Raw genomic sequence first — 285,636 nt, forward strand, 5'->3', positions numbered from 1 at the left:
TACAGCCATAAGGTGAGAGCATAAAGATGTTCTCTGCCTGAGGGGCAGGGAAACAGCGAACCCCCCCCTTTGCTTTGCACTGTAAAGGTTTACCAGTATGGGCCTTGTCAGAGGAGCACGAGATGCCTTTGTGACCTGCAAACAGGAGGAAACTTCTGAGTTTAGGGGGAACAGAGGAGCAGGGAACTTCTCCTCTCCTTCCCTGACTTGTACCTGCCATTTAAATGGGTTTTGTCCCCAGGTTTTCTTTCTTTGTGGTGCTACGTTTTCTCCAGTGTGTGTAGACACATCAGATTTCGACTTGCTGTCAGGCTTTCCCTGCTTGTCTCCAACTGACTGCATAGAAGTGGTTGACAAGACCAAGACTAATCCTTGGTAGGAAGCAAAAGGCTTCCTACCTTATGTTATAGGGAGGCAGCGCCCTTTTCAGGTACAGAGGCTGAGCCAGGCAGGGAAACACACTCGCTCCTACTCGATGCAACTACACAAGGGAATTAGTTATGGAATTCACATGAAATTACACCTTATTTGGGCACACTCTTATTGCTGTACACGTGAGAAAAAGCTATTCTCCTTTTCTTTACAGTCAGGATTGTCTGAATACAGATTTCCAAGTTTAGTCCCACCAATAGCTCCAACTGGATTGCCTCAGGCTCCCTTTTTTTGCCCTCATAGGACGCAAACCCTTTGGAGATATTCTTACATGTTAATAAACATCCTCGTCTTCGGCCTTCCCGCATTCCTCCCACACTTCCAAACTGTGCTAAGTATTGTCTTGTGTGACCATGACCTGCAGGCGCTGGTGTGCCGGTCCCCCCTTCCTTGTTCCTTGTTGCTCCTCGTGCTGGTGCGTGTGGGAATGTGAACTCTGCAAAGTGATGGCAAATGCTGCCTCATCCAGCAAGGGATGTTTTTACATTGCGGGTAAAGGAAGAGCGGATAGGAAACCTTCTTCTCCTCCTCCTCCCACTTCTTGTTTGGAAACTCAGGATACAACATCTATGTTTTGAATGTGAAGTTGAGCCTGCTGCACAGCAGAAATGAGGGAGCAGCTGGAAGAGGAACAAGCTGCCCTGCTCCTGTAGCATTATTTAACATGGAAAATGCTTGCTGTCTTTGGAAAGGGCAGTCCTAAAAGTCTTTTAAGGCTGCTGGCTGGGGATTCCTCCAAATCAAATGTTAAGGAGGAAGTGGGTATCTGGGGATAAACTGGGGGTGCTGCAGGCTGAGTGAGTGGCCTCTTCTCCATCACATCTCCTGATCCTTGAGTGCCTTTCTGTGCGCTCACGGAGAAGCTTGGCTGCCCAGCTTGCTTCAACACCAGGGCATAGACTGACCCTATTGCCTTTAGCCACCAGGACTGCTTGGGATGAGGTTTAACACTGTAACACATGAAACAGAGCATGTCTGTAAATACTGGCTCCTTTAGTCTCATGGTCATTTAAGAGATTTGGCCAAACGTGCTTGTTCTTGGCTGCTTCCTTGTGGGGAGGGTTTGGGGTTTTCTTCTATCTGGCGCCTGCCAGATGTGGGCAGCTGTTGGGTAAGTCAATCAGCCCAATACCCTGGGCCTGTCTCCATCTCCTCCAGCACTTGCCACCACGCTGACAGTGTCAGCAGGGAGGGCAGAAAGGTGGGCATTTCCCCTTCTGCACTGGATGGAGAGCACCAGGCTGGCTCCAGGCAGGAGGCAAGAAAGCTGGAGGCCACAGGGACTGGCCAGTGCTGGACCAGAAATAGTTATGCAAGGCGGAAAGGAAAGGAAAGCAAGTTCACATTGCACCAAGGAGCAGGTAGGACAATGTTTGGAGGGGTTGTACAACTCTGGCGCTTCCTGTTTTCCGTGGGCAGGAGCTGTGATTGTCACTTCTTATTCAGCTCCTCATCCTGGGAGGAAGACACTATCGGGCTGTCCAGGGGCAGCAGGATGTTTATGTGGTAGGCTGAGTCAAGGTACTGCTTTTAATACTCCCCGGAGCAGAGTCATTGGGGGAAACGTACATTTTGGGTTTTATTTCTATTTAGAAAGGGCTCATAAACATCCAAAGAGCTTTGGGATTGCCATGCAGGCTGCGTGCCTCCCTGCCAGCAACGAGATGTGTTTTTCTCAGGCTATTACACAAGGATTTTACAAGGTGCCATGAGCTATTGGTAATTCAGGGAGGATTCGTGTAATTAGTGATGCTATATTGAGAAGCTTGGCTTAATTACTACAGAAGCTGTTAAACTTTGCATTGATTTAGCTTAGGGCCCAATGTCAACGTGAACACCTAGTGCTGGTGGAGAGGGGGTAAAGGCCACCTTGTAACCCCCACCATATGCCTGCCCAAAGGGAGCGCTGCCGTGTCACACTGCTGGCTATCACGTTCTCTTGGTTGCTGATTGTTTCCATTATTCATATAGAAACTCCTTAAGTATTCCAAGATCTCTGACTTGATATGAATGTCTTTTAAAGGAGGCAGCAGCATGGGTTTGGGCTTGGGCTTGGGCTACTTCCACACCTGGCCTTGTGGGATGTTATTTCTGATGAGCATCGTTTTCGGGAACTCTGGAATCTCTGCTCCCGACTGTTTTACTGTACCAGAAGTGGCAGGGGGAAAAGGGTGTAAGGTCTGTTTGTTTTACTTCTTTATGCAGACAATAAGCCAGCAAATACTCCCAGGTTGTTTATATTTGGATAAGGCTGCTCTGCGTCCTGTGAAAGGAAAATGACACATTTACTTCTCCTGCAAGAGACAGTGTGGGACAAAACGGGCCCGGCCACAAGCAGGCCTGGCTGCCAGAAGCCTCTTGAAGCCACTTGTGTGATGCACAGGATGACCTTGGTGCTTTGGTCCAGGTGGTGAGGGCACAGCAGGGGCATGGATTTTAACCTGTTTTTAACCTGTTGGTGGCATTAAGGTTGGGGGAAGACGCACAGAAAAGGCAGAGCTTGGTCCCCAGCAGCATCCCCAAGCTGCTGCCTCCTCCTCTCCCACCAGCTCCTGCTGTGGACAGTGGGAAGTGGCCTCATCAGATTTCCCATCCAACAGGCTAGGTTTGGAGTCTGTGGGATGTGAACCATAAACCAGAATTCTGATTTCCTGTGGTTTTACCCCAAAGGGTGGTCCCTCCTGCCGTGAGGAATGGACAGGAAGCATCACAGCGGGGTTCAGCTGCATGGGGTTGAGCTCGCTGTGCTTGGGTCCCACCGTTCCCTCTCTGGGCACCCACCACTACCTGGGGACACTCAGCTCATTGTGCCTGTGTGCCCACATCCCTTGCTGGCCCTGAGCCTCACACCTTCCTGCAGCGAATGGGATTTAGGTGCTACAAACAGGACCAGCAGCAAAGCCAGGGCTGAGCTGGTCCATGTCCAGCCCCATCCATCCCAAGGGCAGAGGCCCTTGCCTCAACGTCAGCGTTGCCTAGTGTGGATTCATGTGGGGAGACACCACATAGAGCACCCCCATTGATGATATCCACCCAGGCCTAGGTTTTATAGGTGTGGGAGCCTCTTGCCCCATTCAGCTGCATAGAGCTGCGGGATGCTCTGCCCTCCTCTCTTTGCTGACACACTCCCGCAACCCAAACGTGTACCTGAGCTGTTTCCACAGGAGCTGGGCAGCCCTTCACAGGCAGGCACAAGGAGGAAAGTTGTGGGAACAATCCCAACACGTTTTTCCTTTTGGTTTTTAATTCATTTTCTAAATGAACTGTCAGAGAGCTGCTTGCCCAACAGGGAGGGGTTGGGCAGAGATAAAATGTGCAGCCCTGAGGCCCCACAGCACCACTGGTGCTGAGACACGTCAAGGGAGAGGAATTGTCTTGGCCAGGAGATTGAGTGCCTGTTTCACCCGCATGGAACCTGGGCAGCTCCCAGGGTGGATCTGACAGCTTCACCCTGGGGCAGGCTCTCTAAGGGAGAGCCAGGAGCTCATGGCCTCACTGCAGTCCCCAGCAGGGCCCAACATCCTCCTTCTTGAGCTCAAAATTGGTCAGAATTATTGTCTTTTTCAAAATACCCTCAGGGTTATTTTTATCTAAAAACGAAGAAAAGAGAAACTGCTCTTCCTTATTGTTTCTTTTTTTCCCAGGGTATTTTGGAAGAATGAAAAGGGGAAATGACTTTCCTCCCTCTTTCAAAGCTGACAAACACAGCCAAAACCTGACTCCTCTTCCCATTATTTTACTTCTATTCGTAAACCTCGCCTAACTGCCTGCAATCTGAGCATCTCTGCAGATGGAAAACCCCACTCCCCTGCCTTTCCTCTTTGAGGAGCCTACATAGCAGATACAGGTCAAGGGAACTGCTGTCCATGAGCTTAGGGCTTTGATGGACCCATCTGGTGGTACTTGGGATACCGGAATATTAGAGTCCTGTTCATCCACGTGTTCATCTGTACATCTCAACTGACAAGAAGAGCTGCTTCACTGCAAAACCTTCCATCACCTGCTACCTACCACCCTCCTCGCCTCCTCCATTGCTTCATGAAGGACATCAGTTTTGGTGACCAAACTGACAATGGCACACAACCTCCTCCTTGGGGCTGCCCCCTCCATTTTGGGGTGCAGTGATTGCAACATAATGCATTGAATTACACTGATTTAAACATGTTTTTCCCCTTCAAATGGTTGTCCTCAAGCAGTTGTGACACTGTTATTCAGCAGGATCACATTTGTCTCCCTGCAGGTGCTGAGGCGCGTTTGATTTATATCTTTCCAAACAGGCTGGAAACAAGGGAAGTGGCTTCTCATCACAGAGCAAAAACATGATAGGGCCTGGAAAACACTGAGAAATCACTTCAGAAGAGAAAAATGATCCTTACGAGTCCTCTCCAACCTGACATACTCTATGATGCAAACAAGCAAATCACTATCCTTTCACACGCAGCCACGATTAAAGAAGCAGCAGCAGATCCTGCAGTAAAGGCAGTTCTGGTCTAAAAAAGCCCAAGGGATTTCAGCTGTGCTTCCTCGGGCAGGGCCTGAGCTGCGGCAGCTGTTGGAAGTCATGCTCTGGTGCACACTCCACCTGCTGAATGTGGGTTGAATTCAAAAGCGGGCAATGAAACCCTTAACAAACAGGGCAGGAAAGGCACAGAAGAGAGGCCCAGAGATCTCCATGCATGAAGGAAGGGTCCAGGAGGAGTGAAGGGTTTCACACTAACAGCTACCAGACTCTGCGAGCCTCAGTCTTCCCCTGTACCGACTTCCACTGAATGTGGCACATGGAAGCAAACCACCCTGTGAGCCCTTTGGAAGCACAGATTTCAGACATACCATTGCTAACTCTTACCCTGGGGCAGGTTTTGCCTCTGTGAGCTCCTGACCCCAAGTAGTTGTTGCATTCTGGTTGAGCATCCTCAGCTGATTCTCCTGGTGAAGATGAAGGAGGAGGCAAAGAAGATGAGCAATGGAGAGGTGGCTCCCTTGGGAAAGACACCCACAAGCAGGCATCCATCTCTCGCTTCAGCCCCCAAGGGAGGGTGAGCAAGGAAGGGGTGGGAAGATGCTGTGCCAAAACAGTGCTTTCCACAGCTCCTCAGGCGTGGGAACTGGCATCGCTGCTGGGATTGATGCGGGACTGATGCCCCAGCCCTTGGGGTTCAGCTGGAGCAGATCACTGCAATGCCCCTGGGACCTGGCTCTTGGGTCCTCCTGAGGCTTTCTTACACCCTTGGCTGGTGGTTTGATGTTGCTCCATCACATTCCTACTCCCTTACTCCTTCCCCAGCAGCCCCTTTGCAGAAGACCATGCTGGTATCCCTGGAGAGCTGCCGGTGCCAGCTGCCTCTATAAATAGTCCTGCTATAAACTGAGAGAGTTCGGTCCCTGGCAAGCAGAGCCCTGCCTCCAGTCCCTGCAGTGCAGGCTGTGAGTGCTGCCACGCCAGAGATGGATAATGTCTGGTTAGAAGGCTTACGTTTTGATTTTCAGCTGGTTAATAAGTGATGCAATGGTGGCACTCCGGTACTGCAACATTTCCATCCCCTTGGTCCTATTGAAGTCAAATGTTTTAGTCTTTGTACTGGGGTAAATTGATCTTAGAAAGCAAACTAAGCCACTGCAGGATCTGTAGCAATGAGCCTGGGTTAGATGTCGATGTGTTGGGGTCAGCCTGTGGGTCTTTGTTTCGCTCTTTCTTAGAGGAGTCAGCACGAAGCTTCCCGTGGTTGCAGGATACATCCTTCCATTTAGAAGGCTGGAGCTTCCCCAGAGGCAGTGGGCTGAAGGCAGCTCTCACCTCCATGGCCCTGGGGAATAGCAGTAGTGCTATTTTCCACATTAAACTAAAGGGACAGTGTTCAGTGTCCAAGGCCAGGTTGGATGGGGCTTGGAGCAACCTCCTCTAGTGGAAGGTGTCCCTGCCTGTGGCAGGGGGTCAGAACTGGATGAGCTTTAAGGTCCCTTCCAACCCAAACCACTCTGTGATCCTATGATTTCTTTATGCTGTTCTTGCCCCCATTGACTTTCTGTGCCTTTTCACATGGTGAGGCTGAGTTCCCAGGAACGGCCCCATCGGATTCAAACCCGTGCAAGGAGAAGGGAAGCTTTGCCTGCCTGCATGTCTCTGACAGCTCCCTGCAGTACTTAAGGATATGTCAGGGATGAGCTGCAGTGAGAGCTGCCTTCAGTCCCGACTGCTGCATTTTCCACATCCCCATCCCCAGTGAGGGAATCAGGATTTATTCTGGAAAGGATAAAATCTGCACTTTTCTCAGGAAAACCTCTCACTCCCTCCTGTTCGCTTGCCAGGACAAACGGCTTGGGGGGGGTGAGGCAAGCTTCTGCTTGAGACCCAGAAAACATGTGAATTCCTTCTCACATTCCTCTTGCCACTCCTCCTGTTAGCACTTGAGGATTTCTTCCCCGGTCACAGGGAAAAGCAGGCAAGAAACTGTAGGATCCAGTGGGTGGCGGAGCCTTTGTTAGCATTTTCCTTCCATTAACTAATGCAGGTGACCTTGGTGGCTTGGTGGAATGAAGGTTTCAGGGTGTGAGCACCTGCGCAGGGCAGACACAGCTAACAAGAGTGATGCTTTTATGTTACAGGACACTGAAAACCATTGGCATTCAGGCTCGAAACAGCCTGGCCTGATGCTGTGGTGCTCGTGTGTGCAGGCAGAGGTGGGGAGCAGCCCCCAAGGCAGACCCTTATGTCCTGCTCCTCCCTGCAGCCCCATTGGGAAGTGTGGGTACACGCATGTCGAGGAGTGTGGGAGCTGTGTGGTGGGGGAGTGGGAATGGTGAGAGGAACATCTGCTCTCCTGTGCTTATATTTATCTCCTGGTGGATGACCAGGCTCAAAAGGCAGGATACGCCTCCCTGGAGCCTGATGAACTCACAAACATCTACCTGGGAAGGATGCAAACCTGGACCCTGCTGCTAAAAGTATCCTGGCAAAGAGAGGTTTTCCAAAACAGAGTTCCGGAAATGCTAAATTTGGAGGTGATTCATTGAGGGAGGGGGGCACAACTGCTCTGTTTAGTTTCCCTTAAGGCAATCAGGAACAATGTAAATCCCAAACGCCTTCATCCTACCCCCTTGGGCTGGGCTGCTGTGCTTTGAAGCATCCATCAATAACCCCGTAGGCACCGGCTTCCCAAGAAGGCAGACCTGCTGCAAAAACAGGAATCCCTTATCGGGCAGCAGGAAATGCTATTTTTACATGAAGTTCAGATTAAAAATACAAGGGGAAGATACGCACCATGGGCACGGGCTAAACTTAAACCTTGAGCTTCTCCCCGATGGCCGGCTCCTGCTGCTCGCCTGATTGAGAAACCAAGGGTGAATGCCAAGAAGGAGCCCGCTGTCTCTGGCTGCTCCTGGGGGGATTTGCTCTGCTGCAATGCTTTCCTCTTTTCTTTTTCACTCTTTTATGAGTGTTGGTTAAATAAAACACCCTGGACCACTGCTGTGGCTCTTGGCATTTTCATGTGGCTCCTTGATGCGCTTCTGAGACAGAGGTTTTGGTTTCTGACTGCTCAATGAGCTGCTCTGACCTGCGTCCAGCCCAAGCCTTTCTCTGACCGAACTTACTGCATCCAGATGATCCAACATGATGTACTGATGCATCCTGAGGGTTTGTCCTGCCCAAATGGCTCCACCATTGCCAGTTTTGGGTCTGCTCCACAGACTGGCACATTGAGCATCACCTTTCAAAGTTCTTTGGGCTCCGTAGCAATGAAACAAGCCATGGGCCACAATCCCCCAGCCTCTTTCTTTCCTGCAGTCCAACACTGATATGCAACTGCCAAAGCAGCACTGTGGCTGTGTGCTTTCATTACCACTGTGATTCGTACAACCAATGAAACCCGTTTGCAACCACACTTGTGTTCTTCAGCATCTCAGGGCTCTGTCAGCTGAAGCTGTGCTCAGAGCTCTCCAGCCCTGCACTGGGTGGCACTGGGGCAAGTCCCACAGCTACCATTGGTCATAGAGGTGGCCCTGATGACACCTTGTCAGCAGTTCTGTCAGGCAGCTCATTTAGGGCTTATCTGTGTTGGATCATGGGCCAAAAGGCTTTTTATTTGTCTTGCAAAAAGTAATTGAAATGGATGCAGAAAAGTCACCCCATAAAATGGATGTGTGAGGTGCACATCTCCTGACTGACCGCACTGACGTTCTTTATGTGTGTGTGTATATATATATATATATACATGTAGATATAAATAGGTACAGAGTACTTCCTGCCTGGGAAAAGCCCCTTTCAAATGTCTATGGAAAGCAGGAAGGCTTTTGAACTCAGGTGGGGGCATTTTGCACCATGACAGGGTTTCCAGCTGCGTGAGAGATGCTCAAACCCTGTGGAGAGCCGTACTCAGAGGCAGCAGGATGCCCACAGCTTGCTCTGTCAGCTCATAGCCAGGGATGGGTGTGATGTGCAGCCTGTTAATGTTGGCATGGTCCAGAAAAGCAACAAGTCTCCAAAAGGGGGCAAGAGGAATGTAAATGGCACCCAGAGATGATAAACCACATGTGACAGTTGGATGTTTTGAAGCACAAGAGGAGCAACAGAGCAAATACGCTGAGCATGGAGGGTCTCAGCCCTCGCTTGCCCTGGGGGTACCACCACCAACTCTGCCCAGGCTGACCCTACATAGACTTTGCTCTGCTTTGCCTGTTGTGAGAGGGGATAAAGCAAAAGCATGCAATGACCCTTTTCTACAGCAAAGCATTGCTCTGAGCCTTTGGCTGCAAAACATACCCTGAAAGGTTGTTTGCTTGGAAGAAGTACTTAAGAGCATTTGTAGCCTTCATCAGGAAAGGAAAGCCCAGAAAAATCAAATGGGGCAGCTTGAGTTAGCCAGGCCCTTGCAAGGGCTCAGCAGAGGTTTGGCTTGCCAGGTAAACAGGAGCTTGAGAGTAGGATTTCTTTCACCTGAGCTGGTCTCCTCCCATTTAATGCAATTATATGAAGGTCTGAAAGGCTGGGGAGAGAGTGGTAGTGCTGGATCACTGCTGGGAGCCAGATTGCGTGAAGGGCACAGCCTTTGGAGAACAGGTAAGGGAGGAATGTAAAGACTTTTGGTGGTGGTTTGGACACTCCTGAATGCCTTGGGCTGGAGGGAGCTGCCTGGGTTGTTGGTTCAGTCATAGTGTTGTTTTTAGAAGATGGCTTTTTGATTTGGGGAGATGGTAGGGTTGTGGCATCCATCACTGCTCCTTGTCTGTGGCTGGCCTGGTCAGCTGCATGTATTGAAGCTTAATATCATGGCATCACTTGCTTTGCTTGTCTTCTTGTGTATGGGGGGAGAGCTGCTGGTAGCTTTGCTAGCTAGCATGGGCAAGAAATTAAATGATGTTGGGTAACCCTGTGTGTGAATGATTGCATGTGGCTTGCATGCAGTGAAAAGTGGATGCCTGGAAGCACACAGAAATGCAAGTCTGTGATCTCTGCTATGTTGTGTAAGTGCTTCTCACTTCTGTCACTTACTGGAAGCTGAAGTAGTGAAATTCGGCTCGAAGGAGAAGTGATGTGAAATGGTACCTAATCTGATTTGGGAAAAGCACCAGTCACAAGTGGGCTGCTCTGCCTCTGCATGGTGCAATCTATTTTGGACTTCACTCTGTAAAATTATCTTGCTTATGCAGAAAAGGTTTTGCTTTGCAAATCATCACCTTGCTGGTTTGACCCCTTGAGATCGCTGTCATGACTGCCCAGACTGCTCCTGTGTTGGACAGGGTTGGGGGGCTCCATCCCTGCCTTTTCCCTTCTCAGGGGAAGGGCCTTTGTACCAGTGGAGAAATAGGGCATTTAAAGTTGGTTTTACTTTACTTTCTGGAGTGGACTGAGTTTCCAGCTGGTTATTCCTTCTTTAATGAGAGCTGATTTGGGCATTAAACATGAAAATCCTGTGTGAGAATCTGGTAGGACATCGTGTGTTCATACCTGATGGTGAGTCAAGCACATGCGGTGACTTTTCTCTTATGTCTGAAGAACAGAGGCTTGCAGAGCCAGTGAACACAGGGGTGCATGTGAATGCTTTTGGGCTGGATGCGGGGGTGAATCCTGCACCAAGAGCCCCTTGGGGCTGTAGCTCTTACAGATAAAGGTAACTGAGAGGTACTGCTTTCTCTGATATAACCTGTTTGGCCTGGATATAGGACCCGTGGTCTGGCCCAGGTTACTGAAGTGATGGAGAAGGTTTCCCATGAAGGCCCTCATGATGCCTGGACTGCAGGGCAATCTCCACAGGAGTACTCGTTGTAACTTTGGGATTTCAGGTGAAAACCTCTGTCTGAGATCCCCCATGTGAATACAGGGCAGTAAGCAGAAATAGCTGCCCATCTGGTGTCTCTCCTCAAGCATGCACACGTGCCCAGATGTAATGGAGGTCATGCCACCCCCAATGAGATAGGGAAATGTAGAGCTTGTGTCCCTGGAGATTTCAGCTGGTTTTGCCTGTGCTAGAAACTGTGAGTGTTGCCAGAGGCAGTGCAAAATGCAGAACTTGAGGAGATGGCTCAGGGTAGGACCAAAGGTGTGCCCTGGCACCCATCCATCATCCCAAAGTGGTGATGGGCTCAAAGTGCTCCTCCTGGCTGATGTACTCAGGTTTCTTGGACCTGGTCCCCGTTTCATATTCAGCAAAACAGAACTCATTTTTCCCTCCTCCCCCAAATATGTTATGTTGCAGAAAAATATCTGCTGGTCCTTCCTTTCCAAGATGTTCGAGAGAGTCAATTTTTATCAGAAAAAAATAAAAGCCCAACCCAAAACTCAAAACAGGAAACTCTTATCAGCTTGCCAGGAAACTCTATTGCTTTGTGGAAGTGTTACCCTACGGTCATTGCTACTTTCAGTAGCTGTTTGTGTGTAATTTATGGCCTTAAGATGGGCGTCAATCTTCCATACAAGCACGGGAGAGGCTCTAAACCTGGAAGGGGTAGTGGTAGGAGTGGAGGGTGGAGGGGAAATGCCAACGAACAGGATTTGTATTATCTTACTACATATATTTACAGTGATAAGATTTTCATTGTTTTCTATGGTTAAATTATGATCCCGGGATTTTTCCGTATTCGGATCAGGAAACAACAAAAATATGTCTCCAAAAAATGCAAAAGTTTAGTCTTCAGTGGCTGTTGCTCAGCAAAAGTAATTGAAGCACTTGGGATGGTCTAGAGCTTTTTGGCAAGGGGATTCATAAATTATTGCCATATGAAATCCTGTGTGTTTGTATTCCAAATGCGTGCAGGTGTCTCTGTAAACCTATATATATGTATATGTGCTATTGAAGCTTGTCAAACTTGTCATATGGGGTTGGCTGGTTTGTTTTTGTGCCCCAGTTTTGACGTGCCCATCTTCATCACAGAGTGCTTGTTTGTATCCAGAAGTAGTTAAAAATTGCATTGCTCCAAAGTGTCTTTGGATGTAAAACCCCAAACGCTGGTATGCAATGTAGTGAAATGCGTCTGAAAACAGCGTGTGTGCGTGCTTTATGCATAGAGATCAGGAGCTTAACATTCAAACCTGCCTGGTAGCTGTGCTGATCAGCACTGGCTCCTTGCCCAGCTTCTCCTTTTATTTTGCCTGGTTTTGTGCCCTGGTGTATCTGTTGGAGCGCTTTGTGGATTGCTGTCACACAGCATCGCAGCCATCTCTCCAACAGAGCTGTTTTGTGTGCTGCGAGCTGTGTGATGCGAAGGAGGAAGCACAGTGCTGCTGCCAGGTTATGGCGCTTGTCGCGTTCACTGCTGACTAAAGTGCTTGCTTTATCTCTTTATTTCTGCTGGCGAATCTCTTTTGCCTATAAATAAGAACTAAACTTTTGTCTGGAAAGCAGAGCTGCTGGGCCATGAAGGAAAAGGAGACTTTGAGTGGGTAACCCATGACCAGCTCTCCTGATGGCAGTGGGGTCATGCAGAAGAGCCAGGATGATGTCCTGAGTGAGCTCAGTGAGTGCCACCAGTGATGCAGAGCACTTTTCCATGGACTCCTGGCCTGACATTTAGAGATACACCCTGGATTTGGAGTATGGGGAGCAATGCTTTATTGGAGACAAGGCATTTCTGAGCATGGCTTGGGGTCCCACTCAGCTGGAGGAACCCCTGTAAAACCATAATCAGAGGTTACAGCTCTCCATCCCTCCGTCTTACAACAGATAATGAGTGCACTTTGAAACCTGACTGTCTTATTGGCTTCTGGTCTGATATCCCTCTCCAAAACAAGTCTTTAAATAGAAAGATCAACTGTTTTCTACCCCTCTGTTTTTAAATGATGGTCTTAAACCCAGAGCACTCTGTGTAGGTTTAGCATGCTGTGTTCTGTGCTTTGGGGAAATGGGCTTGTTCCATGATTGCTTGAAGTCTTTGGCCAAGTGTAGTTGATAACTGCATTCATATGTGAACTCATTTTTCCTCTCTTAATATGCACTTATCTCTCTAACAGAGCATTTAAAGACATTTGTCTGAAACCCAGTAAACAATGGCCTTTTTCTCTCCTTGGACTACATTCTGTGTTTGCAGCAGCACTTCTTTAGGAAGTAAATAGCTATTTGCTGGTGCTGTAAAAATCACTCTTCCTCTCCTTGTACCTTATCTCATCTTCCTGGGCAGAAGTCAAGAGCCTCTTTCTTTCCCCCCCCTCCCCTTCCCTCTTAGATATACAATTGAATACAAATGATGTAAGGGGTATAATATGCCAGGTATTTTGCACACTCATCTCTGGGGAGCTGATAACAGCAACCTGCCTCCCCTGGAAATGGCCTCTTGGCCTGCTCTCTCTTGCTGGAGTCAGCAGTTGCTTACAGGGCTGGGAGGTGCTTGTCTGCCTTGCCCTTCCAGCAAAGGACTTAGGGCAGACAATGAGGTTGCATTTCTGATGGTTCTTGAGGCTTTCAGGTGCCTCCAGAATAATTAGTGCTGTGAATTCAGTGGCAGGTCCGGCAGCTCAGCTCCAAACCTCCAACCGGGGTGGTGGGCTCCTTGAAAGGCACCCTCTTGGCTAGATGAGGTGGGCAATGGGATGTGAACAGGTCTGACCAGCCCTGGAGATGGTGGGAAGCCAGGTCTGTGCATCCTCTTTCCCCAGCAGTGTGAGTGGCTAAGGTGAGCCTGCTACCTGTGTCACCCCGACCTTGGCAGCCTTCCCATGTAAATCATAGCCCTGACATCGATGTTGAAGGTGGCTGAGCAAATCCCCTTCTGCGGAAAGGCTGCAGCAAGGCACATGCATCTTGGCTGTGATGGTGGCCTGCCACTCTCAAGGACCACACCAGCTTCTGTTTGTAACTGTCCTCCTGAAAGGAAGCAGTGACAGGCTGCCCATCTGCCCTTACTTCTGCCACCCAAGTGAAAGGAGCGAGGTGACCCATCAGAAACACTGTTAGAAATATTTATGTCCTTCCATGATCTCTACAGGGCTGGGATAGAGGCAGCTGGAAAGGGCAACGTGTCCTGATCTGTTACATTAGCAGTTTATCATCTCCTGCTCTGCAGGGCTTATTTCTCTTCCCCTGTGAAGGAGACATCCGTGTTTCCTGCTGGCTGGAGAGTAGCTGCTCTGGGATGACTGGGCAGACCCTCCATGAAGACATGACCTGCTTTCAACACACTGCTTGCAGCAGCCTGCCCTGGCTGCATGTATGCTGCACCTCAACCAACTTCAGCAGCTTCCCCCATTCCCTGGTCTCACCTCTGGGCCTCCCTTTGTGCCTTTGCCAGCTTCTCCTGTGGCATGGGCTGGGAAGCCACCTCTGGTACCTGACAGGGACTGACTTTCTCCAGGGGGCTACAGAACTTTACTCTTGCCCATCTCAGAAGGTCTTTGGGGTGTCAAGATAAGCACTTTTCTTCCTCATTCCTGCTGTGCAGGTTGGGTGAGGATCTGCACTTCCCCAGAGCCCTACTGGGAGGGGAAGAAGGACATAGAGTGGCCTTGAGAAAACCAACTGTTATGAAAACCCACAAATAAAGCCTGCCACTGCTCCTTCCAGGTTCTCACAAGAGATGTGAAACTCTGACCTCGGGCGTGTGTTGAAATGCTGCCAAGGCTGAGATGACGTGGTGGTTCTGGGTTTGACTGAACTGTGCAGAGGATGGAGGAGGGAAAAGCTTTTCAAGCCTAGACTTTGCCACATCACAGACAGCACGTGGCTCTTCTCTGCTGTTCTGCTGAAGTGCTATGCCTGAGGCTTGGTAGAGCCTCCTCCCCAGCATCCCCTCTATGATATGGGGAATGTACTGCAGGCAAAGGGCTGGAGCAATTCTATCAGCAGAACTTTAAGGAAAGTACTGCTGCCAAACCTCACTGCTTTCTCAGTCACCATTCCTGGGAAGTGTTGGTGCAAGGGACACACAAAACTACCAAAACCCCATCACCATAAAGGTCGCATCGTTGCACAAACAGCTCTGAGACAGTGGTCCATGGGCTATGGTTTGGCTGCTATGGGCCTGGATATTTGCAAAGCCTTCAACCATCACTGTACTTGGTGGTAAGGCAAAGTATGTACCTAGCTCTGTTGAGAGCCAATTGCTGGTTTAGAGCATGTACTGCCTGTTTGCCTGGGGCTGAAACAGTTTTGAACCAGAGCTTAAAAACCAGGTCCCAAAGCATCCTCAATACTTGACCCATGGTGGCTTTTTGATTAATGCTCCCTGTGAGACCTGGGGTTGACGTGCACTGCTTGTGTAACTCCTGTTCTGTAAAGAACTCTGTTAACTCCAGGGCATGTGAGACATCTCTAGGCAGCAAAACTTCCTTCTCAGTTGCTCTTTGGGTTGCTGGATGATTTATTGGCTCTGAGCAGCCTACAGAGCTCCAGACCAGCATTAAATGGCAACCACTAGATCATCTCCTTTACCCTTTCGAGGCTGCTCAGTTTCAGGAAGAGTCAGGTCTTGCATGGCTCAGGAGGAAGAAGGGATTTAGGTGTGCTTTGCTAATACATATTGGTGGCTGCTGATGGACCCTGGGAAGCATGCTGCCATTTGTTATTATAGTCTAGTTTGCAAGCTGTGATTTGCTGCTTTTATCCCTCTTGCAGGATGAGTTATCAAAGATGATGATATTAATTACAGAACTAATCTTCCTTTGTGCTAAATGGTGGGAGTTCCCTAGTTTGCCAAGGATTTGCTCCATGCTGGAACTGCTTTGATGGGTGCTAGTTAGCTGTTATGGATGCTTAAGCTGCTCATCTCCTTTCTGTGTATACAGAGGAACTGAAACTCCTCATTGGCATGTGAAGAAACTATTTACTGAGGGACTGGGCCTTTCCATGCTAATCAGGGAGCAATTCAGCTTTTGAGAATTGAATATGCCTGTTAGCTTGCCAGCTGGGACTCCAGTTACGTAGTTATGGTACAAACTGGAGATGCCTGTGCTATGTGAAGCTTTAAAGATGGTTGGATGCAGATAATTCTCCCTTATCTGTTTTGTGAATGGCTTAAGCATGGCAGGCAGACAGGAAGTGAGCTTTTGCGTGGATACTTTCCCACTGGCTTTAGGGGAAAAGCTGTTGAAACTCTGCCTTGAAAACTGATGGCTGAAGGAGGCAAGAGAAGTGGCCAGAGAGCTTTCCCAGGGAGCTGTGCTTCCTTCTGCCACCACCTTATAAGGAGCTTCTGTGATTCTCATCTTGCTGATAGATGTGGAGGGAGGTAGGCTGAGAGATGGATGGGTAAAAGCTATTTAGAGACAGTTTCTAGTTGGCATTTGCTTGCAGCAATCTCGTGAGGCACAAGGAGAGGAATTCCACGCATACGCCCTTCATTTGTCTGCACAATGGCACAGGCAAGGAGGACAATATAATGCAAGGCCTATAAATATCTCTCACGTCCATGTCTTCAGAAGACATTAATGGAGCCCTTGCTGACGCTTGTTTACACAACACGTAACTAGCTGGAGGAGAGCCCGTTTTAAACCTAGCAACTCTCACAGTGTTTGACGTGCTCCTGATCAGTAAAGGCATCAGTGGAATGGGCACGCCATGGACAACATGTACTGAACTCACCAGGGACTTCTCTGCCTTAGGGCAGAGAGGAACTGTTTAAAATGCATTCATTTAAATACTGGCTTCCTTACTCTATCTGCAGTGCCTGAAGGTGCTGGGAAGCTATGCAGTGATTGACTTGCTGCACTAGCCTTGAACTTCTTAGGATGCTGAGTTTCCAAACTAAGCCTTGTTTTCCCCCACAATTGCGCAGACTGGGAAGATGAGGAAAAGCACAAAGAAGGAAAGGGAAAGAGCAGAAAATAATAGATGCTGTATTATGAAAATTCCCCAAAAATAACTTGGATGTTGTAGTCATGCTGCTCCTCTGTGAGAACTCAGTGGTGTTCTCGGTGAGTGTTCCCAAACACCCACCTGTCAAGTGTTGAAGGAGTTTAGGACTTCTGAGTCTAGGAAGAGGTTAAATAGTCTATCATGTCCCTTGATTTGCCAAAGCCAAAATGTGGAGTTACCTAATCCCTCTTCCCACAACTTGTCCCTATAGTAAGAGAAACATTGAGATAAAAATATAGCAGAGGAAGAAGCTACCAATGATGCAAGAGGTGTAGCCCTGCTGGGCTTCTAGGAACAGTCAGTCTATGTGAGGTCAACTGGCCCATAACCATGTTCCCCAATGAAAGATTGCTGTCATATGGACAAAGCATTAAGGCATAATAAGAACAAGTTAAAAGAACAGTTTCCAGACTGAAGATTGTATTTCATTGTTGTATGGAGTTTATGTTGGAACTTGAAATGATGGAAAAAGTGATTCCAACTTTGTTTGATTAGAAATCCCTCTGAACTGCAGCGTGCTGGCTAAATTCCAGCTCACAGGAGTAATTGCCTTTTTCTAAACTACACACCTCCTGTGAAATCTCATCCAGGGAACTTAGTGTAATTGGTGTCCTTCCCTTCACATAAATGGTAGTAGAGAACTGTTGATCCAATCTGCCTATTGTTTTCCACAGTAGAAAGAACTTAATTTTCAAGAAACCCATCTAGGGGCCCATATAGCTTGTGGGTACAGATTTTTCTACTCCAAATCCTTCCCAGAAAGGAACAGAAAAAGACCAAGTGCAAGCAAAAGGACCTTTTTGTTCTGACCTTGTAGAAGCGCTTCTGTCTGTGGATGCACAGGGAGGGGCATGAAAGCAGTGAATGATACTTGCATGTCCATGTGATGGAATCCCCCACCCAGCCATGAGCAAATGAATAGGTTCCTCTGTATAACTTCCTGGGGAGTACCTTGTTCAGTAACCGAGAACTGCTCTTACAGAAAGGAAGCACTGTTGGATGCAGATAATACCTTTGGGAGCATGGTTCTGTGAACAGGCACAGTGGAGTCCTTGTGGGCCTGGGAAATCACCTCCATGCTACAGATGTGAGGAACAATGCAAATGGCTGGGATTGCCCCAAAAGCTGTAACTCTGAAGGGAAAAGAAAAAAGAGAGGGTGTGCAGCTGCTGTCTGTGGGAAAGGGATAGAGAACTGTAGGTCTTCTCATGGCTATACGGCAGATAGGACTGCAGCTGTTGCATGTAGAACCTCAGGGTGCTTGGGGTTTGGTGTGGGGGGGTGGAGTGTGGTTTTGCTTTTTAATTTCCTGAAGAGCTTAACAAAAGTAAAATAGGATAAACTTCTCTGAATACGGAAGACTATCTGTAAATTGCCTTTCTGTAGGCTGTCCTGTCCCCTCTGTAATGGGGTTGCTTTGTCTCCTGCCCTGTTGCTGAACTGCAGCACAATCATGTTAAGTAACTGTCACTAAAACACTTGTGTTGGTTTTTCCCCTACAACACGGCTGGGGAAGTTGCACTCTGACAGCACAAGTGGTTTCTGAGCAAGTGTTGAAAGAACCTTCCCATGCTGCAGTGGTTTTGTGCACTTGGCCTGTGCTGGCAGAGCAATTTGTCTCGCTGTCCCTTCTGAGTGAATCCTGCTGACGCATCCTGGAGAGGCTGGTGTGGGGATGTAGAGCTGGAGCCTCTGCACAACGCACAGAGCAGATGCAGGAGCTGCAGCATGTGCTGTAGCCCTGGTGTAGGTTAGTCATGGTGTGGGGGACTGCTGCTACCAGCAACACAATCACTTGCTCTTTCCTGTTTAACAGCAAGGCTTTTTCTGAGACTGCTAAAGAACAACTGCAGTCAGTGCAATGAAAACTGATCTACTGCGTGTGTTTTAACAAGATCGGGGTTGGGTTTGTGAGCTCACATGTCCTAACCATCAAGCACAAAACATTCTGTGCCCTGGAAGCTCTTTGATCCCCATTACAATGAATTTTTGGCTTACCTGAGCACCTTGCTGGTATATACTGGAAAAAGACTAACAGAACTTGCCTGCCATCCCCTTTGAGGGAACCAGTTATCGCTTGCTTTTTAAGAAAGCTAGATTTCAGCATGGCATGACTGGCACAAGCAATGTGCTGTATGAGCAGGCATCAGAAAATCATGCCCACCTAGAGGAAGGGCTGATTTGGGGGATTCTTTTCAGCCTCAACCTGGAGTCAGATGGATGCCAGTTCCACAGAATGACCTGGACAGCATTAGCAGATAGCACACTTGTAACCCCCAGTTTCACTGTCATTACTGGGTAGTTAAACTGGAGTTAACAGTCACTCTGCTGACTTTCTAAATGTGCATTTATTGCTTCTTACTCTCCACCCTATGATCTCCTCTCACCTCTCTTTCCTGTACAAATGCCAAATGGAAACTGTGCCAGTCACTGCAGCTCACACCCTCTTTCTGTGTGCTTCCCCAGTACAATCCTAACTGCTCTCACTGTCTTACTTGTGCATCCCTCTGTCCCGTTCTGGGGATAACAATCACTGTAATCAACACATCAAGAAAAGGCAATGACAACAGAAGCAAAATTAAAACCAGCAACATTACAGACCGGTGGGTTTTTTTTGTGTCCTTTTCAGATCTTGATAAAACCTGAAGCATTCTTGTCTGACTGGCAGGTGAAAACCCTTTCAATATATTCCTTTTCCTAATCATTTGGTGGCTACTTCCCCTTATGTTGAATGAGGTGAGTGGTGGGTACAATTCCATTTGCTTCAGCAAGCACTGAGGCTGCAATTAGCCTGCCAGAAGAGAAAGGAGACGTTGCAGATGTTAACCAGTCACTCATCAGTGTACACCCGGGGCCAGCAGGGCTGGTCTGTATGTGCATATTTGGGAATGTGCTAAGGATCATTTCCTCATTCCGCTGCATGTAGAAATAAGCTGTTTTTTTCCCCTTATCAGCTGCAGTTCATTTTGCTATGTAAAGAAATAGACAGATCTGGCCTTTCTTTTTTAATAATGTTTTAGGACCAGGGTACAAAAGAGGTTAATGCATTAATTTTTGACAAGTGATAAATGTACTGCAATAAGCACATCCTACATACACAGAATATATTTCTCTATATAATATGAACACAGAGATATAAAATAAGTTACACTTGTCTTGGTTTTTCATCACAGTAGGAGCTCAGCTTATATAAAGTGACAATAGGAATTGGAACAACACGCTGCTCCAAAGCAACAACAAAACCCAGAAGAGTGCCTCTGTGTGTTTGTGTGTTCAGGAAAGAAAATAGGAAATAGAGGGATTTCTGCCAAAATCAGGTCTTGAAAACAAAAACCTCAGAGCATGAAAGAGGGAGAGGGTCTCTTAGCTCAGGGCAGAGCTTCTGGAGATCAAGTGTACTGTGTGGTGAGGAGGAAAGTGGGTGAAGGCTGTCATCTCTGCTACATTTGTGGGGGCACAGGTAGCAGAGCAAGCTTTGCCCTGCGCCCCAGTGTTCTCTGTTCTTATGATGGACCATCTACCTACCCGACAGTGACAGGCTCCTATCTTTACATTAAGAATGGGACCTTAGCTTACACTGTGCACAATGAGAGTAAACATGTCACTTCACAGGAATGATAAACACCACTGTTCAAAGAGAAAACACTATCCACTGGTTACTAAATGTTCAGTGAGCCTGGGAGTGATGTTCCAACCCACCTGATGTGTGCCTCTACTGCCCCCTCCTTCTGTATCCCCTGTGTGGGGGTTCTCTTGGCCATGCCTGCAGAACTAATCTCCCCTGGGGATTGAAACAGGAGGTAGAGACTATTGGGAATTCTCAATGCCTGTCCCACAGCAAACAACAAGGAACTCCAGCTGCCCAGTTCAGACCTGTTTCAGATTTTATTCCTTTTTTTGTTTTTTGTCTTTAAGGACAGGGAAACACTTGTAAAATTTGAATCTTAACAGTAAATCAAGGCTCCTAAAAGTCTTAACTCTGGGGTCTAGTAACTAGTATTTTAGTGTGGGCTTATGTCTGTCAATCAGGAAGTGCTCTTCAGTTTGGCCAATAGCTCGGAGACCTTGTGGTTTCCTCTTTGCTATCAAGATCTGTGTCTCCTGAAGTTTGTGAGACTCATTTAAGAGCAAGAGGGTGCAGCCAAAGCTCAGGAGTGATAGTGGCAGTTAGCAGGTTTCCATTAGTGCCTACTCCACTCAAAAAATGCAGCTCACTTCAGTTTTTCTTCTACTCCCGCTTATCAGATCCTCCTAATCTCAGCATACTTTCCTTACCTTCATCATTACAGACTAGACATTAGAAAGCAGGGATGTTACACTGGAAGAGTTAGTTGCATATTATTGTGAAGGACTGGACTTCTTTGTTCTCTTTACTTTTTTTCTTCATACAACAAAATAAGTATAAATCCAAAGTTGATCTCACCTCTAAAGGTATAATTTAAGTAAACATGTTTTTCTAGATCTTTTCCCCCCACCCATTCCCTTTCCCTCTCCCATGTAACTTTCCTTTCACTCTGTTACTTTCCTTTTGGATGGAGGGAGGAGATGGGAAGGGAGCTCATTTGGCAGCTCATGACCTTCCAACTTGACTTTAATGAGATGATTCGCCAAGGCAAATTCCTCATCATCCAGCATGCCATCTTTGTCGATGTCAGCCAGTTTCCATATCTTGCCCAGCACCGTGTTGGGCAGCTTAGACCTTACCATCTCCTTCTTTGCATTGGCACCAGTTATTTTACCATCGACAGGCGAGAGTGTGTAGAAGATCTCATCATACATGGGCTTGTCCCTGGCCACCACCCACTCCGCATCATCGATCCCTTCACCAGCGCCTTCGCCATAGCCATGGCCAAATGGACCATGCAGAGTACCCTCAAAGGCTCCTCCCTTCACCATCTGGGTTGGCCGCTGTGACTCTTCCTGGCGTACGAGCACCATGAGCTGGGCGATGTCATTAGCCAGCATGTCTTCCACTGTTTCCAGCAGCTTGCTCTTCAGGGGCTGGAACTTGCTAAAATCCTGGGCTTGCAACTGATCCTTAAAGTGGGACAACACAGCAAGATGTGAGCAACATGGCCATGCACAGTGTAGTAACAGTGTAAAGTGGGATGACTGTCTGCTATTTGGCTCAAAAAAACCTGCTATTGCAGAGGAGGAGTGGGGAGCTCAGCATTCACTCCTCTGATAACCCTGATCCTCAGCATGTGATGGCCTCTCTCTGGCTGGCCTTGCTCTTACTTAAATGCTCTTTAAGCCCTACAGAAAATGATCTTGGCTCACAAAGGGGGGCTGATGTGGCAACATGGTGAGAATGGAAGTGGTTTACCCCAAGGCCAAGACAATGGCCGTATGCAAGACTCCTTCTTTCCAAGTTACATAGAAGCAATCTCCCTGTAGACCAAATTGTTCAAGGCAAACTGGTTCTGCAACTCTTGCTACATCCTCCAGCCAGTGCTCTGCTTTCCCTTCCCCTCTGCATTCTGGGAAGGAGATGTTACTCTAGGAAAAGACTTTTATTCGTCAGCATGCAGGGCATCTTTCAGATGCCATAAAGGCAGTAGTATGCCTGTAAAGAGGTGAGCCTGTCTTTACAGCATGGCTCAGTCTGTAACTTTCACAGCTAAGCAAAAGTGCTTTCAGCAGGGCCTGCAGATAAGTCTCTTCTAAAAACTGCAAAACGACCTACAGCTTTATCCTTCACCCTCTACTTGTTAAATCCACACTATTCACTCCTTCTGGATTGGTACAGTTATTTTTAAACACACATTTTAACAAGCAGTGAATGGGATCATCTATTGGCTACACTCCATAGATCTCATTCCCAAGAACTTATGGAAAATAGACTTCATAAAAGAAAAAGAGCAGATGGGTGTGTTTTCCATAGGGAGCTAGTAATGACTTCAACAGCTAGCAACTCAGAACAGGTTTCTGCTTGGACTGAAGCCATGCAGCAATGTAGCAGTGTCCAGCATTGTCTGAATATACAATACGAGGCTCTGATCCAATGTTCTTTGAAGTCTTTGAGTTACATGAACACTGGGTCAGGTCTCAGCTCTGCAGAACAGAAAACCTGCTTCTCTGTTTAATACAGAAGAGGGGCTTTAAGTTTCCACAGGCTCCTTTATCTCTTTCTATATACAGAGTGAAGTAGAAGATTAAAAAAAAAGGCAGCTCTTGAGGAGGGGGGCATATGTATAACTTTTTCTGGTTAGTTTTTCTTATAATATAAATTAGAAATATTCTTAGGCCTGGAAAATCTGTAAATGGAACCTGGAATTTAAAATAAAACCAGCAGAAATAATTTGCTGTCAAGTGCTATTCAGGCAGAGATCTGAGAAATGAAGGCAGCTGTAGCTTCACATGAGCTCTATGTGCAAAAATGTTCATGGCCAAATATAGCCTGCACATATTGCAAGGCCTATTTCAACATTATAACAGGCCTTTCCCAACAATTGCCACAACTATCAGTGTCTGCGTGGCTTCTGTCATATACCCTGAGGTACTCTAATGCTTTCCTTGGATGCTTGGTGATTGGGCCAAGATGTCACTGCTTACCTGCATCTTTCTCAGATTAGGGAAGTCTCCTGGTGAGATCTGATGCTCCCGTTCAATCCGGGCATAAATCTCTCCCAAGTTGTTAACAAGCTCTTTCTTTTTATTGTCTTTCCCAAACACTGAGGGCATTTCCTTCTTTAGGGAGCTGATGATGTAGGCATGAACCTGAAGGGCATTAAATGATACAGAATGAAGGAGACAAGTGTGAAAGAGCATATTGGAAAACTGTTCCCAGCAGAGAGTATCTGTACCCAGGACTCAACCCCATCTTGTCCCACCCTGAAGAACAAGCTCAGCTCTTCAGCTTGCCTGTACCTACTGATTATTGCTGCAGTACTATGTGCTGCTCAGCTGTGTGCTCTACCTGCGGCAGGACAAGGTGAAGACAGTGTATGAGTCTTGGACATATAGTAACATTCAGGTGCACTTCCTGAAGGGAGTGGTGTGGTGGTTTTTTTTCTTTTACTGGGAATAGCCTTCCAGGGAATAGTTCCTTGCCAGTCTGAACCAAACATAGCGGTTTTTGCAGTTCTCTAGGCTATTTTTACTGTTTTAGTAGGAACACCAGTCCTTAACTTGTGACATTGTGTTTTCTCTTAGAAATGAAGACCCTTGCACAGAGGGCTTTCTGGGGTCTTTTATCTCTCTTCTCAATTTATATGGGGTTATTCCTTGGATTCTGAGGGGCTTCATTCAGCTCATTTCAAATATATAGAGATACAGCAGGCTTATTTGCCATTCTTGTGAGTCTCCACTTTCTCTGTGTCCAGGTACTTCTCTTGGCTAAGAAAGTTTAAGGTAAAAGAGCTAGAGCTTACCAATTCCCTTGGTTCTGACATACTGAAAAAGGTCTTAATTCTCAAGTTGCAACTACAAAGCAATTTTCCAGATCCCTTCAAGTGCTACCTGCTTTGATCTGCAGCTGCCTTTCTCACTGTAGCCTGTCATGACTGAAGCACCAAGAAAAGGAGGTGCTTTCTTCCTTGAAGTGCACAGGACTAATATGCTAGGCCTGAGTGAAATGGGATGGATAGAAAGTAGGACCCACCAGCTCTGCAAGCCAAACTGGCTGAAACCACTCCCCTGAAGCCTCTGTACTGCAGACAGTCCAAACTGAATGCCTGCAGGGTTCTGTGCCAACACCCACCTTGGCCAACCGTGCTCGCTTGATGAGATCATTCAGCTTCCTCAGGGCTGCATTGCGGGGCAGGCTCTGGATATCCCTGAACAGGTCCTGCTCCTCTGCCTCAAACAACTTGCGGTTGTCAGGGATGAGCAGTGGATGGGACCAAAAAGAGCCAATGTAGACCCTGATGACCTCAGGAGTGTTGACGATCTTTCCCAGGGACCACATGAGGGCACCGTACACCCGCATCAGCTGCTGAGTCTCTATCTGGTCAGCCTTGTTGAGAACAACTCTCATCTTGTCCTCATGGTTCTTCAGGGCCTTGATGACCTCAGAGAATTCATCGGAGATGTCCAGCTTGTGGGCATCGAAAAGGAGAATGATGCGGTCAACCCGCTCTGCAAACCACTCCAGTACAGCAGCAAAGTCATAACCTGCAAGGGGTGGAGGAAAAGCTGAGATGCACGTGCATGCGAGTAAAGAAGCCTACTTGCTGTACCAGAGCTATGCCATCTGAGGGTAAGCCTGCAAAGAGTACGCTGCCCCAGTAAGATCAGGTAGCTTGATAAAGGCAGTGTGAAACATCATTCCTCATCAAAGGTGGAGATGAGGCATTGTCCTTCACACTGAAACACCCAGGGTGCACAGAGTTAAGGATGGCTCTCATCATCTTAAGAAATCACCCAAAGAAATCCTGAACTTGTGCTACAGATGCTTCATTTAAATTCGTATCACAGGGAAATTGCTATACTCAAACAGCTACTGAGGAAGTTTTTTATGTGGCAACAAGAGAGGTCTAGTTTCTGAATTGCTGGCCATCAGCATAGCATACAAAGGCTGCAGAATGCTGGATAATTGCAGTACTTGCACCCAGACTGGTTTGAGATGCGTGTCTCTACTTCTTAATAACTCTTAAGTCTTGTCTAGTTTGGCAAGACTGTTTGTCCCATTCAGTTCAAAACCCAGGATGCAAATAACCTGTCTTACCCAAGTAACCATCCTGCCATACCTCCTGCATGTGCAGAAAGCAAAATGATTTCTGTTTACTTTGCTAAATGCTTGATGTTTAGCAGACAGCATTGCTGTGAACACCAGAGGTGGACTCAAGCTACAAACTGTGGGTTCAAATTTCTTATGCCTCAGAACTTAGGTGCATCTCTAGGCAATACAGGGCATGATAAATAGTGTGGTGGTGATGTTTCTTTAAAACCCAGCAATAACAACATGACCTTCTCTCCTAGCTCTGTGGTGGTTTTTCACCTCTCAGCCTCACTGAGAGGCTGGTGTTCTCCCCTTGCTCTTTCAGGCTGTCTATGCTGTGTGATATTTGGGGTTATCTGTGTTGGCAGCGTGGTACTCTGTTATAAGAGATCAGGATAGAGCTTATGCTACTTGCATTCAAGTCCTTTTACTATTTTCATCTTGGCTTTCATGAATAAATGTATGACAATTATTTCAGTACTCCTCCCTTTCTGTCCTCTTAAAAACCTAGAGGACACCCAGTGCATCCTAGTTATTAGGTCAGAACTACAGAAGGAAGGACTGCTGAGCTCTGATACTGAACTTTGCCACTAGACTTTTCCTTGTGACTGAGCAAACAGGGGTGGAATCCTGGCTCTCAAGTCAGGTCAACTTTCTCTTCATTTGGATAAATTGATATTAAATGTTTGATACTGAGAACTTACACAATTACAAAGCATTATTATTGGGCAGAGTTTTGCTTTGGTCAATTATAGTTTTTTCCTTACAAGAAAAGGGGTTTGGGGTGGTGGGGTGCTCTTGGATGTGGGCAGCTTGCTCTGCTCTTTTCCATGGGATCTACAGAAACTGGGTGGAAGAGAGATGTCTGTCTCACCACTGGCCTTCTGCTCAGTTAGGACACTGGTGCCTTCTCTAGCAGCAGTAAGCAATGATGGGCCCTGGCTCTTTGCTCAGTTATGTTTGATGCTGAGAACTTCAGATAATGCAGAATTAGCATTACCTTTGACAAAGATCTGCTGAGCGTTCAATATATTATATTGATATCCATATATCTTGCCTAGTCCATCTGTCTGACCTCAGTAACAATCATGAGTCAGATCTTACAATTGGAATAAACATGGTCCTGCTTGCTTTCAGATATTAACAGCCTTTTAACCTTAAACATTCTCACTGTAATGAGCTCACCTCCACAGGTCTAACTGTTTATATGCTCTGAAGCTGTATGTGCTGACTCCTTCACAAATTGCTCTAAGAGCACTTACAGCATGACAGAGTCAATGCAGATACCTTATTTCATGTGGCTGTAAGTTGCTGCTCTGCACACAGATCAGTGAGTTTGCAAATGGGGACCACTCTCCCCTTTCGACGTGGCATATATAGCCACACCTAATGTTCTGTTCTGCTTGGGCTGTATTGGAAACCACTTAGCATGACAGGAGAGTTTATTCTTATGCAGAGCTACACAGCTTGCTTTTTCACCATGGAAGCAATGAGTCAGGCTGACTTTGTTTGGAGATGTTTGTGTGTTTAATCTCATCAAATCTCATTGACTGACATGCTTTATTGTCAAGCTGGCATTTGTTTGCATGGTACCATGACTACTTTTCCCAGCCTTTTTCTTGGGGGGATTAAGGGGAAAAGAGTTATGCTCTCTAAGACACTCTGTAATGCTACAATGATGTCCTGTCACAGATCACTTGGATAGTTTCCCTCCGATAGTACAGGAACAGCTGGTTAGCCTCCCTGTGGTTAATAGGGGCTGGGATGAGGTGGGGAAGGTGTCTGTACCTATAAAATGTGGCATTGTAGTCTTGGTATTAGCCAAGTGCTTGGGAGAGTGACCATAGCCCTTTGATCTGCCCCGGTCTCAGAATTATAGCACAGGTATCTTTAGGTGCTTAGCTCTGTTGATTTTTATCATGTATCAAGCCTGGATCCACAACAGCACTTAGAAGGTATCTGTTCTGTGAGCTTCTCTTTCCTATTCACCAACAGAAAAGTTGCTCTACCCAACAAAAAGAGGGCATTAATATCTGCTCAGACCTCTTGTATATTTCCAGCTGCTACAGTAACAGTCAGTCTTGAAGGTCCCTGTGGACTTCATTGATTACTAGACTTTCTTTCCCAGCTTCTTTGGGGAAATTCTTCTGACAGCTGCCCTGCATACTGCCACTGAAGAGAGAACAAAGCCCTTGGGGAGTTACTCTTGGGGTGATGTTTCAGAGCGGGCAGAACGGTATGGACTCATCTGCATCCCACACTCCAACAAACAACTCATATATTCATCTTGTATGTCCCGCTAGCTTTGGCACTTAGGGAATGTATGAGACCTCTCCTGTTGGTTCCCAGCTAAGCAAGAAACCTCTCTCTGTGCAGTTCTAAGTATTCTCTGGTATAGAAGTATCTGTCAGGAAAAACAAGCTGTGTATATTTTGTTAAAGTGATGACACTTTAGAGGAAAATTATCTTAAGCATTGTATTGTTCCTTAACATGTAGTATGACCTGCAGAAAGGGCAGGTGGGACAGACCTCTGTTTACAGCTGTCTTCTTGGAGTCTGACTGTGATGGTGTTTTCCCACACAGACAACTGCCTAGAGAGTTGCTACACTGGGGATTTGCAGGGCTGACTTTTTACTTTTGCTTTTAGCACATAAAGGAATAGATTGTTCCTTAAGGAAAGCTTTCATTTTCAGATGGTTCTTCAATAGCATGGAGAACTGAGGACGTTTTGCCCGACTCCAGACAGAGCTAAAGGTGCTCAACACCTGAAAACACATGAAGTTCATTCTGTAACTAAAGCTAAGCATTATAACCTTGCTTTAATTTCCATCCTATTACCCCTTTTCAACTTCAAAGGTGCATAAGGCCTAACTTTTTCTTCTGGCAGATTATCAGTGTGTGAGCTTAGACCAAGAATTGATCTTGATCTACAGTCAAATTAGGAGTTTTTGAAGTATTCCCTTGCTCATTCCACTGCAGATGTGTTATGTTTCTTCACGCCTTCTTAGTGTTGTAGTGTTGCTAAGGCCTCTCACAAAAGCAGCCAGTTACTATCTCTGATTTGGCAGTGTTTCAGTGATGGGTGAAGCTATCCACATAACACAGCAGAGTTTTATTCTAAAGTTACAGGGCATTTGGGAAGCCATCTGCTTGCCAAGCTGCATAAATGCAAAGCCATCACTGCAGGGAAGTTCAGACAAATGAAAAGGGGAGAATTTTCTGCTCAGTAATTCCTGTCTGTGGCTGCACTTGCATTTCTGATGAAAAATGATGCACACTTAAACATTCTCTAGGATCACCGATGCAGCTTTTGCAACCTCCAGATGAGGCGAACATGAACAGAAAATGAATCCCAAGCTACAGTACTAGGAGGACAAGATGAACATGATAATAACTTTCTTCTATCAGATGGTTGTTGGTTTTTTTTTTTTTATGGGACAGATTTCCTTTTGACAGCGTGAAAACAACTCAACAGATTTTAACTCAAAGCTGACAAGTCAGTGGCTTTAGCATAGAGAGAAACTGATCTTCTTGTAGACACCCTGCCACCTAGACTCCACAAGGCAGACTGGCTTAATGAATACTTGTCTGTGCACTACTGGAATACCTAGCAGCATGCATTTCACTAAGATCTGGCAGGATTATGCAATTCCATTTCTGTCAAGTCAGGCCAAGCACGACACAGCCTTTATGCTGACTGTGGGAACACAGATGATACCTGACCCAGCATAAAATCTGCCGGGCTGTAACATTTCAAGGCAATTTAAACCAGGAATGAGTGTGCATGTATTGGTTCAGCATTTCTCATCATGTAGCTACACTGGTTGTTTTGTTTGGTTGGGTTTTGGGGGTTTTTTTAGTTTGTTTTTTTTTTTTGGCTGATGGTAAGCACTCTGGATTTCCTGTCTTGTGAAACTACATCCACAACCCCTGTCGTAGTGGAGTTCATGTGGGTTGAAACAGGTATAGTAAGATCAAGAAATGCTGAAAACCCTGAAGATGCTGCTTTGCACCAGGCATCTCTCAGCTTGCTGCCACTACTGCTTTAAATTGTGCTGCTGTTTTTAGTAGTTGGCCTATTTCCTGATGAATTTTAGTCACTGGGAGCTTCCTTTTCATTCTTTTAAAGCTGGTGCTATCCAAAGGTTGAATATTCACCAGCCAGCAGCTCTCTATAGGGCAGAGTTTTATGACCATATCCCTAATCTGTCAGGATAGACTGGCTCTGTATCTGAGAACAGCATCAGAAGATGGGATAGCTGGCATAGCAAATGCTGACTACCTAGAGAGGGAGCAGCTTTTGAACATGAAATGAATGCCTATTCCAGGAAGCTAATGACTTTATCTGAATTTTAAATTGAATAATAGGGTTTGGAGGCTTAGTCTATCTGGTCATGGCGATGTCCCGCCTGAAAGCCGTTCGAAGACAACTATATCATGGCAAAACAAGCAGACGGCCCACACTGGAGAGGGAGAATGTGCCAGGAGGGGCAGGTGTTACCCCAGTGTGACAGATGGCTGTAAGCAAAGGAGAAGTAAGGCAACATGACGGTCAGAAGAAGAAAAGGAAGGAAGGAAGAGAGGGGGAAGTGACACATCCCTTTGAGGGGACACACAGTGAGTGGGAAGCAGGGTAGGTAGCTGTTTTAAGACCCTGGGAGAGATGACGCAGCAGAGAGAGGAGGGTGGTAAGGAAGAATGAGATGAAACAGCTAAGACTGGGTGCAAAAGAACAGTGATTTGGGCAAGTTTCTCTTAAGGTGGGAGCCGGTGGTGCCAGAAAGGAGAGGACAGAAGGGAACATGAAAAGCAAGCGATGAGTATTGGATATACCTCACTGCAGTTTATCCTAAACTGTCTTTGTAAAATGCTGCCATATTCCTCCCTGGAAGTGGCTGCCTTCTGCAGGGATATAGATATTCCTCTAATGTATACCTGTGGGTGTGTTGTGAAGTAGACAGAAGTCCTTCAGCAGGAAAAGGGGATGTTACATGTCATAATTTCTAAAGCAGGCCCCAGATACAGATACTGATCACTTCTGCCTTTGCTTATGCTCAAAGAAATAATCTGTCCTGGAACTGCTGATTCACAGCACTAGGAGCTACTTCTTCCAGCCAGTTCCCTGCATCTCCTTCTCGGTACCAAGAACTAATGGAAATACTAACATGTTTTGGAGACTTAGTTTCCCAAAGTGAAGTCAAAAGGACTCAAAGCACAGAAAACCTACCTATGATCTTGGCTAGGAAAGATGAGCGGGTGTCATATTCCTAATGCTAACATTTACATTAACCAGTACCTGGACTGGCAGGCTTTAGCTTTCATGTTTTGGGCCAGGAGCCTGACAGGGCTCTTGCTTTATGTCAGCAGAAACTGAGTGGAATCTCACTAGGCATACTGAAATCATGCGGGGCAAAACTAAGGATAGCATTGTCCAGAACAAAGTTTCATTGTAACATCCTGTTTAGCTTCTATGTCCACACACAGCAGACCTCCTCCCCTCTACCCTTTACATGTTTATGTCTTTGTCATTTGTGACAGATGGACTGAGAATTTTCTGGTACTTGGGCCGATCCAGGAAACAGCTTCTAGGCAGATTTTGAGACCTCAGAAGGCATCTGAATATAGGCTGTTTTCCAGAGTGGTCAGTACACAGCAGCACTGAGCAGCTGGAATTCCAAGGAAGTCTTTTTTATTATGTCCAAATACAGAGTTCTCCCAGTATACATAGTTTAAATCTAGGGAGAAATTATGTTTGAAAACCTGACCTGAAATGGCCATCAGTAACTGGTAGCTGCTACCAGTGACCAGGAAACAGTCCTTCTCCATTGTTACTCAGTGCTGAGAGAATACATGATGAGCATGAATAATGCAAACTGATGAGATACTGATGGGCATGACTATCTTTCCTTGATGAAACCAGATCCTTAGGACATTGCTGGAGTGCACAGTAGATGATACCATGGACAAACTGAACAGCTGTTCTAAAAATCAGACTTGTTACACAAATTAAGTGCTTGTATACGTTAACAGGAATAAGGAAAAAAAGCACAGCCCTTTCTACCTGTGCACCATTTAATCTCTGTTCTTTTGCGTTACTTCTTTCTCTTCCAGTTCAGGAACTGCAGAACATAGCACTGTTTCCAACTGAAATCATGAAGACAGCCCCCCCTTCCTAAACAAAATCATGGTTTGGTCTTTCCAAAACCCAAACACAATCATGAGGTTTTCTCTACACTCTGCTTACAGGTCAGAAAAGTGAGGCTCACAGCTTCATATATTTCTATGAATAAAAAGAACTGTGCAGATTTTCTGCTCATTCTTGGGCTGCTTTTAGAGAAAGCACAGAGCTGTGTGACTGCAGGAACTGAGCCTTTCAGTGGCACAGTGTTTGTGCTAAAATCAGGCAAGTTGGTGGAGAGGCTGCCTCACTGCAGCAATGAAGGTGAAGTGGGAAGTTAAAACGAAGCGGTGCACTTTCACCCTGCCAGGCAGATTGAAATACAAAATATAAGCAAACATCACCAGTAGGGAGTATTATAGCAAATATTTGAAATGCTTCCCTTCTAGAGGCTTTCAGGGTGGATGCTTTCAGTTGTGTATCATGCTGTTGCTAGCACACATGACAAGGCTCTCTAGAAAAAATATTTTCTTGTTGCCATTGTACCCTAAACAACGTCACATGAAGTGGGAGAACATCAATTCCCTTGGTATTTGCCCTTCCCTTCCAAGCATGGCTATTTGAGAGCTCTGCACTGCCCAAGATTCTTGCCATTACAGTTTTTCTTCTCAGTGTCAGGCTTCTGAGTGACTAAATATCCCTAGTGCTGAAGCTGCTGGTCACTTGGGAATTCTCCTTCCCAGGAGGCACAGCAAGCAAAGTGTGGGGGGCTTTTTTTTTTGTCTTGGCTATGGGAAGCCTGGGCTGTACCGCAGCCAGCAGAATGGAATTGGGTGGAAGGCTGGAAAAAGGCTGGAATAGTGCATACTGGCAAGAAAGCTGATGGGGAATGATGCTGTCAGTCCTGACCTGTGGCTAGGACCCTAATGTGGGGAAGGGAGGAGGTGATACATATATTGCCTATGTACATGTGTGTGTATATATATATGGTAAAAATGAAGTAAGTGTTCAGGATATATTCAGAAAGTATCACCCTGAAACAGGGATCACATACTGTTTGGCTGAGGCATCACTGAACCTGGCAGACTTGAATCTGCCCAGCTCAGGGCATGTGCAGGTTGAAAGTGACAGCAGAGCATGTCAGGCCCAGCCCCCCCAGGGATAGTACCACTACTGAAGTGCATGAATTGCTGTTATCAGATGGCTCAAAGTCCTAACTCCTGTTCTAAAGTACTGCATGACCTGACCTGTGGTCCTCCCCTTTATCCTCACTCACTTCAATAGTCATTTCTTCCTTGTCTTCCCTCCCAGCAGGATAGCCTCAGCTCATTATGTGACACCAGAACAGTGTTTTGCAAGTGGGTAGCACCCATATTATGAAACTGTCAAAGCAGACAAAACTGTGTTGTTATGGTACAAATATCTCCCCTGTAGGCATCTCTGAAGCCTGCTGTTGCCTCATGCTCAGCTGGAAACAATAGAAGAAAGGAGAAGGTCAGATGAAGGAATACAATGATTAGTTCTTTAGGTGTAGACATAGATCCATGCCCCAGTATGTGAAAAAGACTGGAAGAGAAATGGCTTTCCTTCAGGCAAGGATAATACAGAAGCAGCAAAAGGCAGGATGCTTTAGGCCATGACATCCTTGGAATACTTCGCACCAAGTCTGTAAAAACTAGGGGTCTTGCTACCACAGCTGTGACACCATGGATATCCATCATGAAGTACATGAGACACAGCTCAGTAGGACAAATCACTGCAGGCAACTTCTTGACTACCCTTCTTATCAGAGCCTGAGAGCAGCAGCAGCAGCAGCTGTGTCAGTGTTGTTGATCTCATTGTATGCCAAGGGGATGTGGACTTCAGCTAGGACAGACTGCATTGCCCTCAACTGCTTGACAGGCCTGAACTTGAAGGTCTGCTACTGGGAAACTTCATGGGCTGCTCTGGGGGGGAGGTGGCTCTTATGATCATGTAGTGGTGTACTGGAAGAAAACCAGCGCAGAGCTCTTGAGAATTATACAATGCTCCTTGGAGGAAAGCTGGCATTTGCAAACCCCTGCTGCTAGCTACAGGATGCTGCCTGCCTGCAATCACTAACACTGGTGCTTCTGCACACTGTCTGTCCATGGGGGAAGGGACTGCATTATCTGTCACATTAGTCCTTTCAACAGCAACAAGGCAGTGAGTTTAATTCAGAGTTACGTTCAGCCAAATAAAAAGCTTCAGAATCTGGTCTTGCCCACTGAAACAGTGCTTTAAACACACTTTCCTTGATCCTGCTCCTTGAAACATGGATGCAGTAACAGGAACAGCTGTTGCCTTGAAATTCAGAGGTATAAAGTGGCTCTCATGGATTCCTAAACTTTGGTAATCTGCTAAATTGGCACTGTATAGATTAGCTAATGCTCTTGATATCTAATGGGAAAGGAGACAGACTTGTGATGTTCCCAGCGAGAGGGATTTCCTATTTTTAGACATGCTGCTGGTTCTCATGGGATGGGCAGGCTGGGAAAGCCTGCCACATCTTTTGCATCTTTGTTTTCCTCTTTCTGCTTTACTCTCCACTCCCTTCCCTGTCCTTATGTCACAGGTACCTCAGTCTGAGGGTCTTAAAACCTACTACTAGAAAACAATAGGGCCATGAAGAATGCCCCTGTTCCCAGCAGGTAAGAAACTCCAAAGTATCTCTTGGGAAACCTCTACAATTCCCTCAGGTCTTGCTCATTCCCAAATGAAATCTGGGCAGTCTGGGAAGGTTGTGCCCAGTGACAGGACAAGGAGCAGTGTCCATAAACTAAAACACAAAAAGCCTCACCTCAACATGAAGAACTTATTTGTTGAGGGCAGCAGAGGACTGGAACAGGATGCCCAGGGAGGTTGTGGAGTCTCCCTCTCTGGAGACATTCCAAACCCGCCTGGACATATTCCTGTATAACCTGCTCTAGATGGTCCTGCCTTTGCAGGGTAATTGGGCAAGGTGATATCCAGAGGCCCCTTCCAAACCTAATGATTATGTGATTCTGTAAAGGCAGGAGCGTTTTGCTGTGTCAGCAGGTTTTAGTACTGTCTTCTGCCTAGAAACCACACTATTGCTCTGTCTGCCTCCAAAACCAACTTGTAATGAGGGCAGCTGGCTCATAAACTTGGTGGTAGAGGCGCCAGCCTCACCACTTTTTCCTATTCCTCTTCCATGGCAGCTGGAAGGTGAGCACTCCCTTTCAAACACTAGCTTCCTTGAGATAAACTTAAGCCAATGCCTGGCAGCAGCCCTTCCTAAACATAAGCACCTCAGTACACTTGACTCTTTCTGCTCCCTGGGCTGGATCCCCTGCAGACAGAAACTGCTGGAGTTCTGCCAGCTTCGACAAAGCTATGTTGATTTAAACCAGATGAGGAACTTGTCCTCTAGCTATTGAATGGAAGGCCATTCGCCATGGTCCACAGGACCATTTCAGGTTGTCCTGGATATAATCAGTGACTTAACAAGATCCCGCCTACCCTGTACTCTGAACTGCTGTGATTATGTCAGCTGACTGCCAAGTTGTGAGAGCCCCCTTATCTTATTTGAAATGTAGCAGAGCAAATTCCTGGGATGGTAGGATGAGCAGAAGATGGCTATGCTCCATCTAGAGTTCTCGCCTCCTGGCAAGAGGGTGAAATGACCACACAGTAGTCACAGGGCCAATACACAAGCACTTAATTGCATTAAGGACAGAGAAGTTGTTCTGGAAGAACTTGTTCCATGTGCTTGAGGCAGTCCTACAAATAGGTATAGCATGTAAAAGCTTAGAGAATTAGGACTTCCCTATAGCCTTCTCTGCGTGTTAGGAATGTTCCCTCAGTTGTTCCCAGATGTTTGGAGAGGCATTACTGACTTGGGTCAAAGTGCACCAGTGACTTTCCTAACTTAACAGCATCAGCATTTCTGGCATTTACTAGACAGAGTAGCTGTGGGAATCGCAGAATTGTTTAGGTTGGAAAAGACCTTTAAGATCATTGAGTCCAACTGTTAACCCAGCACTGCCAAGTCTACCCCTAAACCATGTCCCTAAGTATTGAAATACCTCAGGGATGGCAGCTCCATCACTGCCCTGGGCAGCCTGTTCCAATGCTTGATCATCCTTCTGGTGGAGAAATTTTTCCTAACATCCAACCTAAACTTCCCCTGACACAACTTGAGGCCACTTTCTCTTTCCCTATCACTTCTCACTTAGAAGAAGAGACTGACACCCACCTCGCTACAACATCCTGTATTGTAGAGAATGATAAGGTTTCCCCTCAGCCTCCTTTCCTCCAGGCTAACCAATCCCCCTTACCTGAGTCATTCCTCATAAGACTTGTGCTCTAGAGCCTTCTCCAGCTCTGTTGCCCTCCTTGGGACCAGTGTTGTAGTGAGGTGCCCAGAACTGAACATAGCACTTGACTTGCAGCCTCATCAGTGCCAAGCACAGGGGTATTTTATCTTCCTTAGTCCTCCTAGCCAAGCTATTTCTGATACAAGCCAAGATATTGCCGGCCTTCTTGTCCACCTGGGCACACTTTTTGCTGAAAGGAGGAATGTTTGCACACCATGTTTTTCAACCTTTTGAAGGCTTGTGCATGTTGCTACCTTTTGCAAAGTACCTGGAAGGAATTTTTATCCTCTAGCAGTGCAGAGAGACATGTTAAAAACAACTTAATGTGAGTTTTCAACTAACTAGCCGTCCTTTATAGCTTTACCAATGCTTCTTTAGCTAAAGTCCCTGTGGTGGAAAATTCGAGTAAAACAAACAAGACCTGGCTATGTGCAAGGTGGTTGCTCAATTTAAAGTGAAAAGGAAGTTTTCAAGAACAATTTCAATTCAAAGAAGTGTTATAGAATTGGGAAAAGCATGAGTCATCAGACACCTTATGGGACACAACATATGGGAAAGGCCTTAGAACTTGGGGTAGAGCCTGTGCTGCTGAAACTTAATTGTGCATTCTTAATAGGCAGTGTGAATGAGAATTAATCTTCTCCAACTTGAATGCTGTAATTACTACTCTTGGCTTTCTTCCAGTGAGATGATGCATAGCTACCAGCTTTGTCTAAGGAACCTGCAAGAAATGTGAACTATGCCACTATTACCTTACAGAGTAATAAGTGCCTAAAGATGTTAGATTTGAAGTACTGAGATTTTTCCCACTGCAGAGGGTCAGCCTGAGACATTCGGCTCATTAAGACACTGTGCTAGTCATCAGATCTATTTAGAGTGTCCAAGATTTCCATATTCCCCACTGCAATGAGGAACCTGGGTGCCAGTGATTCTTAAGCCCAATGCAGTCCTGTGCTAGATCTAGGATGATCTTGGCACTTGGATAGTGCAGGAAACCTGCCAGAAGGTCAACTGGAAAGAAATCAGACTGACTGCCATGGGAGCCTTGCTCATCAATAAGTCACTGAAAGTGTTTCTGCAAAGTAGATAGGTATTAATTGACTCTTTCTGATGGAAATCTGTTCCACTGGGAAATACTGGATGAGACACAGGTACTCATGACCTTGTCAGCAACTTTTCCTGAAAGCATTTACATTCTCTATAGCAGATTATCAATGCCCCTTTGGACTTGATTTGCAAAGTCATGCTGTATCTCTGAGAGGTTTTCTGTCTACAGCTTGTACAGGTTGAGGTGAAACTCATATAGGATTCCTTTAGTTTTCACTACTGCCATGTGGAAGATAACTGAACTTGGGACTTACCTCTGCTAATTCTCTGTTTTTCTCCAGAAAGGATTCCTGGCGTATCAATGACGCTGATGCTCTCTAACACGGGGTTCGGTAGCTGGGCACAAACAAACCTGTGTGAAAATAAATGTGCTTAAAATAAAAGCAAAAGCTATTTATGATGTGCTGAACATCAGACAGCATGGGACAAGCCAGGCTTTCATATCACTAACAAGTCTTCAGTTTGAGCTTGGAGCTGTTGTTGATTTAAAGAAATGACAGGGAAGCCAGAACTGAGCACTTTCTCTATTTTGCTGCTTCTAGAACATGGGTCTCAGTCATGATCTAAGACAGGTTTTTTTTATATGGCTCCCGTATTGTGAATTATTAATGAAAATATGGAAATCCAAATGTTTTTATTTGCTGCTTAGATTTTAGCAGAAAGTGGTATTTATTTTTGTTCACTTAGCATTCCCTTGCAGACTCCTGAATTCAAATGAAGTGAAATAAAACTAGTTTAGAAATAAACTGACAATGTTATAAGATTTTTGTTCTCTTTCAAATCTGGTCTTCAACAGACAAAGTGTTCTGTCCTTGGACCACGGAAATCCTAAAGCATAGGCAGCATGAGATCTCAAGAAGTTGCTTAGTCTATCCTCCTGCCTCAAGGCAGGATTAATCAGATGTTTGTCTGAAGTGTTCTTCAAATCCATAACAATGCAAACTCACCATTTGGTGGGAGTCTACTACATTACTTTAATTATCCTTAGAGCAAACCCTCTTTTTCTTAATGTGTAATCTGACTCTCCCTTCAGTCTCAAACACAGCAGATGTAGAAAATGACTTATTTTCCTCTCTTGTCACAATATATGCTATTGTCATCCTGTCTCCCTTCAGTCTTTCCTCTGAAGAGTGGTGTTTTTGTGGATTTCCCCTCATCTCTTTCAGTTCTCTCTAGCTGCCTTTCCAGCTCATTTCTAAATCCCTGAGGACCTTTGCACCTTTCTTTTGGGTCCTCAAACTGCTTCACATATTTCTTCAGGCATGATGCCCCAACCCTACATGTTGTCCCAGCTGTGACCTTGCCAGCAGTGAAGAGAGTGGATGGATTCCTCCTTATCTATTTCACATGACAGTCCTGTTTATGTATCTCAGTAAGATGTTTGCTTTTTTAACAGCAGTGTGACACTGTTGACTTACATTCAGTTTGTAATTCACTCCTCCCCACTCTGCAGCTCTATTTCTGCATAATAGCTCTTTAGCTAGTTGTTCCCCACCTAGAGTCTATGCAAATCACTGCCTATAAAGAGTAACTTGTGCCTGTGGGTTGCAGCTCATCTATTTCAGTTGCTGGTAACAGCAAAGGACAGTAAAAGCCAAACCATTTACATAGCTCCTGGTAGCATTTCATGGATAGCCTTTTTGTGATGGCATTCCAGGCAGCTATAACTGTGTATGTATACACGTGTATTAATAGGGTGGTGTGACATCCAGACGTAAAAACATGTTACTGTGGGAGGAAGCAGAACCACAGGATGGGGACTGGCACAAAGATGCAGTCAAGGCAGAGAGCACCCTGCAGCACTCTGAGTGGCCAGTCCTACTGAAGTCCTTGCATGTGTGAACCCCTCCAAGCTATGCTACAACCTCACCCTGATTTTTCTGTTTGTATGACTCCAAGAAGATTCTTGCAAGAGTGAATCATTATAGGTTAGATTAGTAAGCTATTCAGCTATTTCAGACCACATATTACAGCTTCTGTCCTGTATCTACATCTTGGCAGGTGACACCAAGGAGCATTTCTAAATGTGTAACACCTCATGTAGAAGCAGGCTGGCTTGATTCTCCTGCTGACCACCAGGCACAGCAGCAGAGAACAAAAGGCTCCAGAGGTCATGTTATTCCCCTTTCCTGGCAGCCCAAGTTTGCTCTCCATTGCTACAGACCTGAGCATTCTTTACGGTCAAGTATTAAATGGCTCAGGCAAGGGGATTTTCTACCAGTTTCTCTAGGGAAAGTACGCCATGGGAGATTTCAGATACAAGGTCAGAGGCCAGCTCAAGTGAATGCTTTCTGGCTCTGTTGGCAAGGTTAAGTCTGCTGCCTTCCTGCTGTCCAAGCAGAACCGCAGGACCTCAGGGAGCATGACCTAATTATCTCTGGGGCCATATGAAGGGAAGAATGTGGTGCCAAACTAGACTTTCACTACCTCTGCAGGCAGAGCATAGGGTTGAAAGAGGAACCTGTTATCCATGATGTCTCCTGTTGTTGACCACACAAAAGCAGGACTGACTCCACCTTAGCTTCCCAAGATGGGGGTAGGAGGAAGCTTGCAACAAAGCCAATGTGATATGAAAGTAATGGCCAAGATTCCTTGGTGCCAAGTAAGTCCTCCTGATAATTAAGTGCAACCTGTAATCTCTCTGCTGGGATGCCTCCAGAGCTGGGGTATTGCCACCAGAGTTAGAGTGAGGAAAACAAGCTCTTCTCACATAGCCAGGAACCACCTGAGGTAAGGAGAGGCATATAAGACAGGGTACTGCAGAGCTACTATTCTGTTTTTCCCCCTGGGCAGCTTGTCAGATCTACCTCTGCCTTTAGCCAGGAAGATACAGGCAGGCACTCTGTCTCTTGGAAATGAAGGGAGGGAGGAGCCAGGCTCTGAGCAGCACAATTAACTGCTGTCTCCTAGCCAAATCATGCCTGTACCACTCTTCCCTTGTTTCCTGGAAGGCAGCAGATCCTAGTCTCTGCTGGGAAAGGGAGTAGCAGCAGAGGCTGGATGCTCACTCCCTGTGTTTGTCTACTTCGCCTCCCCTGGAGCAGCAGGCTCTGCACTTCATAGGATGTAGTGCTGTAGTCTGTCACCTCTCAGCTGCGATGAGCATGATCTGTGTGAATGCCATGGCCTTGTGCTGCTCTCTTCCTTTCCCCCAGAGCCCATAATAAATTGTTACCTTTAACCACCCATGGGTGAAACAAACTTGCCCATAGTTGTCCTCTTATCTCAGTTTAGAAGGGTGGCTCCTGGCAATTATCTCCCTTCTCTAAGTTTCTTGATCACAGGCTTCTAGCTGAGGTCAGTGCCTTAGCATACACACAGCAGCAACAAGATATGTGCAAGGCAGACACATCTTTGCACCATCTCTTGCCAAGAAGCCAGGCCCACAACAGGAGTTAAATTTGGTGGCTTGATCCAATCCAGTGGGTGCACACTGTCCTACATCTGCTAAATTTCTGGTTCTCAGACAGTTCTTCCATGCACTTAGTTTCTTAACCTCACTTGGAGTACTGTGTGCAGTTCTGGTGTCCTCAACATAAAAAGGACATGGAACTGTTGGAACAAGTCCAGAGGAGGACCACGAGGATGATCAGGGGATTGGAGCACCTCCCATATGAAGACAGACTAAGAAAGTTGGGGCTGTTCAGTCTGGAGAACAGAAGGCTATGTGGACATCTCATAGCAGCCTTCCAGTATCTGAAGGGGGGCTATAGGGATGCTGGAGAGGGACTCTTCATTAGGGACTGCAGAGATATAGGACAAGGGGTAAGGGGTTCAAACTTAAACAGGGAAAGTTTAGATTAGATATAAGGAAGAAGTTCTTTATTGTATGGGTGGTGAGGCAGTGGAGTGGGTTGCCCAAGGGAAGTTGTGAATGCTCCATCCCTGGCAGTGTTCAAGGCCAGGTTGGACAGAGCCTTGGGTGAGATGGTTTAGTGTGAGGTGTCCCTGCCCATGGCAGGGAGGCTAGGAACTAGATGATCTTAAGATCCTTTCCAACCCTAACTATTCTATGATTCTAATTAGCTGGGTATTACCATCTGCATCTTCAGCATTGTGATGCTCATGCTGCTGAGCTGGTGGCCCTTAGTGTGTTTTCCTTTGCCAGTTTAGAAACTGTTACCCCTCCCCCCCTCTTTTTCCATCTGTCAGCAGAAAAGGTGCTAATCAGCTGTTGTGGCTATTCCCTGCATTGCAAGCAGGACTGCACTTGAGTTGAATCACTGCTGTGTCCCTCTGCCCTTGTGTCCTCACAGGCGAAGAAAGAGGAGGAGAGTAAGAAGACCACAGCATGACACAGTGAACTAGGCTGATGGATGTAGAGATCCCTTGCTGTATTAGAAGCAAACTGCATTCAGAAACCGTTGATCAGTCCCATTCAGGAGTGTTTGCTTTTTTTACCTTCCATGTCTGGCCTCCTTGCTCCTGATGTTGCTTCTTCTCTCACTGAACTGTCTGCCAGCTGTGGCTGTTCCTGGCTATCAGCAGAGCTGCTCTGAATTATGTTCTCTTCATTGCTATCTCTGCACTCCATGCAAAGACCTGATACTTTCTTAGGGCAAAGCACATTCTTTCCCTGATGTAGGGAGGGGGCAGTCACCTGACCTTACTGTTGGCAAGACACAGATGTTATGGGTCCTATAAAATACCGAAAAAGTCTGTCTAGTGCAAAACCTTGTTCATTTATTTGAATCATGAGCCTGTGTAGTGATCAAAGATTGCCTGAGGCACTATGAGGCTCTCTGCATAGTAGTGACTCCAGCTAGCTCCCTCTTCTCTTGTCAAGATAAGAGAAGACAGCCTTCCCTGCCTCACTACAGCCTGCAACACTCCTGTGGTCAATGCTGGCTGGGGATGCTGCACTCTCAGGATAGAGTCTAAGATTGGAAGCCAGAAAAGGAGCCAAAACCCAGCTTGTTTGGCTGAGCAGCTGCCATGTTTGCAGTGTCTCCCACACTGTTAGCAGGGAAGGCATTGATGAGGGGCGTAGTCAGTTTGTTCCCATCTGCCTGCTGTAGCACAGCTCGTGCTCATCTAGGATATGGGTGTGTGCTGCTGGCTTCCTGCAAGGCCTAGATCCAAAACTCAGTATGGTTCAGATAGGTCTAGGGGATGGAAAGGTTACATTCATCACATTGCAGAGCCACTGTCCAAGCCCCTGCTATGAGTTGTTTTTCACAGGAAAGACATTAGAGCTGAGGTCAGTTTGCACCTACGGTTATATGCATAAGGCATCAGAACGGAGAGAGCCTAGGTTTGTTCCAAAGCTGACATTCAAGCAATGTTTAAAAATTAAAAAACACAAAAATGTGCATTTTTTGTGCCGATTTCACTTCTCTACTGATTTCAGTGGCTATGACTGGTCAGACTATTTAGTTTCAGGGAACTGAAGGGACTGCAGAGTAGAAGAAACTAGGAACATATAAGTAAGGTAGAGCAAAGTATACTTATGAGATTTACCTCTAGACTCCTATAGGATGAACTTAACAGGCTGTGTGATAGTTTGGTTTGTTTGTTCAAGTAAAATGAAGGTTTGTCTCACTTGAATTTGTTAATCTGCAGTGAGTGACTTATGTGCACCTGGTAGTACTGCAATGGCTTTGCATCAGCTATGCAGATGGGGGAAAAGGAATAGTGTAACACCTTACCCCTCTAAATTGCTAGCTATGCTGCTCATTAGGCTCTAGATTTATTCTCCAGAACAACTAAGTTCTTGAGTACTGACCTGTTCAAAAAGGCATTGCCAAAGGCGTTGAGTTTCCTGAATGGTTTTTTGGGATCCACCACCAATGCATTTCCAGGAACGATTCCTTCCACATCTCCTTGCATAACTGCTATAAAGGAGTCAGTTGTAGGCTCTGGTCCAATCCTCATCCCTGGGAAATCCTGCTCCAGCAGGTACCTGTAGGTGAAAAAACAGGGTGTGGGCATGAGACATGAACTGCCTAAGGCCTAAATGAGTTGTACTGAGGATTGCAGTGTAATTCCAAAGCTCCAGAGTATGGATCCTTCTAAGGCTATTTTTAGCACTGTCACTGAATTGTCTGATAAATGTCATGGTAGCTTTTCTACTCAGGACCTCCCTGTTTAAAGCTTCCTTACTTCAGATGGATTAAGAAATTGAGATGATTATAGCTGCTGGGAAGAGAGTCTCATCATGTTTGATCATTCTGTGCATTTTAATCCTCAAGACATTTGGAACAGACTTAGCACAGCAAAGTAAAACCAGCAGTTCACTGCAGTCACAGAGGTAATCCTGAAACCTTACTGGCCTTCGGTGGCCGTAGCAATTACTCCATTCCTGCTCATTTCAGCCGACTCATCCAACTAATCTGCTTAGCCCCCCCTTGAAATCAGTTGCTCATATGCCAGCTTCTCCTGTACTTGACTCTTGAAGACTCAAGAGTCCCTTCTTGTGTGCTTCTGCAATGCATCTACAGGTCTGCATTACAGACTGCTCAAGCACATTGAGCATAAGCATGTGGGTGGCAGAGTATATCCCAATGTTTGTTACCAACCTCAGAGCAGTAGTATACAGCATCCCTTATGATTTCCTCAGCCTCTGGCAGCTTGTCTGAAGGTACAGTTTGGCAAATTTCAGGGAGTGGTACTGCAGGACTGCAAACATGATGCTGGCAGCACATCCTCACTTACCCTGCCAAGTTCAGAGTGTGCCAGTGATGTGCATGGGGACATCTCCCTTTGGCTCATGAAGGAGCAAATGCCATCACTGAGGCCAGGTCTATGTCTGTGGGTGCAGAAAACATCTCACATGCTGGTCCTGTCATGAAAACTAAGACCACTGTGTGCATATGGCTTGCAAAAGGTAGGCCTCAGCATTGGATGGTGTTGGACCACCTGACCTGGTGACAAGCTCTGGGTTGTTACATGAAGAACATAATGATTGCCAGGTTATCAAAGTTTGCATTCTACTCTGTTGCTTGTTGTCAGTAGTGAGCCAACGCTTCTCTTGCTTTAACCTAATCTTTAGTAGGTAGAAAGATACAGAATTGCTGTGATGATAAAAGTACATTCAGGGGATGGGGGGAAAAAAGTAAATGGTAGAAGTCTCCTTCTCTGGAGACATTCAAACCCGCCTGGACACGTTCCTGTGTAACCTTATCTGGGTGTTCCTGCTCCGGCAGGGGGATTGGGCTGGATGATCTTTTGAGGTCCCTTCCAATCTCTAACATACTGTGATACTGTGAAGGGTTTTTCATGATTGAGACCAGTAATGCTCACTCAGGTGAGTCTTACCAGAGAGGGGAGGTGCCTGGCATGTAAGTTTGTGGTAACTTTCTGGGGCTTCTGATTTCACCATTATTTTACCAGAGGTAATCACCATCAGTGCTTAAGAACAGGCTATTTAGTGACACTATATCAGCAATTGCATCTTCAGTTCCCAATGGGCAAGTCCAGATTAATTGGATCTAGAGGTAAACCAACCAAGTGCACATCTACAACATACTGCAAATCACTGCTTCTTCTCTGGCTTGGTACACATTAGTGAAGAGAATGGCAAATTTACTCCTCCTACAGCCAATGATATCCATTTTCCCCCTAGAAGATGCCCATTTCCTTTCTTGGATACACTTTATCGTGTATTTTTTGTGCCTTTCATCCAAAGTGTTTTCCAAGTCCTCTGCTCACCAGACCACCACCAGAACTGACTTTTGTTAATGGGAGCAACTCTGGCATGAAACAGCAACTGCTTAGCAGTTCCCAAAAAACTGAAATAATCCAGGAAGGAGTCCAGGAAGGGAACAGCACTCTGACATCCTATAGTAGGGTGGATACATCCTATCTACCAAAATCCTACGCAGGGGTTCCTTGAACTTTCCTACAGAAATAGGTCATTATTTAACAAAAGCAGGCAGCAGCTAATCTGGTATGTGCCACTTCCCTGGCTGGTGATTACAATACACCTTCCTGGCAGCTACAGTAACTTTTCTCTAGGTTAAAGAAGCAGAGAACAAGGAGGAGACACTTTTCTCCCACCATGGGCTCTGTACACTATCATATAAATGTTCTTGGCTCTATTCCCTGGAAGGCTCTTTACAGTGAAACAACTATTTGCTAGGTTAGAAGCCACTTGGTCAGACTCTGGAACCTAACTCATGCCTCCTGGATGGCAGTTAAGAAATGTTACCCCTGCTGGACATTGCTGCAATGCTAGTCACTCCCATTGGCTTTTCTCTGCTCCTGCTTTGTACTTTGCTTTTGGTCTGACATAACATATTTAAGAGCAATATACAGATGGGCATTCACTGAATCCACAGAAGTAAATAAGAGTTCTCTTTCAAATACTAGAGAGAGAAAAAAAAACAGGTTTAGATAACAATTGTCAGAGGCAACAAGTGGAAGGCTTTTGGGAAACACTCCCAATTCCAGGTCATAGACTTGCCATAAACAGTAACCTGCTTGTTTTCCTACAAGTTTGAGATGCACATGTAATATGATAGCTGTTGAGCAACAGGACAAAAAACCCTAGGGGATTGTTTCTTGGAAGCTTTTCTATAAATGACAAAGTCTAAGCTAAATACCTGCATGTAATAGCAGCACTCCTCCTCCAGGAAGGCTGCTCAAGACCATTTTATCGCAGCTCCACTTAGCTATGTTTCAAAGCATTTATGTGGTTTTCTTGTACAAGATTTAAAAACAAAACCAAACCCAAAAGCACTCATACAGAAGTAGCTACAAGCCAGTATTAATTGACATAATGTGCAACAAGTGGTATAAAATCAGAGAGATGAAGATCTGCACTTCCTAGCAGCATAGCATCTATTTTAAGTAAGGCTTCTCTGGGAGACTTGGGTACATTGTGCAGCAGGGTGTCTGCAGCACAAGAATCTCATTGTACACAGGACAAATACAAGGGGATTTATTGACACTGTCTGGTGGGGGGGGGGGGGCAGGAAGGCACTTCTGCTAGGCAGTCACACAGTCTGCCTTTGCTAGCAGAAGCAAGCTAGAGAGCACATGCAATTGTCGCATTTGTGGGGATTTCTGGGAGAGAAGAGCAAACAATATCTATGGAAAACACCCATGAGCAGCAAGCAATTTCCCCTGCCAGTGCAGCACACCTTACTCTGACCTGCTGAACTTATTTAAGGACCTGCAGCCTGGCTGGAGAAGCCTGCAGAGACTGCCAGGCCAAGAGGTGAATGTTTCTTTCCTTAATGGCCAACCTGCTTTTTGGAGAAGTGTGTGGAGTTAGTATGTAACTGGGAGCATCACATTGTTTTCCTCATTTCGGGCCTGCCCCTGCTCCTGGTGAGGAGCAAGGGTAGGAAAGCTGCAGTGGCAGCCTGGCTCAGGGTTAGGGTGGGTTTTGAGCAGCACTGGAGCCAGGGGAGGAGATCCCAGGCTCTCTGGGCAGGAATGCCGCAGGATGTGGGGGAAGGGGCTGCCTGCCTGTGATGAGTCATGCAGGAGCCATGCAGGATGCTGCTGTGTGTGGTAGCAGAGGTGATGCCGAGTGGGAAAGGGAAGAAGGGCAGAGCAGGAGGAAATGGTGACAACTGCCTGGTGCAGGCAAAGATGAAAGGTTCAGGGCCACATGGAGAGGTCACACCAGAGCTCTGCATATAGCCTGCAAAATAGTCTGGAGAGGCCAGGACATGTAAATGATTAGCTGGAGCAAGAAGGGGTGGCTACACCAGAAAAACAAGCCATGGTGACAGCTAGTAGGGCTCTGGCAGGCTTGTTTATTTTATTAGCAGGATAGCTGGACAGAAGCCATGATTATTTTTAGAAAAGACCACAGAATCTAAGTTAATTAGGAGACCAATGTTCTGTCCTGCACTCCCACCCTCTTACAGGAAACATAAAAAGCAGTAACATCATAAAGGCAGGCTTCAGTGACATCCTGCTGTGGATGTCAGATATTCTCAGGTAGAAGTGTTACCTTGTCCTCACCATCATGTCTTTCAGACCCTGGCACTGCAGAAAAGCCTCAGCCAAATTTATGCTGAGGAGGCAAACAGGAGTGAGCAAGAAGAGAAGAAAATGCAGGAATGGAAAAGCTGCAGTTAATGACACTACATCTTCCACATAGCAAAATAAAGCTCAATCCTCTGTCCCTGAAAGCAGGGGAGAACCAAGAGCCTGGTTCCACTGAAGACAAGCCGCTGCTCTGGTCTTGCCCCACTGGCTTTGCCCCCACACAACTCACCTTCTTCCTCCCCACCACAGCCTCTAGGAATGTGTCTCACTGCTGACCTTGACTGCCTTTTTTCTGCCACCAGCTTCTGACAAGAGAGCAGCCTCACTGCAACATGCTGCAGCTTTGGTGCTTCAAAGCCTTGCATTTCTTCCTTGTTTCACCTCAAATTTCCCAAGAACAAGGAGAGATGGCTGGGAGACAAACTCACCTCAGGTAGGTGACTAAGATCCTTTTTTAATAGTGAACTGTGCCTGAGTTCATTCTACACGACCGCTTAGGGACATTAAGTAATTTCCCTGAATTGCATGGCAGTACAAGCAGGCATAATGCAAGAGTGGAATGGGTACATAAGGATAATACTAATTATCTCCCATCCTGACAAGATCATGGAAGAGATGTCCAGAGGGTGTTACTTGCTTCACTCTACTGCCCAGACATAATGGTTGCCTCCCCTCCCACTTCCTCCCCCAGTCCCCTTTAACTCCTCCCTGCTCTGTTTTAGCTCCCACCTGCTTTCCCACAATAACTCTGGATGCTAATCTGGTGCTTATCCCAGTTCTCTAGTGACCAGCACCTGAGAGTTCACGCTGAAAGCCTATCACAAGCAGTACTCAGTTTTTTGGCAGCTCTTCCCTTTGGTTGGGAACACAGTGAAGTAATAGATCCTCACATGTCTCCTACTATTAGAGGCCCTGGAGTCCTCAACTTTCACCTTTTTATGCACAATTTTACACAGAAGGCAGCTCTGCCTTGCTATAAGGCCATCTCGGGTCCCTTTCGCACTCCTGTGAAGTGAAAGCTCCTTATCACTTCTGCTTGACCATAGTCTCTGGGTAGGCTCATCCCAGCCCTGTGCACAGAGAAGGCTGAAGGAAGAAGACACAAGCATGAAAGAAATGCAGTGGTCAGAGACTCAGATAAGCTTGCTGACAGCAGAGAAAAGGGGTTGTGGCCCATGCCACATGAGTGGGATGCCTGCAACATGCCTCAGACACCTGAACTTCCTGCAGAAGCCTCTCAGGCTTACAGAAAAAGGGCTTTACTGAACAGAGAGCGGCAAAGGCAGGAAGTCTCTGCTAACAACAGCATGCAGGTGAGACTGCAGAGAAATGCTGAAGCTGGCAATCCAGGCAGAAGCATTTGGAAGAGATGCTCTAGCTGCACAGCCAACAACCTCAGGAATGGATATGCAGCAACCTCCTCATGTTCAGGGGAGGTTCTGCTTTGAGTATCAGTAACCCAGAGAACAGAAAGCGCCTTTCAAACAGGTTTGGTACCAAGTCACAGAACAAAGATCTGGGGTGGAACCAGACAGCTATGCTAGCCAGCCTCTCTCATGCCTGTATCATCTACCTGACTTGCTTACATGACAAAAGCCTTTTTACTCTTAAACTTTGTTTGCCAGGTGTGTGACAAGGTAACAGAAGTGCATTCATTACTTGGCTCCTGGCCAGGACATTAAGCAGCAGGAATATTTACAGCACACAACCCACTGTGCCCCCTTGCATTTCTCAAGGTCACTCTTTAACAGGTACAGCCAATTTGATTCACCTCTCTCTACTCTTCAACAGCTCTCTCCTCCACCAAGAAATACTGGTAGAACAAAGGTCTGGCTGCTTGTGGCTTGTATCCAGATTTACAGTGGGGTAATTCCACAGATTTCAACACAACCACACCAGAAAAAGGCTGGAATTTAACGCTAAGCTTATGAATCACATAGGAAATGCTGCACAGTTTCAGCTATGATCCCAAGAGAAATGCTGCTGCAAGTTGAACTAGCAGCATGGCAGAATAGAGATCCCTACAACCAAGTCCGGCTGGAAAAGTTTAGTCTTCCACAGCTTCACATCAAGCTGCTGCTGCCCTTTCTTTACAGTCAGGAATGAACTTACCGCTCCCAGCATCTCAGCAGTGCAAGGACAGAGTTAAAACAGAGCTTACTAGAGTCCTGAAGATGGGCTGGTCTCTTTTGCACACACACACGCTTACTCAAGCTAGGTTCTGCACCCTGCCTCTGGGCACGGTGCAGAGAAAGACACAAGAGACCACTTCCTAGGTGCCCTGGGTCATAGGCTGTCCCACCACCCAAAACTTGAAAACAATGGCTGTCAGAGGGGGTTTACCCTGACCGGAGCAGTCTCAGGGATACCCTAAACCAGCCTTCCCGCAGCCTTTGCACTTTGAACGGACAAGGGGGCCCCAAGTGACTCACGTCTCCACACTAATGCCCTGCCTGCAGTCCTGCCCCGCATTTGCCACGTCCGTGTTCCATGGGACATCTCACATCACCCCTTGTTCTAGCGAAGAAACACTCCCAGAGTTTGAGTGGAGGTAGCTTCCCAGTGGAAAGCTGTTAATGGGCACCAGGGGCGCGAAGGGGAGAACAGAAGGATCGGGGTGTTAAGACGGGGTAGGAGAGCAGCCCCAGCACAACCCACGGGCACTAAGGGGGCAGGCACACCCTGGAGGAAAGGAAGCAGGAATTTACCTGATGAAGGTGGTCTTCCCGGTGGAGTACTGCCCCACGAGGAGCACCATGGGCTTATTGTCGAAATCGGCATCCTCCAGTGCAGGTGAATGGAACTCATGGAACTTGTAGTGCTCTTCCAGGGGCAGCAGCTTGGTTTTGTACAGCTTTTTCAGGCCCTCGCTGACGGTCTGGAACACCTCGGGGTCCTTCCTCCGGCGGTCATCGGTGCCCAACCAGCTGAACATCTTGGGGCCGCCTGAAGCCAGCTCCGCAGCGACCACCAATGCTGAGCCGGGGGACGGCGGGCCTGGGCTGGGGGAGAGCTGCCGCTGGCTGAGCTGGCTGCGGGGCGGGCTATCCCCGCATGCCCGCTCCGTCCGGGAGCGGCGGGGTGACCTGGCAGGCCTCGCTCCCCTCCAACGCCCACCCGTGAGGGCCGCCTTCCGTTACGCGACCCGCACACGGGCGGTCTCAACGGGGAGAAGATCGCCGCGGGGAAGCTAAAAGCGCCGCTGCTCCTCGCAGCCTCGGCTGAGCGGCGCACGCCGCCTTCCCTTCACGCCGCCGGCTCCCGGCGTGGGCATGCCGCGGAGGCGGGGCGGGCGGCGGCGGCAGCGCCCTCCGAGCGCGGCGGGCGGCGGTTAAGAGCTGCCCTACAGGAAATGGGCCGGCGCCGGAAGCCGGCGGGGCCTGGCAGGCACCGCCCGTTCTCCCCGGCGGGTGAAGCCGCGCCGCGCGGCGCCATCTTGAGGCGGGAGAGGGGCCACGACGCCCCCTGGGGTCCGAGGAGGGGTTTTGCAGCCCGGCCGCCATTTTATTCCCTTTCCCACCTCACTGTAAAATAAACCCTTTCATGTTCAAATTTAGCAGGGACTGGTCTGTTTCTGAACGCCGTGACCCCAGCCCTTCCCCAAACCCCTTCCCCAGTGACTCGGCTGCGCTACTGCTGCCCCTCAGTTCTCAGGTGCTCGCAGAGATGAGGCTGCCTGTGCCCAGAGGGGTTCACTGTGGAAGCAGATGAGACAGGCAAATTAGCTGCTGTCTGCACTCCTTTATTCCTCCAGCAATTAGGGTTGACAGGACAGCTGCCGAGCGAAGGCTGCAGCGCTGGGGCCACAGCCTGCATGGGTCTTCCATCAGTGGCCTGTTGTGTGTTCCCAGGACCGGCCACCAGCCATAACACCCCGCTGCGGGCCTTGCCTCTTCACCACTGAGCATGTGGGACAGAGCAGGGAGTTTTCCCTATAATATCTCCCTCCCAAGGGCTTTTTTCCCTTGAGTTGATCCAGTGGGGATGTGAAATGTGGCAAGAGGCAGTGTTGGAAGCAGTCCCACTGTGTGGCAGACGCCTGCCCTTCCCCAGCTATTTGCAGACAGGAGGAGCCCAGCCTTGCGTAAGCATAGGTGAATTAATTGTGGCTGTTTCTCATGGGTTTGGGGGGATATCCAGAGATGAGTGCGTCCCTGTGTGCCTGGACAACAATCCGGGTCTCTTTCCATGCATCTGGCTGCTGGAGCAGCTGTTTTCCTGGTTATTCCTGTTGTGTGATCCCAAGCACTTGTACACTCTGCGGTACAGCCTGACCCGTGAGGTGCAAGTGATGGCTTCAGGGACTGGTTTTCTGGAAGAGAATTGCAAGCTGACTGTATTTGCTGAAGGTCAGGCTCCTCTGCTTTCCTGCCAATGCCTAAAGCTGGTCTGAACGTGGGATTAATGTTTTGAAACCTCCTTAAGACTGGTTTCCCTCATTTCTTTAGTTTTATAAGTTGAGATTTTTGGCTTTAAGAATTTAATAACTCCTTTTCCAGTGAAAACTCCTGAAAATGAAAGACCCCATAGAAATCAACATGTTTTGGCAAGTATTGCTCATCCTGTAGGAAAAAAATCACTTTCATCTTCTAGATAGTTCTGCCATTTAAGGGCTGCACTGATATTTCTACAGCTATATATGGAGTCTCTTTGGTGCTTACTTGTGATATCCTCCAAGCTGAGCAAAGGTCAGGCCAGGAAGCCTTTGATTGTAAATCTCTGCAGGCCACCTTGGTGCCCTTCCTGAGTGCAATGAATAGGGGAGGAAAGCAAGGTTTCTGTTGTGCAAGCTGCAGGAGCTGACTGCTACAGGTATGGGAGAGCCAGGCTTGGCCCATGTTTACAAGAAGAGGGTATATGTTAAGTTGTGCTAATCATAAATATGTATACCGTATGGCCAGAAAAATGGTTCCTTGTCCTGCCTGAAGAGGGTCCCTTTCCTTTGGATTCTTTATCACCAGGGGAGATCACAACCAAGCTTGACAGTTCTTATAGACTTTCTTTAGGTGTCTCACAAACATTGCACTCTTTGGTTTACTTTTCAGTCTGTTTTCTTAGCCGTTTGTCTTTGGAAGGCGTACTTCCCCAAGGACTCTTTTTACCTTGAAGTGTAGAGCTTGTCAAACAATGGGAAGTAAAATGAGGAGAGGAAACTTAGGGTATAATGAGGTTTTTCTTTTTGCCAGAATCTGAACTGAAAATTTTAATCTGTTTTCATTCTTTATTCTTTTTCATTTGTGAAACAGGGATGTTTTAGTGGATGCTTTTTGTTGGAGAGGTTGGTCTCATGGTGCAATATTTAGGCAATTTAAAAGAATAAATACCTAACATTTTAGAAATTCTGAAACAGAAAGAGCACAAACCCAATATAATTAATATTAATATAGTGATTTTTTTTTTTTTAAATGATGTTTCATTAGTGGAAGAATGGATGTTTTTCTTGGAAGTTTCTGAGCTGTTCATATGCAAAAGGTCTCTCTTGTCCCGTACAGAAACTACCGTGCTGCTCAGGACATACCCATATCTGATACTGATGAGGGTCTGCTACTGCCCTTTGCTATAGAATTTGTCTTTTTCCCTCAAGCTGTGTTGGATTAAACTTTTAGCTCTGTATTTTCTCAGTCAAGTCCCTTCTGATGGCTGCCAGTCACTCAGCTGGATGCTTGCCTTCACAGGAGAAAGAGACTTTGCTGGAGAAGATTCACTTCCACTTTGCTGGAAGTGAATGGGAATGGATCAAGTCACATAGTATTTGCACTCAAAAAGAAACCTAATTTTGAGGGGTGAAACACAATGTTGTATAACTGAAACTCATTTCATGTGACATCAAGTCATGGTGACGTGTGTGTGTTTGCTTACCTCCTGCCTTAGGTTGGTCAGGTTTACTTCCTACACGAGGTCAGCTGAGGATGGGGACATTAGCAAGCTACTGAGCTGGAAAAGAGGTGGTGACTCAGTATTGTAACACTTTGACAGTGTGAAGAAACTTGTAGGAACAATGTAGTTCAGTAAAATTAACTTCCTGCCTGTGCAGTTACTGTCACTGTTTGTTCATTACCAAGTAAGAAACCTGAGCAGTGTCAAAAGTTCAGGTAACAATGGATTCAATAGAGAATAGTCAGGTTGTGCAAAAGGGGTGAGGGGAGAGGAAGGTGCAGTGGGTCCCCATAATTTAACCAAATACACTAATTTGATGAGTAAGGGAAGGACAGTTTCCTCTGGTTCAGCTAGATTAAACTTCTGTACTGCCTGCTGTTGACACGTGGCTTAGGAACAAGTGTCTCCAGCGTAGTCTGTGCTTTTCCTCACTAATTGCTGTGTGTTTACCACTCAGAAAGATGCTGCATTGCTCTCTTGCCCTTACTGCTTCTTCATATTCCTCTGAAATATTTCCCATTATGTTTCTTCTACCATTGCTCTCCTGTGGCTTAGCATGCACATGCTGTCCTCCCCCCTACCCTCTCCATGCTGCTTTTATCTCCTCATTGCCTGGGGTGGTACAAGGTTCTGGGACCCAGAAATGCCACTACAAACAGAGAATGTGGGATTGGCTAATGTATATATAATGAGGGGGAAGCATGCTTGCCTCCAGAGAGCTCTTTCCTTAAATTTGTACGGCAAATAAAACATGTTGTATTGCACATAGGGTACATGAGCCATGCAATGTCTTTAATGGTGCTGAAAAGAAAAATCCTCTTGAGCCTTTTGTCATCCTTGTGATGCAGAAGCCTGGGGGTTTCTCATATAACTCTTGGATGGTTTTGACTGTTTCTGTCACAGGATTTATACTTCCCTCAAACTCACATAAATGTTTCTTTTAGAAATCATTATGATTTAGTTATTGACAAAGTTGAGAGACTGTCATGGCCCCATCTGGTCTGCGAAAATGTGAGAGTTTTGAGGGTATTTCCTTTCTGTGTTTTGTCTTACCTGAAAACAGAAACCTTGTTAAAACATATTAAGACATGATTGAATGCATCTTCCTTGTTGGTGATATTTGGAGAGACCTGGAGTTTTGTACTTTGACTAACCAAATGGCTAATTAAACAAGGAAGCTGCTGTCCGTTGAAGCGATAGGTGAGTCAAACAGTAGTCTGCATGATAGGCTGACCTGTTCTTTTGTGTCTTCTGTGGAATATTTTGCATTGGGCTCATCAGAAATTTTCTGGCATTACTCAATATGCTTTTTTAACCCACCTCCTGCTTCTACCCCAGTGCTTGATAGGCTAGCATTAGCTCTCGGGATTACGTAGGCAAGACATATATATATGGGCATGTACATGTGCACATAAATCCACACATAGGTAGAGATAACATACACCATCTAAAAGATGCAGGCATCACTTCCAGTGGAACAATTATCCTTCGCTTGAAGACACCCCTGGAAAAGGTAGGACCTCAAATGCCAAGTGCTATGAGGAGGGATTTGGTGCTGGCATTCAGCAGTTGCCTGTGGTAGCACAGATTTAGGATTTTGCAGGGGGTTGAAAGGAGTATAACTCTGTCATGTCGACAGGATGCTGAGTTGAAGTTGTCCTCTAGGGTCAGATGGGTGTATTAGTTACACAACGCTGTTGGCAGTGCTTAATGTACAGCTGCTGCTGTTCTTTTCTCTGGAAGTTGTAGAGAACGGCAAAAAGTTCCTATTAGCAAATGTGAGAAGAATGGGTGGGATATAAAGCAACTAGACAAGCTGCACCAGCTGCTCACGTCACAGCTCCAGAGCCAAGCCACAGTTTGTGCACCCTTGTTCTCTCAGTTCTGCTGTTTAGGGGTTGCTTAGCTGATACATGATCAGAAAATATTCCGCAGAGATCAAAAGCTTCACCTGAATTAAATGGGAGTTGTGGGCAGTCAGAATCTCTAATGATGATGATTATGAATAGGATGTGTAACCTTAAGTGCTGAAGGATAGATCTTGATGGGATTCTCATATTGCCACTGATTTCAATGTGGCTTGGGTAATTTACGCAGCAAAGAATATGTATTTTAAACTCTCAGTCAGAGTCTTTAAAAGTGAATATTTGTTCAGGGAGACATTGTTTGAGGTTCTGAAAGCCATCCAGGCATTTTTGCTACAGGCTTTTTGTTAATATCATTGGGAGGCTCTGGGGCAGATTCACTGCTCAGCCTTGAAAATCTCAGCACCAGGTGTTTATCAACATTTGGGACAATAATCTAAGCACTGGGAATTCAGAGCAAGGTCCTCCACTTGTTGCTATGTTCACTTATTTTGTGAGAAAACACAGTTCAGTGCTTCTTTTCAGGATATTTTTATTTACTAAAAAGCCCATAGGAAGAATGGGAGTCAGCTTTGAGTTTTTATTTGTGAAATACACCACTACATTGAATCAAAGACTTGAGGTTGTACCTGCAAGTGCTCTTTTTATACTGTGTTTAGAGACTAATAAACATTAACAAAGCCTAATACAGTACGTTTCCATTTTGACTAATGACTACTGATTTCTGTAGCTAATGTTCTGCTGTATTACAAGAACAGTTGTAAAAGATGGCCCTGCATTGTTTGCTCTGCTCACACAAAAATTTATTTTGCATGCAGACATTTATTCTGTTCCACACAATCAGGAGCAGCTCCTCAGTGCAGCTAGATAGTATTTATTAAATCAGAGGAGATGAGAGTAAGGGGCTCTCACAGAATTCTTTCATGGTCCAATTACTTTTACTAAAAGTGAAGGATTTTCTGTGAATTCTTCAGATACTCATTTTAAGACTTAGGGACAAGGTGTTTAAGATGTGAGAAAGATATAGAAGAAATTGTAGGATGCTAATGCAGTGGAATGATTTAGGTTGCTACTAACAAGGGGAATGTGCGGTGAGTAGAGAATCAAATCCATCCAACCTACTGGTTCATGGCTTCCATCTAAAGCTTTTAACCTCTGTCTGCTACACTTGGCTGCTTTCCCTTAGAAATTTTACTTGAAGGAAGAGACCTGCACATACTCTGCTCCACCTGTGCCGGAGGACACAGTGGGACATTCCCATTCAGTCTGGTTTGGTGACAGGGTTGGGTGGAGTACAAGTGATTTCCAGGTATACCTTGGCTAGCTCTATGCAACTGCATCTGGCACCTACCCATACACATGACTGCAGCCAGCCAGCAGGCAAAAGAAGGTCGAAACATGAGGTGGAACACATTGTAGCTGTCTAATGAGTGACTGTTCGTGACACATAAAATGCTTCATTACATGTTTTGTTCAGAGATTTCCAGGTAGTTTGGAAAAGTGTTTAAAACAATACACCTACAGGTAGGTTCAGCTGGGAGGTTTTCAAACCCTATAAAATAGCTGCATCATTGACTCTCAACACAGACTGAGGCTGCTGGCTTAGTTTCTTTAAAATAAGGCTCATATTCAGGTGATTTAAACCTCAATTTTTGAAAGCATTGTTTGGTTGGTTTTTTCAGACTATCTCTGGGTTTCAAGGCCTATCTATAAAGTTTAGCTCTTTTTCAAATAAATGCCAGAATGAGGTGAGAACTGGTGAAGGGTTGCAATAATTTTATCAGGCATAAATACTCTGCACACCCTAAAAGCAAGTCTCGAGTATTTCCTCTTCAGTGTAGCTCAAAGTTTATCAGTTGCTCATCAGTGTTTTTCCTGGGGAGCAGCAAAATGAGAAATTCTTCTTCATACGTATTTTGTCTGTCTATATAAAGTGCAGTCAGTCATCAGGCTGTTTCCTTCCTCTTGTTTTTCTCTTAAATCTATCTCTCTGTCTGTTGCTCCTGTTGTTGTAGCCGTGAAAGTCAATGGCTGTGAAAGTCAATGGCTGTGAAAGGTGAGGTTTGGAGGGAGAGACAGCATTTTTCATCTGCAAAAAAAGACAAAAACAAAACAACAAGCAGGCAAGTTGTTAGGCATTTAAATCCTTTTTCAAGTCTGAAATGTTTACTGTACAACAGAAAAATGGAATTTTTGTTGCCAGGGTTATATTTTGAAGATTTTTCCTTGGTTGCCCTTGAGGATCATGCCTTGTGGATCAGTTGTAGAGTGATTTTATAACAAATGAGGGCTCTGTGCAGGAAGGATGGCACAATCTGTGGTTGTTTTTTCACAGGGAACACCAGTGACCTTCGACTTTGATGGGAGTAGCAATCAACTGATTCCTAATTGAGACCAGTTTCCTAAGGTGCCTGGGGCAATGATTCCTCTGCAAGAAAGCTTTCCAAATGCTGTATCATTATGGCGTGTGAACTGTTTATTGAACTTTGTAGCCCAATTCAGTTTTCAGCCCACACTGTAATGAGAAGGCTGTGATTATGATCACCTTCTTGCCACTGACGGGTGTGATTTGTCTCCTGAGAGTTTAATCAACATTTCTCTCAGGAGCCCACCACTTGCAGCAGAAGGTGATCACAGGATCACTGAATAGGTTGGATTGGAAGGGACTTAAAGACCATCTAATTCCAGCCCCCTGCCACATGCAGGTACACCTTCCCTTACAGCAGGTTACTCAAAGCCCTGGAGAATCATAGAATGGTTCAGGTTGAAAAGTTCCTTAAATGTTTAGCATAGCTGCTAACATTAAAAAAGGACAATGAAATCACTGTGGTATTTTCAGTGGGGGGATGAGAAACAGCTATCTAGAATGTTACAAGAAAAAAAATTACCTCAGCATGTGAATCTGTGGTAATCAGCAAGATGGAATGTGATCTCCTGGGAGAGATCGTATCATTCTTCAAAATGAGGCAAAAAGGGCAAAATAACCTTTGGAGGGGTGTGAGTAATGGCTTTGTAACACCTAATATATTCCATTTTTCTGTTAGCCTTTGGTATATGTGTTATTTTTCTTCCTTTTTGGGAAGGGGAAATAACCACATGCCAGAATGTGATTGAATAAAAACTGTCATTCATGTTGCAGTGGGTTATGAAAATATCCTGGAAAGCCTAAAATAGTCCAGGGAGACTGAGAATAACTATGTGTATGGCTTCAAAGCCTCATTAAAAGTCAATGGGGTCACTCATTTTGATTTCATTCAGATCTACAGTGAATGTAAATCCCTGAAAATGGAGTGATAGGTGCTAGATTAGGATCAGATGGGTCCCCACTTCTCCAGGGAGGGCCATCCCCCTCCTTCTCCCTGCTGGCTAAAGAGAAAACTATAAAAGACATGTTTAAATTGACTCTTTACACTTATTTTAATTATCAGGAATTCTTTGGGAGAAGTCACACGTCATCCCAAGAAAACAGGAGCTTCCAGCAGGACTGTGCAGGGTGAGATCCCTGCAGAATCCTCAGTGTAAAAGAATTATTGAGGTGTTACTGTGGATATCACCATGCCTTTTCTCCTGTGCTTGAAAAGAAAGAAGTCACCTGTGCCTTTAGGCAGGAGTATCTTTCAGAAACACCCCCCTCTCACTCAGCAGAACTATCAGGCCTTGCTGGAGACTTGCTTGAAGAACAGTCACCTGTTCACAGATGACACCTTCCCTGCTCACATCAGCTCTATTGGAACTGGAGCACTGCTGAAGAAACTGCCTCCAAATTTACAGTGGAAGAGGCCACATGTAAGTGAGTTTCAGTGAATACTGCAGTGTAAGAGGATGATCACAGCTGATAGCCAGGAAATAGTTTTAACATTGATCAGACTATTCTTAGACTTTAATTTAGGTGTGCTTTAATGCCTCTAGAGATTACACATATTGTATCAGCTGTCATTTTGGAAGCTGGGTTATGCAGAGTTTCATAATTGCCTTTGAAGCATTTATTGCCCAAAATCATAACCAGGCGCACTGAGTTTGTACCCAGTAATGCTCAGAGCAGGCAGGGAGAACAGGCGAAAGGAGCAGGGGGAGTTGGTGTCCGTAGAGCTCACAGCTCTGGTGATCCCACCATGATTCCATGATGATAGTTCTTATGGTGATGATCCCTCTCCACAAAATCCAAGATCTTGACCTTTTAGAAAATTTCTGAGTTTTGAGACAGTTCTTAGCCTTTGAACCCTCTCCCATGGACCACATACCCTTGTGATGCTGTAGTCTGCTTTTTATCACATGCAGCAGCAGGTGCCTTATCCTCTTGCTGAGCTGTTTTTTTCAATGCTTAACTGTTTAGTGTATTCTACTTAGAACAGTCTTTTCCCAGCTTTCAAGGTTTAGCTTCTACTGATACCAGTAACTGACTATTAGTCAGTAAGTTGTTTTTAGTTCTGGGACCTGCTTTCTACTGTGCACATATTTCCAAGGCCTTTGCTGATATCCTATGCTTAAACTGTACCTCAAAATAAGAGACACCTTGTTGTATGGGCTGGTAACAGAGCACATTCTCATAACAAATGAATAGATACCAAGCGTAGGAGGCCAGGGCAGAGGTCTGGCACAGTTAGATAAGGCCTGTTACTAGCAATGGTAGTTCTGTTCTTACTGAGCCACTGAGCAACGTATTGACAACCAGAACATGCTGAAAGCAACATACAGATTTATCTGAGAGTTTCAGTTCTCATGTTACCATGTCTGTAACAGAATTCAGCCAGCTAATAGCCGATTGCATCTCCTAGCTAAGATATTTTCTAGCTGTGATATTTTATCACATTTAATCAATTTCTTAGAAGGGCTGAGTTTCTGCAAAAGTCATGAAAATCACCAGGAAAGTAGAGGCACCTTTGCTAAGTGAGCAGGAGAGTTTGGAAATAGCAGCCCTGGTTCTCAGAGTTTTGTGTTATTCATCTCACAGATGGTTTGTGTTAAGTCAGAATCTGCATGCAGAGGAAGAGTGCAGTCCTCAGGGGCCTGAGCTGGATTGTGCTGCCCTGTGACTGAGGCAACTAAATCAGCATAGAGGTATTTGGGAAGGAAAGGTCAACATGAGTCCTGGCCTCTAGAAAACCCTTCAGGTGTAGATACCACCCCAGAGATAATGGAATGGACTTGAAAGCTCCCCTGTATCTCAGTCCACCATTCTGCTGCTCTAAACTGCCTTGTGAAGAAGGCTGCCATTTGCTCTGAGTGCCAAACATAGCCCAGCAAAGGCTTTTTGAGGATGAATGCTGTGCATCCTTCAGTCCCTGTGCTGCAGAGGAAAATACTGAGGTTCTGCCATTCAGCCTGCAGGCTTGTAGCTTGCTGCCTCTATGACTGATGACCTGCAAATTGAACACCCAAATTCACCAAGGATGGGGGTTGGTGTCTAATTACTGTAACTGCCTTCTGAGGGTTTGCTGTTTCTCTGCTACTGCCTGAAGGGGAAGCCAGCAGTGTGAAAATTAGATTGAGCAATCTGTGGGTCATTCGAGTGAAACATAACTTTGACACTTGGGTTATTATTTAACCCCAGAGGCACTTGTGAGAGGGGAAAAAAAAATAACAACATAATTTCTCTCTGAACAATTATTCATGGACCTACTCTTGTCACAGCAACAGGAACTTCTGTAGCAGCCATCAGTTAGTCTGTAGCTCGATTGCCAGTTGTGGAGGCATCAGCCAGGCTACCTGAAAGTTTGAACAGTTATGCTTTGCCGTACTTATCAGCAATTAGGGAGGAGCAGGGCTGGCAGGTCTGCAGGGTTCTCTTCTCAATGCATCTGCACATCAGTGACTTACATTGAGACCAGATTCAATGCACACCAAGCACGAATGTATGCCCAGGCTTGTGTCAGGTTAGCCAGAGCACTTGGTAACACTAGAGTTATACCTGAACCAGAAGAATATCTGCTGGGACAAAGGGACCACAAGCATTTCGAAAGCTTTGAACAGGCAAAGGGAATATTTTGTGTCACATATCCATGAGGTTTTTACATCCTAGACTAGGAACTCACTGGATTTCCCATTTTAGGAGACTACAGAAAGTCCTTGACTTTAGACTAACCCAGCTTATGTTACTGACTTGACTCTCATGTTTTTTTGGTTGTGTGCTTTCCAGGCTTTGCATAGAAATCCAGTATTTTATGCTGTAAACAGAAAGCAACTTGATCTCTGCCAAGGACTGGTGGGTAAGGAAGCTCTTTTGTATAAATATCTAAGAACTTTTATACAAGGTAATGTTTTCCCTGGAAATTTGACCGTATAAGACTTGGCATAGAAATAGAAGGTGTACATATCCTTCTATCTTCACTTGGCATGTTGTGGATGACTCAGTAAAAAGCCAGTCAAACTTTAAGGTTGGATTTGAGGCATGAAACGTGTCTCCACCAGCTGGAATCACCACTCTTTGTGCATATTAATACTGCAATAGGGAGTGATCCTGTGCTCTTACTGATCTGGAATGTTGTTACTTGACCGTTGCACAGAGACCACAGACGGAGGCAAACCTGAAACTTTCGCTATCTTTGTACTGAAGGCTCGGTATGACTGTGTTCTCTTCCCAGTTTTGCAGTTAGGAAAGTAAATGCTATGCTCATGTTACCTGAGATGAAAGGGTATATTGTCATCTGCAAAACAGGTAGGGCAGGACTAAATTCATGTTGAAGTGCTTAAGCCCTTAAGCACGAAGTCTGATAAATACAGTCTTGTGTGTGAGATCCATTGGAAATTATTTTTCACTTCTGAAAAGTTAATGTTTCTAAGAAAAATGGGATTTTTTAAATAGTGTGCCTTTATAGAGAACAGAGAAACAACCCCAAACACACAATGTCCATAAAACCCCAGAATATTTCCACTATTTCCACTGACAGCTATTTCTTGTTAGATTTCTTATTTAACCAAAGAGTATCCAAATAAAAAGATCATGGGTGAGCAATTATAAACCATAGTTAAGTAAAGCATGCCTTTACATAGTGAAGTAAAGCATGCATCTGGATCATCTCATTTTCTGGGTACAATGTGTTAACGATTGTATGGACAGTTGTTATAACTGTAAAGACATCAGCACGACAGCTCTTAGGCAGGATCTTGGTGGTGTTCCTGAACTTGGCTGACAACACTCACTTTTCAGCCAACTGCATGTGTCCGTTTGTCTTGGCGCAGAGAACTGCTGGTTCCTGGCGGCCCTGCAAGCCCTGACATTCCACCAGGACATCTTTGCTGCAGTCGTGCCACAAAACCAGAGCTTTGAGAGGAAATATGCTGGCATTTTCCACTTCCAGGTACGCCTGCTCCCCCAGAGCACAGGAGGTCTTTACAAATCCTCTGTCATGTTTTATGTCACACTCTGAGGTAATTTGTATGCTGTTTCCCTTGCCCAGGGGCAAGTGGCCAGAGGCTATCCCAGCCTGGAGAGTAGCCATCACCCCTTCCACTGAGCAGTGCAGTGGATCAACTACAAGCCGCTCTGAGGATATAACTCTGCTTGGCCTTTCTTTCCAGCTGTGCCTTACCCATATTTTAATCCAGATGAAAGTCTTTTTACATAGTAGCAACAAGTGGCAGGACTTGAGCACATCTCTTCCAACCTTCTACTGCATTGCCCCGCATGTGATACAACTCTGCTACCCTGCAGTTAGGAATTCCTTCCCCAGAAACCCAACTGTGCCTCATTTCCCTGCTTAATCCCTTTGCACCTGATAATGTTTTCTCCTCTGGCAGGGTGGGGCTGAGGAGTTGGTTCTGTGGGTGGGTCAGTATGTCCTGCTGACCCAAAGCAGCTTGTCCTGTGCCCATAGCTAAGCTGTTTTGCCTTTCCTGTTGTTTCAAGGGGAGGTCCCTTCCAAGGGAAACATCAGCTCATTCTTTCCCCATTCCTTTCTCCTGACAGTTCTGGCATTTCGGTGAATGGGTTGACGTGGTGGTGGATGATCGCCTGCCTGTGAATGAGGCAGGGGAGCTGATCTTTGTTTCCTCAGTCTATAAGAACGTGTTCTGGGGAGCCCTTCTAGAGAAGGCATATGCTAAGTAAGTGACTCATTCCAATTTATGCAAATCGTGTCTCTAAAATATGTTGGTTGGTGCCTACACAGTTTGTTCTTGTTTATAACTGCATCTCCTAAGCCTTGCCATGTTTGGAGTGTAGTAAATGGTTCTTATCTTTTTGTTGTTATGCAGTAAAAGCTACTGCTGTAGTAGCTGTTATCAATCCAGGCCCTTGAACTGAAATCCAAGGGTTTAGGAATAGATGTGAAACAGACCTGCTGTGGGGAGATTGTCCTGTGAGTGCTATCACTGGAGTGTATTGGCTAGGCTGAAGCCTTCCTTGTAATACTGCAGAGGAGCAAAGGCCAGGATTTTGAACAATGAATGATTTCTGATGCCTTCTTTGATGTATTATGAGTTTGAGAAACCTCCAAGGAGTTTCACTTTGGGTGTCTGCTGAAACATTGTATTTTGGTTTTGGTAGAAATCCCCCAAAGCTGAGGCGTGGTAACAAATTGCATGGCACAGTGAGAATACTGGCTTCTCTCCAGGGTGTTTTGTCTAGAGTGCTTTATCAGGACTAAGAAGGCAGAACTGATGGCGTTTGTTAATATTGGGCTGAAATAATTTCTTCAGAGCAGGGAAATCTCCTAGTTAATATTGAGAGAAAGATCCCAGCAAAGATGAAGAAGCTGAGATATTTTCATTTGGTGTTAGAGCAAACTGACCAGAGAAAGTTGCACTGCAGTGGTAAAGAAAGTTAAATGGAGACTGAGCTCTCAAGACAGTATGCTTCTCAAGGCACTGTACCTTAGATATAGATATATGGTGATAAATTCAGGCAACATTTGCTTAGGCAGAATTATCAAAGAAGTAGTGATGGACATGTTCTCATTATTGTGCTGTGAGGAATGTCAGTGAGAGACCTTTTAGGCTGTGGCTGATCTTGAGGACAATTTGCTAGATCCCTCTCTTCCTAAATTCCAAAGATTCCCCTTAAATTAACCATGACTTAAAACCTTCCTTTTGTTTTTGCAAACCTTTATTGTATGTTTTCATTAGTACACTGTTCTTTTACCATGTGTGACTGTAATCCCAAGAGTATATTGATGTCTTTTTTTGCTAGACTCTATGGCTCCTATGAAGATCTGCAATTTGGGCAAGTTTCAGAAGCCTTGGTGGATTTTACAGGTGGTGTTAATATAAAGATCAAGCTTGCAGCAGCTCCTCCTGATCTGTGGGATATCCTGACCAGAGCAGTCTACAGCAGATCTCTCATGGGCTGTCAGACACATTTAGGGGTGAGACTTGGAGTGACATCAAAAGGCTTCACAGCCAAAAGCCTTTCCAGACCTGTTTTGCTCTGCTCAGCTAGTCACTGTGACTCAAAAAGTATCAAAGCTGCTGCATGGGACTTTCTATAGAAGCCACATTCTTAAAGTTAAACTTTGCACATGGATTGATTCTCTGCTGCTCTCAGCTCCCTGTTGTTATGCTTAGGGACTGGTTTACCTATCAAAGAACCTCTGTTACATATTGTTCTTCTTCCCATTTTTGTTAAATAAATTTTCTATTTTTACAGGTGGTGCAGTGAGGCACAGATACTCATGGAATATCTTATATCTAAGATAGAGAGGTGTGTAGTTCAGAACATGAACTCAGATCTTGAATTCCAAGATTTAGAATGGATATTAGGAAAAAAAATTCACTATGAGGGTGGTGAGGCCCTGGCACAGGTTGCTCAGAGGAGTTGTGGCTGCCTCATCCCTGGCAGCGTTTAAGGCCAGGTTGGGCAGGATTTGGCCTAGTGGAAGGTGTCCCTGCCCATAGCAGAGGATTGGAACTAGATGGTCTTTATGGTCCCTTCTAACCCAAACAGTTCTATGATTCTGCTGTTCCTGGACTTCTAAAAAATGAGGTCTCTAGCCAAAGATCCGTAATTTAGGAAGAGATCCTTGTATCAACTTTCCAAATCCAAGCATACTGCAAAATATGGCTGTTAGGAGCTTAGACTTATTTTTATTTATTTATTTTTTCCAGTTCAAAACAATCTTCATTTGCTTTGGGAGTCATTGCTTACACTGATACAGGTCTCTGGCATAAGTATGAGTCTGCTGTGTAAGCAGGGATAAAATAAAAGGTTTATTTTCCTTCTGTTTCTCTTCCTTTTATACAGGCAACAAAGGTCCTGAAGAATGGGCTTGTTGCTGGCCATGCCTACACAGTAACTGGTATTAGAAAGGTAAGACTATCCCTAATGTCCTGGGTCCAGGTTTGTTTGGATGTCAGCAATTTTTATGGCATAGGTTCAAGCTTTAGGTGGCCATAGGAAATCTATAGTATTTCTTCCCCCAGTGCTCTTGTCTTACACTAAAGCTAAAAGAGTGTGTGTAAGGGTTCACTTCCAAGTGTGTCCATTTTAGTATCGTGACCTTAATGTAAAGGACAGTGGTTATAGATCAGCATATCTAGAAGTGTGGAAATGATTCCTAGCGCTCTGCTGAAAGCATCACCTACAAATGCATCTTGGATGTTGGGAATGAGAGAACTGGCCCTTGGGGATGCCGGGAGGATGTACTGAAAGCTACTTGGGATAAAAAGCCTTCCTCTGAAATCAGAGGAGGGGCCACAGGGAAGTAGAGATAATGGAATACAAAACCATGAAAAACTGCAGGTGGAAACATGAGTCAAGGCTAAAATAAGGGAACTGAGCCAGGCTTCTGAGCAGAGTGAAGGTGGGTCCCACTGATCTGCAGAAGTGTCATTGGAAGTCCCCTAAAGATATCTGTCTAGGGGTAAGTGACAGTAAAATAATAAGTCCCAATGCAATGTTACTGTTTTCTGCAGGTGACCTGTCAATGTGGACCGGAAAACCTAGTGAGACTGAGAAATCCATGGGGAAAAATTGAATGGAAAGGAGACTGGAGTGACAGGTGAGTTTAAAAAGGGAAGGTCTGATGCCCAGTGGGAGGAAAAGTTTTTTGAAGTAAAGATGCTGCCATCTTCAGGCATGAATTAGTGCTGAGAGCAGCATTAAGATAAGTAACAATTGCTTGCACAGACACTGGTGTCAAAGCAGTGACTTGACAGATTTGTATTTCTCTAGCACATAGTGCTCACATAGTTGGGCTCATTTCACACATGCAGCTTCAACAAGCTCAGTTCTTTTCCGTTCACTGAATACCAGAGGAAACCTCAGACACCGACCACATTGCTGTGACCTGGCTGGCATACAGAGTGACAGCTATGCAGGAAGCTTTAAACAAACAGCATGTTTCAGGGCATGGGAGGGACCATGCAAAGTCCTCCATGGGCTGCAAAGTGCTGGAGTTGAGCGGCTGTGAAGGAGTCCTCCATCCTGGCTGTATGGGGAAACACAAGTATGAGATCAGAGGAAGCAACTAGGGGGGCAAATGGGCCCTTATATTTGCACCTGCCTGAAGTTTTTGATTGAGATCCATGTAAGATAATGGTTTGTATTCTAGACCACTGACAGCTGTAGACTTGTGTCCTATTCCTCTTTGAAGCAGAGCACATTCCTTTCTTCCAAGCTTCACTTCATCCCCTGTTTGCTGAGGCTTGGAGGTGGGGAGGAGGGAAGAGCACAGGGAGGTGTTGGGAATTGTGAGTGACTTTCACCTTGTCTGAAGAGCAGTAACTTCTCTGATGCATTTCTGTCACATAATGACAACATACCAGCTGTTCCTGTTAAAGAGCATAATGAGCAACATACTGTAGGCCTGCCTTTTAAATGACTCCCAGCTGCCTCTTGTGCTGTCCTAGTCATTCATTCATTATGCCAAACACTCTTCCTATTATGTCTCCTTTGACAGAAAATTAACCAACAAAACAGGTCTAGATTTTTATGGTTTAAGTACTTGGAAGCTGTGTGTGCAAGTGAATGGACTGGCGTATGGAAATGGAGTATTTCTGGCTACTGCTGGAGAAAACTGGAGGGCCACAAGAATGATCAGGGGACTGGAACACCTCCCCTGTGAATATAGGCTGAGAAAGTTGGGGCTGTTCAGCCTGGAGAAGAGAAGGCTGCGTGGAGACCTCATAGCAGCCTTCCAGTATCTGAAGGGGGCCTATAGGGATGCTGGGGATGGACTCTTCATTAGGGACTGTAATGGTAGGACAAGGGGTAACGGGTTAGAACTTAAAAAGGGGAAGTTTAGATTGGATATAAGGAGGAAATTCTTTCCTGTTAGGGTGGTGAGGCACTGGAATGGGTTGCCCAAGGAGGTTATGAATGCTTCATCCCTGGCAGTGTTCAAGGCCAGGTTGGATGAGGCCTTGGGTGATATGGTTTAGAGTGAGGTGTCCCTCCCCATGGCAGGGGGGTTGGAACTTGATGATCTTAAGGTCCTTTCCAACCCGAACTATTCTATGATTCTATGATTTAGCTACATCTCATGGGACCCAGAGCGCTTGTGGAGCATCTCCTGTGGCTGAAGGGCATAGGGGACCTGTGTTTAGTGGGGAATAAATGTGGAGATATGTGGGGACAGGAATTTGGCTTCTTCTTTTAGAGAAAAGCTGTGTACTCTGCCTTGAATTTGAGGCAATGTTTGAATAGTCACCTTGTTTTTGCCCTCAGCTCTTACAAGTGGGAGCTGCTGAGCCCAAAGGAGAAGATTTTGCTGAGGAAAAAGAAGGATGATGGAGAATTTTGGTAATTGCACAGGCTTGCTTTTCCCTTCTCTGCCAGTACCTCTGGGGCTGCATCTGGAGATGAAGCAGCACATTTAGGTCAAGGTATATGGGATCTCCTTTATGACAGCCCATGCTTGCTTTCGTTCTGTCCTCCGCTACATGACAACGTGAGAAGCAGTAACTGTGCTGACACAGAAGACATTCACTGTTCTTCAGTGGCAGGAGTGAGGGAGAAGCAGGACACCGCTGCTGGAGACAGCTTTCAGGAGTTTTTGTCCTGCCTTTTTTTGACGATAGCTTTGGGAAGCTCTTGCGTGCATTGTTTGCTCGTGGTTTCTCCATAGCTTCTGCCACGAGGTGGCAATGTTGTCACCCCTGTCGTACCACTGCTCTCCCTTCGGTGGCAATACTATTTTAATCTCCGTGCTGCTATCCTTTACTGAATTTTCAGTCGTGCATTTGCTACTCCTAGCTGCTGCTGATGGAGCAGACGCTCTTTTCTTTACTGCCTAATAAAATATGAGCATTACCATATGTAGCACAAAATGGTGCAGCTTCGAAGTTCCCTGCTCCTTTTTCTTTTTATAAGCCATATGGACTAAACTAAACTGCTGACAAGATGTTTCTTGGCACTCTTTTCCCAGGATGTCTCTGCGAGATTTTAAGATTCATTTTGTAGATCTGATGATCTGTAAGTTAACTCCAGACCTGATGAGCCAGGAAGATGGGAAGAAGTGGATGTACTCCCTGAAGAAGGGGAGATGGGTTAAAGGAAGTACAGCAGGAGGAAGTCTGGGATTCCGTAATGGTGAGGGATGCTCTTTTGGATGACTTTGGGGTAATGTTGCTTTCCTAACACAATTACCAGCACTTTATACCTGTTAACACAAAACTGACGACAGAAACATGGTCTTCCTGCCTCTCCCTCCACACAAACATCAGAAATAAGCAGCTGAAAGACTTTGCAGCTTCTGTGATAGCAGAAGCTAGTCATTACTTGCTAGCATAGGGTAGTGGACTTGTTATCGCATGAAATGAGGTGCAGGATAGTAGGATCAATTGCCAACACTGAACTTCTTCGTGGCATTAAACTTGTTTGTTAAAATTTGCATCCTTGGCACCTCCAGAGAGTGGTATTTGAAGTAAAGTGGATGGGAAATGAAGAGGCTCAGCCCTCCTGGAAGCGGAGCAGATGGGATCTGAAGTTAGCTAACCCATACACTGGAGGTGATAGAGGAATAGTGATACATTTATAAACAAAATGAACTCTTAGTTGTGTATGAGCAGAGATGTAGTTCCCTGGCCTTCCTTCTGTCCTACATTGTGGTTGCACTGCTGGATGTGCAAACTGCACCTGAAGATCAAGTCCCTGTGAGCTCTGGAGCCCAGACAACCTGTGATCTATTCAGTCTGATGTCAACCATCAAATGGGAAACTGGCAATCAATTTTGTGATGGAAAATGACATAAAAATGCTTTTCCCATTTTGTTTAGGCACCTTCTGGATGAATCCTCAGTATTGGCTGAATGTTTTACCAGTTGAAGACAATAAGAAAAGCCTGGGTTCCTGCAATGTGGTTATATCCCTGATGCAGAAACACAGCAGCAAACACCGGAACCGAGCTCCCCACCTCTTCATTGGATTTTCACTCTACAAGGTGTGAAGAATTGCTTTGCCTTTCTTGCTTTCACCACACAGGAAAAATTCCAGCCCCTGTAAATTGTACAGCTTTGCAAACCAGGAGTTCTGTTGTGTGCAGGGTGGTCTCTGTTCTTCTTGCCTGTGCCCAGTCTTCTCACACAGCAGGGCTAGGCTCCTACAGGCTTTGTGCCTCACTTGCTGCCTCTCTGGCATGCTGTGTGTCAGCCTGCAGAGCAGAGAGAAGTGCCTGTTGCTTCAGAGCACACTGAGCTTTATTTTGTCCTCTCTGAGAGCATGTGCAAACCCTAGAAAAGGATGCCAGAAGTCCCCTTACTTTGGGGCAGGGAGAGTGCTGCTCTCTGGTTATATCTAGCCTTGTGTTTGAGAAGTATACCTAGTGTGGGGTGGCAGCTGCTAGTTCTCTGTGTATCCAAGGTAAGTGGGTATCACCAGAAGGAGTGAGAGTTCCCCCCCTCCCTCAGCTCTCTGCTTATCTGAGTGCCTTGCAGAGCCACTCTTCTCCCTTGGACAGAGCCACAGCTCTCGTTGCTGCAGTGAGTTTGTGCAGTTACAGAGAGATGGCTGTGGGGAAGGGTATTCAGGTTGAGGGGCTGATCTTTTTGAAGGCAAAGACCCCAGCTGGACATATATAATTGCTTCCCAGCAATGACATGGCTATGTTGTATGAGACCCAGAGATTCCTGCCTGACAGATGCTATTTCTTTTCTTCCTGCAGGTGGACCGACAGGTGAGTCCCTTGTCAACACTGCTGGCTGTTTGCAGGAGGACCTGGGCTGGTATAGCTGTTATGACAACACTGAAGGTGGTGTGTTTGCCTTTGTTCCTTGGCTGAGAGCTAGTAACAGTGTATTTGAATTCAGTAAGGCACCACAGTAAGTCACTATTAATGCAGAGCTATCCACTGACTCTTCTGAAAAGCAGCTGTATCAGCAGGGCTCAGTGGCCTTAAAAGGGGGCATTAATAGTTCAGCTTCTGCACTGGGCCTTCAAAGGTATTACAAGCAGCATCAGTGTTTACCTGATCAGCACTTTGTCCGTGCTGCACTTGTGGGATGGTTTCTTGACCATTTCTTGACTATGTCTAATCTGAACTCAGTGCAGCTCTCAGGGGAGCCAGAGTTACTTTTTTGCTGCCTCTCAGTCTTGGGATGAAGTGTTAACAGAACCTGTGTCCCATGCAAGTCAGGGATCTCCTGGGGAGCCCAGGTTCATTCCTGGTTGGGGATGCTCTGAAGCTGATGCTGCAGGAGTTTTCAGCTTCCTTTGGCCAGATGTATTTCTAGCATTTTCTTTAGCCAGAAGCCTTTGGGACCTGAAGAAGGGCTCTGGAACTTAAACCCTGATGTAAGTCCCAGTTTTGGCCTTGACTTCAGAGGGCTATTAAAAACAAGGAAAGGTTTAGCTGTTGTTATCTGGAAAAGGCATACTTTCCATTCTGTTACCACTCAGAACACTGTTTACATGAGAGTCCCTTTGAATTCAGGGTGGCAAAGAGCTAGTTTGGGTGTATGGTCAGGGCAGCACAATTGTGTTCCCACTTACTGTATTTGCAGCATGGTAACCATGAGGTAAGATGCCACTCCATCCTGACTTAAATATTTTGGGCACTATTGGGGTTACAAATGAGTTAAACTTCCTGGCAGAGGGGTTCTGAGTGTGGCCCTAGCACACTGCTGTGCCACACCTTGGTGTCAGCCAAGACTTCAGTTTCACGTTTGTAGCAGTTGCCAAGATCAATATAGAGAGATGACAAGCTGAGAGCATATAAGATATTGGAACTACAGTCAACAAAGTATTGACTGGAATGTAACAACTTTGAATTTAAAATAAGGGGCATCAGGAGGAGTAACCCTGAACCCTTCAGAAGAAAGATTGCTCTATTAGCAAGAAAAATACTGGCAAAAGAAAGGGGAACAGAATCTCCACTATGAGGCTGTGGAGTAAAATGGCTAAATGTTCTGAGGAACAGCCAAGAGCAGAAGGGGACAGTGGTTTTAGGTAGCAGGATTAATTATTTGGCTTGTGTACTGGGCATTCCATGGCATTAAAAATGAGTTCAGAGTTGCCTAGATTAACATTTTATCCATCCTCCTACTGCAGGAAAGTGCCTGCAGAACAAAACATCTGTAAATGCTAAGAGTGCCAGGCAGATCAAGGACACATGCATAGAGTCAGAGGTGAGGAATTAGGATGGTCCTGCATTACGTTCAGATCACAGGTGCTCTGAAAGATCCTCTACTACCAGATCCCTAGTATAAAGGGCAAGCTGGGAAAAAAAGTGCATGGTTCCTATTGCGTAGGAGAGATGTCCTAGTTAGTGAAGAGCAATCTCTAAAGCAGTTCCTGCCTGCAGTCATTTCTGCAAGTATGGAAATTACTTTTGCAGTAGCCACTTTGACAGGAGCCACTTCTCCTCCCCAGTTTTTGCTGCTGTTCCTTGCAAGTACTATTAAGTTGATAAGGTTGCAGGAAGTTCATTCTTTGTTATATTAACGTTGGGCAGGGGTGGTGTATAGTGAGAATCACCATGTCCTGGAAGGAGACTAAGCCCTTTGGGCCCTGTTACCTGCTTGTGCTGTAAAAACATCCGAGGTGTGAAGGCAGGCTGTCTATGCCATGCTGTGAGCTCTCCACCTGCATTTTGTCCATTTGTTTGGCTGGGGTAGAACACATTTCTGTTTCTTCCCTTAACAGTACCAAGAAAGCAATAGAAAGCTGCCCCCAGCATTCTTCACCCAACATCAGCCTGTGAACAAGCACAAGGTCTTCCTTGATGAGCGAGAGGTGACTCATGACTTCCACCTGGAGCCTTGTGTCTATGTGATTGTCCCATCCACCCTGGAGCCTCAGCAGGAGGCTGAATTCATCCTGCGGGTCTTTTCCAGGAAGCATGTTCTTCGGTGAGATGCTGCTGCCCCTCTGCTAGTACCTGTATCTCTGGAATGGTGGGATGGTCTGGTCTTTCTAGTCTCATGGATGCAACATAAAGACTTCACTCTGCAAAAAGGCAACACAATCTCTTTTGGAGAGAATGGTTGTGAGTTTCTTCTACTTTAGGATTCTCAATGGCTGAAGCACTGCTTTTGGCTTTATCCTTTCAAGTAGTGTTGAGCTAGACCCACAGAAAGGATTCTTGCAGCATGCTTATGTTTGAGAATGTGGAGAAGGACGAGAGGCTTTTAATGCACCATCAATTTACCAGGAGACCCTGCTGGCAATGCTATGATGGTTGCTTGTGCAGAAATAGTGCTTTGGAGACTTCAAATGCCATGAGGCCTTGGAGAGCCATATGGACATGTGGGCTTCCCTTGCTGCAGCTGTAACACTAGGAAAAAATACATGCTGCAGCAGGAGGTTGTGGTCCCATCTGGGAATGGGGTATGCCACCTGTGATGAGACAAACACAAAGCTCTGGGATATCTCCTTAATGTGTCTGCTTTTTTGTATCTCCAGGGAAATGGGTGGCAACACCACTTTTACCCTATCTAAGGTGAGTATGAGAGGAGTGGGAGGTCTGTGCTTTGGTCTTCAGTTCTGAGTGTTGGGTTTTTCCTGTTGCTTTACACTATGGAGTCGCTGAGTGAGAATGGGTGTTCTTGTGTTGTAGCACTTCCTGTAGCACAGCTTGGGTTTACAGGCAGAGTCCCCTGGATCCTGTGCACAGATGCAGTCAAATGGGGGGGACGGGCAAATTTTTCAACACCTTAGTTGTCTTTTTGCAAACTTCTTTTTGTTACACCGTTATTCTTCTTATTTGCTCCTCTGTCTTCCTGTATAAAGGACAGAGACCATTCCCTTTCTTGGCATGGAACGAGCCCCATCCTTTGTTGTTGAACAGCTTGGGGGGGAAGGAAATATTTCTCCTCACCCTAGTGTTACCTGAGTGTTTCTTTCCAAAAATAACATTTCTAGGGGGTGGGAGCTATTTTAGCAGTGATGTAGCATTGCTTGCAGTGGTGGGGAGAGAGTGGAAGGGTAGAGGACAAGAGTGCAGTTCTGGGAAAGCATCTTTAGCAATGGTCTTTGGCAATGTTCTTCTTCCTTGACTTAATTATTATGACTTTTTTTCTTTTAAATATCTTAAAGGAAATTGTAGATAGGTATGAGGGCAAGATCTGGAAGGATTTCTTCACAAAATATTTTGAACAGGTAAGTGTGTGCATGAGCTGCCAGAGTAAACTCCTCCAGAGCTATTCTATAGCTCTGTGAAAGTAAAAGGACATGGATGTTCACAGGAGGTCTGGATGTGGAAGTGTGTAAAGCAGAGGGACCACATGAGGTTGGGCTGTGTGTCCAGTGACTGTGAAGCTTAGCAGTGTTAGTGTTGAAACAGGTATACTTCTCTCCACAACTGAGCGCAAATGCTTGGAACTTAATGCCACAGGACATTGTGGATGTGATGACAGTATCAACAGGCTGGAAGGTATTAGCAAAATAATGGGCAGCAGTTCCATAAACAGATACTAAAGGATGTACCCCCTAAGATCCCTTTTCCAACAGGTGTGGGTGCCTGGGAAACAGGAGAATGAACTGCAGAAGCTGGCCAGGCTCACGTGCTCCTCCTATATATTAATCCCTATTGCCTGTACTGGGGATAAAGTGATGGGCGGTGGGGATCCATCCTATCCTTTAGGGTGTTCTTACACTCACTGGGGAAAGTCTCCTATTAGAGAAATATTGGCACTTGTCTCACACATTCTTCAGCACAGTTTGATGGTAGCTAACTTGCTTTGAGAAGTGAAGTAGGTATCCCATCACCTCCCTTTTTCACTAACTTTCCTAGTGAATATGATCCTTATTGTGAAAGATTTTTTTTAATCATCTCTCCATCCTGATTTGGGATGGAGTTGACATTCAGGAATCCCACTAACTGACAAAGGATGCAAGTGTTTCACCTTTTGGAAAGGATTTATTTAGGAACATACCCTGCATTTGGCAAACACAATTTCATAAAAACACATTTGCTCTTTGGATAGCAATATTTTGACTATTTAAATGTTGAGCAATATTTAGCTGTTACTAAAAACAAGCAATGCTTTACTTTTGGCCACTTGTGTAAGATTTTGATTTTGAGAACAACGTGGCTTCCAGACATGCTAGAAATTGCCACATATTGTGAAGTGCTGGTCCTTTGCTTCAGGAGGTCCAAGTACACACAGAGGCAAGTTCTGCCACTTCTTAATGTATTACCTTGGCATGGCTCCATGATCTGAAAATGGGCTTTTATTTGGAAGAGTGACATTTAAAAAAACATCCTCCGAAGAAAAATAAGTCACAGTTCCTTAAAAATCTGTAAACTTTAGTATAACAAGGAGGAGAGGAAGATTCTGCTTTGAAAAGTTTGGGAAGAAAGTATTCCAAACTTTCCATCTTTTTTTTTTTGTTTGTTTGTAAATGATAAAAGGGAAATATTTGAAGCAGGTTTCTTGACAGTGTGCTTGATGGGACAGATGGCACCGGGGCTGAAAGGTTAACAGCCTGGATCCTCACTCAGCATAAATCTACACTACTGTATTGATCTGTGCAGAGCCCTGAGAACTTAGCCCAGAGCAGACTGCAGCCCTTGCAGGCTGATACTCTTGTCATATTCAAAGGGAGTCTTTTCTATTGATCTTCACAGTGGCTGGAGTGGGGCCAGAAAAGCAGAGAATGAAGATGGGACATGGTGGGAAAACAAAAGAGGGAGAAAGGTGATTTAATACTTTATATAAAAAGAATTTAGAATTCTCTTCTGTATCACAGAATCCTGAAATAAATGCTGTTCAGCTCCAGAGGATCCTGAATAATATATCTTGGAGAAGTAAGTGCTGAAAAAGAATGTTTCTGTGAAATAAACCCTCTTAGAGAAAAGCCTCAGCTACTGTATCTGTTTCTCGAATTCTGGGAAGAGAAATTGGCTTCAGTCTGACTGAGCTGACTCTTCTGACACCATGTTTGATTTCCAGAGAGAAATGATTTGCTGGGGTATGAATTGATGTGGTAGAAGTTTTGTAGGTGAAGCTAATTGAGTTTGAATTTCAACAACTGAAAGAATGAGGGGGAAGAGCAAGCATAGATATTGTGTGTGAATGCCAAGTCTGAATTGGACCTCCAAGCCCAGCTTAATCTCAGCCTTGATTCTGAACTACCATATTTCACCCTGTGCCACTTGCCACAGTCTTGGCAGCACCACTGCTACAAGGTGTAGAAAGTTAGCCTGCTCTATAGGCAGTTATGCAGTGGAAGGGGGACTTACCTGTACTTTGATGTGCCTGGTTCATGCCTGCTATTACTCACTCTTCCCTACTATGCATGCATAGGGCTGTTTTCTTGCTCTGTTTGTGTCTGGGAGACAGGATGGAGGTGCAGGTAGCCTGTGTAACTTACACTTGCAAGAACCAGGTGAGCCCTGAGGTTGTCTCTCTTGCAAGGACTGACATCCACTATGCCAGTGGCAGCCTAGAGTATTCCATAAACTCATAATTTGGTCCCTGGTTATAAATAAAACTACCTGGCAGCAGCAAGATATTGCAGGGGCTGTTTTCTCTGAAAAGTGGTAACAAAGCTACAGATATAATGATGAATTCAATTTTCCTGCCCAGTTTCTTCACTGATAACAACCAATGTGCAACACAAAACACACCATCCAGCCATTATAGGCAACAAAGAAGAAAAACAAAAGACTTATGTGATGCTTTTTCCACTTAAGCTGAATATGACACTGCTCCCTTTTCCAAAAAGGTAGACAAAGATAGCGCTTCTGTCTTTGCAAAGTGACCCACCAGGCACTGTCTTATCTGTGAGAAGACTATGTTAAACAGAGTCTTCATTTTTCATAAGTGATCAATATGAAGACATTAATTTAAAAACCTTACAGTACTTGATTCATACTTACTAAACAGGGCGATTACAAGATTAAAACATCTTCACTTTCTGCAGAGAAGGGGTTGGTGAATTATGGTTCTGTCCCTTGCTCAGTGGAAGTCCACAGACAATCTATAATCATGATTTGCAGTGAGATTAAAGTCTATTTCTGTTACTCTTCATGTAACTTATGTATGAACTGGGAATGCTAAGCTTTGGTGCAGCATCATGTTTTCAGTGATGCCTGCACTTTTAATTATATTAACAAAACTGGCAGTGTGTCTGTGAAAGAGAGAGATGGAGATGATTAGCACAAGGGTTTCAATCTGTAGTGCTGCTCCCCAAAGCTCTTCAGGTCAAGCAACTTTGCTCAAGGTCATGCAGTAAATTCTGTTTGGGATTACAGCTTCAGATGTCCTTTTCCTTCCATTTTCTCTAATAGCTGGAGATAGTGGACCATATTTCATTCTGTATTACATGCCTGCAGGGAGCTCATATTGGATTTTCTGCGACTAGTAGAATCCATCCTGTAGCCTCATATTTTTATCATCATAAATGATACATCTTCTCAAGTGGGTGTAAAGTTTCACACAGGCTTTGGGGCCTGAGCCCTCTCAAGTGAGGGGGAATTTTGTCAGAGTCCATTTTTCTGAGAGATGTTCAATGACTCTCCAAAACAATTTTTCTTTCTTCTTTCTCTCCAGATTTCCAGAGTTTTCACCTGAGTTTCAGTCTGGATGCCTGCCAGGGTATCTTGGCGCTCCTGGATGTATCCTTGGCATGAGTGATGTTTCTCTGGAGCTTTATTTATTAGGGCAGACTGGGTGTTACTGTGATTTCTTTACCACCAGAACACAGCCCTTGCACTTCTCGCACTCCATAATAACAGTTCAGCTGTAACAGAATGGAATTGGTTTGGGAAATGGTTGATTCCTGCTGCCTATGATATCAGCAGCCAGTATCTGAAGGGGGCCTACAAAGGGTGCTGGAAAGGGACTCTTCATTAGGGACTGTAGTGATAGGACAAGGGATAATGGTTCAAACTTAAACAGGGGAAGTTTAGGTTAAATATAAGGAAGAAGTTCTTTACTGTGAAGGTGGTGAGGCACTGGGACAGGTTGCCCAAGGAAGTTGTGAATGCTCCATCCCTGGCAGTGTTCAAGGCCAGGCTGGACGTAGTCTTGGGTGATGTGGTTTGGTGTGTGGTGTCACTGCCCATGGCAGGGGGGTTGGAACTTGATGGTCTAAAGGTCCTTTCCAACCCAAACCTTTCTATGATTCTATGAATTTAGTGGTGGAAGGATCAAGCATATATAGATAGGCCTTATCAGTTAAGAAATCATTATCATATTATAATTGTGTGAATGTTAGGGTGTCTACGAGGTTTTGGTTTGTTAGGGGTTTTTATGTAATGGATGTTCTCTGATATTTAGTTGGGATGTTCTGACCTTAATTCTCCCACAAAGCTGAACACCTCTGGCACGCTGAGTATCCAGGAATTCAGAGTCCTGTGGAAAAGGCTGCGTTTCTATTTGGTATAACAATAATTTGTGTGGCCCCTTTCTGTATCTCCTTGCTCACAGTCCCTTTGGTGTCATCTGTTGTTTTGGGGGAGTTTGTTTTGTTTAAAAATACTCCCCTCACCAGGAAGTGTTCCAGAAAAGAGATACTAGCAGATCAGGAAAGCTTGACCTTGTGGAACTGCATGCAGCTGTACAGGAGACAGGTGAGCCCACAGCACACCTTGGCAAGTCCTCTTCCTTAGAAAGGCTAGAAAAAGCCTAGGGCTAGGAAACATCTTGAGAATTGTAGATAGAGCCCAGGAGGAGGGGAAAACACCATAGGCTGCATGGTTTTAGCCATCTCTGCTTCCCTCTTTAGCTAGATAAACTCATCTGAAACTTATTTTGCTGTGGGATGGGGACTTAATCTTTGCCCCAGTGTGGTCTCATATGGATAGTTCTCTGAAACAGAAGTGTCTGTCTATTTTAGACCCAGTTTTTAAATCCCTTCCTGTTCATTGCTAATTTAATTGTAAAGGACTGTGTGGGGTTGTGTGGATACAGGAGGCCAGATCTAGCTCATACTAAATCGCTACCTCTGCTGAAGCTGACAGCTCAGGGATTGAACCTGTAAGTGTGGGACTTGCACAGAGGCAATGCTGGTGCCTGACTTCGCTAATATAATATCTGAAGCTTGATCTAGAAATAGAGGACAATACATATGGATCCAAATGCTGGACTAAGCTCTGTTGCTCTCAGTGGGATTTGAGTGGGGGCTGATGCTCAATCTTGTAGCTTCATTGAATGTGTACAGCTTAAATATCACTCTTCACCCAGTTCATCTGAGTCAGTGCAAACACAGTGAGAAACCCAGGGAGACCAGCAAACTAAAATCCCAGGCTATGAATAGAAAATACTTCTATTCCTTGCAAATGCTGCTTGACACTGGGACTGATGCTTTCTTATGAGCTTCCTCTGTATTTTCTTTTTCACCTTCTTTCTTATCCTTTTGTGGAGTATTGCTCTTAAACACAGCTGCTGTTACTTCCTCATACCTCTTGAGCAAAGGGTGCCCATGTGTATTTTATTTCAACTCTGGCCAACTCCCTCTGTGAGGGGATCAGATCTGAACCCTTTCAGGTTTGAAGGAGATGTAATCTCTGTGTAATGGCCTGTTTTGGGCTGGTTGATATTTGGCTATCGTAGGGGAGGTCTGCAAAAACAAGCTGTTGGAGAAGGGCTGAAGGCCTCTCAGTTGTGCACCCTCACAGCTGTGTGCATAGCATACCCATAGCTGTGCACATTTGTAGAATCATAGGTTGCTTTGGGCTGGAATGGAACTTAAAGATCATCATTCAGCTGTGTACAGCTCAGACTTGCTATCTCATTCTGTTCTCACCCCCTCACCCCCCTTTTTTTTTCTCCTTTTTATGAAGGTATTTCCCTCAGCAATGAAGTCTGTAATTTGATGGCAATCAGATATGGTGACCCTGACTTAAAGATCCGCTTTGAAAGCTTTGTGTGCTTCATGCTTCGAGTGGAGATCATGGGAGGTGAGGTTGGTGCTATGTGGTTGGCCAGGCAAGCCAGGCTGCCCAGCTAAGCCCTGGCTGTTCTGGCACTGCTCCAGCTGGGAGTGGCAAGGTCAAAATAAGGATTGGGTTTCTGAACAGAGCAAGAGCAAGCAATTAAAAGCAAGGGACAGATACAGAGAAAATCAAGCACTCTCTTTTATCTTTCCACCAGTCGCTTCCTACAGATAGCCAGGTCGTACATATCAAAGTGATTTAGTTTCCTGCAGGTTTGCACCAACCTTCTGTAGGAGGAGGTAGGTGAATTACAGATGGAGACTCCTCATTCTCCAGAAAGAATAGAGCCTTGGAATATACCTGTGGTAGGAGTGCAGTTATGATGAGACAGCTGTTATTCAGTCTTTGAGATCATGTTGTAGACGCTTTGTACATGTCTCAGCACTGTAGAGGATGAGGTTTGGGCCACATGCTTTTCAAGGCCTAACAGTTGAATGGACAGACAGTAACATGCCTGAGTTTATTGAGCTGCTGTCTGGGTCCCAGCTTTCAGGGTTGTTCAAGTGACAGACCAGAGAAGCTCACATACACTCCTGAATAGCTTCTGAACTATGCCTTTGAGGCTTTTCCTGAGACAGAGTCTTGGCTGGTGTTGATCTCTTGGATATCAAGTTAATGCTTCTCATTTATTTCTTTTGCAGAAGCCTTTCGCAACTTAACACAAGATGGCAAAGGGATTTATCTCCAGGAATCCGAGGTAAAGCCTGTTCCCAGACTGTCAAATGCAGACTTCTTCATGGCAAGCGGTGCAGTGCATGTTTTATGTTGTAGCATTAAGAAAAGGTATCTTTACCTAATTTCTTACAGAGACGGTTAGAAACAAGGAGCTTCAGGCTTCCAAGTCTTCTGCCTTATTCTGGCTTCTGCTCCTTCTGGAGACAGTTCTCTAATGCCCCGTATTCCAGTTCACTTGTGAATATTGCAGAGCTCTCATAGAGATCAATGAGTTCAACCCACTTTTCCTATTATTTTACAGTGGATGATGATGACACTGTATTCCTGAAGCAATGCGGTAGACGAGGGTACGACTAAGCCTGTACCAGGATGAGGAAGGCTGCTTTGTATCAATTTCCTGTACACTCTGGCTCAGCTCTGCAATTTACCATTTATGAAGAGTCTTCCCCTCAAGCAGACTTGACTCAATAACCACAGACTTGGTGAACTGGAGTTTTTTGCTAGTAAATGTATTTATTTTGAGTCCTATTTCACTTCAGACAACCCATCTGAGAAAAGGCTGCTGGATGCCAACCAGTGTGAGTGCAGCGTGACACTATGGAGTATAGCGGCTGAGTTGCTGTGCTTGGTGCTGGGATTCTTGTACCTGGGAGAGAAACAGCTCCTGCCCCGAGTGGCTTGTCACCTAATAGAGGAAATCCCAGTTCTGCAGCTGCTCAATCCATGGTGGAGGGCAGGAGTCTGTGTGCTTGTGAGGAAGAAGGGGTGGGGACTCTGAATGAATGCTCTTCCCTAACCGTGACTTGGAAAAGAGATTTGCAAGCATTGAAACCATCTCTTTTGCTTTTAGAAGTCAGCATAGTTCTATTGAAGTGAAACTAAGTTGATTTGACCAAGCGATGAGCCAGGCCTCCAGCTCTTTGTTGTAGATGGAGGCTGTGATGTTTGCATATTTATTTCAGAAAGGCAGTGGGTTCTCTGTGCAGATTGAGAAGTACAGTACAGTACAGTGAGAAGTAAACTGATCCCATATTGTCTTTAAGTCACCAGAGGTTGGCAGGGAGTAGATCTTCTCTGTAACATGATGCAGGAGCAGTCTGGTAAAACATTTGGATATTTGTCAGTTACTTTTTATAAAGCAGAATGAGAGAGATAGTGTGTGTGTGTGTGCATGTTCATGTGTCTGTACTTTTAAGTGATGCAGCCACATGTAGGCTATAGCTAATTAGATAGTGGAAACTGGCTTTGTAGCTGTGAACAGCACTAGAGAACATGTAAGTAGGACTATTCACATCAAACTCCATGTTGGAGTTGCCTGATGCATCTGTCTAGGGGATCCGTTTTCACTTTCTTACCATTTATTTATCTTTGCTGGAAATTTCCACACTGAGTACCTATTACAGGCTTTTTTCCCCTTTGTTCCTGAAGACAGCACCATTGTGGCTCTTTTCCAGAGCACAGCTTAGTCTGGGCACTGAATGAAACAGAGCTTCAGCAGAAATGAACATATAATGAAAGACCATACTCTAATGCCTTTGTAGGAAGGAGTTACATTAAGCTTGCATAGGCAGCTTTCCCTCTGGCCTTTTGTGACTTTTAAGGTGCTTAATCTCATAAATGTCCTTTGAGAGTGTGTATGAGATTCAGGAGTGAGGTGGACTGTGGATAAGAATGTAAACACAAGCAAAAGGCTGAACTCAGCTGTGTGCTTACTGCTCCACTGAAGCCTGTGCAACAGCATAAGCATATTTAGACAGGAACCCCATTGCGTGTAAGTGTTCCTAGTCAGGAGGCATTAAACAGTAAAAACAACAGTGTGCGCTTTATTCCCCAGAACAGTCTGCTTCTAAACACTATCATTCTCATTCTGTTTTTATGAGAAAACTGTTAGAACCAGATAAATAGATAGCTGTGTTTGGACTTTTTTATTACAGATGATATATCTATCATCTATTGTGCTTGGCCTGCTGTGATGTCACTGGAGCCAAAGGGTTCAGATCTGGGAAACAGAGCAGGTTGGAGGGAGCAGGGACACCCGGAGCCCTTGAGCAGCGGTGTCGTGGTGCTGCTGTCCTGCTGGGCTGCTGAAGAGGCTCAGTTAGCAGCTCCCATCACAAAGCACATGCCTTCTCCCAACTGTCATGCCTCTGTTTCCTTTTGTGGCTAGCAGCTGAACAAGGTGGTGTAAGCTAAATTAGCCTGATTTAATTTGCACTCAGCTCAGTGGGGGATGTTATAAACACTGATCTACTGTGTGCAGGAGCAGCACTGGAGGAACCAGAAAGGTTGATGAGGGAGCGTAGGTCTTGCGTTTCAGCATGCTCCACAAAAGATGGTCCCTGGCACCCAGGGGGATGGCCAGGGGGTTTTGTGTGAGTGCAGAGTGTTCACAGCAGGACTCTGTTGGATGTGAAGGGATGAAAACCTATCAGTCCCAACTGGGTTTGTTGCACAATGTGTGTAATCAGCTGAGCAAGAATCATGTAAGGCTAGGAGTAGCTCTGCCACAGGCTGTGAGCAAAACTGTGGTGCAGGACACCCAGTTTCAAATTGCAGCTCATTAATAATGTTGTACATATTTTTTTTTCAAATCAGATTTTGTAGTTATTTATTTCACACCTCTTTAATGCAGAGCAATGTAATTGCAGGCAGATTATTTTGCTATTGATTACTTGATCCAGGAAAGAAACAGAATTCATCCATGCCATGAATCACTAAGCATTTGCAGCAATAAACTTTATTGAGCCATGTGACTTGCTGTTACAGAATTGTAAAGAATGCTTTACTGGAATGATGAGACCAAACTGTGTACAATTCAAACTGAATTATCTGGCTCACAATACAATGTTTTTGGCAAGGGCACCTACTCGGACACTGTGAGGCTTTTATATTGCTATCAGAATAACGTTTTCTGGGCAATTCTGAAGATGTATTACTCTTCATTTACAACGTTCATTGTGGAAAATATGGTCTAAAAGGCTGCTGAAGGATGCATTTGTTTGTATCCACAGTGTTTGTAGAGATGCTGAGCTTTGCAGTGGGTGGTATTGCTCTAGGAGAAATGAAAGAGAAGTGGGGCTGCAGCTTGAGACTAGTGTTCCTAATAAAGGTCATTTTTGGAAAAGGCAGGTGCAAATAACAGGAACATCAAATAATGGCTCGAATGAGAAGGGGAGCTGGATGATGAGGTATACTGTAACAGTAGGACTGAGGTGAAATTGAAAGGAACTAATCAAACCTTTGCAAACAAAATGTTCAGCTAGAGCTTATTACCACAAGATACACAGACACACACACACACACAACCGGAATGATTTCATTTTTCCTGGATAGAGTTGGTGCACACGTTTAGTTTGCAGTCAGGGTATAGCAGGTACCTGTCAGACTCACTGCGTGCATCCTGCGTGATCAGGATTTCTGTCCGGATGGCAATAGGACAGGCTCTACTCTCAAGCTTCACAGGATTCAAAAAGGGTCTAAGACTTACAGGAATGACAAGCATGGCTGGAGTGCTCATGGCCTCAGGTAAGAGCTGTGTCAGAGACCTGACATCTGGCTTCAGGTAAAAAAGGAAGAGCTGTCCCCTGGGGACAAATTACCCCAAGACAAGTCACCCAAATCAAGATGATGGGGTTCTTGCCTTTGGGCAGGTAGGGATAACCACCTTTGGAGAGATACCAACCTGGTCCAGGTTTCAGATGAGCATTTCTGCCTATCTGTATATTTCTTTCTGGACAGCCAATTTGAAGGTACACTGAAGTGTAGTTCTCTGTCTGAAGTTATATCTCTTCACCAATTTTACAGTGGGGCCAGCAAGACTCCTGCCTTCCCTAAGAGCACATTCCAGTTCTTTGCAGGGAGGTGTTACATTTGTATAAGTGGCTACTGCACAAACCAGCATCAGGGCTGGCCAAGCTGTGCCAGTGGACTTCGACCATATCATGAGATTTTCCATGTAGAATGAATAATGTTGCTTTGTTTTTAATTATTAAGCAGTACGTGTGATCCTACCTCCATGACCCAGAAAAAGGACCTCTAAAGGGCAAGTTTTCATTGCACTGGAGCCATAAAAATGAGGACTTTGAAGCTTTTGGAAGGAAAAGCCCATTTCCCAGGGCAGGCAGCATCCAGAGGCTGGCCACTGAGCAGAGTGGGTGCAAGGTGTCGCAGTGGCACAGACCTCTGCACAGGGCAGTGATGGGAATCAAGAGATGGGAACATGGAGCTAAAACCACTGCCAAATCCAAGTGTCCACCAAAGAGTCCTTGCTCACCTCCTTTCTAGTCCTGCAACCCACCAGGAGGCTCAGTTTGAATCAATGGAGTTTCAAAATTTGGAGACCTTAAGTGTTTCTATTTCCTTTGTGAGCATTTCAGGCCAATGTTTCAAGCTTTCTGTCCCAACACAGAGGCCTATGGACACTTTTCTCCCAGTGTTAGTCCTGCTGGACTCTGGCTGAACACAACCCTGTGCTCCAATGTGGAAGAGTGGAAAGCTGGAGTTTCCCACAGGTATGATTTTTACATCTAGATTCAGAAAAATTAAGGGTGAAAATCCCCTTTGTTATTATTACAGTGCCACAGTGTCGAGAGGAGGAAGATCAGGTGGCCAAGGTGTTGGCTGCTATGTGACCTGCAAGCAGGACTTGCCGCTTTCCATCTCCTTGGAAAAAGAAGTATTTCTTGCAGTGACCAGCAGGTTGAAGGCCTTTTTACAAGGGCATGTAGGGATAGGACAAGGGGAAATGGCTGTAAACTCTCAGAGGGGAGATTTAGATTAGACATTAGGAAGAAATTCTTCCCTGTGAGGGTGCTGAGGCTCTGGCACAGGTTGCCCAGAGAAACTGTGGCTGCCCCATCCCTGGCAGTTTTCAAAGCCAGGTTGGACACAGGGGCTTGGAGCAACCTGCTCTAGTAGAAGGTGTCCCTGCCCATGGCAGGGGGTTGGAACTGGATGAGGTTTAAGGTCTTTTCCAGTTCAAACTGTTCTGTGATTCTGCAGTGCCTGGGGGCAGCGACCTGTCTGTGTTCAGCCTGGGGCTCTGTAGTCAAGACTTGACCTGGACCTCAGTCTCCTGAAGCCCGGTCCAGCAGCTCCTCTTTCCTTTGTGTACCAGAGCAATGCTGCTCTATAATCCCCATCCTGCTGAAAGCCAGATTTTTCCCATAAGCAATGTTTCTTTCTTACTGAAGCTTCAGTTATGATCCCATCCCAAGATTTGGGGCTTCGCAAAAGGCCATCAACCACTGAGTAGTTCTCGTGCACCTCACTATCTGCACACAAGCCCTTGCACATACCCCTGCACCCTGTGTCACCTTCCTCAAAAACATCTGCAATGCTGTGCTGAAAAAGAAGGGGACAAAAAGATGATCTTTTTTTTCTCCCCTGCTTGGGGAGTAGCTCCTTGCAGAATGAAATGCTAACGGGTGCCTTTGCCTTTCCTTCCTGCTGTGTCTTACACTGGATTAGACCTGAAAAGCAGTATCACCAAGCTTGAAGTTCAATTTATCAGTGCAGTCAGGATTGATTTGTTACACTACCTATTCTGGGGAAATGAATGTCTCCATCGTGCTCCCTTCCAATGCAGGCAGACCTTTGTTTTGCTCAGATCAGCCATGTAATGTAGGAAGCTGACATGTCACAGATAAAGGAAAAAACCTACAAAATCCTGACTAATTCTACCCAGCCTTGTGGTGCCAGAGACAGATGCCACTTGTAAAGCACCTGCCTGGTATTACAGTGGCTGCAGATACCAGGCAGAAGTGCTTTCTGCCTGAGCTTATCTCCAACTTTTGTTGAGGAAGAGGTGAAAAGTGCCATAGAAAACTATTCTTGGGTGAATGGGGCTTGGAGCAACCTGCTCTAGTGGAAGGTGTCCCTGCCTGTAGCAGGGGGTTGGAACTAGATGAGCTTTAAGGTCTCTTCAAACACAAACCATTCTGTGATTCTATGAATTACATATCCTCTTTATTACTGTTAATGTTAGAGCTGGATGGTCAGGTTGGTCCTTGGAGCTCAAATTCACAATAAGAGTCAGGCAGAAAGTAAAGTTGGGTTTTGTACAAAGTTTCAGCTGTTTTGTGAGATAAAGGCAATGGACTTGGCTACTGCTGCTGAGGAGGAAAATTTTCACTCATAACCTAGCACAAGGGATCTCTGTTAAGAAAGCACTCAATTAAAAAATCCAGTTTTCTCCTGAAGCCCATTTGGATGGAATATTTACCATGAGCAAATGTGGGAATTACATTTTCAGATTCAGAAGACCAATGACGTGGATCGCTATGGAGAGTCATATCTTAAAAAGACCCTTTTTTTCCTAACAAGTCACATTTGCATCTCATGGAGGGAAGGGTTAAAAGCTGAGCATCCTGTGGAAACATGGAGATCCTCATGCTCCTGCAAATGTGGCTATGAGAAGGATGTCTATAGCTGGTGCTCATTAAGCAAGACAAAATGAAAGAGGTAGTTGCTCTAAAGTAGCTTTTTTTCCTCAGGTAGAATCAGGATTTCTTTGTCATAAATACACTGCAGCTAGACACAAACCACTTATTGCTTAAAAGCAGCTCTGTGCTGCTGAAGAGCTGGAGCTCATGAGTGAGAAATTGGGTCTTAAGCAACTGGGTTCTTTCAGACCGGATGCTAGCAGTCACAATGACGCCTTTTTGCCTGAGCACTGTCCCTCCCTTTCCACTGTCCCTTTCAAGCCCAGTCTCAGCTAAGAATACCACTCCAGAAACCGGGGCCATGCCTGCTCCATAAGACTCTAGATCCAGCCCCCTGTGAGTGTGTTTCCCCTAAAAATAGAGGAGGTGATGTGGAGCTTTGGAGCATGCAGTGAGCACAACCCTTCCAGCTACAGACCATTTTGGACAGGGTAAGTTACCTTGAAGGGCTGCATGGCTTTAGGTATGAGATTTTGTGTTGCCCCTTCTCTGTAACTTGGGTGTTTATTGTCATCTATTGTGTTTCCTTTTAAAAGAAAAAAGAAAACAAAACCAACACCACACACTCTTGCTACGTGCGCCTTAATCTTACACACATCTCAGAAGAGTCATAACCCCAGTCTTAAAATTGTCTTCTACTCTTAGGGCATGGGTGCACATGTACCACAAGATTAAAACTGAAGAGCCAAGTTTTTCTCTGTAATCCCCTGATCAACATTAGCTCCTGTTGTTTGAAGATGTTGTTGGCTGATGTCTGAAGTTGCACAGGACCTGGCTCATGTCGTATTCTGTATCCCAGCACTATGGTCTGACTGCATCCATGAGAGTGGTGGGACAGACCACTGGAAGTCTTATTTTAACTTGGATCCACGCTTGTCACAGACTCCTTTTCTGAAACTCAGGTGATGCCCGTACTGAGCACATATGTTGTGGCCAACTTCTACCTACATTGTGCTACCTGCCTTTGGTGATAGTGGAGAAATGTGAGCCACGTGATAAGATGCTTGTCCATGGGGACTGTAGAGAACCATGACCCCTGGCCTCACAACACTCACTGGGCAAACACAGAAAACAGAAATAACCCTGAGCATCTCCAAAGTAGTTTGACCTGAAGGGCTCATGGGTTTTTAACAGCTGAGATGAGCACTACTGAGAACTCAAGTTCCACTTCAGCCTGTTTTTATTACCTGTGCAGGGCACAGCACGGATGTAAGCCTCGGGCACTTCACAGCCTCCATTGTCTGGATCAGTGTTTTCCAATGTGCTCAAGTTTCTGAGAGTTTAAACCACTGAGTTTTGCACAGCTAACTGTATCAAATGCAAAAAAAAGAAATGGATACTCTATCCAACTAACACATAGATAGCTGAGCACATAAAGAATTTAGGGAATGAATTAACAGAAAAAAATACGCTGCAAGAATAACTTGCTGAGTCCAGTAGAAGGAACCCCTATTTCTGCTATAGTCTGCTGGAGCCTTCTCTTCTCCAGGCTGAACAAGCCCAGTTCTCTCAGCCTGTCTCCATAGCAAAGGTGCTCCAGCCCTCGCAGCATCTTTGTGGCCTCCTCTGGACTTGTTTCAACAGGTCCATATCTTTCCTGTGCTGAGGACCCTTAGAGCTGAACACAGTACTTTAGATGGGGTCTCACCAGAGTGGAGTAGAGGAAGGGAATTGCTTCCCTTGATCACCTTTTGATGCAGCCCCGGATACAGTTTGCACTTAAGACTTGCCTCTAATTAGCAGGTTTTTGAGGGCAAAGTCCAGTGAGAAGGTCTCCTGATTTTTGGTAAACCTGTACTTCTAAGAGGCTGTTCTGGGTGCTTATGCCCTTCCCAGCATGGGTCCAGGAGCTGAGTTAGCTGTCCTGCAGGGGTGAGTGGCAGGGTGAAGGTGCTGCAGCATCAGCTAAAGTGCCTTTCTGCATTTTGTATTAAGTCAGTGTTTCTCCCATCCTGGATAACACTTGGGCTTGGGATTGCTGCCATGAGGGTCGAGGTTGTCCTGATGTTAATAGGAGGTGATTGCAATGGGATTAACCCTTTCTGCACTGCCCAGGTGGCAGGATGAAAGTACCCCAATGGTGAGCATGACATGGGGTGGCACAGACAGTGGGAGGTGGGAACACATTGTTTCTATAAGTGACCCAGCTCTCGGTGGCTCTAAGGCTATGCTATTGCTCCCCTGCTCCAGGCTGCTTCTGGACTACACAGGGCAGACCCAACTGAGGACCTCACCCCTCCTTGCATCCAGCATATGGAGGAAGAAAATGAAAGGATCCATTGTCCCAAGCCAGGCTTTTTGTACAGCTCTTCAAACCCAGAAACCACTCCTCTTTCTCCTGTCACTAGACTCAGCTTGCTGAAACAAAGATTAAAAGTCTGAATGCATGTAAAGATACTTTAATGGCAGCTAAAACAGTGTCCCTAGAGAAGATTAACTATCCCCTGCACCGAGGGGAGTCTAAGCTTTACCAAAATGGACAGATAAGAAAAGCACAGCTAGTGCTGCAAAGATGAATTTGATAAAAGGTGGGCAGATCACTGTGAAGGCATGAGCCTTCTTTTAAGTGTTAGCTTTTACGTATAGCTGAGTTCTAGGTCTTTAGACAAGACTTAACTTTTCTATAAACAAATAACACATTCATTTACATGAATAATCCACATTTCTTATGCAAATCATTTCCCTGCTGCTTTCCACTGAGAATAATATTTAGTATAATTACCACATTTATTTAGTGAATCTATTTACACAGGGTAGCTCCCTGTCCACGAATGCTCTTCACCAGAGAGGCCCAAAGGGCAACAGGGGAGCCCAAGCTGCCAGTCATGTGCGCCCTCTGCTTTCTATTTTTGTTCCCATAAAGCATTTTGGGACCGGTTGAGATGTTTCGGCATCCTGCCTCTGTCCCAGGGAGAGCACCTGCTCGTAATGGAAGGCATCTCTCCCCTGCTCACTAGCCTGCTGTTTGAGCTGGAGCTAACTATAATGAGGTAAGGCACTTTGAATAATAACTTTCCTTTGGGTATAAGGCTATCTTAATTTTTTGTGTGTTTAAGTTGGTAATTGCCATAGAGTTTGAAAATCTTCCAGGTTTACCAGTCTTAATTATGTTCTCATGCATATGCATCAGCTGCTTGTGTGCTCATTACTGCGAGGAGATCAGAACCTGAAACGTTGGAGCACTTTCCTCCAATTATCTCCCATATGCACAATTTCCTGTGAAACACCTTTCCTGCATGGGATAGCCCAAGCTGTTTGGAGCACATCTTGCTATCCAGAGCACATTTTGCTCTGTGTGGTTAAAGCAAGAGGTGTTTCTTTCCTCGTGTATCTCTCCTGTATTACTCCTACCTGGGATGTCCCTTTGCTGTAGCACCAGCTACTGCAATGCTTGCTCAAGGGGAATCGTTATGGTGTCATAATGGAAGATATTTCAACTTTCTAGGACCCTGATTGCCTCTTTACCTGCTCTGTTTGCATCTATTGATTGTTCTGGTTCAACAAGGGCCTCTGAGCCTAACAAATTCTAACAGGTTTGAATGCATTAATGAGGTGTTATGCAGGGAAGGAAGAGTAATGCTGTTGGGCTTCTAACTTGTTCTTGCTCAGTAACAGCCAAACAAATGGGTGCAATTAAACATTACTTTGTTTTCTAAACAGCAGCCTTGAAATTCTGCCCTGCTAGTGGGGAAATCTAGCTGCTGCTTTGCTTTCTGACCAACAACAGCGATTTGGTGATGGGATGAGATGTTAATCTACCTGAGCACATTGGGGGTAGAATATTGTTCCCTTGGAGATAGGCAGGATTTGTAGCTTGTGTTCTCATGTAGGAGATCACAGTGGATCCCATGGGAAAGCGGATCCACATGGAGCAAGCATAGACCTTGACATTCTTCACCCTTTTTGCACAGAATAACTCTTTGCTTTCAGCTGTTTTTCAGGGGGATGTAGGGTTAGTTGTTAGCCCCTTGGAGCTTTAGTTTTGAGAGCAGGAGATTGCTTGATAAAATATAGATCACTCTGTCTTTATACTTCAAGTGTTTGATTGTATTTGGAAGAAATGTCTATTCCTAGACACTTCACCTAAATAATGGGATTGAGATCTCAAGAAGCTGGGGGAGTGTGGCTCAACCCCTTCAGGTTTTGGATCCCTCAGGAGAGGGGAGGGATGAACAGTCAAGAATCTTTCCTATGGAAAATTTTCCAGGAGGGAGAACAGGGTAAAACTTTTCATCCAGCTGTGAAAATGCTCCTTCCCACAAAACGTCTGGTGCAATATTACATGTTGCCAGCTGCGTTAATAAATGCCTAAATCCCAGTTGGCATCAGGCCATACTTACATATCCCACAAGCAGAGATTTGGCTCTAAAGTCTGCTTAACACCTGCACACAAAAGGACAGAGGCAATAAGGGTGCTTTAAGGACAAAGCTTTATTTTGGCTAATGTGTTCTCTCACCCGTCACCTGGCTTGTTCTTTATTCTGCTGAGTGTGACCTGTCCAAACCACAATTATGGGCTTGAACACATCCAGGGGACATATTGCTGCAGCTGGCCAGCAGGACTGTTTTAGCATATGAAGAGTAACAGCAGGGTTTGGTCTGAATTCTAGCAGGTTTCTCCACTTCCTTAGTGATGAATGGGTGTGTGTGCACATGTGTGCATGCACATAGAGCGCATCTCCTTGGGAGGCAGCTGAGCAGCTCTGCTTCTCCTGTGGAGAGATACAGCAGCATTGGAGTTCCCCTGGAGATGGGTGCTGAGGCCTGTAGGGTGCCCAGGACCTTATAGACTCAGGTGCTGCTGGTAAAGATTCACCTGTGCTATGTTTGCTGTTGGTCCTTTGCTGTGACTTGACCTGTGAAGCTATCTGCTACCTTTTGTCCCAAGTGCTCTGTTGTGGCCATTTGCAGTGGCTGCTACTGGTTGCTGATGCAGTGACCTGGAGCTAAGCAGCTTCCCCAGCCAAAATGCTCCAAAAACATGGGATCGGCAGCCTTCATTTATCCTTGGGCTTTTCCCAGAAAATGTCTGTGTTGGAAAGCATCAGGAGAGGCTATCAGCCACCAGAGGCAACTGGAAACAGGACTCCGAAGCCTTAACTCTATTGTGGCAATAAGATACATAAAAGCAGGGCTGGTCAAAGGCAAGCAGTGAACTGTACTGACGGTGGTCACAGTGGAAAAGCACTGCCCAAGGGATCTGTTCTTGTGCTCCCTAGTATGTCCCCTAGCCCTGTGCTTAAGTTAATGTGTTTCACGGTATCACAGTATCACAGTATGTTAGAGATTGGAAGGGACCTCAAAAGATCATCTAGTCCAATCCCCCTGCCGGAGCAGGAACACCTAGATAAGGTTACACAGGAACGTGTCCAGGCGGGTTTTGAATGTCTCCAGAGAAGGAGACTCCACAACCTCCCTGGGCAGCCTGTTCCAGTGTTCTGTCACCCTCATATCTCCCATTGCTCTGGCCGTTGTTCCCGCGCCTGCTTGTACTGGCACTGTTGGTACCTGAAAATGCTGGGAGATAGCAAAAAGGCAGAATCTAATCCAGAAAAACCTGTGCTGCAGCAAATGGAGATGAAGGCTGGGGAGAATGTGAATTAAACACAAGTGCAAGTGGGTGGCAATTGTTAAAGATGGCCAAGATGTAATGCCTTGTGATAGGCAACAATTCCTCCTGCCCTCACCCAGTCTGACTATGGAGAAGTCTTTGTGTTTGTCCCAGTGGTGAGTGAGCTCAGCACTGCTTCATCCATTGATGCTACACCAGCTAGGCTGAAGGTGGGAACCTGACTTCCAGGAGCTGCAGGCGAACATCTGGGTCTGTGCTGGTGCCCATCTACTGAAGGAACAGCTTGTCTTCCTGCAGCTGACTCGATGGGAACTTCAATTAACAAATGCTATTAAAGTAGCTCTCCTCTTTATTTTCTTATGCATAACATTTCCCATCAGCTTAAACCTTTAATTAACTGGAGATGTCATCGTGGAAAGTTTGCTAGGGAACAACCCTTGCAGTTTAATTAAAAAGAAAACAAACCCTTTGCAGCTCCTGAAAAAGATGTGCTTGCAACCCCAGAAGTGGCAACAATCCTGCAGGGATTCCTCCTTTTCCCTTTCTAATTGCAGCAGTAGGTGAGGAGCCGCAGAGTGATATCATCACCCAAATGGAGAAGGTGAGTGCTTCACAGTCTGACCCTCCAGTTTAGGCTGTAGATGTAGGACAAGCTGCAGTTCTGTTACACCAGAGAGGGAAAGGAGAGAGACAACTATGAAGCTTTTCCATTTATTTTCTGTTCTAAGAACTTTAACTTAACAATTCTCATGGTATTAGGCCAGAGCTGTCTCTAACATTTGTGGTCTTCTCTGGGGGCACACAGGGAGAACATTGTTCAGCATAAGCACTGATCTTTTTTCCTTTGTATCCCTTTTACAGCAGAGCCTACTTGCCATAAAACCTGTGGGATAATGTTCACAGTATCTTCAGCAGCTTTCATGGAAGCTGCTTTTTGAGAAGAGGGGGTACTGATGGAGATGGCAGCGGGTCCTTGCTGCCACTGACGACCCTGAAGGCTGTGTGATGGTAGCTGTGGCTAGGAACCACCAGCTCTGTACACTCTGGTACCCTTGCAGCAACATGCCATGGGGCCAAGTCATGGTGCTGACAAGTGCTGCAGAGCTGGGGAACCCCCCTGGCAAAGCAACAATCTCCCCTTGCTCCTTGCTGGCTTCTCCCCTCCTCCTGCCCACGCTGACTGGATTGGGAGCAGACCAAGCGACCTGAATGCTCCTTGAACAGCTGCAAATCCAAAAAGGGATTCTTGTTCCTGTGTTAAATATAAGCCTGGAAGAGTCACTGGTGTGACTGCATCCGAAGCACAGCTCCACCCCTAGACAAGAGGCAAGCGGCTCTGAGTCATTCCCTGGGAGCAGGTTGGGGCTGTCAGGATGGTGTCTGGGCCAGGGGCATGTGTTGGCTTGCTCTCCCCAAGGCCCTGCACCCAGGCTGGCACCTTAGTGGCTGGGTGACGAGGCAGAGCTGGGCTTTTTGTGAGTGCTCCACACTTGCTAAAAGAGCTGTTTGGGAGCAGCTAGATGTGCTCTTCATCCCCTCCTCTCCCTGGCCTCAGCGTGGTTACATCCAGTAGATGCAGCACAGGATGGGGAGAGAAACTTCTCTATTAGCTGCCTTCCCAAGCCTGGAGCAGGGGCCACAAAGGTATCACTGAATGAAATCCATCTCCCTGTGTAACCACACATGACTCTGATGGCCCTTTCAAACACTGGTCTCAGCTTTGGAAACAAGCATACCCCTTCTGATATATGTGCTATCACAAGCAGCACCTCTTTGTAGGGAAGGTGCACTGCCATAAGCAGCAGTGAGAGCTGAGCTGCCAAAACCCCTGCCTGTACCAGACCCTCCCCTGGCAGAGAGGCTCCATGTCCTAAAAGCCCTTTTCGACCAGAGCTCAGTGTTGTTGCTTCTGCCTGTGATGTTCAGCTGAGACCCCTCAGCAGTAGGGGGTAGATTTTGATCCTTCCCTTTGATTGCTTCTCAAGTGTATCAATTTAAGCCCCTTCCAGCTCTCCCAGAACAAACAGCAAACTATCTGTTGTCCCTTGGGAAAAGAAATGTGGGGTTTTTTTTCTCTGTGGATGTGTTTTCTCTCTTCTCAGATGTGAATCGAACCAAACCCAGGGGTATTCCTAAAGCAGAGCCCAGCTGGTTTGTAGACCTGGTGAGTGGAAACTCCCTGGAAATATACTTTACAGATGCTCTTGAAATAGCAAGGAGAGCTACTTTCCCTTACTACCCTTTCCTTAAAGGCAGGACCTCAAAGGGCCATCCCCTGAGGCTGTAACTGTGAAAAGTCCCTCTTCCACTGAGAAAGGATGGCCTGGTTTTGCTCTCACGAAACAGTCGCTTTCATCAGCTTTGCAATGTTGATACCAACAAATGCTAGATATCCATTTCCTAGACTGTTTTTTCTGTGTCTGGCTGCAATTCTGGCCTTAAATTTTTCTACCTTGGAAACAAGTAATATGTTATGGACCTCACTTGTGAAGCATCTGAGACTGGCAGTTGAATACTGAGAAAGATGGGGAAGGTTTGGCTACATAATACAACAGAAGATAGTTTTTATTGCCATGGTTTTAATGGAATTGCAGTAGGATTTTTATATGAGTCTCTGAAAGTCTGTGACTTCAAATAACTCTGAACCTTCAGATTTGTACTCTCACCTTGTTCTTGTTTAAATAGATGTTACCGTCATCTGCTTGATGTATTATCTGTCCTAGCACACAGTCAGGAGGAATATCCCTTCTTTTAGATCGTATGCATTGCTAGGGCTCAAAACATAAAATCACAGAATAGTTTGGGCTGGAAGGCACCTTAAAGATCATCCAGATCCACAGGCAGGGATGTGTTCCACATCCCTGTCCAACCTGGCCTTGAACACTGCCAGGGATGGGGCAGCCACAGCTTCTCTGGGCACCCTGTGCCAGTGCCTCAGCACCCTCACAGGGAACAATTTCATCCTAATGTCTCATCTAAATGCCCCCTCTGTCAGTTTAAACCCATTCCCCCTTGTTCTGTCACAACAGGCCCTTGTAGCCTTTGTTATAGGTCCCCCCCTTAGACACTGGGAGCTGCTCTAAGGTCTCTCCGCAGCCTTCTCTCCTCCAGGCTGAAAAGCTTCCTATTTCATCACAGGACCGCTGCACAGAGCTCCAGCAGTCCCGGGGTCCTACAGTGCCGCCCCTCGCTGATGTACCGGCAGTGCCAGCGGGAGGAGTCCTGCCTTTGCCCGTTATCTCTGTCGGGCACAGCAGGCTGTTCATCACAGCGCCGAGCCCTGCCAGTAAAGCTTTCTCTCAGCAGAGGGAGTTGTTTCTCAAGGTAATAAGATAGCGTTATCTGATTGCATTTCTGTCAGGTATCTCCTATTTATTACCTCACCTGTAATCTAATTTGTAATGTATTTCCCTGATATTTTCTATATTTCTCCCCTGTATTTTTTAATAACTTCCGCTGAAAGCTTGATCTACAAAAAAAGACAAGGTTTTTAATCCAGCTTTGAATGATAACACCTCCCCTGGTGCCCTTATCTGGAAAAGCACTCCTAGCACAGAGAGAGGTCTGGTTGGAAAAGCTCAGCACCCTCTGCAAACGTGCTAGGACAACACTATGTTACAGCACCGAGGGCACTTCATCCTAGCCAGGAAAGCACCAGCAGCTACTTTCTACCTGGGATAAGAATGGCCAGAAAGTCATTCCTGCTCCAAAGGGCTAGACAGGGGTACACGAGAGGCAACAACCAGGCTGTGCCAATAGCTGGGGTGGGCACAAGGTAAGACAAACAACTACAAGCCATGTGAAAAGCCACTGCTGAGGGTTGCTCAGGTGCTCAGGAGCAACAGTTTGGGGAATAGAGCAACACCTGCATCCAGCTGCAGGTGACACCTAGGCTGGGCAGAGACCTCTTGTGATAGAGCTGAGCACAGTGGTCCTTCTACCTGGAGCACTGACTGAGGAGTGTTCATTGGGGTGGCAAGTGATGCAAAACATGGGAAGAAGTGGCATTTCCAGGCTGGTGTGGACTTGCCACACGATGTGGGGCTGGTGGCTCACCAGGGCATGAGGGCTTTCCTCCCTCTTCACACCTGGTTAGTCCTGCTTCTGCTTGGCTCTGCTGCTGCAGTTGTTGTAAAACAAAGTTCAGCCTAAGCCTGCTCGCTGGACCTGGAATTCATCATTCTGGTAAAGGCATTTCAGAGTCAGATGCCCTTAAAACAAAAAGAAATGCCCCTTTTTGTGGATGCTAATGAAATTTTTATCTGGGCATCTTTGTGTGAATGTTGGGCCTGAGAGGCATGGATTATGTTAGGGGAGAAGGGCTTACTGAGCCCTGGAAATAAATCAGAGGAGGACAGAGGATGAAGATGGCAAATGATAAATTAGCAAGTGACAGAAAACAACTGCAGGAAATAATAAAACCAGGAGGAGTGTGTGGGAAATGCATAGGAGAGGTTGTTTACAACATGTGCATCGGACTTCCCAGCATTTGACATCTTCTCTCCGTTTCATTCCATATGTTACTTTATGCATGGATTCCTGTTTTTATGGGGTTTGTTCTATACTTTTTGTACTAACATGAATGACTCACATCTGCTCCAATACTTAATTTATCCTCTAATGTCTTCTGCAAGGGGTTGCTCAGCTCGTGCAATAGTTGTCAGTGGCAGGATTGGCAAAGCAGTGAGTGAGGCAGGTGAGCAGGGAGAGCTCGGTGAGGCAGCTCTTTGCTGGAGTCTCGCTCTTGGTTTTATTTCCCTCTCCTCTGTAATTCCCACTTTGGCTGCCACGGGGCTGTGTGCGGAGCCAGCAGGGATCACCCCGCAGGACAGGGATGATGGCTGAGGGCTGTTCCCGCAGGACCACAGCCCGGCAGCGAGCTGCTGCCAGCATACCAAAACAGCATGATGATTATGATTTTATTTTTTAAGTGCTCTTGACAGCTCCGGAGGCTCACATCTTCTCTTCCAAATCCAGTAATTAAATTCCACCTACCTGAATTCCCCCTGCTGCTTCAATTGGATAAATTAATCTTCCCATCATGTCTAAGCCTCCTCTGTGTGTTGTTGAGCGCTGGCCTGCCCTTGCCCCGGGATGGGGCTGGGGACGGGGACCGGCACCGACTTCGCAGAGGCGCGGGGGAGAAGTGGCCTGGACCCAGGCACTGTGAAAGGGGGTCAAGAGACGGGTGTCCGCGGTTATCCCCCCGCACGCCGGAGCGCTCCGTGTCCCCAAGAGGCTGCTTCCCGCAGGCAGGGCAGCGGCGCGGCCCCGCACCTTCCGCCGGGAGGGAGAGCGGCCGGCCCGGCCCGGCTCCCTGCGCGCAGCACCTACCTTCGGCGAGCGGCTCCAGCCCCCCTCCTCCCGGCGCCTCCTTCTCCTCCTCCTCTTCCTCCTCCCCTCCCCTGCAGAGCATGCACAGCCCGGGACTCGCATCGCCGGCTCCGAGGCGGGCAGGCGAGACCCCGCTCCTCGCTTAGCCCCGCTGCCGGGAGGCTCCCACCGCCCTTCATCCCCCTTCTCAACCGGACTTTTCCCCCCGCTCCCCACGATGATGAGGCGGCCGACGCGGCGGCTGGCGCTGTCTCTGCTGGGGGTGCTCTGGCTCGCCGCCCTCCTCCTCTTCTTCTTCGGGGCGAGGAGGAAGTTGGAGGCGGCGGGAGCCGAGGAGCGCACGCCGGAGGTAAGGAAGGGGCCGGGGCCATCCCGTTGGGATGCAGCCGGCGGGCAGGGCACGCCGCAGCTGCCCGGGGAAGAAGTTCCCGGCGGTTTTCGGGACCCCCCCACCCCATCGCGCTACCCTTAAAGTTTTGCACCCGCTCTGTGCCCAGGGGGGTCGGGCCCTTTCCTTACCCCCTCCCGGTCGCGGTGTCCTCTCCTCCGCACAGCCTCTACAAGGGACAGCCCCATCCGCTCCCCTTTCCCACCCCCCCCGCCCCTGTTCAGTGGGGGCCGCAGCCTTCGGGGCTCCCCGACCCTCGGGGACCGGTCCTCTGCCCCGCCGCCAACTCTGAGCATCCCTCGCTTCGGGCCTTGGGTCCCTGGAGGCGGGAGACCGGCTCCTGTTTTATGTCCCCCATAGGGGACCGGCGACTGCTTTCCCCCGTGGGTCACGCAGTGCTTCCGAGCCCCCCCCTTCACAAGAAGGGCTCCAACAATCCTGTCCCGGAGAGGGGAGCAGATGGAGAACGTTGGGGTGGCCCGTGACAGAGCTGCAGGGCAGGAGGAGTGCTGCCCTGTGAGTCTCAGCCTGTGTGGAAGAAAGGGTGCATTTGCCATCGCGTCGTTTGTGTGTCATGTTCGAGTCCAGGGAGTACCAGCACAGGGGAGATGTAAAGAGCATCCCACTCGACACGGAGTGAAACGGAGGAGTTTTGTTGCCCAGCCGCTGCGAAAAGCAGGGGAGCTGCGAACAGCTTCTCTGGAGCAAGGTCCCGTGTTCTCTCCTAACAAGCTTAGCTGAGGGTTAACTTTCCTGAGGACACGGGTTAGATGCTGCTCTTAGTTATACAGCTGTAAATCTTGAATATTAATCGGGGTTAAAGCCCAGGTTGTGAAATCAGCTGACATTAAGGGTTAGATGATCTCCAGAGTTCCCTTCCAGCCCTAACGATTCTGTGATTCACTGTTACTGTGGCAGAGGAAGACTGTGAGCCCTCAGCCCTTTTTTGCACCAGTGACACACAGCTGAGCCTTTGGCCTGTGACATAAGGCAACAGTATGTGCTGGGCAGGTCTTTGGAGAGCCTCATATATGTGTCACCTCTGCAACTGAATTAATGCTTGGGGGGGGGGGGGGGAAGTCAGAGCTCATAAAGCTTGCTTTGATTTTTTCATCCTGAGGAATTATTGGTTTTCCATGTTTCTTAACTAAAAATGATGGAGGAGGTGTTTCTCAGGCTTTCAGAAACCTTTCAATCCTAGCAAAGGGGAATGAATCTATGCAATTTCAGGCCCCAAAATAAATAATTATAGGTGCATTTATTTATTTATTTATTTAAGCAGGGGGAGGCAGTAACTCACTGGAAATGGAGTTGTTAAACAAGTGCTTTCTTAACCATAATGATGCTTCGGTGTTAGTAGGTTTCTGCCAGAACTGTGCGCTTAAAAATGGCAGGAGAAGACCTGCCCTGTTTGATGAGAGCTCCTGTGCTCTCCTTCAAGTGAACTTTGCTTCTCCCTTCGCGTCAGCTGCAGCTGAATTGCTGCCCATTTAAACTCCCCCCTCCTATGCGAGGCTCATCTGTTTGGGTCCAGGCTGGGCTCCCACAGCTGGCAAAGCAAACTTCTCCCATCATGCAGGCTCCGGCCCCCAAGTTTCGAAGCTGCAAATGCCAAGTTGCCATAACTCCAGCAATTTGACTGCAAAAATCACCTCTCCTTCATTTCCTCTGAATTTTCCATCAAAACAGTTGTGTCCCCTGGAGATCTATAGAGTGCAGAGTCTTTTTTTTCTTCTTCTTTTTAATGCATTACATTTTTTGGCTTTGGAAATTACTTTTGAGCAGTGTGAGTTAAGGCCAGGCTGGACGGGGCTTGGAGCAACCTGCTCTAGTGGAAGGTGTCCCTGCCTGTGGCAGGGGGTTGGAACTGGATGAGTTTTAAGGTCCATTCCAACCCAAACCAGTCTGTGCATTATAATCTGGTTGTGAGCGTGCAAAGGTGGTGTCACTTCAGTTAACCCCTCTGGATGATGGGTGCAGAGCTGCTGTGGGTACCAGAGGCTGGGATGCTGCAGTCTGGAGAGAAGCCTGGCTGCCAGTGGTGAAAACTCAAGCAGTTAGAGTTTGTCCTCCCAGGTTCCTTGAGAAACAAGTGGAAGCAGTAGGTTTCTAACAGCGGTGCAAACTTTGTAATGCAGCAATGGTGATGAAATGGAACAAATCCACATCACCTTTCCTGGCAGTGTTTTCTGATGTGTTTGCTTCTACCTCCCCCTCCTCCTTTCTGCCTTCTCTCTGTCAAGCTTTATTTCTGCAGCCATATGCGTACCATATATCACCCCTCGTGTGGATTTAACCTTTAGACCCTCCTAGTTAGGCTCCAGCTGGTAATGCCTCCTCCTGCCCACGCTGTGTCCTGGCAGGGCTCATGCACGTGTCTGATGCTGGAAAGCAGCGGTGCCCGAGCTCGTGTTGATGGCTTGCCAAGGGCAGGCAGCAGAGCTGCTGCTCACAGGGCTGCCGCCCTTGGCTGTGCAGAGGGGTTGCCCATCCACCACTGTTATTATGGTCTGTGCCTTCCTCTCCCTTTATCCCAAACCCTGTGCCAGGTCCGGTGCTCAGCTTCCCAAAGTAAGGTTTGGGATGCTTTCTCCTATAGCTGGAAAGCCCTGGGTTGGGGTTAACGAGGTCTCTGAAGAGTAGGTCCTTGGTGTGAGGGGTCCACCACGGTCTCTGAGTCCTGCCTACCCCTGAAGCATGGTGTGGCTTGGTCTGTTGTGCCCTGGCAGAGGCGGGTGTCTGGGACAGGTCCGACAGCAGTAGCTGAGCTCTCCCAAGCTGCTCTTGCCCACGAGGCAGGCGCAGCTGTCTACTGTAATCAAACTGGCTTCACCCCCGTCCCCTTTTTATCCTGTTTTCCCCTCTAATCCCATATCTGTGCATCTCTCACCATTGTGCGGTGGCTGGCAGGCTTGGAGGAACCCCTTTCTTGCCAGCCCTTGCTCTCCTCAATCCCTGTCATTCCCTTTCCCTCCTCCTCCTCCCCATCCCCGCTGCTGCCGTATGTGCCAGGGCAGCCGGAGCAGGTGGAGGCTGAATCTTAGGGTGTGTGGGTGGCATGGGGTGTAGTAACCTTGCAGGGCTGGTAGAGTATGGAAGCAAATCATCACTCTGTTTAGCTCTATGAAGCTGGTCCTGGGACAGCTTCCCCAGTCCGCCCAGTGCTGTTATTGTTGCTGTCACTTGGAGTTTGGCTGTCTTTATTTTCCCTTTTCCAAAGGGCAGATCAAGCCCTGTTAGAGCAGGAGCAAAACCTGCCCTTGCCCTTTCCCTGCCCTTTATAAAGTCCTATAAATTGGCAGAGAAGAGGAGCTGTAGCAGCGTGTGTGCCTCTGCCAGGGTGCGTTGCTCTCGTGGCTGGCTCGGTGCCTGGTTAGCAGCCATGGGCTCAGCCTGCAGCAGAGTTGGGTCTGATGGATGAGGGTGTAAGGTCCATGGGGCTGGTCGGGGTTATGGATCAGCTAGGGCTCATCCATGCCTGCTGCTCTCCCTGCCTTTTGGTGGAGGGTTTTGAGATACTTTGCAAGCTTTAATTATTTCCAGGCTGTCTCCCTGCCTACAGTGTTCCGGCTGGATAAACTGGGACCCAGGGAGGTTAACTGAACTTTGTACCCTTGGGCTCTCCTTAACTCCAGGGGAACTGGAATCTCTCAACCCTCTTGGAAAATCAGGCTGCCAGTGACCCACCTGAAGTCACACAGGGAGGCAGCACTAGGGCTTGGTATGTGCTCCGGTAATCCGGGTTTATGGTATCACAATGCTACCCGGCTTCTCCCCTGCCTCCCTCTGATGCAGCCCTTTGCTTTGCTTTGGGAAAGAGTGGGGAACGGGACATCTAAATTAATAACTTAATTACATTAAGAAATAATGAGGGGAACTGATACACAGGATTAATTACAAGCAAATTCCCAAACTGATTTGTGAGGAGTACGTGTGGCTGCCTCTGCCGCGATGCTTCGCTTGTGTGCCAGCTCCCCTGGCTTGTGCTGGAGTAGGTGACAGCCCCTTGGTCATCTCCTCTCCTTCCCCTGGTGAATCCATGTCAGACCCAAGTGGGGGAGCAGTGAGGGGCTGGCGGGGGGTCTGGGCTCTGGTACCTGGGATGAGCAGTGTGTGCAGGAGGAGTGGGAAGATGTTTTACATTGGGTTTGGGGTTTTTGTTTCTCTTCATTTCCGTGAATGGCTAAAACACAGCTGACAGCCTCTGGAGGGAAAGTGGGGCCATCGTGGGCTGCACTGCAGGAGAAAAGCTACAGAGGAAAGGTTCCTTTTATTGAAAGAAGTGACCTGATAAGCTTGGTTCATACGAGTGTTTACAGTGCAACAACCCCTTTCCAAGTGTGTGCAAATGCAGCTGGGGATGGCTCCTGAGAGATGACGGGAGGCTCAGCATCCTTACTGCCTGCTCAGAGTGCTCTGAGGTGCTCAGCATCCTGCAGGATCGGACCTTGATGCAGAGGGACGCTTGCCAGCTTTGCACTTGTGTGCCTCGCACCAGCCTGCGCTTCCTTCTGCATCATCGCCAGCTAGAAAGCCTCGGCACCTGGAGCTCAGCTGACAGTCTCCAGATATTAAATTCCTGACAGTTTTATAGCAGCAGAGCCACTTAACAGATTAAAATAACTGTGTATCCTGCACAAATTCATATCTTGACAATTAAGGGAGTGAAGTGGCGAAGCTGTCAGGAACAAAAAGGCAGAATGTTTGATGCTGGGAAGGCTCGTGTTGGCTGAGGGCTTGGGTAGGTCCAGGGTGGGAGAGAAGAGGAAACTTCTGTCATGCTTTGCTGGTGAAAGCCCATCCTGAAATCTCTAGGTGCTAACCCAGGCTTTCTAGGATGTCCGAAGCTTTGCTGGTGCAGGAAATGGGGTGGAACCCAATTGCTCTCTCCTGCTGGTGTATTTAGTGATGGGTGTGGAAATAGAAAACCATGGCCAAGCCATGCTTCTCTGTGGGACCAGATGGGACAGGTCTGCCACTTCTCAAGTGCTTGCTGCCTTCTGGTGGGCTTGGGAAGGGTTTTTCCCAGCACAGCCATTGATACCTGTGTCATCTTGGAGCAGAAGCGAAGTGAGAAGCCCTGCCGAAGTCAGCACCCAATAATGTTCCTGCTAAACCAGCAGTGGCCAAATGGTGAGCTTACTGCCTTGTACACCTGGTTTGATTGATCTGCCCACTACACATCAAGGTGCTCTCTGAGATACCTGTGACACCATAAACAGTCAATGAAAACCCAGTTAATTTTCCACTGGTAATTACAATGAACGGGTTTTGCTCCTGTTACATTCTGATGGAGCTCTGTGTTGCAGCTGTGACTGATGGGGGCATAAATGTTGATTGAACAGGACCCGTTTGCTTTGCAAAAAGGTGAGCATTGGGATGCCCAGGTGCTTTTCCTGGCTTGGTGCTTTAAAGAAGTTATCACGGAAGGAGGGAGAGGATGCAGGGATTCTGCTGCTTTGCAGGTAAGGTGTTGAGTAAATTTCTGTGCATCTGGTGTGTGTCTCATTGACAAGAGGTGTTGAGCACTAGAAGACAAATACTTTTCATTGTGCTCTGGAAGGACAGAAAGAGCTGGAAGAGTCCTGCTGCTGTGGGACCAAAGGGATGTCAGAGGTGGTGATGGTCCTGGGATGAGCTGGGCTCAGGAGTGTTGTGGTCTCTCTTGTAATCCACTTCTCCTGTCAAGATCCTTGTGCACTGCCGGTGGGATCGCTCTGGGCTGCAGCATCCCCTGCCTGCTGGTGTGGTGTCACAGTGTCCCCTTGGTTGGTGACAGGGGAGCCCTTATGCCTGTAGCTGGGCTTGTAGGAGTGCTCAGCTCTGGCTTGTGGCCCTGAGCCCTTGGTGACCCTTAGAGTTGGCTTGACAAGGGAAGTCCTGCTTTGGAGCTGGGAGGTCTCCAAAACCAGCTCTGTGTCTGGATACCAAGGTGTAATACACACAGCATGTATAAGTGTCTCCACACTTGCAAAAGATGTTAACTCTCAGGGAAGATGTCTTTTTTCCTGTTTATCTTTTCGTTACTTCAGATATGTACAGAAGTGGATTATTTACTCAGAAAACCCAGGCAGTTTTCTCCTTTCTTTGATAAGAGTACATCACCCTGAGTTACTTTAATGGGCTCATGACCCTGGGCCTGTCTTGCCTGGGTTTACTTCCTCTTGCTCCACTGAGACTGTGGCTCTGCAGCATGATCCCTGCCTCCCCATGGGCAGGGGTGCTTGGCACACGGGATGGCTGCAGGGTAAGACCTATGAACAGGAACACTGTGTAGGTCTGTGGAGCAGCTTATGACAGTGAAACTGGAGTTCTACTTTTCCTTCTGATGCTGAGAGGTCGGTTGAAGGCGCAAAGGCCAGGGCTGCTGAACTGCTGTGGTTTAGGAGGTGCGAGCTGGATGAGCACTGGCACTGAAAGAGCAGCATTGGTAGAGGCAGCCTTGCAAATAGAGCTGTCCTATAATCCCATATAAGTCCAGGTGTGGTGCCACTGTCCCTGGGTTTGAACAGAGGTGCTGTAAGCCAAGGGCTGGGTCAGTGGATGTGTGCGTCCAATGTGTGCAGCCCATGGGATGCGGGTTTGTTACTTCGGGGTGTGTTTGCCTGTGCTCAAGGCTCTTTGCCAGTGGGAAAAGCAAGCTTGGGAGAAGCTGTGGGAACGCAAAAGCAACCTCCTGCAGCTGGGAGAGAGAGAGACGCAGTTATAACTGTTCTCTTCTGTGAGGGCAGCCCAGCATTTGGTGCAATAAAACCAATTACAGCGAGTGTATCTGCAGAGAAAGCAAAAGTAGAATCTGTTTAAGAAAGACGTTCGCGTGAAGGGGTAATTATGTGTAGCCTAACGACAAAGGGTGCAGCGGATTGACTATTAATTGGAGTAGTGTGAGTGGGAGATTGCTGGCGTTAGCTGTGTGTTTCTTGCTGGCTTCCTCCTGTTTAAAGAAGGAAGGGGTGAGGAGCAGATGATATGGGGAAGGGGGGGGCGGGTTTGCTCCCAATCCACTTTCCCATGCAATGAAAAAGCCATTTCCCCCCTCCTTTCTCTCGCAGTGAATTGTTCAGATTTTGCCAGCTACACTTAAGCACAGTTGCTTACTAAGCTGCAATTAAATTGATTTCCCACCCTCTTTCCCCTTTCTGGTTCCAAAATCTCAGCAGGAGTCAGCGTTACGGGAAGAGTGAGCCAAAGAGGAGATCTTGGGCCCCATCTTCTGCTTGTCTACATCAGTATTGCTCTGCTCTTCCTGTGTATTTCCATAGGAGCAGGGGAAGTTGGGCTGCCTAGATAAGGGCTTTCCCATATAGCCACTGCTGTGATCGGGAGGGCAGCCATAGGTTTGGCTGTATCAGCCTACAGGGTACCTTGGAAGTTACCTGCTGTGGGATGGATGTTGGTTATCCTGGGGCGCCTGTGGCACAAGGATGCTGGGAGGAAGAGGAGGATGAGGGTGATTCCTCATCCTTAACATGTGCCTTAAGTAAAATGATCAGTGGTGAGAGGTTCAGCTGGAGTTCACCACTTTGATTGTGGGGGCGGCATTAGTAGTGCTAATAGTTTGCCTTCAATCCTGCTGTTTGGAAGCTCCTTATGAGCCTTAATTAACCCTTACTGCAGCCCTGAGGGAGGGAGGGAGTGAGGTGAAGTGACAATGTACTGGTTTCACTTCTCCATGGGAGCACACACTGCGTTGGACACTGTCCTCAGCCAGAAGGGATGCAGAGGCCTTGGTGGTGGCACTGGTGGGGCTGGAGGGGGGGGCTTGTGTCCCCTGCCAAACCCTACCTTGCCCCATATAGGCACAAATCAGTGATGATTTACTGCAAAACAGCTCGAGCTCTGGCTTTGTGTTATTATTTGGAGGAGCAAGTGAGCTAATGATTGCGTCTTGTCTCGGAAGGGACTGCAGGAAGTGCAGTGCCAGAAGAGAATTGATTCAGAAGCAAAACAGGTTCATTTTCCGATCGGGCTGAAAGACAAGGGAAAGATGGATTATTATTTTTCTTCTTTTTCTTTCTTTAATTTCATTTCTCTCCCCTCCGTCTCAAGTGTGACTGAGGGTTTTAGCCTTTCCCTCCTTGGTTTTCTGCTGAAAGTGCCAACAATAAAACTGATTGGAAAGCGATACGAGGAGAGCAGGGTTCGTGCGGTGCAAAACCAAACGAGCTATGAAATCACCTCCTATTCTCTAAACATTATTCTCAGAGCCAAGGAAATTGAGACAGATTATTCTCTTTATTTTGAAGCCACTGAAGGAATAAGTCCAAAGGATGTAATTTGGCCCAAGCAAGGAGAGCAAGGCTGCTTTGTCCTGGCATTCTAAATAGCTTTGCTTGCATTTAGACACACACCATTTCCCCTTCAAGGACCACTGTCGGCATCCGCTGGTTACAAGCACACCTCATAACACATTATGGAGGTACACGGCTTGCAAATAAGACAAGAATATGTTCAGTGGTGAGGACCTTGGTTGCAGTCCCACCGGGCTGAGAGAGGTTGGTTTCATTCCTTTCTTATGCATTGAGATTTCAGTGGCTTGGTTTGTGAAAGATAGAGAAAAGATGGGAAGGAGGAGTTTCAGGTGCGAGCAGGCTCATTTTTAATGGCTTAGGTCAGTTCTTTTTATGAAACGTTGGTTTTCATTGATTTATTAAAAGCCTTTTTTTTTTTTCCTCTGAGTGAGAGCAATCTGCTCTACCCAATGGGTTGGTTCAGGGTCTTTCAGGATGGAATAATATCCTGGGATCTGCCTCAGAGGATGTTTGGGATGCAGCCCCTTTGCACTTCAGCCTCTCCCATCCAAAATATGAAACTTGGGGTCTGGTTGAAGAAGGTAGGGGGTTATTCCAGTGGGAAGTCATACCGGGGCTTGTGGAGCTGGTGTTTAGGAGATGGGAGGGAAGCTGTTGTGTCTCACGGTCCTGCCATTTGGCAACCACAGAGCTAGATGGGGAGGGAGTGTGAAAGAGCTGTGGCGTTTATGATGCCCATTGCATTTTCCTGGCATGATAATATGGTGTCATTTGGAGAGAGAGCGACTCAAACGTGTTAACCAGCCATCTGCTCCTGCCACTGGGATCAAAACGGATGAATATCCATATAATGCTCAGAGTTAAACTGTGTACGGCATGTAGGCTGCATATGATGTGCTCCTTGTGGTATTGCAGGAGCCTTCCCATCCCACAGGGAGATCCGTGGTCAGGTCTCTAGAGAACAGAAAAGACCAACCACCGTGCATCCCTTGGGCATGGGTGCTAATCCCCATGGTGCTCCAGTGGTCTGATGGCCATGGTGCATGAGGAGCTGGGGTTTGGGGTGAAGAAGACAACAAATGTTGCCTAGAGCCGGTCAGCACCAGCTCTCCCTGCCACACTACCATGGAATGGAGCAAGGGAGGGATGGATGGGTGGATGGATGGCCGGCCAGATTACTGTGGTGGTGTGATGGCACATGTCTCATCAGGAAGCCGTTGGTAGTGTTTCTACTGTGGGGTTGAAATTTCAGGAAACAAGGAGGAAAACCAATTTTCCTTTTTTTTCTTTCAGTTTTGACATTTTTTACCATAACATTAACTACCCCCAAAAATACTGTTCTGGGTGTTTAAACACCAGGACACAGATCTTGGAGTGTGCTGCTGTACCCATCACCACTTCAGTTTAGTCCCTCAAAATGGGTACAGTTTAAATTCTTGCTGATGTGGTGATGTACAGGGGTACCCACCCAGCATGCTGCATGGCATTTGCTCCCTCTTGAAGCAGCTATTGGCTTCATTCCTTACCTCTCCTTGCTGACTCCAGAGCCCATGGATGGAGGACGTTGTGCACGTGTAGACTTTCCTGTAGTGCTCAATGCTTGAGCAGCCAAGGGCTTTGCATCGGTAATGATTGTATTTGCACAGCTCCTGGATAAATATGGATGGAAGTATGTTCCCCTTGCAGAGGTGATGTGTGAAGGGTTTGGTCAGTTCTAGACATGGTGAGAAGATTGAGGATGCGCACAGCCTGATATCTGCTGAGACTTCAGCATCAGGTGTTTGTGCAAAATGGGGCTTTGCAAAGGCTTCTCACTTTGCCTCGTTTGGTGGCATTTTTTTGGGGGCAGAAAAGTGAACTATATGAGCCCATTGGAGAGGCTATCATCTGCCCAATTTGCAGTCCCAGCCCCAGAGCTTAGAAGAGGAAGGATGCCTCAAAATAGGAGTCACGGGGGCATTTTTGAGTGAAATACCTGAGATTTTAAATTAGATTTGCAAGTGGTAAAACCAGAATTGGTGACATGGTTTAGTGATGCACTTGGCCGTGCTGGGGTAACAGCTGGACTTTATGATCTTAAAGGTCTTTTCCAGCCTAGTTGATTCTATGATGAGTAAAGCATTATGTTGGATGGTGACACGTTACTGTGCACAGATATGAATGTGTCTCCTCAACAGGGACCTCCTGGATGCATCTGTGTGCTTGGGAAACATGGTGTTTCCAAAATCTAATGTAAAATATAAACACAGTCTACCTTGCAAAGTGAGAGTGAGCTCCAGCAGGCACTTGAATGCTGAGGAGCTTCATCCATATGCTGTTCTTCACTTGAAGCACCGCAGGGCTTGGAGAGATGCGAACACCTTCCCTTCTGGAGGCAGGATCAATGAACGAAAGGCAGCTCCAATTTGGTCTTTGCCAGCAGAAGTTCTGCCTGCATCTGTGGAGCAGGAGGAAAATGCATTGGCACTTGAGGACACCATCTGCTGCAAGGTGAAGTGCTGTCGACCTTCCACAGTAGGTACAAGTGATGCTCTGTGAAACACGGATTTCTTTGCTCTTGGTGCTTTGGAGATCAGGTCCTGCTGCCAGCACCATGGCCAAATCCTGACTCTGTAAAGGGATTGCAGCCCAGAAACGAAGAACATCGCTGCTCTTTAACCAAGTCCTTTCACATCTATAGTTTAGCCTGAGTGTTGTATGACTGGGGCAGAAGCTGGTATAGAGGCACTTGCAGTAGATGGAGCAGCGCAGGGGTTTGCCTGTGCGATAGCTGGAAATGAACTCATTAAATAAAGTGTAATTTGCACCTTTTAATGTCAGTGCTGCCTGCCGGCAGGCACCTGTATTTGGGATAAAAGCTTATTCTGCTTCAATTAATTTTATATCAATGTAAGGTGAATAATTAAAGGAGTGAATGAAAGGCCAGGTATGTTTTTCCCTTCCCTGTGTGCTGAAATAACTGGGGAGATGGGAGCACCTGGCAATGCTAAAGGGTGTTAGTCCAGCTGAAACCTGCCTGCACCATCTCACAGCCAGAAAGTTCTGAGTTGCTAGATGTAAATATCAGCTGGGATCAACTGATTCTTGATGGACATCTCCTGGTATTAACACTGGTTCGGGCATTAGCACCAGCTGTGTGTATGGCCTTGGGCAAACTGTGGCATGTCTCTTTCTGAATGCAGGCTTGATCTCAAGGTGTTCTCCCCATCTTCAGGCAGCTAGCAGCTATTACTGTATCCAAAAGATAAAGCAGATGAATTCCCACTTTTTTACCTAATTTCCAAAACTATGCTTCAAGTCCATAGGCCAGGAGTGTCTGTATTTCGCAGGCGTTCTGTTACAGAAGGCTGCAATAGATAACTGGCCATTTCTGCATCAGAATCACAGGGAACTTTCCAGAATGATATTAATCCAATAAAAAAGTGGAAACTTTTAAAGTGTAAAAGCTGGGGATCTGTTTCCTTTGAGAATGGACCAGTGCTTGACCTGAACAGTATCCTACATCTCAGTTCTGAGGCACAGCTAAACTCATGCCGTGCTCAGGATTTCATTTCCTCCCCCAGTAATCCTTTCCCACAGGTGCAGGTGGGGACTGGGGATTAATTTGCTGAAGGTCTTCATGTTTGCTCCATGTCACAGGGACCCAAACTCCACACGAGGCCAGCTTTCAAAAAGGAGGCTTTAAAACCACCCCATTCATCCCAGCACGTGCTTGAGGGCTTTTCCACATGGGGTTTAGTTTTGAGAGAACACACTGGGAAGCCAGCGCTCGCTTTTCAGTAAGTGGGGCTGATTTCAGATGCTGTTCGAAGCACAGTGAAGTTTGATAACCCAGCAGCGTGGTTTAGTGCCTTCCCTCACGCTGCCTGGCTGTGCTCTTGCAAGGATCCACAGTGTGATTACAAGGGCTGTTAAATGCCCTTAATATTCATGCTGTTAGAGGGAGCATTACTCCTGCAGGCTCTGCTGTCTGCTGCTGTTTGCAATAGCATCGCACCGATGATTAAATCACCAATGCTGCATTGAATAGCGTGTGAAACCCCTCCAGCCAGGAAATGCAGAGTTAAACCCCTCCCGTCTGCCTGCTTCCTTTTTTTGCTGTCTTAATGGCATTTTTTAAGCAAACAAAACACGGGGGGGAACAGTTCAGAGCCATGAAATGAGATGGGAAAAGAGCCCCTTGCAGAGAGGTGAAGAGAACAGGGCACGGGCACTGGGAGGGAAAGGGACTGGGGGGGTTAGGGCAGCATGTGTGTGATGCCTCTCCTCGTCACCCCTTTTTCAGGTGAGGATGGGGAAAGCAGTAAATTGTGTAATATATATATATGTGTACATAAACCAATACATGGTAGTGCTGCAAATGGGGGAGTAGCAGGGGTACTATGGCAGTGCGGTGGAGAGGCTTTTAGAGCTGAAGCCAGCAGCTGCTTATTGTGGCAGAGCTCCATTCCATACTAATCTATTCTGGGTGCTGGGAGGAAGCTGTTCCCTGTTGTGTTTTTAATCTATGGATCAGTCGGTGTTAGGAATGTCTGTTCCCTGTGCAGTTGTCCCAGATCCCAGGTTTTCTTGGCTGGCACTGGGATGCAGCCATTTCCCCATCAGAGCCTTGTTCCTTGCACACAGCCTCAGCTACTGCAGAGTGGGGCTTCAGCCTGCCAGGTGTTTCAGGGAGAGGAACCAAAAGCAGTTTCTTGGTATCCTGCTTCACTCATTGGGCTGTTCCCCATCCCTCTCTTGCCTCACAGGGCCATATCCCCTCTTCCCTGCCTGTTTCCCCTCTCAACTGCAGCTATCACAAGTGAATGGCTTATCTCAGAGCTGTCCCAGTGCTTCTCATTCAGCTCAAAATGTGTGGTGCCCATCTGGCCACAAAGATTTGTATTTAGCTCATGGGCCAGGGGCTTTCAAAGGGCTCATGGGTGTCTGGGAGAGGGGTGTGGAGCCCAACATCCTCATCTGTGTGGAAATGCTGGGAGTTTTTCCAGGGCTGGTTCCCAGAGGCACTGCAGCCCCTCTCTTCTTCACTGGTATTGCCAGGGAGAAGGCTGGTACCTCCACACAGGACTCATTTCCATGGCTTGCTTTCACAGGGTCTTGGTAAGAAGAGTCCTGACGGTGAGGCCATTAAAGAATCTGTTGTTTAATTGCTCCCCCGTCGGTTTCAGTTAGGGCGAGCAGTGCGATGGGGATGCCTGGCTAGGCACCGGCGGGAGGCTTTGCTCAGGCTTCGCAGAGCCTCCATTGATTTGAGCTTGTCACGCTGCTCATTAGGAGCAGGAGAGTGAGGTAGGTCCTTAGCAGCAGTGCTCTGAGTCGATCCTGATGGAGCTGGTTTCTCCACTGCCTGGTCTTGCCCAAATCTTAGCCTCAAACCTCCCATCTTCCATGGGGTGCCCAACAGGGCAGCTGTCCATCTCTCTGATTGCCCTATCCTTCTGGGTTTGCTGCACTGAAGAAAATCGTGCTGTTGGTGCTCTTAATTCATGGGGTGATTTTCTGCCCTCTCTGTACTTCCCTCTTCTCCTGCTGTGTCCCTGTTGTGTGTTGGGCTTGATGCATCCCTTTTTCACACAGCTCATGCCAGAGCTGCCCTGATCAAGGCAGTAAATCAGCTTGCCAGCGCTGTGGAGATAAATGATGGCTTTAATGTCATGAGATGGAGCAGATAAAAATGGGGGTTAAAAAAAGGGGAAAACTGGGATTTAAATAGGGTACTCAACAACAGATGGGCTATGAAATAGAATAGCTACTCTGACTAAAGCCCCATGGCACAGCAGCATTGTCCTAGTGATGACTCGAGGTACTGCAGTGGGACCTGCTGGGGAAGAGAAAGAGGGTTCCCAAGTGTGCAGAGCTGCACTAGCACCCTGGCTTCCCCTCTCGCTGACTGACTGCAGCTAATGGGTGGTGGAGATAACGATGAAAGCTGGTAGCCACAGTGTAGGCTGCATAGAGGGCACCAAATGGAGGTAAATCATAGGCCAATTTATAGTCCTGCTGTCTACAGCGGTGGGGAAGGCTTGAGCTGAGATACTATTGTTTGAATATCTCTGCAGCTCTCAAGGTTGCAACCTCTCAATTTGCTGCCTCCCTTAGCTGGGTTTCCTTTTTTTTCCCCAGTTTTAAAGCACTTTCCTTCTGACAGCCCCCAAGACTTAAGTCTTCTACTGATTTCAGCAGGCAGCAGCAGTCTCTGGGGTCTTGGGCTGCCCAGACCCTGCTCCTCAGCCCTGGTCCATGCTTTGGGGTTGGATAAGGATGTTAGGAGCTGAGTTGGTGGCATCTCCACCATTGGGTAATTATCCACTTGGAGCTGAACAGAGCCTGACGGCTCCCGACGGGTTGCAAACCAGATGTCTGGTGGCAGTGATTTAAGCTGCTGTCATCTGGAGACAAACTGGTGATAATGATTCTCTTTTTATAGATGGAGACTTTGGAGACACAGGAAGATTTAATGGGGGACGCTTTGTAAATTTAGCTACTTAGCTAAATTTAGCGAAATCTTACCCAAATTAAACTAAAAATAAGCTTGATTCAGCTAAATCACCAGAGAATTGTCATTCTTGTTGGTGAAAAAGCAGAAATCTGAGGGGAAAATGAAGAGTTAGTAACGCTGATGAAGTTGTAATACGGGTTGGTAGTTCAAGAGTGTGCCCCCACCTTGACCGTGCTGCTGAGCTTTGGGTATCTGTCTTGCTGGAGTGGGTCCTGGGTTGGCAGAAATGGAGGATGGAAAGTTATCTACGGGGTGTATGGCTGGCAGCAGGAGGATTTGGCACCTGCATGGCCATCTCCAGCCACAGTTTTAATAAGAGGAGGAAAAAGAGATGGTGTAAATCAAGTCTTGTGACTCGGGATGGTGTCTTGCTGACAAAGAATGGGGGAAGAGCATGACTTGTTCAGGGAGTTGTATGTAGCTAACCAGGATGGGGAGGTTTGCATCTGCTGGCTGGTGTTGGAGGTGAGGCATCTGATCAGATGGATTGGGAACGATTTGTTTCCTGAGGCTAGGTATGGAGAAAAACCAGCGCTGTTGTAGTCCTGTGCCCTTGGAAGTGAAATGTGAGGAAGGAGAGATGAAGAAAAACCTGTGTGGCTGAAGGAGGAGGTGAAAGAGGGTAAGGTGAAATTCAATTCTGCAAGCCTGGCCACTGGCCAGGAGGCTGTGGTGAACTTGTGCTGTGTGCCTCGGGATCTGTCATGACCAGGAGCACTTAGGAAGTATTTTTCCTACAGCACAGCTACATCTTTGTGGATGCACTTTTTTCCCTTTATCCCTATTTGTGTTTGAGGTAGTTGTAAGCCCCATGGAAGATTATTCCTGGGAGAGGATCTGGTGATGTGCTAGTGGCTTTCTAGCTAGTGGCTAGTGTCAGTGTTATTGGCCAGCAGCAGTGAAGCCAGTCTATGGGGTCACCATCCTCTTCTACTCAGGAGAGCTGAGAAGCTGATATCCCTTGTGAATCAGGGTGGACTGGAGATGTCCCATGGGCATCTGGACCATATGTGCCTGACCTGGCTCTTATCTGCCCATCTATTTTCAGCCCTTGGAGTGCTATATCTGAGTGGTAGCAGTGAAATCAGGGTCAGGCAGGAGAAGCTGTGTGGCAACATCTGTGCCTGCATCAGGGTGCTGGGGACCACAAAATGGCACTCAAGGCTAACCCCAGAGCCTGTGCCTTTGGGAGGTGAGAAGGGGAAGCAGAGCTGGTTTAGTGAGCAATGCAAGGGTTTGCCCAGCATCCCCACTTGCTTCTGGGGCAGGAATCATTGTGGTGCTTCCAGGAAAATGGTCTTGGAAGAAATACCCTTGTGGAGGCAGAAATGGGAATAGTCTATTTGCAGGCTGCGCTGATAAACTTGTTTTCAGGAGTGAGAAACAGGTCGTGAAGTCTTTTTGCCTCCTCAGAATAACCCACAACAGCCTCCAAACCCACCCCCTGCCTTTAACACAGTGGGTAAGGCGAGGAAGAAATATCTTTTTGTCTGTTTGTTTTTCACTGTGTTCATTAAATACTTTGCCAAGAACCGTCCACTTTGGCCTGCCCCAAAGCACTCAGATTTAGTTAATGAATTTACTTCTCTCTGCAAACCCTCCATGGACAGCAGTGCCCCTGCCTGCAGGGCAGACACCGGCACTGCAGCTTTCCTGCGGTCCCCAGGGACAGTGTTTTGTCATTAGCAGTGTTCTGTTGTGGGTGCAGCAGCTGCTTGAAGGGGCAAGGATGGTGAAGGACGACAGCATGTTGTGTCAGTTCAATGGTTCCCACTGGGGCATAGGGCTTGGTGCTCTCTCCTAACCTCAACCTTGGTTTTTCCCTCTCCGCGACTCCATTGGGAACACAATGCGGTTGGGGCAGCTCTTAGGGGCGAGCATCACCCTTTTAGGTTTGTGGGTAATAACAAGCCAAGGGGTGAAATAACAGTTTCTTTTAAAGCTGCCTTCTCTACAAAAGTCCCCTTGAATTTAATGAAGACTTAGAAAGTTGTTCCTGAAATTTTTACACCAGCATATAGATATCTATAAAAGAGCCCTCCCGTAAGCGGAACAGAAAGGAAACCATTCATTTTAGCGTCTGTGCCTTTATGGATTGATTTTTACAGAATCCTATTAGTTTCACTGCCAGTAACTGGCAGGAGTACTCTATTTCAAACCAGACAATGTCAAGGTATAGAGGTGGGCATTAAATATCATCCGACCTGTTGCTGTTCAGCTTTTGTCTGAGCAGAATATAATTGCAGAGACTAGGAAAGCCAAGTCGATCTCCTTCCAGCTCTTTGGTTAGTACAATCATTAGGAGCCAGGGTAACGTAAAGGGCTGGCATTACACTGTTTCAACAGCCCATTAAATAGAATGTGATCATTCTTGTACAATGCTTTCTTACAAGCAAAGAAATACTCTCTCGTAGCCATTCCTTGGTGCCTGCTTTTGAGAAAACAATGATTTGTTTTAGGAAGAGAAAACCCCTCCCTAAATAAACAAGTTGCATAGAATGAAAAACGCCTATAAACCACCGGGTGCTACTCTTCCATATATTGCAGATGGTTTCTGGGTTTGTTTTGCCTTCCCCCTGCTAGGTGGAGGACAGAGCACCCTTTCCCTGCCCAGGGGGCTGCTGCCAGCCTGGCTCTTTCTAAAGCTGACACTTTACCTCTGCGTGGTGTTGGAGCAGCTGACAGCCAGATGGTTTCGTAAACAGCCGCGTCCCTTTGGGCTGAGGGTAGCTCACCTTCCAGTGTCATTACCAGTCTCTCAAATTATTACAGATGAAAACATGATATTCATGGAAATTCTGCTTTCCCCCCTCCCTATTTAAGCTCCCTGCTTTGTGCCTCTCACTCAGTTTTGGCAGTGCAGTGCTTTGATTTTTGATGGCAGGTGGTTTTACTTTTCGGTATCACTTCCAGCTCCATTTGGTTTGCAGAGTGTGGGGACTTTGCAACTAAAACCAAAACTGAGCCACACTCATTGAAGCAGGGCAGGGAAAGCAATAGGCCACCACTTTAAGTATTTCTGGTTGGTTCTAAAGGTTGTTTTACAGCCAGAGGAAGAATGAGCAAATGTGATGCTTCCGATTGGATGTGACTACCTTGGGATCCAAGGGGATATTTAGGGGCACTTGCAGTGGGCAGAACGCCTTGGGGTGCAGGGTGGCATCCCAGTGCTTCAGATCCTCCCGGAAGGAGACCAACTGATACCACATTGCATCACCTCCTCTTCCCCATTGTCCTGCTGCAAGTGTGATACATTACAGACATACTGAAGAGGGCATCAGCACCACTGTTGGCTGGTATAGGGATGCAGAGCCTATTGTGAACAATAAGCATTACTCATAAGCCTATTCATAAAACATTTGTATACCATTAACCACAACCCTGTTACTAACCCCTTGCACTTGTCCCTTCTGCCTGGGCTGTGCCTTCTGTGGCCTGGCGCTCCGAAGCATACACTTCTCTTTCTCCATTCCCCTAAGGCTGATGCTGGGATAAGTGCAAAGATGGTAGGCTGCCAAAGATAAGGAATATATTGGATCTGTTTCAATTAGTTTGCCATGGCAAAGATTTAATCTTCCTCTCCATGACTTCCAGCAGCATGAGTAGAAAAGAGAAGGCACTCGGGGCTCAAGACAGAGAGGAGTGTGGCATGGTGAGCATGGAACACTGCTTAGCCATGGGTATGTCAGTCTCCTGCTTGGGAAAAGTGACTTCGTGGTGCTTTACTGGACTCTTTAGAAAAGGCAAAATAATATGAAAGCCATATATATATATATATGGCTTTCATATATATATATGTCTGTAGTTCTTCTATATATAGTTTGTCTGTAGCTGAGAGGGAAGAGGTTGTTGCCAAGATCAGCAGTGTGGCCTCAGACGCCGCATGTTATTTAGGGAGCTGATGCTGCTGGTTTTCAGCCTCCTGATCACAGACACAGATTTGCCTTAAAGCCATTTCTCCTGTATCACCTCTGTGGGCTGCCCTGCGCTGAGACTTGACCTCATTGCAGTGGAAGCTCTGAGGATGTCAGTCCAGAAAGCGCACCTCATTGCAGTGGAAGCTCTGAGGATGTCAGTCCAGAAAGCGCAAAGGACCTTTCTGGGAGGTGGGGTGAAAGAGAGGAGGGGGATGTTAATAAAAGAGCCTGGCTATGAGATTATCGTCTCCCTGGCTCTTATCCTACCACTTGCATCCTTCGTCCACTGCATCCTGCAGGCTGTGGAAGCACAGAGCCATCAGTGTGGGCAGTGATGTTCCCCCAGCCGTGTCTGGCACTTGTCAGCACAGCTTTGCCACAAGATTTTTCCTGCTTCAATATTTGGGAATAGTTTCTGGGATCATAGGAGCACATGGCTCTTTTTATTCCTGGTCCTCCTCAGGCTTTCCTGATGGTCTGAGCAAGGAGCTTCCCTTTTCTTCCTAGGGACTGGTAAAAGCCTTGGTGGGCCATATCAGTGCTGAGCTCTCAAAAGCAGTGCAGGAACTTCAAGTTTGCCCTTTTTACTACGTGTGACTGATGAGGCTGAGAGCAGAGGCCAGGAGCTGGATTTGGGGTGGGTTAGTGCCAGGGCACCTTTACATTGCAGTGCTTGGCTCCTTCGTGGCAGTAACAGGATCTGGCTGTAACATCTGTAACTTCCATTTCAGCCTGTCCCAAGGTTTTAAAGTCCATTTGGAGCTGTGGGTTTTTTTAGGTTTGAATTGTACTGTGCCCAAAGAGCTGCCACACGCACCTGCAGCCCTGGGTGGGCAAATGGCTTACAGCACGTTCCCATCAGGTTTGCATCCACGGAGAGTTTCTGGGCAAAGCACTCACAGTCTCTGCACTTCAGCTGCTCCATCAGGACATGGAGAAGGGATGAGGAGCCCTGGGGGCACGTGGCACCAGTAGAGGATAGCTCCTTGCACCAGCCCCACTGCTTCCTGAAGGGTGGAAATAGAGCTCAGGAGCATGGCAAAGCCTCACTTTGACACCTGCTTCACCCACTCCAAGAATTAAAAAGCAGCCTGGGAGCTCCCTATGTAATAAAAACTAAACACAAAACAGGGCTAAAATCCTGTTTCGTTTGCCCTTTAATTATTTAATTTATTTTCTATATTTAACGTGCTTGCTCCTCGTGAGTCAACTGAGGTTTTCTGTAATATCTTTTTTGCTCAAATATTCATCTGTGTTGGCGGAGGGAACATTTTAAAATGAGCCTCGCAGAGCTTGCCCTAGTTGCCCTAGTGTTTCTTCTGGCTTCTGCTACTGAGCCAGTTACTCGCTTCCCATTTCCCATGTGTTTTCCCTGCTGCTTCCAAACACAGATAAAATGTTAGATCAAAACACAAAGAAGGATTCTAATTTTATTCATCATGTTCACCGCTTGTGTCTCACAAAGGGGCTGGTGGGCTTAGCTTGGTGCTGGTGGCAGAGCCCTGCTCCGGTTAGTGCTGGGTGCCCATTCCCGTTTGGAATCACTGGTGCTGGGGTTAGGGATAAGCCACAGTGAGCCTGCCAAAGCTCAGCTGTGGCACTCAAAAAAGGTCTTTTTAGTATCCTGGACTCATCATATTTAAGAGCAAAGAGGTTTCTGCTGCTTGTTGTTCTGTAGTCATGTTTTGTAGGTCAGTTGTGCTGCTGGTGAACTATGGGTGGTCAAGGGGCGAGAGCAAGGAGAGTGAATCCCCAGCAAATCCTGCCTGCTGTTTTCTCACTGCTATCTTGGAGAGGTGGAAATGGTGCAGAGCAAGTTGATCAAGGCTTTGGGATGGCTTCTCTGCAAGAAGTAGGCTTGGGCTGCTTAGCAGGAGGAGCAGGGTTGTCTGGATAGGAGGTGGGATCATCAGAGGGAGCTATGAGGGCAGGTTCAGTGTGAATGGACGCAAGGTGCTTGTGGTGCCCTCCACAACAGCATCTTTCAGGTGCTGAAAGCCTATGTGGGTTCAGCAGTGACTGGACAGATGCATGGGAAAGAGGCCTGTGCAGGTGTTAAGCAAGAAGATGGGACATGCTGGCAGCAGCAGGGTACTCAGAAGAGGTGTTCCCCAGGTCTTCGCTGTCCAGACTCCTGTCAGAGATGGAGTATTTAGGCAGACGTGATTGCACACCCCTGCCTTTCTAAGCAGCCTTTCTGTGCATGGCTGTCACCCTGCTCCCCAGGCACTCCTGTTCTAGGCCCCTCATAGCTCATCCCTGGGGCAGCTCTTTGCAGAAAAGAGTGTGTAAATGAGCAGGAAGGACTCAGTGTGCATGCCTGTGTATGCATATACACTGATATGTCTAATTTTCCATATCCCCATAAGGAAACTGAGCTGTGGAAAACTGGGGCTGGGAGTGGGAATGAGAAGCTCATCAGGGGGGAGACCATGGGCACATCAATCTTTTCCACCTAGGATGGAGGGAAAAGTATGCTGTGGGGCTAGATGAGGACTGAAACCCCCACCATCACCCCTCTGCTTCTCTGCACCCCTCTGTTGGCTGTGTTACACTGTGCTGGCCGTCACTCGGTACGTACCAACCCTGGACAGGCGCTGCCATGTAATGTGCTGTGCCCTGCCTGCACTGTGCCCTGCCTGCACCTCACCCTGCCTGGTGCTGCTGCTGCTGGGCAGAGAGCCCAGGAGCAGGTCAAAAGCTGGCAGAGAGGAGGAGGCCTTTTAGAATAACTTGTTTCCTCTAGCATCACTAGATATATGTATTCTTTTTCCTTCTTTCTCCTTGCTCCTCCACGTTTCTCAGCTCAGCAGCTTTGGAGCCAGGCGGTACCATGGGCACAACCACACTGGCTGTGCCTGTCTGCGATGGGACCTGCTTGCAATGCAGGGAGCTGGGCAAGTGTTTCTGGTACCCATCCAGGTCAGGGAGCAGGGTGCATCCATGCCACCAGCACTGCATGCATCCTCCTCTGAAGCATTAAGTGGTGTTAGAGATGGCTTACAGGGACTGTAGCACAGCGCAGGCCATTAGTCTTGCTGAGCACGGCCGTGTTCATACTTAGTGCTGCTTTCCTGTCTCTTGCTGCTGAACCTTAGAGCACTCCACAATGATTAGTTCAGCATGAGACTCTTAAGTGAGCATTATTGCCCCTGTTTCAGAGTAGACATAAAGGTCACTGGCAGTCCAAGAGCAGAAGCTCTGCCATACAGACATTCACCAGCATCACTGTCACAGGCCACCAGTACCTCCCACTGACCGCCTTTTGTCTCAGCACTTTTTTAGGTCCATTTCATTGCCCTTGAGATGGTGTTCCTCCAAGAAAAAAGGGGAAGATAGATTCAGGCACTCAGCCGTACCCAATAGTTTGGGATTGAAACTCTTTGCCTGCGTAGGAGAAAGTCTTGGCTTGTATAACCAGTTATTTCTGGTGCATCTCTCCAAGCATCTGCGTCGATGTGGGCAGCAACAGCATATGCTGCCGGCTGCAGAAGGACTGGTCCCATTGCCATCTGTGTGCAGGCTTGCTGGGGCTGCGGTAGGAACTGCAGCCTGGGCTCTGCATCCCTGACTTTCCCAGGCCTGTGCACGAGGCAGTGGCAGGTCCTGAGCTCAGAGCTGGAACCCTGTGGTGGTGTGTCCATCTTCGGGTCTCATGGGAGTTTTTTCTCCTTTGGGCTTTAGGAAAGGCAGGAAGTGTATGAAAATGCTCAGCTGGAGCTTGTGCTCTGGAGATAACTTTAAAAGCAGTGAATCAACTATAAAAGCAGTTGTCTGGGTTTTCTTGGAGCCATCAGGACCGGTGCTGGTTGAGATGCTCAAGCCTGTCTGCCTGCCCTGCTGCTGGCAGGACTTCTGCACTGGCTGCTGTGGGTTTGGGAATGTCATTGCTGCTCCTCCACAGGTCTTCTCCATCCACAGGGTTTCTGCTCCCCACCCTTCCTTCCATGAGGTGTTGTGGCTTCTTCTTGCTCTGGTGTGCCTATCAAAGCCTGAACATACACCCAAGCCATACAATATCACCATCTTCTCCCCTTTGTTCATAGGCACGCTGTGGCTGATGCCAAGGGCTCAGGGAGCAAAGGAAGGTGGAGGCATGTATGTAGCTGAAAGGAGAGAATTGGAGAGGGATGTAGAAGGTGAGGATGGAAAAAGACCCAGGAAGAGAAATGAGCCATTGGACATCCACTATTAAGGGAAACAGCACCGCTGACGTGGGGTTTCACTCATGCTTTCAGAATCATCCAAACAAAAGGGTTTGTTTCTTCTCCAGTTATGCAGACCCTTGTAGGGATGGTGTGAGAGACTTTCCACCAGTGGTTGGGAGCTTCCCTGCTATGTTTCCACCAGGAAGTCTGGATGGAGACATGGCTCCTCTGCAAGGCAAGTCCCTTCCCCTTATAGCTGCAGGCCATCAGGCACTCCAGTGGTATATCCAAACCTGTGGGCAAAGAAGCTGTGTTAGCCTGATCTCAACCATATCCCTCCTTTCCTATCCTGCCTGGATGGAGTTTAACAGCATCTCATTTCCCACTGACTGGGAAGATCAGCTCCTCATTTCTTTGCAGCTACTGTCAGCAGCAACCATGACCTCGTTGGTATTATCCCGCTTCTGATCCTACCTAATCCTTAATGCAGTGCTGCCAGCGATGGGAGTGTATTGCTGCAGGAGCAAGGGGCATCAAAGATGTGTGGGACAAGTTATGGCCCAGTGGGGTGTGAGGCCAACCTGAGAGTGGGCACAGCCTCTGCTCTCCTCTCCTTGTGCCATGTGGGGTACTTCCTCTGTTCCCCCATAGCTTTCTGAGAGCAGGGACCTTTCCCTTCATTATATCTTGCACAGCTTCTGTGGAACTAATGTGTCCACCCAGCACAATATGCTCTTCATTGAAGAGAGCATTGGGCTGTTTTGGTGCGGACTGTCTGAGTTTGGAGGTTCTGGATTGTTGCCTATCAGTTTGTGTCTGGTATATGGGTGGACAAGCCTTGCGTAGTGATGCCTCTGTGATGCTATGGCCAACGAATGGAGCAAGTGTTGACTTGCGACCCAGCTGTGCTGTGATAAGCTGCCCACAGATACCACCTCCCTCTGAGCCTGATGTTGCCAAACATCAAAAGCCAACATGTTTTGGGGTTTGATGTGTTGAGGTACATGGCAAGGCTTGCTGCCTCCGTGCTGTGGTGGAGCCGAGCAGGAGCGTGCCAGGAGCTCTTAGCCTTGCTCATGGTGAAGGAAACTTCCTCCTGCCAATGGGTCTGGTATGTGTGCAAGCAGGAGCTGCCCATCAAGACTTCCATGCTATGTTTTCCTGACCGATGACTCCAAAAGTGCTCTTTTCCTTATTGCAGTGAAACGTGTATGTATGTGTGTGAGAGAACCAGTGCCAAACACAGATTTTATTTCTTCTTCCAACCATAACAGCAAAGCTTAGTGCCTGGTGGCTGGTTTCCATCCGGATCCATGTGCTCTTGGGAGGTGTTTTGAATTTGCTGCATCAGGTGGCTTAGCAGTGGGGTTGTGTTTTATTTTTGAGTGTGAGGGGGTTTTATGGTTTTGGTTTGGGGTTTTTTGGTTCTAGAGATGTGCAGAAATATTGATCAGATGTTGTCAGTGTGTCAGGGAAAAGAGGAAGGGAAGGTTGTCCTGTATCTCTGAGCTGTGACATAGCAGTGCTTTATGAGCCAGCATCCTTCCGGGTGTGAGAGCTCCAGTGATGGGCCCTTGGTGGTAACACTGCTGTCCTCCAAATTACACATTGCTTGCTACAAGCCCAATTACAGCTTTGGTTGTTTTCTGGTTGTGTTTTGTTCCCTCCCCTTCTGTTTTCATTTTGCATCCCTGATCTTACTAGCAATGTGGGAAGCTGAGCTCATGCCTTTACATGGGCACAGCAGGAGGGGTTTTGGCGTGTATATCTCCATGCTCATTTGCCTGCTTTGTTTTTTGGGAAGCATAATGCTGCTTAAGGCTGTCCCTCAAGGGAAGCAGGTGGCTTTTGCAGTGTCAGGAGGGGGTCTTTGCTCCAGAAGAGGCTGTGATTCTTTCCCAGCACCATCTCTTCTCCCCCAGCGGGGATGATTTTGAGAGCAAATTTACCCTCAAACATTACGTAGGCTTTAATGTGAGCTTTGTCTCATGTCATCTTCAGGCTCATCCTACTGCATGGACCAGGCACGTTCCATGCCATGCACATCCCATGGCTCCCATGCTCAGCCACAGCTCTGCTCAGGGTTTGCTCATGTAAGCAGCAGAGCTTTCTCAATGCTCCCACCTTGTGCTTGCGGGGCCCACAGTCCTTCCTCAACAGGCTTATTTATTTTCTAACTCACTGTAACTCACTATGGCGCATTTCTCACTAGCCAGGGTTGGGATTTTTATTCCTATTACTGAGCTGAGATAGGAGAAGGTTGGGCTGACACAGACGCTCTAAATTATGCTGCTGTATCTTGGGTGCTGTCAGTCATGTCGCTCCCAGGCCCAGGAACTTGCAGACACTCCAGCAGCAGGTACCTAAGGATCAAAGGTTTAGATCAGTTTTTGCTGTCACAGATGTTTTATATGTAATTTCTCCTTGAGGAGAGTTGCTGGGGGAGGAAGGGCTGTCAGCTGGGTAGTACATGTGCCCTGGAGCATCGTTGCTGTGACCTGAGCTTCACCTCCCTCTGCCTACGTGTTGAGGACCAGCTCTGGGTTACAGAAATGCCTGTTTCTGCAAGATGTGCGCGTGTGAGATGAGGAGGCAGGTCACCACTGCTTGTTGATGGTGGTGCTGGACTGCAGTGCATTGCTGCATGCTGTGCTTACATCAGGAAAGTTCTCCAAGAGGGATTGGGGCGTTTTGGTTAGTGACCAGAGAGGGTTTTCCTCTGCTCTTCCCACTTGGCAGAGTGAGAGTTGGGAAGAGAAAAAAAAGCCCTTGTGCTGGAGCTGCTCAGTGAGGGTGATGCTCCAAATGGGAGCCTTGTAAAGCACGAACACCAAGGTATGGCTTGGAGGGAGTCTGAGGATTTTCCAGAGCTGGAAGTTGAGTGCAGGGATGGGGAGTTTTGACTGGTGGTATTTCTTGTCCTTGCTGAGCTCCTTCCTTGAAGCAGGTTGTGCCCACTTGGTAAAGCTCTGCTCCTCAAAAGCAGTTAGCTGAGGGAGATGAGGGGAAAGGCAAGCTGGTGGCTTCCTGAAGACAGCTAAAGCCATGCAAACAGCTGCCTTGTGTATTTGCACTTGTTTTATTTTGCTTGAATATCTATTTCTTTAACCTCTGTTTTTTCCTCCTACTCCCCCCTTAGAATAAACCAAAGTGAAATGAAGGCTGAGCTCTCTTGGAGGCACTTTTCCTTTCACATCAATATGCTGCTGTTATCCATTGCCCCACATTGCTGCTCAGTTTGGAAAGGTGGATGCTCCGGGAAGGATAGTAGCATTAGTTTCTAAAGCTGTGTAAAGATCCCCATGGAAGCAATTACCAGATGGATTACCCCGGGCTTTGCTGCTGTGAAAGGGCCATGTCGGGTCGAGGATGCTGAGTGTATTAACAACACGATCCCTTCCTTGCTTTGGAGGTGTGGGTTGGATTAGCTGCCTGCTTTATAAAGGGCTGGGTTCAGAGCAGGACTTTGGCTGCTGGCTCCTTTACTCTCCCCTCCCTGCTCTCCTTTCCCCCTGATATGCCCTATCCTGGCCAGTCTTTTGGTACATGGGACCTGCAGCTCCATAGGGAAGAGGGACACCTTTCCTGACGGCTGAGATGCTCAACCTCTGTGGTTTAGTGAGAGTTTCGGCTTTTACTTTGGCTTCTTTCACAGAAGGACAAGTGAAGCTCAGCTGGGGACCAAGTGCAGCTATGGGCTTCTAAGTACTAAATCATCTGCTGCTCCTGCTGAAGCCTGGGAAGGCTGGCGTGACCTTCATGGCTGGGAAGCAGCTCGTGTCTGTCCTGAAAAGGCACAGAAGGAAAGCAAAACACACCGTCTGTCCAAGCAGGAGCTCCCTTTTACCTCTATTTACCCTCTGTGAGTGTGGGCTCTACCCAGTGTGTTTGACCTCTGATAGTCCTGGGATTGAGCTGAACCTGGCTGGTGCGGAGAGGACACAAAACCCCCTCTGGCAGGGGGCAAAGGCACCTGGGGACAGTGGCATCAGCACAGGATGGAGAGGGCCTGGGGGAGCTGTGAGTGTCCCACTGCTGATAGGAGTGGTGGTGGGGACACTGGTGGGGACTGTAGCCACCAACCCAAAGGGCTCACTGTTGAGCAAAGCTGCTGCCAGACAAGATGTGTTCCACCTCTTTTGTGTTTTAAACCTGGAGTCTTCTAAAACCCCCTGTCTCAGTGGAAGCAGAGTCTATCTTATAGACTCTTAAAGCCTATTTGATCTTGTTTGCTGCCCAGAATTACCATATGTAGGCCCACTAGAAGAGTTCACAGATGCCAACAAGCTTGGTCTGGTTTTGCTCATCCTTTCTTGTGAGGCTGAGGGGAGGATGGAGACCTCAGCCTTTTCTGATGGAGGCTAGGGAAGACTGATGCAGCCTGAGCACAAGCAGTTGAAGGTGAGCAGTTAACTGAGCGTTCCCACAGCATCTCGGGGTTGCTGCAGGCAGGGGGAAGAGGAGAAGACCAAAAGTCCTCTCCATCCTTCTGCTTGGTTCCTGGCACAGACGGAGCTGGGTCTTCTCTTTTGTTCAGTCATCAGTTTGGTTTGTGCTGACCTCCTAAATATTCCACTCATTATACAGTGTAACGTATAAATAAAACAGAAGCAGGCAGCAGTATTCTCCAGGAGGATATAATCAGCTTCCTTCCCTTTTTAATTGTACAGTATTTGTCTTCATATGTCAGGCTATCGTACTGGCCAATTTATCACTTTAAGGAATTAAGTCTGGTCTTTACACAGCAAGGTGCTGCTGTACACACCTGCTTTTGGGGTCTGAGAAGGAAGAGCATCCTTCCAAGTGGGAGGATCACAGGGGATTCTGTAGCTGGATGTTGTTTCTAGAGGTCAGGGACCTGGATCCATCGTCACAGGGAGGCAGAAGGTTCCTCAGCGTGATGGGAATCACCATGGGAATTCCTTGGGATGCGCTTGGGGTGTACAATGCTTGCCAACAGTGTTCATTGTCTCTTCAATAGAGGCAGGACAGTGGCCTGTGCTACAGGGGATAGGAGCATCATCTACATGTTAAGCCCAGGCCCAGGCGGCCTGTGGGAGGGGAGGGTATATTTTAACCTGGCTCTGGAGCATCAAGCAGTCGCCGATAAGTGTGGTGTGGACTCCGAGCTGACTTGCTTGCTCCTAAGGGAAGCCCTGGAAACAACATTTGGCTTTTCATCAAAGCAATGAATCTGTCATCTTTTCCTCCTTCCAACTTGCAGTCTCCTGCTCCTGATCTGCAAATAAATTCCCCATTTTGGTGGCTGCCCTGGCCATCTGTTTTGCAGTTAAATCTTTGGTGCCCTTATTGGAAAAAGCATCAATAATTCTCTGGTGGCTTTTCATGCCATTGTATTTGGCTGGAGACTTTTAGCAGATTTAAGCCTCTGGAGAGTGTTTCAGACTCTGTATATCGTTTACCACAGATACAAGCAAGAAGATACACAAAGAGATGGTTCTAGCTGTGATACACTTAACAATGGCCCAGCTGCCAGACCCCTGGGTCAGTTCCTTGCACTGAATCAGTGGCCAGCAGCCTGTGCTGATGCTAGCTGAGTGTGTGAATGATATGAAGAAGACACTGGAGAGCCTTTTCCAGAGCCTGGATAGGGATGCTTCCATCCAGGCAGTGTTTACAGATGCAGTTCATGAAGTCTGTCATCTTCTAGTTCATGAATGTTAAGTCTTGTTCCATGGACACTTGCCAGCCTTTATCGGTCCTGTTTCCTGATGCAGTAGGTGTCTTGATGACATAAACATATGCGTGCAAAACAGGAGAAACCAGACAATTCCCACACAGGAGTGGGCATTAGAGAAGGAGGTTGGACGGAGACAAGTAAAGGAAACTGGGCAGCAGGCAAGGAGAGCTGCAAAGCTGGTGATAGCACGGCCTTTCTCCTACTTGGGAGAAAGTGGGAAGGACCTTATCAGAAGGTGCTCAGGGTCTTGCATTCCCTGTGAAGCTAGCAGAGGACAAGGTGATGCTCTGTTCTTTGGAGATAGAGCAGCATGCCTGTGATGTGCGTGAGCAGGGAAAGGTTAGTGGCATCAAGAAGCCTAGTGGTGAATGCTCAGAGCATCTCCAGGCTTTGCTGGAGAAGTGCTTTGCTTTAACTAGGTATCCATATCAATATTTTATTTAGGGTTATTTCTGTGGGTTTTTTCTTTTCTTCCCCTTCAAGTGGGGTCAGAGCAGACTCAGTTCTTCTTTGAGAGGCAGTGTATCACCTCTAAGCAGAGGGAGATGACAATCCTCCCTGGAGCAAGGTGGTATCCTTGCAGACATGGATCTGCTGTGTTTCCTTGTGGAGTCCTGGAGGACCTGCCATGAAGGTGCACCTTGGTGTTGTGCCCACGTACTGGTCAGGAGGAAGGGGAGTTTCTCAGCTCTTAAATAAAGGAACTGGAACTGAAATCCCAATGGAGCAGAAAACTAAGGGTGGATGATAGCCAGGGCCCAGAGCTTCCTCTGTTTCCCATGTGTGGCTGGTGTCAGCACAAAGTTGGAGAAGACTGAGCTGTGCCAAGGAAGCACTTAAGGAAGTACTTAACTTCAGGCATTTAAACAGGGATTTCTGTGGGCTCCTCTGAATGCCTGGAGTTGCTTAAGTTTGTATTTAAGTGGTTGGTTGGCTTGGGGGCTATGTAATTTGGGGAAGGGGGATAAGAGAAAGGATCCTTCCAGGGTCCTTGCTTGTTTGCTGCTGAGTGGTACCTGATGTACTGGAGGTTGTGCTGCAAGATGAATATGAAGCTTGTTCTCCGGAGGCTTGTAGCCTGATTTTGGCACTGTCATATGCTTTTCAGACAGGGCAAAGAGCACGGCCATGGTGCTCTCCGGCTGTCTCCCCGTTGTATCTTGGGAATGAGGCCACTGGGATGTGCAGCAGTGTGCACACAGGGCTAAGCCAGGCTGCTGGGCTCTGATGTTGGGAAAACTACACCAAAGTTCAACTCAAGGATCTCATACCTCAGCGTACGTCTAGGCTGTTCAGGGAGACAGGAAAGAGGACTGAGGCACCATGATGCTGCCCTGCTTCTTTCCCCTCTGGGGCTGCTGACCCTCTCAGTGCCGGCATCAGGGGACGAGGAGGGATGAGCCCTACCCCGTTTGAAGTATTATAATCCTTTCAGATGGCATTAGTGCCTCGGCCAGTAACAGATCTATAATTGAACCTGCTGCTTGCAGGGGATCCGTGCTTCAGTGAGACATTTAAATCTCATTTGTATAATGCCTGGTTGCAATTCCTGCTGAAAGATTGCCCTCCGCCTCCAGTGCCCCGAAGCTGTGCCGAACACGCACGCTTGCTCCAACCTTTGCAGGCAGAGGAGCAACTGAGCTTGGCTGGGCAGCAACATGTTGCACAGCATCTGAGTTTCTAGAGTTTTTGCTTGTTTATAGGACCTTTTGCTTGGCTGATGTATTTCTTTATTTCCCCTCTCCTCCTTTTCTTAATGCTTGAGTCCCATGAAGGCAGGATGGAGGCATTGGTCAGGTTTGGTCATGTATTATGCAGGGATGAGTTTTTTCCACTTGGTGCTGGTCCGATCCACCTTGGTCTAATGGCAACATCCAGCATCTCTAAAAGGAAAATAACATTAAGTTTAGCAAAGGCTTAAGTTCTTAATTTTACAACAGTGCCACAAAAGAAGAAAGTGAATCAGAGCCCGCTTTTGGCTTGCACGACCCTCTCCTTTCCTTCCTGGGCAGATGCATCCTGGCCCTGGGGACCAGTGTGATCTATCCAGTGGGTGCAGGCTGGAGGGACAGAGCATCCCATGGTGACACTGTGGACCCGTAGCAGCAGTCGGCTGGGTTGCTCATTCCTCCTTCCCGCTCCAGCGATCCCTGCTGTACTGTAATCACACAATTATTATGCCATTAAAATGTCATATTTGCAGAAATCCACATAAACAAGGCATTAGCAGTTGCCAGAAAATTGTAGTTTTACTGCTAATGACCCGCTTTCCCCCTGCAGCACCGCTCCTTGGGTTTTTTTTTGGTATTTTTTTCCCCTTTTTTACTTGTTTCCAAGCCGTGATTTAAGAGGCAGATGATGAATTACATCTTTACACCGAGAGGCTTTCAGTCTTTGATGTACAGTTGCAGTGAAAAGCTGCGTCCGTGCTTGCTCCAGGTGTTTGCTGTTTGCCCTTTGCCTGTGAGGTGGCAGGTAGCTATTTGGGGTGCCTTTAGCAGGTGGTTTTAGTGAGCTGGTGGATAAGCTCTTAGCTACGTGCTAATGTGACATAAAAAATCCTCTCCTCATTGAGTTTTGTCTGTGTCTCTTTGCCTGGGGGATCTCTCCCATTGACCTCCCAGGGATGCTGTCAATGCAGTGTGGTGCTTGCTGGTTGAGTGTGGATGACTACCTCTTGGATATTATTTTCCTCTCTTTCCTGCAGACTCATTGAGTCTCTCAAACTGTCTTAAGCATTGACTGTGTTTCCCATAATTAATACCAGCCATTAAACTGCAATGTTGAAAGAGAAATTACCTAATTCCAAGGGAAAAAAAAATGAAAATTTATTACTAGTACATGAGAGAAAATGAATATAAAACTTGGAGAGAGGAGCCCTGTAGAAGATAAATAGGAAGGCAAGTGGAGTATTGACTTGATCCTTTTCTAGTGCAGGGTAATTTGGCTTCTAAAGTGAGTTAGATCATAATAAATTAAATTTAGATTTCAGCACATCAGTTAAATAACTCCCAAGACAGGATTCTGGTGTGAGGAAGAGGTGATAATACATGGCGGAAATATTATAATGAAGACTGTACCCAGTAACCCGTGACCAATGTGCTGTCTCTGGGTGACTGAAGGGGATTCCTCTTTACGCTTTAACTGGCATTCCCTGTCCCTGGTCAGGCAGCAAGGAACAGGGGAGTCCCTGTGTGCAGATTGGGGAGGTCTTCTGCCTCCCACCACTTGCATAAGCGGGGAGCTCTTCATCTGAGGACGCTGCCTCCCTTTCCCTCTCTGCTTTGTGCAGAGAGGTTGGGGTGTGTGTGTGAGTGCCTTGCTCTGATTTCAGTTAGCCTTGTAGGGAAGTTTGCACTGGAAAGCTGGAGAACACCCAGAAGGTTTAGGAGATGTGGATTGAAAGCAGATGACCAAAGCCAGATACCTACTTCTGGGCGAGAAACTTAACTCAGTCCCTGAGCTTGTTTTGTGGCCAGATAATGGTTAAAATAACCCTTTAATCTCCAGTCTCTCAAGAGCATCGATTTGCTCTTGATCTCAGATATGTGTTTAGCTACTTGATATTTAGGAATCATCCTACTTATAGCTTTCCTTAACCCAAAAAGAAGAGCCTGAGTGAATCAAGGTGGGCTGACGTCTTTCAGGTAGAGATTTTATGGGGCTATTAGTTATTCACTGCGGTATGAACCACGAATGCAACCCTTGGACGCAAGGTATATCCAGGACAGGATGAGAAGCAAATGCCATGGGATGAGGCACTGGTAAATTCCATATATCCATTTACCACTGGGACCCTCCACTAAGAGGATGGTAGTGGGGTTAGATGGATGCTGGGGAAATGTTGTTCCAGCCTATAGGCATGTGGCAGGACTCTCTAGTGCACCATCCTTATTAGTGTATATAAATATATAAAGGGGGAGTGTCACGAGGATGGAGCCAGGCTCTTCTCAGTGGCAAACAATGATAGGACAAGGGGAAATGGGTACAAACTGGAGCACAAGAGGTTCCACTTAAACTTGAGAATAAACTTCTTCTCAGTGAGGGTGACGGAACACTGGAACAGGCTGCCCAGGGAGGTTGTGGAGTCTCCTTCTCTGGAGACATTCAAAACCCGCCTGGACACGTTCCTGTGTAACCTTATCTAGGTGTTCCTGCTCTGGCAGGGGAATTGGACTAGATGATCTTTTGAGGTCCCTTCCAATCTCTAACATACTGTGATACTGTGTGATACTGTGATCCCCATGCCTCTGCTGGCCTGACTAGAGTCTTGCTGCCCTTATAGCATGTGCAGAAGCTCTGCTTTTCCTGATGCCATGGCTGCCCATGGGAATCTGCCTGCTGTCAGGCACTTGCCTGGATCTGGCTGATCCAAGGCTATTGGGTTTAACTGACATTTCAAAAACATTAAAACATATATACGCATCTAACACCCCAGAGTGCCGCGTGGCCACTTTAAAAAGCCATTTCTCTCCTTATTAAGTTTGGTAAGACCAACTTTTCTTCACAACGTTAAAATTAAGGGTCTGCAAATCCGTGGCACTTGTTTTAGCAGCGCCCGGCCTCCTGGGGTCATCCTGAAGACTTACAAATGTCAGGCTGCCGGTATCTGCGTGGTGCAATCGGCTCACTTTCCCCTCATCTTTTACTGCTGCAGTAAATCTCCTTTTGCAAGATGCCTTAGAAAAAGCATAAAGAATATTTATCACCCTGTGTACACCAGTCCTCCCAAAAGCCAGCAGGCGGGTTCCATCCATCCTCCTCATAAACCTCCTGCAGTGGCCTTACTGGTTTCATAACTTTCTCCCAGCCTTGAACAACTTTCTGCCAGATCCATAGAATCACAGAATGGTTCGGGTTGGAAAGAACCTGAAGATCATGAAGTTCCAGCCCCCTGCAATGGGCAGGGACACCTCACTCTAGTCCAAAATAACTTTCTCCTGGTATGGATGGTGGGTTGGGGGTTTTCTTCTTATCTTCCTGCAATGAGGTTAGGTGCTGGAGTTGCTCCTGAGAAGACCATGGGGTCACACTGAGGGAGGATGAATACAACCCTGTCTCTGTAAACCCTGGCATCCCTGGGCTGTTTTGGATATCTGGGGGTGCTTGTGTTGCTGTGACGCAGGGCAGTGTGGGGCCTCATGTTGCAGGAGGTGCCTGACTTGGTCCTGCTGTGATTTACTTGCAGGAGCTGATGCTCCCTCCTCCCCTTCCTGTGACTAGAGAAAATGCACTGCCAGATGCAAGTAAAATCAATTACAGGATAAAAATCGCCCATTTCAAAAGCTTCATTTTGCGATATTAGCAAGGAAAATCAGTTTTGAGATGGTGTGAATTGAAGGGGGGGTAAAGGAAGAAAAGAAGAAAAGATCAATTATTGGATAAGATCACAATTTTCTTTAGGGCTGAGATGTCTGTAGATGTTTGCATCTCTCTGTGTTACAGGTAGGCTGAGATCAAAGAGGTTGTGCTGCTGTAACGTTGAGATTTTATCAGTGCTGCTTTGTGCTCGCTGCCTGCCAAGGAGCGCTTAAACCCCCTGACAGCATCATGCTGCTGAGGGATGCTTAAACCTCCTGATGGCACCAAGCTGCCAAGGGATGCTTAAACCCCCTGATGGCTGCCGGAGCTGTCGAGTCAACCCAAATGCAGCTCCCCCATCCTTTTGGAGGTTGGGGACCACAGGGGCACAAGGTTGCCTGCTCTTCTTCCTGCAGTAGGGCTGAAGTCCTCAGTGGGAGACCTGTTGTAGCAAATATAGATCAAAATTGGGCTGTGTGGATGACTGCCTCCTTATTTCAGGGTCCTGTTGCTTGAGTGAGCCCTAGGGCAGGGTATGGATGTGGAAACGTGGGATTGTGCTTGACAAAACTGCTCCTGTCCGATGGCTCATTCCTGCCTGAGGGGTTACAGGGGCGATGGGGATGTAAAATACCTTTGTTTTGCAGTTGGAGGAAGATCAAAACCCTAACAAGACCTTTGTGTTTTGTATTTCTTGAGCCTGTGCTGTCTCTCTGGATCCACCAGGGACCCGAATCTGGTTTCCAATTAGTCATTTTAAATTCAAATCGGCAGGCTCTCTTTGACGTGCTGTTTCAAGACCTAAGGAAAAATCAAACCCTGAAGACCTAATGAAGCTCCTTGTTAGCCTGCTGTTGTGATGCCTGCCCCTGCTGCAGGGCTGACTGGCCTCTGGCGGGGCTGGGGAGGACCTCTGGAATGGGGTCAAGTGTCCTCTGGTCTCTTCTCTCTCTAATGGGGCTGACTTTGTGTGTGCAGGCCTTGGATGTGGACTGGGATGACCTTTGGGATCAGTTTGAAGAGCGGAGGTACCTGAGCGCCCGGAGGTGGAAGGGCGGTGAGGACCCGTACCGGCTGCATGCCTTTAACCAGCGGGAGAGCGAGAGGATCCCCAGTGACCGTGCTGTCCGCGACACCCGTCATCACAGGTTCTGCCTTCCCCCTGGTTTCTCCTGATCCTCCTCATTAAACTGTATTATATGGGTGCATAGACTCATTCCTCCTCGGGGATGTGTTTTTGGGATGCTAGGTGGGCCCTTCAGTCATGCCCCGTGGGTGCACTTGAGATTGGTTTTGCCTGGGTTGTATTTTTAGGATTGAATCTTTCACATTGAATTCTTGGCATGTCTGGAAGCCCTAAACCTATTCATTAAAACCTGTATAAATTATTCCAGGACCACAGGAAAAGAAAGGAAAAGCCTTTTTTTTTGTTCTTCCTTCAGAAAAGTAATGGGTATGTGAGAAAGCATCTCTACAATAGGCAAAGTCTTAACTGATGCTGTGCACTCTTGCTCTGCAGATGAGGCAGTGGTACGGTGCAAGAGAGGTAAAATAACTGTTGAGAACTCATTTTGCTCAGCAGAGAGAGGAGCCAATGTAAGAACTAAGGGATTATTGCTAATTGAGGGGGAGAAAAAGGTAAGAACTTGTTAGGTTACTAGCCACTTCAGCACCATCGGAGTCAAAAACATCCTTTGGAGCCCAAAGGACTTCTTGTGAGAGGCCAAAAAGGAAGAGCTGCCCTTTGCAGCTGCAGGTTGTTGATGCTTGGTGGGGTTAATTGTTGGTCTGCTGGATAGTGATGCTGGTGTAGAAAATACTCCCAAGGTTCCCTTGAATGCAGTTTTACTCCTTGTCTTCTGTGGGTACAGCATATGCCTGGCCCCCATTGGTGATCCCCAGCCCACAGCTGGTGCTTCCCAAGGAGCTGTGCCTCACATTACATCCCAGCCTGCTGGCAGCAGGTGTCCTCACTTGCCTGGTCCTGGGAGCCCTTTCTGGGGACATACTGCTCTGATGGGAGCTCTGTCCTAGACCCAGCCACAGCACCTTGCTCCCAGGTCAGAGCAACTCAACCTCCAGCATCTGATCCAGCTCTTCATTTCCTCTATTCCAGTCCAAAAGCAGCACTTAGGCTGAAGTGCTGAAGCAGCACCAGATCTCCATTCCTATAGGAAGCCTTGTGCTTATTTATTTATTTATTCTTTTAGCTCCTCTTCGTAGTAAGGACCAGATGCTCCTTTCTCCAGAGAGGAGCTGTCAGCCCTGATGGACGCCAGTTATAGCTGAGCACAGAGCGAGTGTGCTATTCCTGGAGAGAATTAATGCCAGGGATATTAACCACCTGCCCTATTAAAAGGGAAGATCGACTCAGCTGCCCCCTCACTGTATCCCTGCTGTGTGGTGGCAGCAACCTTGTTCCTGGGCGGGCGGATGTGGCATGGAGTGCTCCTGCAAAAGAAAAGTTCTCATTAAGGAGGAAGCAAGGGCACAGCATGAGGGAGGGGCTGGAGCTAATTGCATTTGCTTCCAATTTCCTTAACCCGGTAATTGGATTCTGATTTATTGAATATGTCTGAAGAGCGCTGCGGATGGCGCACCATTAGCCGAGCATTAGAGTGGCCACAGAGGAAATGGGGCTGTTGGGAGAGATGAGGGAGGCAGGAGCTGATGGGGAGGATGAAGCAGGGAGAAGGGTCTGGGCATAGTGCTCAATGGGGAGAGGAAGGTGCAGAGCTAAGCCCTCTCTGGAAAGATAATGCTTGCTCAGGGCAGAGGTGTCTCAGGAGGTGCCACAGGTGATGCTCTAATCATTACTGTGCCACCTGGGAGCTGGATGGGAGAGCATGGATGAGCACGGCCCATTTGTGAAGCAGGGAGAAGTTGCTGATGGCAGTGCAAGAGCATGTAAAGACAGTCCAGCATGGGGCTAAGTAGGAGAAGTCCTTACTGTGAAGGGGAGAGCAGAGTACTGTGGACCAGGGTACCAGGAGAGATGGGAAGCCCTCAGAGCTGCATGACCTGCTGAAGGCTGTGCTTAGAGACTTGGGTTCAATGGCAAACCTGGCTCAGTCTGCTTTGTGTGAGCCAGGCTGGAAGTGCTCAAGCTTGATTGAGGGGGAACCCATAGAGTGGGACCTCAGTTCTGCTCCAGCTGACCTTGGAGGAAGGTACATCCTAGCACAGGCCCCACACCAAGGGGCACCACCATGCCAGGAGCTGTACCGAGGGGCACCACCATGCTGAGGAGCTCATGCCCAGCTCACATGAGGGGTCAGGAGACTTTGGAGAGGGTCTTACCTAACTCTTCAGTTCATCACCATGGGCAAGCAGGTTCTCCTCAGCCTCCCACCCAGATGTTGTTGCCTGAAGCAGCTTGCTCTGCAATCAGGTTTTCAGCGAGTCTGCTCTCCATTTAGTCTCTCTTCTGTATGACAAGTAGCAGCATCAAGTCTCACAGACCTGCAGACCATAGTAATGCCCTGAGACCAGCACCTCATAATCTTGATCCAGGGTCTGGGACATGGAAATGATGCTCCTAACAGCTTCTCTGTGGGATGTTTTTCACGAGGATGGTTGCAGAAGATTTCCTGGAGTTTTCTTTGCTAATCCAGCCAAGCATCTGGACTTGCCAACCATATCTGTATATACAAAATCTGGCAAGGGCTGAGCAACAAGCTCCTTGCCAGAAGGCCTTGGAGAGGGCAAATACTTTCGTCAGGGTGCGATGTGGCACTGACAGCCAGTTGCTTAGCAATGTTTGCTGGATTGATTTTGGTTTTAGATTGCAGCCAGTGGAATAGTTTCAGATGGAGAGGAATTGCAACGCTCCAAGGAATCTGAGCTGGAGAAACCATGGGGGCTCTCTTTGCCTGCCTCTGGCCAGCGCAGGGCTGCAAGCTTGTGCTTGGTTTGTGGGTGGTTTCAGCCAGGGAAATGTCATGGCTTCTATTGAATACATCATGTTCCTTGTCCTGGGAGATCTCACAGCTGGAGCATTGCTCCTGGTGACCTGCCTGCATTTCACTGCCATTAATGGTGCTCCTGGTTGTATGTTGACTAAGCCCTTGGACCATTCAAAGGGATGCCTATTCTCCTTGTATGGTTTTGTGGTGGAATATCCCATCCCCACCAAAAGTCAGGGGTTACAAATCCCTTTGACCACACAGGAGGCCGGACCCAGATCTAGGTGACACATCCACATCATGCTGCTGTAGTGGATGGCTAGTTCCTCTCCTTCATGGTAGCCACATGCCATTGGGATTACCTCATCTCCACATCCCACCTTCTGCTACTCCCACCGACAAACCACAGGACCAAAGCAGCAGGAGTAAGTCAGCGCCAGGCATGCTCACAGCAGGACAGGAGCTGAGGTTTGCAGTACTGCTCAGCAGCTTGGAAAGCCAACAGGGAGGATGCATCGCCTCCAGCCAGGAGGTTTTGTCATGATGGCTCCTGGGCTTTTTCCATCTGTGGCAGACAGCTCCCAGGGAGCTCCGGTATTTACCATCAGTTGCTCCATATGCTGCCTAGGCTGACCTCCGCCTCCCAAATGGGTATAATAGATGTGCAGATGCTCTTGTGGCTGCCAGGTTAGGCTGGGACTGAATTATGACCAGCACCAACCTGAGCTGGGGTTTGTGCTCACTGACGGAGTGAAGCAGAGAGGCAAAATCAGGGACAAGGAGAGTAGATGAGAGGATAGTTGCTGAAGGAGAGGTAAGAGCCGTCAGCAGACCTCTCTAGCTATTGCAAATCACGTCAGCCAGCCTCAAGCGTCCCCGCTGCCTGTTTTCCTCTATTCATCTTGCTTTTTTTCTCTGCAGCACCAACACGAGTTTAGTAGTGCTGTCTCAAGAGCTAGTGGAGCAACGAGGCCAGGGATGGAGCCCTCTCGAATTCTGACATAAGGCAATAAACCTCTGAATTTCTGAAGCTCCCTCCCCCCCCAAGTCCCAAGTGCTTTACAAGAGGCTCTATCTACCCAGTTAAACTTGAATTTTACAGCTGCTTGAGGGGTATGTATCTAAAAGAGAGAAAGCAGCTGCTAAAATCCAATTATGATTGAAATGCAAGGCTGGCAGGGATACTGGCAGATACGAATATCAGTTATTGCACTGTCTGCTGAAGATGAACATCGTGGCAACCCAGGACCTGGATCACACTAACTTGTGCCCTCTAGAAAAGCTCTGCCCTTACATTCTGTCTATTCCCTTTGTGCAGAACATCACGTGCTGTAAGAGTTCTTCTGGTTTCTTCACTTAAACCCCCATGCAGTGCCAGCTGGAGTGTGTGTCGTAGAGGAGAGCTAGCCAGGGCTAGTTGCTCTGCTCATAGGACCTGTTCATGGAGGGATAGGAAGACGTGACGCTTGCGATGTTCCCCTAGGGCAGAGAGCTGCTGTCTTGCATTCTCAAGGTCCATACCTGTCAGGATTTCAGTCCTGGAGCAGAACCACTACAGTGTTATTTTGACCCATTAATTATAGTGTGCATCCCAAGGATGAAGCGGCTGCATCTTCAGCTTTACATGGGAGCACCTCTAGTTGGGGTTGTCAAAAATACCTGATTGTGGAGTGCATGGGGATGACTGGGAGGAACCTCTGCCAGGTGTGTATGGCCACAGGCATGTGGGGCTGACTGCTTCCCTCTGCCCCATGCACCTTCCCTGTGTCCCATGCAAACGTGTTTGGTGTGCAGCAAGTGAAAGCATGTGTAGTCAGCCATGTGCAGAGTGCTTGAGGGCAGCTGTATTGCAGGCAGGTTTTGAAGTGGCTCCATTTTTGGCTGAGTTGATGATTGCATCCCAGGAGTGGCAGGCAGTCAAGCGCTCTGAGGATACTGTAACATCTTGGAAGTGAAGATTTGAAGAGGAGAAAAGTAGATTTTGACAGCATTGCCTTTGGCTTAGCATATTTATGATACCCTTGGACTTTTCTCGTTGCCTTGTCTTCCTTCAACTTCCTTGCCCACCAGACCAAAACCACTTTGAGATCAATTGAGGTGAGCACTGGGTCTCAGCAGCTAAAAATGCATTTTGTACCCCACATAGGGATTTAGTCATCTTATCTTTCTTGGCTGGTTTCTTGAGTCCCCAAAGGAGGAACTAAATGTCTGAGGACGTGTGGAAAAGCCCAACTTATTGCACAGACAGGACAGAGGTGGGGATCTGCTCTGCCATCCATGGCAAAAGCAAATAGGTACCTAGTGCTGGTGGCCAAACACACTTTGAATTTGAGGGAAGGTTTGCAGGGATGTTACCCAGATGGACCAAATCTAGAGGTTTTCCTGGTTTACGGTTGCCTTTTCGTTTGCTGCCTCCATCCTTTTCTCACTGTGGTCTCTGGATTGCAGCCGAGCTAATCCAGCCCCTTGCATAATGCAGACTAAGTCCTGAGGGATTCTGTTATTTTTACAGTTTGCTTATTCAGGCTGTGTCTTGTGAGTTGCTGACTTGTAGATCAGGGCAAGAAGTGGTGAGGATACGGGTGTGTGTGCACATGGTATCCCTGTGCCTGGTGCTGCTGGGTGCATCTGCTTGGGATGGAGGGGTGCTGGGACAGCAGGGAGCAGGGCATGTTTGAGCAGAGGTGTCTCGAGTGCAGTGGGGTGGACCTCTCTCCATGAGGATGGATGGGGTGATACAGTCTAAGATGTGAGCGAGGGAGCCAAGTGAGGAGGATGGGGGAGAGAGAATGTTCAAATGCTCCCATATCTCTGATCTCAGCACTGGTGAAAGCTGGAGATGTCCTCATGCACCCACATGTGCGTGCTGCTGGCTTTGCTCTGTCCTGCACCTTCCTGCATGGGCTGGGTGTCCCTTGTAAGTGCTCACCCATAGGAAGTACATAATGCCCTGCAGCGAGCAGACTGGCAGCACCTTGTGTGGGCTGCAGGTGGCTGGATGCAATGGGCTACGGGTCTCTTCTTGCTTTTGGGGTTTGTTATTAGCTGCTGTGTGACTGCCAGCAATACCCCAAAGGGTTTTTCTGTCCCTCGATCTGTTGCTGCAGCTGTTATCACTGTTCTCTGGGCAGAGCCAGGGCATTTGTGATTTCATTACAAAATGAGACTTGTCACATTTGGGCAAAGTCCTGTATATGTGAAGGCTGTCCCCGGCTCTCTTGCCTGCAGAGCATATGCTGAGGCTGAATTAGCTGTGTAAGGGAAGATCTGGGATCCCCATGCTTTTGGTCTTGGTTTCCTTATTTCTAGTGACAGGCACAGCATGACCCTGCAGCAGAGCAGTTAATGGTGGAAAACACATTTGAGATGGAAGTAGGAAATTAGGAAGAGTCATGATTGCTTTTGTCTCTTGGACACCAGACCCCAAGAGGTTAACACTCTACATTGTGTTTTTCCATCACTTCCTTAGTCTGAGATCTCTGGATGAAGATATGAGAACTGTCCATCAAATAGAGCAGGGGCTGTGCATCATGGGGATAAGCTAGGGCTGCCTGTATTGGCCAAGGTTTTGTTTTTGCCTTTGATTAGTTGGCTTTTGTGGCCTGTGGAACTTTCACAGGCTGGGCAATGTTTTAAGAGAGAGAATTGCTCATGCCTCTGCTGTGCAACCTGGTAACCCTTTGACAATGATAGAAATAGCTAGCACAGGTTGGTGATGTGAGAGAAAGTATCTTATGTCCTGTATCTTCTGTTAGTGCAGTTGGGCAGCTGAAAGTCAGTGAGAGACACAGCTTTGGGCAGCTAGCTTGCTCTCCACACTATTGACAACCACTGATCAACCATTTAAGATCCAGACATGCCATCTATATAAAAGGGAATTGCCATGTGATGCTGGGATTTATTTTCTTTTCCTAGGGAACTTTCATTGTTATTTCTTCTCATCATAGTTATCCTGTTTCCAAGCTCTTCATCCCTCCAGGAATTCAGACCTTTGTTATACAGATTGGATACCAGCACAGTCATTTTCCCTAGCTGGGAAAATTTGCTGTCTGCTAACAAAAGGCTTAGTACAGAGTTCTCCTTATCAAAACCCACTATCTATTGGTTGTGCTGGAGTTTATACCTGCTGTCACTCACAGTTTAGACTTCCTTGTTGCTGGAGAGCTGAAGCTTTTGGATGAACTGAAGCATGAAGCCCAAAATGCACGTTAGAGGATGCAAACTGGGAAGGTCTCATCTGGCCAAAGACTTAAGGGTGAGGTGTAGTTTGAGTAAGGATGTGCACTTACTACACACTAGTTATTTTGGCCTCCCAGCCCCTGTCAAGCAGCTGTACCAGCACCTCATGGTTCTGATGCCCAGTTTGTTGCCCATTGCTTCTGGGCCAACACTGGCTTTTGTGTGCCTATTGGCTAAACCTAACCCATCTGTGACTATAGGTGGGCCAAAATCTGAGTCTTTCACTCAAAAAAGCTCAGTTCTGCACTTTGTAGATTCAGTCCATCTGGAGTGCTCGCCACACACAGAGGCATTTTGTACTTAGTCTTCTGAGTGAATTTGAAACTCCAAGGAGGTTTAAGCATCAAAACCCAGATCAAGAGATTGTTTTCAGGTAGCACAGAGAACAAGGAGTATTGAGATCTGCAGTTGTTGGCAGCTAAACAAGGAAAGCAAGACAGCTATTAATCAAAAACAGGCACTTTGTAGAATCAGAGAATAATTCAAGCTGGAAGGGACCACAGGAGGTCTCTGCTCTAGCTTCCTGCTTGAAACAGGGTCAGCTATGAAATCAGCCCAGGTTTCTCTCATTGCAGAAACCACTGAGCCCTCTGGGGCTCCTGCCTCTCTGGCTTGGCCCAGCATTTTGTAAGAGCCGACATAATCTACAAACCTTGATTGCAGTGCACGTAGGTCATCGTCTTCTCCCCCAGTTGCCTGTGTTTGTGTAACAGGCTTTGAAGTTGCTTGAGTCTTGCATTACCCATCTCTCCTACCTTGCAGACACTACGGGTCTAATTGTGCACTCGTAATGAGCGCATCTAAATGAGCAGGGTTTAATGCACATTGAAGCATGTTTGCTAAAGCCTCCCAATCCTACTGCCTGCCGTCTTTTCCAGGACTGATTCTTATGCCAGTAGTAGATCTGTGTATTGCTGTGTTATTGCCCTGATGGAGAACTGCTGAGGTGACTGGAGACCTTCATCCATGTGCTTCACAGGCAAGGATCTGTGCTGCTGCTTGGGTGATGCTGATATGTTTGGTGACCTCAGGTCATAGGGTGATGGCCAGACCATCACACCAACATCCACTTGTCCTGAAGAGCCTGTTCTTCCTTCCTCAGATGCGACAGATCTTCTGCCATAGTCCATGTTGGCTCCACAGGTGCCTAGTGTGATCCCTGAGCCTCCCTGGGGAGGCGACAGGCTTCCAAGTGCCAAGATCCCAACCCTGGATTTTGCTCTGATGTCTGAGACAGACTGTGATGCTGCTCTGCCCCCAAGCCCTGCTTAATCACTCCCTGGAGCTGATGGCAGTGGGTCCAGTCAGTTAACATCACCTCCTTTACGGAGACAGAGGGTGATTGTTACCACCAGGGTAACTGCGTCAAGGTCAAAGGACTCCCACACTGTTGGTTTTGGAGGTCCTATATGTTCCTTACTCTGACAGCAGAGTGGCTCTGCTCAGCTTTTTACTCAGCTGATCCTGGGTTGCCCTGGAGTCACAGGTTCTGAATGCCCATGGTCACTGCGGGGACAGGATCCAAAGTGCTGTGAGTCACTGCAGTTTTCTATCTCGAGCGGCTGCATAGAGAAAAGGCAGTGTGAGGGGGTTTTATTAAAAGTGGTACTGGGAGTGATGCTGGGGCAGGGGGAGGCGGGTGTTTCTTCAGGAGCAGGGCTGGTTGTGCGGATGCTGTAGGGCATGGCAAATGTGACAGTGCTTGCTCTGCAGCAGTGGATTTTCAATGCTATCCTCCCCTGTCCTGCTTTTCTTGATTGAGGAGAGTGAAGGCAAACTCTTGGGAAGGAGTTGAGGAGGGAGCTAGACCACATGAGAAGCTGATGGAAATGTACAGGCGGGTGTTTTGAATGCAGGAGGATGTGTCAGTTAAGTGGCTGTATTACTCATTTCTTTCCTGAAGGGCAAAGGTAGTTGTATCTGAAAGAGCTGTATGAGGAGTGTGAGTTATGGCACCCATCTGCACAGTGAGCAGAAACCATTCCTGAGCTGTGCTCTTGGCATAAAGGTGTCTGCAGGGCAAAGAGAATTGGCAGTGTGGGGACCTGAGGAGCTCATTGGACCTTGGTGTCTTGGAGCTTGGCTCCTGGTGACTCTGGACTGTTCCAGCAAATGACATGGTATAATATTAAATGTCCTGCTGCTGTGATTTATTTCTCCAAGTTGTTTCTTGTCCCATTTCCACAGTGCTTCTTCCTAATGGATAGGGACATCATTTGCATGGGACAGGCGTCCTCCCAAGAAGAGTCTTAGGAGCTCAGCCAGGAGCAGACACAGCTTCCACCCCAGCTGTCCCTTCCTTGGAGAACACATTTTGATTGCCAGAAATTGCTGTTTCAGAGAGAAAAAAGCTGAAAATGCTTCCACACACACCCCCTTCTTACCCCCCCCCCCATGTTAGGTTTCCTTCACTGAGTTATTTTGGTTGTGTTTCACCATGAGACAGTTTTGATTTCATTTTGGAAATTCCCCATCCAACTGTATATTGCATTTCTCCAAGAAAAATGCATGCACAAAATAGTTTTGGGTCAATCTTAAATGACCCTTTCCTTGCCCTTCTCCAATTCCTCCATCTGCATTCCAGCCCTATTCTTGGTAGCCTTGTGGAGTGTTGTGCGTTGTAGCCCAAGACGAGGACTGCTGTGCAAGCACTGGGGACTTCTTCTGTGCAGTCCCTATGGGAATTTGCTTCAGCAGTTGGTTACCCTCATGAGAGCAGGTCTGTGGTTGGGATGGAAGAGTTAGGAGAGCCCTTGGGATTTCCCTCTTGCGTAGACAAGGGCAGTGGTGCAAGAAGGGAAGAGAACACCTCAGAGCTGGCACTGGCAGTGGTGCCTGGGGAGAAACAGGGACTTGGACTAGTGCTCTGGTGCCAGAGCTGTGAAGTTCTTGGCTGAGTCACAGCGTCTTGGTTTGAAGCATCCCCTGTACTTGAGGACATAGAGTAGGACAAGCAGAACAGGCACAGGGTCTGAAGCAGGGCTTTGCCTCCGTTAATATTCTAGAGAAGGTTAGTGTTGAGAAGTAACTGCTGGTTAGACGTACTGCTAGCCCAGAGCTGAGATGCTGTCTCTCCATCAGTACCACGTGTCTCTCTCCAGCCTCCAGTCTCTTGCTCAGTCCCCTGGGAAAGAGCAGAGCTCGTACTGCCAGGGCTAATTATTCCTCAAGACAGAAGACGTGTGATAAAATATTAACCTTTTTCAAAACCAGAGCCCCAGTTAATTAGCTCTACTTTTGTGACACATTCACCCGGAGATAAAAGCTGGTTCCCCAGATACCTGTCTGTGGCACAGTGATCTTTTTGCATGTCCCTGTCATGATGGGCAATGGGGAGGAGGGAGGGCTTGGAATTTAACACCAACAGTGACCTGCCAGTTTCTGTGCCCCGAGGACAAGCCACTGCCTCTCAAGGTGAGCAATGACTGGGTACCAGCACCACTGCTCTTGTTTGAAAGGCTGAAGATGGAAACACCCTGGGTTACATCCCTCTTGTCAATGCCGTGTCTCTGGACCCTGCATGTGGGTTCTGTGCAGGCAAACAGGGCTCAGCAGAGCTGTGTGAATGGCTGTGTTTTGGTTCTTTGATTATTTAAGAAAAAGAAAAAGCCAGAAGATGACAACTTCAGGATAAACTGAAAGCAAAGCTTTCAGTGAATCTAAAAGTTGAAATACAGAAAAAATGAAGGCCAAAGGGATCTGTTATTCTCATCCTGAAAGGGAAAAAAAAATTCCTTTAGATCTCAAATGTTTTTGCTGCTTGTAGTCATCTAGAGATGACAGGCTGTATTTAAAAACAAGTGATTTTGAGTATCAGATGAAAAGTGCACATTGGTCTCCTCTGGAACAAACGATGTGCTGGAGTGGAAGTGATGCTGCACCATGCGTCAGCGGCTGCAGGAACCACTGGTGGGAGGATGTGGGAAGGCCATGGCAGTCACTGAGCTGGGGAGAGATCTTCCTGTTAGAGGGAGGGATGGGGGTCTCTGATAGACCAGGATTGACCACAGTCCCAGCTGTGGCCCTCGAGGTGGGCAAACACTGGTCATGGAAGCATGGGGTCTTCTCATTAAACTCCACTTGCCTCCTTCCCCGTAATGCACAGGGAAGATCCTGGGCTTTTTATAGGGAAGGGAAAGCCTTGCTTGTCTCAGTGTCTTTCGTAGGGAGCAATGCCTTGCCCGCCTCAACCAATATGGGGCCTGCTGATGATTCATGATGGACATCACTTCATCACCAAGTGCTTCAGCATTCAGGGTGCCATTGATCACTCTCTGCTAGAGCCATCCTCTGCTTTTGACCACTGTAGCATATTGACCACTTGTCTCATAGTTATTACGTGCCATCGATTACTTTGATAACTTGCCCCAAGTAATTCTGATAGAATGAAGTTGTTTGTTTAACTTTGGTGCTTCTCTCGGTATTTATATCGACCCAGTATGTTTGTGTAGGCTGAATTCAGAGTCAAGCATTAGCAAGTGATGGAACTAATTCTCTAAGGCTCACCACTATTGATAATTAAGGCCATGCTACTGTTTTTTACATCAAACTCTTGTTTTTTCAGACACTCAGCACCTTAAAACCCTATTCTGCCAGCTGTAGCAAAAGGAGGGTGATCACAGAAAATATTTTGGGGCCATTTGTGTGGATTTTTGCTATAAGAGCTGCAGATCCCTACATGCTTTAGTGGTTTTGAGCTATCACAGTGCGGGGTTGAGTTTGTGCTTCTCCAGTTATGATTAAGGAGGTGTTGTGGGATGGGGACTTTATCTGCTTTGATTTGCCACATGTTGAAAGGAAGCTCTGGTCAGAAAGCATCCTCCCTACTGAATCTTTACATCCGTGGTTCTGACCCTCTGAGATATAGTTTTAGGTTGTCCTGGTTTCTAAAGACCTTTAATAAAGGATTGGTGGCTTTCCAGGAAGGTGCAAGGTGCCAGATTTTGCTTTGACTTTCACCACGTGAAAACCTTTGCTGCCAGCTCTGGTTGCAGTGAAACTGGCATCAGAAATATGGCCACATTTTACAATTCTACTGAAAATAGGGAAAGTTCTTTTTTATTATTATTTTTGTTGTTGTACTTTTATTTTTTACTGTTCTTGGCTCCTTTTTTCTTTTTGCCTCAGTTCTGAAGAAGTAAGGGGAGGGGGGGCAGTCAAGGAGCAAGACAGACCCTGAGTCTGTGTTGAGAGCCCTAGAAGACTGAATTATTCATGAGCTGCTTTGAAAATCAAGACACACAATCTGGTTTAACTTGTTTTTAAATGCAGCCATGCTATTCTCTCCTTCCTTTTTAGTAGGTTCATTTTTTCCCTCCCCTCCCCTTTTTCAAAGACAAAACTCCAGCGAATCTTTAATGAATTATAAATGCATCATCATGTCAGTTTTGAGGTTCGCAGCCAGCAGCACGTCAGGTTATTTTTGCTGTCTTGCTTTTCCCCCTTTCTTCAAATTTAGCTGTTTGATTAATTTTTTAGATATCTATCTTGCAGGGAAAAGAAAGAAAGAGACCGAAAGAAGCAGTGAGTTAGAGGAAATACTAATTGTGCACTAGCCAAATATAGCACTGTTTCAATTTCCAGAAGCTTTCAGGCAAGCACTAGCTGTGACCGTCACATTTATGGTAGCACATTGACGATGGAAGGCTGAGAAGACTTCTTTCATTAGCAGCTGCATCTTCTACCCTTGGGAGGGCTTCTCTTTTTTGCCTGTTTTCTGGTATTTTTGTGGTAGCATGTGCTGGGGAGGAGAGAGGTGGGGACTTGGACAGGTTCCTCTTGGAGCCTGATCTACAGCCAGAAATGGTTCAGTGCCCTGGCAGTGTTTTCCTGATGGTATTCCTTACAGTTTTATACAATTACATCTAGTTGAAGCCTGCTAAATAATTCCTTGTTAACTCTGATGTTAACCACCACTGAGTATTTGTTGCAGACGTGCCTCCTTGCCCTAGCTTAAGCCCTTGCACACCCCCAAATCGTCTGCTCAACAGGGGATTCCTCTTTTGATGGCCCCCATTCTACCAATCCCAGCAGACGCTATGGCTATTGCATGCCACCTTCAGGGCTTTCCAGTCTCTTTTTGGGAATGCCAACCCAAGGCACATGCCAGACCAGCACAGAGAAATTCTATTGACCTTTTGCAAGGGTAGTTTTTCACTTCTGGCAAGGCAAACCTGAGCTGGCATCCCCTGAAATCATGTGGCATCACCTGCTGATATCTGACTCTTCATCCCTTCTTACTTCCTTTTGTTATAGCTGCTTTCCAGAGTCCTCCACCTTCCAGCTGGTTTTTCAGCTTCAGTCTGCTTTAGGCCTTTTGGTGTTTTGGTAGCACCTGCCTGCCTGTGGTCACAGCCAGCTGAGGTGGAACTGCAGGACCAGGATAGACTCAAGAGGGTCTATGGCTGGTGGCAGTCTCTACAGCCACTGCTCTTCCTATCATGCTATAAAGGTCATGTATGTGCTCTGAGCTATGACGTTCACATTCAGATTGTTATGTGTTCTGGTGGAGTGGTCAGCACTGAAGCCCTTGGTGTTATGGAGGAAACCCCAGAGCTTTGTCAGTAGGTCTTTGTCCCAGCCCCAAGTGCAGGATGTGCAAGCAGCCTATTTGCTGCTAACATCTGTCCCCTGGCATGGCCCTGGGTGCCAGCCAGTGCATGTGGTGCATGGTGGTACTGGAAATGCTCATCAAGGCAGACCATGGTCAGCCCTCTGTTTTGCAGCCTCATCCTGATTGAGGTGGGGCAAAGCATTCACAAAGAAGGAGAAGGAGATGCTGGCGACTAGGAAGCTTGGGAAGACAAAGTAGGACTTTGAAGGTCTCTGAGAGCTGAGTGACATGAGGTAACATGCAGGAAGGATGGCTTGAAGGAGAACTTGGCTGAGAAGAACTGAGGGTGGTGATGGGAGGTGAATGTCATGAAGAAGACCACTGACCCCTCTCTGTGCTCTAGCCACGCAAATACCGAACTGTCGTATCCCATTTATACTGTTGTACGAGAGTGATGCATTGACTGTAACATGAGCAGTGCTTCTTAGGTTTTCCATCCCTGGAGGGCATGAGGTAATGACTTTATGAAAGGTACTCTGCAGTCAGACAGAAGTCATTGGGCTTAATGCATGGATAACTGCAAAATGCTGGGATAAATGCCAGAGACTGTAACCCAGAGGTTAGGTGAGACAGTGCACAGTGCTATCCAGCAGTAAGCTCCATGAATGCATTAGTTTCCGTACAAGTTGGCACATACATTGCCCTACAGCTCTGAATTGCAACATGCCCAGGGTCCCTATTTTTAGAGTGTTTTTATGGAAGTCACGTGTAATTTTGCTTCAGCTCAAAGATAGCATCTAGGCACAATGGTTTCCCACTGGCTGGGGCTATGTCACCCTGAGAGGTATGACCAAGGTGTATACTGCATCTGCAGGCATGCAGAGCCCAGGCATGGTTGCTACCTGCTGGTGCAATGCAGCTGGAGCTCTTACAGAACCCCAGACTGGTCTGGATTGGAAGGGACCTTAAAGCTTATCCAGTTCCAACTCCCTGCCATGGGCAGGGACACCTTCCACTAGACCAGGTTGCTCCAAGACCCTGTGTCCAACCTGGCCTTGAACACTGCCAGGGATGGGGCAGCCACAGCTTCTCTGGGCACTCTGTGCCAGCACCTCAGCACCCTCACAGGGAAGAATTTCTCCCTGATACCTAACCTAAATCTCTCCTGTTTAAGTCTGAACTTGATGGCAGGTCCCTGTCCTCTGAGCTGATGTGAGAGGGAGAGCCCTCTGAGCGCGCACCATGCATACCAACCCAGACACTCTTGGTTTAGATGTGTGGTGACAACACTGCTCTCACACTTATTTCCACAGAGAAGGGAAGAGCCAGGAGGGAGCTTAAAGATGCTGTATCTCTGTCTGATGAGGCTGGCTGTTCAAACTAAACATGCAGAGAGCGGGTTGGAAGTGGGGAGCTGTGTTGAGGGACAGTTTGGACTTCATGGAAAACGTTAAAAATTCAAAGCAGAGCTGCTGGCAAGTGGTGGCTGTTGAAGCAGAGAAAAGGAATGAGCAGAAGCCTGGCAGGGGGAGCGGGATGAGGATAATCATCTCTTGGAGGAAGCTAATGGGGCACAGGAGATGGTGAGTGTGAGAGGTGGGTTTCATGACACATGGTGCAGCTCTTGCGGGCATGTGATGGTGTCAAGGAGAAAACAGTTTGTACGAGCCGGGGTGGACCAGGAGGTGCTGAGGAGCAGGGTCCATCTCTGTTCGCACTGTTAGTCATTGCCATAGTGCTGCGTAGCAGTGTTTCCTTCCTTTGGTGAGCGGCACTAGGAGTTAAGTCTGCCATTTTTAATGTAAAATGGGTTGAAATCCCCTGGGAACAGGTGTGCATTGCCCCATGAGGAGGACCTATAGGGATGCAGGGATGGCTGTGTGCAGAGGCCACCTAGGGTGGGCTACACCCTTGCTGAACAGGAGCATAAAGGCAGAAGCAACCCAAGAAATAAGACTGACAGACTTTGGAGGCCGCTGGAATGTCCAAAGTTTGGGACTTTGTGGGAGGGCTTTGTGATTCCTACGATGAGTGAAGGGCTCTGGCCGTCTGCTCCCTGTCCCAACAAATGGGTGTGCAGTTGTTTTTTCCTGAGCTCAGGATTATTGGGAACACAGAGATGAGATGTGCTGCGCCTTCCAGTGTGTCCACCCTGGAGGAAGTACAGCAAGTGGCCAGTTCAGGATGGGACTTTCCAAGGGTGATTCCAAAGGTGTCTGCATCCAGAATGCCCTTATCACAGTTTCCTGATTTGAATGGCGAATAACCTTAAAACAGAAAAGTGAAACTTCCCATCGGAGGGAAGTTTGACTTCTGGGTTTGCGTGAGGACAGAATAATTGTCTCTGGCTGGATGCTCCCTCTGGAGCTTCAGGGCAGGCCAGCCAAGCTTCTGTCTTCTTTTGCCCTCTCCAGATGCTGTGAGCCAGCAGAGCAGCGGTCCTGCTAGCACTCGCTGTGCTAAGCTTGCTCCCCTGTCTTGCTGCAAGCTTCCCAAGCATGAAACTTGAAATGACTTTAGCCAGTGAGTTTCAACGCACTGCAAATGTGCAGTTATCCTTTTTTTAACTTTTGGGGGTTTTTGAACAATCTAAAAAAAAACCAAACCAAGCATGATTTCATTGGTTTCCTGAAAATGTTGTGGGTGTTGTTTTTGTTCTCTTTCTTGTTGGCAATTGGGTGACCTATGAAATCCCATAACCAGCACAAAATGTTTATCCAGTGACAGCCTGAGGTAGCACAGGCAGCTCTTAGAGGGTTTATTTTCATTATTACAGCAATTTTAGGGCTGCATGCTGCAATTTTCACTTGCAGTGAGGTATTAAATTGAAATTACCCCAGATGTAATTGTCACACAAAATAATTCTGGACATGCTGGATTTAATGCTTTTCCAAGCTGTGGGTTTTATTACCCAAGCAAGTGCCAAAAAAACACTTGTAGTCAACAACTTAAGCTGAAATCTGCCTTCTGGGGAGCCAGGATGTTTAGCTGCAGTTACACTGGGACAGGAAGGAAAAAAAAGCAGCTTGGGGAACAACTGTAGGAAACTTTGGGATAGCTCCTGAAAGATGGGCCCAGGGATAAAATCCTTGTCAAGGGCAGAGCCAGGGCCACATATGGAGTGTGGAGGAGCCCTGGCAGATGCAGCAGCTCAGCCTAACCCATTTTGGGCTGGATTTTGGAGACGCGAGTCCCACTTCTGGTGCAGTGCTAGCTGCAGAGGTGAAGAAGGCTTGTGGGGGCTGCTGTGTCCCAGCCTGCTCTGTAGCAGCAGCTCAGTCATCGATCCCACCTTTGGGATGCTACAGAAATGGATGAGTTGCTGAGCAAGTGACACAGTGACCCAGCTCTGGAGGTGCTTATACATGACATCTCAGTGTTTCCCACGTGTACATTGCCTGGGTAGGCTGAGCTGGTGCATAGAAATCTAGACTTCCAAAAGCACATGAGGAGCCTTCATTGCACCGCTGGCAGCCAGTGCGCAGTATCCCCGGCACTCCTTCTGGTGAGTGATACAGCACATATCCACTGCAGCCTTAATTATTGGCTCCTTAACTATTGTAATAGCATAACTAAAGTATTGATAACTTTGTATTTTCCACCCTCTTTCATTCTTTTCCAGAAATAGCTTCCCTTGTTTGCTCCACAGACACCCCTCCTGATGCTGCGCTGGAAGTGGGTAGAAGGATGCGCATCTGCGAACAGTTAGGAGATAATGGTGTATAAATAGCACAGGGAGAGCAATTGTTGTAGTCTGTCCCTGCAGCTCCACAAAGTAAGCGAGATCTGAGCCTGAGCGTGGCAAAAAAAGGCACAGAGCAGCAGCAGCTTCTTTCTCATCGTATTGTGCTGGGAAAGCTGAAGTTGGTTATTAGATGATGTAAGGGAGCACAGTGACCCAGATGAGCAGCTCAGGGCATGACCTGGTGCTGCTTAGTTATTCTGAAACCCTCTACTTACAGCATCCCTGATGTAACTTTGATGAATGAGGGTGTTGACGCGCAGGGCAATGTTACTGAATTTCCTCCTGCATGTGGAGTAGCTGTTCAACTTTGGTGTCCTTTGTGGATGCACCTAGAATTAGAATTGGTTCAGTGATGAATTTCTAGGGTTGGTAACTATGCTGAAGGTACAAGGTAGTAGTGAGACATCTGCTTTGTCAAGTTGAGACAGATTTTGGTAAGTTTTTGAGTGAAACAGTGAGAAAAAGCAGTAACTGATTCAGCTTCCAAATATTTTGTCCCACCTCAGATGTCATTTTCTTATCTTTGGAATTATTTTACCTGTTGTACACTTTCTTTTCATTAAGTTCACTTTGTGAATAATCATAAATGCAATTTCAAAATGAAAAGGTGAAAAATTCTTGTTAAAAAGAATACCTCAAGCATTTTGTTATTTCTGAGGTGCAACGTGCCTCGCTGCTATCATAAACCAGCAACATCTGGCTGCTCTTACTTGCTTTCTCCTCTCCATCTCCAGCTTAATCTTCCCGTCTGTTTTCACTCACCTTGAAGATACTGTGGTCTGGAGTTTTGGGGGAGAAAAGTTATGGTTTGTTGAAAGATGGGTTTCTCAGTCCTCTTCACTGCTTCACTTGAGGATGGTAGTGGTAGCACCTGGGCAGTGACATGAGAGCAGGCAAGTGGAACATGGATGGGAAGGGATATGATGGCTGGGATGGAATGCTCCTCAGGCTGGTGCCCTCCTTCTACTGGTCTGTCATCTTAAGGCTACAGCAGGGACCAAGAGGGACCTGGAAAGAGCAGGACAGTTGTTAAGAGGTGTATCTGGATTTCCCGAGGTAGGATTATGCTGGCTTTGATCTTTAAAAGCCACAAATGTCATCATCTAAAGGTCAAAGTCATTACAGAGTCTACGTTTCCTCTTGGGAAGGAGGCAGCAGGGGCTGTGGCTGCAGCTGTGGTTTCTCACCTTCTGCAGGCTGGCTTGGAAAGTGTTAAATGCCAATCTTCCCTATTGTCAGGTTATGCTATTAAGACAGAATGAATAAGGAAACAATCAATGTAGGAGCAGGACTTGACTTACCTTGCAGCCAGCTGGTGGAAGTTGCTGCCTCGGGAGGCAAGAGTGAGGTGACTTGGAGCTGGAGCTGCAGTGATGCTCTTAGCTCTGCTGGTGGCACCAGCTGGGTGGGTGCTTAGGCCCCTGCCTCAGTTTAAGAAGCAAAACCTCATCTCACTAAACCAGTACCTGTGGGATGACACCTAAAGCCCCAGGAAACTCACAAAACCACCGAGGCAGCTGGCCTTTTGCAAGCACATCACCCACGCCTGACTTTTGGCATGAAGGACCCATTTCTGATCATGTCCTTCTAACGTCAGTGGGGAGTATCTGTTTAAGGTAGCATTGCCCTTGCTAATATGAAAAAGGAGGACCTTCATCTTCCCACTACCTGTTGGTGGGGTGGCTGGTGGCACCAGGAGGGTATGCTAGCTGGGAAGCAATGTTAAAGGGCTGCAAGCGGAGTGCCTCCTTTCTCTTCCCTTCCTGTTAATGACAGCTAAGCTCTTTGCTGCTTCAAGCCTCAGTGATTTACCTGGCAGGTTCTGGGCTCCTTCGGAAAGGATTCATGCAGCCTTTTCCTCTTTGTCCCTCCCCAGGTGTACGACACTGCACTATCGCCAGGACCTCCCATCCACCAGTGTCATCATCACCTTCCACAATGAGGCCAGGTCAACCCTGCTAAGGACGATTCGGAGGTGAGCTCCCAGTCTGCTCTTAAAGAAGGGTGAGGTGGGCTTTTGTGAATAAAGGGAGAATGTGTCTGCACTCACAGCAGCAATGGGATCAGACCTACCAGCTACAGCCTCAAATGATTATGTGAAAGCTGGTCTCTGAGAAGTAGGTTTTACATTGGGATGCTCAGGAAAGTAAGTAGCTGTGTTCCCTTTGCAGGGACTAGCACGGGACACTCTTGAGAGAGCAGCAGAAGATTAGACAGAGTCTGGAATAAGAGATTTTACATCCAGCTGGGTGTCAGTGCTCAGCTGTATTTGTTCCCAGTCCTCTAGGGACAGCTATTATTATGTAGATGTCTGCTCTGGTAGTGCCCTTTGAGCTTCTCCAGTGACCCATCGAGTGCCAGAAAGACTTGTTAATTGAGAAGCCCTAATGGTGCACATGCAGGCTAGGTTTTCAAGGACATTTTGTGTACTCCTCTGGATACACGGTGGAGTGCTCTGGGCATGTGGCCATTCCTTCATCTGTTGTTTTGTTCTTGGCTGTGTTTTGCTGTCGTGGATAGACTAAAGACTTCATTTTCACCACAGGTTTTTGAAATTGGTGTTTAATCTCAGTGTGTGCCTTGATTCAAGTTCTCTTGTGGGAAGATAGAGTGTTCACTACACATTTGAGGGTCTATCTACAGGTTTCTGCTGGTGGGTTCTTCTGTAGCGAGCTTGGGTGTTTTCTGCTCTGTGCCTTCAGTAAGTGTTTTGGAGATGTGTCTCATGCCCACATAGGGAAGGTTTATGCTCTGCTGCCAGCCTTTGTCAGTTAAGCCCTGGCAGCCCCAGGGACCATTTGCCATTGCTGGCAGTGGTGACACTGGTGTTGCTTGCTGGAGGGAGTGGGGAGGCCTCAGCTGTGCCCTATTCACCATCATGTCCTCACTGGGCTCTTCCTTGAGAACAACATCCTTCCTCAGGTGAATGCACCCAGTGCCACAAGTGAGTTTGACAGTCCTGAAATTGAATTCCTGCTTTGCTTTATGGTTTCATGCCCAATCCCATCTCCTTCACTTCACGCTTAATAATCTACCACCACTTTTTCTCTCTAGAGTGCATAGATTTTGGGTGTGCATAGCACTGATGCATGGTGCTGTGTACCACCTCCTTGGTGCTGGACCTTCTCTTTTATCTTTACAATGCCTTGTATAGGTTTACCATTGTAATAGAGGTCGCAAGGGAAAGCCAAGTACTCTGCCCCTGAGATACAGGATGCTTATAACATGTAACACACAGTTTGACTTTAATCTCATTTCTCCATAATTTAGCACTTGACTGTCCTGGCATTACGCGTGTCACATGAGAGATGTTAGACCTTCTACCTGGATCCCCCATTCTTCATTAAAGAATTGTTCACTAAAATGATGGCAAAGTTGAAAATAAAATCAAAGTTAGTTTGAATATTTCCTTCTTCCTAGAGGATATTGTCCTGTGAAGTGTGTGATTTCTAGCTATAGAAAGACTTGCTTCCTTGTTCATCTTCTTGGTTGACTTCATTAGTTGTCCCTGCTGCCTTCCCTACCTGGTTGCATGTGATTTCCACCACAGTTTTGCCCCCATGCACCGTTCCTCAAAATTCATCTACTCCAGCAATTCCAGCGATCGTATTTTGTCTGTGGGGAGGTTTTCCCCAGCTCTGGGGCCCTTTCTGAGCCATCTTTCCTGTAGGCTTATCTCTAGACAGCAACAAAGCCCTGCAGAGCATCCCATTGAGCTGCACTGCAGAGGCAAGCCCAGGCAGTGAGGAACTGAGATGACAACCTTGTCATGATGTCGTTATCTCCCCTGCCTCTCCCTGGGCTAAGAACCCGAGCTCTCCTGAGCTGATCCTACTTTTTCTGGTCCTCAGTTTGGAAGAGGCTTCCTGGTGTCAGGCTTCAACGTTTTCCTCCTGGATGCAGTATTTATAAACTTGCTTTGATCCAACCAGCCACAGGGGTACCAGCCCTTGGTGGCAAGTTGTTCTGGTGATGTGGCTTTTACACTGCTTCTCTCTCTGGCCGTGATAGTGCAACATATTGCCACCTCTCTGACTGTTTTTGGACCCAGCTGGGAGCTCATCTGCCTTTTCAGCCTCTGTAGGCTAATTTGCTGTGCCTTCTGACTGCTCTGTTTTTTCCCTCTCCTTGTTCAGCGAAAAGGCTAGTTTAATTAGATCTTCCAGATAACTGTATCCCACGGTGGCTGTAACAACATGGATCATTTTCCATAGACATTGGAAAAAAATCCTCTGTCCTCCTGATACTGCTTTGTGCCTTTTGGTGCAGTATGTGGCCAAGAGTCCCTAAGCACATTTAGCATGGCAGTGAGTGAAATGGGCTTCTCTATCCTGTTCTTCAGAGTACATCTCCATATCATGCTCTTGCCATAACCCAGGTGACAGACAGTCTGAGGAACAGAGGTGATTTGTCTGTGGCTGGTGGTGGATGTGCAGTCCCTGGAGACATTCAAGGCCAGACTGAATGTAGTTCTGGGCAACCTGATCTAGTTGAAAGTGTCCCTGCTCATTCCATGGGGTTGGACTTTGAAGATCCTTTCCAACCCAAACTATTCTATGATTCTATAAGCTCTTGGGCTGCAAACCTGGTTTTCTGAGTTCCAGTAAGTCATATTTTCAAACCTCATTGTAAAATGAATATTCTTACTCAGGAGCAAGAAACAGGGCAAAGGGGCATTGCTTGGTCTTACAGGACACCGTGAATGAGTGGCAGAGGGAAATGCTGATAAAGGCACCCGCTAGTAGGGGAAGAGATCAGCTCTTGCAGAAGGGGCCACTTACATGAGGAGCAGGAGGGATTTTGCTGTTCCTACCATTTTTCTAGGTGCTTGAGAGCTTTAATGCTCACTGAGCATCAAACCTGAGCTGTTTTACAGGCCCAGTATGTTGCATGTGACTCTTGGCAAGGATGTGATTGCTCTGACCCATGAAGCAGAGGCACCAGCATGTGGCCTCCACAGCACCCCTTACACAAGTTACTTTGGGAGCATTTGGGATGGCTCGTTTATGAACAATTTGCATTATCAGAGCTATTGAGTAAAGCTACTGGACTGTGTTGAATAATAAATTAATATAAGTTTCATAATCTTTTCTCTGACCAGCTGGAAAAAGGAGGATGGGGGGGAGAAAGCTATATTAATTGAATGCCCAAATCTCTACAAATGATATAGTCAGCATTTATAAATGTGGATATAACTATGCTTGTTAATAGATATAATAGTGCAGGTAAATAAGGGATAGGTATCATGAGAAAGGGAAATAGAAAATGAAAGAAGAGGCCAGAAAGGTGAATTGCAAAGTAGCTCTTGAGATTATATTATTTATTATGCAGACAGTGAAGAAACTACCACTGGATTGTTGTTTCAGCCTTTCCAAATTACCTTGGGCAAGTTTTTTTACCCCCCTGTGGTTTGGTTTCACGTACTTCAAGCTCCACGGCTCAGTGCATTAGAGACGGTGAGAGTCTTCAATAGTCTAGGGGTGGGACCACATGAGTAAACCTAAGGAGAGAAGGCAGGACAAGGGAGAGAATAAGCTATACAGTTTCCTCTTTCTTTTTCTTTCCATCTTGTGTTAGCATGGATTTAGGAAGGGAAACCAACTCATTGCCCAGCTCTGGCTTCCCAGCTCCTTCAGAGCCAGAGTTTAAGGATGCCCCAGGGCTATAGTGGTCACTGGAGGAGGAGGAGGAGCAGTGTGGTTGGGAAAGATGCACTCCTCATCACCTTGGCTGGGCTGGGTGCAGGGAGAGTAATGGGTAATAGTGCCTCCCCATCTCATTACCCATTTAGGAGGGAGATCTACTCCATAGCTTGCCTATGAGAATATCATCTCCTTTCCTTTGCTGTCCCTTCTCTGCAGGCATTAGCATGCTCACATGCTGAGATTTGGCCAATATTGGGTGATCAGTTGTTCTTCCAGGGCTGGATGCCATGTGTTGTCTGCTGCTGAGGTCTGCAGGGAGCAAGGCTGGGTGTTTGTTACATCCCTGGAAGCATCCCTGGGAGCATCAGGGAGAAAAACACTGCCTGCCCTGGAGGCAGGGCTGGGGGAGGCAGAACTGCAGGTAGGCAGGCAGGGGTGATGCTCTCCTCCTGACTATCAGTGACCAGCATGCTGGGACTTTCTCCAGCGGGGTGGTGTTGGGAGCATGGTGACCTGTCAGCACTGGCACAGGCTGGGCAAGAGAGGAGTGTAGGAGGCAGAGAGTGAGACAGTCCTTTTCACTGTGCTCAGTGGTCTTTATTTATTCTTCAAACTTGCAGCTGGGAAGCACAGAAGAGGAATAAGGAAACTTAATTATCTACCTCTCGCTGACAAACCAAAACACATCCTTTGGCAAAAGTCCTGATGCGAGTGCTGTGAATGCCACATCAAATATTTAGAACATTAATTAGCAGAGAGAGTATCATGCCTTTCATTTTCTGGTGCTTATAAGTAAGAGAAGTGACGTCCTAGACAGCCAGCATCTCACACCTTCCCCTTTGCAGATGTCTGCATCCACGCACATCTGAGAAAGGGGAATGACAAAACCACACACCTCCTTCCTTAGGCAGCAGCGGTACCATATAGAGTCTGTGCCATAACTGAAACGAGCCTGATTAAAGAAGCAAAAACAAGCCAGGTGTTGTGCAGAAACTGTATAATTAGCACTTTGTGCTGACTATTTTTTCATTTCTTTCTTTTTGCTTAAACCCTGGACTTTTTTTTTCTTCTTAATTTGCTAATCATCTCTCGTGGTGGCTGAGTACAGAGCCCTCCATGCGCTTTTACCTTTTGATGTTAACATAAGAGAACTCTTGAATTTCAAAGAGCTTGGTGGGTATTTGAAAGAATAAAATGCGAAAGCCGCAGTGTAATCAAAGCTCATTATGGTTATTCTTGGTGTGATGCCTCTCTTCCTACATAATTAGCCATTTTGGGTTGTTGAAGCAGTTCATTTTGGCGGGCATTTTCTCTCTGCGCGCTCGGTCTGATTTCAATAATTGTGACCTTTGTCCCTTTTGCTAGTTTATTATACTCCCAAAGATGTTTTTCTATCCCTAACAAGTCCCAGTATGTTGCCATAGAGAGAATTAACGGGTTCATGGTTCACCAAGGACCCACATCCACAGTCACTTCTACAAAGCAACCAGTATTCTGGGTGATGACCAAAAACATACCAGCCTTTGGCCAGAAGGTGACTTTTGCACTGATCTAGATATTTCATTAATAAGGATCATCCATGCTCCCTGTTGTTTATCTTGTTTGGGAGAAAAGGGAACCTGTCCTGTACATAAAGAAAGTGGGCTTTATGGAATGTACGTAAATTATGTGTACACGTGTGCCATACAACACAGTGTGTTACAGGTAGTGGCAGTGGTTATCTGTCATAGTAGAATTAACTTCTTGGCTTTAATTACAGGTTCTGACACTTCAGATGCTGATTTATTTTTTTTTGATGTGATGGTTGAATGGGGATTGAAGCAACCTGGTCTAGTGAAAGGTGTCCCTGCCTGTGGCAAGGGGTTGGAACTGGATGAGCTTTAAGGTTCCTTCCAGCCCAAACCATTCTATGATTCTATGATTTATTTAGAGATGAAATTGCTGGATCCAATGCTTACTTTTGGGTAGGTGGAAAAGGATCCCAACAAACTGTTGAGGAGGACAGAAAAAGGACGTTACAACAAAACTCTTCATATCTGCATCTTCATAACATCTGGTAAATCCAGTGAAACACAGAAAATGTCAGCATTAACTTCTCAAGATAATTCAGCAGTGAATCTGGTCTTAATGGGTTGAGTAATCGTAAGCACTTTCTGTACTAGAGGCATGAGTTTTCATTTCAATGGTAGCAGGTCTTTTGGCCATTTAAAGGAGAAAGCGTTGTGATCTCTGGCTTAACAGAACTTAAAAGCTGGTTTGATTCGTTAAAATACGCCCATCACTGCAGTATATCTACCTATGTTTGATTTCAGGGGAAAAAAGTCTATAAATAACAGAAGGACTTCAAAGCACTATAATATTGTCTTCTGATTTTCCCCATATAATGGGGAAAAAAAGCCATGTACACATATATAAAAGAAAAGAAAGTGTAATAAAAAAATCAAAGCTGAGCAAAGGCACAGGTAATAGAAAAGCTGCCTTTGAATTGTTAGAAGTGCTTTTATAGTCTATCTGGAAAAGGAAAAAGTCTCTGACATTACAGGGACTTGCAGGATTTGGTGCCTCTGTTTCCCATCCTCTCTGAGGGGCGCTGCAGGAGGGGTATTGATAATCTCCTGTGTTTCCAGTGGCATCGGTGTGTTACAGTGCGACTAACAGAGCTCAGGTACAAAATGCATTGGAGGTGTGCGTTTGGTTTTGCTGCAAAGCTGGCACCCTTGCTCTGGCTGCAGTCATGGTGTTTCAGCCTTTGTTGTGGATCAATTTGTGCCTGCATCAAGTGGTCCAGAGCTTTGTTGTAATTTTGGCGCTTTCAGGTGTCTGTGCACAGACTTGTAAGGGCTATAATGAGCTCAAAGCCCACTGGAAACAGTGGACATTGGATCCCTTAGAGCTGTGGTAGACCCAGCCTTTGGACCACCCTTGCCAGGGCTGTAGTGGTACAGGGGGAGGCTGCTCACAGTTGCAGGGGATTCTGCATCACCTGTGGTAGTGTCCATCATTAACCCATGGAAGAATGGGGTTCATGGAGCCAGAGCAGTCCGTGGAGACATCCTTTGCTTGTCAGACAGCGTGATGACTTTTTCTCCCTTGCTCTGGTCACCCCTCTGCCTCCCACTGATGGCCATCATTGGCATCAGGGGACATCATCCCTGGTTTACGGAGTGGCAAGCAGAGGCACAGAGTTGGCAACAAATTGCTTGACCTGGGAACAGTGGGAGCCTGCAGCTGAGCTGAGGCTGGGCTGGGGAGATGCACAGCCCAGCACCTTGAAAACCATCCATGCTGGAGTTCCTTCCGTAAGAGATGCCCTGAGGGCAATTCCTCTAAAGCACCGAGAACTGCCTAGAGCCCAGGTCTACAGCCCAGTGCAGTGGGTTTGGTTTCCTCCTGCTAGTACTAGCAAAAGTAGATACAGCCCCTTTGTAACCACCTCCCTTTTGTAGAGTTAAACCCTGCATTGCACTTCTGGCAACTGAATCTACAGGGGAGACTCGGTGGAGGCAGGCTTTGAATATTCAAGCTGCCCGTTGCCTCCGTGCTCCTGCTCTCAGTGGGTTATTTATTTATTTTGCTGGCTTTTTTTTACAAGCCTGCTTCTTTCCTGCAGGTTTCACCAAGTTGGGTTTCCAGGCGATCAGCGCTTGTTAAATATTCCACTGAGCGTGATATTGCTCTCCTGTCTCTCCGTACTGACGCTTAGCTGCAGTAATTTGCTGAACTCAGCTCTCACATACGGGGATTTTCTTTAAAAATAACAAACCTATTAATAATAATAATTAAAAAACCACTTGACAGGTATGAACAGCACATCTAAATTGTTCCGTGTGCCTCAGCACGAGCAGGGCGTGCAGCTGTTTGTCCTAATACTTGGAGCAGGCAGCGTTGTCTAACTCTGCCTTAGTGATGCTGGGGTGCCCACGGCATCTCCGGGATGTAGGACTCTCACCGTGATTGTTGCTTAGGGGACAGCAGCTTTCTTTTCCTCCCCACCCCAACCTTAACATGCAAGGCACCCAAAGTAGGGGAAAATCATGGCTTTTGCCAAGATCCTGAAGCTGGAGGAGGCAGGGATTGTGTTTCCAGGCAAAGTCATTCTTGGAAGTGATTTTTGAGGAGCTGCCTGCCTTACCCGCTCCAGTCTAAGATAAAATCCTCTTTTATTCAGATCTCTACTGGGAACTAAAAACAAGCAAAGAAAAAAATACCTTGGAGAGCAGCTCAGTTTCCATGATCTGCCATGGGATGTCCTGTTCTCCTCCCAGAGAAATCCAGCTCAACTCTTTTTCACTGGAGGGCTGTAATTCCAGCACTGATGTGGTGGGGTACACCAGCACAGGCAGCCGGTACCTGGCAATAGGCACAGATACTCCAAGGGTTGTGTGGGCTCTTGGCTTTCCATCAAGAAGGTTTCATAGGAGTTATGCAGCCCTTTGGCTGAATGGCCTGAGATATCTGGGGGTGACAGCACGAGACCCCTCCTGGTTCCTGCCTGCTGGGCTGGTGCCTCCGGAGCATCCAGAACCTCCAAAGATGCTGCCCTTTGGAGCTCTCTTGACCGGGGTCTAGGCCAGTGATGTAGTTTTCCCAGACTTCCAGGCTTTTTGCTGGAGCTCTGGGAGCCTGGGAACTCAGGGAAACCTGTCCATAAGGAGCTGGAGGTATTAGGGGCTTCAGGGTTAGCCTGCGGGGTATCTGCCCTCTTATGCCAACGGCAGGTGTGAAGGTTTTTTCTAACCCAGACCAGAAGGCAGATTCAGGTGTGAAATTTGGGGGTATTTTAAGTCTTGTGTAAAAAAGGAACCACTTTCATGACGAAGGCTGGAAAAGCCTGTACAACCCAACTGGCATTACCAAAGCCCAGGTCAAGCATTTAGGAGATTTTGGGGCTGCCCTGAGGTTTCTGCTTCAAGAAATCAGCCTCGACCCTTTGCTGGGTGCTGGGGCAGGATATCAAGCACATGTAATTCTGGTGACCTCTGTGCCATGCAAGAAGAGGAGAGAACAGCTCTAGATTTTTTAATAATGATAATAATAAAAAACTCCACCCTTGGGATCATAATTAAAGGAAGATTGTAGCTTGCAGCCATGTTTCACAGTGTCTGTCCCTCTGGAGGGAGCTGTGATCCACATCCTCTCTTTCATTAAATAGGTGGCCTCCAACCCTGCTCTTATCCTCTTGGCAGTGTCTGAAACACAATCAGCTCACACATAAAAACAGGAGTTGTCCAGCCACAGCTGTGAGCTCTGTAAAGATGGGTTTGAGCTGGGTAATTTTCTCTGTGTTGGCCCTGCTGTTGGCAGACACCATATCATTAGCTGCAGGAGAGGTGGCGGGGTGACGGCAGCTTTGCTGTAAGGCCCGTTAGGAAACTTGGAGTGATGTGCATGTTGCTGAAAAGCCAGTGTCTCCTGGCCTTATGTGGTGCTCTGCTTTTGCTCACAAAGGTAGTAAGGGGAATCTCAGCCATTGCCGGGCACTTGCCTCTTTGATCAGCCTTAGGGAACTCGTAGTATGTTACTGGGAGGTGGTGGGGGCTGGTTTCTGGGTGTTATCTAGTATATCCTTTCTGGAAATCCGAGCCTGCTCTTCTGTGCTTTGGCAGGTATCAGTTCTTAGGCTGTTCCACCCCATTTGGCTGGGTTGTTGAGTTGGTCAAGCACTGTCATGGATTTTCTCTCTTCATTCTTTAGTGTGCTGAACCGCACCCCAGTGCACCTCGTCCATGAAATCATACTAGTGGATGACTTCAGTGACGATCGTAAGTGACCCTTTCTATCTTAAAAGCGAGGGGGCAAACCGAAAGAGCCTGCGAGAGTGGGATTTATACAGAGAGGGGGGAGAGTTTGTTGAAAGGGAAGCAAATGGAACACTCTGTAGGTGTGGAGAGCAAGGTTTGCATTGCCATGCAGAGAATTCAAATTCCAAATAATTAAACCTCTTCTCATGGAAGTAACACAAGAAAAGCACGTGGCAAATGACTTTTATGCCCAGTAGACATGATCCAGTCCTGACTGTTGTATCCTACCACAGCCATAGTGCCCTTGGTCTTGTTTTCAGCTGCAGCCAGGAGCAATTCTGGGTTGACCACACTGGGATTGCACAGGATAATGGTAGTCTGACCCTCTTGATGTATGCGTATGTTCTGCATACGTTTACGTAGGTGGCCAGCAACTCTTGATTTCTTATTCACCCTCTTTTCACCCATGTAAAAAGGATTTCCTGTGTGGGTTGCCAACTTCTGAGATAGTGTTACATAAATAGCACTGTACACCACAGACAGCCCACGTCCTCCTGCCATTCTCTTCCAGTTAATAGCATCACTCAACTGAAATCAATAGGTTTGATCTCCAGCAGAAGTCAGTCTCTGAAGCCCCAGGGAACCACCCCAGCTAAAGACCTTGCCCAGTGATGTGGGCAAGTGGAAGATCCAGGTGCTTGAGAGTAAGTGCTCAAAAAACCTCTCAGGTATAAAAAAGATGATAAAATACACCTAGGCTGAGCGGTCCATGGCACTTCCCTTTCAAGAAGCTGCAAAATGTAGTCATTTACTAGGAAACATGAAAACAAAGCCAGAGAGGTGTAAAAAGGAAAGAATAAAAGAGCTACGCTTTACCCTTGGATGTTATAAATAAGCAGTGCCTTGGAGACCATTAGGGACAGATTTCACACGAGACCCACTTCTCAGCATCAACACCTCCCTGGGAAGGCACTGAAGCCAGGGGAAGGGGCTGCAAGCATTATGGTGAGCTTTGGAGTGACTCCAGTGTGTGGAGGCCAGGCTAGGCAAGTCTGGGAAGGCACACAATGGAGTAAAGAAGGAACAAGGGCTCGAGCTGCCCTGGTGTACATCAGAGCTGGCTTTTTGACGGGTGAAGGGAGTAAATAGCTGGTATTTGGCTAAATAGACAAAGCATTTACCTTCCTGAAAGGAGAAAGGTTTGTGGGAGTGCAGCTCCCCTCTTCCTCTGTGGCATGTGCTGGGGAGAAGGAGCAGGGCTGGGTTTAAACTCATCCCAGGGCACCAGGGGGAAGCCTGTGTCTCATGTAACTTAGAGCAGCCCCTTGGTTATTGAAATCAGTGCTTCTCAGCTATCTTACATCTTCTTTCCTGTGATAGCCAGAGTCTGCTGGCATCTATTCTGCATGCATTTACATAAAACACAGGTATTTGCATAATATGCTATTCACACATGGTCAGTTCTTTCCCCGCAACCCAAGCAATCAGTGCTTTTATACCGTACCCAGTTGTGTCTTGTTTCTCACTTCTCTATGCCTGCTGACCTTTTATTTGCTGGGATGCAGATGTTCTGCATGTGGGTTCCCACTATTCCCAGCAAATTTTCATTTTAGGTCTGTAGCCAGCCCCTGCCACTTCTGCTCCTTTGATGTGCACAGAGTAACATAGGTCTGTACCTGTGTTGTAAGGGATATGGATGCGCTGGTGTCTCTTACCCACAAAGATTGCTGGAGGGGATGAAAGTGCTCGGGGATGTGTGTGGGCACAGGGGGTGAGCACAGGGGAAGGGACACGTGTGTGTGTGTGTTTGTGGTGCTGAGGAAGAAGAGTGGTGGGAGGTGTGATGAGGATGTGGAGGTCACAGCTTGGGTGTGTGGAGGTAGAGTTGGCTCTGATGGGTGCATCTACCTGCAGACCCGGCTCTGGCATCCTCCAACTTGCTGGGAGAAGTCCGGGTGAGGAGGGATGCTGGGGTTGCAGGAGGCACCAGGGTAAGAATAATGATAGCAACTGTGTGTGGATTACAGGACCAAACTAGCCCAGGTCTGAGTAGTTACTGGGCCTTTCTGCCCCATGGATCTGCTGCCTAGGGCATGCAGAGCCCCCAGCCCACCCACAGAACTCTCTTTGACCATCCCTTTCTCCTCACTGAGTGCTCACAGGCCACCTCGGGAAGCTCCTGTCCCACCAGGCAGACATGTATCACACAGCTCTGCATTGCTTTGCAGCTACTAAAAATAATGATTTGCATTAATGTGCAAAAAATCAGATTCTGACCACAACCAAAGCAATTCTGCGCTGATTTTACAGAGTAATTCAGTGAATCTGCTGGGTTTTCACTAGTTTAATGAAAACTGCTGCTCTGCCAGTGCTGATTTATGTTGCATGAGCTGAGGGGTAAGGCTGTTGTGCCCCAGCAGTGCCATCACCCTAATAAACCATCAGCCAGTGCGGGATGGGGTCCTCTCCCTGCTGCCAATCCCCCCTAGGACCATTTCTGCTGGCAGAGCCACCACGAGGGCTGAGGGTGACATGTCCTCCCTTTGTGTTTCCCAAGCTGATGACTGCCGCTTGCTGTGCAGGCTCCCCAAGGTGAAGTGCTTGCGGAATGGACGGCGAGAAGGTAAGAGCTGTCTGCCCACCGCCCAGCTGGGAAACACAGTTCTCAGGAGGTGGGAAGGGGATGGAGCCATGAGGGACCTCCATGGAATGGGCGACAAGGGTGGTTAGTGGCTCCTGCAATATGTGGGGGGCTGATAAAAGGAAATGTGATAAAGGGCTGGGATTTGAAATGAATCCCCCCCTCCCTCTTTCACTGGAAAAGATGGGATATGAAGATATCCAGTGGGGCTCAGCTGTAGCTTATTAGCCAGAAAATTAAAACAGGCAAAACAAAGCCCCGGGTTTTATGCTTAAAGATGTTTGCTCTGATGAAGGAGACGAGATCTGCTCCTGCTGCTTCTGTGGCTTTTTTTGTTGGGTTTTGGTTGTTGGGTTTTGGTTGTTTTTTTTAATAACTAATTATATTTGAAAGATTAAGAAGGGCTCTATGGAGGATGAATGCGTGTCCTGCTGGGCTGCTGCTGGCAACCTTGTGAGATGTTTTCCAGCTGTCCATAGTCTGAATGGGTGTTTTCAAGTCCTGCTTTGAGGCATTAGGAAAACAAAATGAAACCAAAGTCAAAGAAGCTTTTCCATGCTGAAAATCAAAGGTGGGAGCCCAGGTGTGTGTTGGGTTGGGGAGACTGAGGAGCAGGAAGGGTTTGTCCCTGGATTCTCTCTGCAGAAGGTTTCAGCTCTGCACATCTGGGATCATAGTGGCATCACCTTCAATGTAAGAAATATACCTGCTTTGGCAGGAGGGTAAGAGAAGTCCCCATAGACCTGCACCTCCTTCTCACCTTTCTCTCCTGTGTTTTGAGTAGCCCAACCTGGAGGGCTTATCTCACTTAATACATGACTAAAGCTGTACCCCTTGGCACCTGCCAGGATCTGGGGAGGGTTGAGGTGGGTGCAACAGACCATGCCTACCCACAACATCTTAGAAGTTGCATTGAGAGATGTGGGACATCCAGGCTTTGTTCTCCTGTCCTTCTCCCTCCTGCTCGGGGGATGTTCCTTGACCCTTTTCCTCTAGGGAACTTTAATATGAAAGTCAGCAACCTCCTTCTACATAGACCTGATGTGTGGCTGCTCCCTGAAACTCTTCTGTCTCTCTGTATCTATCCCTGTCTCCCCTTGTATTGCCACTGTTGTCTTCCATCAAGAAGGTCTGCTTCCCTTGAGCAACATGCATGTCCTTTTGTTTCCCAATGGACCATCTCCTTTCTTAGGTTGCGGTTCACTTGAGCACTGTCAGCAAGCAGCAGGAGTGTTGGAAAGCCAGTTGATTCCTGTATAAATAGGAACAGAGCATCTCTAAGAGCAGTGATCTTGCCAAAGAGTCTCCTGTGAAACCCATGTATGCAGCTGTTTTCCATGACCTCCCTTGGTTCATTTCTCTCTCTCTCACACACACAGCAATCCAAAGGACTCCAAATTCACCGTTAGGGCCCTGATGAGACAAGCAGACTCTCAGCACCTTGAGAGGCAACCCTCTTCCTTGGTGGAAAATGTGTTCCCTTTGAGCTGTACATCATCAGTGTCCCCAGGGTGGAAGAGAGATCTGGAGGTCACTGAGACACTGAGAGGGGTGCAGTAGGGAAAAGCCTAATTCTGGTATGAGGTGATCCCACCCTTGACTCCCTTGGCCCATTCCCCACAGACTTACATCTATGTTGGATTTATTATCTGCATGGGGTTATTGAAAGCATTTTGGGTCATGTTTTGCCACAGAAGTGACAGCAGAAATAATTGTGCAAATTAAGGATGGGTGTAAATGCCATAAATCATTATGGTGAACCCTTGGTGGAGCCCTTTGTTTTCTTCGGTGACCTTGAGAAATGGTTGGCATGCCTTGCAGTGCCGGGAAGGAGGCAATGAACCTAAGCCATATTTTATCCGAATGGGATTTAGATGGGTCAAAACCCAGGAGATGAGTGAGTGCAGGAGACCGTGCTGGAGGCACCCAGGGATGTTGCCCAGGTAGCTGGTGGCAGCTGACATAGTGTGTTCCTGAACAGGTCTGATCCGATCCCGAATCCGAGGGGCAGATGTGGCACAAGCAGGAGTCCTGACCTTCCTCGACAGTCACTGTGAGGTGAATAAGGACTGGCTGCTCCCTCTGCTGCAGAGGATCAAAGAGGTGAGTGATCCTGAGAGACCAGGGCCGCCCTCAGGGGATGCATCACTGATGTCCACCTCTTCTTCCCTCTTAATGGGCATGACCGCCCAACCATAAACCAACTGCATGTAGGCATCTGAGTAAGGAAACAATGAGCTTTTAAGGTGCAAAGTAGCTTTTTCTGGTCTTCCTACACCCAGCACCCATGTGAGACCATATCCGCAGCAGGGACAGTTGGCAGGACAAGGTGCAGTAGGTCTGTAACCAGCAGGCACATGTTGAGTGGTGAAAGGGGAATACATGGGCAGTGCTCCAGCAGCGTTTTTAATTAGGCTCATGTAAAATGCTCAGTGCTGATGATTTAAGGGAGTGATGGCTCCTTGAATAGGGGCTGAATTTAATTTCATGCAAATTAAACACTAATAAATTGATTTAATAGGATTTAAATCCTGATGATTTCAGAGCAGACAATGACATTCGCCTTTCGCCGCTGGCGACTCTCTCCCCAGATCTGTGCATGGAGGCCCTGGGTGCCTTATCACTTGAGTCAGAGGGAGCTCTGTGCTGATGACCTGCCGGCATGGTGCAGGGGACGAAGTCTTTAGCTCCAGCATGGACACATGCTCCTTTGCCTTTGCTGTGCCTTGTTCCTCCACCCTTGCTACATCTCTGGCTCCAGATTGCTAGTATTTATTACTTGGTAATTTTGGCACTGCTGAATTATGTTGATATCAGGTCAACCGAGGAGCAAGAGGAAGCCAAGGCAGTGGGTAATGGTAAACTGCAGGTAAAGAGCAGGTAAACCTGCTCAGCTGATGTTCACGGTGCCCTTCATCCAAGGTGTCTGCTTTTCACACCTCCATACGTGATAGCCACGCTGACTGGGTTGTGCATCCCCTGTGTGCAGCTGCGATGGGACAGGGGGAAGTGGGACACAGCACTAACTCAGGTCCCTCTGCAGTGGTTGAGGGCAGTTGGTACTTCTCATGCTCATAGTGCAGCCAGAGCTGGAGAGGTCCCAACCTTGGTTTGCAGGCTGGGCCACAGTGTTGCTGATAGATGGTGATATAGTGAAAATGGCCCTTTCACATTATTGATTGCAGCTCCAGTGGCATTAGGAGAACATGTGCTATGATACCTCACTCCAGCCTTGTAACTGGCCTGCCTCAAGGTGGGATGCACCAGTAAACTTCACTGCATCAGCTGTTCTTCTGTGCTTTTCTAAGGCAGGCTTCTCTCATTCTCTGCTGAAGCCTTGCTGTATGTCAGTGAGGAATATCCAGAGCAATTCTCTCTTTCTCAGGCAGAGCTTTTGATGTGTTTTGGCAGAAGGGCAGTGGTGTCAGCAGGAAGGGGACAGGCAGACCTGCTTTCATGACAGGCAGCTCCAGCACTGTGCCCCTCATTCAGTGTCCATGGGGTAGGTGAATGTGGATGCCATGTGCAGAATCACCATAGGAATTTCACTGCATCATGGTCTGTATAGCATCCAAGGCATGCGTCACCTCCATGAATTTCTTATTTGCTCTTCTGGGTTTAATCTCTGTCTGGAAGCAAGGCAGTCTGTAAGCTTGCACTGCTGCTCATGCCAACTTCACCCTGCCCAGTGTCTTGCAGCCTCAGGCAGCAAGGGAGGCTAACTATGAAGAGCGTCGAGGGACTTGCAAAGCAAGTGGGCTCCTGCTTGCTTGCTTTTTAAGTGCTTGCAAAAGCTGGAGGATAAGGGCAGAGTCGTTTTCCTTCTTCCCAGGCCCACCATACCCACCTCTTCCATCAGGGTTAAAACATTGATCAATGAAGTGTATGAAATGTTACTGCTGCCACCTTCAGGCTGTGCTAAAGAGATGGCTTTCCTGTCCGACTGCTGCCGTGAGCATCCGCTGCCTAGAAAGAGCATTTTCTTACTGAGTTACTCCTGGGAACAGTCTGCTTTGAGCTAATGTGATTTAAGTTTCAAGCAAAGGAGCAGTGAGTGCCTCGAAGCACACCCAACACTTTCACCAGCACCATGAGCATCACTTCTCTTTCATTTGCACAGCCAGAGCAGCTATTCCTGCAGCTTTCCATGGTGGAAAACCCCAGAGGCTGTGTGTGCCACCATGCACCCGTGTGAAGGTGCCCCTCAAGCCCCATGCTGAACTTTCCCACCAGCCAGTGGCATCCCCCCTGTCTGATGCTCACTTTTTGGGTTTAGGCAGCACATGCCAAGCTTATGGATTTGGAGACAAGCAGGACTAGAAAGGGTAAGACAAGTGATGGCATGTGGGGGAAGAGAGGGCATCTCAGACCCATGTCTTGGAATGTGCATGCTCCAGGGAGCAGCAGTGACACAGTGGGTGTTTTGCCCCAGTGTGTTTGCAAGTGTATGATAGTGAGTGCATGGGCACAAGCTCTTGTTTTTACTTAAGCAACAAATAAAGCCATTAACGGTGCATTTCCACTGAATAACCCTTCAGAAAATGTAATTATGCAGCCCAAGGTGTTTTTGCAATATGACTCAAGGAGCTCGTCCCAAAACAGGATTTACCAATGGAAAAAGGATAAACCAGTGGATGAATCCCCACTTCCAGGTCAAGCACACCAAACATTCCCCTACGGCAGGTGAGAGGCAGCCTGACCCTAATGCTTTCCCTAAATGCTTTCACTTTCCCTAATGCTTCTATGGGACCAGAGAAGCAACCGTGGCCCTTTCTGTTGTCCATTACGAGGTCATGATATAGAGGTTGGGAGGCACACCGGAGTCAAGGTTCTTTTCCAAGGTTGAAATATATCTGTTGTCTTCAGGATCACTTTCAGAGTTTTATCCTGTTCATTTAGTTCCATGATTTGATTTGTTTGAGAAGTGTATTGGAAAAGTGAATTCTCAGAGTTTCATGGGAAAGAGGATTGAAGATCTGGGTGTTGATAATAGTAACATGCCCTGGCATGGCAGGGTATAAAAAGGTCTATAAGGGTGAAGCTGCCTATAATGAGATCTGGTGCTCAACCCAAAATAAATCATAGCAACAGTGCTGTGCTCTTGAGCATGCTGGGCTTCTCTTTACAGGGTCACAGAGACCTTCATGGAAGCTGAGTAAGCATAAATGTGTTCAGGATGTGGCAGGGAAAGTGAGGCAGGGGAAGGTTGCACTGCTGAAGGCTAGCATTTTGTAGTAATGCTGTCAGCTGAGGTGTAAAGAGGATTTTCTTTCATGAAGGTGTGCCATGCAATACACAGGAATGGAAGATGCTTGAGGGACCAGTTTTAAATGAGTAGGTAGGAACTTATCCATGCAGTATTCAGCGCGCAAAGCAGATGCTTTGCTTAAAACCTTTCCCTTTCCCTCAGGCAACTAAAGGATGCTTGGCTATACTGGGGGGGGGACGGACGGGACGGGACGGGACACGACACTGTGCAGCAGCTATGGCGGGTTTGAAAGGCTCATTGCACTTGGGCATGAGTTGAGTTTCCCCATGCAGGATGTAGGTACAGCAGACGTTTGATGTTTGACTTGCAGAAAGTCGTGTTGAGACCTTCAAGTTAACAAACATGAGTTTGGTTTTGGAAATACCAACTGTTTGTCATGTTTATTTGGAAAACCTGAGCTCTAGCCCAGCTCCCAGCTCATAGCCTTCGGTTGCTTCTTCCTACAGTTGCAGCTGAATACTTCCTTATTAGGACAAATTTCTAAAACAAAGTGTTTTCTGAGGGAGAGAGCAAGCCTGTGGTGCTCAGATGCTTTCCTTTGCATGGCTGTGAAAAACAATTTGATCTGGCAAGGGTGAAAGCTTGAAGTATGAGCTATAATTGGAGTTCGGGGTTTTTGAAAGGAAAAAGGGAGATAAGAGACCAGTGAAAGCTGTCAGAGTCTCTTCCTCCTGTAGATCTTTTTGTTCATAACTGTTTGTATAATCTCTTTGCCCATAACAAGATGTTCATTAAATCACCACCAACTCTTTTAAATAATTCAGGTCTTTCTTTTTTAACCCTTTCACACCACTGGCAAAACTCTATCTGTATCCCCACAGTTTGTACATTTAAAAAATAGCTGTACTTGAGATGCTTGCCTGCCTATGGTTTTCCTCCGTTGGTTCCGCTGCTTGTTTGTCGCCTGACTTCTGAAATCCAATAAAACGTATTTAAGGGAGGCAAAAGGGGAAGACATTGCTGAATTTGCAGAAGATAGATGGAGCTTTGTATCCAGCTGAGTTGGGCTCCAAGTGCATGCACAGCCTGCACAGGGAGAGGCTGTGGGTGAAGCCAAAGTCAATGAGAGATGCTGTCCCAGAAGGGACAGTGCCTGCCTTCCCAGCGTCTCTTGCCATCACGCCCCTGGTTCCCAGCAACACCTCTACCTCTTGGTGCTGCTGCCATTAATTCCTTGGTTGAATGGGTATGATGGCTGAGGAAGAGGAGTTAGTGACATGCACGTGGCCCTGATAAACCAGAATAACACCAACGTTTCCAGCCACCTGGTGTCCCCAGGAGTTTAGAGAACCCATGGACCAATTTGAGTGGTCTGATCTGAAGTCATGGGTCATCTTCTGCTTTCCAGGATCCCACCCGAGTGGTCAGCCCTGTTATTGACATCATCAACTTGGACACTTTTGCCTACGTGGCAGCTTCCTCGGACCTCAGAGGAGGTAAGTCCAAGCCATGTGAATGGATGTCCTGCAGGCAGACCCTGTAGGCGTCCATGCCATGGTGTGACCATGCTGGTGGCTCTGCACTGCACGGCTACCTCTTGCTATCTAGTGAAAAGCACATTAGCACTCCTCAGTGCTCCCCGCCGGCTGTTTTTGGGCTATTTTAGAGACAGGTAAGGAATGGTCTTTGCTACAGTGGGTAAGGCGGTCAAGCAGGAAACAAGGGTCATCTAGAAGTCACCCTTGGCAGCACTGAAAGGCGGGCTGCTGTCAGGAGGAGATGGGCGATGTCTAGGCAACAAATGGAGGATGCAACTTTAGTGCTTATTAGTATGCCTGTGCTATTTGTAGCACACAATAGCCATCAGAGCGTGTATCTGTGTGCACAAGGGAACAAAGTGAGGTTTCAGCAGCGGCTTTAATTCTGACTTTTCCTGCCTTTGGAGTGCTTGACTTTGCAATTGTAATGCAATATGTTGTTTCTGGTTCATATGCAGTAGTAAAATATATTAGTCATTGGACTCTTCTCCCAAGAGCTGCATCTCCATGGCTTAAGTAATTTGAAAGCGGGGAAAACACTCCATCAAACATGGCTTCTGCAGCCTGCATTGCTTCCTAATTCATGCCCATTTCTAATTTCCCCATGGTACTTCTTTACTGTGGTTTTAGGTTTTGACTGGAGTCTGCATTTCAAATGGGAGCAGCTTTCCCCAGAGCAGAAAGCCAAACGACTTGATCCCACCGAGCCCATTAAGTAAGTCAAGAGGGGGAAGGAGGCACCTGGGACAGGAACAGGCATCTCATCTGACACCTTATGTCTGTCACCATGTACTGTGATACTCCTTCCAAGACAGCTCTGAACTTCTAATACCTATAATGAGTCCCTGGCTAGCTTGGGTATTGCAGTAGAGCTTCACCTCCCAAAACTGGAGCCAGAGGGTGCTACAAAGGTAGAAGGAGTCTGCTTATGGTTTGCTGAATATGATTAGGGAAAAGCCCAGTGCTCTACACTCCTGCTTCTCTCAGCTCAACCATCACTTAAAAACAAGGCAGTATCCTCACCCCACTTGATACAAATGTGAATGTCTAGTCCAGCACTGCTTCTCCTTAGGATGCTGCTGTTAACAGGAGCTGTCGCTAGCTTCCCAAAGGCTCTTCCTGCGGTCCTGGTTGTCCTGCCATGTAGGGCACTGTGTAGTCTAGCCTGGGTGCAGCAATCGCCCCAGCTCCTCCCAAGCCTATGCTAAGGCATCCACACTGTCTGCTAACATGGAAGGACTTGTGCTGAATGGCAAGTCTCAGGACATCTTCTGGATCTGCCCTCCCCTCCTCCACGGACCTTCTCTGTGCAGTTTTCTTGGCTAATTCAAAGAATGAAAAATAACCCTGTTTTGAAATAAAGATCACACAGCCAGTGATGGCTTTTAAAAAGCCCTTCTGAACTGGCTCTGCCTTCCCCTCTCCAGTGGAATGGTGCTCTTAATAGGCTGGCTCCAGGCAAAAAAGCCCGTTTGAGTGAGTAACCCCCCTGAGCGCTAAGTGCATTTGTGATGCTGAAGCCTACAATCAGGGCTGTGAACTTGGGGCTTGTAGGAGTTGTGCTGACGGGTGCATTAGCCAGTCATTAAGTGCCAGGCAACTTATGATTGACAGCAAGGCAGCTGAAAGAAAGGCTCAGATGCTTTTCAAGGGGTGTTGTCCTTGTTTGGTGAGAAGGAGGTGCCTGGGTAACGTCCCAGTGGTGGAAGTGGAAGGATGCTTCTGTGCATTCAGGTGCTGCACCAGTGTTTCAGTGTGTGTCCCCTCTTCCTTATGTATTCTGCAGGACTCCCATCATTGCTGGGGGGCTGTTTGTGATTGACAAAGCCTATTTCAACCACCTGGGGAAGTACGACAGTGCCATGGACATCTGGGGTGGGGAGAACTTCGGTGAGTCACTTTTCTTCCTCATATGCCTTGCAGTGTTGGCTTCTCTTCCTAAGCCATGCCAGCTGGATACAAAGTCATTTTGGACTTTGCCTTGAATGCTCTGCATGGTTTCTCTCTCTTACATTCATAAGTTATGATACCAGATGAGTAAGGGACCCATGAGTGATGAGAAGTGAGCAGTTGTTTGTACTTTCTGCTTTCCACGCTGCTTTGATTTTTCTATGTGTAAATCACAGAGTTTTCAGCTTTGGTATTACCAACAGATGAGAACACCAAATTCACCCTTCTATTCCTTTCTGATCTTATTTTTCTCATTAATAAAGCAAAGACGTGTCTTATTCCATTGTCTGACGACAGCATTTGGAAACTATGAACTGAGACATCAGTGCCTCCCTGAATTTGCAGAGTGCCTGCAACAGAAGCTCCATTGGCATGCTGCAAGCAAAGTAACGTGGCTATTTTTCCATTCCTGTATCACTAGATGGCTGAGCACTGCCAGGCTCTCCTTCACGCTATCACTTTCCTGCATGAAAACAAAAAGGTTAAGAGCTGGATAAACTCAGTCTCCTCTGCCCATTGTCACAGGCCAAGATGGGCATTAAGAAATCTCCTGCATGCAAACTTGAAAGGGCACATGAAAGAGGTAACAAGCCTGTCCCTTGTCCCCCATGTCAAGCAGAGCTGGATCAGGCGGGGCTGTTCTCTCTTTGAAGTCCTAGCGATGCTGCAGGTCAGAGCAATAGACTGTATCCATGAAAGAAGGGGGAGGCACTTTATGTCAGGGAGACAGATTAGAACCTGGTTTTAATAGCTCACACCTCTGGGGAGTATGGCTAGCAAGGAGGGAAGGATCTTGTGTCTTAACACACACAGCGATGCTGTCAGTCATCCAAGGGAACAGATGCTGCCGCCTTGCAGTAACCCATCCGCTGCCTGGCACTGTTGTTTCCTTCACATGCCTTTTCCCTCTAGCATATTTTATTTATTCATATCTCGTTATGCAGTAGGATCTTGTTCCTTCGTGCTTTCTCTCTGTGGGTGGGTGTCTTGCCACTGCACTGACTCAAAGCATCTGCTCCTCCGAGTGGGGTAGCTCAGAGCAAAACTAGGAGTGGAGCGCTGGATCAGTGGCCCAAAAAAAGCATTCAAGAAGAGAACTGTATAGGAGGAAAGGGACTGCTGCACAGTGCCTGACCCGCTGTCCATGTCTGCTCATCATTCATCTCTGGCAGCAGCCAGCCCAGGCTGCTCCTGGGAGATGAACAGTGACAGGGCAGCCTGCCCTCCAGGGAAGCTCCATCCAGGCAGCTTGTTTGATGCCCTATATCAGCAGGCATTGTGCCCCTTGCTTGTGGTTATAGCCCATCCTATGTAGTGTGATGTTTGCCTTACTGGTGCTACGCCCAGGGAGGCTGGTCCTCACCAAACATGTACTGGCTGTCTCAGGATGGTGTGACAAAGGGAAGCTAGGCAGGTTAACACTGCAACAAAGAAGTGCAGGACTGCATAGCAGCAGGGCAGATCCCATCCTGCCCATCGTCCTGAGAGCAGAAGTGTGCCCTGCTCAAAGCTGATGCCCATGGAGGGCAGCGTGTCTCCTCTCTCCTTAGAACACAGGCAAGGGCAACTGGGATCCTGCTGGCCCTGATCAGTCCTGGGTTGGTGACAGACAGCAGAGCTGACCCAGCAGCAGCTTGTTTTGGGGGCACTTATAGTGAGCCCTGCTTTTTCTGGTAGCTTAGTCTTGAGGGGATGCAGGACTCTGGTTAGGGGAGCATTCCTGTTGCCTTTGGTATTATTGACTAGAGGGGTTGGAGGGGGTTGGAGCTAGAGGGGGTTGGAGTCTTCAGGCAAAACAAAAGCAAGTGTGTTTGGGTTAGGAGGAGGACATTGTAGGTGTTTTAGTCCTTAAATTTACTTAATTCCCTGTAGACAAGTTGATGAGTAATGGCAGAAGGACTTGCAGAGCAGAAAGAAGTGCTAAAGGTATTTTGCCAAGCTAAGGCCAAGCCTGGTGCATACTGCTCGCATCTCTCCTTGGGGCTGCTCAGAGCTGCCACCCGCACTGGGGATATCTCTTGAGGGTCAGGTGAAGCACACTTGGTTCCTGCTCCCCTACCTTCAGTGGTGCCTCAGTTTACCTCTTCTCAAGGCATTTAGCTCTTGGCTGCCTGTCTGGAGACCTTGTCTTTTAGCTGTCACAGATGGTTCCATGGGTCATCCCTACCTGCCAAAACCTGTGCTTTAATTGCTTCTTCTAGAACTGGAACAGGGACTGCAGGGTACAAACATGTCCGAAGCAGAGAGCTCAGACTCCTCACCATCTCCTGCCTCCCCAGCACTGTGCTCTCATTCCGGTTCACAGTGCACAGAGATCACCTTAGCCCACCTTTTCAGTAGGCTTTAAATTCAAAGCAGGCAAGGGACTGAATGGAACAAGTCTTTCCCTTGTAGTGCGTCAGGCTGAGCAGGAGGACCAGAGGAGGGGAAGGCACATCGCAGCAGCCACTTCCTGCTTCACAGCTGCTCTGCTCATTGTCCCCTTTTATCGGGTACCCTTCTGCTTTACAGAGCAGCAGTGCCGGTGTGGACAGCGCTGTGACACACAGGCAGACGACAGCAGCATCCACGTGCGAGGGGATCCGAGCAGAGCAGCTTAGAGCAGCTGCCTCCTGCTGTAATCTCATTTCCCTGCAGCTGTGATTAAGGTTGCTCCCAATATAGCACCAGGACATGGCACAAGGGCACGTTTTATTGGCCTGTTAATACCCAGCACTGGGGAAAGTGATGAGGCTCCAGCTGCTGTTGCGACTCTTGCCTGTAAACACAGTGGTAAAGGGGAAGAAATACTTCTCCCTGCTGTGCTTTCCCACCACAGCCTTTGCTGGACCCTTCTGCCAGAGCCAGCTGTTGGGGATGGGCTCAAGCCTTGAATCTGGGACCTGTACATCAAAGCCATGCCATCCTCCTGCTTCCATCAGCTAAGGAGCAGGTGGGTGTGCTGGGAGAAGGGATGTGAATGACATGAACCTGTCTCCTGCTCTCAGCAGTGTGCACCTTGTGGTAGAGCCATGTGCGCTGAGGGGGCTCTGGAGGTGCAGGCTACAACTCTCCTTTGTTCCCTGAAGCTGTGAGTCGGTTTTGGAGGGATGGCAGCTTTGGGGGCTGGCAGTGCCTGTGTTGGAGGAGCAGAAGCGCTGTGCTGTCTGTGCTGCACAAATGGCATTCCCACCACAAGCATTTGTCTTGCTAGCATCCGACCTGGGAACAAGCCATCCTTGTGTTGGCATATGTGAGGGGACAGCTGAGAGCACAAGCTGATAAAGACGAGGGGTGTCCTCCTGTCTGACTGTATCTGTGTGGGAAGTGAAAAAGTGTTTGTAGCTTCAGAGTAGGTACACACTACATACAGCTTTATACTGTATGATAAAGTAGGATGCAAAGAACTGCAGAAGCCTTTTCTTTTTAACTTCATTTCTTTTCTACGTTGGTTCTGTCTAAGCATGGCTGTTTGACAATATAGCTGTGGATTCATAGCTTCACAGGCGTTAGGACCAGATGGACCCATTAGATCAGCCATTCTGCTCACCAGTCCTACCTCACCAGCTAGGATTTCATCCAGCTCCCTGCCAAGAGCCCTATAACTTCTGGTGTCAATTGTGCCACAGGCTTATTTGCCTTGAGAAGTTCCCATGGAATAACCAGAGAGTGGCTTGCGGCAACTGGGAGGCATTTCCTGTACTGACAGCTTACCCAGATTTTTGGAGTAATCCCTCCCACCATCAGCCTTCGTTAAGGTGTCTGCCTTGTGGGCACAACATCATTGCTTGTGGTCCAGAGTACGTGCTGGGCAGGGTAAGCTCCTGCTCATTTTAGGGCAGGTGATGGATGCATAGCTCTCTGTTCATTTTGCACAATCAATGGTAGATTCATAAAGGTAATGACTATTGTAGTCTTTAACAAACAGAATTCATGGCCTCTCCTGGTGAACTTGACAGCTCTTTGGAGGGAAATGACTGAAAAAGGCATTGCAGAAGTAATGAGGGGAGCACAAAATTGGCAAGATGATGCTGCGATGAAGTGGGCTGTATGAAAAGGGACCTATTTACTACCTCCCTTTTGCTATTGTGATGGCACCTGTGTGCTACAGGCAAGTTTCAAGTACACTGACTTCAAACAGCTCACAACAAGCTTTGAAATGCTCTTTTAAGGCAGTTGTGCCTGAGAAAACCCCTTTGGTAATTGATTTACCCCAATTTAATGTGGCAGAGGATGAAGTGAGGGGTGACACCAGGATCCAGCCTGCTCTAGGACAGTAAGACTGGATTCTGAAGCTGCTTCTTTTGTAGAAATCTCTTTCCGTGTGTGGATGTGTGGAGGGAGCCTCGAAATCATCCCCTGCAGCCGCGTCGGGCATGTCTTCCGGAAGAAACATCCATACGTCTTTCCAGAGGGAAATGCCAATACATACATTAAGTAAGTGATTTATGCTTGTTTTGTCTTGTGGGGAAACAGAATAAGGTGCTGCCTTGTGGGGAGCAGGGAGCACACAAGACACTGAGGAAAATATGCTTGGAAAACTTCACAGTATCCCTGGGCAGGAATCCCCTCAGCCAAAGGAAATGCAAGTCAGTACGACTCACCCTTGGGATTTCTACAGTGTTGATAACATGACAGAAATAGGACACTGACGTGGTACCTTTCATCAGCACAGAGATGGAGAGATGGCCACAGCATATCTCTGAGTGCTAGCTACTGTAACAGCAAATGGATTAGACCCTTAGGTCAGCAGAGCACATTGGGCTGCACCTTGCTGGCAGGGACACCAAAGGAACTGCCAGGGCATCCCAGCTGAAGGGGACCCGTGCACAAACACAGGAACATAAACTGAGTTGGTGCTGAAATGAGCTGAGCTAGGCTCCTGGAAACAGAGGGCAACAAAAGAGGCAGCCCAGAAGTGGAAATAGTCATGGGAAAGGTGATGGGAGCAGCTAGTGAAGTCAGGATGGATTTCCTCCTCTTTTAGAGCATGAGGCTGAACATTGTCCATTAAGTAAATGACAGAGGAAAACACTAGGGCATTTAATGCAGAGTTGGTTTTCAGCTAAACTGCATATGTGTGTGTTTACACACCAGGAATTCCTTTTAGTGTGGGGTTCCAACTGTGTTTGTGAAGACCAAGCCACCTGCAGCAGGGTTAACGCTGACCTGGGCTCTCTGCAGCTTTGCATGAGACAGTTAACCAGGGGAGTGCAAATTACACCTCTCAGCTACACGTATATGTGATTTCCAGCCACGTAGTGTGTGGGGCAGGAAGGGGACCTTGTCGTCTTGCTTCAAAAGGATGACAATAGGGGGCGCAAGACATAGCTGTTATCAAGGAGGTGGGCACAAATTTGAGAGTCGAGGGAAAGGCTCTTGCTTTTAGTAGCGAAATAAGACTCCTGCAGAAGAGCCTGGGATGTGGCAAAACCTCCAGCGATGGAATTGCTGCAAACCTGAGTGGAAAAGTAGCATCTGCGTTGCATCACCTGCAGGAGGAGCAAGGGGAGCTTGAATGGGTACAGTTCTTCTGGCTGCGCCTCAGGCACCAGTGTCTGGGACTTTGAGGACGTCTGAATCAATGCCCGGGTGTCAGCCCCAGCATTTGCCTCCATGTTTCTTATAAACCCCAATGAGATGAGGAAGCCAGACGAAAACACTGTGCAGTTTGGGAAAGGTTAGCTACAGTTGTAGATGCTGTGATTTAGGCATCTCTTGAGCAAAAGCGCTTAAGACTACTGCAGTGGCCTTATAGAGAGAGGAAGAAGCACCATGAATCAGCAAGGGACTGAGAAGCAGTCTGAAGATACATATCTGTTAGCATTAGGAGCTGGGATTTCATTAACCTTATGGTATCTGTCAACTTAAAACCTAATCTTACAGTATATAGACTGAGAAGAGAAGCAGCTTCTGGCAGCCTGATGCGATGTGGTAGCTCTGTTTAAACAGAGATGTTAGCAAAAAGTATCTTTCTGCCAGATACTGATGTTTTTCTACACAGCCTCAGTGCAAGAGATGGCTCGGGCTCCAATGATATACTGGCTTAACATGCAGACTATCCCCTTTTCTGGCCACATGGGATTTGGTTGGATCCAGATCCTGCTCTGTGGCAACTGCAGCTTAGTAGTGTGATAACAATAGTTTGGAGCCTGGCCTGTCTTGGAGCAGGGGCTTGGAGGACTCCTCTGACCCAGGCAGGGGTAGGCAGATAGGCATGAAGCAACAAAGCTATTTGCAAGGAGAGTTAGAGCCATCTGAAGCCAACAGATTCCTCTGCAGAAACCTGGCTGATGTGGAAGACTGACATTTATGCTACAGCACTATGGCCAGGATGGTTTAAGTTTTGAATGCTGAGATTTGCCTCTGTGAAATCCAGGGATGCAAAGCAGGAGAGTCCATTCAGGATTGATGCAAAGGAAATACTTGCCTTCAATCTTTGGCAAGTTTTTGCAACACTTTTCAGAGCTCCATCCCAGCCACTGGATATAACCCCAGGCACACCTTCCTGGGAGGTGAGGCTTATGAGAAGCTTCAGTTCTGAGTGTGGTAGCTACAAAGCACCCAGTTTGAAATGGTGAATTCTTCATGCAAGTTTTGGCTTGTTGTGTTTGGTCCCTGGAGTAATGGGAAGGAGGAATACTTTCTCTACTACTGAGGGGTGGGGTGGCCCAAAGGTGGCTTTGGTGAAGGCAGCAACCAAGTTGGGGGTTGGAGGACAGCAGAATGGATCAGTCAATCATAGAATCATAGAATAGTTAGGGTCGGAAAGGACCTTAAGATCATCAAGTTCCAACCCCCTGCCATGGGCAGGGACACCTCGCTCTAAACCATATCACCCAAGGCCTCATCCAACCTGGCCTTGAACACTGCCAGGGATGGAGCATTCACAACGTCCCTGGGCAACCCATTCCAGTGCCTCACCACCCTAACAGGAAAGAATTTCCTCCTTATATCCAATCTAAACTTCCCCTGTTTAAGTTTGAACCCATTACCCCTTGTCCTGTCACTACAGTCCCTAATGAAGAGTCCATCCCCAGCATCCCTGGGGGCTTCCTTGTTTTCACTGTCTTTTATTGCCTCCTTCAGGAACACCAAGCGCACCGCGGAGGTGTGGATGGATGAATTCAAGCAGTACTACTACGCTGCTCGTCCTGCAGCCCAGGGGAGGCCTTATGGGAAGTAAGTGTGTTTAGTGCCTGTCCCTGCCTGTGCCCTGCCTTCTGCAGTGTGTGCTCCCGGTGACGTTGCCCTGCTGCGGAAACCCGCCTGTGTTGTTTCTGTAGTAACGCTCAATTAAATGCTAATGGTAGGGAGATGCTATGAACGCAGCAATGAAACATATAAAGAGCTAGTTTGTATGCTGTGCTAGTTTATCCCAGTGAACGAATCAAATCAAGGTGGGGGAAATCCCCCTCTGCCTATGAGCTATGCTGGGTATCAGGTACAAGTACGTCTGGTCTCAGAGAAGGAGGGAGTTTGCCTTTCCTTCTGTGTACAGTCAGAAACATCACCCTGTCAGGAGGGCTGAAAGGGTTTGTGTTAATTTCTCATTTTTATATGTTCTTCTTTTCCTTAGGATGTTTCCTTTAGACCACAGGGGGTTACAAATTCAATCCCAAATTCCTCTTCAATCTCCAGGATAAATAAATCAAAGTCCTGGTGACTAACCTATTTCCACTGAATCCATATCCTCTCCCCATCTGTCAGCACTGAATGAAGTAACAGCTCTGTCCTACTACATATATGAGGGTGTAGAGAAGATAGCCTATGCAAAGGGAAGGTACTGGAGGCTTCCCACTGCTCTGTAAATGCCAGCTCAGAACAGCTCCGTAGGTAGAGGCTGGCCCAGGTTGGAGCTGGAGTTTGGAAAATGTCACTATACAGCAGGCTCCCTCAGCAAAAGTTTTGCCCTGGTTAATGAAAGAAAGAAATATTTCACCATGAGATTAGCTTCTGCTGACTTAAAGGTGTGTTTAGGCACTCTGGGAAATCAGGGCCTCCTGTAGTCCTATAAACTTCAAACAGAATATAGTAATCTCCTAGTGCATTAATAAATTAATGCCATTTGCATCCTTTTTTTTGCTAACCATTTTTAAGCAGCTGTATTTTTCCATGAACATTTTCATCCACCAAACTCTAGTCTCCTTGTTAAAATGGCAGTGTGTCATCATGCCGTTTTACCAAGTGAGGCCTCCAAAGAGACTGAGATCAAAACAACCACCCAAGCTCAAGCAGAAGGGAGAAGAACAGAGCTGCTGATGCTCCTGTGTTTGCTGTCTGTGCAGTATGTTGGGTTTCTCTCAGCCTTTCTTTTTGGTGCATTGGGTCTCAGCTTCATGATTTCCATTGTACCTCTATGATATTTTCTTCCCACAGCATCCAAAGCAGAGTGGAGCTGCGGAAGAGGTTGAAATGCCACAGCTTCAAGTGGTACCTGGAAAACGTTTATCCTGAACTCCGGTATGGATGTGCAATCTTCACCCATCCCTAGCAGTCCAGTGGGGTGCCCCATCCTTCCTGCCCCACAGAGCTTTCCTCTGTACCTCCAGTCCTCTGCCCCAGACACAGTCTCCTCCTTCGGGCTTCACAGAAGTGCACAGTGGATTTTGTGCTGTCTTTAAACACAGCTTGTTCACAGTGTGACATGGTTCATTTGTGAGCCTGCTTTCTTTAAGAAGTGTTACAGACCCCTTGGCTCTTCGCTGTAAGGCTGGTGAGGGTCAAAACACTAGTTATTTCTCTTAGTTCTTGGGGCTTCCTCAGTATCCTCCTGTCCATACTGCAGGATAAGTGATGCAGGGAAGTAGACAGTTTCCCTTACAAAAGTATCCCAAGGTGGAAAATCCACCACAGAGCTGTTGGGTTGTTTCCATATATAATCACAGACTGGTTTGTGTTGGAAGGGACCTTAAAGCTCATCCAGTTCCAACCTTCTGCCACAGGCAGGGACACCTTCCACTGGACCAGGTTGCTCCAAGCCCCTGTGTCCAACCTGGCCTTGAACAGTGCCAGGGATGGAGCAGCCACAGCTTCTCTGGGCAACCTGTGCCAGTGACTCAGCACCCTCACAGGGAAGATTCTTGCTTGCAGAAAAGCACCCGATTTCCAGTCCTTTCAAACTGTTCCATGATACTGAAGGCTATTTTGTTGTGAACAGAATTTTTTTGTGACCTGTATTCAGGTGGCTTTGCCTTACATCTAGCCTAATGCTGACTTTAATATGCACTTCCACAGTTGCTTTTGCACAGATCTATTTTAGTCACCAAAAATGCTTCAAAACCCATTGCATCCATTCCCCCAGCCTCCATCAGGAAGGGTGCAGTAGTTCTGGAGATACCTCCAGGACCTGCTGGTGCAACGGCCGAGTGCAGAATCACAGTGTTCACTTGCTTTTTTGCCATGCGTGGCACTGCACAGCAGCATTCACAGGGAATGCCAGGGTTCTGTGGCAGTTTGATATAAAGTTCCCTGCTTCTGTGAGCTGAAGGCTGACCTTCAGCCTGCTCACAATCTATTCCTTGCTTCTCTGTTTGCCTTGTGCAGTGTTATTTATTTCTGCCTCTTATAAAGGCCAGCCATCCATCTCTGAGTGCTGCTTCTGCAGTGTCCCGGTCCACGTACTGCTCTCAGCAGTTCAGCATCATAATAGAGCTTGCCACTCTCATTTTCTGAAGGTGAAATAGTGCCCCTGCACCCTCCTTACCCCACTGAGCCTCCCTTTTAGTACCCGTGTGCCTGGGGCAGTAGGGATGTTGTTTCCATGCTTTTTCCACAGGATTCCTGAGGAATCGCTCTATCAGACCGGGATGATCAGGCAAAGGCAGAGCTGCCTGGAATCACACAAGTCTGAAGCCCAAGAGTTCCCCATCCTGACCTTAAATCCTTGTATCAGCAGCAAAGGCACAGCAGCAACGGCACAGGTAAGACGTGCTGTGTATCCTCATGCTGCTGGCTGGAGAGGCGGCTCTGGGGCAGCTTCAAGATGATTTCCTAAGTTTGCTAAAGCTCAGTTGAAGGATTAACTGTTCTGCTAGCCCCTTTCCTAACATACCATGTAGTTAAACCCTGGTAAGTCCTCCTTACCTTAATGGAGGCACTGGGCAGGGACTGGTGCATGAGCCACAGTGCAGGGTGGACCACTTTACATGTGTGCCTTCCTGTGCTGAGCACTTAATGCTGCTCAGGAACGCCACGTGCCGTTCATCTACACTGATCAGAGAAAGACAAAGAGAACTGTAATTTCCTCTAGTCTTTCAGGCTTATTTCTTTCAAAGTGCTCTGAATTGCATTTAGAATGCAAGTATTTAGAACTTCATAGTTTGCATTCTCTCAGTATTAGATTGCCCATTAAGCTAGTAGGAATTTAATGAGGAGGATGTTGCTTTTCCCAGTCTCACTGAGATGAGGAAAAGCCGCATGTATCAGTGTTCTCAAAAGCATATTCTTGGAACTGATAGAGCCAGGGCCAAACCCATGTGCCTTGCAGTGGAGTTGCTGAGGCAAGACCCTGAAGAATCAGCCTCAAAACCTGCTTTTGCTTCAGATTCCCTTTGTGATTTTGGGCATTTCAGTCAGTTCTCTCGCATTTCCATCTATAAAACAGGGAGGATAACAATCACTCACTTCTTCAGGGGTGCCATGAAATAATTTAATAGGCAATGGTGTGCTTGCTTCCACTTCACTGTACATTCTTAACCCTCATGGTTACACATTCAAATCATGTAGCTATGCATATAAAAGGCCCAGCCTGGAGATGCTGCTGAAAATGCCCCTCATTTGTATGTGCAAATGAAGCATATCATTATGTGCATCTCTTCTGCATGCAGTTGGATGCCTGTCTTTAGTCAGGAAAATAGTATCTGCTCCACAGTGTGGTAAAATCAACAATGGCTACTTGAATCTTTGTCAGTTCAGAAAACAGAATCACAGAATAGTTTGGGTTGGAAGGGACCTTGAAAGTTCATCTTGTCCAACCCCCCGCAATGAGCAGGGACATCTTCAACTAGATTAGGTTGCTCAGAACCACATCCAGCCTGGCCTTGGATGCCTCCAGGGATGGGGCATCCACCATCTCTCTGGGTAACCTGTGCCAGGATTTTACCACCCTCATTAATGTGTAACTATGTGGTACTTGCAGTTATATTTACTATGGGGTGAACGTAACTGCAAGTACTGTATAGTTACAGTTATAGAATCATAGAATAGTAGGGGTTGGTTTCCACATTTTGGAATTCTTTTTCTGTCTTCCATTGCTACAGGGGCTTTTTACACAGTGAAACAGCAGGAGAAGTGAGCTGATTTGGGGATGGACTCTTCATTAGGGACTGTAGTGATAGGACAAGGGGTAATGGGTTCAAACTTAAACAAAGGAAGTTTAGATTGGATATAAGGATGAAGTTCTTTCCTGTTAGGGTGGTGAGGCACAGGAATGGGTTATCCAGGGAGGTTGTGAATGCTCCATCCCTGGCAGTGTTCAAGGCCAGGTTGGACAAGGCCTTGGGTGATATGGTTTAGAGCGAGGTATCCCTGCCCATGGCAGGGGGGTTGGAACTTGATGATCTTAAGGTCCTTTCCAACCCTAACTCTTCTATGATTCAATGACGGGAGCAGGTCATCATGTTTTGCAGGGCCAACTCTGCTGAAGTTAAAAGAAGATGTTTCAGTGAGAATTGCAACTTTCAATTAATTGGCTGTTTACAAAAACAAATCTGGGCAACCCAGAATGAAAAATGCTGCTGCAAGATAGCGCTTCACAATGAAAAGTATTGGTCTTTGTAAAACATCAATTTGATGTTATACTTTAAAATGAGCAATGTCACAACAGGTTGGATTGTTTCATTCCCCCAAACACATTTTGTTTGACATTTCTGTACAGGATTTTTTTTTCAGTCTTTCATGCCACAAAATATTCATCTTCCCATTCTGATTCCACAGCAGTTTGCAATAGGTCAACATTTCAGCTGGATGGCAGCTCCATTTCTTGTGCACATCCAGGAGTAACTCTGCAGGGGAACAGAAAAATGCAGTACAAACAGATTGCTGAATAGCTACACTCAATACACAGGCAGGAATAGAGAAAAACCTTTTCCCTTTATCTTTCTCTTTCTTCCTAGGGTAGTTCTCTGTTATTTGCACCCATGGAGAATATTTCAGATGGAAACAAGACAATTAAATTTTCATTGTGAATAGAAACTTACATTTTAGTTACACACCTGACCACCTGAACTTGTGGATGACATGGGGGGTAGAGTCACCAGGTTATGCTCTTGCCGCTTAGTTTTGTATTTAGTATACCAGAATAGAGCAATAATCTTCACTTTTAACACACTGAAGTGACATCTTGTTTATCCTAAGCTTCATTATTTGAAAAATAGATTAGCTAAATCAAAGCTGTGCTTTCCTGGCATACAGTAAGAACTGTGGAAATATCCTGGCCATCCAGATGCTTTATTATCCATGTTAGTAGCATTGATTTGGTTGCCTGGTTGCCCTTCTGTAGCTGTCTCCATACTAGGCTCCCTAAGCCTTTTACCAACATTACATGCATGAAGGCTGGGACTGGGTGTGAGAAGATCTGAGATGCCATATGTCACCATGGCTTGAGAAGAGAGGAGCAGGAGCTGTCAGATGGCAATCAAATTCTCTCTATTTTAGTGTTTTATCATCTGTAGTGCAGGGAAAGGGTGTTGTGAGCCCTCTGGTCACATCCACACTTTTGGTACATTGAGAAGAGCACTCATTGCAGTAAAATCAGATTTATACCCTTAGCAGATCTCACAAACCCTCTATGCTGGTGTCTGGTGTTAGCCCTAAATACTTAAAAGGGCATTGAGGAACAAGAACCCCCCTCATCTTTGTGTAGGAGGGCTCTGTCTTCTCATGCCTAGCATCTGCTTAGCTCTTTCTTCTCCAAAGGTCTGGTAGCAGGCTCTGTCTGCCAAGGTGGCCCTCATGGGGACCTGCTCTTGAAGTAATGGCTGGCAGAGATCTTTGTGCAGTGCTGCCCGTCCCCAGGGCACAGCAGGGCTCTGCCTGTGCTCCTGCCCGCTGTAGCCTTGGTACTCTACGTCTTCTTGTGTCTCATTTACTAAGTGAACTGATTGATTTAATTTATCACAGAAGAAATGCATCTGAGGGAAAATAACTGATCATAATCTTGTCCTGGTTTATCTGATGAAGACGTGAGTAGCTGTGTTTTTTCAAACTAAGTGTCAGTTGACATCAGTCCACAGATCTTTGGAATAGACATTTGACTTTGGGACTTATTTGAATCATTAGCAGCTTCAGGAAACCTGACATACATCAGACAAAAAAAAGACACTTTGGCCTAGATACTCACATACATGTAAACAGTAGCCAAAAGATAAATGTAAAGTTTAGTCATTTTCTAGACAAGCGAGGGAATAGTGGGAAGGTTGCAGCATCCATTTCCTAAGCTTGCCCCCCAAAATATGTGGGGCTTGGAGCTGAGTGCCTGCTACTGCATTTTGGTGACATGTCCTTGACTCCTGTCATGAAGGAAACGCAATGTGATAATCAGCCTGATGTGGCGTTGAGTCTAGGGTACAGTTGGCTTGAGTTATTCTGTGGGATGACTAGATCTGCACTTTCTTTGGTGAATATTCAGCATCCCTTCCAACTAACCTGACAGGTCCCTCCTGAGGCAGCTCAACCATAAACATTCTCTTCTGACCTTCCTTCCCAGAAAAAGTCTTTGTTCCTGTCCCCCATGGGCACATCCTGCCCTAGCCGTAGGAAGGCTGGAGCTGCAGGAGCCAGGCTAAGCCAGCAGACCAGAGGGGCTGGCTGGCAGTGGTGTCATCTCTGCATCCGGGCTGCCGTGGGCGCTGTTTGTACTTGGCTTTCCCTCTCCTGAGATGTGTTTAAGTGCTAGTTCCATCCCAGGGCCCTTTGACAAGTGAAGCACTCTGGTATCCTTAGGTGACCCATGCAGTCATATGCCTTAGGAAATCCTTCCCTGTGATTTTACATAGATAATTGAGGGCTGAGGTTGCTTCTGGCTTCTTTCTCTAGCTGCTACCCCAGCTTTAGGGTACAACTGACCTCTTGTACAGCAGTAGAGCATGTATGGTGCTGTCACGTAATACTGGGCTCCCATGGGGCTGCTCCTTGCTAGGCTGAGGGGCTGCTTTCTCCTCCTGCCAGGCTACACCAAACCAGAGGTCACATTTTAAAATGATTTCCTCAGTTCACAGTGATGCTGAGTAACAGTGACAGATGCCTGCTCAAATGATGCTAAAGCCTTGAAAAACAGTTACAAGCCTCAAATGGAGCTTAGTGTTATCCAAGGCTTTGGAGAGTGGAGATTGCTGGTTGCGGTGTGTAGCTGTCTACGCTCTTCCTCCTTGCTCCACCACCACTTTGTCTTTAAAAGGCAGGAAATATTGATTGCAGTTTCACCTCCTATATCTTGGTTTCCTTGGTGCTCTAAAGCCCATTGGCATCTCTTCGGGCCAGTTCGTAGCCCTGAAGCCATGTTAGCTATTTGAAGGTCTCTGCTCTTAGGAGCACCTTGGGCTGCCTGGCTCACTACAACACCTGGGGTGCAAAGTTCTGCTGCTGTTACTTCCCTGCTGGCCACGTGAGTGCTTCCTGTGCCAGAATTTAGAAGATAAAGTAGTTTCTCATGGGAAAAAAAGCAGGAATTGTCATCCCAACTGATGCAAATAAAGGAAGAGATGGGATATGATAGACATTTGTGTGGCCATTTGCCTGGTTTTTAACTTGAAGCTTTTCCTGGGTTCTGTGGTGTTCAAGTGACTTCTTCCCCCTCTCCCCCCCCAAATTTCTTCATTTTCTGCATCATTTTCTCCGGCTTTCATCTAGGGCTGAAAAGAGACAAGGCATGATTAGAAGTGCATAAAACATTTTCAACAGGACTGAGTTCCATAGAAAGCCATTCTGTCAAAATAGAACTGTGTGAAATCTGTCAGTTTAGATAAAGACAGTAGCAGGACAGCCTGGGGGCAAGAGGGGAGGATCCAATGTCAGCTATTGAACTGATGCATATATCTAGCTCCAACGGCTTCACTTCTTATGATGAAAACAACAGCTTAGGAGAGATGGTTATCACCACCCTGTGTATCCCATGGCGCTTTGCTGAATGAGAGGATGGGCCTGCCTGGAGAGGATGTGGATATTAGGAAAACTTGAACAGAGCCTAGCCTGATTTAGTTGGGGGATTCAACATATACATGAGTTACAGGATTAACTTGCTGCTGCTGAGGAGCCTCCTGGGTGCAGCTCCAGCCCTGTCCTCAACTGAAATGAGGAACAATTGGTTAAAAATGTAAAGCAGGTTTTCAAAGCAGCTTGTAGCAGCACAGGCGCCAAGAACAGATGTTGGAGCTTGCCCTGTAGGGCTTGGCTCTTCACAGATGCAGGACTAATTTGGCACCTGATTTCCCAGGCTAGTGGTTTACACAGCAACTGACAGTGTGCGTGGTTGGGATGACTGGAACATGTTCACTGTAGGATCAGGTAAACCCTGCTTCATCTGACAAAGCAGCAGTTGCCAGAAGGCCCTTTGGGTGCAGGCTGTGGCTTTGAAAATGAATGCTTGTTACATGCTGAAATCCTGGGCAGGCTGCTCAGAAAGCCAGGTTTGATTTCCACTGGCTGGTAAGGAGTAGTATGCTAGGAAGTGAAGGGTGTGAGATCACAGTGTGAACTCCTTGTGGATCTGGGTCTGCTGTGCAGAGGTGTGTTTTCCCTTCTAGGAGCCTAAAAACCTGAATGAAGTGGGACTTGTATTCCTAGGAATTCAACGCCTGCAGCTGTCTGTTTTGAAGTCAGAGAGAGGAGTTAGAGCTGCTGACGGTGACAAATACCAAAAGGGTGGATGTGTTTCCCTGCTCTGATAACTCATGCTAATGCAACCCAAAGCCTCCACCACTCAAAGTCAGGGGAGCTGCAGGCATCCCAGCTCTGAGATCAGGGCAGCCATTCTTCACTTCCCCTCTGGCACCCAGGAAAGACTGCAGTCTCTCAGGAACATCTTTTGCACTTCAGTTTTCCAGACCCAGACTAACTGCTGCCTTCCCCTCCATTGCCAACATCCCTGCTCACTTCACCCCTGTGCACCCACAAATAGCAGAGAGATAACCCTTGCCTGGGCAGTCTGAGATCCTCAGGAGGTGCTCTTGGGAATGATAGAAGATATTCAACTGGAATAAATGTTGGAGTAAACTTCTGGGAAATACTCCTTGGCTAAACAGTGTATCTGTACATGGGTGATGCTTTGTCCAGTGCATCTGGAAAACCTGGTCAAACTATCAGCTACTTCTCCTTTTCTCCCAAGTAAAACATCCATGAGTGAGAAAGGATCATCCCAGACAGCTCCTGTTGTACGGTAGGTTTTACACAGGAAAAAGAGTCTCTGCTCCTCCAAAGTTTATTTCTTGGGCTGAGGAACTGATAAAGAAAGTGACCATGAAAAGCAGCATGAGAAATAAAAGCCTCCAAGACAGCCCAGTGGTCACAGCAAACCAATAAAGCAAACATCCCACTCCTTTGATACAAAGAGGAATTATACCCCTGATTTTTGTGACATTTGGGAGCAGAATCCCAGGACTTGCAAATATTTGCTATATATCACCTCTCTCCTGCTGCCAGCTACAAAGCATTTCTGCTGCTTTTCCTTGGAAAAAGAGGATTGCGCATTGTGTGGTTAGTGGTATTCCTGTCCCTCTTTTGCTGTTTTCCCGCACACTTGGGCCTCAACCACAGCCCAGTTCTGGCTATGAAATCCTTTGCCTCATGAACCACTTTGTTCCATCAGCTTTTGTAGGCATTTCCTTTGGCACATGCAGTCCCCCAGTGACAGTTTTTGAGAGGCTTGAAACATCCCAGTGACCAGTCCAGGTGCCTCTTGAGGTCAGTGAGGTCTGTGCTTGGTTTTGGAGGGGATAGCATCCAACAAGCCGAAGTGTTTGCTTTTAGGTAGAAGAATACTAAGAGTGAACCTTGATCTCTCACCTTCTTTCCTTTTCCTTTTCCTTTTCCTTTTCCTTTTCCTTTTCCTTTTCCTTTTCCTTTTCCTTTTCCTTTTCCTTTTCCTTTTCCTTTGCAGGAATGGACATACACATACAACTACCACGTCCGCCAGCAGCAGCTGTGCTTGTCTGTGTACACGCTCTTCCCTGGCTCCCAAGTGCTGATGTCACCTTGCAAAGAAGGTGACAACAAGCAGGTAAACCATTTCATTCATCGCCCCCTTTTCTTTGAAGTTCCCTTTCTTTCAGCATAGTATTACCACACATCAAATGGCCTGTGTGCTCCAACTTCATCTGGGAGTCACAGTCGATCTGGGAGTACAGAGTCTGGCCTACTCAGCCCTTTGCCTCTTAAATGAGTGTGTGGATAAGGATGTCTATTAGTGTGGGTGGTGATCTGGATACTTATCTGCAAAAGTCAAACCAAAACTGGCAATTTAGTTCACACAGGCTGCCAGTCAGCCAGCAGATGCTAAGGTTTCTCTGCAATTAATCATTGAGCTGGCACTTGAACCAACGACCTGGGGAAAAAGCTGTTAGTAATATATTATCCTCCTGAAGCCAAGCAAAGGCTGAGCTTAAATGAGTGTGCTTCTGATGGGAGAAATGCTCAGTGTGTGCTCTGCTCCATGTGGGATTGGGGACCCTGTACTTCCCAGCATCAGGCCACAAAAGCTTAGTGACAAACTCTCCTCTTGATGGAGGAGCAGCATAGTAAAAGCATAATGAGGAGGAAGCTTGCTCACTCCTGTTTCTCCTCTTATGTGTGTTTCTCTCCTCAGCGATGGGGTAAAGTTGGGTCACACATTGAACACATAGCTTCACGCTTCTGTTTGGACACTGAGACGATTGGGGACACGAATGAGAGTACCAAAGAGCTTGTCATCAACCCTTGTGAGAGCACAGCCATGAGTCAGCGCTGGGACATGGTGATGTCTTGACCTACCGGAGGACTTACACAGTGGGGATGGGCACTGAGGCGTTGCTACGTGCAGTCAAGATGCACCAGATGGAGCTCAGATGCAAAACCACCGGGGGTTCTTGTGTGCTATGGGACAAAAGAAGGATCATTCAAATAAAAACAAGGACATGGTGCTCCAGGTTGAACAACGCACGTTGCCTGCAAGACATGCAGCCAGTATTGGCCTGTTGGGGGCCATACCTTCAAAGAGAAGGGATGGCAAAAAAACAAACTTAGAATGTTTTAGGGTGATACCGAAGCTCCTGCAATGGGCACTACAGAACTTACGTGTGCGCAGTACTGAATTAATCTCACTGGAAACACAGGTAGAATTGCCTTGGAGACCAAAAGAAGGCTTGGACTTAGCAAAACAAGCATCTCAATGGCTTTTGGGGGTGAGGCAGGTGTGCAAAGAGGGATGTGCCAAGGGATGCTAAGAAACGTCACCTGGGATCAAGCAGCAAACACTGATTTATCTTTGCACTTTTCGTTGCTGTGGATGAGTTTGTCTTCTGCAGACAGCATGGGTGGAGATGTGTTGCACCTTTGAATCTGTATCTGATCCACGTGCATGTTGTGTATACAGAGGCAGGGCAGTCATTTATGGCTGTGGCCAGGATCAAACCAGCAAGTAGCAGGGGAATCCTGCTCTGTGCTAACTGCACATGGGGATTGTTGAATCTCCAAAGCCCAAGCAAACAGAGGATTCAGTGTGTGAGATTAAAGGATATAAACTGCTGTGAAGCTGGGAGGAAAGGCAGTAACATCATTATTTCTCCTTTCTGAAGGTCACGGGTGAGCCTTGATCGCTGAAAACTCCCCTTAATCTCACTATGTGTCTCTCACTGCTTCAGACCTGGACTAAGTCAAATTTTTACTTTTCTTCCATAAAGGTTATAGTTTTGGTAATTGAAGGTAATTGTGTCATATTTCTGTTTCCCAATTTCCCAACTACAGAAGAGAGGACTCCCATGAAGTGCTGCTACCGAATGAACAGAGGAGGTAATGAAAACTAGAGACTGCTTTTAGAAGGGAAAGGAATGTTACCTGGTATTTCTTCCCAGGTATCTTGTAGCCCAAGTACTAAAGGAAAGGTTTGGAATTCCCCCAGTCACACTTGTGAGCAGGGAACCCTGGATCACAAAGTACCCCTCGCCCAAAGTCATTTAGCACAGGCAGACATGGCAGAAATTGTTTCTTCAGCTTCTGGAGCTATGTCATTAACCAGGGTTCATACCCATTGCTATCACTGTATGGCAGTGAGGTGACTGCCAAAGGAGACTAAGACAGAAGACCTCAGAAGGGGTCTTGAGAATAGTCTTAGGTATAGAAGTTCCTTTCCAGCCTCTTTCAGAGCAGCTCCCGCTACAGCAACAAGTAACAGGTAGTGAATCACCAAGGATGTGCATTCAGTTCTTGTGTAGTACCAACTCTCAAACTTGGACAGAGCTGTCAGTGAGACTTGATAGAAAACAGTTTGTGTTTCTAAAAATGCTAGGGTTTAATGAAAATCCTACCCTCTGTTTCATGCGCTGAAAGCTACAGGTAAAATACCATAAGCTTTGAGCCTTTGAGTGTTCTCAGCATCCCTTCTTGAATAAATTGCTGGTTTTCAGGATTTCACTGCCTCAGTTTCTCCTCCCTCAGTGCTGGGAGAAAGCTGTCTGTGTAAATCTCCAGCTTTAGAGGCAGAACCAGTATAACTCTTTATGTACAAAAGGTTGAAGGGTATAAATGCTTTCTGTGTGCTGCAGTGCTTACTAACCTCATCAAGCTCCCTTGATGCAAACTCAAGGACTTTGGTTATGAAAGGGCTGGAGCAAGCTGTCATTTCATGGCAGGAGATGGCATTGTTTCCACTTCACCTCTCTGCACAGGAAACAAAGGGAAGCACTTAAAATGGAATGGACCCATTTCACAAAGAAAGGGTAGTGACCTTGGGTTCCTTCTATTTAATGGAACCAGGGAAATATCACACCTACTTTTCACACTGGTGGTGACAGGCGTAGTAGTTCCTTGTCTAGTGCTTACAAGGGAAATCAGCTCCCAAGAGCCTGAAACTTAACATGTTCACACCTGTACTGTGCCCAGCTGCTGGCACTTTGACTCTGAAAATCCAAAGAGCTGAACAACTTGGCATTAGTTTCGAAGTCCAGCACCCCGCAGGTACACCCTATGTGAGCAGCACCTCACACCTTCCTAGCTTTATTATTTTCCACCAAAGCTGACAATAGCAGTTCTGCTGACAGCCAAAGCTCTCTAAACAGGTACTTCTCTTCCTTGCCTTAGCAGAAACAGCTACCTCACGACACGTGTGTGTGTGGGACCTGCAGGGATGTGTTCCAGGAAGAAGCTGTTTGACCAGCTTTTCAGCTCTCTTTTGGGAAACCCGAATGCTATACCAAACTCCTCCTATTCAAGAAACACGGGCTAAAGGTGGTCACTGTGAACTTGTCTGGGGCGGTGGAAGGCAGGCAGTGGGGAAGGTGACATCAGGCATGGTGCCTCCTACCAGAAAGCAGCATCATTCAGCTGAGTCTCTTGCAGGCACAAAAGCCATCAAGTACCTAACAGACCTAGGAAGCAGTGGCCACTGGGCAAGCTGGTGATTGTGTCTCACGCATCAGCTTATTTCATAGTCCAAGAAAAGAAATTAACCCTATGGATCAGCCATGTGTCCGGAGAAGCCTGAAGGTATCAGCCTGACTCCTGGGAAGCTTTATATAAGCAGGCAATGGACCTGCGGTCTCCAGAGTTAGCCCCAATATGGCATTTAGCAAATCTGCTTAGCATCCCTGCAAAAAGACCATGCATCACATCAGGGGGAAGGTTAACTGCTGCTGAAAGCCAACTCATACCTTTATTTCACACACTAAAATATGCTGCAGACATATGAACCCTTTCTTGCTTTGGATCTGTTACTTGCCTAGACATCTATTTTCATGCTGTGCAGATATACATGACATTGACAGGTGTATCTAGATGGGCTCCTGTGCCTATACCTCTTAAGCCCTAGTGTCATTTGGTAGTAATGCTTTTTGGTAACATTTTGCACTAACTTGAAGGAAAAAGATAGTAGAAAATATGGTTCTAATCCTGGCTGTTGAGCTTTGTGACAGCTTTATGAATTCCAGATAAGTCACTTCTTGTGCCTTGGGAAAATTAGATTCAGAACAAGAAACTCAGGGCTAGAACTTTTAAGAAGCCAGCCAAGGCTATGCAAAAAACCCCCCAAACAATCAAAATGCACCTTAGCCTTCCCCTTCCCTCCCAGAGGAGATCCATGCTCCATTTGGAACAAATCTATCTGGTTCTAGTTGCGCTGGGGAAGTCTACCTTGCTGCTTATGTGATTTCCAGGTATTTTACGCTCATCTTCTTCCTGTAAGAGCACAGTACTATAAGACAGCAACACAAAGCATCAGTGACTGGAACCTCAGCTTACCGCATTCCAATGTAGTAATTCTGTAGTAAAGAGATAGGAACTGAATTCAAAGATCTTTGATTATCTGTTGATGCAAGAGGAAAATGGGGCTGGGGGGACTATAGTTCAAGACAAACTGAGTGTTAATCCCTTCTTCTTAATAATACACAATGTCTTAGTTACTGCTTTGCTTGCACGATGTCAAGGCCTTCTCTATCTCTCAGTCTAATGCCCCAGAGAGTAGGCTAGGGTTTTTTTTCCTTTCCTTTTCCTTCATTTATTAAACTGTCTTTATGTTTTCCTTACTTTTGCCCTTGTGATTCTTTCCTCCTTCCTGTTTGGCAGGGAGTGGGTAGGGGCTTAGCTGCCTAAGCCAACCAGGGTCCATAGTGTTAACAGGCTGGCTTGGATGCTGATCAGAACTGTGCAATAAGATCTGTGCTGCTGAAGTATCAAATCTTACAAGCTTTAGTGAAAAGCTATGGACAAGAATTGTTTGTAGAAGTGGTAAAGGAAGCAAAATCAAGCAGGTTACACACAAACAGCAGAAGAAACCGTAGCTCATTTATGTTCTGGCTAAATTCATTCTGAATGATCAGTCCAGTTCCAGTTTTAATATGACATGGCTGCTTTAGGTGGCTGAAGAGTTTAAGGAAAGCCTTGTACGGATGTCCAGCTTACATTGAGACATAAGGGCTGAAATCCAGTGGAATTATCTCAGATTTATGGATGCTTTCCATATGTCCATTGTTCGGTTACTCACTGGAAGTGCCTTCAGAACCCTGTAAGAATAAAAACCTGTTACAAGCTACTACTTCTCTAACTGAGTCTAATTAAGTTTGAGTTGAGCTGCATTTTAGCTTAGAGCTGGCAAAAAGTAATGTATGAATTTGCAGGTAAGAATGCTGCTCTTGTGGTGTAGGGGACTGTTTTGTTTTCTCTGGTATTACCTGGGCACTGAGGAAATCCAAGCTGCTTGCTTGTAATGTACAAAAGAAAACATGACTGAGTTTCAAGGCTGGGTTTTGCCTAAGTGCTGGTCAAGTAATCTATCGAGTGTCCATCATGAGTGATGTCTCTCGTTTTAGTGTGATTTACATAAAAAAGTGTCCAGACAAGATGCTGCTACTATACAGGGTTAAACTCAATTGTAAAACCAACAAACTATGGAGGAAAAAGAGGAAAAGGTGCATTGAAAGCTTGCATGCAACCAGATACATGTAACGAATGACACTGCAAAATCAGGACTGTTCCCAGGTTGGAAGGCTTTGGAGTCTGTGTATCAGTAGGAATGTGTTTAGGGTGTTTTTAAGAGAAGGATGAAAAAGAGATCTGAAGTGTAAACAAATTTACATGATTTACTGATACTAGTTTTAAAATTCCTTAGTTTTACCCTATGTGAGGGAGAGGACTGCTTTCGCTGTAGGGTAGTAGTTGTCAATGCTGCAGTACGGAGTCCTTTGCCAGGACACTGGGAGCACACAAAGCACCTTAACGCTGTGGCAGGACCCTCTGCAGAATGACCTGGCCATGGGCTGCACTTTTAGCCCTGGTGACTCAGAGCTACACCACAGGGTCAGGTTTGTAACACAGCACCAGAGCAAAGTCCACCTGATCCTCAGTTTTCTTACTGAAAAGAGAATGTTGTCCCAGATGGAATGACATACTTCATTCTTAAAACAGAAGTAGCAATATATTTATTGATATAAAACAGTGATTTAACAAAGTTTGCTAGTAAATGCAACAGTGATTTAGCAGATTTGATGGTAAGGTACACTTGAGTATTTACTGCATAGAGGACATGGTCAGGCAAAACTGTCAAGAAGATCCTCCTGTTGAGTCATGAGGTTCAGAAAGGACCCCCTTGTGTTCTAAACTCCTTCTCAGAGAGGAGTCTTCGTGTGGTTAGATCCAGACTTAGTCTAAGATTTGGTCAGCAGTTTATGCCTAAAGAATTATATATGAAACAATCAATCCTTTATGTCACTTAGCTAAGATTTCAAAGTTTATCATGCTGATAATCACTTACCAAGGATCTGTTGCAGCAAGGAATATCAGCCTTGAGGAGTGAACTGGAGAGGTGTCCCTACTCAAGGAGAGATCCTCGTGTGCAGCCCACTGCTGTGCAGGAGAGCTTGATGGGCCCTGGGCTGTTCACTATTTATGGAGTAAGATAATTGACTTGTAGTCATGTTTGAATATGGACTATAGAAGTTAGGGTTTTCTCCAAACTTGGCTTGAGTTGGACCTTGACTGGGACTATGGTTATTGCAGGGTGCGTGTTGCTGTCATTAGCTCTTGGCTATTGTCTTGTTATCTGTCTGCCCGAATCCACTTTGGGTCTGATGCAACTATCACAGCTCAGGCATCCACTGCCACCACCACTGATGGTTATCGCTTGAGCAGAGTTACAGGAAATAAAGGTCAGGTGTGTGGGGGAACACACCAGCACACACATGACTCTGCACTGCTCCTGCTGCTCCTCTGCAGAGCAGCCCTGCTTTTATCAGGTATTAAACATGCACTACCTGGTCCCAACTAACTATGACCATGGAGATGCATAATAATCCATATATCTATTGTGCAGAGGATCATATAATGGTTTGTGTTGGAAGGGACCTTAAAGCTCGTCCAGTTCTAATCCCCTGCCGTGGGTAGGGATACCTTACACTAGAGCAGCTTGCTCCAAGCCCCGTTCAGCCTGGCCTTGAACACTGCCAGGGATGGGGCAGTTACAGCTTCTCTGGGCACCCTGTGCCAGGGCCTCAGCACCCTCACCCACATAAAGAATTTCTTCCTAAGGTCTCATCTAAATCTCCCCTCTGTCAGGTTAAAGCTATTCCCCCTTGTCCTGTCACTTAATGCCCTAGTAAATAGTCTTCTCCAGGTTTCCTGCAGGCCCCCTTCAGGCATTGGGAGGCTGCTACAAGGTCTCTCTGGAGCCTTCTCCAGGATGAGCAAGCCCAACTCTCCTACCCTGTCCTGACGGTTGTGTCTCTGCAGCAGTCAGATACAGCACCATGCCTCCTTTTCCCAGCGTTGGAGAAGCTGTCTGAGCCTATTTTAATGGTGGTCAGCATCCTGGTAGTGTAACGCTATTCTTGTGTTTGTAATGTTTTAGGCGGAACAGTGTTAAAAGCACTTTGAGCAGTTCTCATGAATTCTGATCCTGCTCACAGTTTCTGGATCACCCCAGCCTCTTTTCTCTAGCAGAGATGATTGTTTTAATGCAGTCGAAGTCTATATGCAGTCACAACCTGATCCAAAGGTATTACTGACATTAGCCCTGATCCTCTTGGGCTATGCCAAAACTATTTGAGAGTTTTACTGGAGTTTAGCCGCCACAGGCCACTGACAAGAAGAACACACAGCAATGATCACTTCACAAGAACCAAAAGAACATGCAGTGCTGGGAGAGAGTGCTTCTAATCCTCATCCTGAGGCTACTTTCCCCGCATCACTAATCCTTGGGGAGTTGATCTGGGAAGGGTTGTGGACAAGCTAGGGTGAAAGGGAGCTTTCCTGGAGGTCTGGCAGTGGTGGGAAGCAGAGTCTGTCACATGAGCTGGTGAAGAGCACTGCCAGTGGGTTCACGAGACACACAATAAGCTGTGGAGGTACGACACTGATGCTGATGCAGTGGCTCAGGTGAGACCAGCAGCTAACCAAGGACAGTACAAATCATCTGATCAGAAAACTCCTGTTCCAAGGGTGCAGGTCCTCAGGTCAGCACTCAGGTCAACACACTCAGGTTTCTTATTGTGGCTGATAACTGATCCAGTGAGTCTGTCTGCCCTGGAATGCTGTAAGGGTTAAAAGGAATCTGCTTATGTACTCACAGCATATTTTCACTTCCATTAATAAAACCATTGTTCTAGTGGCAATGGATTATTCAGTGCTTTGAAAGTGAAACCTTGATCTGGACACAGCACATATATTGGTAATGGGCATTACTTGTCCTGTCTCTGCAGCTTTGCATTGCCAAACACTTTGTATATTCGCAATGGACCCTTAGCTTGAAAGATCACAGCCACGATATCTTGAAATTGATTTTCTTCTGCAGAGAGATGTTTGAAGCAAAACCCAATTTGGCCTGTATAAACTACATCAGATAAAAGAAGATATCCCTCAGAGTGTATGGGATCACCTTTGAAGCCATTTTCACCTTACTGTGAATAACAAGTTGCAGAATAAAAGGCATTTCTTACAGCTGATCTGATCTCTACCCATCTGTGAGTTGGCTCTGCAATGAGATAAACCTATCTACTTTAATTCAAGACAGGTGTACTATATTTCCCAATCATATTAAAGAAACTCATGAGGTCTGGTGGTGGAACCCAAAGCATATTACTAGGACAAGTGAAACAGCTTTATCTGCTTTGAGGGACTTGCCTTGCAAAGAAAATGTCAGGCTGCTCCTGCTTCCTTCAGGAGGCAGCAAGCTGGTCTGTGAGGTTCTACCTGGGCTGCCAGCTGGTAAGTGGTGGCTCTGGAATGTCACGCATGCATACATGCAGCTTGCTTTTCTCTCTGGATAGATTCAGTGTCTTGTGTTTTCCTTCTCCCTTCCTCTGGCTGATTTTTGCCTTTCAAGGTGATCCTCAGCTGGTGTCTGTTCAGGTACCTTGGCAGGCAACCTACAGAAAACAACAAAATAGAGAGTATGCTTTAAAGGGAAAAGCAGGGAGAGGGGAAAAAAAGCACAAGACAACAAAACCATCACCTTTTCTTTTTTCCTTTTTCCCTCCCTTTTTTTCTTCCTCTCCCTCCCTATCTCTCTTGGTCTTTTGTATTAGCTTTTCCTGATGTGTGCTAACATCTAATTTTTGGGATATCTAAGAGCTATTAGGGTTGAGGACACTACTTTGCTACTGGAGATACAGGTGCATTTGCAGTCCTGTCTGCAGTCATCCCCTCTCTTCCCTCAGCACAGGGCTGTCAGCTCCATTTGTGCCAAGGCTGGGTATGTTCTGTGGGTCCTGCACTGCTGTTTTCCCTTGGCAGGAGTGTTACCCCCAGACAAGAGCAGATGGACTCCTAGCAGGAGATGTCAATTCAGCTTGTCCCTGAGACAACAGGAAAGACACCGTGGCTGACTAGGGGCAAGGGACAGGGTGACATTCATAGCTGAGCTTGCTGTTTTCTGTGGCAGAAAGAAAACCTTGTGTTGGTTTGCTTGTATGCAGCTGTGGAAAGGAAAGGTCCTATATTCATGTATCACAATAATTGATGGTAGTTGTCAAAAGGTGCCAGACAGCGCAAGCATCCGGAAGGCAAAGGAAAAATTCATGGTGCCTCATCTGGATTTTGTAAGAAGTAACTGGATTGGGGGAAGAAAAAGAACATGTCCTTAACCTGACTTAAACTTTCTGTGTCATAATAATAGCAGCAGCTGTGGATGGATGGCTAGATGGATGGATGGATGGATGGATGGATGGATGCAAAGGGGCTACACACCATCCAGTCTGTGTTCTGAAAAGTCAGCCCTGATCTGTTTTAATGTGAGGCAATGAGGAGTTTCTAAATCCTGTGTGCTTGAGTGTGCAGAGCTGTGCTGGAGCCTGGGGAGCTCTATCTCCAGAGGCTTACAGTGATAGCTTGTGGAGGATATCAGTGGTGAGCTGTTCATGGCCTGGGTATTCCTGGCATGACGTGCCTGCTCCTGCAAGCTGATGTCAACCTCAGTAGTTCCAGTGGGAGCCCATTTACCTCTGGTGAAACCCCGATGGAGTAAGAAGCCAGGTCTGTTCAGGCAGTTGGAAGCTGTTCTTTGGATGTTGCTTTTTCTAGGGCACTTGGCTGTCTGGTGCATCCTGCAGCTTATTTGTTGGCATATTATCAGCTAATTTAAATTACTCAGATAAAGCCCTTATCAGTGTGTGAGACGAAAGGATGTTAGTGGGCATGATGGCAAGGAAGGCTTTTATGAGCCATTTCATAAAGCCAAATCCTCAGGAGCTACTGAGGCCAGATTTGAAGATAATACAATTTTGTTGGTTTTCCCCTCTTTTTCTTTCTTTCTGGTAGCGAATCAAGGAAAAAATTGGAGCACTCAGTTCATTCTTCTGAAGCCAAGAGTGTGGCTGCAGGCTTTTCACTCAGTAACACAAAGGGATTACAACCCAACACCAAGTAGCCTGAGAGAAGTATGAGCATGAATGTAGAGCGGTCCTTTGCTGTAGACCATGTGGATCCCTTGCATAATGTGCCTTGAAAGAGCCTCCCAAGCCTTAGGAGCTATTAATAATGAAATCCACTAATAATAAGATCTGCAACACAAAGAGGAAACTAGCCAGTATTTTGTTACGGGCAGAAAATGAGCAGACCAGCAGGGGACATGCTGATCGTGTCTGATTCATGTTGTCTCTATAATCGCAGCTAAAGTTTTAACAGCCCAGGAAGATGAATTACCCACTCTAACCACCACACGGATCAGCAGGGGGTTTATTAGAAGCAGGCTATCATTTAACAATGTCAGGAGTGTATTTATTATTAAACAGTAGATTCCACAGTCTAAATGGAAAGCTATTACTCCTCTTTAGACACCAAACAAGGTATCTTCATAAAGCCAAATGGCCAATATATTGTATGCTTGTATGAACACAAATACTGTGTCCACTTTAGTGGACCTCAGGGCTTTCTAGGTTTAGCTGGAAGCAAATAAACTGAAGTGTTTAAAGCTACTGGAGGACAAAGCTGTACACGTTAGTTTTGACTTTCAGAACTCCCTACTGACTTCACCCCAGTGACTTGGGTAGAAACCAGAGAGGATTCTGGGTTCCCCACTGAGGTGTTGGTTAAATATGATTACATGTGGACCATGATACAAAAACAAAATACACATGAAAAGTTTGTGCTAGCAGCTAGGCTGCTTTCTAATATGAACTGTGTATTTTTCAGCCTAGAGATTGCTTAGAGTCCTTCTCTTTTCCTCGAGACCAATGTCCTTGTCCATAGGAAGACTGATCAGTTAAAATGTATGGTAATATACAGCAAACACTCTGGTTTTATTTATCGCTACATTAAGCTACCCAATATGGAAGCATAAATAATATAGTTCCTGTAAACTAACACTTAATGTAGTAATATTTCAAGCCAGATTTGTGGGAAAGGCTTGGTGCTGGCCATGTTTTCAGTCCAACTTTGCAAATCCAAAGCATTTCTGCAGGACAACAAAGATACAATGCTCTCAACCAAACTGCTCTAAGCATTTCACAGTTCTGCTATTGCTGCACAACCAAATGGTAATCACAGCAATAGTCTTTGGTCTAACCATAGAACCATAGAATAGTTAGGGTTGGAAAGGACCTTAAGATCATCTAGTTCCAACCCCCGTGCCATGGGCAGGGACACCTCACACTGTGGGAAAGTCACTGGGCACGGGCACCTGACCGATGTGACTGTTGACATTTGTGGGCTGCCACAGCTGGCTTTGAATATGGCAAAGCAAATCTTCCCTTTGTGATTTATGAGCCGCCTCGGCTATATTTTCAACCTAATGGTCCTGATGGGAGATTCTTTGAGATATGGCAAAGTGGATTTTCAGAATTCAGAAGCCAAAGTGCAGAATGAGCCGAGAGGTGGGGCAGGCATGGAGCAAACAGAGCAGACTGACTGCTATTCACTTTTACCTTTTTTTAACAGCTCTCTGGGAATACCCAATTTCTGAAGTTTAAGCAATATTATACACATTTCTTTAAAGTCCATAGTTTCACTTTCAATTAATTGCCTTCATTTCTCATATTAAGGATTTGTGAATACACTAGACTGGAGCTGTGACATGTAGCTATACAGATTTAATGCTGTTCTTTAAAACTGCTCTTCACCAAAGGTTGCTTTGGTGAAGTTGCTTTGTGAAAAGTAAAGTGAACCAGTTGACTTTTCTGGTGCTGTTCCTTGTCATGCATTTGGAAGGGGACATACTAAAATGTCTATTTGAATTTATTGGGAACTGAAGCCAGACACTGCCCCTGTCTATATGGGGCATAATACCTGCTGTTGGTCTAGGGCATGGATCTGAATGGTCCTGCTATAGCAAGACTTTCAGATAGCTTCACCTTCAGTGTTCGATTTGCCCAGTCAAATTTAAAGTCCTTTTGTGTTTCATTGCTGTTACCATCAGCTGCTTCTTCTGCTGAACACAATCTGTCACTGTTCCCTGAATCACCTGTAACCATTACCCATGATCAAGTCATAAAGCGGATTTGATATCGTCTCAACAGGAATGATTTTCATCTAGGCATGATGAATACCTCATGCACTCCAATAGCTTGGATTTAAGCCATGCATAATTTTTGCATTAATTATATCATTACTGTTTAATTGCTGCAATTAGCAGCATCTCTTTCCCTGAGACATCACTGTCATTATATGGCCTCTGCATTGGAACAGGCTCTCACTTATGCAGGCTCCCACCTGTTAGGGCAACCTGTGCTGATTCTCATGTATGGGATGTCTGCACAGAAAGTAATTACATGGTCCCTAAATGACAAGTTTGATTGTCTCCTGCAATATAACTGTAAGGAGGAAGAGTTTCTTCTGAGGATACTGAAAACCTGTGTTCAGTTGACCAAAAGAAAGAGAGTACCTGAGCTGCTACCTCATCTTTGTGAAGGCACCTAAAACCCTGCAAGGTGAGTATAAAATGGTGCTTCTCTGAAATGGTCATTTTCATATCCTCTTTGTGTAGCTTCAGATGATTACCCAAAGTAAAGGGAAGCTGGAATCAGGCCTCAAACTGAATTCTAAGAACCTTTATAAACTCAACTTGTGTGTCACCATGATAGTAAGTGCCACTTGGCAGTGATATGCGTGTTGTTTAGGCTAGGAAATTAAGACCAGGCTGGGAGTGTGTATCAAGAGGCAGACTGATGCTTAGGTAAGTGTGACCACACTCTTCAAAAGTACTATACAGAATCATTAGGGGTGAAAGAGACCTCTCGAGATCATCTAGTCTGACCTCGCTGTCAAGGCAGATACACCCTGAGCAGGTTACACAGGAATGTGTCCAAGTGGGATTTGAATGTCTTCAAGAAGGAGACTCCAGACCCTTTATAGCTGGTCACATAAAGCAGAAAGGGGTTCAGTTCGCAGCTATTAGGATAATGATTTTGGAAGACCCAAATGCTTTCTACTGTCTGGTGAAAATGTTACATGGTGGACTAGTGACAGGAACACCTTTGTTGTCATCTTGTTAGTGCTTTAGGAATCTGTAGCTGCACCTGCAGTAGGAAGACTCTATGCAGAGCCAGTTATTGGTTTGTAAGACCCGTGGGAGCCCTGTCATGATCAACTTAATGGAAGCACCTTGTAGTCAGGCACAAGACCCTCTGCTTTCATGTTACAGTCAGGCTGAGGGAAGGCCAGACTCTTACAGCTGCAGGCTGCATCTTCACTGTCTCTGACTTTTTGAGGTACCGTTGTCAACTTTACCTCTTGCCTGCCTTCTGCACAATTAAAGTCCATTTTAGATAATGTCAGAAGGATGCCAGTACAACAGGGTATTAATCCTACAGCTGTAATGCCTGGAGAAAACTACCGGGATTAGAGCATCCTCATGATGTTAGCCAAGTACCAAAGTCCATGCTTGTGCTCCGTAGAAGAAAGGTCTGGTTTCTCTGAATTAATCACTCTTCCAGTAATCTGACCAGCCTTTAAGAGATGATACAAATTAAAGCTATACTCTGTTACTCAGAAATAATATTAGCTCTTTAAGGAGAGTCATACTTTGTACATGATGGTTGAACTCCGGAGGCTTCTGCATGTGTCAATCTCTGATCTCCCACTCAGCGTTATCTGCTAATGGCACCATCAGCCATCATTACTTTACTGCAAAATATCCATCAAGCAACAAACTCTGGTATTTATTTAGCAGCAGGAAAAGTGTTCTTTTTGCCTTTAAGGCATTCTGCCTTAAATAAGGGTTGGCCACCCTGCCAACTGCATAAAATTCCTTCACCCTGAGTATGAAAACTTTGAGTAAAATGGAAAGAAATGCAAATTCCTGCTTCTAAATCCCAGTGGTACTTTTATATATATATTATATATACATGTATCTATATATATCTTTTCCCTTTTTTATTTGATGTGTGTGATGAGAAGGCTCTGAGTGAGCTTCTGGAGGCTTTTTTTTTTGTGCAATGGCCGTGTTTCTGCTGGGAGTTCTTATTATTGTTGCATTCATTTGAGTTTGCTTACACAGACAAAAATCACTCAAGCAAAATCACTGCTGATCACTCTGCAAGTGGGAATGATGTTAAGGTGACAGTTACACAGGCTGAGCTGTGTGGATATAAACCATCTTCACCAGTTGGAAAAGTCGCCTTGGGAGGGGCTCAATCTTCACTTTCAAGTGCTTAGGAAGAAAGGCAGCAATTACAGAATGTGGCTTTGGGTCACTTGAAGTCACCCAGTGATGAACATTTATGCCACGTATTACCAGCTTTTTAAAAGGCATTGTTCTGTGCCAGTGGTTACCTGCTGTATAGGTAATTGTAAAACAAACTCCATATTCCATTTGACACCCTTTCTAATTACATCTCACCTTCATTAGGCTATTAAAGTGATAAATGCTAGCAATTACATTGAACTCCAGTGAAACCCCTCTGTCTGTGGCATGCGCTGACTGCAGTGTAAGTGATTTGCCCAGGAGCCTGGAGGAACTTTGCCCGTGCAGTGAAGCCCTGAACAAAACAACCCCAAAAAGAAAAGGAAAGAAAGAAAAGGGCCTGCAAACAGCTTGGCTGATCAGAGAGTATCTGACAGTAAAGTCTATGCCCAGCATCGAACCGTGTGGCTGGCTGGGGCTGATCTGCTGGCAGCAAGAGACAACTTCTTCCCAATTTAATCATATCTGTGCAGGAGGGGGAAAAGTTAGTGTATCTGATGTGTGCTTTGATATGGAATAAGGTGTTCAGATGTGGCACCAGTGGATGTGCCATGGTCCTGTGTGCTTCCTCTCCCGTGTTCTTGTACACTCAGTCTCCCTTGTGCAAAGAGGCAGGTTTCCTGGGGGTAGTATAGACAGATGTGTGCTGTCACCTGTGCTCTAGCTCATGTGTGATCACTCACACGCGAGATGAACATGGGTGGATAAACAAAAAGCCACTTTCTGCCACTAGAAAGGGATACGGTGGTGGCAGTTTGCAGGGGCTGTCGCAGCGTTGCTCTGGGTGGAGGGGAAGCCATAAGGAGGATTCCTGGGTGTTGGGCTGCCTCTGTAGCAGAGGAGGAAAGGTTCCAGAAGGTTTCCCTTCTGGAAAGCTAGGGAAAGAGTGAGTGAGATTTGGATTTGTGCCTATAAAAGACTTTCTCCCTGTTAAGTGATTTTAGGGGAGCAGCAGGACAGGGAGCACGAGAGCCTGGAAGAGGAAGGGGCATCTTCCTCCCCTCCTCCTCCTCCTTTGATGGTTTTCTGCAGGGCTGTTTCTTTTACTTTTTTTTCTTGTACTTCTCTGTGCCATTTCACCCTTTCTGAAGGACATTTTTCCTGGGGGAAAAGAGTGATCTTCCCTGAGTTAGAGGGAACCGAGAGCCGTATTTCCCCCATTTCAGCTGCCCATAGGCCTCCCAAGGGAGAAGCAGGAAGATGAACTGGCGTGTTTGGAGCAGTGTTATTCAGTGTGTGTGTAGCTGGTGTCCATCAGAGCCGTGCTATCACCCCAAAGGTGAAATCATCTGTCTGATTCCCCAAGCCTGGGTGCCTTGGGCTGGCTATTGCCCTGAATCCAGCCGCAGCCTGGTTGGAATGAGGAGTGGGGTGGACACCGAAAAGGGAGCTCCTCTGCAGGCAGGGACCTTGCCTGAGGGTTTGGAGTCACCTTGGGGTGCCCGTGCTGCAGTGCTCTGGTGGCTGGCTGATGGCTGGGTGTATATAGCTTTAGAGCAATTGCTGCAGGTCTGCTCGATTTCAATCTCGTAGCAAATGCAATTTCAAAACCTCACAACACTTTGTTACTGGCATGTGTGCAGTTCAGCAGATGGATCAGCCAGCCACTGCAGAAGCAGATGTTTCTTTTCCTGATGGATTGAGCCAACGCAGGAGATGGAATGACTGATATTTATTTATTAATAAATATTATAGCTTCTGCAAGCATTTTCCTAAGGGTTTCTGTAGGACAGGTGCTATTATTGCCAAGAGCATGCCCTCTGCTGCACCGAGGCTTGCCCAGCTCCTCTTGGGAGCCAGACAACTGGGTTTTCCTACAAGAAAACGATTTCCCAGAGAATGGCAGCCAAAGTCACCTCTAATCATTTCTGATCTTCCTATGGACAGATTGAGGGCTTCTCAAATGCATTCGCTGTCAGGAATTATTTGCTGATATGGCCATTAGTCATTTCTGATTTATGATTTTTTCAGTCCGTGAGCAGCTCAAAGTAAGGTATTTGAGATTCAAAATCCTGTCTGTGCTGATGTGTTGATTAGCTGGTCTGAACGCATTAAGGTGCCTGATGTGTTTCTATTTTCTGCCTAAAATCAGTGTGACCTTAACAATGTTTTATACCGCTAAAAATAAGTCATTAAAATCCTTAGTAGCTGGGCCTATGTCTTCAGAATATGACCCAGAGTTAGGAAAAAACAGCTGTGGGCTGCTTATTGATAAATGATAGCAGTGGACTTCCCTCCAGCATCTATCGACAAGGATAGATTTCTAATCCATACATTGCTTTGCCATATCTGAATATCTTGCAGAAGCACTCTGAGCAAAGTTATCAGCATCTGTCACATATTATTTCTTCCCTTTTACCGAGAAAAAGACCCAGGTGGCAGAGGATGATTTGTTTTGGTATGAATGTCTACTCTAATGAAGAGTGTTCCTAGCAAAGCTTTCTGCACATCCTTAGCTACAGACTGGACACTGCAATAGCCTGTTGACGCAGAAATTCTGTGTGATTTCACCCAAATAACAGAAACTCAGTCTACTTTCAATGACTTGATCTGCTCAACACTCATTCCATTTCCTGGGACTGAAAGCTTTGCTCAGAATACTATTTTTTAATATATCCTTCCCAAGTAAACTTATTTAGAAGCAAGTTTGTAGAAAAGTGACATGACAGTAGCAGGAACCTGGCAAAAAATACAGACAACAAAGCCTTTAAAAGAAGAAGAAAGATAATTCCTCAGCAAAACAACAAGGGGTTTATACTTCCATACTGAATACATTGACCTATCTGTCAAACAGGGATGTTCACAGTCTTGCTGAACTACCCTGCCATTGCCGTTATGAAAGGCACTCTCAGACTGCCACCACCTAGTCATCTCCTGGCTGTAGGTCCTCTTGGTCACTGGGAGAAGAGATAGAGAAATCAATGGGAGTAACTCAGTTACGTGCAAGGGTGGAGTTCAGACCTGGTATAACTGTGGGAAACCAAAGGTGCTGGTGTGACTCTGGGGCAGAACACTTTGTGATCCAGCCCTGCTCTATGAGCCACAGGGCTGTCTGGAGATGTTTGTAAAGGATTTATGCAATCAAGAGTAAACACATCTGTGCGTGAATCGAAGCCAAGCTCGGAATGAATGATTGGTGCTAATGAGGCTTTCTGGATGTTGCATTAGCTATAATCCGTCTTTGGGCACTACAATTCAGGCATTAATACTTACTGCAGATGATGAAAGCAGCACAAGTCAACTTTCCTGTGCTTTGGTGATACCCGACTTGTTGTCCATGAAGAACACAACACCAGGTAGTGGTCAACAGGTAGTCAGTGGATCTGGTCTTTGCAAATACTTATTTTTCAAGCACTTTCGATACAAGCTTTAACAAATGCCTTTGCACTGATGCAGATGTGAGGGCAGGCATTACAAAAGTGCTGAAAAGGAATGGTGAAAATGAAGAGCAAAATCAGCATGGCAAGAGAGATGCAGCAGCTTATGTTAGACCTATTGATATAGATGCAGATGGAAAGAAACAGGGAAGCACTCAGGCATGTGGGCTTTTCTTCAAGTCTGAAACTAACCCTAAAAAGATTGGTTTTGCTGGCTAGCAAGGAAGTACTATTATTTACCATGTGCCAGTTTGCAGGTGCAAATTCCGTGCCAGCCTGGATCAGACTGCCTGCCTTTGGGGAGAAAGTTTGTGGTACGGACACATGCCTCTTGGCCTTAGTGCCAGACTCAGGCCATTGGCATCTCCTGTTCTACTTGGTGAAGTCTAGTTGTCCGTAGCTTGTGCGTGATGTGGCCATGGACCCCAGGCAGGGCAAAGGTATGCCGTTGCCTTGTCCTAAAGGATGTGCTCCCAGCTACACTGAAGTTGTTAAATCGTTCTGCCAAAGTCAGTGGCATTTGTTTCAGATCCTGAAGCCCAGCAGGCAGTTGTGCGTAGTTTTATTGGGAAATCCAGGCCTTGAGCTAATCCCTGATTACAGAAACAAATATTTCAGGTGTGTTTCAGAGATGGACTCTTGAATTATGAATGGGAATCCAATTTCCAATTAAATGCCTTCTGCTTTCGCTTTAGATTGTCTCTCTGTGAATGCTTCACCAGTATAACTTTCTCTCTGGAGTTCTGACAAACACCAAGGGGTATAAAAAGCACATGGGTCAAGCTCCTTGCAGTGCCCTGCTAACACACAGTGGGGCACAGCCCTGGCAGTCCCAGCCACCAACTTCAACATGGTCCACTGTGAGTAGTGACAAGGATTTGTTAACTCTGCATTTATTGCTCTCTGTTGAATGAGATTACAGGATCTAATCTGCCTCTAAGCTACCACTGGTGGCAAGAAGGGCATAGGGTGTGTAATTGGAAGGAGGGGGAGTTAAAAAAGTGGCTGTATATCCATACTGTTGCAGGCCTGGTTACACAGCAAGTAAATCAAAGGCATAGAAACCTTCATAAAACGTAATTTTTATGGTAATCACTTGTCTTTTCCACAGCACATAACCGTGCTCATTAACAAAATGCCCAGAGATTTACTAATCAGTTTGGTTAATTGAAAAAAGATTAAAGATTAACTGTTCAGAAACTTCCCTGTGTTTTTTACATGCCAAATTGTTAAAACACAATAAAATGGTTTTAATCATTTATCATTCTGACATGGAGTAATTGCTTGTTATTACTGTTTGGATTACAGAAGTCCTGGAAGCTCCAGTCAGGGATCAAAGTCTTACTGGTTGAGGCACATAATAAATAACAGCCTGCGGCCCCAAAGAAGCTGCAGGATGGGGTATCTATATACATCATTTTCAGGTTTTGTCTCCCAGCAATGCAGTGACCTCATCTGTCTCTGACAAGTCAGTTATTTAGTATGATACCCATCTTTGTGACTTCCTTGTAAGATGCTTCAATGTTATCTGTAGCCCATAGTTAATTGGACCATCCCTGGTGCTTTGGTAAGAGGATATAAAGGGAGTGGAGAAGAGGAAGGTAATTCTTTGTTCTAGGAATCCGATCCATCACAGCCTGCAGTATTTCCTCCTCAATACCATTCTCTGTCACTCACTAGGACATATATTGAGTCAAACACATTATAGTTTGATTCTCCAGCTAATGGCTAGTGAGGCTTGGTCTCAGTACACTGCAACAAGCACAGTAATTGAAATTCAGACTGCAGGAGAGAAATAGCTTAGTCTTCATTTCGGCACATCACACACATGCTTATACAGAGTTTTCTCTTGGATGCAGTAAACAAGGGGCTTGATTCAGTATTGCCTCAAAGCCTTATTACACATTAGCAAACAAAACATGACAGTACACAATGGTCCCAGCATTGGTTTGTTTTAAGTTCAAAGTGTCTCATCTTGCTCTGGAGAACAAACTTTTGATGGTTCACTGTGGCACAGTCAAGGTCCTTGACTGTTCTTGGGAGCTGCTAGGATGGTGTTGCCTTTTCTTTCCCATTAGTGAGTCAGAAGAGCTGCTTTTGCTGAGCTTTGCTCTATAGTCACAGCCTTTTGCATGGCTCACCGGCATCAGAGCAGCTGATGACTGGGGAAGGATGAGACGTTTCTCATCAAGTGGGCTACGGGGCATGTGACAGCTTCTCATCCAGCTCTTGCTCCATCTTAAAACCTCTTATATTAGTGCTGGTATACTGAGATTCGTGATTTGGTGTGGGATTTTCTAATAAGCTCACCAAACTAAAAATTAACATGTTTTGTTCTAGAAAAAGTTAAAACTAAAAATACACCAGGAATTGAGGCACTATCATATTGTTTTCCAGTCTATTTCCAGACTCTACTGGGTGCTTTCCAGTATGGTATTACACCAGTTTTGCTCACTGGAATGGGGAGCAGCCATTTCCAAACCTGTCACCCTGGGGCCAGTCTTACTGTGCTTTGTCCACTCCTAGTGTCCTTTTTCCCTTTCAGGCATTGCCCTGCATTTGACACTTATTTACTGCGTGAAATAGTTTTCACAGAAGTTACTAAAGACTTTGCCCTTCTGTTTATATTCTTGTTCTATATTTTGGCCCTGTTTCTATCCTGGTTTGTGACCCATAGCCTCATGTGCTTGACCACGTGAGTTTTCTAGGATTTAGTCCTCTTCCTTCTCTTCCCCCAGGAGGAAGGTGCTCAGCAATATAGTGCAGTTTGGCTAGAAAAGTTAAATGCAGTCTGTGATGTGCTTCCTTAATACACTGTAGAATACAGGTAATCAGGGAAGAACATTAGTTGAAATGTCAATGAAAAGTGTCAGAAGCATCCACTAGGGACCATATGCTGTTCTCTGTACTTGTGCCTTGCTCTCCCTGCGTGCACTGAGCCCTAGCTAAATGCCTTATCTATCTGTTTAAGGTATTTAATTAATACCTCAGCTATAACACCAATCCTCATTGTTCTGCATACTGATAGAGCAGAGCCGAGAGAGCAGACCTGCATTATCAAAACACGTTGTGCAGCTCAGAGAAAAGACTTTCATCCTGACAAAAGAGCTCGGGGCTGGAGCTGCTCATGCACATAATGGGAGCCTGCTGCCGGCACAGTGCGGGGAGAGAAGTTACAGTAAAGGGCCAGCATGAGGAATGGCGTGCCAGCCAGCATGCCTGGTGCACCGCAGGCTTGTGGCAACAAGCTGGAAAATGAGAGCAAGCACGTAAACTCTTTAAGGGCACTGCAGCAGCATGTGTTGGTGTGTTTGTTCATACAGGTCACAGCCAGACGCTCACAGTTCTTAGATAGCAGAATACGGGGAGGATGCTTTTCTCCAACAGGCATTTAGCCATTTGTATGCCTGAATCCATGCTGAGTCCTGATGCTGTGCTGCTGAGGATGCCTGCCCCAGGGAGGGCACCACTGAGCTCTATACCTTAAATTCTATACTTAATCTCTAGATCTTCCCCATATGGTCTTTGCTTTTGGCTCAAATAGGCTTGAGTCTTTCACGTGTCCTAGGCACTAGAGCCACATTGCAAAAGAACAGTCAGTCTTTCCTTCCAAGTCTGTGTCAAAAGTTCATCCAAGTAAAGCCCTTAAGTCTTTCTATGCAAAATCTTCTTGTTGCTTTTTTCCTCTTCCCTTGACTGCAGCCCTCGAAAACAAAACTGTCTCAGTTACTGGAGGAGCCCACTTCTGGAGGGATATTTTCTTGATGGCTTTGCCACCTTTCCTATGCCTTTCAACTAAGGGGTCATTTTCTCCTTTGATTTGAGCAGAAGCAACACCACTGAGCGGTGTTGCACAGGTACAGCCTCAAGAATAAGCTGAGCTGCCTTTATTATGGGCAGTATTTTGCTTATTTGCCAGTCAGATGAATGAGTTCAGAGGCATCTGGCTACAAAGTCATCAGAATGAGAAAAGATGGCTATACTCAGGCTGGTTATGTTTATGTTTGGCTTGTTTGGTTTTTTTAATGTGGTGGTGTTAGGTTTTTTTAACTGCCCAGCCCTGTGATGCTGGCAAGCGCTGATGCTGTTGCAAATGCTGTGAGATGACTCTTCTTGGCCAAAATTGTTCTTAGAGAGAGACCAAATTGGTCTCTAGTGAGAGGGGGTACAGAGCATGGATTGTTTTTTTTTCACACAAAGCTCTAGCAGCAACTGAAAGCAGGGTAATGACAGAAACCACACTCCAACCTGTGCTATGGCTCATCTTCTGCTGGGCAGGAGATGCTGTGTAATGGGATTGAGATTGTACCAGTGTATGTGAGAGAGACTGTGGAGTGTCAGCTATCAAGAGCAATGGATGGTAACTTCTGGTTGCAGTGGGACACATTCTGAATTTGTCCAGATGCTACAAACATCTGTTTTTGGCACCCTGTGTATGCCAGGGAAACAGGGCATGATCCTGGGAGCCTTGTGCCCAGCTACCTGCTGCCCTGTCTGGAGGCAGAAGACTTGTACCTAACATGTGTCTTGCTTAACATGGTAACTGAGATGAACATGCTTCTTTCAGACATTATCAGCAGGTTTCTATCTCTTGGCATGCTCTCCAAACTCTTTCAAGACAGTCTTGCTTTTTAAGCTTCTAGGTATCTTCCAGGTATGTATTTTCGGCTATTACTGCTCTAGACAAGGTCAATTCTGTTGGATCGAGAGAAGACAAAGTCATCAAAAACATCTGCCTGCTGGGTTTTTAATCTTTTAAATTTTCCAGGAGTTTGCTGATGGGAGTGTTAGTTTGAGAAATCAATTCAGTTTCTCCTTTATTATTTGGATTTCATGGAACTAATATTGAATATTGGCCAACACTGTCAGGGTATATGTTTACTTTGTGGTGGAGAAGAGCCACAAGGGCTTCTTATAAGACAAGGCTAGGATGTTATGCTTGTGACTTCCAGACACCTCATGGTCTGATTTCCACTGTGACAGTATTAGGGTTTGCCACAATTAACTTCATATTCCCCTTCTGCCTCTGCTCTGGTTTAGATGGTAACCCTGTTTTCCGGTTTTGAGTATGGGCTGAAGAACATGGAATACTGAAGCAAGCTGTCTGGCTTGTCTCAAATTGCAGTCCTTACTAGCTCTATGTGTTGAATGCCTTGTGGAAGGTGGACAGCAAGTTGCCTATGACTGGAATACCGGCTGTGCATCTGTCTTAACGCCTTACAAAAGACAAGATGTCAAGGAAGAAGAAGTTGTGCTGTGCAATATATGCCACTAGTCAGCAAAGACTGAGACAAGGACTGTGAACTGCAAATGTTTCTAGTAAACTGCCTGTGAACAATCTGCAGGCCATGGATTCTTCATTAGAGGATGGCAGGGATGCTTCCCAAAAACCGAACAAATGTGAGACTGTTGCAATCTGTTCACACTAAGACAAAAACAAAACAAAAAGGCGTGAAATAAATTATCTCATGCCTACAGGGCTTTAACAAGGGCTGGATGCAGCAATACCAAACAAGGGATAATATGCTGATGAAAACAAGAACTTCATTTTGATGCACCCTCCACAAAGTCTGACTTTAACAGAGTCCTTGCTTGCTGCAAGGAACCCAATAGCCACCTATGAAGAGGTAGATGAGGGACACCATGGTGAGAAAGGCAAAAGTGCTCCTTCACTTACTTAGTGTGCTTACTTTGCTAGTAACTGCTCAGGAAGCTAAGTTTGGTAAAGCAAACCAGCAGTGTTATGACCAGATGATAGGGTATCCATATCACTTGCAAGGATAATGTCATGGCTGTCACAGCTTTCTGTTACTCATGATGATGGGATGGACTCTTTCTTACCCTAGAATGATTCAGTGCTAGCTGCTGTGGGGCCAAACTTGGCTTTCAATTTTGTAGAGGTTCAGTACATTCAAAGTGCTTTCATATTCTGTTTCTCATTCAAATGGAAAACCAATTCCAACATTTCCTGGAAAATCATGTTCTGAGAAATATCTGAATGTTGTCAACTATTGCAGTAACACTTGGAATCTTATTTACATTGCCAATGTTAAACCTTTTGGATAATAGAGGGAGGATCCTGAAGTGATGGGGTTTTCGTAAGCAAAAAATGTACCTATTCCAAACTCAAAATGGAGCCTAGTGGCATTATTGAGATGCATTGTGTCTTTCTCATGGTGAAAGTTCCTTGCTAGCGGCTTTCATGTTTGAAAAATTGCCATTTTTCGGAAGGAAAAATATTCCATTGGGGAACTCTAGTGCTAATATGGGTGTCAGTAGCAGGCTGTCTGGGCTTTTCCTTTTTTCCTTCTTTTTATTTTTAATCCTGAAGACTCCCCACTGTAGTTCTGAAGTCGGTGGATATTCCTTCTGGAAAGAAAAAGGACTCCAGAGGGATACATTTTTTACACCAAATCCCCCTTACATCAAGTGGCAGCAGGATCTGGCTATGCGGATTCATTATGTACTGTTAAGCAGCTGCCACATTTCACTCCAGCAGCAGTTGTACTTCGTTTACGAACAAAATGATTCATATGTGAGGATGGTAAAGTGCTGCAGCTCGTGGTGAATTTGCACCGAGGGGCAGCTCGTGGGCGAGGGCTGGGTGAAAACAGATGCTGAAGTAGGACTTTGCTATTTGCCTGATAGTTTATACAGTCGTAAAAGTTTGTGCTTTAGAAGGGCAAGTCCTGCCAGAAATACGAGTGCATAAAAGCAGAGCAAAGGAGATTGTCTATGAACAGTATTATTCACAGCCTCCTTGCATCTTGACTGAGAGAAGCAAATAAGTGGTAACACTTGACCTATATACAGAATTATGAACGAGGAAATGAAATGGATTAACAGCATTCTCTTGTAAGTCCCATAATGCAAAAGCAGTGGGACACTCAATCACTGCTACAAAGGTGAAGGGGATTAAAGGAAGATTCCCCCTTCATGCAACACAATGTTGTGTTTACTACCCTAGAAAAATCCCTTGCCTTTTTGTTTTACTTACCATGGTGTAAATTAGGAATATTCCTGCTAAAACGAGTGTGATCTTCACAGGGGTAAAGGCCACAGAACTAAGAAATGAAGACATATGTCTGAAATGCTGCAGAATACAGCAATCTCTAATACTTTGGTACATACGCTCTGTGGGCGGAGGGAGGAGAGTTGCCTTTCTTAATGCCAAAGCTCCCACCGGTACTTGGAAAACATTATGCTGTCCTCCTTCCCTGAATATGATAGAAAACTTGCTGCTGGCTACAGAGAACAGCAGCCTGCCCTCAGGAATGCTGGGTAAAGCGGGCAGCAGATAAATATACTTAGTTTAAAATCCCTTTCAAAAGTATCCTGTGGTTTGTGCGTTTTTTTGTGTAGTTTTATTCCAGGGCAGAGAGGAATAAAGGTTTGTTAAATCCCCGAATAGGTGAAACTCTGTGGTGCAGCTGAGACCTCATAAGCCATGCTAACAGAAAGCAGGGGTTCTACACCTCTTCTTGGTATATGTGCTTTGATGTTGGTGCCCGCTGGACCAGGGGAAGGAACGCATGGTGGTTGTTGGTCTGAACCACAGGGGCCCCTCCTTTGTTTGTGCTTTTAACAGCCCTGAAGTGGTAGCAGACAGCATAGAAGCAGTTCTGAGTTTCCTGTGATCCCTCAGCATCTTTTACTCCTGAGCGGATTAAGCTGCACAGCTACCCTGAGGTGGATTAATGCTCCTGCTCTGAAAAATCAAACCTTAAGTCCGGGCAATGCTGTACCTGCCACAACCTCACAGGGTACGGTACCACTAGCAGAAAATACCCCTGTTGTCCCTCTGCTTTTCACTCAAATGCCTCTTTTCTCTAGCAGGATTCCACAAACACTTTAGGAGAGCAAATAATCCAAAGGCTCATTACTGCACATAAATCCCTCAGCCTCATGGGTTTCCATCTCTGGAGCCACTGTGAAAATGGACACATCAATACAGCCTTCTGCAGAAAAGCTGACAATCTCGGAATGGTGTCATGCTGCAATAACTGAAATCTCCTGCCAGGCTGGTGATGGTGCTTTCTAATCAACTTTGCAATGAATATTTCTTAAATCATGTTAATCCACCATTTAAGCAGAGATATCAGTTCCAGACAATGAATCACCATACCTGGAGGGGAATATACCTGCCGTTTCTCCAGAGAGGAGGCGATTAACAGCACGCGTGCTGTCAGATGAGCTAGCAGCACTGGCATTTATCACCCCAGAGCTCCTTTCCTGCAATGAAGAAAACCTCTGCTCCCTGCTTCTAGGGGAGCAATCAGCTTTTATTTATGTAGTGGTTGTGGAAAACAGCTCTTAAAGGAAAACTGCACCTGTTTTGCTCTCTGGGGCAGGTTTTGCTCTAATTTACATGGATGCGTTTCCTGTTAGAGTCTGCTAAACGGTGACATCTCAAGAGGAAATGAAAGCCCTAAAATGTGAGTCCGTAGGATGCAGTACACAGCTTGTAGACTCATAGAACAAAACTAAATATTGATGAGGAAGCTGAACTGTCTTTCTTATGAGCACTTTTATGTTCTCATCTCCCCTAGCTCCTAGCGACCAGCTGCTATGGGAACTGCTAGCATTCTACCTCAAAGAGACTGCAGTCCAACTAGGAAGTCTTGTTCTGAACAAATCAGGTGATTCTGTCACTTTGGGTGAGGGAAGAACTATGCATTGGTGAATTTTTCTGTTAATGCACATGCTAAGCTCCATGAACACTCACTGAAAAGTAACTGTTCTTTTGATGAATAAGCTGTGGTAGCTTGAAGACGAGAGGGTAATTTCTTGAGCTAAGTATTTACCCTTCTACATACATGCAGCCAGAACCTGAGGTGGTTTTCCATTTGCTGGCTTGGGTATTAAAAGCAGTTCTCAAAGGTACCAACCACAGCAGTTTTCAAGTGACCTCTGCAACCACGGTGAGCTTCTGTGCTGCCACTGCTGTGTCCCACTCACATGTGGCCCAGCCAGCCTGGATGCTGCAGCTCCAGAAACAGTGAAGCATAGAGACAGCTCTCTGAGAAGGGATTTCAGCAGGCCCTTGACTGCTTCTCCAGCTCACAGCAGGGTTGACTTCCAAGTTAGGTGATATTGTTTATGGCCTTATCAGCTGATGTCTCCAGGGGTGGAGATGCTCCAGTCTCTCCAGGCATCTGCTCCTCAGCTAAACCACCTTGAAGACCTTTCTTACTCCAGCCTTGTGTTAATTTTCCTTGCTGCTGCTTGTGCAGAGTCAATAGGACTCTGCCTGTCTGCTCCCATTCAAGAAGAGTCTGGCTCCACCTTCTCTGTAACTGCCTTTGGATAGTAGGAGGCTACAATTTGGTCTCTTCCTGGTAGATGAGCAGATATGCTCTTTCAGCCTCTTCTCTCACACTATGTACTCCAGCTCCCTGACCACCTGGCTGGGTTTCTGTTGGACTTGCTGCATTCTCAGTGCCCCTCTTACACTGGACAGCCCAAAAGTGGACCCAGTACTGCAGATACGGTCTCAAAAGCACTGCACAAAGGGGAAGGATCACCTGCCTTCACCCACTGGCTATGCTGCAGCTCATGCTGCCCAAGATGCTGCCGGTTTGCTGTACTGCAAAGACACATTGTTGGCTCTTGTTCAGTTTGCTGTCCACGAGGACATCGAGTGCCTTTCCTTCAAAAACACATCTACAGTCTATAGGAATACACTCAGGATTGCTGCCAGGGAATGTGTCCCTGAGAATGTGCTGCACTCATTCCCTTGAATTTTGTGTCTCTTTAGGCTATCTCAGTTTGGCCTTCCAAAAATGAAATAACCTTCTCCTTCCCATACTTTTGCTAGAACTCTTTAGTTCTTTGGCTTTAGGCTTTAGTTTAATGAAAACCGGGCCCCTACGTCTCCTGAATATATGGATAACTCTTACTTCCTCAAGCAGTCCTGAAGGAAACGAAATGCCAAGTGGGAGAACTGATGTGAATTTAAGCGAGAGCCCAGTGTAAATGCCAACAGGTATTGGTCTGAGAGTATCCACTCCTTTTGCTGCTACAGAAAGAATGACACACAGCTCTGATAACTTGTCTCCTGGTGAGTCCTGCCAGGCTGTGCCTGGATCCAGGGAGATTGCTGCATTTCCTGATGGTTTGAGGAGGAAAACAGATAACGTAAAAATGTGGGAGGTGCAAACAAATCCTGTTCTCTAATAAGCATAACTTTAACAGGAATCTGTCAGCTGACACAGATTGACATCGTGGATGGCTAATAGATGTATATATTTATCTCCCCATGGTATGATGTCTGCATGAAACTATTACACCCAAGTCTGATTTCTTGCTTTTGGCCTTGAACTTGATTTCAACTCAGTTACGTTTACTTAAGGCGTGGCAAAAGCTGCCCTATAAAGGAGAACATGGGTAGTGCCAGCCTGTCTGTCACTGTTGGTGTTGGCTGGAGAGTTACACCGGAGGCGTTGCAGGTAAAACATCCCTTTGCCGTTTTACTTAGTACAAGATGAAGCAGGTGAAATACATGTAATGGTGCTGGCAAAGCACCACAGACACACTGAGAATGATTTTGCTTGGAGAGAGAGGATAAATTAGAGTCCCTGTCCTTAATGTTACCTGGAGGGAAAGAAAAGATGAATTTGCTGTCCTAGAAAGAGCCTCATAGTAAAACGGTAAGTTGTCAGAAGTAATTGAATCAAGTGGGAGTGGAGATCCTAAGATGAGGAGGTCTCTATAGTTACTGTAGGCTGCTGTTAAATGAGGTAGAAAAAAGGTATCTGGAACTGTCCTATGCTATGTATGCAAAATGAGGAGAAAATTGACTTAATAAATAGCCAGGAGGGAGTATTTCTTAGGCTTTTTGGAGCAGAAGGTTGTGCAAGATGCTACTGGAGAAGTAGTCTCCTGGAGGATTGCCAGATGCCTGGCTTTGGTTTTGATTTTCTGTGCTCTCAAGGCTTTCACACATTGTAGGTACAAGGAGATGTTGTCCATCTGAGGTCTGGGGTGTCCAAGTTCAGGTCATTTTGCTGTTGGTGTTTTTAATCTGAATGCAAGGAGAGCTCCCAAACTCACACTTCCCTTCACTGTAAGACAGTTCTGGAGCTGACTCCCTGAAGCTTTTACAGTGCTCCAAATATGCGAATGGCAGTGTCTTAGAGGGGAATAGTACTTGTAGTATGTATTGAATATTATGGGGGTGAGATGAAACGTACATAGATAGTTTGGAGCGTTTGAGGGGAAACAGGAAAAGAAGGGCTGCTGGATTTTGGGCTTTCCTGGTGTTCTTTGTATTGTTTGAGAAAATCCAGCTGCTCTTCCTAAGGTACAGAAAGCCAGCTGAGCCATCACAGAATGGAAATGTTTTGGGAAATCAGTGGAAAGGAGAGGGCTCACTGTGAAGCAGACACATGTTTTCTAATTGCCTATTTTTACTTTTTTACTCAGTGAAAAATATCAGGAGCCATTGAAGGAAATTATGTCTGTACTCTGACATAAATCTTTATGCAAAGTGTAATTAGCTGTCAGTAGCATTTGCCACCATTGAGTACCTGATTATAATAGTGGCTTGACATCTTTCATGAATGAATGCTGGAGGGAAACGAGAGACACCCTTTGCTGCTGGTTTTTAAGCTGTTTAATGCAGGAAATGGTGGGTGCTTGTGGCTCCCAGGTTTAGTTTCTGCAGGGTTTACCAACCTTTTTGTTCTGACATCCTCAGGGACTCCCCTTTCTTTCCCATCCCTTCCAACTGTCACACCTGATCTCTTTTTATCCTCTCTGTAACTTTCCCACTGTTCTCCTTCCCTTCCCCACCCTCACAGTTCGACCCTCTGAGACAGCCAGCAAGAAGACGGATCTCTCCCTGCTGAGAAGGAAGAGGAATCAAAAAAAAGCAGCAGATGCAAATTGGGGTGTGATTTCACCTTTCTCAGTTTCAGGTAAATAAATGTTTTGGAGGCGATGCCGGGACTAAGTAAATGTTTAATCCCTTGTGAATAATGATTTCCGTCCTTAGCTGAGAGGCAGTCTCTTGTTTTTCTCCAGAATTTGTGTAACATGTGACATTTGTGCACAAAATATGTGTACACAGGGGGTTGGAACTAGATGATCTTTAAAGTCCCTGCCAACCCAAACTATTCTATGTCTGACACCAACTTTTGCAAGTGTTTGAAATCCTCTCTCCTCCAACATCTTGTAGCAAGGACCAGTCCAAGGGCAATGCCTCTGAGACCTATTGCATTATGACTTTGTCCCTTTAAAGTCTTTCTGTCTCAGAGTTCAGTAACGGTAAGAAGCTCCCCCTGCCAGGTAGGCAATATTCTGCTCTAAAAGCTGTTGCTGATGCACCCATGAAGGTTAACCAGGAGAGGATGCTTCCCCCTCCAATCGAGGTGGCTGGCAGAGCGTGCTGGTGCAGGCAGGGCAATGCCGGCTAGGTATGGCTGCCTGCACAGTGGCAGGGATGCATATATTGCTCATGTATCTGTGCATGTGTGCCCCAGACACAATGCTGATAAAGTTATCCCTGCCAGGGAGAAGTAGTTAAGTGTATTCTTTTCTTCAGTCTGGATGCTAATTTATTCCGGATATGTTAAACAACGCAATTAAACACACACACACACACACACACATGCACGCTAAAAACTCTTGTTCTCTGTCAGAAGAGAGGAAACGTGTGTCAGACCCAGCCTTCAAGCTCTGTTAGTTTTAATTTGAGTTTTGGAATTACTAATCAGTTTTGCTGGAACACTGTTGCAAGAAATAGATCTTAGCATGCATGGGGCCTGGGCACAGTTTCAAATGAGTATTTGTTAAGAAGAAGCCATTCCCTTGTCGTGTTATGGTACATTACATGAGATTTATTTCCATTGTATTAAAAAATGCAAGCCCAAGGGGAATGTTCTCTTCTTATTGGCCGAGGGAGGTTTCTGAATTCTATCTGATTTATTTGTGGGGCTTTTAATTACAACAATGAGATGCAAAACTCCTTATTTTTTCTATGTTGTTGTTTAATGCCAAGAGGCCAAGTGACTTGAAGGATAGAGAAAGGGGATTACACTAAGGCAAAACATGGAGGGGGGGGGGGGCTGTATCACACCTTCAGTGTGTTTTTCATGTGTGTGAACGATTCTCAACACGAATCTGAGGCTTTGCTCTTGCTGGAGCCATCTGCTCTCTCTGCTGCACCAGGAACATCTTGGACCTACAGATGAGTTTGGTAGGAAAGAGCCTTTCATCTACCAAAAATAGAAATAAATAAATAAATAAATAAATAAATAGAAGAAAAGGGGGAGGGGGGGTGAAGCTGTGACATCCTGTGACTTAGAAGTGGAATTAAGTGACTTCAGGCTAGAAATTAACACAGTGAAGTTAGTTAATTAAATGTAGGAGTGGCTTGCCCAGGGCATGTGGTGGATCTTCTAGTGCTAATTTATGAGAAGATACATCTTAAGTGGAAGCTGTGGGCAGGAACTGCTGGTCCTATATCAGCACTGTAGGGAGTCTAGTGGGTTGTCTGTGTAAGCTGGTTGGAAGCCACTCCCAATGCGCATGGGGTCTTTGGAGCAGATCCCAAGGGAAGGTAAGTCTCTGCCTTCTTAACATCTCAGAGAGAGTGACCATCAAGCCCTTACTAATGGAAATGAAATCAAGCAACTCAAAAATGCCATGTTCACAGGCATAATACGTGACGAGAAGAGCCCTGGGTACATCACAGCATCCTTCCTGCTTGCACACCTCCATCTTCCCCTATGTCTGCAGCTCCTGCTCCATCCCTCATTTTCACTTGTGTTGCAGATGTACCTCAATGCTAACACAGCAGCTTGCTAACAGCTTTGCTCTCTGTCTTTAGGGTAGACTCAAAATTGAATTTGTAGCAGTGACAGCACTGGTTTAAGATAAACCAGTTGGGATTTGACAACGACTCTTTCCCCATGCATTTCTAGCTAATAAGGATTTTGTCACTGTGACTGCCCTCAGCTTCGCAAGCATAAAACTCTCGGGGGCAGGGGAAGATGTTTGCTTTCCCATACATTCCTAAGGCACCATTTTTGATCAGGAAACTAATAGCAGTCCATGCCTCCTCTTCACAGGATAGGGGCACAATGTTTGCCCCTGGCTCTGGTCTGACGTCGGAGCGGGGCTGGCAAACAACAGGGACAATGGGAAGCCTCCAGAACCTGAAGAAATTTAATAACCAGGACTTCAACCGCCTGCGAGCCTCGTGTTTGAGCCAAGGAGTGCTTTTTGAGGATGCCACCTTCCCTGCTCATGTCAGCTCCATCGGTCCTAACCTGCTCCCAGAGGATAAGCTGCGTCAAATACAATGGAAGAGGCCAACGGTGAGTTATGCCATTTTGGGTGTTCCGTAGCCCTGCTGCTGAATGGGAGCACTGATAGCCGGGGGCTAAAGGCCTTCATCTTAGGGATGGAGATCTGTGCTAACCAAGGAAGTTGGTTGCCCCAAGGAGACCACTGGGAGCACACCACTGGAGGATTCTTGCTGTGGCATGTGTGGAGGAAAGATAACCTCTGTAACATTAATGATTTCATTGGGTGTGTTTTTATAGGAAGCTTGTTTCCAACAATGAACCTGACTGGAACTAGCGCTCCCATTTTGATCTGCTTCTAGGGCACTTTGTGCAAACCTGGAAAGCTGTCTAATTCTACTAAAGATCTCCAATTTCTGTAATCCAAGCCACTGACTCAGCAATACCTATTTAAAGTAATTGGGACAAGGCATGAGATGAAGTGTGTTTATCTGCTGATTCGCAGTTGCAGTTTAGTAGGCAGTTGTCATTATCTGGCATACGGATGTTTAAACTGGAAGGTGAAATCACATACTCAGCTCTTTTTTCCTAAGACCTGCTTTAGGGAATCTTTCCGTGATCAGACTGTTCTATATAGCACTGCTATGTACCATTTGCTGCTAATGGAGCTACTGGGTTTGCCATGTGCTGCTGGGTTTTGCTGAGCACAGCACTGATGCCTGGGGCCTCTGGCTTCCCTGGGCTGGAGCAAACCAGTCCCTCTTCCTGAAGGAAACCCCCAGGATAGAGAGAGTAACTGTGAGAGACAGGACAAGACAACTAGTCTTGCAAGTAGGGCAATGAGGGTACATTGAAGCCTGGCGATGTGGTGGCCACGGCATAGCAGCATTAGAAGCTGCTACCAGCATGGACATTGAAAGCCATGGGCTCCAGAAGGGAAACAGGCTAGCACAGGGAGCCTGCAGAGCTTGTAAATGTGGATGCCTGAATGGAAAGGTGGGAAGCCCCCGCCTTGTTGTAAATGGAATGTGATGTGGTGAAGCAGTAGATGGAGAAGAAGCTGCAACCTGGACACCAACAGAGCTGTGGATGAGTGTTGTGGTAAGAGGGACAGGACCTGAGGCTTGAGCTTCTCACTACCTGCTGCTGCAGCAGGGTCTGAAAGTATCAGAGAAGTTATGTGTGCAAAGGTAAAGACACTTCCCACCTCTGTTGGTGCGTTATCATGTGGCTTGTAAAGTGAGCTGATTCAGTATGGGAGTCTCTGAAGGGAGAGGTGAGTCAGGAGCACCAGGACAACATCTGAAATGCCACCTCTAACTCTGCAGTAGTTGCAGCTGCCCATCAGATGGAGACTGTTCCAGGCTGTGTTTTGGTCCCCAGGCCCTCAGTCTATGTCCATTGAAATGTGTGCAACTGCTAACAGAGATTTTGCATGGGGTACTTCAAACATTACTAGAAGTGGGGCTGGAGGTACCAGATCCAGTAGGAGCTCTGCAATTAACTGTTCTTTTGACTCACCCACAGTTTTGAGGAATGGAAGGGAAGTTCTATTTTAAACTGAACAAATTACTTTGTATAGCTGGGCTTTTTCCAAAGCCAAACCAAAGGGAAATTCTATTTAAATATTGAGGTGCTCCTTTTGAAATGTTCAGAACAAATGGACTTTTGTGCTTTGCCTTCACACAAGCAGTTGAGTGGAACAGAGGAAGTCATGGAATGATCTACTGTTATTGAATACACAGTTTTGATCAATTAAGGTTTAGGCTAAAGATTTCACTCTGATTCTGACCATAATCCATGGTACTATACAAATGCAAAAAGAAATTGAATTAGGATGATCCAGACAATGTGAATTGTAGTGGTGCTGAATGTGGAATGCTTTACCTTTGCTAACGTTGCTTATATTTTTGAATGTGGTATGTGCCAGTATCTGAAGGGGGCCTACAGGGATGCTATAGAGAGACTTTTCATCAGGGACTGTAGTGATAGGACAAGGGGTAACAGGTTCAAGCTTAAACAGGGGAGATTTAGGTTAGATATAAGGAAGAAGTTCTTCCCTGTGAGGGTGCTGAGGCGCTGGCACAGGGTGCCCAGAGAAGCTGTGGCTGCCCCATCCCTGGCAGTGTTCAAGGCCAGGTTGGATGAGGCTTGGAGCTGGTTTAGTGGAAGGTGTCCCTGCCCATGACAAGGGGGTGGAAATAATGATCTTCGGGTCCTTTTCAGCCCAAACCATTCTATGATTCTATGTGTGAGAGGAGATAACCATGTACTCAACCAGGCCCTGCATCAGGGATAGCCCACTGCTGCGCTCGAAACGGTAACTATTACAAATGTTAAGGATAGTTTCTTATCTTCAGTGCTTATGCTTTAAAAAAAGACTAAAATGGGCAGAGGGTGAAGCTGCTGAAGGTCTTTCTGGAGTCGTCAAGGTCACAGGCCACTGCTCCTGCACTGCTCACCCTTTGTTTCTTCAGGAAACTCCCTTATGGAGGGAGGGATTGCTGCGCAAAAGTCCATCCCCTGCTTATCACAGACTGTGACGTCTGGGGGGGCAACCAGAAGAGAGGGAAAAGCTACAAGGTAGACAGGCCAGTATCGACATGAGAGAAAACACTGAGTGCCTCTGATACAATTTGTAGGAGTGTGTGTGGTGAAAGGACTGAAGTAGCCAACGTGGGTTTCCTCTGCATCATCACAGTCTGTTCGCAGCATCAGGGCATGGAGTTCTTGGGTATTTATCTCATATCTGGTGTCAGGGGAAGTGAAGAATAGCGTCTAAGAGAAGTTCACCCATCTGTGGCCTTGGGTAGAAGCCGCAGAAAGAGGTTACTTTAGTTTGAGCTTGAGCAAGGGATATATCCTGTTTTCTTAGCAGAGGCTCAGAACCGTGCTGCTGCACTTAGCATCTAAAAAACATTTTGGGAAATGACACATTTTGGGCCAGTGCTTGTTTGCTGGAAAAAGTGATTTGTCGTTTGATTCAGTAATTTTGCAAAAGGGCTTCCTCGCACTTTTTCCTCCCTTCCTCTGTCCCTTCCTAAAGCAAATGTAACCTCCTGTCAGGAACCAAGTGATTCTGCACTGCTTCTGGTGATTATTTGTTTATTGGCATTTTATTTAATTCCCAGAAAATACCATCAGCATGAAGGAATTTTGAACCCAGGAACCGACTAAGCCAAAATGGATCCTTTTAAAAAGAAATAATCATTTAGAAGTCAAAATCTTTCCAGACAGATAAACTGAGCTGGAGCTCCTACTGCATCAGCCTTGGCCTGTCTAGCTGGAGGGGAGAAAAAGACAGGTTTGGTTCAGGCAAGAAACCAGACAATGGTTTGTAGTTAACCTAAAAACTTAGTTCTTGTATTAAAGAAAAAGGGGTGGGAGTGAGAAATATGGATTGTCACATGAGTGCTTTAATAAAGCAAGTTACGGGAAATGAGTGGCGATGAGGGATAGTGCTACTTGCAAGTCTGTCAACTTGGGGCCATTCCCTGGCATGAGCCAAAGCTGCTTGCCAGCTGTTCCTGATGGAGTTCACAGCTCCAGTGCTTCCCAGGAGCCACATGGCCCTTGGATCCTGCTCAGTATTTCTCCTTGATGGAAATCAAAATCAATTCACCTTATTTTGAGGGTGTGCGTGCAATCAGTGTAATTGAACAGCGTTTCCAGGCTGCCATTGTGTCAGCCCTCGCCTACTCGGCTGATTGCATCTGACCTCAACTTCAGAGTTCATATCTTTCAGCCGGGGAAACTGCAGTACATCTCCATTTATTACCTCTATCTTTCTGCACAGGCTTTAAATCAGGAGGGTTTATTTGCATAGTATCTCCTGGATCTATTGATTTTTGGGGAGGGCTTGTTACATGTGTGTGTTGGGGATGCACGGATCCCAGATCAAGGGAAAAGCAGCGTTCTGATGGTCTTGCCTGCCTCCCTCTTTCTCAGGCTGGGGACTCAGCTAGCAGGATTGTATGGTTGTGGTGTGGTGACCATAGGGGAACAGTTGGTAACACCCAGCTTGTACTGTATGGTCTAAGTGGGAGGTTTCAAGACCTGTAAGGAAACCACCTCTCAAAGGCTTGGGGTAGACGGGTCTATCTCCCTTGTTTACCTCCGTTGTATTTACCTCCTGTGTTTGCAGTTGTCATTGTTTTTTAGCGTTGAGCCACACAAAGCAAACCAGCTGCAGGTAAAAATCCGAGCTGGTTTCTGTTCCTGCTGGTTGCTGGATACCAGTCTGTCCCCCCAACAGGACTTTGCTCTTACATGTGTGGGCCTGACGACCTCCATCTTCCATTGTGAAAGCGAGCTGGGGCAGAGCAGAGGTTTTTAAGCAACCAAGGCATTTGTATTGACCACAGGTAGTTAGGAATTGAGCTATTCTGCTGTAAAGCAGGGAGCTGAGCTCTGGTGGTGCAAGCAAAACCCTTGAGATTAGCCCAGTTCTTCCTGTCTAAGAGAATGTCAAAGAAAAATGCAATATGAGTTTACAAAAGTAAACAGATTAGGCAGATTCCCAATTCCCAAAAGGCCTAATAAAAACTAAACTGTGGATAAAGCCTTCAACCTGGGAAGTCCTTTAGCTTCCAAGTGGTGAGAGTGGGAGAATGTATACAGGAGGAGCATTAGTTTCAGCTTGCTTGGTTATTTCTCTCCTTCTCCAAGCTGTTGGAGACAAGTCATTGCAACAGGCAGACCTTTCGTGTGTGCCAGCACAGTTTATCCTTTGTTCTTCCCTCCTTTGTTATTCCAACCGCCTTATTTCTGTGTTAGTTACCCTGTGGAGTTTCCTGTGGTTGTGGGACATAGGTAATGGTGTGCCTGAGGCCTCCTCGGTGAACTGGTGGTCAGGTTCCCTCAGCCCAGGGAACTGCAATACTGTGCTGCTTCTTATTCCAGAGCAACACTATTTCAGGCACATCAGTGATGCTGAATTAAGATTTGTCCAGCTGAGAACAGAGTTTGGCTTTCAATTAATCACAGCCTTTTTGTTTCTCTTAACTGGTGTGTGTTAAACAGGGAACACTGCATCTTACCATGGCAAGATGTGTCAGGAAGGTGGAGCGGGAGCAGGAGGGAGTGATGCAAGTGCAGCTGAAGGGAAAGATGTGGTGCTGTGGCAGGAACAAGAAGCCAGGCTGGGGTTTTACTGTAGGGTTAAGGTGAACTGATCAGGAGAGTGCTGTGCAAAGAGTCATCTCCTGCTTCTTAATCTCTGGAGCCTGCACTTGATCATGCTGGGCCAGTGGGGAGATCTGTGGGAAAGTGGCCACAGCCAGACCACCATACTGAGGAGCAGCCTGCAGCCAGACTGACTTATGCTGCCTATGAAATCCCACCTTGGGCTTCCAGTTTTCCACAGGAATGTTCGACTGTGTCCTTTGCATGTGGCCTACATCTACATTACTCACCTCTAGCTTCTGGGGACTTGTTCTTCCTTAAGAATTTCAAGCACTTATAAAAAGAACTTTACAGGCAAATGCATGTACAGTGCACTGTCCTTCCACCTCTCAAATTAATTCTCCATCTTGCCCTTTGGATAAACAGGACTTCTGTGGTAAGACTATTCCCTAGAGGATGAACTGGTTTGAACTTAACTTCTCTTTTATCCTGAATGCATAATGAAATCTTCAGTGGGCCAGGGAAAGCCAGCGATGATAGCTTTGTCCTGGGGGGATGAGTTTAAGCAGCGTTTGACTTGCAGACCATACGGTTGCCTTCACTGCTGGACTCATGGGAGCTCTGAGGATTAACCACATGTCTCCTTGAGCTTCCTCTTCTTTTACCCCTCCAGCTAAAACTGAGAAGTCTCAGGGAAGATGCGGCAAAGCCTCATCATAATTTCACAGTGAAACAGGCAGCTGCTTCTGGACAGATTTATAATTAAATCTGTGGTTTCTCTATTTGTTGTGCAATTTGAGCACTAGCAAATAGTGAGGCATACTGTTAGGGTGGTGAGGCACTGGAGTGGTTGCCCAGGGAGGTTGTGAATGCTCCATCCCTGGCAGTGTTCAAGGCCAGGTTGGACGAAGCCTTGGGTGACATGGTTTAGTGTGAGGTGTCCCTGTCCATAGCAGGGGGGATGGAACTTGATGATCTTAAGGTCCTTTACAACCCTAACTATTCTAGGATTCTATGTTTTGTGTAGTGGCAACTATGTGCTTAGCTGTGTTTTGCACTAGTAGATGATGGTCTCTGGTGTTTTATGACTTTGAAGGAAGGGGAGCTAACTGGAGGCTTCCTTTCCTCCTGGTTGAGAAGGCCCACATTTCCAAAGCACTGCACCCAGCACAATTATGTCGTCTCTGAACTCTTTCAGAAACCCTCTGTGTTTAGTTCAGGCTCTCTCCACACAGCATCCTTCAAGGGAACAGCCATTCCACCACTGACTGCAAGGGTCGTGCTCTTCCAGAGCTCTTCTGAGTACCTGGTCTTGCGATACCCCACTGCTGCCCCCTCCTGCCTTATCTGCAGCTTCTGCTTCTGAATCTGTAGGAATACACCCCGCCTGGAAACAAAGCTTAATGTATTGTGGTTGAGGATTATAGCAACAGTGTCTGCCTTCAGCTTTTGTCCCCTGTGATAGCCACGATCATCTGTATGCACAGCCAAGGCATGCTGGATAGGGCTGACTTCAGATCATGTCTTCTTTTTTTTAGACAAAATTACTGGTTTTTCTCGGCAAGGAGCCTGCTTAGTGACTTAACCCATCCCTGTTTGTTTACTGGGGAGTTAAAAGTCTTGATGGGCAATAGGATATCTGGTGAGACATCTAATGGGCTGACTTTTTAGCTGGTTTCTGTAACAGCGCACTTAAGAACTTTATTGTCCCAGCAGAGAGCAAAGCATCAGCCCTTTCCTTGGGAATCTGGGTAAGAGAAGCAGCTGTCTTCCCATCAGTTTCAGGCTGATGTTTCTATATGGTGGTTGCCCCTATGGCTGCTCTACATTGTAGCACATTCATCAGAGCCCAGCCACCCTCCCTGGGGCAACTAAGACTTCAACAGCCTCAAGAATGATGAGGGAACAAAAATACCCATTCCTTTATGCTGTTGTTAAATCTCTTGCCACAGATCCCTGCAGTCCCGGGATAGGTGTGATTGGCTACACAAAAGCATCTGTCAAAGAAGATGCCTGCCCAGGCTGCTTTCCCCGGTGTCAGCAGTGCTGCGGGAGCATGATGTGTCCACCAGCCTGGAGCAGCAACGTTGTGTTATATCTTCACCTGACAGGGAAACTTCTTGGAGGGGTTTGATCACCGTGGAGCTGTTTCAGAAACCTGACAGTGTTTGCTAATGCTGAGCTCATGCAACCGTGCGAGTCACGTTGTGCGCTGGTCTCATTTTTGTGCAGCATGTCAAATCGATTTGGGGGAAGAAATGCCAGGGCCTGCTTAAGGACGAGCTGCTGTATTATTTTTCTTACTCAGATGTTTTGGGTTGTTTTTTTTTTTCTCCCTTTTATCTCTTCATTTTCTTAGGTGTGTGATGACTTTTCTATTTAAGGCTGATAGCTCTTCCAAAACAGCTTTACCCAGTTGGGGTGTGCCAAGGGTATCACAGGAGATGCTTGGGCCATTCCTACCTGAGCAGTCAGATATCCCAGACCAATAGCAGACACAGATGGGAGGGAGAAGAGTTCATATTTCTGTGTGCTAACCAGGCTCTGGAGTGTTTCCCCTTCACTGCCCAAGCCAGACTTAAGGAATGCAAGGAAAATTCTCCCAGAACTAAAAATGTCAGCCAGGCCTATGGGATTTTGCAGCCAGAGGTTAGGCTCTTTTTCTATAGCTTCCTCACCAGTGATGAAGAGCAGCCCCAGCTGATCTCTGTTAGTCCTGCATAGAAACAAAAAAGGCTCAGAGAATAAAACATTCCTAGACCCACTGCTGAGCTGAAGTACAGATCCTGCTCTGCACTGCTTGCAAACCTCTGTTTCCACACAGGGAGCCCCTCTCTCCCTCAGGAAAGAGCATGATTTTATAGCCAGGCTTAGAGCCCTCTTTGAAAGGTGCTGTTAGCATCAGAGAAACCCAAATGAAAGCTCAGCACACACCCAGCTACAAGCCCCCATCCCTAGGATTAGCTGAGCAGACGGAAGAAGAGATGCCTGAGTATCTCTTCTGGTTCTGTTGGTGACAGGCAAAAAACATCAGGGTTCAAGAGGAACAGATGTGGAAAAGGTAAGCAAGCAAGGGACTCCAAGGGGCAGTAACACACTGCTGGCACAGGAGGGTACTCATGCTGCTCTTTGCATTTTCCTTCCTCCAGGAGCTGCAGAGACATCCTCATTTGATCATAGATGGAGTTAGCAGATTTGATATCATGCAAGGAGAAATAGGTAAGGTCATATTCCTGTTTCGGAAAAGACTGGCACAAAGCAACAACCTGTGATTGTTTTGCTATGTTCTGAGCGCTTGGTGGGAAGACCGTGGTAGCTGCAGGAAACAATTATCGCAGGTCAATCCAGACTCACACAAGTCCACACACAATTCATTGCAGATACTTAACAGGATTCCCAAATCCATCAGCTCTAATCCCTGTTACTTATTTATGACACTTACCCTCTATGTATATAAGGACAAGGTGCAACTGAGATTGGGCAGATGCTTCAAGTACAAGGGTCATAGTTCTGGGATAAGTAGGCACAGCTCCAACACGTGCCTGCACCCCTATCGGTTCCATCCTTTTCTCCCGGCCCATAACCACGTTTGTCTTTGGGAGCAGCTCTGCTCCCATACAGAAATGTCCTTCCATTTTTCACCCCACTGAGAGATTTGAAGATTTCCTAAACAGTATTCTAGATTGCAGACCTCCACATGACCACAAAAGATAGGAGAATGAAAGTAGAAGAGAATGGCTGGGTGGCATCAGGGACATTGTGGGCGAATACTGCATTCAGTGCTTTGGGGGCTGGAAAGGAGATGCAAGAACGTTGGTTTCTTTTAACAAACCAGCTTTTGGATGTCTCAGATGTTGAAGGGCACCCTCCCAAAGAGTTAGTTATGGTCCACAGTGGTAACTGACTGAACGCAGTGCATTCTTATCTCCCTTGAGGTGACTGCTGGATGCTGGCTGCCCTGGGCTCCCTGACACTGCAGAAGCAGTTTCTGGGAAACGTTTTACCAAGGGATCAAGGATTCCAGAACGATTATGCTGGGATTTTTCATTTCCGGGTATGTATTCTCTGCTGTATTGGTACTGCTTGGGCTTGGCTGGTTGGATTATACAGGGATCCAAGCAGCAGTCCCAGATCTTGACAGCTTTGAATGCTGCGGTTCTTCAGTGCTGACTCCCAGGTCAGATATTTGCAGACAATCCCAAATTTTCCAGTGATTCCTTGTGCTCCAGGTGGTGCAATTACATGGCAGAGAACTGGAAAACCTTTTCTGAAAGTTATGACTCCAGAGATACTGATACCAGCTGTTCAGATACATTTGTGTACCTGTATGTTTTAGATGGCATTCTAGTGTCTGCTGTGATTTGGACAGTTTGTTGTAGCTGTCACCACACCTGTGTTGTTCACCTATTTGGATTCATTTTCTGTTTCCCCATATATTTCCTTGCCCTTTTAGCTCACGAAAATGGCTTGAAATTACAAATCCTTGGAGACAAGCCAGAGGAGGAGGCTTTTGACATTTTGAAAGGAGTTTTATTTCAGAGAGAGAAGCACTCTTGAAATTCTCTGACTGTCCCAGGGAGGTGACAGGGTAGTCACTGGCAGGCTTTGCTTTCTTGTATCTGAGTGGACCAAATATCTGTGGGGTTAGAAACACCCGCAGGACCATGAAGTTCCAGAAGCTAAACTGGATGGAGACAATGAGTAGATACTCAACCATTCACCATCCCCCTTTTTTCACAAGTTGTTGTGTTACATGTAGTTCAGTACCAAAGAGTTCTGGCACTGAGACTTCTCTGACTCCTGAGACCTCCCATGGAGCAGCACCAGGAGGATTATCTTGCAGGCAGCCTGAGTTCCTTTGCTCCTTGGTATACCAGATGTTTATGTATTGGCCTATTTCCAGCATGCAGAGGTGCACTGTATGAGATAAACCCACTAAAGGGACAACAGTCTGCTTCAAACACATTAAAAGGATGCAAGCTAGATTTTCTTTCATGAGAGCTTTGAAAAGATTAGTTAGGAGCAATCCTTAAATCTTAAGCAGTATAAATACCTTACAGTATTTGGAAATGTTTTCACTGTCATCTCATCTGCAAATCAATGCAACTCTTTCTGGCTTTTCTTGAGCAATAAACCCCTGAGAAAGCTACTCTGAATGGAAATGCTTCTCGGCAATACTTTCAATTATTCCATCAAAGATATTTTACTGCCATCCACAGGCTAAGCCACCAGTCCTCTGCTCAGTGAGGAATCACAGATGAGCCATATCATATGCTAATATAATAATTTGAGCTTATAACTGTTCACCTTTTTGGATCTGGAGCATGTTGCCTCTCGGGCTTCTTCCGTCTTCCTACACAACACTGGCTGTTCAGCTGCAAGAGTTAAAGGTGTTAAGCACTTCATCAGCTGTAGTAGAGATGAGTGATGTTTTTATCTAGGGAATAATTACACTGATGCTATATCACCAGGGATAAAGTTAGTCCTGTGTTTGTATAGGAATCACTTTCTCTGCCACAGAAGCTCTGATGCCTGTGAGGCAAGGTGTGCCACATGTTGTGACAGGGAGCAGCACCAGTTCCGCCTGGTTAGAAACCAAAGTATGCTGTAGGGACTATGTATGGCACAGTGCATCATCTCAAAACAGCAGGGACCTGCCCTGAGTGCTAATGTTCCTAATGAAATCTTTAAAGGACAGAAGTGGTCAAGATCTCTGTTTCAGGACACATCCAAAATGTGCCTTCTAACACCATGCAAAAGAGCGGTTGAAACAGTTGGGGTTTTCACCTTGCTCAGTTCCAGGACTGGATTTATCCAAAATCCTGGCAAAGGAAGAAAACAATGGGGTGAAGTAATAACACCGTATTGCCATCTTGCAACTCTCCCTTTGTTTTTCCTTCTCTTCTAAGCCCAGGAAAATGAAGTCCTGATTTAAAAGGCTCCCCACAAATGTGGAAGGGAAGAACTTCCCTCTTTGCAGCCTGCCTACACAGGAATTCTTTGTTTCATTTACTGTCATATTCCTAGCTGCAGTACTTTATATCCTGAGGGTATAAAGGAACTCTATGAAGCCAGACTCTTAAGCCTCAAACTGAAAGCATTGGACCTCTCTGAAGTCATATGCAGGACAATGGCTTCTCCTCTACCATTCTTGCACTCCCAGAGCATCCTAGGATTTTCCATGAGGTTTTTCATTCCCATTGCGGCTTTCCGTGTTTTTGTGAGCTCAGATGAGGCACTATCTGAAAGTCTGCAGCAGTCAGGGCAAAGCAGCTCTCTTTATTCAGGGAAGAAAAATATAGTGCTGTTTTCAGGAGGCCTCCAAGTTTCATTTCCCTACCAAAGATAGCCAAAGAACCTGGAGTTTAAAAAACATCACTCAGTGGCTTTGGACTGCATTAATCCCCATGGGCAGTTCCATATTGTTTTCTTTTTTCACCTGTTGTGCTTGCACATGGAGCACCATAAGGAAGTGTGGTGGGATGTCACACCTTTTCTCCATACAGACCTGTTGACTGGTGACAGTATGCTGGATGATGATAGGGCAGCTCCTTTTGGACTGTCCCTTCGTCTGTCTCTCTTTTGGGCCAAGGACAGGTGGTGGCAGGCTCTTCCTCAAACCCTATCCTGCCAAAACCAAGCAGAACCCTCCAATTACAGCTGGAGCTCAAGTTCAGAAGTCCAACTGTGCCACCTCCTGCCACAACTAATGTAGGAAGTGAGAGGCTGGGGTGAGGCAGGATGTGAGTAGGATCAACTGCTTTTTGCTTAGCAGACTATAAACTGCTTTGCTGCTGGGCACGTCTGGTCTTGTGCTTTTCTAACAGAACAGCTCCTTTTGAGGTTTTTCATTGACCAAAGCTGTTAAAATAAAATCATGTTGGACTAAATCTATTGCTGGCACATTTCCACTGGAGTCCTTAGCATTACTGCAAATAAGAGCTTGGCCTCTTATGATTGCAAATCATGCTAAGCTACATTAATCTGCTAATGACTTTAGAAATGGCTCCTTCAGTTCATCCCAAAACATCTTCTTCCCTATCTTCTCCCTTGAAAGGTTTCATCAGCTGGATCAGCTGGAGAAACACCTGCCCTGTCCACATGCTTGAGAGACCACCTGCATCCTCCTCATCCATCAAGGAGATGGATAACATCTCGAAACAGTCCTTAGTACACAGTCCCTGTCCATGACAGTACCTCAGAGTCTTAGCTGAAGCACAGAGGGAAGAAACACTAGAGACTGGATCTTGACAGAGGCTCTTCAGCCAAGTGCTGTGCTGCAGGGGAAAATTCAAGTGCAGCTAAGGAATAAGGCTCACTGAACCATCTGCATGATTGTTCTTTATCGTCTTGAATGCTTCCTATTGCCCAAGAATATTTGCATATTTCCCCTGTTTAATATTTCCTCCCACCATTTACAGGACTATTTATATTCCCAAATGACTTCCCTTGCCACTGGGAAATCCAGCCACTTGGGAGCTTGTTTAACAATTAGCCTGAAGCATTTCAGGAGAGAACTTGCAAATATCCATGTTTTAGATTAATTCCTGTGCTATTTCAGGAGGCTGTTGCTTGGCATGAGTGTTAGCTCTTGAAAGGGGCTCATTCGTACTCTTTCTTTTCTTAATTTCCAGTTCTGGCAATATGGAGACTGGGTGGATGTAGTGATAGATGACCGGCTGCCATTCCTAAATGGAAGATACCTGTCTGTACACCCTCGAACGTCAAATGAATTCTGGCCATCCTTGCTGGAAAAAGCATACGCCAAGTAAACATACCTGGTCTATTCTTCTGCCCAGTGCTGAATGCTCTCTACATGTGGTTTCACCCTTTGCTTTGCACAAAGCATACAGGGAAGTGTTCAGGCTAGCAGCTGTGATTGTTGTGCTGTGCTTATGCAAGGAACTGTGGATGCACGTGTACACAGAGCCAACATAACCTGGAGATGTTGGTCCCAGGCTAAAGACCTGAATACACCCAGTCCAACTCTGGGATGCTAATGCCTGGGAAGTAAAATGAACCGGGCAATGGCTGGTGACACAAAAGGGGCTGGGCATCTCCTCCTTCAAGCAGGCTTTGCCTGTTTTCCTTTCTGTATTTTCCTCTGTTCAAAACTGTGAACTCTAAGCTGGAATTGCCTCTGTTTAGAGTGACTAATCAGAGATCATGCAGACATTTGGAGCAGGGAATGAGAGGATGCATATCTGAAGAACATGTCCAGGCACAACACATGCGCTCCAGTGAGTGTCTGGTGAGCTCTCATTTCACACAGAGCATGCTGACTCTTGGTTGAGGTCCCCAAAGTACTGCAGGGTTAAAGATGATAATAAGGAGATAATCACCTTTTAAATCCTCTGAGGTGTAAAGAAATCAGAGTGTGGTCCCTTAGCACCTGTAACATTGCCCATTATTAAACATGCTGAAGAGACATTCATGTACTAGGGGTAGTATAAAGGGCTAGAACCCCTTGGTACACCTTACCCCAGTTCAGGCTGGTGTAACATTTGCAATGCAGTAAAGAGGAGCTGAGGAAGTGAGCTAATTGTTTTGGCAGATTTGGTCAGGAATAAGCAAGTGTCAAAGCAGCATCTGGGTGTCTCCGGAATAGGATACATTTTGCCCAGAGTTATCTCAGAAAAGTTGACTCAGGATTCAATATCAATTTCCTGCCTAAGATTTTAATTACAAAGCAAACCAAACCTCTATTAAATTAAAGTTGCAAGCGATGCTGTTTATGAGATTCCCATTTGAGAAGTTATTCCCCGGTGCCCATGACAAATTCTTTTCATCAGTGTAGGACAAGGACAACCCTTCAAAATACAATTAGCTGCAGACTTCATTTGATTACGTTCATTAAATACAGTGTGTATGGTGGGGTTTAACAGCATGCTCTACCTGCTCTAAGTACGGCATGTTCCAGCTTATTTGCTGTCTCAATAAAAAGCACACGATAAAAACAACAAGGACTGTGGTGGCAATATTAAATTATTATCCTATTATTGCACTCTAGCAGAGTGAATTCAGAAGAGTGCTGAAACCTCAGTTATGTCTTGCCTTGGGAGCATGGGCAAATACCTTCACCTCTCTCTTTTTCCTATTTTGCATTTGCAAAGGGATACTGGCCATTTTTGAAGAAACATGACAAAATATGACATAGAAACTAACAGTTCGGCTCTCTTTGATCTGAAACATCCATCTGAACTATTCAACCCGTGGCTCCCTTCTTGTTCAGAAGAAGGAAACTGGGTATTTCATGATGCGATGCAGCTCATATCCCTAAAATGTCTGCATTGGTATGAGATGCACCTTACTATTTTCCTCTGTCTGTAAACAGCTCCAGACAGCCGTGTCACATGTGGGTGAATGCATAGGAAAAAGTCCCTCATTAATTCCACAGTGTGTGTTGTGCCTGGCTGTGTATTTCAATCATGTTTCCTTTCATTAACTGGTCCCAGTGTCTACATGACCCATGCTCACCACCTTGATGTGCATGTCCATTTTGGAAGTCATCACTGTGCACCGTATATTAAAACAGAGTGTGAGGACTAACTTCTTGTGGTCTGGTTTGTTTCAGGTTGCAGGGTTCCTACCAGCACTTGCATGGAGGCTACCCTTCTGATGCATTAGTAGACTTCACAGGTGGAGTCCAAGTACAGTTTTCCTTGAAGGATCCTCCTCCTGATCTGCATGAGATACTGAAGGCAGCTGACAAATCTCATTGTCTGATGGGGTGTAGCACCTCAGGCCAGGTGAGTCAAAGGGCCAGTAGCATTCATTTCCTGGCTTACTATGTGTACATAAAGGCTGCTCCTTTTACTGAAAAAGGAAGTCCAGAATCACTCTGTGCAATAGTTACAGTCTATGGATGCCTGAAGAGATCTTGGCATGGTTATGTAGTAAAGAATATAAAGGCTTTTGGTAGATGTGTTTGGTAGATTTGGAATTTGGTAGATGCAATTTGGTAGATTGCTCTGTCAGAGTGGGGTCTGTGGCTTCTCTTCTGGCTAATTCCACTGCAATACAGTGATCTTCTTGCAGCAGGACTGATTTTGACCTCCTAGCTTTGTGACTGGTTCTAGCAAAGCCAAAATGCAGCTCTCTTCTGTGAGAGGATGCTGTTATTGCCTTGTGATTTGCAGGCTACAGGTGTTACTGCTGGGAAGCTGCAAAAAGTTTTGTGATGCTCAGCAAGTGTCTTGCTAAAAGGTTGCCAGGGCTTCCCTTTACAGCGTGTAAGGGAAGACTGCAAAGTGTGATATATGGCGCATGTAGTGCCTGCCTGCTTCATCGGGACGTGAAGCTTGTCTTCCAAACAAGCCAAGGATTAGCCCCTCAGCACAGGTGGCTGATACTGGGCTATGGGTGGCAGAGAAATCCTGACAGGGACCCAATCCAGGTTATTCTGCAGGTCCATTGAAGAACTTGGAAATATGTGAGGACCTGTAGTGTTGTTAAGTTTACTGAGCTGCTTATGGCTGCAGTGGGAACAACAGTCGTGTTCCTCTGGAGCCAGAGTATCTGAGATGATGCTTTAGTCAAAAGTAAGTCTTGTGTTTTTCTGCCATGCCAAGTGACAGTTGTGGGAGTTGATGGCCATACATCCACAGCGTGGCAGAGAGCTAAAAGCTGTGCTTTCTCCCTTCTGCAGCTGATGAGGAATATAGAACTGAAGAACGGGATTGTACAGGGTCATGCCTACACTGTCACTGGAGCTGAGAAGGTAAGATCAAGTACTTGTTCTCCTATTGGTGATCTACACATTGCTGCTCTGTTCAGAGCAATTTTAATTAGCTTCACACTGAGGAGGGGTCGTTGAAAGCACATATCTCAGATTCCAGTAGATGGAAGGATTCTGGCTCAATAGGAATAGGGAGAAAATCTATTTTTCCTAACGCAACTTTAATTCACTTTTGGTTTAGGACACTTCATCAGCAAATACAGCATTTCCGGGGATTTGCATTCCATGCTGACTCCTAAAAAATTCACTTTTCCTTTTCAAATGGGAATAGAATCACTGGCTGAAACTGTGGAATTTGTCATATAATGCAGATCTACGTTTGTTCAGCTCAATCACACGCTGCCAAAAATCACTGTGTGGAAAGTAAATAACTCACTGGTTCAGGAACAGCATTTCTCCATCTTTTAAAGCTGTTTTACTCATGCAGAACTTCTCCTGGCTGGGTATAAATATTGCTGATCTGAAAACAGGACCCATTTATCACACAGATCAAAAGAAATGAGAGATCTTTTTACAGCCAGAAGTCAGAACATGGCCTACCCCATTAAGCTGTAGTGCACACCGGGAGAGTTAACAGTGAGCATGGCCAAGAAGGAAACCAAACAGTGGCTATGCTCTCAAGCAAGATATCTAAAACACATTTTGATTTCAGAACTTAAAGTACTTTGGAAAGGGGACTTTGTTTTACCTAAGTTATTTTCTCCCTTCTTCCCATGATTTTCTGTATAAGCTTGGTTTTGGTTCATAGCCCCGCATGCCATGGCATGCTGTGTGCCGTCATCAGTCAGCGTGCTTCTTGTTGGAGGACTTGTAGCCAAGAGGCTCCAAAATGGAAGGATGAGGGTTGCTGGGCTACAGAGAAAGCCCCAGCTGGTTCTCCCCAACACAGGGGTGGAAGGATCCTGAATGCTATTGGAGAGGAAGCAGGCTGTTTCAGCATGGTGCTGCTCATGATGCATGCAGAGAGGAGAAACAGTCTTTGCCCTTTGCCAAGGCATCCATGGGAGTGTCCTGTGTAGGATGACTTGAGGCTGGCCACGGGCTAGACCTTTTCTTGGGAAGAGACTGCCATGGCATTTGTTTCCAACACTGTCTGTGTGCATAAGGAGAGTTGGAAACAAAAGGTTTGCTTCTCCTTTCCACTTTGACTGGTGAAAGTGAGTTGCTTCTGGTTTAAACCAGTAACAGCAAGACGAGAAAAGCACTGGAACCGCAGCTGTTGGAAGCCACAGTGCTGTAGATATAGAGCCGCAGATTCTGTTTATCATCATCTCTTCATGCTCACTGTTGACATTCACTCCAGGCAGTCTGGTGATCTCATTCCCCAAAGTTTCTGCCTTTGCTGACTCACAGCATTAGATGTGCAGAATTAGGCACTGGAATTTCCCAAGGCCGCTGAAGTCATGCAGCGTGGCAGGAATGCTGCCGCTTCCCTGTGTGTCAGCTGTCTTCAGGAAAGCAAATTGGGTGCAGTTTTCTCCCACATGTCATTCCTTTATGCTGTAGCAAAAGGCACTGATTTTTAACTGCAGTCAAATGAGATCAGAAGTCAAACCAGGTCTCAGGTATGGAAGAAGATCCTTTTCATTATCCACCTCATCACTGAATATCACAACTGTGAAAAGCTGCGACTGAGTTTATTTTTCTTTCTTTATAGATACGCTACAAGAATAGCTGGATACATATCATCAGGATCTGGAATCCATGGGGCTATGGGGAGTGGAAGGGGGCTTGGAGTGATAGGTATGGTCTTAAAGTTTTAATCTCATAAGAAGGGTGACTTTTTATAGGCTTATTTTAGAAGACCTCTGCATTTCACCCATTGTAATGAAAAGGACATTTCTAAATCAGTTCATTGTAAGTGTTCTTTCCATCTGCTAAGCGACTGCCCACAGAAATCCAATGTGGGAAAAACTAATGCAGCATTGATTTTATGTGCTCATCACTAGGCCTAGCTCAGGTATCCCTTTTTGTCTATGTGTACATTTTTCCCAGTGGATAAATCCAGGTAAGTCATGGATGAGAGTTGTTATTACCTGGAGTAAGCTCTGGCCACTTCCTTAGGCACTGTCTGGCTGCTTCTATTGAATTCTACTGCAGCAATCATGCATCTTCCTTCTTGCCCCTTCTTCCCCTTCCTATGAGTCTGAATGTGGGAAAGGATGGTTAGAAGAGTCAATGAGAGTAGGGCAGTATTTTTATGCAGTATTGAACACACAGAGGGGAAAAGGGTTATTGGTTATTGCAAATATTAGATATTAGTTTTCCTGGTGGAATTGCATCAGTGGTTGTCTGACTAGAGAGATGTTCATGTGTCACTCTCATGTGATTTAATAGCATCCTGCTTCTCCCTGTTGCTAGGATCAGTTTTCTCTGCTGAGAAGAGTCAGGCTAGCGTGTTGTGTCTGGATGGGGTGCGGGTGGTGCAGACATGTTTAGGGCTGGGATAATAGCTATGCTCAGACAGAATCCTCCCATTCTTTGGAAGGGTGAGCTGTAATCCTAACAGTAATTGAAATGTCAGCAAAGCACGTTCACAGGTAAACTGCATAAATCAATAAATTATTGATTCGTGCTTTTTTTATTTATCTTAAACTCAGCAGAAAGTACAATTATCTCTTAATTATAAACATGCTGCTTGGAAACAACTCATTTGACTGGCTAATGTGCCTTCTACGCGTCAATGTAATATCAGCACTTCACAGCACTTTGCCTTGATACCTACTTCCAGCATATGGATAGGTGACTGGGGCTTGGAAGGCAGAGTCAGGGTTCCTCATCCTAGGGCAGGCAACTCAAGCACCGCAGAGGTGCAGAGCTGTTTGCTGGCTTTGGGTATGAAGGTATCAAGTGCAGTCCCATTTGTGATGCGCAGTTTGCTCACCCCTCCTCATCCCTCGTGACTTGAGGGGCTGGTTAGAGGAACGGGCTGGCCAGAGAGATGGAGAGTTGTGCCTCACATCTGCTTGTTGATTTTTTTCCTGTTCACAGCTCTCCTCAGTGGGACCATGTGGAGTCAAAAGACAGAGAAGCCCTCCTCAGAAACAAGGATGATGGAGAGTTTTGGTATGTCCTTATTGCTCCTTCTCTCTACCAGGTTTTCTGTTTGCATTCACTATGAAAGAAGAGACATTTAGGCAGTTATCCTGACCTTATGGTTTCAGAGGAAACAAGACCTGGAGAAATGGAGCTGGCCAGGATTAAGCACCAAGCTGGTGGGAAAGATAAAAAAATAGGAAAAGTGAGAGAAGTAAAAATGCAGCTTGCTGAGACTTGGTCATTTTGTCACATTGTCCTTCCCCATAAAACACCAAGCTTGAGCTGTACTCAGCTCTGGGGGCAACAGCACAAGAGGGACATGGAACTGCTCGAGTTGAGTCCACAGGAGACCACAAAGATGATCAGAGGATTGGAGCATCTCTCCTCTGAAGGCAGTCTGAGAGAGCTAAGGGTGTTGAGCCTGCAGAAGAGGACTCAGGGAAGACCTTATAACACTCTTCCAATACCTAAAGGGGCTACAAGAAACCTGGAGAGGGGCCTTTTATAAGGGCCTGTAGTGACAGAACAAGGGGGAATGGCTTTAAACTGACAGAGGGGAGATTCAGATGAGACATTAGGAAGAAATTCTTCCCTGTGAGGGTGCTGAGGCACTGGCACAGGGTGCCCAGAGAAGCTGTAGCTGCCCCATCCCTGGCAGTGTTCAAGGCCAGGTTGGACACAGGGGCTTGGAGCAACCTGCTCTAGTGGAAGGTGTCCCTGCCTGTGGCAGGGGGTTGGAAGTGGATGAGCTTTAAAGTCCCTTCTAACCCAAACCCCTCTGTGATTCTATGAACCTTAGGGTGTGTGCACTTGGCTGCTTGTGGTTTTTCACTGCCTCAAATACTCTCAGATCCAGTTATCATCCTTTAGAAGAGCTGTTATTATTCAGAAAGTGCACACTTGCTCTGTGAGGCTCTGAGGAAAGCAGGGGAACAGTTGGCTGGTCTGAGATAGACACTGGATGCTTGAGCAAAGCATGAGCGCAGGGCAGGACACCGGAGGGACAAAGCAAAGTGCAGTGGCAGGGATGTGCTGGAGATAGCAGGGCTCCATGTAGGTACTACTGAACATGCCCTGTAATTTCCCTGGGGCTTCAGGTGCAGTTAAAGGCATTGAGAGCTGACTTGTGAAGTATCAGTGAGCTCAGCTATAGCCTGTAGCGCTCTGTAATCCTCTCCTAAAGATGTAGAGGGTAAACATGAATGCCTGACCGATGTCTCAAACTGAAAGGTGAAATTTCAGTCCTTCTCTGCAGGATGTCCTGTGAAAGCTTCCAGGAGCAGTTTTCCTGGCTGTATATATGTAACAGCACTCCAACGTTTCTGGACTTTGGATATCAGCACTGCACAGCGTGGTCTGTGGAGAGGCACATCAACCTGTGGAGACCAGCCCTTGCCACTGGCAGGAGTAACTATTCCTCAGGTAATGAACACTCATTGCAGTTACCCAGTGCTCTCCTCCTCTCCACTGGTGCTTACACTAAAACATGCACTTCAAGCACTGAATTGCAGCAATATTGATTGCCAGTTGCTAATGCCTGCCCTTTCCCATTACAGCACCTATCAGCTAAAGAGGCAGAAACAAAGCAGTGGCACCGGCTGCTGAGTTAAAACAGGAGAATTGTGATTTAGAAGCCCTGAACTCTTTACATCAAAATGTGCTTGTCGTCTTTCAGCCGGTTGCAATAGCTGTTACTGGGGATGTCACCTGAAAGTTTGGTCTGGCAAAGCTGCTTTTGCAGAGCAAGAAATACTCTGAAATTAAATAGATATGAAAGAATTGTGATACAAAGCTCTGTTTTCAAGGGTAGAAAGCCTTTGAGCAGATAAGACTTCTGATTCTACTGCCTGGCCAAGGACTCTTCTGGCAATGCAAGTTCTGATTTGGCTTATAGGTTTCAGCCTCCTCCTTGTATCCTTGATCACTATGTCTCAAGGGGTGATAACAAAACAATGTCTGTGCTGCTGCACACCATAGGCACTGGGACTCAGCAAGGAGGTGCAGGGGCTGAAGTTGAGAGAGCATGCAGGCAGAACTATTTTCCTTGGAGCTGTGTTTTCCACCAGCTGTATACTAAAGTTCCTGTCCAAACAAGTGGGCTAAATTTCAGCTTCCAAGGCCATGCAACACAGCTACATGGCTTAAAGCCTAGACTGGTTTAAGCAGATGCTGCCATCTCGCTTCTTTTTTCCCTCATTTTGGACATTTTCCTGCTTTCTTATCAGGAATGCTCCCTGTCCAAAAAAAGCCTATTCTCTCTGTGCTCAACACTAACAGGAAGGAAGGGAAGGGTACCTTTGGACCATTTTGTCTTTTTCTTTTACTGATAATGCTCTTCAAGCCACAGCCCTTTTCAGTTCAGCCACTGGGTTAGGCAGCCGATTAAGAATCACTGTGTTTGTGCCTCAGGGAAAGTGTGCCATGCAGGTGAAGCAGATGTAATGGGGTGAGAAATCTGCGTGACTTTTATGGCTTTGCCAGAGATTTCTAGAATGATTAATGTGCAATTAATTCAACTCCAGATGCCTCAGCTCCTGGTAATGGAGAGATTACAGTTCTCTCAAAGGATCTTGGAGCAGTAACAACCTGTTCCTCTGGGTTCATAGCAAGATCTTATACAATAGGCTACTAATGGGACATCTTATGTGCCTGCTATTAATCTATTAACACTTTCCCAGCAGGTGCACTTTCAACGAACCCTCAGTATTTTTTCAAAGTGATGGATTATGAACCAAAAACTTACAACGTGGTAATTTCACTCATGCAAAAACATACTGAGAATGCGCAGGATGCAAAAAACCTGAAAATTGGCTTTTTTATCACCATGGTAAGCACAATCAGGTATCATAGAATCACACAGAATGGTTTGGGTTGGAAGGGACCTTAAAGCTCATCCAGTTCCAACCCCTGCCACAGGCAGGGACACCTTCCACTAGAGCAGGTTGCTCCAAGCCCCTGTGTCCAACCTGGCCTTGAACACTGCCAGGGATGGGGCAGCCACAGCTTCTCTGGGCAATCTATGCCAACACCTCAGTGCTCTCACAGGGAAGAATTTCTTCCTAATGTCTATCTAAATCTCCCTTCTGTCAGTTTAAAGCCATTCCTCCTTGTCCTGTCCCTACATGCCCTTGTTTTCTGTGTGGTTTATTATACCTGTACAGGGAAATGAAAGACTGAATTGCCTTTCAAGCCTCAAAAAGAGAGCAGACATTATTTGCAATACATTTCTGGATGCCTTCTATCATAGAACATCACAGGAAAAGTAGAGTAAGGAAGGCTTAGTTTTCTTTATTTGTGTGTTAAGAGACGAAAGGTTGAACATTTAGTTCTGTAGCATCCCAGAATAGCTCTGGGGAAATCAGGGAGTCCCTAGGTTCCCTAGGCACTAGGGTACTAGTCAGTAGGTACAAGACATGCCAGGGCAATGTTCTCTGAGCCCAGCAGTACTGCTGACATGCATTGCTGTCCCAGCACAAAGCATGGCAGCCAGCACTGACCACAGAATGTGATCAATACTCCAGGTCTAATAGGGAAGCAAATGTCTTCTTGTTCCCCAAAATGGGCCTGTTTTACTCAACTCCTCCTTTCTTATGACAGAAAAACCATGCAAAACCCATCTACAAAATAGGCTTTGCTCAAGACCAGTGTGGAGGTAATCCACGTGGATACCTGGGACCTTCACTACAATATCCTTGAGGCTTTTTCCTGACTATCCAGGGAGGTGTCATTCCAAGGGCAGTTGTCAGAGCATCACCAGCCATACTGAAAATGCAACTGCTAGTGCAGATTGATGACAGCCTTTTCCAAAGCATTTTTGTTGTTGGCTGAGGAGTGTGGGAGGGAGTTGTTCTTAGCCTAAAGAATAAAAGGAAGCAGAGATTGCTATGACCCTGACTTCATATTCTTCTGATCACTGGAGAGGTTTTCCCTAGTCGCAGACTTTGAATAATAGATGCCATAAGTCTCACAGCATAAAGGAAGAGCACGGCTTTGTAGCTCATCGAAAACAGTGTCTGAGAAACACAAATTGTTACAAAAAGAGCAGTCCTCCAGCAAGTGGAACTGACTATCCATACTGTGCAGGGAGATCCAATGCCTGGAGCAGATATCAGGCCTGCAGGGCTCCACGGAGCTCACGGTGCCACTTGGAAAGAGCTCCTGCTCCTGGTAAATGGGGAACACTTTTCTTCCAGCGTCATCCTTAGCTCTGCCCCAGCAGTTGCAAGTAAATGAGGTCCCTGCATGCTCTTGCATGATGTGTGTCCACCTTGACTAGTTACCCATTTGAACAGAAATGACCCTCACTGAGAGGTCTTGGGTCCCTTGTAAAGGGTTTGTTTAATCAGGAAGTAGACTTTGGGCAGAGTTTGTCTATTCTTTCTTCATATTTAAAATGCCTTTCTTCCCCTCCAGTTGATGCTCAGGTGTGGTCATTTAGTTTTTCTCTCTTGGTATGTTCCCGAAGACATGGAATTTGATGTCAGGTCTGGTTGACATGACCTCTGTGTCCATAGCTCACCTCAGGCTCAGTCTGGGCTTCTAACCCTAGGTGGTCTCCTACACAGGACCTGGAGGGCATGGCCAGAACAGACCATTGCTAGAGACACCAGGATTACTGTGGAACACCTGGTCAGTGAGGGAAAGTGGACAGACGCGCTGCTCTGTCATGCCATAGCTTTTAGTAATGTAATGGTACCGTATTATTACAAATCCACACAGCAGATTATACAGAAACTATTCCCCCATATATCATGCCTAAGTATTTTAACAGTGTGCCAGCTCCTCACAGCCAGCCTAGCATCCTGCCCTGGTGGAAGCAAAAGCCAAATCCAGGAGCTAAAACCAGGGTAGGTTTACAGTGCTGTTCTCTCAGCCTGTTTCCCAATACCTAGCCTTAGTGCCCGAGAGCAGTCAGAGGGGTCATCACTGCATAAAAGTTTACAAGGGGTTTTCTTTGCATATGGAGAGTGCAATTGCTAAGGTTCATGTGGCTTCACTCTTCCTCCCTGAACCGCTTTCACTGCCATTATTCATTAGCAGCATTATTCATTGCTCAGTACCTTTAGAGATTGTTGCTGTGAAGTAAAAAGAGTGTTATCTCTGGGCACCATGAGAGGGGAATGCAGTGTGGGCAAGGATGCAAACCAGAATGGGCATATCTGATAGCTCTGGGAAGCCTTTGATTAAATATGGATGCGGGACGCTAATACATGGCTGTGAGGGAAGATTAATGTTGTGTGATAGATCTGAGCAATGTATAGAGCCTGATTCTTATCTCACACCAGTTTTGACTCCGTTGAGATATTAATCTGCTGCTGCTTTTTACCAGAAGGATTGTGCAATGAGACCCAAAAGTAAGAAATGGATTACACCATTTATTTCTTTGCAGCAGTGCCCGTTCCTATCTGTTCCAGGTCCGACCCATAATACTTGGCTGTCTGCATGCCTCCCAGCGTCTCTAACAGTAGTCATCTTTTTATGTGGTTTTTTTCTTCCAAAATAACAGTTTTATGTTATTGTCTCCCAAAGGCATGGCTCATAAATAACTCTGCCACGCTGTATAACCATTCTAAATGGAATTTATACACGCTGATGTATTTTGGGGAATATGTTTAGGAAGGGTTTTTTATTATGCTATCTTAACGTGTCATCATAGTAATAGCTGCTGCATTATATTTGTTTCATCTCAGCAAAAATACTGGAATAACAGAAGATCAGAATATTCTGGTTTTGTGTGACACTTGCTGGAAGGTTTGGGTTGTGATACTTGAAGCATTGTCATCTGGGTGAGATGCTTTGTGAGCTTTCTGAGTCACACTAGAACTCAGGGAAGTTTTAGTAAGAGTATTCATTCTTGAGTCCTTCATGAGCTCCAACCTGTTCAATGTCAATCCAAGTTCTCTTCAAATCCACTTACATTCATTTTGCCTTTTGTTTCTTTCAGTTCTTCCACCCTTTTGCATTTTTGATGTGTCCTTGAACAAAGTGTGTCACCTGGATGGGCTTTTCATACCACTGGGGAGATTAAGGCATGTTAGATGGATGTGTATTTAGAGAGCTGTGGGGGGACGTAAGGCTGCTGTGGGTGCAAGCTGCTGATTTACTTTGGTTGCTGACACAGAGGGGAGATGGCCAGTTACATTTTTCTTTCAGGAGAACTCCAAAGTTCTGAAACAGACTTTTGCCTTGACTCGAGACGTGACCACCTACTTTATCCTGAGTCCAGGGACATACGCTGTTGTTCCTGCTGCAGCAGAGGACCGAGAATTTGGATTCCTTTTAAGAATCTTCACAAAGAATCAAGACTACAATGAGTAAGACAATAAGAACTCCTTAAAGACCCCAGACTTACAGTCTGCCAGGATTTAACAATTTAATGTCAAGATAACTAATGTGGCAATTTACTTTTAATGTACTTTAGAAGTGTGTTGGGAAGACTCAGTTGAGTGATAAGCACCATGTTGAGGGGGATCAGACATACAGTCGGATGCTCAGGGGTGGTCACTGCAGAACAGGGCAATAGCTCATCGGCAGCCACCAAGGGTGTCAGCTTTAGCACAAAGAGCCACACAAGCAAGCTATGATTGTGAGATATCCCCCTCCAGCTGTGGGGAAATCTCTCCTTACTGAAAGGAGGAATGTGAGCTTGTTTTTCTTAACAACTGTTATGTAGTTTCTTATGTTGTGCTGCCTGATGGATCAGGTCCCATACTGCTCAAAGTGGGATCTAGAGAAACAAACAGCAGTGAAAGGCCCTGATCCTTTCACCCAGCCATCTCATAGCCAGGCTGGCAGGGCTCCATGTGGGTATGAAAAGGGCCTTGAAGATAAGTTTAGTGGGGAAAATGGTGACTTAATTCATGTAAAGGCAGTTGTTATCATGTTTTCACGTAAATAGGAGGGTGTGCTTTGTGTGAAGAGCAAGCCCTGGTGTTCAGCCTTACCAAATGACCTTCAAGAATCAGATGTACAGTGGCTTTCCTTTAGCAAGCTTTATAATAGAGGTGATTGCAGCTCTTACCATATCATAATAATGAGATTGCTCTCTAGGCTTTGTCCCCTGGCCCAGAACCAACTAAGGCAACTCCTTGGTTATGGAAAACAAACAGAAGACGCCTGTGCTCTGGGCTGGACTGCCTTCAGCATGACGAGTAATGCACAAGATGTCTCAGTCTCAGGCTCTCTTTCTGGGAAAGCCTCTGACCCTCAGAGACCTTCCTGAGCTAGGCCAAGCATCAGGACCCCATTTCTGTGGGTCTGCAGCTCTTCTATATGATAGCACAGATGTTATTGAAATAGCAAGCTTCTTGCCTAATTTCTCTGCCAAATGCAAAACTCAAGTTCTGAGTATTGCTACTAAGTCTCGGAAGGAATGGTGACCTCAGCTGAATTTCAGGCAGCCTCCAGGCATTTAAAAGATGCTGCCTTTTAAAAAGATGTTGTCTTTTAATAGCCCAGATGCTATTTTTATTCCTGATTCTTAAACTAGGCAAAGAGAAAACGGGTGAATGTTTTATGTGACTCAAGGTGGGGCATCCCTGTCTTCTGTGTGGTGAGATTAGTCCTGGCATGCTCAAAGTGAGACAAGTTACCCATTCTCTGCTGCTGGTGCCATGCTCCCCAGCAGCTAGAGACTCATGTCTGCTTGCACAGAGAGACCCAGGACTGGTGCAACAGGCTTGACTGAACTGGGACCAGCCTGGTGGTGTGAGTGCTGAGCACCTTGTAGGGCCACTTCTGCCATATCTGCAAAGAGATGCTCTGAAAAGGCCCATTCTCTCCCAGTTTGACTCTTGTAACTCTTTTTCAGGAACTCAGACTCTCCACCCAGCCCAGTGCCGCCAATGGTAAGAGTCTATCGAAACTGATGAGGATACTGGTGGTGGTGAATGGTTCCCAGAGAGCTGATCATTTGGTAGCCACCTCTATTGACTCCTCTTCTTCCTTCTCCATATACCAGATACCACTCTGCTCTTTTCTCCTTTCACCACCCAGTACCTGTCCAAGAGTTAGTTCAAGTCTGGCACTCTACAACCAGGTGACCAGCATGAGGTCTCTGGAGAGACAGGAGTGACAAGGAAGCCCCTCTTCTTCACATATGTCTCCTTCAGAGCTTGATTTTTCTTAAGGAAACAAATCTTGTACAGTCCCCCTGTCAGCCTGTCCATCTGTCCTTTCCATTTGCCACATTAAATACTTTGACCAACCAAATATAGCAGGGGGAGAGCACTTCAGAGATAGTAAACTCTTGCAATGGCTGTAAATGAGTACATATCTAAGGAAGAGAGAGGGGGAAACTGATGAGAAAGTCACAGCTTGAGTCTGACCTCTTTTAAAAAGACTTCACACCTGGCAGCGGGGTCATACATGACTTCCCCATAGGGGGTAGCTCATAGATAAGACCACAAGAGGGTCATATATGCCTAAATGAATAGCTTCATTTAAGTGCTTGCACCGTATAAAGCGCAGGACTCCATAGGGGTGAGGCTCAAAGAAGATTTCTAATTTTCGTCAGGATATCTTCAAGGATATAAGGGAAATTACACTTAAAACGTGGTTACACCTCTAGTTCAACCCCCATTACAGCCTCTCTAGCCCAGCTGCCATCTGGACCTCGTCACAGTGAACTGTGCAAACTGCCAGAGCTAGTCCAGATGCTGCTGCCTCATCAGTTGCTTACAAACCCTGCTGCTGAGAGGCTGTTATTTATAGCCGTGCAAACTCAGTGCAGGTCTTTGAAGCCAAAGGTGTAAAACTGCTTGAGGAGAACAGAAAACAGAGACCTTTCCTTGTGATTCATTTTCCAGCCTGCAATTAAGCCCCATTAGATGTGTTGTGTAAATGGGTGGCTTATTATCTCTTTTCACTGACAAGCTGTCAGTTTACTCAGCTGTTGTCATTAGCCAGTGTTTTGACTTTGATGAGTTATGGTACCAGCACTTTTTTCTCTTGTTCAGGTATTTGGGCTTCACTGGTGTGAATTATCTTGCTCAGAGATGAAGGCATTGGGACTTAGGCTTAGTTTTTTGAGGGAAACTTCACAATGTTAAGGATCGTTCCCCTTAGTGCCTGGTGGATTCTCACCAGAGGGCTGGAAAAAATCACTTCATCATTGAATTGCAATTGCTAAGGGATAGTCAAGCCTGCTTAGGGTTGAGATGGTACAAGAGAAAAGAGATGTCAACTCCTGCTCTATTTTTCTTGGTTCACATGAATCTTTGCATGCCTAAAAGCTAGTGCTTTCAACTGGGGGCTATCAATAAGGATTAGGCTTTGTACATCTATTCCCATGTTTGACTTGCTGAATTCCACCCTGGATGTATTCTGTTATCTTCCTCAGGCCCTGAGCTGCTCCTTCCTGGTTGTACTGAGTGAGAACATCCAAACTATGCAACTTTCATTGCACTAGCTGTTCCTCATTCGCAGTCCACTTTACTGTTGGGGTGTTAAAACTGCAGCCTGTGCTTTGCATTCCCTGCCCTCTCTGAAATGCTGATTGGATCTGCAGACTTCTGCCTCCAGATGGTTTGGAACTGAACTATTCATCTGTGTACTTTATCTTTAATCCAGGATCTACCTAGACAAAACCAGGACAGCTCCTATAAGGCTATCTTCCTACGATATGCTAAGCAGGTATCCTACCTATAACATCTTGCTGAAAAATAAAAATTAATAGGGATGTGAAGTTGGAAAAAGAATAGCTGATCTATGATGTTGGTACAAATCCATTTAGAAAAGTGGTTTTTGGGGGGAAATATAGCTCCATCCTCAAGCAGATACCTTGAAAACAGTATTGATTGGCCTGCCAAAAACCCCAGAGAAATGAGACATTCAGCTGGGATAGGTTGGATAGCCCCATCTATCAGTGGAGATTTGTGGTTGTGCTGGTGATGGGCTTGCCTGTGTACTTCTTTGGCTTTGGTTTGTTTATTTAATGAAAGCAATTAGAAAGCCTTGGGTATCCCCCCCTTCCCCCCCATCAGCATCGTTTTCCATTTGCCTTCCCGGCATTTGGAAAGCAGACATCAGACAGTGTTTGAGTAATTGATTCCTGCTGTTTCAGAGCCAAACTCTGTGTGTTCACAGGAGATGCTTTTAATGGTTTAATAAACAGTTATAAAGAACTCCTTGACTTAGTGAAGAGGAAAAAAAAAATTACTGCTGAAAGTCTTTGCTCAGAGGACCTCTTGCAGTTAATGCAAGAATCAATGCATGAAGGTGAAAACGAACACCTTGCTGAATGCCCCAGGCGTGTATCAGGTGGGAGGTAGAAAGGCTCCCCCATGGGTAGCTCAGAGGGAAGCTCCCAGTCTGCTTGCCCATCCCAGTGCACTGAGCCTGCCCATCAGCAACCTGCTCTAGTGGAAGGTGTCCCTTCCCATGGCAGGGGGTTGGAACTGGACGAGCTTTAAGGTCCCTTCCAACCCAAACTGTTCTATGATTCTGTGATAACTCCCCAGCTAGGGGCTGATGAAATCAGCAAGTGTTCGCTTTCCCTCACTGCTGAAACTGCCCCGTGGTGATGGGAATGCCTGTAACTACCCTGCAGACTCTTGTGAGGAAGGACAAAGAGTGGCCAAGCAGTGTGGAGAGCTGTTATACTCCTCAGAAGGTGCTGCTGCTCCTCTGATATAAGCAGAGGTCCTTCTTGGTCCCCACAGTGCATGAGTAAAGAAGTTTTGGGCTAAAGTGACACAGGGGAAGACTCTATGCTCACAGACCTCTGTTTGCATTTTATTCTACTTTAGGGCTCAGAAATCGATGCCTCGCAGCTGCAAGAACTCCTTAATGAAGTGATCCTGCAAGGTGATCCTGATGCTCTTAAACCCCAGCTAATATCTTTGGTGCTTCCCTATCCTTAGTCTAGTGTAAATTAGATAGAGGATTTAGTGGTGTCCTGATGCACCTGAAACGTCCTCAGTGTGGCTTACTGCACTGTTGGATCCTGAAGAATGAGAATTGCCTCCACCAAGGTTCCTTCTGCTTTGCAGACCTATCCTACCCCGTGCTGTCCTTCTGGAAGTCCCTGCAGTCTCCATGAGCGTCCCTTCCTGCTCTGTGCCCCACCAATTGCAGCTGGAACTCATTCCCTGGCTGGGCTGCACCAGTGAGTGCCCCAGGAGCTGTGCCTTCCACTCTCCTCACTGTCAGCCAGTTTCTCCCAGTTCAGACCCTGCCTGCATCGCTCCTCTGCAGGGGCCTCAAGCTGCCTTCCAGCATATCCCAGCCTTCCTAATCTGTCCACCTGGAAAATAGCATGAGACAAGCACAGTTGCAGGGCTCAAACTGACTGAGTCACGCACAAGGTTCAAAGCGCTCTTAGGAGTCGCTAATTCTGCATAAATGGCCTTTCTTGTCACTGTCATTTTCCCTATCCTTATTTAAAGAGGGAGGGGTTGCCATTAGGGCAGGAAGGTGGGCAGAGAATGTGCAGTTTGCTTCCTGTGAGCCCAAAGAGGGCACTTGTCCTTAGGGAAGGGAGCAGTAGAGATACCTGAGGCGTGTCCAGCTCCCTCCATGGACCTCAGCCTGGCACAAAGCCATGGTTGCTGTTTGAGCCAGATCTGGGGCTTTTTAGCTACGTGAGCCTTCAGATTGGTGTCCTCTTTCCCTTCAAATAGCGAGCTGATGCCTCTGCCACTCTCCTTGCTCTCTCTAATTCCTCTGTTTTGTCAATCCTTACAGATGAAATGACCAGCCTGGGAGGAAGATTCAGCTTCGATTCATGCAGAGGCATTTTAGCTCTGATGGATGTATCCTTTCTGCAGAAGCAATAAACTTCCCCAGTGCTGCCCATCCTTGCCTTGAGTTATGGCTGAGCTGAGCATCCCAGTGTGAGAACCTGCAAGTAAATATTAGACACAGTCCTCAATAAATAACCGCCCCAGGGTCTATGCAGGACTTTGCCATGGCTTTGGTGTGTCTTCTAAAGGTGAGGGTCAACCTTCTGCTACCAGCTAAATCTTTGCTCTCATTTTCCCGTCTGCAGGTCCCCGGGCTCAGCTAAGCTTCACCACTGGGTGCAGAGCCTGAGGTGGGGGGACAGCACAGAGCTCAGGCATAGCTCAGCACTTCCAGCATGGTTGCAACCACAGTGGCTTGGGATGGCAGCTTAAGCAGGCTGCTATCACTGCCACCCAGGCTGGTATTAGGAGAAGAAACACTGTCACCGCCAAATCATCTTTTGGCAGGCCATTCATCTTTTCCAATGTATCTTTCCCTATTTAGATAGATCACATGTGTTTGTTACCGTTAATAAGACAACACTGGTGTCATGGTTTAACCCCAGCTGGTGACTAAACACCATGCAGCCACTCTCTCACTATGTGCCCCCACCTTGCCCCAGGTGGGATGGGGAGGAGAGCTGGAAGGAGGTAAAACCTGTGGGTTGAGATAAGAATAGTTTAATCATTGAAATGAACTGAAATATAATAGTAATAATAATAATAGGAAAAAAAAGGAGGAATAAAATTCAGGAAATGCAAGTGATTCACAATATAATTGCTCACCACATGCTGACCAGTTGTCAGCCCATCCCTGAACAGATACCAGTGGCTCCTAGCCAACACCCCCTGTCTCTACACTAAGCATGATGCGCTATGGTATGGAATATCCCTTGGGCTAGTTCAGGTCAGCTGTACTGGTTGTGCTGTGCTCTCTCATGGCTGCTTGTGCCCCTCCTCAGTGGCAGCGCATGAGACTGAAGAGCCCTTGATTTAGGGTAAGCACTACTTAGCAACAGCTAAAAGATCAGTGTATTATCAATATTCTCACACTAAGTCCAAAACAGAACTGTACCAGCTACTAGCAAGAAAATTGACTCTATCCCAGCCAAAACCACAGCAACTGAAAATACACTGCTGGCCATTGTAGAACAAGATTGCTCCTTGATGAAAACATGAATTCTTCCCCCTTGCTTGCTCATTATCTCTTGAAATAACTTTGAGACATATTCAGACCTTTGCCAACTGCCATAGAATGCATAAAAATGACTAGAGGTCCCTCTCTATTTACAGCTTTCTGCATCTAGCCAGTGAAAGAGACTTTTCCCCCTTTTCCAGAGCCCCTCCTGTGTTAAGTGGACACTATGAATGCATGGCAGATGCAAAGAACTGACAAAGCTACTGCTCTGCTTTAATTCAAGATGGATTTTCATTCTCTGGGCAGCATATTGCCCATGTACAGTGTGACCTACCCTGACCTACAAAGATAGGATCAGCTTTTTTCACTCTGGTTTTATAGCAGTGGCACTTACCTGCTTATATTTCACTGGTGATGAGTTTTGCTTTCCGGGAGCTTTCACCATCCCAGCTCCATTAGGTGAGGTGCACATCTGCCCAGAACTCCTAGATGGTGTGTAGAGGGGAGCAGGTCCACTGGCATAGTCTTTCAAGCATCCCCAGGGGATGTCTACTGACACCCTGGGCTCCTGGAGCTCATGGTGAGGAAGTGTTTCCTCACATGTGGTATATGCATGGCTCAAAGGCTGCTGGTGCCTTCTGACAACAGCAGTCGGAATCGGATCCTTGTGCTCTTGGCTCCTTCAGTCCCTGTTCCTCCAGGAGGATCCACCTGGAGCTAATACTGTGCTGCTTCGTGTACAGAGGCAAGGCAATATGCACACATTGCCTGGAGCACGGGGTTGTGTTCATCCACATGGACCTCTGTGCTCAGTGGCTAAATGTTAACTGAAGTGATCACTGCAGGTTCCCTTGTGGTTAAAGGTGCTGTATAAACAGAAACCTTTTGTTGCTTGTGAGCACAGATACGAGCAGGTGTACAATGTGCCAAGAAGGTGAATTGAAGTCTGAGCATGACTGAGAGCACAAAAGCTCTTGGCTTTCTCAACATAAAGTGACAGATAGAAGAGACTGCACCTTATGTCCGTCTTTATGTGAAGGCAGCATCCTTGGGAACAAAGACAGCCAGGTCTAGCTCTCATTAACTGCTCAATACTTAACTAAATGCACAGCTCAACTCGAACGGCCGACTCACACTGCAGGAGTTCGGGAGCCTCTGGCGAAGTCTCACTAAGTACATGGTACATGGGGGCTGCTCTCTTTGCTCATACTGCACTCCTGGGCTTTTCATCAGCAGGGCGCAGATGCTTGGTGAGATCAAAGCACTGGGGGGAAAAATGCTGCTTGCTTAGGGGGTCAGATTTGTTCTCATTCAAAGGCTTAGGGGGCAGTGGTGTGTGTAAAGTGCTCCAAACGAGCAGCCGAAGCTTTTCTATTGCAGGGAACACTGAGGGAAAAGTGGGAAAAGGTAGGAAGACCAATTAGGCTCAGAGTTTGATGGAAATCTTTGTGCCACCACTGGCAATGTTTTTAAAAGCTCTCCGAGCTGAAATGAGTTCTTGAACGGAGTAATCTGAAAAATGTCATTTCCTCATTGCTGCAGTTTGTAGTGGAAACGTGTAGGATCCGATGAAAGTTTGGGAGAAATGTCTCTGCTCTGGGATATGCATTCGGTCTAGAAGCAGTGAGGACACTAGTTTGCTTTCTAGGGTTGATCAGGGTTGGGTGGGCTCTGCTTTGTTTCATGCCTCCTGAGATGGCCTTAGACCACCTAGGACATGGGGTGCCAGTTCCCTTTCTAGCAATGGTGCTTTTCCCCCTGACAGCACCTCAAGTGTGAGTATTTCCATTGCTGCCTGCACACATTAACCAGGGAGAGTCGGCAAAAAGGCTTCCACACACCCAAAACTGTGGGATTTCTTGCACAGTAACATACTGCCTGAGCCTTCTGGAAATGGGTCTCCCTTGTCATGGTCACCCCATCTCACCTGTTGAACTTCCTTGCAGCCTATTTATTAAGGAGGGAAAGCATTCTGTGTAATTGGGTGCAGTAGTAAATTTGGGGAATGTTGATATGGGCTTGAAATATGCCATTTTCTGGATTTTTTTAGGATATCTTCAGCAGGGAAGACAGAAATCAGTCTGGATTTCTGGATGTATCTGAACTGAAGAGTGCAATACAGGCAGCAGGTACGTCCATAGGTGCTGAGCAACTCCCTTTCTTGTCCCCGTTGCAGTGAGGGAAAGGGTGAAAAACAGAAAGGAAAGAAAAAAGAGCTTCAGGAAGAAAGTGGTTTGGATTGCACAGAGGTGCCAGTTAAATCACAGCTCTGCTCTAGACTTGCATTGTTGTAGGGCAGTGAAACTCTTTTCAGGGAGAAACCCTTTGCAATGCAGCTGGTACAGCAGCAGGGATGCAGAGAAGCACAGCACTGACCAGAGCCTGCAGACAGCTTATCTATAGTCTCTCTAGGCCACAGACAGAGCATCCAGTAGAAGAAAGGAGCAAGGAAGAGTCGATGCTCAGCACTTGCCCCAGTTCCTGCCTTTTCTCTCCAGGGCAGTAAGTCTGTAAGGGAAAGCCACAGTGACAGGCAGTTATTTAGTTTGCACTGACCTCTGTTGGCTATGTGAATGCTGAAACTTGCAGTGAGTGCAAGGGAGCCCTCCAAACAGAATAGTAGAATCAACCAGGTTGGAAAAGACCTTTAACATCATCCAGTTCAACCGTTCCCCAGCACTGCCACGGCCACCATTAACCCATGGCACTGAGGGCCTTGTCTGCACGGTTTGTGAACACTTCCTGGGATGGTGACTCCACCACTGCCCTGGGCAGCCTGTTCCAAAGCCTGACTGCCCTTTGGGGAAGGAATTGTTCCCAATGCCCAATCTAAACCTCCCCTGGTGCAGCCTGAGGCCGTTTCCTCTTGTCCCATCCCTTGTTCCTTGGGAGCAGAGCCCAACCACCTCCTGACTCCATCCTCCTGTCAGGCAGTTGTAGAGAGCAGTAAGGTCTCCATTGATCCTTTTCTTCTCCAGTCTAAATCCCCCCAGGTCCCTCAGCCATTCCCCATCACAGTTGTGCTCCAGGCCTTGCACCAGCTCCATTGCCCTCTCTGGTCCTGCTCCAGCACCTCAATGTCTTTCTTGTGGGGGTCCCAGAGCGGAACACAGGATTCAAGTGAAGTATTTGAGCGAAACATTTTAGCTGGGTCACCTGTCCAGAGACTTTGTGTGTGAAATACAGCTCTGAGCCACCAATCCTCTAACAACTGTACAGTAGAGAAGCTCCCATTTGGCTTCCTGGAGCTTGGAAAGGGGTGTTGTCCCCAGGAAGAGCACAGTGCAGAATTGTTATCCATAGAAGCCATCAGCACAGGGTATGTGCGTGTAACGTTTTTGCTGCTGAGAGGTTGAAGAGCACTAGCATCTGCCTGAGGAGCACAGCACTAATGTGCCAAATGTCAGAGGAGAAGCTGCCAGGTCCATTCTGTGAGAAAGGTGCTAAAGTGTAAAACTGAGAGGAAAATTGTACACTGAGGAGTCCTGGCAACCAAAGCAGCATTTGAAGGGATAAAAAGGCACTGTTAAATGACAAACTCAATACATGCCAGGCTATAAGCAGTTCTGAGTGGGGGAAAAAAGAAAAGTAAAGCTTATTCTTGCCACCTTCTCATCCAGACAGCTGCAATTTGGATCTGGCTTTGCATCAGGATGATCCCAGTCCTGGCTTGTAAGCAGGAAGGAGTGGACAGCCCCAGAAAGTGTTTGGTGCTACCCCTGGGAATGGTTCTAATGTATTTAAATACAGCTTGCAGCCAGCTGCTCCCTGAAGTGCTCAGTGCTTTCCCCAGCAGAACAGCGAGCTGTGTGCTTAATTGTCACTGTTGTCCTAATGCTTCAGAGCTTAACAATGATGGGTCAGATTTTCTGCCAGGATAAAGCAGGCTTGCTGCATTAACAGCAGTGCTGCCCTGACATGTATTTAGAAACAGCTCATTGGCAATATTAAATGCATCAAAATAGTAATAATAAAAACAAAAAGGGAAGCATAAAGTCTGTGTTTTAAAATCTGATTAAAACCAGAGTAAGGAGTCCAGCAGGCAAAAGGTGTAGGAAGTAACCTTACAAACAAGCGACAGCATATAACTGAAACATCTTGGGAACAGGGAGGACTGACACCTCGATCTTGCTGATGAAGGTAATTGAGAGACATTGCCAGGTGAGCAGTTTTCAGAGCATATCCCACTGCCCGTGCCAAACTGTTGGGTTTTTATTAGTGTAAGACATTATTACAACATCTTATAAGCAGCACTGAAATGCTTGTTGGAATATGCTCTCCAGAGGGAGCTCGATTGAATTCCTGCTGCCTCCCAAAGGTTAAAACCGAGACAGAACTCTCTGCTCACTACTACAGTGGCTCTTGGCAGCAGTTTAAAACCAGCATCAAAGAAGAAATGTCATTAATTAGATTTTCAATTACTGGATTTATCTCCTAGGGGAAAAACAGTAAAATCAGGTTTCTCTTACTTGGAATTGTGCCTTAAGCCCAAATGTATTTTATTTATTTAAATATCCAGCATTGTGTGTCTGCTTCCTGCTGGAGAGCTTCTCCAGCTAGGCTCATGGAACCGGATTTTGTTGATGTACTAACCCACCTCCATGGGTGTATCTCCCCCTACGTAGATGTGGAGAAACCATGTCCTTCTTTGCTGCTTGTTTAACTGGTTTAACTCCATGAAGAGTGCATTTAACTTTAAAGTTCAGATCTGGTTGAAAAATGAGGAAAGCTACTTCTCTTCTAGCTGAGCCAAATGAGACTTGTCTGAAGTCTCAGAGAATGCATTAAACCAAAGCTATCAGTCCAGCGCTCTGCAGAAAATTTCTCTTTTGTTTAGCAAATCAGCCTTTAGTGCAAAACATATTTAAATCGTTCCTTTTAGATAGCCAGCACATTTAGGGTAGTTTTATTTAACTAATAAAAGAATCATTCTAAAAGGCAATTTTTGTTCATTCAATTGAATACCAATTTCCATCCAAACAGACTGTGACACAAATTCTGAATAATCAGCTAATAAAAAGGAAATGCACCCTTCACCATTTCCTAATAGAAGAGAAAATGTAAAAATTAAGAATCCCAGGCATGCTGCACCGCGTAATAGCACGGGTAGGTAGCATCTCCCTGTTTAGCAGAAAGCAGCAGTGGTATTGTAAATGCTACGCCAGACTTTGTTACAAGCCAAAGAATATCACCCTTTCTTATAGAAAATGAAAGCTAAAAAGGCAAAGCAAGATAACACTAGGTTATTTAGTTCAGTGTTCCCTGTTTGCTGACTGAAGCCACAGTTCTAATGACTGGAAGAGCTTTTGGTTTGCCATCGCTGTACACCAACTCCTTTGCACAAACCTGGGGAAAGGCAAACTGTTGTTTCCAGGGATGCAGAGACCTAACATGACAATGTGGGGTCTGATGGAGAGCCCAGCTTCTCTGCAGGGTGTACAAGGCCATCAGAGCTGGTCCATCATCTCACAGTGTGTCCCCAGTGCTGTCATTCCTCTTCCCCCCCACAGGTCTGGCTGCTAACGATCAGCTCCTGCGCCTGATGACCTTGCGGTACGGCGATGCTGCCAGGAGAATCGGCTTCTCTGACTTCGTGTGTTGCATGCTGCGCCTTGAAACCATGACCTGTGAGTCTCAGTGCTGGGGCCTGGGATAGGGCAGGGGCTGTGGCAGCAGGGGAGCTCGCAAAGGCACGCTGAGAGCAGAGGCAGGAGGCAAGGGACACAATGCTAGATGTGAAAATACGTGTCCAACACGTAGCTTGGAAATAACAACCCTGCCCCCAAAGGCCAGGCATGGTCCAGGCAGCCCTTTGAGCAGCCTGTTTGCCAGAAGCCACATTTGTCTCCACAGGAGCAGCTGGCTGGTAGAGAGTGGTTTAGTGCTGGGAGAAAGCAGCTGGGAATACAGTGATGCCCTCATTGAAAAGAGCCAGAAGGAAAGTTACCCCCCAGTTTCCCATCAGAGTTCATCAGACTGCCTGTGGGCTGCAGCAGCACCACGCTGCCCTGTGATGTTAATGTATACCCAGAGCTTCTTCAGCTGCCAATCCATTTTTGCTGCGTGAATTAATCTGGCCTCTGCAGGCCTGTCCTTAGAGCCCCTGTGCACTAAGACTCATTTTCTGAAACCAATCTGTGTCCTTGTGCTGGTGCCCTTCCACACAAGCTTGAGCGTCCTGGTCCACAGTAGAGCTCCCTGCAGGATGATGTGGAGCGTTGCTGGTACCACTGACGCAAGACTGCATGCATTTATGCCCAGTGGAGAGGAACAAGGCAGCACATCTCAGATGGAAGGCTTTTTGTGGTTAAAATCAGAGAAGTCTAAATCACAGCAAAGGAGGTGTTTTTACATATTTTTTCCCCCCTTTTAATTGGAGAGACATTTTCCTCACCAACTTATGTAAAGTTCTCTCAGATTTTGGCAAGGAGGAGGTCTGAGGTCCTTCTCAGGATAAAACCCCCCCATGCCTGTATTGTGTGCAGCCATTGTCTGGCAGTTGCAAGGAGGGAATGTCTGTAAATAAGCCTTTGCCTGAAAGTAAATGGAATTCTCTTTTATGAAAGCATAATTTTTACTACTCTAATAATAAGCATTTTGACTGGAAATGCTGGTAGTTAAACAAACCCAGCAATTGTGATCCACGTGCTAGAACATTGCTGCAGCAATTTAGTTCATCTTTGGAATGAGCTGGGTTTCGACAGTGCGTGGAAATGAGTGTTCATTATTTCCTATGTGCTTTTACCACTGATGTTTGATGGGCCAATAGTGGTCAGTGGATCCGCCCAGAGACACTGCCTAAAACCCCATTTCAGGGGAGTGCAGCTCATAAAGCCAGACTGTGTCCTGATTTTATGCTTTCATTAAAAGAAAGATAACTTGTAAACATAAATTTCCTTGTGATTTTACATGTCTTCTGCTGTAGATGAACATTTTTGTGCCTAAATTACTTCCATGGTTGTTTCTTTTATCTTCAAAAAGGTCCTCTTGCAACTTACTAATGTGCCAGTGTAAAGACAACTTCTTTACATCCATGTGGAAAGGACTCTCTGAAAGTTTCATTGCTGTCTGTAATGAGGATCATAAAACGCCCTCAACTCTTGCAGTTATCACTTGACAGAGGGTTTAATGGGGAATATATTTCTCAAACTTTTCAAATCATTGTGAATAAGATCGCTACAGGAGAGGGTAAGAGTGCCACATGGAAATAAAAGGCAGTTCACCTTTATGATGGTGTGAATGCGGCAGGAAAGATAAAATCCGTTCCATTAACTCATTGCTTATCCTTTCAAGACAGCCAGAGATAAGACCCAAAGCAAAAGCAGCAGCTTCTTTGCAAACTGTATTTAATGGGAGTTAATGAAGCAGTGAAGGAGCACTTACCTCTACCCAGAGGAGATAACTTCAGCCCTGTCTTTTGTTCCTAGGAAGACTGTTAGGTGCAAGCCCAGCCATGCAAATGCAACCTTGCTAAGGAGCGGGGTGCAACATGGGGTTTTCTTGTTCTATGACTTTCTTCAGAGCACTATAGGCTGGACGTGCTTCATCGTGCTAGTAGCTCTGGTTGTCTCCTAAGGGCCAAATGGGTAGTGCCCCCCTATGCCCTGTTCCTACACTCACCCAACAGCCATGCACTTCTGTCTAAAGCCAGGCAGGTTTCAAAACATTCATGGTCTTACAATGCCTTTTCCATTCAGGGTGGGGAAAAAGGCTCCTGGAGGAACATGTCATTCAAGGATAGACAGGCTGAAATTTGTTCCAAGTTTTTACTACTGTTTATAACAGCGCTTTTCTAGGAGAAAAGTAATTTCAAAATAAACAAACAGAACTCAAAATGCTATGTTTTGACTTTATCCAAACACTTGGATTTAAACGTTTCTCCTAGACCAATTGCAATATAAATGTGCACATAGAATATCAATATTTGAATGGATTTAAATTTCCTGATGGCAAAGTGTTCTGTCAGAAAACTTTCAGCAATGTTAATTTCCAACTGGAGCTGAATAACAGCAAGCATCTGCATTTATATTCCCTGGAAAAAGCTTGCAAGGCATACTAATGACTTCAAGAGAATCGGTTTCTTTAGAACACACTGTGATCACTCACTGCCAGGGAGGATGGAAAAGGACCAACAGAAAGTTTCCCTGTGGGAAGATGTGTTTCATTAGTTCACTGTTCTCTTGTCAGTCTTCAGGCAGGAGGTGCAATTGGAACAAATGGCAGGAGGAGATGAAAGCGGTCACATTGAGCACTCCCTATCCCTATACTCGTCCTGCATTGTGGCCCTGCAATTGAGATGCCTCTCCATACTGTGATCCCAGGGCCAAGAAAAAGGGGGTACCCAGCACAGAGATGTGCAGAGGGAGGGCAGTGTGAGTGGACCCCTTAACCAAGGCAGAGCATCCCAGCACAGGGATTGCATCCCTGCTCCTCAGCTGCCACAGCCTTATGTCTACCCTGCATTCTTGTTTTCTCCTTATGAAATGAGATTTTCTTTGTTCCATCTGTAGATGCATTTCAAAACTTGGCAGAGGGTGGATCGCAGATTCTGATGACAGCAACAGAGGTGAGAGTGCTCCTTTCCTTCTCTCCAGGTCTGAAAGTGGTCCCATTGAGTATGTTAGTTAAAGATGATGCATGATGTATGTTACTGGGGGTTTTGCCTGTGACACCAACAGTGGTGTTGCCTGGATGGATATGCGTAATGGGTGGGAGGTATTTCCCAGTCATGCAGCCTTGTTAGGGTAAGCACAGCTCAGTGGTGGCCATCCATGTCCAAAGCAGAGTCTTCCCTTACTGCCCCCAGACTCTCATTGTTGGAGACATTGCTCAAAGTGACTTTGAGGAAGTGACAAAAAGAAATCCATGCCTTCATTTCTTATTGCCCCATCTGTTAATTCTGAGTTGCAAACCGTCTTGGTTTTGAGAAGGAAATAGCAGACAAATGCTTGCTGCTGCTGTTTGTCTTGCAGGCACAGCGGAGTGGGGATCCATCAAGCTTTTTATCAGCTAGTCTGAAGCAAAAATCCTGCTGTGCTCCATGGTGATATGCCTGAGTGCTGCATTTTATCAGTCTGGGGACTGTTATTTGACAACACAGTGTTTAAAAAGATCTTTCACAAAATCCTTTTACAATCTTGCTGGCTCCTGTTTGCATTCCGTGCTTAGTTCAGTGGCTCAGAGTTCATTAAATCTGGTTTGCACCAAGAGCTGAGCATTTCCCAAGCAGAAGCCCTGAACCTATGTTATGATCTGCAGGATAACCACATTCCCAAACCCTGCTATCCCTTCCACTTGCAATCACGCAGATGCCAGCCTCTCCCAGCAATTGTTCCTGCTGCAATCATTTATCATGGAAAGCAACATAAGGAAAGTGTGTCTGGGTCTGAATTGTAATAAGGGGGAAAGGCAGTTCTAAAACCCCTTATCTATCCTGTGCGGGACAAAAGAACTGTAGTCATTGACTCAGAGCCTGAAGGTACCGAGACACATGTTTGAATACTTAGCATAACATCACTATTTAAATGCACCTTTTCTCCTTCTTTTTCCAGTGGCTGACTCTTGTCATGTACACCTAAAGAGATGTCAGAGCTCAATGTGGCTGGTAAGAAATCTCCTTGGTACTATACATACTGAGAGAAAGGGGTGGATGTCCTTACAGCAGCCACAGTGAATATGAGTGGGGACCTTACAGAAAGCTCACCCTGGGGTTATGGTGGGTTTTGAGAGAAAGAGAAGGGTGAGAGCTGCAGCATGAGTGGGCCTGCAAAGGGAAGTGGACTTTGGGCTGGTTTTTCTGGGGAGTTGCTGATGTGGTTGCTCAGACCACCAATGGCTCAGTTAGCCACGTGCCCCCGTTCCCTCCTGAGATAATACATTTTCAATAGACCTGAACTTGTCTCTTTTGTCTTTCTCTGTGGGATGCAATTAGTCCTGCATATCTTTTACATAGCTGCAGCAAATGTAAAGCCAATAACAGGATGTAAATACGAGGTCACTGAGATTTCTTGGTCAGTGTTTCACGTTTTTAATGGAATTAAGTGGTTTAGTTTACCTTTGAACAACAGTCTCTACCTTGTGCTTCATTATGTTTGCTCCCTCCATGTCAGGCCTAGAGAGGGGCTTTTTTACCCTGAAGTTTACTTAGCCTTTCTGATCTTGCCACTTGGTTCTTGTGAAGAACTCTTGCCTTTTCCTAGAAAACTGATTATATATCCTTAAACTATGTTGACCATTGTGCTTCTATTAGCCCACTCGGATGCAGCTATTCTTGTTGCAATGATAAAGTGCTAGTACTGGTCCCAGACATTTGGCACTGAGGAGAAAACAAGGAGAAAATGTAATCCATAGAGAAAACATGAAGTGGGAAGCCAGCAGCCTACTGCCACTGTATTGCAGCTGAGCCCAGGAACTCCTGGAGCACCCCTGGGCAAAGTCACACACTTCTCTTATCAACCTAGTTCCAAAATGGAGTGAAAAAAACCCCAAAGCACAGGACTTTCATTGAATCCAGGGACTGCATCCAGATGAGCCATGAGCCTTCCTATAGATAGGAATTAGAAATCATAAAATCCCAAACTGGTTTGGGTTGGAAGGGACCTTAAAGCTTATCCAGTTCCAACCCCCTGCCATGGGCAGGGACACCTTCCACTAGACCAGGTTGCTCCAAGTCCCGTCCAACCTGGCCTTAATGTACAAGCAGCATCTCTGGTGTCCCACATCCTGTCTCTGAAGGCAGTTGATATTGGATGCCAGTTTTGGTGAGAAGCTGGAAGGGGAAATGTAAAATCAGGGTGTAAACTACACTCCCTCTGGGAGAAAACCTGGTAGATTCAGACTCAAGGCAGGGACAACTCCATGTCCCTTGACTCCAGGACAGCATTCATGGCCAGCTGCTCTTCTGTCTTCATTCCTAATTGCATCCAGTACGTCCATCTGCATCAGGAGCTGAGCTTCTCCCCTCAATATGTCTTCACCCCTCTGAGCACAGTCTGCACAGCTATTTGTTTGAAAGAATGGCCTTTGTTTTTGGAGAGCTTTGGAGACTGCACCTTCCCTTTGTCACAGCAAAGCTGTATTTTGCTGTTGGTGTGCAGAAACAGATCATTCACAGCACAGCACCCACCCCTTGCACTGCAGGCTGTCATTAGGTAAACATGAGACTAGCAGGACCTCGCTTTGGGGGATGAAGTTGCCTGAATTATTGCTTGCAAATGATATTCATAGTCTATTTAGCCTTCCTTTTTTCTTTCATGAATCATTCATAAACTGATCATAACTCCTGCGAATATATAATTAATCATAATTTTCACTTATCGGCTTTGAATTAAAATCACTTGAGCAATTTAGCAGCCACTTGCTGCCAGAGACTGGGCACTCATAGCACGGGCCCCTCAGAGGATTGAAACTCTTCAAACTAGAGCCTAACAAACACTTGGTGTTTGCTGAATAGAATACTCTCATTAGTGACTTCTAGGACTGATCTCCAGCTACCTGTGTTTTGAGTGAGTCTTTTTTACCTCTGTTATAGGTGGCTTTTCTGCTCCTCTGCAGGACACAGCCCAAGGCCATCCGATACAAGAGCCATCCATGGGGCTCTTGAAAAGCCACTGTGAAGGAGTGAAGCCAGGTTTCCCATGGACATCTGCTTACACTTGATGGCACTCAGATGTCAGGATGAAGAGTCCTCTGCAGGCAAAGGGGAGTTGCTCTGGACAGAGAAGAGGAGATAATGAGAGTGCTCCATGGGCGAGCTGCTAGTACTTAATGGTCTGGGCAAGCTCAAAGTGCTGACTATAATAATCTCCTTTCATCTTCCTGTAAATAGTATGGCTGGTTCTCCTGTTAATGCACATTAGTCAGGAACAGCTCCATTAACTCCATTGCAAATAAGAATAGAATCAGGCTTTTTGTGGAAGGAGTGTATCACAGAGGTAACAAAAATAATTAAGACACAGTTGTATTTGAATTATTTCTTAATTTGCTTGTGTGCTATTTCTAAATGCCAGAAAAAGGTTGAAGAAATTAGTCATAATTCATAAATATTGCCAGAAGCTTTGTGATTTTTTTTAACTTTTTATTAATAAATTGAAAGAAAAAGAAAATCAAGTCTCGTGCATATTTCAGTTCACCAGCTGTAGGGATTCCATTTGATTTGCTAGGGCAATGAAGAGGCATATTAGAGATGTCGAACAGATTGCTCAGTGGTTTGTTTCTGGTTCCCAGCATCAATATCAGGACTGTTTGGGAAGAGACAAGTTCCTCTTTCTCTGCCCTGATGTCTTTAAAGTATAGGGCTTCTTCAGATATAATTCCTGCTCAGAAGGTTAGCTTAAAGGTGCTAGATAACAGTAACCCTGCTGTAGCCCCCACACAAACTCCACCTCCAGAGTTCTTGTTATGGTGGTAACAGTGAATCTACTGATCAATTCCACTCAACTACTGAAAAAAGAGATCTCTGAAAACTGTGCCTGTGAAAATGCCCAAAAGGATGCAAATGTCAATGGATGAAAGGAACTCAGGGTTTCCATGGCAATATAATTCACACCATGCCTCACCCAGACCTTCTACACAAGTTTCCATTGGGTCATCCACACACTAGTGAGAGATTCACTTCTTTGGCAATGAGATGTTACATGGCAGAGCAACAACTATGTCACAGGGTAAAGAAGGAATCCGAGTCTGTTATTAAGAGGTCAGTCCATGCAGTGTCTTGTTCTGCAGCTTGGAGAGCCCAAACTTTCACTGAAAACGATAGGAAAGGAAATCACTAAAATTAGGTTATTCTAATATTTTTTCAGTTAGTTTTAAACAAACAGATCCCTTCTCCAATGTGTGACTTACACATCCCACCTGAAATCACTGGTCATTTATTAAGGTCTTTGAATATGCTGGCAAAGAGATAGGATAAATGAAAAAGGTGGCCATGGACAAATAAATATGCTTTGCTAAAAAGTATTAATATTAGTAGAGCCATTCAGAGAAGTATGCTTGTTTAGTTTAGCCTGGGAAGTCAAAAAAGGGTAAATAGAGATCTAGAAGTACTTCTGTGTGATGTCCACCACACACCTCAGGGGTGCTCTAGCTGGCTCAGACATGCTGAGAACAAGCTCTTTGTAGCTACATGGAATTTACTCATGGTAAAATTGTGAAATTCAGTTTAGGTCAACAGGTTTAAATACATTCTTGTTGCATGAAAGTCCCACCTATAAAAATAACAAGCTATTAAGATCACTCTCGAAAATCTTAATTTCCAAGCAATGTATTGTTATGATGTGTAATTCCTTTTCTGTGGAAGGCAGTGCTGCTTATCATGAGACAAAGATCATAGAATCCCAGACTGGTTTGGGGTGGAAGGGACCTTAAAGCTCATCCAATTCCAACCCCCTGCCACAGACAGGGACGCCTTCCACTAGACCAGGTTGCTCCAAGCCCCTGTGTCCAACCTGGCCTTGAACACTGCCAGGGATGGGGCAGCCACAGCTTCTCTGGGCACCCTGTGCCAGGGCCTCAGCACCCTCACAGAGGAGAATTTCTCCCTAATGTCTAACCTCAATCTCCCTTCTGTCAGTTTAAAGCCATTCCCCCTTGTCCTGTCCCTACGAAAAGCCCCTTTCCCAATTTCTTGCAGCCCCTTTGGGCGCTGGAAGCTGCTCTAAGGTCTCCCCAGAGCCTTCTCTTCTCCAGGCTGAACAAACCCAACTCTCACAGCTTTTCTTCACAGGAGAGGTTCTCCAGCCCTTGTCTCTAAACTTGGCCTTGTTAGCAGCAGAGACCAGGCATCCCAAGTAATACAAAACTTGTCTCTCCATGGGCAGATGATGGGGCTGTGGCTCATATCATTCAAGGGGTGTGTGTATGCCCATGTACAGAGCCCCTGCAGCTGGTCACCAACCTCCACCTCACCAACCCTTCACTCTGATGTGTGTGGTCTGTGCATGTCAGTGCTCTCCAAGATGAACCTATGGCCCCTTTGGGCTTGCAGGCTGGCACCTGCATGCTGGTCCTGCACTGGGGCAGAAAGTAATAACTCACTGCTGTCAAGCTGAGTGTGGCTGCCTGTCTGTAGCATTGGAAGAATTGGTATCCCACTTGATTTATACTTCCAACCAAGCTAATTAAGCAACAATTCAGGAGGAATCCATCATTGTGACAGACTTGTTGATTAACCATCCCACAAGCAAAGTCAAGGGTGTTTGGTAGCCTGGAAAAAAAGAAATGTTGGGTCAATAGGGAGAAAAACAATGATTTGGCCGATCTACAGCAGTGACTATTATTTCCAAAACCAACATACATTTGACAAACACAGGGCCTAACATTAAAAACAAAAGCAGCTCAGATCAGTGGGGTGTTAGATAAAGAGGGATAACTTCTGCATCTCATCTTTGTGTGATTAAGTTGTGAAGGCAAACTTTATGGGGATGGTCCCCCTGTTGGATTCTTCTGTGCACCTTCCTCTGTGTACCTTCCTCTGTGTTTGCCAGCTCTGAAATGTTAGTGCAGTCCCCATGAGGTTTCTCACACTTGTGAAAGCTCTGGGATTTATGCAATTATGATAATATCATCTCCAACTTTCTGAATTAAAATCAGTTTCAAGTCCTCAGGGACAAATCTGAAAGCTCTGAGAGCATCTGCTATTAGAAATTGAAGAGAAGGACCTTGAACAAATGCTTTATTTTTCAATCCTGATGATGCTAAAACCCTCAAGAGGGTGAGAAGCTGGCAACATGAAGAAGCAGAAGCTGAAGCAGGTGAGATTTCTGATTCTGAACTCCCTAGCATTGAAGATGGGATAAACAGCTGATGAAATTAGGTAGTGTCTGAGACCATCTTTAGCATTAGAAGGACTTTGGTGCAGAAGTGGTGACAGCTGACCCTGCAAACACAACCCCTGGATGTAGATGTTGAAGCCCTGCTGCTACTGCCCTTTCCCTGAGACCCAGAGGCCCCACATCTGGCGTGTGCCTGGCAGAGCTGGTCCCCAGGTCATCTCAGGATGGATGGAGAAGGAAGCTCTTGCACATCTTGCCTGCAGGGCTTGGTCCTGCAGATGTTCCCAGAGCATGCAGCATTCCCAGAAGCCTCAGAGGCTGTGGTTTTGATGCCCATGCTGCAGTGAGCCCACCCTGGCTGTGAGCAGCCCACTGGCTCATGCACCTCACGCGCCTTTAGGTGCGCACTAATGATCTTTATCTTTGTTTCCTAATGCAGTGCAGGTCTTGAAGCCTGGACCAGCCATGCCATGCCACCTAAAATGCTCTGACCACGGGCTGCAGAGCCACAGGCATCTCTCAGGTAAGGGTGCAAGAGTAAGGGACCCGTATTCCCATGTGGAGGGATGCCTGCAAGCCTGGAAGCACTCAGCTCTTGCTGCTGCCATAAGTGAGATGGTGACCCTTTCTCAAATGAGATATACCTGTCCTTCTTCCAGTACTGCAAATTCAGGGAGGCAGATGGAAATCCATCAGGAGTGACCACCCTGTGTTTAGGTGGCTCAGCAGGAAAATGCTGGGACCACTTGTTGGCTGGGGGTAAGGGTTTGGTACCAGCTGTATTTGGCATTATTGTGCTTAGCCTTAGCTCTTGTCTCTAAGATCTCTTTGCCACATGGCTGGAACTGAAGTGCTTTACTATTTCCTGGCAATTCCTTACCTGAAATGCCTCACCCTGCAATCCCTGCCTACACTCCTTGCTCCCAGTCCTACAATAGCAGCATCTTTTCAGCCCTGGGGAATGGGTTGCTCAGGCAGATTGTGAGTGCCCTCCATGGGTCCTGGGTGCCTGCTGCCATCTGTGCCCCAGCTGTGACACCCAGCTTGGTGTCCCCATCCTGCTCTGGCACTGGGGTCCATTTTTGCTGCATGGCAGTGACATCTAGAGGCTCCCCGGCCTGAGCTTTCACTGCTCACATACTGCTGGCAGCACTTGGCAGGCAGAAACCTGCTCTGGATGAACCCCCTGGAAAGCTCATTCACACCCTAAGGGTAAAGTTCTGCAAGGCTTAAATCCAAGTCCTTCCGTTGCCCCTGTCCCTAAAGCACCATGGGAAGGATCTTTGTTGCAGCACCTTGAGGAAATTTGGCATTGCTTCTGGAATCCCAAAGGTTTGAGGGAGCCAACCCGTGTCCCTTCCCTGAGACCAAACTGGTCCCCATGGGGCTGATGCTGATTAACACATACAGCTTTCGACTCCTTGCTTAATGTGCTGTATATTGATTCAATAGCATCCAGCATCAAATGCAAAGTGCCACAGGAGCACCTCTGCATGGAGGCTGGCTGTGCCAGGTGAAAGATTATTGTGCAAACAGTATTATATATTGAAAAGCAATGCATTCAAGAAAAAAGGGTAAATATATCATCTCCATAGGGTGATTTATTCAAGCAGTTGACGAACACATCTCCTGAAGTATTCCCCAGATTTGAGCTGATACGTGTATCATGGGGAGAGACAGGGGATATTATTGCCTATCTAAAGGGTACTTGGTATTCAGTGGAGTAGGTATTCATTAGGGTGATATTGCATAGGCATGGCGAGTCAGCAGAGCAGATTGCAAATGATCTTCTAGCCTGAAATCAGGGGATTAGCAGCCCAGTCGAGTAGAGCTCTCCCACAGTACAAAATCTGTGGGAAGACCGCAGTGAAAAGCAGGAGGAACGGCGCTTGCCCATCGTGTGAGCTGCTTTATACTTGGAAGCATTCAAGAGAAAAGTGAGGTCATTCCATTCCTGAGGTCAGAAATCTCTGGATGACAGAATGGGAAGACTTGAGAGGGTGAGGGTAGACAGCCAGCCAGCAAGGTGAGGCAGGAGCAACATCAAGGCACTGCCACCTCCATCCTCCTGCCGTGCATGATCGCCCGTGGTGCCTGGGAGACACTGAACATATCCAAGTGGATGTTAACAGCTTCCTTTATTTAGCAGCACTCTTATGGGTGAGGAGGAGTTCAAGCCCTCATAGAAGTGGCTTTGGAGAAGTTGAGGGCAGCACAGCACAGACAGCTTGACGCATCTCCACACTGCCTTCAGTGCCCTCTATGCTTTCTGTGCAGGTGTTTGTTACCTTCTCAAGGCTGTGCAATGGCTCCTCTCACTAATGCTAAGTCCACATCTGGACTGAAGCAGATGCTGCAGGTGTGGTGAGAGCAGCAGGCTCTCTGCCTGTCCCATAGCCTCTGTAGGTTGTACTGCTTTATAACCACGCCAGAGGCACTGGCAGCCTGCGCTTGGGCGTGTGGTAGTGGACGGCACCTTCTCCAGGCACTAAAACCCAAGCAGAGCAGAGGGTCTCCAGGAGGAGGCAGGAAGAGAAGATCCATCCCTGCCTGCAAGCCTAGGATCGGGGCTAGCATAGCCTCCTCCCCACTGCTGCTGTGTCATATCCATCCCCATTACCTCTGCTTACTTGTTTTGTCTGCCTGATGCAGAGGAGCTGGGCTGTAATGACAGCTCCCAGCTTAGCACTGGGAGAAAGGCCGAGACAAGGCGTGAGGCACAGCCATGGGGTGAGCCCTGTCCATCAGCCTCAGATTCCACTGCCTAAAACCCCTTCTTTTTCCCTCTGAGGAACACAAGTTATACCTCCATCCATGGAACAAGAAGGTGCTTTGTTTAGTAATGGTGCGTGTGTGATCTGCAAGACCTAAACACAGCCATTAACCTGTGAAGACATCAATGTGTCTTGGGTTTTGTCAGGGTTTGTTAGCGTTGTTTTCCCCAAACTAACATCTGATATTCTCCAGAGCTCAGAGGTGACAGGAGGTGTGAAGTGATATGAAATGGAGGTTGTGAGGTTGTCTTCATTTTACTGGATGGCAAGAATGGTGAATAGAAAATAGTGTCTGTGAATGCCAGGTACTTCTTTTTGAGATACTTTCTTTTTGTCTTAGGCACTGGCAGAAAAGCTTCCCTTTTCACTGTTGTATCAGGTGAAAACAAGGGGTTGGGGTTTTCTTCCCCCATTGGAAAAAATAAGCAGTTTCAAGCTTTGAGATCAAAAAATCATCAGTAATAGCCAGCAGAATGTTGCACTGCTGTGCTCCTCAGAAATCAAAGTTAGAAGACAAATAGGACACCTGACCAGGCCACAGATGGCACTGGTTTCCACTGAAGCCCCTTGGCCAAAGCCATCCACACCAGGCTGAAGGTGTTAGGAAGTCAAAGAGAGAGCAGTGTGCTGTGGTGGATTTGGATGTGCTCTTCTGGGCTCTGCCTGACAGGCATGGGGTGTGCAAAAGCCATGCCGAGATCCTGGGCTGTCAGAAACACTGAGCTTTAGTGACACCAGCTTAAGCCAGCAGCAATGGGAAAGTGTGTTCCCTGCAGGCTCTGACTCTGCTCCCAGTGCTGGCTGGGGTAACCTTAGGGTGGATTTAGGAACTCCAGCTCCCCCAGGCACTAACAAGCATCTTACCTGACAACTTTATGCTGATAGTGCTGGGAAACACCATTGTTGGCTCAGCTCTTTAAGCAGACAGTGGATCCAGCCTTCCTGTTCAATGCTCTTTTAATATGAACAAGTCCTAAAAAAGGCAGACATCTGCAATCACTCATCTCTGCTGCTGAGACATGAAGGCATGACATTGCAGGCTCTTCTTCATAGACAGCAGGCTGTTTTTAAAGCCAAACTCAGAATATGGGATAGAGGAATCCTGTTTCCATTAACCCACATTTGTAGAAACAATTTCCAGGTCTTTCACTAATACAATTGCATTTTGAGGTCCTATTACTCACCTTTTCCCTGTCTGGGAGAGCATCGTGCTGTCAGGCACTAGTCACATCCAAGAGGCAGAAGGCTGAGCAAACAGCCAAAGTGCCAAACTAAGGGAAGCAACGGCCAGAAGCTGCTTGCAAAGCTGCTGAAAGGCTGAGGAAACTACATGGTGTCCATGCTGAGCCACCACCGCTATGTCCTGGGATGTGGTCCTGGTGCTACTGGGCCAGTGGCGGATTGGGAAACATTCCCACTGACATACATGAGAGGTATTCATGAGTCACACATTAAAATGCAAATCATTTCTCTAATGAACAGACTGCTGTTACTGAGATGGCGTTTCGTGTGAGATGCTGAGCAAGGGCCTTTGTTCTTTCAATGTAATAACGTACTTCTAGGATAGCATTAACAAAAACATAACTGGCATTAGGGTTTTATACAAACATTCATGGCTTTCAAGGTACTTTGTGGATGAGTTGATTCTGTTCTGCAGGTGGGAAAACTAAGGCATTATTTCTTTCTCTAGGCCTATGGGAAGTTGATAACAGAGCAAGCAAGGCAAGAAAAGGGAGCAGGATTCCCAAACCTCTCTTTTACTTTTAACTGAAAGGACTGAAGCTCAACTGTACCTGGCAGTACAAAGGCAGCAGCAGGAATTTTTAGGTCAGGAACAGATTGTTTCTCTTTTTTGACAAGATATGCTCTGATTAGATGGAGACTTCATTAATCCAGGGACGTGCCATGTCATGTATAATACAGGAGAGCGCAGGGCTGGAGCACAATGTTCTCCTCCAGCAAGAGGATCTGAAGTGGTGAGGTGTGGATGGGGGTGATGATAGGTACTGGTGTTCCAGTGCGATCCATCCTGGGGTGGTTCAGAGGGCAGAAAAGCTGGTTTGGGAGCACGTGGGGTCAAAGTCATCACGATGTCCTCTTACCAAGCTGTTCAAGAGCTGCTCAGTGGCTGGTTCTATGAATCCAAACAGATGTTTACCAACCACTTCTGGTGATCCACCTGCACCCATCCTTTGGAGAAACGGGCATTTCCAACCTCTCTTCCTGAAAAAAAGCAATGAAGGCATGCAAAGCTTTGGCAAGTTGGAGTTTTCTGGGCCAATGCATTTAAACAAACTTCTTTTCCCCTGTAAAATGGGCAGATTGGTTAAGAACTTCTGCGAATCAACACAGTTACAACCCCCCTGTACTGCTGGTATTGAGACACTCCCCTGAGGTGAACCTCATCTTAGTTTGTCATTTAAGGTGTGTGGTTGAACTACTTACTCATTAGGGAAAAGGCTTCTCCTCATTTACAGCATAGTCATTCTCCTTTAAGCCCTGTTTCTGCTGTTCTCACCTCCGGAGATTTTAAGCCCATGAACTTCACCTGGGGAGATTATTTGAATACGGGGTTGTTTGCCCATATCCAAAGTGGAATTTGGCAGGAGGGGCAGCAGTTTCAGACGTGAGCTGCAGATGGCAGAATTGAACTGCAGACCAGCACTCAGTTGCGAACCAGCAAACCCAATGCTTTCAGCCAAGAGATAACGGTACCCGCAGCATCTTGTAGGTGAGACTTGTGATACAACGCCAGGACACAGCTTGCTTTGGAGATGTTAAACCCCTCCTGCAAAGTAGATGGTTTTCTTCCACAAACTCACTGTTGGTACTGGTAGCACCAAGGCTCCTTTGAGGGTGCTGCATCCACCTTATGCCACCCATGAAAAATGTACAAAGCACTGAAGATAATAGCAGTTTTCTGGGTAGCTGCTGGTTGAGGAATCATTAAATAGATCAGGAAATGGTAGGGCTCGTCTCTGTGGGACACTGCGGCTGCTTTGGAAAGCCATCACACAACTTCATAGGGAACGGGTGCCAGCAAAGGGTACCAGGCTCTAAGGCATCCTCTCCTGTTCATGAGAAATCCAGTCCCTGTCACTGTACCCTTCTCAGGTTATCTGCTGTTGGAGGCAGGAGACTGTGCTGATGGCCCTTTCAGCTGGCCTGATGCAGCAATTTCAGTGGCCTTGGCCCAGGGACCCAGGTTAGAGGATGCTGTGAGATGATCAGCTTTCGCTTCCAAAAGACCTTTTCCAAAAGGAACCTTGAGCCTGTGGCCCAGCTGCACTGCACAAGCTCTGAGGTTAAAGGACAAAAAAACCAACCCATCTTAAAATAAAGAAATAAATAAATAAACAAATAAAAATCTCTTGATCTTTAAGTGGGCTTTAAAGGGGAGAAGGTGGGACCGATCCCTGGGTCCGGGTTTCCCAAGGCAGCATTGCACTGTCTCCTTGACCCTTTCTTCATTCAACTGGAGCCAGTGGAGAAAGGCAGGGTGAGCTGGTGTAAGGTCCGCCATGCTTTAAAGCATCACTTCTTGGTATGCAGGGCTTGGGCTGGTTTCTCACCTTCAGCTTATGCATAGGCCAAGCCCTTGCTAATTCGAGTGCTGCCTCTCCACACTCTGTGGGGGAGCAATCTGCTTTGCTGCAAGCAAGGCAGTTTTGGTTGGAGGATGCTGTGTATGTGCCTGTACCACAGGGCACAGCCCCAGCAGCTGAGAAGCCTGGTCTGCCCTCACCACTCTGAGTGCAGAGCAGTGCTGGAGCAAGCACACACTGGGTTCAGTGTGGCTTTCCTACAGAGAGCTCCAGCTCATGGAACTGGACCTGTGTGATGATGAAGGGGGAGCAGGAGGAAAAGAGGAATCAGACCAACCTGGTGCCTCTGGATTTACAACCTACAAGTTGGCACCTTTCTCAAAACCTGTTTTCCCTTTGAGGAAAAACAACTCTTTCCCCACTTTAATTAGGCTTAATTGGCAATATGGCAACAGCCCCGATTCCTAGCCGTTTTGTGGCAGGGACAGATTTAGCGCTGCTTAAATAGCAGCCACCACTCTGTCGTCAGCATGGTGGGGTGATGGCAGCAGCAACTATTAAAGCCAATAGAACAAGACATAGCAGGATCCTGGTGTTACACTCTGGCTGGGAATGCTAATGTCCTGGTGCTAACAACTGGGTAATATGAAATGCTGATCGGCAGTTTCTCAGGTCCATTGGCTTCTTGGCATCAGTCAAACAACCTCTTTTGCTGTTTCTGCAGACTTGCTGTTTGTACTTTTTAGCCTGTTGCCTGATAGGATTTCACAAGGGGGCTCAGTGTTGCTGCCTGCAGAAGAACTCCCAGTGTTATAAAATTACCAGGTCTGATATTCCTTAATACTGGCCAGGTACGAATACAAGTGAAGAATTGTTTAATGCTTCAGCTAAAACACACACAGAGATGACATCTATTCATCATGTGTCTGCGTGGGTACCCACTCACTGGAAATTAACCCAGGTGCATCAACTTGAGCTAAGGATGAGGCTGAAGATCAGAGACATGGGACAGTGGGCACAGCCTCTGCATCCTTTATGTGTCCGTGCCCCCCCAGGAGGTAACTGAGATGCAGTAAGAGTGGTATGATATCAAGTGGCAAGAGTGCCATTGCAAGGGAAGTGGAGCATGTGCTGGTGTGAGGTCATTTGCAAGACTGTTTGGAGCTTTCTTTTTTTGACTGGCCAATGAAAGGACTATTAGGTTGGAAGCAGCTACTCTTTGCTAGTTAATAACTATGGGAAAATGAACAGCCATAAATGCTTCTGATCGCTAATGCCTGTTAAAGTTATGTGGCAGAAAAAGCTATTCCTCGTGTTTTGTAGCTAAATGAAGATAAGTCACTTGGTTACTGACCAGCCAGAGAGCAAAGGAAGTCTGATGTTTACACTGTGCCCTGGCTTGCTGCTGTTGCAGGCAACAAGGGAGAATGGCCCCACCTGAACACTGGCCTTGACTTTCCACACCGGCAAGGGCCAGCCCTGCCCAGTGCAGCATCCATGCAAAGGCTGGTAAATGCTGGGCCTTTTCTCCAGCAGCATGCACTAGCCTGTCTCCAGATCCTTGGTAATCTCCATATCCAGTGCCTGATTTCTGCTTATCCTGAATTTGCTCAAATCCTGGGTGTAATCCTTTGTTGGGGTGGAGGAGCATAATTCTATTTACTTTTCCATAATTGCATTTGCCTGCAGCTAGCTCTTTAATCTGCCTTTTCCCAGATCGCTCACAATCATACTGGAATCCATTTATAGACACACGTGTAGGGATGGGCCCCAAGGAGGCAGCTGAGCACACATATATGTGCATGTATGTGAGTGTGTGCATGCATACCCATGGGTGAGAGCAGAGCTCTTAACCCTTAGCTGCTGGCTCCAATCCCAAGCATTTATGTGGAGCTGCCATGTGCCAGAGTTGTCTGTTCTGCTTCAAAAGAGGCTGAGCAAACAGCTTCTCTGCTGTTTGTTCATACATACCCCCAAGGGTGAGGTTGACCAACAGGGTAAGGGATAAAGCAAGGCCAGGTGATGATTCTGACCTGGGCTGGCCTGCCCTGCTCCAGTGCACTGATAGGTGTTCCTGCCCACAGCAGTGGATTGAAACTGGATGAGCGTAAAGGTTGCTTCCAACTCAAACCTACGATTCCATAATTCTATATTATGCACAATGGCCCTTGACTGTGCAGTTTCCTTTGGATTACAATGACATTAGGCCAAGATCATTGCAGAGCTCTGCCAGCCCTCCACTCTGTGCCTCCTGCAGTGGTTGTTTCTTCCACCTGGAAGTGTTGTGCCCCTGCTCTTCCCCTCTATCTGCAGCCCCATCAGTCTAAGAGCAAACACACCAGAAAACTTGATACCAGCACACTTGTGAGAACAACATCCTGCAGGGTTGGGGCTGTGGCTCAGTGCTAGTATGAAATACTTGGCTTCACCTCTTTGTTTGTTTGATAGGAACTAGATGATAGAGGATGGGATCCCAGCAGAAATCAGAAACGTTGACAGGAGCATTACAATAAGCAGCCTGCCAATACCAAGGAATTTTTCACAAACATCACCTAGGGAAAAAAAAACACAGAAAAAGAAATCCATCATTTTCAGAAATCAATGTTTCCTTTAGTGAATTTGAACTGCTTCCTTAAATTGCACATTTAACTGCGTTAGAACACACAGTCAGAATCAGAGCAAAGTCAGCCGGATGATGGGGTGAAGTTTTCAGAGTGTCTCTAGGTGGGGAATTGGACATTTTCATACTCTAACTCAGGAACAGACAAATCTTAGATGCCTGCAGCTGCCTGGGGACTTGACTTCCCATACTTTTCCCAACTCTTCTTGAAGGCTCAAAGACACGGAGTGCAGAGGCAGTGGCTGCTGTAAGGAACCGGTGGTTAAGTGCGTGCCCTGTTTTAAAGAGGTTTGGGGCTATCAGTGTTTTTTTCAAGCTCACAGGCATTGAAAACCTGAAATTATTCTCATAATAGACAGAGAGAGAGAGGCTGAAGGCTTTGGGGGGAAGGTGGGAAAGATCCCAGAATCCTGTTCTGTGGAGACATCCTTTCCATCTGTTGGAAGGGAGCAGCTCGCCTATACAGGCTGGTCCTCCTGCATCACCACGGCCCTTTCGGCTTAAACTCCCTCCTGGCCTGCAAGCAGGGAAGCAAAAAGGATGGATAAGGTTCTCAGTAGGGGTGCTCTCCACCCCACAGGGCTCCCAGGAGATACATTACATGGCTTCATACCCACAACATCCTACAGCTACATATCACCCCTTTTTCAGCAAAGGGAGCTGAACTACACCCATCCATTGCAAAAACCTTTTCTTCTTCCCGTTTTGTGACCTGGTTGTTAATGCTACCTAAACAGTAAATAGAATTTTAAGCAGCTTTCACTCGATGAAGAGGCTGTAACAACCTTTGCCCCAAAACATGCTAGAGTGGTTTTGAACAGTGTAATGAAAACTCTCTGAAGATGAAGGCAGTGGAAGAGCCAGTATTACAAATGCCCTGAGAGGCAATTAGCCGAACATTTATTGATCTTCCCTGGAAACAAAGCGCTTTAGCAGAGAGGTTAAGGGAAACAGATAATCAACACAAGAGACTTTTAACACAGGAAAACTGAGGTTGCAGCTTTAGGGAAGACATCTCAATAGAAGTGTGGTGCCAAACTCCACAGGGTATCCCAGCAGGTCCACTGACAGGCATTAGTCACCATACTCCAAACCCATTCTTTTTGGCATTGAATCAGGGGGATGTTAAAGTCCAGCTCCTGCTTTTCCCTGCAGGAAGGGCCACATCAGGCAGCAATTAAAGTGGGATTCAGGAGGTGCATGTGGGTGCCAAACAGTGCAGTCAGAGCTGGACTTCAGCTCTGGGCAGCTGTTTAGTCCTTTGGCAAGGCAGACCAGGCAGCATCACATCTTCACATTAACATTGGTTTACACTGGACCAGGACTAGTTTCCTCTTTGGCATCTGTTTCCAAACCAAAACCTTTGCATTTTAGAGGTATGTGCCACTGCCCAGGGGAAGAAGGCAAGGACAGACCACTACCCCTAAGCTTTCCTGCTGTTTGTCCTCTCCCTTTGGATCACTAAGGCTTTGCCAAGGAAAGGGTTGGCATCTGTTTGCTCCAGAGGAGGTAGAAGGATGTACAAAAAACACTTGGTTTGATTCAAATGGGTATTGACTCAGACCTGTCCCTATCATCAAGCCAGGCCTTTCATTATGCATATTGTGCTCTTCTGGGCCCCAGCATCTCTGAAACATCATGAACACCTGCAGTGAGATTCCTAATTCATGGCTATGTGAAGCTATGTGGGTGATTTGGGTAAGAATGCAGGATTGTGACTGTTTGTTTGACTCAGTAAACCTGGGAAAACCAGCTGATGGAGCACCTCTGCAGAAGACCACAGGAGCCCATTATCCCACCACCTTTGTGCTGCCCCTTTCTAAAGGCAGGAAGCAATCAGCAGGATTTGGAGGCTGTCAGCACTAGCTTGGTTTCAAGCACAGCTTAAATGCTCTTTGTGTTTCGGATGCTTCACTGTTTCTCTTCTGACACTCTTCATTCCCAACAGCCACAACCTGAGTCAACGGCAGCAGGAAAAGATGCTGCATCTCTTTCGAATTGCACAGCTGCAGCTCTGCATTTTTGAGGGTTTAGTACCTAGGGAATGAGGAATGTCAATGTTACCATACAGTTTTCCTTGGGTAGTATCAAAATCCTCCAGCTGACAGGTTAATTTAAAGCCAAAAAAGAAATCAAGTTTTATCTCACTTTTGAGATCTTTTTTTGCCTCAAACAGGAAAAGATCCTAGGGCTAAGCTTAAAAGGTGTTAAATATTCGAAGGACATTGATTTGTTAGAGAAAAACTTGTATTCCTTGATCTGAACATGCCCCAGAGCTAGGGAGGAGGGAGTGTCCCAGGCTCAGGAGCCAGGATCTACCTGAAATACATCAATTCTAAGTCTCTGCTTTAGACCCGTTTCCATTTCAGTGCATCCTTTCATTCTGGTGTGAGGCAAACAAGAAACAGCTCTGGCTTTCTGGTGGCCTTCAGACAAGCTAACAACCACCCTTGGGAGATGCACCTCCTGAACTCACCTCTGGACCACCCCAGCTCTTACGGGGAGCGACCCAGCATAGAGCAGCACCCTCCAGAGGCACCATTGCTCATCGTTCCCACTACAGCTTCTCCTTTGGTGCTGGCCTGGAGCCCTTAGAAACCAGCCCCAGGAAAGGGATTTTCCATAGGCTGAGAAAGTTGGGACTGTTCAGCCTGGAGAAGAGAAGGCTGCATAGAGACATCATAGCAGCCTTCCAGTATCAGAAGGGGGCCTGTAGGGATGCTGGGAATGGACCCTTCATTAGGGACTGTAGTGGTAGGACAAGGGGTAATGGGTTAAAACTTAAACAGGGGAAGTTTAGACTGGATATAAGGAGGAAATTCTTTCCTGTTAGGGTGGTGAGGCACTGGAATGGGTTGCCCAGGGAGGTTGTGAATGCTCCATCCCTGGCAGTGTTCAAGGCCAGGTTGGACAAGGCCTTGGGTGATATGGTTGAGTGTGAGGTGTCCCTGCCCATGGCAGGGGGGTTGGAACTGGATGATCTTAAGGTCCTTTCCAACCCTAACTATTCTATGGTTCTATGATTGCCCATCCACATTTGAAGGGAAGGGAGCACAGGGAATGGGGAGAAGGCACTTCCAGAAGGAAGAAGCTGCAAGACTTAGAGGCCTGAAGACCCCTACCATCATTAATGAGAGGAATCCAACATATCACTGTTTGTCAGAGTCTGTACCATGGAGGGTGAGGGAATGGAAAGGACTGGAGAGGACATTGATTTCCTTAGAGGAAAAAGTGAGCCAGAATGACCTCAGTGGAAAAACATTTTCTCTCTCTTTCTGTCTCACGGACAAATATAGCTGTACACATTATGCAAAGACAGTGTTCAGGCATGCTTGGAATGAGCGACTTGGGAGGCAAATTGCTAGCACTTGTCCTTACCCTTGTCTTTTGGCTTTTATTTCCTCCTTTCCCTTTGTCTTCTCCCCTCCAGCATGGCCTGTCCCTGACTGCTGCCACCAAGGCACCTCAGAGTGAGGGGATGGGGGATGCCCAGGGTACCAGTGCTAGAAACAGCACTGAGAACAACCATGGTGTTCACAAAATTACCTGATAGGAAAGATGAATTGAACTGGGGTTGCACAGGTTAAAGGTGTGGGGGGGGATGTTTGGGTTGAATGTTAGAAAGGTATTTCCAGCAGTAAGGAAATACTGGGCTGGGCTCCCTGGAGATCTCGCTGACACATACATATACATATCCCAGCGCATCTTTAGGAACCAGTTCAGCAGTATCACGAAATCTGGAGAGGGGCTTTTGACAAGGGCCTGTAGGGACAGGACAAGGGGGAATGGCTTTAACCTGACAGAGGGGAGATTGAGGTTAGACATTAGGAAGAAATTCTTCCCTGTGAGGGTGCTGAGGCGCTGGCACAGGGTGCCCAGAGAAGCTGTGGCTGCCCCATCCCTGGCAGTGTTCAAGGCCAGGTTGGACAGGGGGCTTGGAGCAACCTGGTCTAGTGGAAGTTGTCCCTGCCCATGGCAGGGGGTTGGAGCTGGGTGAGCTTTAAGGCGCCTTCCAACCCCAACCATTCCCTGACTCTATGATCTGTCTGGGAAGGCACATGCAGTCATTCCCCTGACAGACTCAGTGCTCAGCAGCAGACCAGACGATTTTCTCACCGACCTATTTCTGAGAAACCTCTTTCCCTTTCACTGTAAACGTTTCAGAACATTCCTGCTCGGAGCCAAACGTCTGCCATGTGCCCGTAGCTGTTTCCTCAGCCCCAGCTGTGTTTTCCCGGAGGATGCAGCTCCCGTGGATGTGCTTTGCTTCAGTGGCTTCACAGCTGCTTGTCCTCAGTTTGCTCCTCTGCAGGAGCCAGCCCAGAGGGGCCCTGCAACCCACAGTGCCCGCCGCAGCGCACACCAACACGCCATGGAGAACAGCAGAGGAAATGCCTGGGGAGGCATTTAGGAGCAAGGGGCAGAGATGGGTTTGGAAGCCCAGGGTGTCCCAGGATAAATGAAAAGGCTGGGAAGATGCAGAAATAAGCTGCCTTCAGAAGGAACCATTGAGACAATCTTTTTCCCCTAAGGTGGCTGCATCCATGCTTTACCTTTCTGTATCACATCCCATAGCCAGGAGGCTGCTGCTCCTGCCTGTGTCCACTTCTGGCAGCTCTCCTCTGGCACTTGCTGCATCTCCCAGGGCAATTTGGCTCCCACAGGCTGTGAGCATTGCAACAGGGCCTGTGCATGGGATGCACAGACAGCCAGCACCTATGACACCCGGGGCATCATCTGGCTTGTTCTCTTACTTAAGAAGTAATAAGTAATAGTAGCAATAGCAATAACAACAGCAATAGTGATGCCTCCTTTCCCAGCACCAGATTCTCATGTTGTATTTATGAGAAAAATAATTAAAACTTAAGAAATCAAAGGTCTTCCTCAAACCCAAACCATGAGATAGCTGGAAACTGGCACAGATATCCCCATTCCTACCCCTCAGCACAGCCACTATGTGAAGAAGTCAGACAACATCTGCAGTGCTGTCTCCAGGATGTGTTGCCACCCCTAGGAGGAAAGTGGGAAGAAGCAGAGCTAAAGGAGCTACAGTCACCCCAATAGGCAATGCCTATATGAGGGCTAATGGTCTGGGCAGTGCAGAGGTAGGAACAGCCCCATCTCCCGTTGCTGAAGTTGCTGTCTCCAACCCCAAGATTGTGTTTCCCTGGACGAGCGTGATGCCAAGAGCATGGAAGAGGTCTCTCCTCCATAGAGGCAGTTGTGTCTGATTTCCAGGGAATCAATCAAACGGGACAAAACCAAAGCAAACAGATCGATCTGCAAACAAAGAGACTTTGCTCAGCCTTTCATAAGCAAGAAAAAGAAAAGCAACAATTACCTCCCCTAAAAAATGACAGCAAATGTCACCTGCCAGCACTGTCATTTCCACTCGCAGCGGGGAGGCAGGCTGATGCTGCTCCCGCATTCTCTGTGGACGGTCTGGGAAACAAAGCAATTGGGCAGAAAAGAACAAACCATTCATCCAAACACAACAGCCAGCAGAAGAGCGGTTGTAAACAAGCCAAGCTTTTTCCCCCCCTCGCCTTTCGGGTGCTCAGTGGTGTTGTGAGAGGTTGTAAAGTGGTGAGCAGAGTGATGTGCAGTACGGACCCAGCTCCAGGGTTTGTGCCCGTTAGGAAGCATGAGGATGAGGTGGTATTTGCCCACCTGAGTCATTTCTGCTTGCAATACATTAGAAATTAGAATAAAAAGACTAGCATTCAAGCTTCATACAGATTTTGTGTACTTGTAGCCTACAGGAAGAGCTGTTCTGATACTGGTGGCTGGGTTGAAGACAGTTTCTAAACCACTTCAGGTTTCCGGTCCTTGCTGGTGCACTTAGCAGTGTTGAGACAGAGACTAAGCTCTGAGGCTGGTAAATCCACCTTCACTCTGGCTTTCATCACAGATATTCCCCAAACGCTGTGGCTGCAGCAGGACCATGGTGGGAGACAAAGGAGAACTCAAGGAGGCAACCCTTCCTGGTGGTCAGGGCTCTATCCTTCTTTGCTTTTGCTGCTCGATAGGAGGAGGGAGAGACCTGCCACAGGTTTTCCCATAGCAGACACCATAGCTGCACCTCCAAAGGGTTCATACGCATCAGTACAACTTCCCAAGGGATAGCAAATCTGTTTTCTACCCCGTTGTTCCCACTCATTTGAGGTTTTTGATGGAAAAGCTTCATTTGTCACAGAAATGCCACCTCTCTGGTAAAAAAATTATGTGCTTTGAGAAGTCGGTTTTCAGCCAAACACATTGAATGAGGGAGAAAATGCTGAGCTGGCCAACTACACCTACTTGAGCCATAGAGCCTTGGGCTTGGGGCAGATGGGTGAGCAGAGCAGAGGTACTGCTGCAGATGAAATGCAAACGACCTGACCAGACATGACAGGAAAGGTCGGGAAGAAAACAATAAATGCGGTTTGTTACTATCCAAAAGGAGGGAGAACACATTTAAAGCAGAGAAGAGAACAGGAGACGTTCTTACGAGGTATTGGGAAGAGATGGGCACAGGACAAGAGGAGAAGGAGCTGTGTAACCCTAACCCTAACCCTATGTAACATGGAAGAGGCTTCTTAAAAGCCTGTCAAGGCCTCTCCTAGGCACATGTCTTAGGAAACAGCACCTAACAAGCAGGCATCTAAAAAGGCTGTTTGGAGTTTTGCTCCATAACCCACAAGCACAGGCTCCAGAGGAGGAAATTCCTGTGTGATGCTAATCCCTGACGGATATCAAAAAGGATATGCCAGAAGGGTCTGCTCTGGGGAAAGAGTTACCTATTGACTACTGAGGCATCCCTCCGGCATCAGATCTTGGCAGCTCGCATCCGAGCAGCTTGGGAAACAGCAGCACCGGTTTGGTGTGCTTGTTTTCCAGGTTCTGTAACATTTATTGGCAAATAAATAAAGGCTTTTTGAAGTACTTTTTCCTTTGAGCAAACAAAGTATAAAACATGGTTTTGTGTGAAAACCCTGAAGCCAAACAGTGACAAATCCCTTTTTGCTACCATTGATCATGTGGAAGAGCTGTTTGGAGACTGCTGTCTCTAAATAACACCCTGAGTGTTTGAGAAGTGATGTATACAACCATTCAGCCTGTCTTTGGGATGATAAAAGCCTTCAGTTCCTTACAGATTTCTTCATCTGCATCTCCTGGACCTGATGATGGGAAAACTGGGATACAGATAACTTCTGGCTCTTTTAAAACTCTTTGTTGCAAAGTTGGCAGTGCCATGAAAACTTGCTCAAACTTGACAGCCATCTTTTTTATTATTATTTATAATTTTATTTATTTACTTCTTAGATTTTGAGGTTACTGGGACACGCATGGATTTCCTGCCTGAGCCAGGGGACTTTTTTCCCCTTTATATTGCACAGATGTGTAGTCTGTCCCACTCTCCCAAACTACTTATGGCAATATCTGCTCATGAATGATGGCATGGATGGATGCATAATTCACCAAGGGCCCAGTCTTCTTATCCCATACAGCACAACAAGATACAAGAGCAAGTTTATATGCAGGAGGCCCTTGTCTCCAGAACTATCTTTCTCTAAGCAGGGCAACTGAGTGACTGAGGTGGCCCTGATCTCCCCCCAGGGATGCCCTATCCCTCTGTATTGCTCTGGCAATGCAGCTTCTGGTCCATTAAGAACTTGATGCACTTTCCGTCTTCCAGGCTGTCACATAGCCTGTTGCTTCTCTCGTCCATACGTACTATTACCAGAAGTGTTTCACCGTCTTCCATTGATCTGTGTGGGACATGCAGGGGGAAATGGATAGTTCAGCAGATTTGGAAGGACTTGATGTATGGTTTGAATCCCCCAGATCTAATTCAGCACCCTCTGCTTTGAGCTGGTGCTCTTTGTTCCCAAATGATATTTCAGCTAATGTACCCCCATCATAACTTCAGTAGTGAGGGCAGACACAGAGCTCCTTGTGTCAGTCTGGTATTGTCCTTCTCACCCTTACTGGGGCAAGCTAATGAAGGAATCTGAAGAGCTTTGCTTTTTCTATGGGAGACCTGTTCTGCCTAATTTTCTGGCTGGAGCAGAGCCCTGGGACACCCTCCTCCAAGCACACATGCTGATGCGACTGCTTCATGCTCTGTGGCTTACAGGAGCTGTCTCCATGCATGGAGCTCTCTGAAAGGCTCAGCATTTTGCACTAATTGAATTAATGTCTTCCATTAAGGGCAGTAGCTATGAAAGTGCTAATTGTCTCCCTGAGCCCGAGGGCCAGATCTCCCAAAGCAAGATATCAAGGAAAAGAATGATGCTACATGAGATTCTTATGAGCTACCTCTAGCATCTTACCTGGATTTTCTCTCCCAGTGAACTGAGACACATTTAGCAGACACGTCCTTTGAGATCTGTAGATCCTGACCATTTGGCCGTGAGCAGATATTGAAACCACACCATCACTGTAAAACCTTCTTCTGCTTCAACATAAAGAAACACACCCTTAAGCAAGAAGGACA

At 46.5% G+C, this 285,636-nt stretch overlaps 4 protein-coding genes across 11 annotated transcripts; 3 read left to right on the forward strand and 1 right to left on the reverse strand.

The window, feature by feature from the left end:
* Window positions 1-19,701: 19,701 nt before the first annotated feature.
* EHD3 (EH domain containing 3) lies at window positions 19,702-50,235 on the reverse strand. The gene is made up of 6 exons (XM_061350518.1): window positions 49,609-50,235; window positions 42,681-42,857; window positions 37,210-37,307; window positions 24,412-24,824; window positions 23,265-23,429; window positions 19,702-21,746 (listed from the first exon to the last, which is right to left on the reverse strand). Exons 1-6 carry the CDS (start codon window positions 49,833-49,835, stop codon window positions 21,219-21,221), a joined length of 1,608 nt encoding a protein of 535 aa, XP_061206502.1. The 5' UTR covers window positions 49,836-50,235; the 3' UTR covers window positions 19,702-21,218.
* Window positions 50,236-57,543: 7,308 nt separating this feature from the next.
* CAPN14 (calpain 14) lies at window positions 57,544-93,048 on the forward strand. Of its 2 annotated transcripts, XM_061350521.1 has the most exons (22): window positions 57,544-58,428; window positions 60,779-60,848; window positions 61,822-61,940; window positions 62,549-62,685; window positions 63,770-63,944; window positions 64,820-64,885; window positions 65,491-65,576; window positions 67,244-67,318; window positions 67,944-68,107; window positions 68,793-68,956; window positions 69,677-69,688; window positions 71,656-71,861; window positions 72,415-72,451; window positions 73,048-73,110; window positions 74,704-74,761; window positions 76,509-76,573; window positions 77,271-77,339; window positions 77,452-77,530; window positions 78,743-78,859; window positions 79,537-79,592; window positions 79,872-80,073; window positions 81,003-82,436. In XM_061350521.1, exons 1-21 carry the CDS (start codon window positions 58,198-58,200, stop codon window positions 79,896-79,898), a joined length of 2,076 nt encoding a protein of 691 aa, XP_061206505.1. In that variant the 5' UTR covers window positions 57,544-58,197; the 3' UTR covers window positions 79,899-80,073; window positions 81,003-82,436. The 2 variants fall into 2 exon arrangements, with proteins under 2 accessions (XP_061206505.1, XP_061206504.1); XM_061350520.1 differs by lacking the exons at window positions 79,872-80,073; window positions 81,003-82,436 and adding an exon at window positions 92,060-93,048.
* A 3,844-nt stretch (window positions 93,049-96,892) lies between these two features.
* On the forward strand, window positions 96,893-190,398 carry GALNT14 (polypeptide N-acetylgalactosaminyltransferase 14). The gene is made up of 15 exons (XM_061350523.1): window positions 96,893-97,268; window positions 132,104-132,273; window positions 151,444-151,542; window positions 160,907-160,974; window positions 163,511-163,576; window positions 165,576-165,697; window positions 170,212-170,299; window positions 170,972-171,056; window positions 172,128-172,231; window positions 176,581-176,707; window positions 179,360-179,452; window positions 180,650-180,733; window positions 182,049-182,193; window positions 189,366-189,485; window positions 190,071-190,398. Exons 1-15 carry the CDS (start codon window positions 97,137-97,139, stop codon window positions 190,227-190,229), a joined length of 1,662 nt encoding a protein of 553 aa, XP_061206507.1. The 5' UTR covers window positions 96,893-97,136; the 3' UTR covers window positions 190,230-190,398.
* Window positions 190,399-197,428: 7,030 nt separating this feature from the next.
* LOC133210814 (calpain-13-like) lies at window positions 197,429-266,385 on the forward strand. 7 transcript variants are annotated; one of them, XM_061350533.1, is made up of 22 exons: window positions 197,429-198,148; window positions 221,509-221,757; window positions 229,959-230,028; window positions 230,745-230,863; window positions 234,444-234,577; window positions 236,384-236,558; window positions 237,458-237,529; window positions 239,205-239,290; window positions 240,539-240,613; window positions 241,842-242,008; window positions 243,265-243,413; window positions 246,740-246,900; window positions 248,397-248,433; window positions 250,157-250,219; window positions 251,335-251,392; window positions 252,272-252,339; window positions 254,559-254,627; window positions 255,498-255,576; window positions 258,958-259,074; window positions 261,958-262,013; window positions 262,999-263,051; window positions 264,978-266,385. In XM_061350533.1, exons 1-21 carry the CDS (start codon window positions 198,077-198,079, stop codon window positions 263,023-263,025), a joined length of 2,103 nt encoding a protein of 700 aa, XP_061206517.1. In that variant the 5' UTR covers window positions 197,429-198,076; the 3' UTR covers window positions 263,026-263,051; window positions 264,978-266,385. The 7 variants fall into 7 exon arrangements, with proteins under 7 accessions (XP_061206517.1, XP_061206518.1, XP_061206515.1 ...); XM_061350534.1 differs by having other exon boundaries at window positions 243,268-243,413; XM_061350531.1 differs by lacking the exons at window positions 262,999-263,051; window positions 264,978-266,385 and having other exon boundaries at window positions 261,958-262,280.
* Window positions 266,386-285,636: the final 19,251 nt, after the last annotated feature.

The sequence above is a fragment of the Neopsephotus bourkii genome, unplaced genomic scaffold (genome assembly GCF_033783945.1).
Source record: "Neopsephotus bourkii isolate Nb327-2 ecotype Australia unplaced genomic scaffold, CSIRO-AGI_Nbou_v1 NB_518, whole genome shotgun sequence".
Lineage (NCBI taxonomy): Eukaryota > Metazoa > Chordata > Aves > Psittaciformes > Psittacidae > Neopsephotus > Neopsephotus bourkii.

Coding starts and splice junctions, on each gene's coding strand:
- EHD3 (XM_061350518.1), bottom strand. CDS start 49,835: ATGTTCAGCTGGTTGGGCACCGATGACCGCCGGAGGAAGGACCCCGAG. Junction 23,430..24,411: donor AGCGAGCACGGTTGGCCAAG/GTGGGTGTTGGC, acceptor AATGCCCTTCAG/GTTCATGCCTACATCATCAG. Junction 21,747..23,264: donor CTAATCTGAGAAAGATGCAG/GTAAGCAGTGAC, acceptor TCCCACTTTAAG/GATCAGTTGCAAGCCCAGGA.
- CAPN14 (XM_061350520.1), top strand. CDS start 58,198: ATGCCTTTTCTCCTGTGCTTGAAAAGAAAGAAGTCACCTGTGCCTTTA. Junction 58,429..60,778: donor TACAGTGGAAGAGGCCACAT/GTAAGTGAGTTT, acceptor TGTGCTTTCCAG/GCTTTGCATAGAAATCCAGT. Junction 71,862..72,414: donor TCCAGGAAGCATGTTCTTCG/GTGAGATGCTGC, acceptor TTGTATCTCCAG/GGAAATGGGTGGCAACACCA.
- GALNT14 (XM_061350523.1), top strand. CDS start 97,137: ATGATGAGGCGGCCGACGCGGCGGCTGGCGCTGTCTCTGCTGGGGGTG. Junction 176,708..179,359: donor AATGCCAATACATACATTAA/GTAAGTGATTTA, acceptor TGCCTCCTTCAG/GAACACCAAGCGCACCGCGG. Junction 189,486..190,070: donor AAGAAGGTGACAACAAGCAG/GTAAACCATTTC, acceptor TTCTCTCCTCAG/CGATGGGGTAAAGTTGGGTC.
- LOC133210814 (XM_061350531.1), top strand. CDS start 198,077: ATGTCAGGCTGCTCCTGCTTCCTTCAGGAGGCAGCAAGCTGGTCTGTG. Junction 239,291..240,538: donor AAGGGGGCTTGGAGTGATAG/GTATGGTCTTAA, acceptor TCCTGTTCACAG/CTCTCCTCAGTGGGACCATG. Junction 240,614..241,841: donor AAGGATGATGGAGAGTTTTG/GTATGTCCTTAT, acceptor CCTTCTCTGCAG/GATGTCCTGTGAAAGCTTCC.